The 234534-nt window shown below is 40.5% G+C and overlaps 9 protein-coding genes across 32 annotated transcripts; 3 read left to right on the forward strand and 6 right to left on the reverse strand.

Annotated features, from left to right (window-relative positions):
- Positions 1–4209: 4209 nt before the first annotated feature.
- On the forward strand, positions 4210–7443 carry gpr1 (G protein-coupled receptor 1). The gene is made up of 3 exons (XM_040005331.1): positions 4210–4521; positions 5312–5412; positions 5499–7443. Exon 3 carries the CDS (start codon positions 5542–5544, stop codon positions 6616–6618), a length of 1077 nt encoding a protein of 358 aa, XP_039861265.1. The 5' UTR covers positions 4210–4521; positions 5312–5412; positions 5499–5541; the 3' UTR covers positions 6619–7443.
- A 121-nt stretch (positions 7444–7564) lies between these two features.
- On the forward strand, positions 7565–16762 carry LOC120717383 (NADH-ubiquinone oxidoreductase 75 kDa subunit, mitochondrial-like). 3 transcript variants are annotated; one of them, XM_040005327.1, is made up of 19 exons: positions 7565–8142; positions 8736–8815; positions 9170–9273; positions 10402–10509; positions 10668–10744; positions 10888–10969; positions 11104–11234; positions 11320–11505; positions 11636–11770; positions 11866–11980; positions 12087–12232; positions 12311–12439; positions 12533–12662; positions 12749–12909; positions 13013–13167; positions 14377–14552; positions 14640–14774; positions 14926–14998; positions 16290–16762. In XM_040005327.1, the coding sequence occupies exons 2-19, from the start codon at positions 8737–8739 to the stop codon at positions 16379–16381; spliced, it is 2214 nt and encodes a 737-aa protein (XP_039861261.1). In that variant the 5' UTR covers positions 7565–8142; position 8736; the 3' UTR covers positions 16382–16762. The 3 variants fall into 3 exon arrangements, with proteins under 3 accessions (XP_039861261.1, XP_039861260.1, XP_039861262.1); XM_040005326.1 differs by lacking the exon at positions 7565–8142 and adding an exon at positions 8196–8632; XM_040005328.1 differs by lacking the exon at positions 7565–8142 and adding an exon at positions 8196–8514.
- Positions 16763–16917: 155 nt separating this feature from the next.
- On the forward strand, positions 16918–25772 carry LOC120717382 (INO80 complex subunit D-like). 2 transcript variants are annotated; one of them, XM_040005325.1, is made up of 10 exons: positions 16918–18213; positions 19052–19298; positions 19386–20200; positions 20307–20421; positions 20501–20725; positions 20917–21026; positions 21233–21366; positions 21499–21722; positions 21873–22030; positions 22127–25772. In XM_040005325.1, exons 2-10 carry the CDS (start codon positions 19081–19083, stop codon positions 23155–23157), a joined length of 3030 nt encoding a protein of 1009 aa, XP_039861259.1. In that variant the 5' UTR covers positions 16918–18213; positions 19052–19080; the 3' UTR covers positions 23158–25772. The 2 variants fall into 2 exon arrangements, with proteins under 2 accessions (XP_039861259.1, XP_039861258.1); XM_040005324.1 differs by having other exon boundaries at positions 16918–17489.
- A 1881-nt stretch (positions 25773–27653) lies between these two features.
- LOC120717384 (serine/threonine-protein kinase 24-like) lies at positions 27654–44165 on the reverse strand. The gene is made up of 11 exons (XM_040005330.1): positions 43643–44165; positions 38620–38850; positions 35624–35680; positions 35394–35502; positions 34708–34865; positions 34024–34209; positions 33751–33893; positions 33443–33647; positions 33294–33362; positions 32172–32308; positions 27654–31170 (listed from the first exon to the last, which is right to left on the reverse strand). The coding sequence occupies exons 1-11, from the start codon at positions 43682–43684 to the stop codon at positions 31137–31139; spliced, it is 1371 nt and encodes a 456-aa protein (XP_039861264.1). The 5' UTR covers positions 43685–44165; the 3' UTR covers positions 27654–31136.
- Positions 44166–44829: 664 nt separating this feature from the next.
- Positions 44830–53578, reverse strand: LOC120717605 (solute carrier family 15 member 1-like). The gene is made up of 22 exons (XM_040005742.1): positions 53353–53578; positions 52643–52730; positions 52241–52382; positions 51729–51848; positions 51526–51625; positions 50348–50438; positions 50119–50202; positions 49925–50007; positions 49723–49809; positions 49552–49641; positions 49419–49463; positions 49273–49305; positions 49092–49180; positions 48254–48335; positions 48026–48145; positions 47760–47903; positions 47632–47678; positions 47364–47471; positions 47155–47266; positions 46838–46975; positions 46641–46748; positions 44830–46529 (listed from the first exon to the last, which is right to left on the reverse strand). Exons 2-22 carry the CDS (start codon positions 52647–52649, stop codon positions 46305–46307), a joined length of 2055 nt encoding a protein of 684 aa, XP_039861676.1. The 5' UTR covers positions 52650–52730; positions 53353–53578; the 3' UTR covers positions 44830–46304.
- A 431-nt stretch (positions 53579–54009) lies between these two features.
- Positions 54010–127637, reverse strand: LOC120717603 (dedicator of cytokinesis protein 9-like). Of its 12 annotated transcripts, none has more exons than XM_040005726.1 (56): positions 105748–111575; positions 95384–95500; positions 88906–88995; positions 86768–86850; positions 85822–85891; positions 82165–82260; positions 81669–81803; positions 78827–79001; positions 78170–78222; positions 77367–77441; positions 77134–77274; positions 76095–76307; positions 75862–75984; positions 75425–75507; positions 74425–74547; positions 74090–74169; positions 73780–73967; positions 73573–73638; positions 73389–73481; positions 73165–73288; positions 72959–73077; positions 72452–72538; positions 72251–72340; positions 70948–71063; positions 70514–70583; positions 70281–70406; positions 70124–70195; positions 69336–69482; positions 69156–69239; positions 68913–69024; positions 68612–68659; positions 67675–67853; positions 67456–67572; positions 67088–67199; positions 66867–67000; positions 64480–64594; positions 64286–64352; positions 64134–64181; positions 62996–63039; positions 62373–62488; positions 62122–62259; positions 61835–62017; positions 61596–61709; positions 61220–61435; positions 60890–60947; positions 60681–60787; positions 60284–60406; positions 60054–60167; positions 59829–59834; positions 59411–59440; positions 58720–58866; positions 58418–58628; positions 57617–57807; positions 57421–57521; positions 56940–57078; positions 54010–55495 (listed from the first exon to the last, which is right to left on the reverse strand). In XM_040005726.1, exons 1-56 carry the CDS (start codon positions 105916–105918, stop codon positions 55370–55372), a joined length of 6306 nt encoding a protein of 2101 aa, XP_039861660.1. In that variant the 5' UTR covers positions 105919–111575; the 3' UTR covers positions 54010–55369. The 12 variants fall into 12 exon arrangements, with proteins under 12 accessions (XP_039861660.1, XP_039861657.1, XP_039861669.1 ...); XM_040005723.1 differs by lacking the exon at positions 62996–63039 and adding an exon at positions 63298–63434 and having other exon boundaries at positions 105748–111566; XM_040005735.1 differs by lacking the exons at positions 62996–63039; positions 68612–68659; positions 105748–111575 and adding exons at positions 63298–63434; positions 126907–127637.
- A 1167-nt stretch (positions 127638–128804) lies between these two features.
- On the reverse strand, positions 128805–187411 carry LOC120717604 (FERM, ARHGEF and pleckstrin domain-containing protein 1-like). 5 transcript variants are annotated; one of them, XM_040005741.1, is made up of 27 exons: positions 187128–187411; positions 183747–183953; positions 152698–152802; positions 152558–152600; positions 152303–152381; positions 151432–151529; positions 150233–150347; positions 148543–148690; positions 148349–148444; positions 148106–148269; positions 147912–147980; positions 147730–147823; positions 146939–147146; positions 142171–142358; positions 141906–141995; positions 139673–139806; positions 138369–138450; positions 138045–138294; positions 137826–137956; positions 137674–137742; positions 137258–137347; positions 136608–136690; positions 135925–136037; positions 133357–133493; positions 131716–131823; positions 129970–130121; positions 128805–129884 (listed from the first exon to the last, which is right to left on the reverse strand). In XM_040005741.1, exons 2-27 carry the CDS (start codon positions 183924–183926, stop codon positions 129806–129808), a joined length of 3105 nt encoding a protein of 1034 aa, XP_039861675.1. In that variant the 5' UTR covers positions 183927–183953; positions 187128–187411; the 3' UTR covers positions 128805–129805. The 5 variants fall into 5 exon arrangements, with proteins under 5 accessions (XP_039861675.1, XP_039861670.1, XP_039861672.1 ...); XM_040005736.1 differs by lacking the exon at positions 133357–133493 and adding an exon at positions 135552–135784 and having other exon boundaries at positions 187128–187410; XM_040005738.1 differs by lacking the exon at positions 133357–133493 and adding an exon at positions 135552–135784 and having other exon boundaries at positions 138045–138282; positions 187128–187409.
- Positions 187412–197707: 10296 nt separating this feature from the next.
- Positions 197708–212514, reverse strand: LOC120717555 (ras-related protein Rap-2a). The gene is made up of 2 exons (XM_040005652.1): positions 211067–212514; positions 197708–199467 (listed from the first exon to the last, which is right to left on the reverse strand). Exons 1-2 carry the CDS (start codon positions 211378–211380, stop codon positions 199230–199232), a joined length of 552 nt encoding a protein of 183 aa, XP_039861586.1. The 5' UTR covers positions 211381–212514; the 3' UTR covers positions 197708–199229.
- Positions 212515–212973: 459 nt separating this feature from the next.
- Positions 212974–228779, reverse strand: LOC120717550 (muscleblind-like protein 2a). 6 transcript variants are annotated; one of them, XM_040005642.1, is made up of 10 exons: positions 228508–228779; positions 225618–226327; positions 221909–222073; positions 221598–221819; positions 221233–221487; positions 219971–220024; positions 219482–219641; positions 218228–218263; positions 217412–217464; positions 212974–215632 (listed from the first exon to the last, which is right to left on the reverse strand). In XM_040005642.1, the coding sequence occupies exons 2-10, from the start codon at positions 225789–225791 to the stop codon at positions 215618–215620; spliced, it is 1134 nt and encodes a 377-aa protein (XP_039861576.1). In that variant the 5' UTR covers positions 225792–226327; positions 228508–228779; the 3' UTR covers positions 212974–215617. The 6 variants fall into 6 exon arrangements, with proteins under 6 accessions (XP_039861576.1, XP_039861573.1, XP_039861577.1 ...); XM_040005639.1 differs by having other exon boundaries at positions 217412–217506; XM_040005643.1 differs by lacking the exon at positions 219971–220024 and having other exon boundaries at positions 217412–217506.
- Between the last annotated feature and the right edge of the window lie 5755 nt (positions 228780–234534).

Genomic DNA, 234534 nt, shown 5'->3' on the forward strand with positions numbered 1-234534 from the left:
AAGAAAATGTCAAACTGTGTCTGCTGGGAGAGAAAGTACTGGGACCATTCGGCAGCACCACAATCTTCTGAAACGGCTCCATGTATTATCAGCAGCGTAAACCAGACCGTGTGCTGTAATTGCTCTTTAATAATTATCAGTATTATTCAATATGTAACTTTTATCTGTTGTGTAAAGGTGCCTTGAGTCAAAACCTAGTTCTAACATCCTTAAAGTGGTAGTTTTTATGATAACTCACATGGTGCATTTTCCTGAATGTTTTACCTGAGCTGTGCGGATGCGCAGAAAACCCGGGGCCAGGTAGTATTCCAGTAATTTGGGACTCTGTGGTGCATAATAAAGCTGTGCCCCCCCCCCCCCCCCCCCCCCCCCCCATAGTGTGTGCTCATTCGCAACTGGGGTCTAAAAGCACATTTTCGCCCAAGGGCTAGAGCAAATTTATCCACCCATTCGACATAAAATTACTGTATGCAGCCATAGTTGTACTTAATTAGTTATTACGCTCATATGAGTGAAATACTGCATAACATTTTAAGCTGATGATATGTTTTAACTGCCTAATCTGGTATCTTTGTTTTTGTGAGGGCAGACATATAATAAGAACAAAGCCTCATTAATAGGACACACTTGAATTTGTCTAATTAAAAAAAAAGAAACAAATGAATCTCAGTAAATGTTTAATGTGGACAATATAGGTGTAATTTAGTTGTTTGTATGTTATACTTTAACACTCTATAAACCCATGCGTAATAATTTTTATGTAATTAACACTTTATTAATCCTAATTAGTGTATAACTAGGGTAACAATTAACTAACCAGAGACTGTAATATAAGATGTTATAAAACAGTAAATGGTTTGTAAATGCATTTGAGGCAATAATTAATGTAATATTTCCACCTGAAATCTACTCAAGCACTATAAAACAACATGAAACTTACATGCTTATGCAGGGGTGGATCTACAGCCGGGTAAGGGAGGGCAACTGCCTTTGAACACCCACCCCCCTTCACCCAGAACTTTTCTAGTTCTGCCCCAGTGCTGATGCAAAGTATCCCCATTTTTAATAAACTACTAGAAAAAATTTGCATATTCACTTCACTGCTACAGCCTCATTCACTGCAGGTGCTTTCTGTAGCTTTTTGAAAAGATCATGTGAAAAAGAACGTTTTCACATGACTCTTTTCAGAAAATATGAAGTACACCCTTACTGACCCCATTGAAATTCAGACGTAACGCAGCAGCCAGGTGCTGGTGATCAAATAAACCACATTAAAAGATCATCAGAAAGTGTAAGCACTTCTACTAAAACTGTAACAGTTTGCTGGTTCGGAGCATCCAGTTGTGTGCAAAGGTGTCACGTGTCAAATTTTTTCCCAAGGTCAGACCATGCAGTGCTCACATCTCAGATCCTACAGTCCTCAGTTCGCATGACAGGTAGAAAGCATCTTCTCTCTAAAAACAACATGTCAGCTTAGGTTACCAACGTTGCATCTAAACAAACCACAAGACTTCTGGAAGACCTGTGATTACCTTTGGACTGACAAGTGGAGGCCATCAGTCTGACAGCTAAAGTTTGGCTGAAACTGGGTCAATCAGCAGGACATTGATCCCATGTACAGCAGCAAATCTACAACAGAATGGCTGAAAAAGACAAGATTCAAAGTGCCAAAGTGGCCCAGTCAAGGTGCAGACATCAACCCCACTGAAACGTTGTGGTGGTATCTTAAGATAATTTTGCATAAACAAAAGCCCACAAACCTCAAGGAGCTTAAGTGCTGCAAAGAAGAGTGAGGCAAAATTCCTCCACAACAATATGCCAGACCGATAAACGCATACAGAAAACAATTATATCAAGTCATTGCTGCTAAAAGTGGTTCTACAAGATACTGAGGTGTACTTAGTTTTTCACGGGACTGCAGAGAGTCCTGTGAAAACTTTCTTTTTCACGTGGCTGTATATGCCCTGTTCATGTCCTAATAGACAGAGGACATGCGCATGTGTCTCAGTTCACTATGATAGTGAGCCATTCTAAAAAAAAAAGAAAGAAAAGAAAAACAAGGTCTTGCTCTTGAAGAGCACTAATGGATCAGAGCATCACTAATTTTATTATGTACACCATACAAAAAAGGACCATAAAGTATAACAGGCAAGCTTCTATTTTAGGAGGTCCAGTTATGGATCCCAGCTATAAAAGCAGGACAAATCTACATACTTATTTTTCATACTGACATTTTATTGATGTGAAGTATGTAACGTATACCTCTGAAAACATTCTAAATGTAAACAAAAAAACAGGAGTTTTGTTCAGGTGAGCTGCTGCTAAATGTTTTTCATTCATCCTATGTTTAAAAAATTTGTACAGTAATTTTTGGTAAGCCTATTTTGGCCACCGATCTGACAAAAACAAGCATGAGTGCTTGTAAATTTCAGCATGAGTGATGTAAATGATCAGCATTTTCAAGAATTTCTTGGAAAATAAGGAATTGAAACATGAAACTGAACAGAAGTGTGCGTCAGTAATGACGACAGCTCTTATAAGTTTCCATAAAAGTCTGTGTGAAACGACATGAGTGTGTGACAGTGCCCATGTATGAATATCACTGGATGATGTAAGGGTAAGGTTTGATTGTTAGCCTCTATAATTTGGTGGAAAACAGAGAGCTGTTGTAGGATGTGACAGCTCCCCCCTCAGGACTGCATGGTCCACAGTGAAGCGACATGTTCACTTTGAGCTTAAGATTAATATGAAACTGTGTGATTATCTGATGAAACAAACGGTGATGAGCAAGCAGTAGTGGTAGTATGAACTCCCTGCCAGTTAAATCTTATTAATGATAGGATAGAAAGAGTTATTTGACGATTTGACTCGTAAAGAGGTTTCAGATTGTGATGTGACAGCATGTTTTGTGCTGGACGGCTGATAGAGAACATGTGATGACCTTACTAATTGGAGCGTAGCCATAAGTGCAATGTGTTTCAACATCTCAACCCACAGAGAATATTGTGGCACCACTGATTACAGACTGTAACACAGAAATGTGTCTATTTTTCTCTATAATTTTCGATTTAGACACACATGCCGGCTGTATTTATGTATGTAAACAGCCTGTTTCCCCCTCTGTAATTACATCAGACATTGTTGCAGCACATATTTACTTCCACTTCCATTCCCCAGAGCAAGTAAAGCAAGTTTGAAGCATAAAGTAAAGTTGTGATGATTGAACAGAGAATGTGTGTAGTTAACCATCCATCACACATAAATGCATTTCATCTTAGTGTGGAAAATATGATGGGTTAAGGTCCTTTAATGTATTACACAGAAAAATAAAACATTATATGTTACATTTAACTGGTCTGACTACGTAATAACTTCATTAAAACCCTATGAGGACGAATTACGCCACTATTAATCATTTTATTGTTTATTGTTTGCTGTTAACTGAATGTATACCAATCAAGTACATTTAATTTGACCAGATTCCATTAAAAGTAACATTTTACATTGTACTTCTGAAACAAAATTACATGGAAACTGTACATGTAATTCAATTAGTTCAAGTTTTTTTTTTAATTGCTGAATTTTTCTGAGTGTACCTTAACTTTTAAACTTGTGCTTTGCCTGAATTTCAACTTGGCTATGAGAATGCTCACTTTACAGAGCATGTGTTGCATACTTTGAACAACTGAATGCTGAACTGAATGTTTGTTGTGTTGCCGGAGAAGCTTGCATCAGGAAACAAACTAAAACGAGGAGCAGCTGAGTTATGTCAGCTTGTGCTGTCCACACTGTGTATATGTACATGTGGGTGTGTACCGGGAAGCAGCTAATGAAAGGCATTACAGCTGCACAGATTTATGATTGCATGTAGGTGTAGGCATAAGTTTTCATGGATCTACAGTGACACACTTCATAGTGTAGGGCTCAAAATCTGGCTTTTGCAAATCAAGCTTGATTTTATAAAAATAAAATTCTGGCCTTGCACATTTTTTCTAGCTTTCTGTCTCTCTGTTTTTCCCCTTAACTGGAATTAAAAAAAACCCCGACAAGTCTGCAAATTAAAAGCAGAAGGAAGAAGCTGCCGACAGCCCGGAACCCTTTTCTATGCAAGCTTCCACTGCGTGTTTGCGAGAGAGAAAAAATCAATCAATGATAAAATAAAATTTGCAACATTCGTAACTTTTCCGTCTATCCCCTGATGGGGGGAAGCTCGCGTTCCTGGTTCGCTCTGCAGTTAGGAGGAACAGCCCCAGTTTTGCTGAATGACCGCATTCAACTTTCAGAGCACTGACCAATAACTTTTCTTCCCTCTTTCACGCGTCAAACAGGCGCACCCACTGTGTAACCCCCTAACACTCTGCTCCGAGTTTAGTCTGGATGGAAAGAGTTGATGCAGACTAGTGGGAAGTTCAGAACAAGGCCCAGCATAACGGAGCTAAAAGGCTAAGACAGCGGGAGCTGTGACATTATCACCCGGGAGGAGCTGGTGTTTAGACCCAAACGCGGAGGGCTGCGCTTTTGGTAAGCGATCCACCTTTAAATTCTAAAGGAAAAAACAAAACAAAAACCAAGTCTATGTTTCTTTTCTTTCCAGTGTGCCAATAGTGTGTATGTGGCACTAATTTTATTAGAGACTGACGCTTCGTATTTGCAGGCTGGTTATTTCGTCCAGCTCATAAGTCGTAACGGTTTACTGGGATCGGTATTGAGATGCAGCAGGTTGGAGCTGTTTTGCAATCTGCTTTCAGTACTTTACTTAATCTTAATTCATACTGGCCGCTCATTATTCTACTGTATTCTTAACTGAAATTAGTTTAGCATCGTTTGGTACTTCTAATTATGAAGGGTTGTACTTTTCTTCTTCTTAATGCAACTGATTTTACGCACAGCACTTTGCCCATATAATCACGGTCTTTTTTTTTTTTTTTAAACATATTTCTTTTTAAATCAGTTACTCTAATACTTTCAATAAATTTACTAAAGGGCTACATCGAATACTCATATTTTTTCTAGTCCCAAAAAAGAAAAAATATGAGTATTTGCCTGTGCTTACTGATTCAGGGTTAATTTGCTGCCTTATTCTAACCTTGGTGATAATGCTAAGTAGCTTAATGTGCATGTCCTTGATAAAGTTGAAACATGGAATCATGAATTGTTCCCGAAACAGTGTATGTCAAACAGTATTGTTGCATTTTGTTTACAGTGAGTTACAAAGGATTCTTTCTGCCTGACGGGTGAAGCGTCTCACTGTCCAGTTGTTGATTTAAATCATGTTGACATGATGTTCCATGCTTTCTCATGACACACCCAGATCTAACTTCAACATAGGAACTAATTGACCGGAAAGGAGAGACAAGGCAGATATCTGGTTCTTCTATGATAACTTCCTGGCAAAGTCACAAAGAATTTGAGGTGAGAACATGTGTTGAAAGCTGAATGCTTTGCTTGCAGGTCAACTTACAGGAATTCATCCCATTATGATTTTTTTTCCCTCACAGATATATTCAGCAGACAAGTTCCAGCCGTGCCATCCCTGCAGCCATGAATGATTCCACTGATGACTATAACTACACGTACAGTTACGACCTAGATTATGGTGACATTGACGATATTAAGGTTGAGCACAGTCAGACAGAACCTATGCACATTTTCTCTGTAGTTATCTACATAATCTCTTTCATGCTTGGTGTGATCGGCAATGGAGCTGTTATTTGGGTGATGGCATTTAAATGCAAAAAGAGAGTCAACAGCGTGTGGTTGCTCAATCTTGCCATAGCCGATTTTGTATTTGTGCTCTTCCTGCCGTTCTTCATTGATTACATTATGCGGGACTTCCACTGGGAGTTCGGTGTGGCTATGTGTAAGATTAACTCTTTTGTGTCCGTGATGAACATGTATGCCAGTGTGCTGTTTCTCACAGTGCTCAGTATAGATAGATACATTTCTGTCGTCCATCTTAACTGGTGTCAGAAGTATCGCACCGTAAACCGAGCTTGGTTCGCATGTGGTTGTATTTGGGGGCTAGCCGCCATCTTGAGCAGTCCCGCTCTAATCTTTCGTGACACGATGACCTTGGGCGACAAGGTGGTGTGCTTCAACAACTTCCACACACACGACCCTCATATAGCAGCCATGAGACACATCACGATAGTGATTATCCGCACCACTGTGGGCTTTCTTTTACCGCTGACTGCTATAAGCGTGACGGGTATACTTCTGATAGTGAAAATGAAACAATCTGGGAGTTCGGTTCAGTTGTCTAGCTTCTCCAAAACAGTCACTGCAGTAATCCTCGCCTTCTTTTTGTGCTGGACACCTTTTCATACTTTCAGCCTGATGGAGTTAACCATACATTCCTCACCTTACTTACACAATTTACTGAAAACTGGCTTTCCTCTCGCCACTAGCTTGGGCTTTTTTAACAGTTGTGTAAATCCCCTGCTGTACATGTTCCTGACTAAAAAAGTGCGCAATATCATCAAGCAAGCCTGTCTGGACATAACCAAGAATTCACTTAGAGAGTTCAGCCAGTCGATCTCTGTCACTGAGATCGAATCTGTGGCAGGAGTTTATGAGAATGGTGTTCACGGTGAGCACGTGGCATCATCAACAATCTGATTGTTACTATCCCCAGACTTGTGAAGCTCTCCATTTAAAAAAAGAAGAAGTGGTTAAGTATTACTTTAGCATAAATGTAGAGGGTTATTAGAGTTGTTAAGATTTTTCCTATGTTTTATTTGGGCAGAGTCACGCCAACTTCAACTGACAATTACTCTTCATGGATAATGGAAAATGGAACATAAACACAGATTCAATATCTTTCCATCTACTTTGCATAAACCTAGCTATCTGCAGAGAAACTGGCAAGATGAAATCAAAACCATTAAGCTGATCAACAGAAAATCTATCTGCAATTATTTTAGTTTCTAATCATTCAAATAAATTGCAAAACAAACACACCAGGAAGTCCCTGCTTGAAGATTTTAATGGTCATGCACGAGTTACCGACTGGTAAAACGCCTGCGTGATGGTTGGACTGCTCCTTACAATAATCAAGTAATTTCAACATGCCTCCTTGGCCAGTGGAAAACGGTGATGGATGACTGCTATTAATATTTTACAACATAAATCATGAAATATTAGACCTTGCAACTATGACTACACATATTTATGTGACATTTAGCCACTTTGTCTGTATTTCAAACTTTTCAATCAAGACATCTTGTAAGTACTGCTTTGGTTCTTATGGATGACAAAAATCGTCCTTTTTGACTGTAGTCTCCATTGCAACATAGCATTATTTTGGTTTTATATTGCCATATGAGCTGCTAGAATAATGTATTAATGTATCTTACGGATGTTTATGCTGGTTAAAAACTGTATGAACATGTTTATTCTAATATATTTTAAAGATATATATCTTAATAAATCTGTTCTTCTGAACCTGACTGTGCTTTAGTGTCTTATTTTATGTGATTTGATAAGAACTAAGAGAAGAATTTGATGTTTTATGTAGACTCAGACAAGATTTCCTGCAGTCCTAGAAAGTTTGCACGCCATCAACAAAGGTCCAGACATGCATTCACTATTCATTTCCCCGAGGGTCTGCTTACAAATTCAGCCATTCCTGTTTTTTCTTCTTTCTTTTTTTTTCCATTTAGGGTGAACCCTGATTTGTAAGTATTACATCACTGTCACCACCCTGACTGGAAGGATGCTGTTTTATATCTGTGGGAATATATGGACAGGAAGCTAACAATTCTTTCAATCTTTTCCAATCGATTTCACTTCAATTGCAGACGACCTTTGACCCCAAAGATACTTTCTTTTCTCTACATAAATGTGCTCATCCAGGTGTATGTATAATACTGAGACTAGACCTTAGGGGTTGGTTAGGGAGGGAAAAAAGACTGTTATTGTCACTGAGCCACATCAGAGACAAACAGCTGTAGATAAGATGGATATCTGCTAAGGAGAGGTTTACATCACTTCGTACTGTTGTTGAATTTTTATACTATTATCTCAGACACTGTTTAGTGGCCCTGCTGTTTGGATTACAGGATTACTTAATCCGTGACGCAGCAGAATGGACGGTGCGCAATCTGCGGTGCAGGCGGTCTCCTGAGGACAGACATAGGCAAGGTAAGTAACCGGTCACAACAAACAATTTTTAAAAAATGATTCATTAGCATTGAATACAGTGACATTATTAGCTTGCAGGGCTTTAGTTTGCGGTTGTTACGTTTACGTGTTTGTAGCGGACCGCGTGACGTCTGATTGAATGCAACAATCAGATGCACATTAATTTAATTTAACGTCACAAAAATGTTAAAATAACACCTCGCGCGGCATCACTGTAATAATACGAGGCTAAGTTTCACGAGCTAACACCGTTATTATTGTTAGCCTGGGAGACATTTAGCCAGCGCAACGTTAACTGTAATTAGTGCCGCATTTCGAAACATTTCCAACATTTTCTGGGCTTCCAGAATATTAAGCGTTGTAATTGCTCATGTGAGGTTTCTTTTAGTCTCTATTCGTGTTGTTTTCAAATGTGGCGCACCAGCTAGCTAGCTTACTTCTGTTTTTGTTTTGGAAGCTGCATGAGTGCTAATTTAGCAGAGGTTTATAGGTCAGACATCCGCATTACACATCTAAAAGCGTTGCGGTAACCTGTGAAGTCTTTCAGTGGAGCTAACAGTACACCTGATGTCGTGTTTCTGCCTCTCCTCCAGCATGTTGCGTTTGCCTGTTGCGACCCGCAGTCTCTTTCCAGCAGCTATTAGCAAAGGAGGCACGGCTGTGACTCACAATGGTAACATTTTTTTTTTTATTCTTTTATTTTTATCAAGTTTAAGGACATCATTGTATTTGTATCGCTTCATAGTTAAACTATTTGTCAGTCATCTCAAAGAACTAAATGTTTTAATGCTTGCCACCCTTGTTACTTTCGCCATTAATGGATTATAGGCTGGATTATAGAGCTCCCAGGTACCACATTTGGTGCCGGGCTGTTGTTGGCACAGTTTAACCAAAGACTGTCATAATGAATTTGTTGTAGCACGAAATGATACATATATTAAATGATGCAATGTGTATATTATGGGAATTGGGAATAATGTATTATATGGGAATATTGTGCAGTAAAATGTTCTGTGTGTGCCCGAAGTTCGCCCTGCATCCACTGCAACAGCAGCAGCAGCCAGTAACCTCCTGGAGGTGTTTGTGGATGGGAAGCCTGTTATGGTGGAGCCAGGAACAACTGTGTTGCAGGTAATGGCTAAACTTTAAGATATGCAATGCCGTGAAAACGTATTGCATATTTTTCACACTTACATGTTTCATATTGTCCAACAATTTTTAATAGACAAAGGTAACCTGAGTAAATAGAAAATGCAGTGTTTAATTGTCACTCACATTTATCAAGGGATTAAAGCTGTTAATTCATAAATTAACTGTAATTAACCACATGTTTTGGAAAACTGAGCTCAGTTTCTTTAGCCACACCCAGGCCTGATGACTGTAAGACTTGTTTAGTCAAAGAATCACTTAAATAGACAAAGTACAGCAGGCTTAAGGATCTCAAAATGCAACACATCATACTACATCTCAATAAACAGCTGAGAAACAAAATCACTGACATCAATCAGTCTGGAAAGTGTTACAAAGCCTTTCCCTCATATTACGTTTGCCAAAAAATATCTTGATGATCCCCAAGATCATGCATCCTATTACATCTGCTGTAAAAATAATAGCACTTTTTAAAAAAAAGAACATCACACTGGCATTTAGACATGGTAGTGGTAGTGTCCTGGTTTGGGGCTGCTTTGCTGTTTCACAATCTGGACGACTTGCTGTCATTGTTGGAAGCATGAATTCTGCTCTCTACCAGAACATTTTGAGGAGAATGTCCAGTCATCACATTGTACCCTGAGGTTCATGCACACTTGGGTTATACAACAGGACAAACCTTCAATCCACTGTTGTGTGGCTGAAAAACAGAACCAAATGAAGTTTTTGAAATGGCCTAGTCAAAAGTCTTGCTTTAATTCTGATTGAAATGCTTTGGCATGGCTTCCCTCCAACATGGCTGAATAAAAATAATTCCGCTAAGAAGAGTGGGCCAAAATTCCTCCACAGTGATGTGAGAGACTCATTGCTAGTTATTACAAATGCTTGCTGCGAAAGGTGACGTAACCGATAGAGAGCCTTTGCCCCTTGATAAATGAAATGATCAACTGGAGAATACATTTTCTTTTTACTCGGGTCATCTTTGTCTAATATTAAAATTTGAAACATACAAGTGTGACAAATATGCAAAAAAATCAGGAAAGTGGCAGATACTTTTTCACAGCACTGTACGAGTATTCAGTATAACCCTGCAGTTGTTTTCTGTCACAGGCGTGTGAGAAGGCAGGCATGCAGATTCCCCGCTTCTGCTACCACGAGCGCTTGTCAGTTGCTGGAAACTGCCGCATGTGTCTTGTGGAGATAGAAAAAGCTCCTAAGGTACTTTTTTTTTTTTTTTTTAATGATTCCTGTGTGCTACGTTTCAACTCTAGAAAGCCACAAATGTCTCTTTGTGTTTTGTTTCTCTGCCCAGTCTTGCAGAGATAAAAGTATGCCTACTTTAATTATCATGTCATCTTTTTTCATTTATTATCTAGCCGGTGGCAGCTTGTGCTATGCCTGTCATGAAAGGCTGGAACATTTTAACCAATTCTGACAAGACACGGAGGGCCAGGTACCTTCAACCTGTTAATTAAACGTCACTTATCTGTTTTGTAAAGTTTACGGTGAAATTTGGTCACTTTTATTTGTTGTTCTTTAACTTGGTTGGTTGGGATTCTCCCACATGAAAGTAATCTTTTATTAAAAATTTCACAGAGAGGGGGTGATGGAGTTCCTACTGGCTAACCACCCATTAGATTGTCCTATTTGTGATCAAGGAGGTGAATGTGACCTACAGGTAAATTATAGATGATCACCACCACTCTAGATCTGCTCATTATAGTCTTTATTGTGTTTAAAACAGATATTATGGGGTTTTGAATTTAGAAATTATTGATTAATTACTAAAACTGAGTGAAATCTTGTGTAAAGGATCAGTCCATGCAGTTTGGCAGCGACAGAAGCCGCTTCACAGAGGGCAAAAGAGCCGTGGAAGATAAAAACATTGGCCCCCTCATCAAAACTATTATGACTCGCTGCATTCAGTGCACTCGTTGTGTGCGGTGAGTCATGCTTTAATATTTAAACAAGTCGAGTTGCCGTGTTCATGTGAAATATTAAAATGCATATATTCTTTTCCTCTTTTAGCTTTGCCAGTGAGATTGCAGGCGTGGAAGAGCTGGGCACCACTGGCAGAGGCAACGATCTGCAGATTGGGACTTACGTGGAAAAGATGTTCATGTCGGAATTATCTGGGAATATTATTGATATATGCCCAGTGGGAGCCCTGACCTCTAAACCGTATGCTTTCACTGCCCGCCCATGGGAGACCAGGTTTTTAGATTATGCTCTTAGATTATCTTGTGTAGCTATTTAGGGTTCCAACTAATTATTTTGAGACTTATGTATTCTCTCTTTTTTTGTTGTTGTTGGTTGTTTTTGTTTTTTGTTTTTTTTTTTGCAGGAAGACTGAATCGATTGACGTACTTGATGCTGTGGGTAGTAACATCGTGGTGAGCACTCGCGGCGGCGAGGTGATGAGGATTCTGCCTCGCCTTCATGAAGATATTAACGAGGAATGGATCTCAGACAAAACCAGGTTCATTTCACATCACCCAAACTTTGCATCATAGACATACACTTGTGCTTGGTGTTTACATTATTGCTGAACTGCTTTTTGCTCGAACTTGGCAGGTTTGCTTATGATGGGCTTAAGAGACAGAGGCTTACTCAGCCACTGGTGAAAAATGAGTCTGGGCAGTTGGTTCCCACATCCTGGGAAGACGCGCTGACTCGAGTTGCTGGAGCAGTACGAAATTCTTAATTGAATTACAGTAACTAAGCTCATCAAAACATTGGACAGCAATTTAACACTGATTCAGAATACCTGAATACCAACCGTTTTTGTTTGACAGTTGCAAGGAGTTGAAGGAAAGGACATTGCTGCCATTGCTGGAGGTTTGGTCGATGCGGAGGCTCTCATTTCCCTGAAAGACTTGCTGAACCATTTGAATAGTGACAACCTGTGCACTGAGGAGACATTCCCCATGGCTGGAGCAGGGTAAAAAGAATACCAGAAATGAAAATTGAAGCCATTGATGCACACACGTCCAACTCTTTTACTAACTGACTTTTCTAGATCTGACCTGCGTTCAAACTATCTTCTGAACACTGGAATTGCTGGGATTGAAGAAGCTGACCTGCTACTTTTAGTTGGCTCTAACCCACGGTATGAGGCTCCATTGTTTAATGCACGGGTCAGAAAAGGGTAAGTAAATCATGGCTGTTTAACAATGGGGAAACTGTAAATCTGACAACATAAGTCTGTTCTTCTGTGTAAACATTGGTGTCTCTGCTATAGCTGGCTGCACAATGAGTTACATGTGGCTCTGGTGGGAAAGGAGGTGGACCTTAGTTACACATATGAGCATCTTGGTGAATCAGCCAAGATCCTTGAAGAAATTGCTTCAGGAACTCACCCATTCTTCCAGGTAACACTGACCTTTCTTTTCTTTGAATGTCATCAATCGACTTGAATGTCTCTCACTAATTTTGTGTGTTTTATTCTCTGTTGCAGGTCATGGCCAAAGCAAAGCATCCTGCTGTTGTAGTTGGCAGCGGTTGCCTGCAGAGAGAGGATGGGGCTGCGATAATGGCTGCTGTGTCAACCATTGCTCACAATGCTCGCGTCAGCAGTGGAGTGGAGGAAACCTGGAAGGTTCTCAATGTGCTTCACAGGTCAAATGCTTGTAAAAATTATTAGTAAAGTTTTTAATAACAATACCATGTTGGAAAGGAATTTTTACTGTAGTGAGTGTAACCTTTGTCCTCATCTTATCAGGATTGCCAGTCAAGTAGCTGCACTTGATCTGGGGTACAAGCCAGGAGTGGATGCTATCAGGAAGAACCCACCCAAAGTTCTGTTCCTACTTGGAGCTGATGCTGGCTCCATCACTCGCCAAGATCTCCCTAAGAATAGCTTGATAATTTATCAAGGTCAGCTTTTTGCAAAACCTTAAAATTCCGGGTCACTGTGGAGTCATGCAAACACTGGCACAGAAAAGCAAAAATTGAACCCATGACCTTTTCTCACTGTGTAGGTGTTTTTCTCACGACATAATCTGCCATGTTCCCACAGTTCAAAGGCATGCATATCAGGTTACTCTGTGATTTAAAGTTTGCCCTTGCTGTCAATGTAAGCGTAAATGGTTGTGGGTTTTTCTGTGTTAGTCTTGTGATAGACTGGCAAACTCTCCAGGGTGCACCTTGCCTCTCGCACCATGGCAGCTGGGATAAGCGCCAGCCCCACCACAGCTCTGGATTGGATAAGGGTTAAGAAAATAGGTGGATGTATGAATAAAGAAAAAGTTTTTCTTTATTTACAGGTGTGACAGAAAACTAAATTATTTAAAGACATTTAAATGGCTTAAGTGCCCAAATGGTATCTCTACAACATCCTTCACTCTTTATCTACCCCTCATATTTTTCATATGTTGCTAGAAAAATGGGAATTGGGTGCAAAAATGCATGGATATGCAGTATTTAAGGGAAACAATATGACCAACTTTATTCTTCCACACAGCCTGAACTCTCTTAGGCAAGCTTTCTTGTAATTTCTTCAGGTATAGTTCAGGAATCGTTCTCCAGGCTTCTTGAAGGACATTCAAACCTCTTTTTTTTTGGCTGTCGGCTGCCTTTTTGTTGTGTTCTCGGTCTAGCTGATCCCAGACTCCTTTAATATTGCTGAGGTCTGGGATCCATCTGTTTTACAGATGGCTACAGACACTCACTGTTGTACCTCTCTCATAACCTCCTCCATACATATTGATGGCAGTTCGAACCAAAATTTCAAGTCATTGCTCCTTAAGGCCTGTTGGTACTTAGTTTCGGAGCAGTTCTTGTGTAATTTGACATACCTTTGGCTCTTCTTCCAGTTTCCCTTCCTTAAAAATGACAGTCAGCCTTCCACAGAGACCATTTCTGGTGAGGCTTGAATCAGAAGGCCTGGAGAACTGTTGCTCAATTCCACGTTAAAAATGACAAGAAAGTCTGTTTAACTAGAAGCAGTTCAAGACTTGCACAATCAAATGAGGGCATGTTTGGAAAAATAGTGGTAACCATTCCCTTAGGGACTTGAAGAATACATGTTGAGGAACAATAAGTTTGTTTTTACTTAATTCCAGTTTTCTATTTCGTAATGCCCAGGTCACCATGGCGATGTCAGTGCACCAATGGCTGATATCATCCTACCCGGAGCTGCATACACTGAGAAATGTGGCACGTATGTGAACACTGAAGGTCGTGCCCAGCAGACCAAGGTGGCAGTGACTCCTCCAGGCGCAGCCAGAGAGGACTGGAAGATCATCAGAGTCGTATCTGAGGTGAACCAGAGCACATCATAAACATGCGAGGCTCAGGGAAATAAAATGTGACTAAATGCTCTGTGTTTTTTTTCATACGCTTTTAAGCTTGCTGGAGTGACTCTGCCGTATGACACTCTGGATGAAGTGCGTGATAGGCTGGCAGAGGTTTCCCCAAATCTCGTGCGATATGATGACGTAGAGGAGGCCAACTATTTTAAGCAGGCTAATGAGCTATCTAAGGTCAGCTGTTATCTTCTTCTAGCATTTCTATTTTTAGGTGATCATAGAGGGGGAGGAAATGTAAAGCTGGATTTAAATGTTGGTTTGTACAGTTAATTTATCTCCGTTTATGTCACACTGTTCTGCATGATATCTGGCTTATCTATTGCAGGCAGTGAACCAGACTCTCCTTACTGAACCTTTAGTTCCTCCACAGCTTACTGTGAAGGACTTTTATATGACAGGTGGGTCACGAGTAATCCAGTTGAGCAGTGCATGTCTTTTTTTTTTTCTTCCTCTGGCTAATGCAGGTCTAATCTTGTTTTCATTCCAAAGTGCTCTAAGTGTATCAAGTACATCAGTTAATTAGAACAATGTTTGTTTTCTTTTCATAGAGAGAAAATAATGTAGTAATACTAATGCCTGCCTTTCAAAGCATAAGGAGGGACACTTAGGCACTGTGTTCCTGCTGAAGTGATCAGTGAAGTTACAAGAATTTGATAAATACAAATAGATATTAGATAAAGCCAAACATTTCCTCATAACAGTGTTATTAATCCCAGATAAATGGAAAATATAAAGTTGAGCGAAAAGCTACTGTATTTGTTGCTGTGCTAATATAGAGAGGATTTTAATCTGCAGTTAAAGATGGCAAAACTACTGAATGTATAGCCTAGGAAATGTAAACACAGATTTAAAAAAAAAAAAAAAAAAAAAAAAAAAAAAAATTATGGTTGTGTTTTCATGTAACATACATTCAAAATCAATGATGTATATTGAATATAGTGATTTGGTTTTATTAAGTTATTCATGTTGATACAGGAATATCCTTGAAATGTCCCTTTTTTATAGTTTTGAATTAGTGACATTATCCTAGATTGAAATAAATACTCATTTTATTATTATCATTATTATTATGTATATGGTTAGAGGAAACGGAGCCCTGCTGACAATTTTGATTTTTTTCAGAGCATTGCAATCGGGCTGTTGTTAATTTGCAAAAGGCATAAGGAGGAATTAAAATCAGCAGTTTACATTAATTTTCATTGCAGATAGAACATCTAAAGTAAATAAATAACAATAGCCAATTTAACAAAATAAATAAATCAGTAGTAATGAGGAGCTGCTAGTAACTCTGTGTTCATGCAGTGATTTTATTGTTTGAAAAAATTATAAATGTACTTTCTGTAATGTATAATTGCCATTACAAGCTGTCTGCTTATAGCCAAGTTTATACAAAAATAATCTGCTGTGATTACAAATTTGTAATTTACAGCAGGTTTTAATTTTAGATTCTAATTTGACACTTTTGTTTAAATATTTTTGATATTTTAGCATTAAAATTGTAAGTTATAATTCACTACATTATGTAGTAATGGTCTTTTTACCATTATACATGGTCTAATCTCAATGGTCTCAGTGTGTGTGTGTGTGTGTGTGTGTGTGTGTGTGTGTGTGTGTATACGTGTTTGTGTGTAATATAAATTTTGGCCGGTAATTTGAGGGTACATTTAAGAATTCAATCTTTACCCACAGATCCAATAAGCAGAGCCTCCCAAACCATGGCGAAGTGTGTGAAAGCCGTCACAGAGGGGGCACAAGCTGTGGATGAACCAGCCATATGCTAAAGCACGAATGGATAGCCATCCAGTTCCTAGACGATACGCACAACTCCTTTATTTGCACATTCCGAGAAACGTATTTGCACTTGTTTTGACTTAGATATTCTACTATAGAGTAAGTTTCATAATGTGAGCAAACATACCTGCAGAAATGTGTCTTAAGTGATGTAGGCTGAGTGAAAATGTCATCTTAGATCTGCCAAGTATTCAAAGATGCACACCTCACAGTTTTTTTCCCTTCATCAGTGCTCACATTTTTGTAGGCGTGACCAAAGATTAAAAATCTTTATGTTTGTCTTTCTGTAAAACTGACAATATATTTTCCTAGACATATTTAAAATAAATAGTATTTAAAAAGTGTAGCTCTTTGTAAATGTGATATATATATTAATAAACCAATCACCTTTAGCAAGTCTAACCCTCCATTTAAGATTGTGCCTTTTTGTTTAAAAGAAAAAAAAAAATGTGTTGATGCAGTAAATTCCACTTTTCCTGTGTGAAATGACTTCCACCTGAACTTTTCTATTCACTGGCTGTGGTATTTTTATTGGCACGTGGTCCATCATTACTGAACAAGCCGGCAACACTGTGGCAGCAGAGCTGATAACTCATTCATATGGAGGATGATAGTCGTGGTCCAGGTGGATTTCACTAACAATTTGCTGGACACCCCTGATTTAGTCTGCTTCCATGCAGTGGTTTTAAAAGGGGGGCAAGTACACGGCACTACCCTTCACACAAAGTGTTTCATAAAGAAATTAACGTGATAGTTGTGCACTGAAGGAGCTTTTAATAAAGTTGAATTTCCAATATGGTAGGAGAGGTTGTTGTTGTTGAGCGGACTGTTGTCATGTCCCCGCAGTGCCTGTAGTGGTGCTGTGAGGAGTCCGCTGTGGATCCAACAAAAATCCACAGCAGCCTACCTACTGCTTGTAATTTGCTCTGGATAGCCTGTATTTATATGCGTCCTTATTTCAAGATCAACCGAGCTCGGTGAAGATCGCCGTTACTAACCGATCTCCAATATCGATGCGCAAATAGCCTAGCTGATTCTAATAGACATTTCGGCCGTCTATCTGGAGCGAATACCATACAGAGCCCATACCAATTCAAGGTAAGCGAAATCGTATACAGCCCCGGCCTCAATTTCTAAGTGTACCGTTCTGCGCGGGCTTCAGTCGGCCAGTGGTTTTAATAGAGGCCGCTGTCCGATCGATGCTAAAAGGCCTCTTATTCGTGACATATTTCATGTAAAAGCTTGTGATGTACCGAAATGAGTTGGTGCCTAAAGCAGATGTGGAAATTAAGGAGATGTTTACATTTTTAAGCGATGTGGCCTTCTAATTTCACATTATGTAAGGGTGGTTGTTATAATTCATATCGATTATTATGGAGGCCTTCGGGGACAGGCCATACGCCTCGTATCTATACCCTTTGTTTGAAAGTATTTGACCATAAATGTTTCATGTTTATAAAATGTAAAATCTCATTACTAGGTGAGATTATTTATTAATAGTGTATTATATTTTTAACCCTTTTCTAAATAAATTAAACTGCAAATAAACCTTTATAGTATTGCCATTTGCTTATGTTTCCGTTTCCTGGTTAGCTACCGCCTACTAATTTGTGTTTTTAGCTTTGTAAGCTAACAAGCGAATATGCCTTTACGTATTTGGCAGTCTTGATACTATATATTTTGGATTCAAGATGGATAAAGTTTTTTTTTTTTTAAATTAGGCCAGAGGTAGTTATTGTACTTGGATATATTTACTCTGTCGTAGTATAAAGTTTCACAGCTGTCTATCGGCTCCAAGCTAATGTAGCAAGCTAGCTCCCCGGTAACTAACATTACTTTCTGTTTGCTGCCTGCCCGGTTCTCCTATATTAAAGTTGTTAATGTAACTTATGCTGACGTAAAGGTCAGGTTTACAACATGTTAACGTGTGTTCAGTGAACACTTTAGCTGTAAGAGCTGTGCCACTATCAACACCAACTTAAAAACCCCTACAAAGTTTAAAGTAGTAGCTGAGCCATACGATAATTAAGCATGTCAAGGTGTATGCTACGCGGTGTGTTTGTTATGAAGAGTTCAGTACACAGTTTTAAAAGAGCAGTCTATTTTTTCTTGTCGAGTCAAAAGATAAAGTATTTTTATAGTGAGTATATTTTTTAGCCTGACAGTGCTAATGCACAGTCAGGTAAATGTTTTGGAGCTTTTGACATTGTCGGACAAACCCACTGTTTTACTTCCATTGTATTATCTCGTAATAAATGAACAGTGGAGTAAAATCAAGTACTTTGTGCCACCTGTTTCTCAATGAGAGAGCTTGAAACCGAAAATTAAAGGGCCTAACAGGAATGTCCGGATGGAAATGGCTAACACTGTAATTTTCTCAACTATTTAAATTTGAGTTTATTAATCACAGCACACACTCATAGTAGTTTCATGATGAAGCAGATTATTTTTATTTGTTTCAATGTAACACTTAATAATTACTGCTAAAACAATGCAGCTTTTTTGTGATTGATTACCTAATATTAGGAAAGTATTACCTGTTGTGGAAGATGTTGCTTTTGCTCTGCCTCTTAATCCGGCATGTGAATGCATAGTTACCTCCTCACTGTGCTTGTGATGTAATTACTGTTTTTTTTTTTTCCTTTTCTTTATCCCATCAGCTGATGTTGTCAAGGACAAGAGTCACGTGATGTATGAAGGCAAACACATACACTTCTCAGAGATAGACAATAAGCCGTTGTGCTCGTACAGCCCAAAGCTCTGCAAACAGCGCAGACTCAATGGCTATGCTTTTTGTATCCGGCACGTTCTGGAGGATAAGACTGCTCCCTTCAAGCAATGCGAGTATGTGGCCAAGTACAACAGCCAGCGGTGTACCAACCCCATCCCCAAGTCTGAGGACCGCCGGTATGTATGATTGATTCTGCTTTGATTTACAGAGCCAATCAGTCATGGGTTTGCAGGGTGTACTGAGTATATGTTCCTGTTTTGCAGATACTGTAACAGCCACCTGCAGGTTCTCGGCTTTATCCCCAAAAAGGAGCGGAAAAAGAAACACGATGCTTTAGAGGAAATGCGCTCACGGGCTGCTCACCTGGAGTCAGTGGCTCTCAATATTACCGTGCCCTCTCTAGCTCTGAAAGCCCCAAATGGTCTAGATGAACTACCACCATCTCCCCCCTTAACACGCCTGTTACCCCTCCCTGACGGGGAAGGCCTGGACCCTTTTGCCTTTTATGAGGATGACACAGATGGTGAGGAGGTGGGCACTCCTCGGAAGAGTAACGCCATCAAGAAGAAAATACAGAGTCGCCTGGTGCTTAACCAGAAACTCTGCCATGACACAGACCTCTTCCAAACACCACCTGAGCACTTTAGTCCTTCCCCTGTCCCCCGCATCTACCCTTCCTCACCACTCAACAGTCATCTTCCACGGCAACAGCCAGGTCTTCTCCAGAAGCTCCAGCACTCCAACACGACTTCCTTCATCATCCCAGGACAGCAGCAGGGTTTATTATGCAATCCACCACCACCTCAGACGGTCAACTTTCTGCCTCCGGGGCTGCCCGTCAATGCAGCACCCAGTCCAGTGCAACATTCTGGGCCATCGCTCAGCAGGAAAATGCCTTTGACTGCTACTCACTTGCCTGCCGCTTGCAAGGACAGTGGCAGCAACAATCAGCGGCATGTGGTCGTCATGCGTCCCACTGCCTTCTCACCTTCTGCCAGCTGCCTTGCCAGGTTGCAACATTTGGTGCAGCTCTGTGCCAAGAGACAACAGGAGCATGGAGACCTCTTTCCTCATCTAGGTGATCAAACTTTTTATAGTTTATGAATTCATGTGGATTCTTATAATGACTGTGAAAGATTGTTTAAAGGTAGATAGATGAGCTGCCCTAACACGGTCTCTTCCAGGATTGGACTGGTCGGAGGACAGTGCAGATGATGATGATGATGATGATGATGAAGTAGAAGAAGACATGGCAGAGCGTTTTTCTCCTTTTCAGAGCTCATGGAGGCCGCAGAATGGGTTGGTACCTTAATCCTCAACCCCTGTTGTATAGCGTGTAACTTTTCATAATGATGATTGTCATTCGTTCCCCATGTAGGCTGGAAGAGGATGACGGCTCCTCTCGGAGGACGCGACTGTTTAGGCTTTGCTCGTACCTCCAGGAGAAGTACAAGCACATGTGCAGACAGGAGAGGGCGCGTATCCGGCAGAAGAGATACCGCTATGCCTTCCGCAAAGCCTTGCTGCACGCTGCCAGTAAAAACCCCAGATGTGCAGGCCAGCTGATTCAGGAGTTGAGTGGTGCCTCTTGCAGCTCATCGAGGTATTCTCACAGCCATCTCTTTTGTTTAAGTCAAGCTATGTTTGACAGTATGGCTAGTAGGCCTTACCTCGGTTAAACCAGTCACAAACCTTATTTATTTCAACTTTAGGAATGTAACTTTCAATGAACCCGACATAAAAAATGTTGGTTTGTCAGTGTTTGCTTATTCCTGGATGTGTTTGTGTCTGCAGTGTGGCTCCACCAACGCAGCAGAGCACAGACACGGGGACCTGCACTGGCAGCACAAAGGGCCAGCCCTGCCACAACAGAGCTCTGCCCTTCACTCGACACTGCTTTCAGCGTATCCTTTGCACCGCCGCTCTTATGCACAGCTGGTCACTACATGTGGAAGCACATTTGATAAATCTCAGTTGTACATGCTATTTTAAAATCACACACTGTGATATATATAAAGTTTGCACCTGTGCTGGAGTATGTTGTTCACATGGTCTCTGTTGAGTGCATTGCGGGGTTTTTTGTTTTTTTTTCCTTAACTGTTCTCTGTAGACATTCTGTTGAATCGTTCCCAGCAGCTCTTTGCAAGTTGCACAGCCAAATTTGCAGATGGTCAGCAGTGCTCCATCCCCGTGTTTGATATCACGCACCAGACACCCCTCTGCGAAGAGCATGCCAAAAAGATGGTGAGTTCAGTGTTTAAGGGTAAACACTGTTGGAATTGTGGGATCAATCAAAAACTTCCATTGCCGCAAAGATTGGGGGGGGGAGGGGGTCTCAATCTGATTTGCTTTATCTGTTCTTTTCCTTCTGCACAGGATAACTTCCTGCGTGGGGACGGAAACCGACGGGTGCAGCACCAGCAGCAGCAACAGCGAAAGCCACGTAAAAAGACCAAACCACCGGCGCTCACCAAAAAGCATAAGAAGAAGAGGAGGAGAGGCCCGCGGAGGCCTCAAAAACCTATCCCTCCAGCGTTGCCGCAGGGGAACCTGGGAATGCCTTTAACGAGCCTAGCAATGCCCTCACAGGCCAGCATCAGGTGTGCCACAGCTGCGTCTCTCTGCTGCTGTTAGAAATTTAATGGTGTAGGATATTCAGAGTGAAAGACAAGCTCACATGTCACACATGTCTGGACAGCCTCTTCACTACAATAGCATGTTGAATTCTTTTCCTCTAACCTTTGTTGCAGGAGCCCTTCGACTCCAGATCTAAGTACAGATGAGCTTCCTGATGATATCACCAATGACATAACAGACATTCCAAATGACCTTGAGCTAAACCAGGAAGATTTCTCAGACGTGTTACCCAGACTACCTGATGACCTGCAGGACTTTGACTTGTTTGAAGGTTGTCTTGCAGCTCATTTTTGTGCACAGCTGTTTATTTCATGTGTGTGATTCCTCATAGTCTGTGATTTTTATAACATTGCAAATGTTTGTGCAGGTAAAAACGGAGAGCTACTGCCCACCACAGAGGAGGCTGAAGAGTTGGTACGTGCACTGCAGGCTATGGGGTCCTACACAGACTCATTGGTGTGCCTAACCTCCATGGGAGACCTGGCCCCTACAGAAGGAGTGGACCACAGAGCCATGACCGTATTTCCTGGTCCAGTCCAACCAGGGGGCATGGGAGACCTGCTGAACAGCCGCATCCCTCCCGAGAACTTCACCAGCCTTGAGCTGGAGGACAATCTACTGCAGTCTACTGGAGATCACTTTCCCCCCTCACCTCCAACTCAGCCCGTTAACCAGAGCCAAGCGCCGTGCTCCAATCTGACCTCATCCTCTTCTACAGTGGCCCCCTCCACCACGTCCCTGCTCACTCAGACCTCCTTAACAGAGCGGACGTTTTCTAGGACGCACACATCCCACGTTCTCGCCAAGTCGGACGCACCCACATCATCACCCCAAGGCAGCCACTACAGCAGCGAGCATGTGCCATCCCCATACAGTGACCACATATCTTCTCCCCACACCAGCTCTTTCCAGACAGACACCCCTCTTCTCCTGGAAGTCCCTCTGAGCGGGGTGCCAGGACCGCCCCGGTCCACTTGGAACAACCTCGCTCTCCCCCTCACGGACCCCACACAGTTTGGCAGTCTCATCGGATCAGAAAGTCATCTCATATCCACCTCCCTGTCCACTCCACCCGCCACCACCCACTCTGTGACGCTGCAGCCCATGGCTGCTCTCTCGGCGATGCCCCAGAGCGGCTTGACTGGCCTAACGACTCCTCCCGCCCCCTCATCCTCGCTCCCATCTTCGTCACGCGATCTTTTGACCTCCGCACAGCCCAAGCAACAGCTCCCTCAGTTCAGCGCGGCCTTTGGCCATCAGTTGGCCTCCCACAGTGGCATCCCAAAAGACGTGCAGCCCAGCCACAGCTCCACGGCGCCCCCTGCTGGCTTCTCTATAGTTAGTGCCACCGCTGCAAGTGCCAACAGCGCCACGCCACCCTTCACGCAAAGTAAATGAGAGCAGGCGGCACGCAGCTACTGCACGACGGTCTGTGGAATCACAGTCACTTAAAATCCAGTTGACTGAGTCGTTAACCACCCCGTTCATCTGCTACATGTGTGCAATGTGGTAATAGTGCACTATTGATAATGAATTTGCACAGCCTCAGATTTTACTCTATTTTTGTTCGTTCCTTCTGTAGCCAGACGGTGTCTGAGATTTTAAGTCAGTGTGAGTCCACGTGTTCGATGCCTTGTGGTTTCGTCAGCAGGGTGGGATGGTGGGGTGGGGGGTTACAGTCAGATTTTGTGATGAAATAAACGGGTGAAAATTGGCAGAAGGACCTAAGCAGAGATTATCTGTGTCACAGTGCTCAGAATTCCTAGAAGCCTCAGTCAGTGGTCAGTTTAGTTTGCTTTGCCAGTTCAAGTCCTGTCTTAAAACGATCAGCTGTACCCTGCCTTGCTCAAACGGCCATTGCATTTTTTTCTTCTTTTTTGTTACCCACCTGTTTCATACACTGCTTCTGTCACCCTCTGAAGAACAAGAGATTTTTGTGATCCATTATGTTTCAAGCTATTTAACTGTCATCATGATATAGAATCTTACGGAGTCAATTTCACAGTCATATGAATTTACCAAAATACTTTTAAACAGCTGTTTTTATATTGTGTATAGTGTATATGTGCTCATTTATTGGTTTGCTCAGACGTCAAAAATCTCTGACCTCACCATTGGTTGTGGGACTCTTGAGTGGCCTAGTAGACACTTGAAGTTGAATAAATCTAGTATCTTAAAGCAATAAATACATGAACATAACTCTGGCATCGTGAGGTATTTCGCTGGTTTCATTACATGTAGCTTCACTCGATGAATCCAGGCTGGATCAGGAAGATATTTTGGCCTCTTTAACAGTTTCCCCGCAGAGCCTTTAGAGGCGAGCGATCAGGTCAGGCCAACTTCTCTCTGAGTGGATTTTTTTTAAGGCTGATTAAATTAGCTTCAGTGTTACAGCGACGATGGTAATGGCACAATCCAGGGACTTTTAAGTGTCTACTCTCAAAGGTGCTCTCTGGTCCACACGTACAATGGTATTTAGTGGCTTGCATGTCTCATATAACAAAAGTTCAGTTTCAGGGCTCGCACTAATACGACAGGCCAGGCTACCCGGAGGAGGCTTACGCAGTGAATTGGTGTTGGAAATTTTTACCCATCAGCTAGATGTAACACAATTGGTGTATTTTGCACGTCTGAAGTAAAGCACTGTCTCTTTTACTCAGTTATAAAGCATTTTTTAAAGACATATGATGAAAAGCTGGTGTCTGAAAAACAAAAAAAAACAGCAAAAAAAAAAAAAAAAGAGTGCTCTTCCACGCAAGAGCCTCCACCCCCACCCCGACAGCAGTACAACCACGGCTTTTGATAAGTAATATATTAGACATTTGAGAGATTATCAGACATTGTTGAGTATTAGGTATATAGAATAGCAGTCTCTATCTTGGGGTTTGTTGGTGAATTATTGAGTAGCAATGGATTGAAATTGTTCTTTGCAATGTGTTCAGTGGAACCTGTGTCTGTGTAGAATGAGTCTCTTGCTTTTAATGGCTATCAAAATGATTGTTAAGTCTTTGTTGGAGGGATCAATGTTTGTTTGTATGCTGTCTTTCTTTTTTTTCCCAATTCTGATGGAGAATATTTTTTATTTTTGATAGCTATTAAACTTCCAGGAAGAAGTCTTGAGATTGCATGGGGCTGCAACCCTTTCTGTGTGAGAGCGTAATAGTAATAATAATAATAATATCACGATAAGACGATGATCACTGGCTTCTTGGTGGTAAGAAACATTGGATTTATATGCATCAGATGGTGGAGAAGAACAGATCAGCGTACTTTTTCAACCTAGATTTGCACAGGAGTGGATGAGACTGGTGGTGTTTCATATGTCCCATGTCTGTCTTGCCTTTTTTTTTTTTTTTTTGCCCTGCTTGGATGCTCATTACACAAACAGCCGCCACCATTAGCCGCTCTGAGCCTGTGCCGGACCATCGTTTCCAGCTGTGAGAAGGCCCAGTTCTGCCTCGCCCCTTCCAAAGAGAGAACACAGTCTCAAAGTGTAAACCTGTAGCTCCACCGGGGACGGCTGGGCTTCTCAGAGACCGCGGTGTCGTCAGTAACGCAAACAGCGCCCCCTAGAAGTCAATAGGAAGAATCAGGTTTGGGTGAAAGTGTGTTTGAAAATAAGCGAGACAATACTGCTGTATCCTGCATAGCATGAGATTAGTCGCTGCACCGGTTCACTCTCCCCGACAACCACGTAGAACAAAATTTACAGGGCTCGTAGGCACATGTAACTGCTTGAATTCAGAGATGGCTGACAAATTCCTATACTCATTGAATGTACTGTATTACTGTTTTTAAAGATAGGATGAGCTAATCTAGTCACCTTTTGTTATTGGTCCTTGTTTAATTTGTCTAAGGTATTTTTTGTATACAAAGGTTTACATTTTTATGTATATTTTTCTTGTGTACAAATTATGTAATATGTGTACAAACACTGTATGTAATATCTGTATATAGTGTGAGAAATTTGATCTTTTGTTTTTGGATGTATAAATAAAACTTGCTGTGAGGTATTTGAGGCCATGGTTTAACGTGGTTTTTCAAAGGTCACCTAAAAAAAAAAATGCGAGGTGAGATGTGCTCGTGTGCACCCTGCCACAGTTTGACAGCTCCTTTTATATGCATGCAAATCATTGTAGAGTCTGAGGGGATATGCCTTATGTTTAATGATATATTTTCTGTTCTGTTTGAAATATCATGGCTAATTTAGCAGTGATAAATTCAGTTTTATCGCTCTCTCTGTAACCTTGGATTTTGCACCTTTGATTCTGGCTGCTGTTAATTCCCAGCTCCAGGTTATGAACTCTGGAGCGCAGCCCCTTCAGTATCCAATCCAGACTACACTGGTAGGACTCTCTCCCTCTTTATTTAAACACGGCTTTTCAGATTTTTAGTTTCACCAGCTAAAAATCAAAAGAAAAACTTTTACCGTGTCCATGCTGTCTGTCTGGACTGGTATGTGCAGTAGCACGTAGCATATTGTCAGCACTCTTTGCCAGGTGGAGTCAGCTGGGGTACCTGATCAATATCACATGATATCATCAGCAGAGGTTTTATTTAGCAGTCATGGAACTGAAGCTTTAAACTTAAGGGCAAAAGGGCTTAAAGAAAAACTGGAGCCAACTCTAAATAAAAAAAAAATGTATCCACCAGCGTGACAGTGGTGTGGCACTAGCTGTGACTTGGGGTCTTCTAACTAGTCAATATTTGAATATGTTTGAGAATTTAAGGACGCTTGGGTCTTTTGTGTGCAAAGAAAATTGAAGCTAAAAACTGGATTGTAATCTGCTAATCACAAGCAGCACTAAACCTAAGCCTCCCAAAGCCACTGATGTCAGCAGTTCCAAATTTGAGCCCAGCAATTTAGTGCCACCCTGCTCATACCAGCTTGTTGGCACCAGCTTTCTTTTTGTTTGTTTGTTTAGTAGAAATGCGTGTAAGTACTTCTAAACTGGCCACTGGAAAGTGGCAAAATTGGAGTGGTTGTTTCCAAGTTCAGCCATCTGCCTTGGCCAGGACTTGCTGTATGTTTTCCCAATTTGTCCCTCTGTGTTTGTCTTGCAGGTTCCTGGTAGGTGGTGTTAATCAGTGCAGCTGGGAGCACTTGGCCAACCTCCCTGGAGCATTTAAGAGCTGGCTGTCTCAGTCTTTGAGCCCTCACATTTCACCCAACTACCATTAGTTTGGTTGGCTTCATTTTTCCATTTATTTCACAGTACACAACATGCTTTGCATTCACTCGTCCAACTACTGACACACTAACACACCTTAAAAATTAAATAATTAATTATGCTTTTTTAATAATAAATCTGAAAGTTCTGGTTAAAGCAGTGTCTTTACTATTGTTATGGCTCATGGGCTCTACCTGCAGGTAAAACAACACATTTGCATATCAACATAAGAGGCAGGTGTCGAACTCCAGGCCTCAAGGGCCGGTGTCCTGCAGGTTTTAGGTGCGTCCTTGATCCAACACAGCTGATTCAAATGGCTAAATTACCTCCTCAACACGTCTTGTAGTTCACTAGAGGCCTGGTAATGAATTAATCATTTGGTTCAGATGTGTTGGCCCATGGTGAGATCTAAGACCTGCAGGACACCAGCCCTAGAGGCCTGGAGTTGGACACCCCTGACATAAGACAACCTAATTGGTTAATTTCTGTCAGATCTTAAAATTGCTGGGAAAATAAAGTGACAACCTTTCATCAAGTACACATCAAGAGATAAACCAAATCCAAATGACTTAAATTCCTCACATGCAACACATTCTGTTCTCCGCTTAAATCACTGAGCTATGAATTTCATATGGATTTTTACCCAGAGCTAATAGGTGTGATAATACATGATAAGAGAAGATTAATTAGACAAAAACAACAAAGCACCAGTTGCACAACATGAAGTTTAAGGAATGTTTTATTCAGAAATGTGTTTGACTGGTTTCTCTATATCCCTATACAGTCCGAAGATGAATCATCGTCTCCGTTCTGATAATGTTGCCAAGAAAATTTCAGTATCATTTCTTATGTTTAAAATTCAAACTGAAAACAAAAACAAACAAACAAACATACTTGCTTTGATCTACGTGCAGCATTCAATTGTGCGAAATGCATACTGCATCAACTGAAAACCTTTATGCAGTAGCCATACATTTCATCTCTTGATTTTGAATATGTGGACTTTGAAATGTGTGGGTTATTATACAAAACTTAAAAAGGAAATTCGATCACATAACCACAAGCAGCAAGAAGGGTGATATTTCCAAGAGGCACTACAGTCTGAGTCAGGAAAATGTAAAAAGCAAACCTATTCAACTTTCCACTTAATTTTTATTTATTTATTAAACATTTGACTAATTCCAAGAAATCCAACAGCACTGTCCTGAATGAGCAACAACACATACTGGACTGGAAACTTGTCAGCAAAGAAAAAAAAAATCATTCAAACTGAAATGTACATTTTAAATGATTGCTATCCAGTGTTAACTGAAATTCGAACACATCACAGAATCCAGCTTTACTCCTTCTATTACATAATACTGCTCTTTGGGGTTATAAAAATAGTTTAAGCATATATGCCTACTTGTGCTGAGAGATGACTCCTGCCGATCACACTGCTTTATTGCCAAACAACACACAAAAGAAGAAGAAGAAAACTCCATAACACTGAGTAACATCTTAAAAAAGCAACAGCGCAACACAAAAAGAGAAGAGCCACACTAGATCACGTTAAAGGTGCAGATTGGGGCATAAATGGCACATTTGTTTGAATGAAGAGCAGACTCATTACGTGCAGTCGCTCGGTTAACCAGCTTCTACTTATTCATCTGATCAGCATTTCAACTGCCCTCATTTTAGTCCATTTCCCACCAGAAGTACAACAGGAAGCAGAAAGGAACTATGAAATGGTTTGTTTAAAAGAACAAGGTTGACATACAGGAAATACTTTGTGTTCCTGTTAACTTGAGCACTCAGTGACCACTTTATTAGGAACCCATCTGCAGTATAAATCAGTCGAATACAAATGCCGTCTCTTTATGATGCTCACAATTGTGATGTAAAATCTAAGATCGGCAGATTACCTTTAATAGGAGGCTTATGTTATAGAAGTACAATGGAAACTGTGTGTCGTGCAATAAAGGTACATTCCTCCAATTACATTTTCACTTTTTCGGTGAAATTAAAAAGGTAATGTATCCTGGACTGAATTTTATTCTCTTCTCTAATAACACTTGCAAACAGATGCGGTCTAACTGATGAAAACTGATGAGTTGCAAAAATATTGTCAAAATAACATTGCAGTGCAGTATTACAAAAGTAGATTTTAAGGTCAGACTGCACTGTATACCTAATAAAAAGGACACATTAACTGATTTTATTCTTCTCCTTTCTCCACTACAAATAAAATAAGTATTTCCCAGAATGTCAACCTATTCCTTTAACTTCTCGTGTGTATTGTATACATTATATCGGCAAAAAAAATGATTCTTAAACCCCAAAGATTATATATTAAAAAAAGGTTTAAGACAACCTACATACAGGGTCATTTTGCTCATGTGCACCTTCTTTTATGAAAAAAAAAAAGAGAAATGCTTTTGATCTTTTTGTCATTCATCAATAAAACATCACTGAATTTAGAAACAGAGGACAAGTCACAACAAAAGCAACAGATCCAACACTTTAAAGCTGATACTATTCATCCCATTCATCACAAATACTATAAGGCTGATTTGACTCTGTTTAGGGCTCAACATTCCTTCAGTCCTGTAGGAGTATGCTACAACGCATACTACTCAGGCCAACCATTAGGCTTTATACTACCATGCACATTCCTTTTAAGCTAGAGTCAAACGTAGCAGCAGTGCCACTGGTCTCTGAACACTGCTTGGCTTTATGTTAATATATACATCTGAGAGCAGTGTCATCTATGCTGTAAGGAGTCTAGAAAACTAGCACACTTATCACAAAGTTAAAAATCAAAATGATACAGCCAGGCAATTATTACACTGCATGACCAACTCCAAAGTCCAAGCTGTGAGACTTGTGGCGGACTTCTGTTCGTCCCGGATGGTAGAGTGAATACCTGCAAAATACCGTAAGTCTCATGCTACTGTTTTATGGCTACTTTTTTTTTTTTAATAGTCAAAGGCATTTATATTTGAAGTGCAATTAAAGCTGTAGGTACAATGAGGAGGATAGTACTGCTGCAGCTCCTAGGAAGACTAAGAGAGTCTGCTGATTTAAACTCAGACGATGGCACTGCCCTGTTAATGGAATGAATGGACGAAACCTCAGTTTATCAATCAAATGCTGAAAAAACAAACAAACAAACAAACAAACAAACACAGAAACAAACAAAAAACAACAAAAAAAGCGGGATGAGGCAGAGTCCAACAAACCAACACAACTCGAAGCTTTATGGAATTGGGGCTGGAAACGGAGCATCCAGTGTTTAAAACTGCTGGGGCTTCAATAAACCAGCCATTTCTCTCTTTTTCCAGACATTCTCCAACATTATTACAGCCACACTAAAGAGTGTGAAATCAAAGAGAATCAAGAAATATACACAAACAAATCAATAGTAAACCATGATAGAGGGCAGCCACTTTCATTCACTGGATGAGTACTTAAAAAGTTTCCAACTAGACAGAGAGAAATCAAAGACAGATATACAAAAGAATAAAGTACAAAGGCAAGGCAATCTCACTTGTGGCCTCTTAAGTCTCTCAAAAATATTCACCTCACAGCCATTATCTACACTTTGCATTTGGCCATTTGTACACAGTGGTTCCAAATGCACCATTAACCTCTCAAGAAACTGTAGAAATCAGCCTATTTACAAGTCTGTACAACCACCCTGCAGAGCTCTTTCCATCTCCCAGTAGACCCAATCCACTAAAAGCGGGATACCTGAGTTTTCAATAGAATGCTTCAAACCCACTCGTCACGCTTCACTGCACATTTCACAGGATCTTTCACACAGCCACATGCACACAATTAATTAAGCAAGTTATTTTCTCCATAAGGATGCCGACTGTAAACCTATGTGGGAAAAAGCCACAAACACACCAAAATCAAAACTTAAAGTCCTTCCAGAAAGACAGCTAATGTGCTCTTAAAATAAAACAATTGAGAAGGAGGTATCGAGAAGGGGAATCTTACAGCAGGTGGCAGCTAACTGAGTGGCCACTGACTGTCTTGAATAGGAACCTCTGATGCTGTGCTAGCATATAAACAGACATTAAGTAGGCCAGGATTTGCTTCAGGCAAATAAGTGATGGAGACCTTCCTGGGAGACTTCATTCTGGCTGTGGAGGTCAGAGGAAAAGATCTGACTGCTGCCACCAGGGTGGAAAAGTGGAGCACAACTGGACTTGGCTCATCTCAGTGAGTGGGGGCTGCATGTGGCACAGAAAACCTGAAAAGAAATAAATAAAGGTCAATATTTACCAGCCTCGGGTTAAGTTGAGACAAAACATTACACAAAAACAAATTGCAGATGGATTAAACACATATACTTGCTATTATTCCTGCATAACAAGATTGAGAGGCTTGGGTTTCCTCTCTGAAAAGTCACCATTTAAGACTCAGCTCTGATTTTCTGGGCTTCAGTAATACATCCTCACACTTAACATGTGCTTGTACCATGCTCACTGAAGCATGGAAAGTCTGATGCTACATGAAAAATAGAATTGAGGTTATTGGAATTTCTTGCCCCTTCCTGAGCCTGGTTCTGTTGGAGGTCTCTTCCTGTTAAAAAGGACTTCCCACTTTCGCTAAAGTGCTTGCGTTAGGCAGGGGTCATCTAATTGATGGGGTTTTCTCTGTATTATTCTACCTCAGTAGACTGGTTTTTTGTACGTTTCTGGCTGTAAGTCAATCATACTCCAGTCAGTCTCAGACATATCACAGTTAAATGAAATCTTGTTTAAGCTAAAATCTTAAATCTAGACAGTGACCATTGTAAACACTTTACCAATCTGTTAAAGTGCAGACATCCTCATAGAGGAACTAGCATAGCTATAGACTCTCAGTAGTATTTAGAAATGAGTGAAATCATTTTAAAGTGCTGTCAACATTGTTTACTGTACATCAATATGATCAGATGACTCCATGATCCCAACAGAAACTGCTGTCTCATGGAAAACTTTGTACAAAATAGTGCTTTTGATGCATCAGTGCAAGTGACTATACCAATAAGTGTATTCAAAAAAGTGCATATTTTCCAGCCAAATTGAATTAAAGCTTTTCCCTTTGTCATAGGAAACCAGTTGGTTTACAATTAAGCTGCCCCCTTAGGTTTACATCCTGCCACACAGTCTGCTTTAATATGAAATCCATTCAGGAAGTAATTATGCAAATTCACAACCTACTAAATGGAGGAAAAAGTTCAAAGTTACTGGTGTGAACTTCACTTGCCTCTGAAGTCTCTGCACTAGTTCAGCCACCAGGGAGTCACAGATTCCTGGGTATTTTTCTTCTGCCTGAACAATGGCCTTTCGCAGCTCCTCTGCAGCTTCTGGCTTGCCATTACTTGTCTCGCCTTTCTGTTTCAACTGTGAAAGTGACAGCTTTTAGATGACATAATGTGAACTGCCTAATTCTAAAGAAAACTGCAGCCTCTAACATAAAATGGAACATAAACTTAAAGGTACACTGTGTAGGATCAGTTGCCGTTTGTAAACTCTGCTGACTCTAAAAAAAACTGACAGAGAGAACAGCGGTGGTTCAGCAAGCTAGAATGAATGCAAAGGGAGCAGCACAGGCAGGAAATTTACTGCTTTACTACTTAAAACATTACATTCAAGGGGGAAATGGTTAGTTGTTGTTTTTTTAACTCACTGTTGTTCTGGTTAGAGGTAAAAATAAACACAGCAATATGTGTACATAATCCTGCAGGAGGGTGTTACGTTACAGGATTTAATGAGGCTGAAATGACAGAACATGCCTCACATTGTCTGGTGTCACCTTTCTGCTGTGTGTGTGGCCATAATCACACAGGCCTAGAGACCAGTTGGCAACCACCTGGGAACCTCTGTTTGGCTTACTTTCAAGGCTATTTTATAGCCAGGACAATCTGCTAGCGACCAAAGCAACCACAAGAAGGTTTTAGGTACAGCACCATAAACTTCTTTTCGCACTAGTGCATGTGTGCTACCTCCAGCAACTACTCTCCACCTGGGTGGGAAATGCATATCTTTCTTTAATGACTTGTGATGCCAGATGGTCACCAGGCCTGTGTGACTGGGCACTTAAGTTTCTCTCACCTGCTTCTTCCTCTGCTCTGTAAGTGTCTGTTCAACTAAGATTAATTTGCACTGTTTACAGTATTTACAGTATATAGTCCTTCCTATGACATCCTGAACACTGCTATAGGCTGAGGACTCCACACTGAGGCCCTTCAACATAAACATATACTTCCATTGTTAGTAAAATCCTGCTGGGTACACCTTAAGTTGGTGTGACCAGTTGAGTACCAATTACTTATCTATTCATCAATGATGAATATTTTAATATGGGACAAGAAAGCGATGCTTGTACCTCTGAAAAAACTGGAGAAAAGATTGTTGATAAGCTTTGTGACAAAGGCCTCTTTGGATTCTCCTCCACCTGGAAAAAACAAAATACTTTAATTTGAAAAACCAAATAGGGACCTTGAATAAGGCCTTTTGAAAGAGCCCATTCCTTACCCGATTCCTTTCCAACTCAGCAGGCCGTGCTGCTCCATTCTGGACCTTTTTCAAGTCCTTTTTCAGGTCCTTTTTAGGGTCATTTGTCAGGTCATTTTTCAGGTCATTTTTCAAATCGTTTTCCAGATCCTTTTCCTTGATGGTGTTGAAAATCCATTTATCATTACTAGCATCATCACCTCCAGATGCCTGGCCATCTTGTTCCCTACAATCAAGCAGGATTTTAGGAACATCAGTGGACTACAGTTGATAGACTTTACACCTGCACCCCAACACTGAACTGAATAAGGTTGGTTTAGATAACTTACTCATCAGATTCGGAGCCAGATTCATCCCGAGACTGTTCTGACTTCCATCTCTTGTATCTGTCAATCAGCTCCGTCAGGTAGGTCGTCTTTTTGGCATGCCTTACAATATACCTATGTTTTAACAACTCTTTGGCAGTTGGCCTCTATAGAGAAAACATAAAAAGAAAATTTTGAGCAATTAATAGAGTGGATTTCCTCTTCTTCTTTTCATTTTCAAGCTTAAAAATACAACTTAAACTCAAAAAATGAACTTTTTTTTTTCTTAACACTTACAAAGCTAGCCTCCTTATTTAAACAGGCTTCAACAAATTCTTTAAGTGGTTTACTGTAGTTTCCTTCCAGTGTTGGCGGATTGTTCTTTGGGATGAGGAATAAAACTTTCATCGGATGAAGCTCAGAGTGGGGAGGCTCTCCTTTAGCCAGTTCTATTGCTGTTATCCCTAATGACCAGATGTCTGCCTAAAAAAAGGAAAACATTTGCAACCAAATGCCTGGTTTTTAAAATAGCAGAACACAAACATTTTGACAGCAAGCTCCATGACATGACACTCACATTGACTGACTTAAGTAACAAGGGTGTATTTGAGGAAACTGTGCAAAAACAAGACTGTGACATAGCAGCTGAGTAGACAAGCCACACTGACTCATGTTGTGGTCATAAAAAAAAAAAAACCCCAAAATAATATGGGTCATTTTTAGTCAAGAATACTCATCTTAAGCAATGCTGACAACAAAAACAAAGGTCAACAAAGCACTAACATGAAAAACAAATTGGGAACAATTTTATATGAAACAGTATACATTCATGACTAATTGTACAAACTTGTTTTAAAGCAAAATATTGATCTCGAATTTTTTTTTTTAAAGAACACAAAGTTATGACAAAGATTTTGCTGGGACAGCTGTTTTTAAGTTTAAATGTGACCGTGATAACACACAATATAAGATAATGCTAACCTTTGAATCATAGGCCGATTGCTTTATGACTTCAGGTGCCATCCAGAAGGGAGTTCCAACAAATGTGTTTCTTTTTATCTGTGTATCTGTCAACTGACCCGCTACTCCAAAGTCTGCAAGCTTCACGTCACCCTGTTCTGACAGCAACACGTTGGCAGCTGAAACAGCAGTGAGAAAAATAAAAAGCTAGTGAGATGCATCACATAATGTCAAAGACCTATTGGTAGACCCATACCTTTTAGTTACCACAGGAACTAAAAAAAACACTAGAGAAAAAAAAATTCTGACACTATTTTCAGCCACATTAAATTACACCTGTAGAAATGTTAAATGAAATGGCCTCCTCCATCACCCATCACTACTGTAAGACAAATATTATCTATGATGGTGTAGAAGTTGAATATTACAGGGCTGAACGGGATTTCAACTAAGTGTAAGACGTGGACAGATATTAGTGATATGGCTTGTGTGTAAATATAATTATGGCTCAACACTTAGACAAAAAAAAAAAAAAAAGACATAACAGATGCTGGAAGTTGTGAAATGCAAGCTTTTGTAAGTAATTTCCTAGCAAAGAATGATACAAAAAGATAGATTAAAGTCTCACTTCAATATTAGCAAGATGATAAAGGGCTTGCTCTCTAAATATATTTTTTAAAACAAGGCGATGTATGTACCAGACTGACCTTTGATATCTCTATGTATTTTCTTTTCAGAGTGCAGATACTCAAGACCTTTCAGGATTTCCCTTAGGATGGTGGCGATCTGTGTTTCATCGAGTAGACCCGGCTCCATCTAGGAGAATGGATAAACTCTTGACTCTGGCTGTTATTGTGACAACTGTCATAATGGCCTTACATACAAACAAACACTTTAAGTCTAAATTATCTTCAGATCGCAATTCATAACAACTTACCAAATCAAGGGCTGATCCTCCACCCAAATATTCCATAATAATCCATAATTTTGTACCCTGAAAAATAGACAATTCCATTGGACAGTGTTTAAAGTTATGGTAGAGACAGAAAACAGTACTCATTCAGGTTTCTAATAACGGGAATAGTTGTGGGTACTAGTTATGTCATGGGGTGTTTTGTGGTGGGAAAAAAAAAATCATGTTAAATAAGTGAATGATAAATAACCATTTTAATAACTGTTCCACTGCTGTACACTATATGCCACATCTTCAGAGGTACAAATAGTGGAAGATCAATCAACTTTAGTTTTTTGTTTGTTTGTTTGTTTTTTTTATAAGTGAGAGACCTTTCAGCTCATTCTGATATTAGTACTCTCACTGTTTGTTTTGTTTTGGGGGGTTTTAAAAATAAATTTGGTGTGCCTTTGCCCTTCATACTGTTCAAGACTTCTAGGAAACAACATCACACAGAATTAAATGTAATAATTGGAACTGTGTTATTGAGATTCAAGAAAACCTAGTTTTGGTTTATTGAACCACTATATAGATAGACCAAGATAATTAAAATTACACCCTAATTATGACACAAACTTTCAAATTTTATGATTTGAAATTTTATGATACACAACTCACTGGCTGTTATTGTGACAACTCTCATAATGGCTGGATTTTGAACATGGAAAGAAACAAATACGTTTTCTATCTCATAACAACCTGTGACGGTACATCAGCTGTACAGTGAACAGTCAAATTATAACTACAGGACCCTGCGAATGTCATTTCATCTTGCTTACACTCAAGTGCATGCAATCTGCATAATATTATACATCAGCAGATGTTTTCTCAGTTGGTGCTGCTGCCTCACAGATGGAAACCAACACCCAACAACGCAGCCACACACCAATATCTTGACTTTCTTTTATTTGCATTCAGAGGATGGTCATTTTTCTGACTTCTTCTCATTTCTTTTGATTTTACTTTGCCATACACAAACTTCAGTGTCAGAAGCTCATTGTTTTTTGTGGGGTTTTTTTAGCTTTTACTTATTAGCTTGCAGTTCACATCTACGCAATACAACCACACCCATCATCAGATCAGTACTGTAAGGAGCACCTTGGTTTATTACCAGTTCTTGTGTTATTTCTAATACAGATGCAACAATCCAACTTTTTCCAGTTCGGATCCTATACAGAGACTCGATCTGGTATCAGACCAATCTGATACCAGTGTTAAATAAATAATCTGTATTTCTCTCAGTGAGAAAGAGTCAGGGAATTAGTCTTTATGTGGAGGGCAACACTGTCTTCCTAACTTTCTAAAGTAAAGGAAATAAACACCTTCAAGAGTATAAATTTTACAGGACTGGTATTTAGAAGCAAAGTAATAAATGACATTGGACCAAAGTAACAAAATAAAAAAAATGGAAATATATATTAACATAAATTCATGTTTTACCTACTTTATTTGCACTCAGTCATTAAAGTCACTAGTTTCCTTTCCTCTGACTAACTACTTCCTTTTACAGCTCCTCACATCACACATAAAGTAAAAGCTTATGCTGCACGATCCACTTCTAGGAATAAGCGCTTCACCTCCTGCGGTGCCAGACATTTGATTTTTGTTTCACGATATGTGCGAGTGAGAGAGAAAAAGCATCGCTGTTAGTTTTTCAGTTCTGTCGATGCACCTGACTGCAGTTAAATTAAAAACATTTCTAAACTTAGAGATGAAGGCTGCCGGTGGAGCTAGACTGAAACACTTTAAACTGCTGTCAGCTTCTTCAAATCTTCTGCTAGCAAACAAACCACTGATGATGTGTAGCATGTGATATGCAATCCAGTTTTTCAAGCCAGGTTCGCACTAATATTCAATCCTAACATTGGATTAGTGCATTTCTTATTCCTAAGTGGTTTTATAAAAGTTCATGTAGTGGACACCAAAATTTAATAATATACTGAGGAGGTCTAATTAACACTGGTTATAAAACGATTAGAGTACCATTTTTGATGCAAGTTGCAACAGCTGAGTGTCAGAACCACTTCTGCTTCTCCTGCCCACTATAATAAGCAGATGTTAAAATGCTGACCAGACAACAACTAACTTCAAGTTTATCTATAACAAGGCACACAAACACACATTATCCTTGTTTCTCCCTCCTAAACCTATGTGCGACTTATCCGACTCAAAAAGGCAGACGTCCCTTAAACAACAATAGGTGGGCAGATTTCTTAGTATATATGGTACAGCATAAAGCACGAGCTGCTGTTCATCAGCTGCTGACTTCCAGACCACTAGACTGATTAAAATGAGAAGCTATCTGTTCCTTGAGATGCATGTGGGATCAATGATGGATGAAAGCAGATGATATGGGGTTTTTTCACGCAAATAGCAGTACCAGTCTAGAAACTCCATGGACACAACATACACATCATATTTACATACTAGAAACACATTGGACTCAATTCTCTCCTTCAGCCAGTCACATAATTTGAGCTAATGGACCACTTCTCTCGTTTCTCATCTTAAGTACCACAGTAAATGCTCTGAGAGCCACTCTATCACATTTAGTGTGAAAATCTATTCTAGTTACAAAAAAGTGTCTCAGTGATGCTGTAAATACAGCTACTACAGTAGACCCACGCTTTTACTTTTTCCTTCTCTTTTTTAATCTGCAAATAAAACACCAACACCAAAGCTGAAATTCAACAGTTTGACATTATAATCATGTCTCTTTTACATATGTACATATGGCTTATAAACTTTGACGTAAACAGCCCACAGGGCATACACTACTGTAATCCCAGGCCAAGTCGAGTTATTCTATACTAATCTGCACCATTTCACAGACAATACTTCCTCCATTGTCTATTTGCATTATTTATTTACATAAATTGCCATCACTTGCTTACAAGAACACACTACAAACAAATCCATTATGTCAAGCTTCAGCTTTTACAAGTTCACGCAACGATATTCTTCCTGAGATTAAAGCTTACCTTGAGATAGGATCCAAAATACTTGGTGATGAAAGGACTGTCACACTGGCTGAGAACTGTGATTTCCTGCTGAATATCTTCTATTTCATCCTCCGCTTCCTCCAGATCAATAATTTTAATGGCCACAACTTTCTGAGTTCGATTGTCGATGCCTTTAAAGACTTCACCGAAAGAGCCTTTGCCTATCCTCTCCAACTTGGTGAAAAGCTCCTCTGGATCAGCTCTGAAATTCTGATTGACAGAGAAAAAAGACGTCGAGAGAGAAAAAAAAAAGAGGACATTTAAAGTAACATCAAACCTTGTCAGAAAATGTAAAAGCTTAAGTTTAACAAATAAATATCCATCCATCATCTTCTTATTCAATACATGGTCGCGGATGGGCTGGAGCCTATCCCAGCTGTCACTGGGTAAGAGGCAGGGTACAACCTGTCCAGGTTGCTAGTGTTAGCCAGGTTGCCAGGGCTAACACAGAGACAAACACTCAGATTCACAGCAGAAGACCAGACCAGGTGTCACTCTTGTCAGCTAAAACCAGGAAGATGAGGCTACAATTCTCACATGCTCACAAAAATTGGGCAAGAGAAAATTGGAAAAATGTTGCCTGGTCTGATGAGTCTTAACATCTGCTGTGATGTTCAGATTTTAGGGTCAGAATGTGGTGTAAAAACAACATGAAAGCATGGCTCCAGCCTGCCTTGTATCAGTGATTCAGGCTGGTGGTGGTTATATAATGTGGAGGCCATAGTCTTACCATACTTCAGGGCCCTTAATACCAACTGAGCATTGTTTAAAAATCATAGTCTATCCATTAGCGTAACTAATCATGTCCATCCCTTTATGACCACAGTAGGGCTGCCACGATTAGTCGACTAGTCACGATTACGTCAACTATCAAAATCGGCGACGACTAATTTAATAGTCGACACGTCATTTGAAGCTTTGTAAGATCCCAAAAGACGCAGGAATAAGTAGTAGGATTTAAGAGTGTAATAACGGACTGAAACAGAAGACGGCAGCACTGCATGTACAAGGATGCCAGCTGACGTTAAACCCCGAAGAAGAAGAAGCTGTGTCCCAGAATTCACAGCGCGGCCCATTGCAGCCCTGCTCAGTTTCCAACAATGGCGGCAGCTAGTTAGTTTTAATATTACTCTTATTATTCTTTATGGGTCACAAAATAAACATTTAACATATTTTCAGGCGAGAATGTAGCTGTGTAAACCTCAAATATCTGCTCAGTTTATCAAGACACCACATATTTTCAAAAGCGCCCTGACGTTTTCGGAGACGTCTGTTACCCACCAGCTCGATAGCTAGCCGGGGTTCAAGGCTCACTAGAGCCGGTGAGAACACCGGACTCCCAGCAAATCGTTTTCAAACCCACCGCCAGTCTTTCGCTACTCAGGTTAAACATGATATATAAGTCACTTAGATAACTTAAAAATGTTATTGTTTGGCTTTTTTCAGTATTTTATTTGTTCCTGAGTAAATCGGTTTGGCTGAGATTAAAGTTATAGTTTTTACACAGCTAAATAAACGTCAAGCAGACAGCTGATCATCAGAAGTGTGAGATGCTCGAGAATATACTCCGGTGTCCTGTTATATTTTAGATAGCAAGGAGCAGACGGCTGAGTTTATTAAACTTCACTGAAACAATCCGCAAATTTCATTAAAATTTAATAAACTATCATCTTGTCTTTATTTTTAGTTAGCACATACCTTAAACACTTAAAGCTCTAAGCTAATGATAGTTATATAAGAGCAGATGCTCTGCTGGTGCAATAAGTTGTACGTTTTACGTCCAATGGATGCATAATCTGATTAGTCGACTAATCGCAAAAATAATCGGTGACTAGTCGACTATCAAAATAATCGTTTGTGGCAGCCCTAGACCACAATGTAGCCATCTTCATATTGGTGCTTCCAGTAAGATAATTCACCATGGCACCAAGTTCAAATCATCTAAAACTGGTTTCTTGAACATAGCAATTCATTTACTCTACTGTGATGCTGTCATGTCAATATTGAGCAAAATCCCAGAGGAATGTCTCCAGCGCCTTTTTGAATCTATGCCTTGAAGTAATAAGGCACTTCTGAAAGAAACAAGGGTCCAAACTAGTACTGGCAAGGTACACTTAATAAAGTGACTTGTGAGCACACTTTACAATGAAACAGATCTGCAATAAAGAGGTAGTCTGCTTTTTTAGCAGTACACTGTCAGAAGGTTCAGGGAATTGTTTCCACTTAAATAGTAGAAACAGAGACATCCTCTTCGTGTTTTCTTGTGTCAATTTAGAGGTTAAACACAGCCTCCTTAATCCAGCACAGATCCAATGTAGACATCATCAACACTGTTAAGCACGTATCACCTTGTTGACAGGTGATATGACAAGCTTTCCATGTTAGGAAAAAAAATAATAAGAGTTGGGTTTAGGAAAGTCAATTCTGATCAATAACAACATGCTTCGTTTGGCTGTGATACCAATTTAGAAGATTGGTTTAGCTTTTAAAACCCTGTCCACATGAAAAAGGTTCCCTCCCCCCCCCACTCCTTTGTAGCTGACAGTTGGTCAATAGTAGACTTTCAATCCAGTTACAAGTCCATCAAAAGTATACTTCTCAACTTTTAGGCAACACAGTTGGAGTGTAAGGTTAGATGAAGTCACCCATTTTTTTGTTTTAAAATCAGCTGTCACCACAACAAGCCTTTGAATTTCCTCTGACATTTCACAACTCTAATTACCATACTGTGATGACACACTATACATTGAATCCAGTCACCATCAAATCCTTTGTTACCAAAAATACAAACATTAGATTTACAAACTGGCCTTGACCTATGAATGCAGGTTAACCTTATCAAGTCAATTGGGTAATCTCATTACACTTGATAAAAGTCACTCTATATTAAATATTTAAAACTTATCAAGTCAAATTTGTGGCTTTGAGCTACACTTACATCAAAAGACAGCATAACACAGACCTGACAAAAGCTTAATGACCCTTGCACCACAAAGGCTAAGCATAAATTGAAGGACTACACCCTGAATTATTGACTGAGCTAAATGGCTTATTTCCCCATGGAGAACCAGGAAGGCAATAATGGTCTTCAAGCCAGGCAGTTCAATTTCCCTTCATATATGGCAATCATTAACCCAAACAGCCTGAGCAGAGCTTGGAGTGACTTACTTTTCATAGCAAAGATGGCACAGAATATTGAAAAAACAAACAAACAAACAAACAAACAAACCTCTCTCTAACGCAACGTAAACGCTACAAAGCTAAACTATAATAAAATATTTATACATATTTTACAGCAGCTTTGATTTTTTTTGGGGAAGATTTTGATGTTTAATTTACCACATAGCTTTGGCTTAAGTTGACACAATATATTGCTTGTGAGTTTCCTAGATACTAATTTCCTGTAAAAGTGCTAATGCAAAGTGGTCAAACCTTTTTAGAAGATGAGTTGAGAGCTGCAATCTGGCAAAGAGTGAGGCTGCTGAATTTGATAGAAATGGAACTTTACAAACAAATAAATCAAAGCAGTGCAGAACAAAGCAGAGTAGAAACAACAACCAAAATACTATCATAACACTGCTGTGATCAGTCATCCAGGTGAAAATCATAACGTTGAGGCTGACCTCTGAAAAAACAATGTGGAAAAACAACAAAGGCACTGTGACCACAGACGACACATGGGAATGTACTTGCCATATCCACAGTCAGCAGGTTTACTCCAACAACCAAAGCTGCCCGAACCTCGCTCTAAAACCTTGTGTTTAATGCTCTCCCAGCTGCTCTATACAACTGTGTAGTCTAATGTCATCCACACACCACAGTGCCGCACCCTCAGGGGCGAAGACTCAATGTCAGCCACCCAACTGCATGCAAAGCTATGGGCACATATCTGATGTTACCTTTTAACCTGTGTTGTCTGTGGACATGTAAATGATTAACCAATAATTCATAGAGTTTCACTGTGTGCAATCAGTTACCTGCAGACAATCATGCATGCCAAGTTTCATTCTTACATGCACTGTAATGTGGCCTACTTTACTTAAGCATGACGTGGCAGGATAACCATAAAGTGGTCGGTGCATTTGATAGATAAAGTTATAAATTAACACAACTAATTTCCAAAAAAAGTTTAACATTAAATAGAAACAGTAATGAATTAATGAACTGATTTTCAGGACATAATGAATCCACAATTATTCTCCTCTGATATTACACTGAAGATTGTAAGATTCTTAAGTGCTGATGGGTGTAAACAAGTGATCTACTTTTTTTTTTTTACAGCTATATTAATACATAATGCTGTATGGTTTTATATATTCAGTTATTGGGACAGGGCTAGACATTCTCTAGCTTCAGCTTCAGAAATACCAAGAGAATTAATTTCTCAGGTTTTCATGTTTTAAACAGACCTATTACTATTATTATTGCTCTTTTCCAAATCCACTAAATTTTCCAGCTTGTTTTTATTCTGGGATTCTCTTGTTGGAGCTCTGCAGGATTTCCAGTTCACATTGATCGTTCTTTATGTTAAACTGTGCTTTGGTGTAGCCCCTCAGTTCATCCTTTTCCCCCTACATTTAAGCTCTTTGAAACTTTACTCATGTTTAATATGAGGATTCATTTTAACAGTATATATGATAAATAAATTACATTTTAAAACTCCAGAAATCAGTCCAAAATGCAATCTTTAACCTTGGATCTGATCTCGACTACAATAAACATTATATGAATTGACCGGCCAGATGAATTACAAAATCATTTTCGATAATGACATTCTTTTTTTTTTCTTTCCAAAACTCATCTAGCTGGACTTTGGCAAATACGACAGGTGCATTTATTGGAAAGCAAAGGTTACCGTAACTCGGATGCACATTACTTTCGGTTATTTGGCAAACTTGAAAAAAAAAAAAAAAAAAAAAAAGAAGTGAAAATGCCAAGTGACCAAGTTAGCTCGCAGCTGAATGTCAGATAATAAAACACAACACAAAAAATTTCAATTTACCTGAATCCCCGGCAGTCCGCTCTGAATTGGAGAGTGAGCCATGGCGTCAAGTCAGCAAAGATGACGCCTTTCCTCGTCTTTTCACCTCTATTTATCAGAGGTATAACGTTTCTTTCCTAACAACACCCTGCTGTAACTGACAGAGCTCCAAACTATGAAAGACGTGCTACCTTATTAAAAGACGACGTCTCCAAACCAAAATAAAGTCAGGTTCACTTGTCGGCTCCTACTTTGAACCGCCTGCCTGCTTTCTCCTGACTCGCCTTCCGCAGTTAACGTTAGCAGACGTTAGGTAGGCTAGCGACTTTAGCAGCTGGTTAACAAACAGTTAGCAAAATAACTGCGTCGCAGGGTCCTCTCCGCGCGGGTTTGACAGTTTCCGGGTGAAAGTAATACAGGTGCAGCATAAAATAATCGCGCAGAGCGAATACATGCAAACTGTTATGGAGTTTGGTCGCTTGTTGTTCTATTCTCTCATCACTTTTCTCTCTTGCCCGGCGCCATCTTGGTTAATATCATTTTCGTTTAGCGAAAGGACCAATCAGCGCGAGGCACAGCAGATGTCGTCATTCGTAAACCAAAAAACGTCACAAGTTAGTACCTTTCACTTTTCTGCATGGACATTTTTCTGGGGAAAACAAAGATATATTTGATGTGATTTAATTTTAGTCATGCCAAAACTGAAAAGCTCATTCTGTTCCCAAGAAACTACAGAAACCAAAACTGCTGTCCTACACTATTTATGAGCTTAAACAATAGCGCCTTTTCTTATTTCTTCTCCTTCTTTCAGCTGCTCCCTGTAGAGGTCGCCACAGCGGGTCAACTGCCTCCATCTCACCCTATTATCCTAGCATCCTCCTCTGGCCTCTCTTCGTCCCCAGCCTGCTCAACCTGAGCTGCCGCCCCCCGTCATATCCATACTGACAAAAGTGTCAATTCAGTCCAATTTTTTAAATTGATATTTAATTGCTTTTTAATTTGAGTGGGTGAAAATCTTTACAAATAAGTGTCAGTCGTTAAAATTGTCAAAGACATGTTTATAAAAGTCTGCTTTTTTTCCTTTTCTTTTTTAAATGACATCTATATTCTGTATATTTTTATGCATAAATATATACATTTAAGTCTCAAACTTAAATGTATATAATACGTGAATAATGTTATAATAAGTAAATAATGAGGGAAAAATTGCTTTTACTTCTTCTGCTTTATTACAGTATGAAGGTAAATACCAGCATTTTACACAAAATGCATGAAAAAACTGCACTTACCTAAATTTGCATTTAATAGCTCCTGCTACTAAACTTGATATTTAGTTATAAATGGTAATGTTTAATTAGCTTTCCTTATAGTAGCTACACTATTAAAATACTGCTTAATGTATGCATTTGAATATCCGTAACAATATTTGAATACTAATCTAATAAGGATAGCTTATTCTATACGCTTTCCTTTCCTGTGTTTGGGCATATTTTGTTGATAATAATTTCTATTTTTCTCCATAATCCACTTATAATTTAAATTCTCTAAGTTCTTTAAATTCATGTTTTCTCACTGTTTTTCTCCAGACAGTGGTTTCTTTCAGTGTGCTGCGACAGAGGTATGTGACGAAATCTCCAGAGAAAGGAAATTTTACACTATAAAACTGTTGGTCATTTGCAACACATCAATGTCAACAAACAAACAAACAAAGGCCTCATGCTGGTCTTATACTGGTATGAAACTCTTTCACTTGCAGTATGGCTCATGGGACTGGGGTACTAAACCTGGCATGTGTCTCTCCACTATAAATGCAGTGTTTTATATTCCAATGATCTGTCTTACCTACTTATTAGGGGGGGAAAAAACTATCTACCTACTACCTTAGCTACCTGAAAATGTTATAACTTACTTACATGGAAGCTGTAAGGGAAAATTTATATTATACAAAACAAGTAGTAATACAGAAGCATGAGAAGTTTATGATTAGGTACCACAGTTATTTGACATCTGAACTAATTACACTCCAAAGTATGATTTCACCAACAGTGCATTAACTGAAAAACAAAAATAAACCAACATAAAAAAAACATTACATTGCAAACTTTATCATTTAGTTAGTAATAATTTTGCTAATCATTTTCTGATATTTGAACATTTTATGTTCACATGTGTGAGCTTGCCGGCATTTCACTGTAATTATTTAAACAAGCAGCAGATGATGTTTTGTTCAAATATTGAACATATTAGTAAAGGCAATAGTAAATTATACTCTTCCTAAAATAATATAAGATTTTCTGTCTCAATCACCAGTGCAATGGCAAGAATACTTCCACTGATAACACAGGTTTTTGCTGTGTGATATTGGTGCTTTTTGACTTGAAGACTGAATGAGAAACACATGGAAAGGATGAATGATTATGAATAATGATTATTTAATCATTTTTTCTCACAGCTTACACACGTATATATAAAAAAGCAATTATATCCCATGACATATAATTGTTCTTACCTTATTCTCTTTTTAATTACTATTGTTTATATGAATGTAATGGTAAAAGACATGCCTCTGCCATAACAATATAAAATATTTCACAGACACACACAACACACACTCTCCCCTGTACACTTTCTCTTATTCACTAATAATGCATTTTTTTAATGATCTGCTTTTATCTTAAAATGTTCACATATTGGATTGTTTGTAACTGCCATCGTAGCTTTCAGCTGAGTCTCTCCTGACCATCTTGATCTCTGCCTTCTCATGCTTGTCTTTATCATCTTCATCAACCTTTTTACTAAACTGGTCCTCAATTTCTGAAGGGTCAATATAAGTGTAGAAATACGCCATAGTGGAAAAGATGATGCACACTAAAACTAAGAGAGACGCAAAAAGGACGTACTCTGCCCACTGTAAAAGAAGAGGAGAGAGACAGGGGGACAAATACAATGTTAGCATTTTTGCACATGCATGGCTTCTGCATGTTTGATATGTATTTGATATGCTGCATTTTTTTCTTACTTTGTTGGGAAGTTTTGCAATCTCAGCCACAATCAGGACTATGAAGTTACCAATAGCAACTGTAAACAACCAGCCGGCTTGCAGCACCGCTTTCATGTTACTAGGTGCCTAAAGTCACAAAAAAGGGACCCAAAATGACAAAAGTCATGGAGAAAGAAACTATTTCATAGACTAATTGACTTGTCATTTAAATGTACCTGTGAGTAAGAGAACTCCAGACCAGTAACTGAAAACATCACTTCACCAGCAGTTATGAAGAAGTACTGTGGGATCTGCAGGGCCATGTGAACTGAGTTGGGTTCTATGTCCTCTACCACAGTAATAGAGTCCTGACACTAGAATAAATAGATTGAAATGTTTAATTTTTACATGTGAAAATCCCCAAGATAAAGCACAATAACACCAATATTTCCATTATTTGTCTGTTTGTTCATTTGGTGCTCTTTTCTCTTTTCTTTTCTTTCTTCTTTGAATGATCAAAATTCATGATATTAAAATCATTTGGAAGACTTACATTTGGTCCAAAGACAAAAGTGCTGGGTATGAAGAAAGTGTATGAACCTCCAAATCCAAAGTCCTTAATGTATTCGCATGACTGTGAACCACTCAACAAGGAGAATTTGGTCCTGATCATTAGAAAAGAAAATATTGCTAAGAAACTGTAGTACTGTTTGCATAAATTATTGCTGTGTTAGTTAGTTAAAGTAGAAACATAATTCTTACTCTCCATTCTTTATTGTGGAATAAGTGGAGAAATAAAATGGCTCAATTAGTCCCAAGTCCACTGCAGAAGTGGTCACGTTCACAGGCATGTTCATTCCATTTACAAATCTGAAATATTTACATAGTGAGCAACAGCATTAATAAAGTTACATCAGTGTATGCAGTTCCTAGCATTTTCAATGATTTATTTAGCACATAAAGATTATGATTGTAACTAATATGATTTTCTGACTTGATAAAAGGTTAAAACAATTTAAATTTCACTTACCGGATTTCATTGTTACCTTGTCCTGGCTTGGAAGTCCAGTCTTGAGTCTGTGAAAATATAACATTGCATGCTTAATAATTTAACAATTAAAAGTCCTCTTGTGTGTCTTTGAATTCATTATCACTCACCAGAAGCCATTCATCACTAATAACTGAGGGAATAAGAAGAGTTTGTCTGGATTTCCTCTTCAAGAAGATGGTTTGTGTGATCCCAGGGCTGCCAACTGAAACAATGATTTGCTCTGTTTCAAATGTGAAGTATTTGTCACTGGCCTGGAAAACCGAGAAAGTGTTTAAGAAGGTCAAACAGTGGTAATAATTTGTACATAAACATATTTTCATGTCATTTTCAATTCGTTAATAGATCGTATAGTGTTATGAATAAGACGACATACCTGAGCTGCATTAAGAGTCAGCGACTCGTTGCCCGGCAGATTGACTGTGACTGCACTGCTGCCCATGTTAAGTAATTTCAACTGACTCTGGGAGGCAGATGGAAACACTGGCAATGTTTTCTGAAAAACAAGGAATACGAGTTTGTTTTTCCAAAACTCAAAGAGTCAATAAAATGAAGTGAATTAAAGTTTTGCTTATTTTACAACACATATCTTTTTTTTACTCACATCAATTTCAACCTGGACCAAAGCAGCACAGACAAAAGCCATAGCAGCCAGAAACATCCCCACTGTCATTCTTTTTAGTGGTCTGTTGGATTAACATGAAGTTTTGTTACTAACTTTTGATTTTATATATTACGTAAAATAAAAAAACAATGTTTATTTTAAGTGAAAAGAATAGTTTTCTTTTAAAGTCATCTAATATCTGAAAATTCAACATTAACATGAAAATTTGGGGTTTTATTTAGATTGTGTAGAAATAGAAACAGGTGTGCAAGCTCTTCCTTTCCCTGTCTTCCGTTTTTGTTGAAAAGCAACATGATTCATACAGCTCCTTAGGCTCAATATTAATGAAATTGCTGCTAACAGTGAGCTAGCTTAACACAGTCATTTTCAACATAGGAGTTTGAATCACATCTCAAAACAGCCTAAAAAGCATTTTAGCTTTAGACCACTGTTAATAGACCAAAAGATTTTCTGGACAGAACACCTGACATTTCAGAAAGGTCAGTTATTATTCAGTGAGTCATGAATAAAACTACGGACATTTTTGTATTTGTAACATCTATAAAATCACAGGCTGTGTAGAAGTTATGGGGTAGCAGCGCTATGCTAACGTGGACCGACCACCTGCTAGCTTCCAGACGTGGAATTAACTGTAATTTCATCATCGACCATTTGATGAAAAATATTAAATGGAGCTGATCTATAATGATGAACTTTGATAGCAGATCAAAACCGTAACAGTAAAGGTCTTTTAATAACCCTTTGAAGTTAATGTTATGGTGTTATGAAACATGTAAACCACAGATACTGAACGTAGTTCATTGTATTTCTTACTTACGTAAAGTTAAAGCCACATTTCTTAATCAGGGGGTAGATTACGCTGTCCATGATAGGTACCAGAGTCAGGATCAAGATGGGGTTGAAAATCTTTTAAAAAATATTACTGCATTGTTAGTATCCTCTTAAATAACATGTATTATGTCATTTTAAGTCAATACGATGAAGCTGCTTTAACTTACCTGCATTTGATCGGGCTGTATAACAAGTTTCCCCTGCAGACATAAGGACAATATTATAACATGAACACACTGTATTGGTCAATTATTATGATTACTTTTCGCTGCAATTTTTTTTTTTATTTTTTATTTTTTGTTACCAAACTTACAAAGTATCCATTCATTGTGGTAGCTTGCAGCGTCCATCTGGATCCCTTTAAATTAGACCACAATTTTAATTTCCTCTTAGCAGCAAGTGATTTAAATGAAGCCCATTTAAATTAAAAACAAAATTTACTGTACCTTCTGGTCAAATAGGGTCCAGAACATTGGCAGTGGGATGTATAAAAAGAGGACTTTCAGCACCATTTTGATTTGAGCAATCAGGAGTTTCTACAAAACAGGCAGACTGAATGTAAACAAAACAACATTATTCTTATAAGACATTAGAGAAATATATAAAATGAAACTTACATCATATTTTTCCTCTGCCCAGTCCATCCAGTGCTGTCTCCTGGGGTACTGATTGCTCCTGTGCCTGTAGCGGTTTTTAACGGCAAACTGAGAGAAGAGCAAAGAGTAATACTGTTTTTAGAAACATTGATTTTTAGAGTTGTTACAATAGCATTTATGGCTGATTACATAAATGCAGAAAAGGCTTATATAAACAACTTACCCCAATACATTTACACACATCCAGCATTATGTTTCCCTCGGGTTCAGCTTTGTAGTACATACCACTCCCGACAATAAACACCACTGTTAAGGGAACATCACGGGCAAATCATTAGTTTCAGAATACAGTTTATTTACCCACCCTTTACTTTTTGCTTCATGTTTTGAATTAGTGTCCTAATAATTTAGACATACCGAGTGCAACCACCATTAATGCTGCGGGGACACCGAAAGCCAGGGAATAACATTTCTGCTGACTGTAGATGCCGCACTCCTGACCTGCAGATAGAGGCCAACAGCTTTCATTCAACTACAACTTCAACTAAAGACAAGCACTTTTCCCTGCATGATTATTAGAATGTAATTGTTGTCATTCCTGCATGTTTATGGCACTTTAACTTGATATTTTACTTTAAATGCCTACCTCTCAGGATTGGAGTGATAATGGTGGACAGGAGACTCCCACCATTGATACAGAGGTAGAATACAGAGAAGAAAGTTCTCCTTTGCTTATCCTGCGTAGAAAGACAAGTCAGTAATGTGTTTTGCAAACAGTACAAATACTAAAGTGATAATTATCTATGTAAACCGCTGCCTTGTTGGTGTATGTCTTTGAAAAGGTGGTCGAGTTGTATTAAACTCATAATATAAATGGGTTACAGCATAAGCTTAGTATAGCTATATAAGTGGTAATTCTAGGCTTTTAAATATTAAATAACAACTATTAGTTAAACCCATGGTTCTCTAAAGGTTACATGGGTACAAGATTGAGGAAAATGAACAATTTGGTAACTATAGTAACTTAATCACCAATTTAGGATTGCACTCCTCTAACAACATCAAACACCTGTTTAGCCAAGAATATAGATCGCTACATTACTCACACTACACTTGGCTGTGTTATACTGGTGGTTCAATCCGGTGTGTCCCACTTATAAAGCTTGAATACATTCACTTCCTAATTACTATAATTTCTAGCTTTTATATCACATCATGTATCATAAAATAGTTCACGTTTAATTTTAGATTTATTCCATATTTTGATGAACAGCACATTATACAGATGTGACATGCTTTTGTCTTTCCCTCAGATTTTTTTCTTATTTTTAAACTGTAATGTTCACAACCCAGAGACAAAGGTTTCTTGGACTTTACAGACAGATTTCCTAGACCCCTTCTTCAGGAGCCACACATGTAGTACTGCTACCCATCGTTAACCACCATCACCTCAAATTTGACATAATACTCATAATTCCCATCAGCCACATCTTTAATTTGTGTTTGGCTTGAATGTAGTAATGTTAGCATGCTAACAGGTGAAATAAGAAACATAGTAATAGGTATACCTGTTCGTCAGTTTTAGAATTGTCATCGTGAGAAAGTGAGTGATGACTTTGCAATTTATCTGAGCTCATTTTTATTATCACAGAATTTGATAATGGAGAGTTGCATAGAAACCAGGGGGAACAAGGGGATATATTACATGCAATAAAATACTTGAACTATGGATGCTGAAATTACACGTTCAACCACACGCCAGAGGTTAAACATTAGAAGAAGACTCAGCCAAAGAAAGTATTTTGAGAAAGTTAACAGTCTAACCTGGTGCTCACTAAATTGGTCTCCACCAAAAGCAGCCACACAGGGTTTAATGCCACCAGTGCCCAGAGCAATGAGGAAGAGACCCACCATGGACAACGCACTGAATGTGAGGAAGAAGAAATGAATGAGCGTGGTGCATTGTAGAAATATATGATGGAAACTGTGACTCAGTAATTTAAGACTTCAGAAGAAAAGATACCCACACATGAAAGGTCATGTTGTCTGGTGTCCCATCTCTGTTTGAGTCGGTAATGTCATGAACTGCACTGACAGCCATCGCAACCTGTCCAATCGTATAGACAATGGACAAGTAGACGATAGTCCTGAGTGAGGAAGATTGAAAAACAGAGCAGTGAGAAAGTACACGTGTACGTTCCTTAAGTAAAGGCTCCACTCGTCTTTACAAATGAACATTCAGAATTTAATTATGAGCATTTTATTCATTAGAAGACTAATACAAATTTTGTACTATTATGTGTAAAAGTATTCAGTTAAATGACCTTTGTCTGTCGTATTATTACACAGTTATCAGTATCTACGAATATGTTTCTAATCAGTTCAGTAGAATTGAAGTTACCTTGGTGCAAAAAGAGGATGATCGGGTAAGCGCTGTAGCTATACTTATTTAGATTCTGTCACAATAATAAGGCTACAAGAAATAATAGGATGATAAATGTCTTCATGCATTAAAGAGGAACATGATCTTGTGACTCACTTGAACTTTCCCAGCCAGGAGTCAGCCACAATGGCCCCAAGGATAGGGGTCAAGTAGCAGAGAGCCACAAAAGTGTGGTAGATGGATGTGGCCAAGTCTTCATCCCACTGCAAGAAGTACTTAAAGTACAACACCAACACAGCTGTGGACAGGCAGGGAAAAGAGGCCTTCTTATTTAATTATCAAATGTACATTATTTATGGCACAGGTTTTGATGTTGCCTTAAATTATGCTAATAAGGACCGTTGTAGTTCACCAATAGTGTTATCCTCCAAAACAATCAAATAAAGGGTTGGTTTAAGCACAAAAATCAGAGGGTTAAGTAGGCTACTTAGTAATTCAAGTGTCCGTGTTCACTGTCATGGCTACATTATTCATGGTTCCTGGATGAAGTGTTCTCACCTCGCATTCCATAGTAGGAGAACCTTTCGCAGAACTCATTCACAACAATGAAGAAGATACTGAGTGGGTAGCCACACACATCTTTGCTCTGGTGGGTGGTGAAAAAGTAAAAGGATGAACACCACACCAAAATAAAAGCGTACAAAACTAAAACTAAAACAAAAAAAATACTTGGACCTGCATAAAGCTGAATCGACGGTGTTGAGGAGTACCCGGAGAGTTTGTGGAATCAGTATAATTATTCTAGCCAACTGTTTACAACTGGTTAACAGTAGTTACTGCTAGGCACTACTAGGTAGCTTAATTTGAATATCTTAGCACAATTTACTAATAGATTTGAATGTATCGCTGCAAAATAAATAAGAAGAAATTTGCTGATAAAATCAATATAGTAGAATAAAAAACACAATGATTGCAGATAAACACTGAAATGCTTAAAGTACAAGACAAATTTGTCAAAATGTAGCGCTTAATTACATAAATATAGAAGAAGAATGAATAGCAAAGTACAGCATATGCAACGTAGAAGCATAAATAACTTTAGTGCTGAACTGAGGTTCTTACAGAGGTACTAACATTTAGTTAATAAAAATATATCTTTATAGCTTTATTGGTATTTATTGCAGTAATAATACAGAGTTGGTGTATAAAGTGCTGACGTCTCCTTTGTTCTTATGTAGCTGTATAAAAAACCCAAAACTGTACTTTACCTTTCCTTTACCTTTCCCTTGTTTCTTGGGATCTTCTTTGTCTATGCAAAAATGAATGTAATTGTTATTATGATTAAAAAACAGAAATAAGAGACTAATATGCAGGCTTACCAACTTCCTCAGTGTTATATAAAAAAAGCATTTATCTGTCAATGATTCATTGTGTGCAGTAAACAAGAGAGCGATAGATATGTAGATAGATAATTTATTGGTCCCACAAAGAATATTGTTGTGTTACAGTAGCAGGATAAAGAATAAAAAATAGTACAGTCTATTAAAAAAAAAAAAAACAGTGCAGTTAACAAAAAAGGTGTTACTGGCACCTGGTAAATATAGGTACACAACGGTGATAGAAAAAAAAAAAACAAAGAAAAGAAAAACTGTAAAAATAAGACTGAAACTGTGTAAGACAGTAGTGCAAATTGCATTAATAAATAAATCTGAGATCCTAATATGTTTGGGATCTTTGTCCTGACAGGTGCATTCACCTGTTAAACTCCAGAACTCTTCATTCTGTAAGTTTTTAAGTTAAGAACATGGAACTTGTTTTCTTTCTGTCAACTTCTCCCTCTTTGCACATTTTCATGTTGTGCAGCAGAATATTTGTGTTCTGTGAATTAAAATGAAAGAGTACATAATAATGCATTTCTTTTAGTCTTACCTGCCATGATGTGAAGCTATCACCTGCTTTCTGCTATAGCATAAAATCCCTTTAAGTTTCCTGCAGAGAGCAGACCATTTATCTTTCTCTGTTCGCTAGTGGGAGTGGGAATATTTCCTGTGATATTGCTTTTTATTAACCCTTGATCAGCTTTTCACACTGCCGACTGTATTATTTTTATGATGGGTGGGAACATGAGATATGGGAGCTAGGGAGTCAGCAATGATCCCTGAGAATAATAAGGTTTATTTCCCACTTATTTCACAAGTGAGCCAAGTGCGAGAATACCACAAAATGAAGTAAAACAAATAAGGACCTATGGATGCAAATGCAGAGAAATGAGTGTATTTTATTTAAAAGCATTAGGGAACGTCTTTGTTTACAGCAGAACAGTGACTTGTGTTAAATAAAGTTTAAAAAAAAAACATTTCTGCCCAAATAAAAGACAATTTCTGGAACATAAAATGATAAAATTTTCATATTACTTGCACAGTAGGCGTCCTTTCCCAACACCTCATCACTTTGGCAAGAAGGTGAACGTAATCTTTACAGTGTATGAGCCACACACAGCAAGATACTTTGCAAATATTGCACACACTCCTTGTTTTATATACACATTAATACACAACTTGGAATATACCTTTTTGTATGCAATGGCTTTAAATACTTTAAAACTCTCCCATTCTAAGACATCAAAGTGATTTAAGGTTGAATGCTAATGTTACATCGTAGCAGGCCCTTATTCCAAAATTGCATTTTTCTAGAAATATACCTTCATGTACAGGGAGAGGAGCACTGATGTATGCAGCATACACCATTAATCAAGACATCAATACAGTCGCTTATAAAAGTGAAATATTGTCCATAAAAAACATTGTGAAACATTATCAAAATAAACAAAAATGGACTGTTGGGAGAGTGTAGGTGTAATGTAGTGACATGCATATTAAAAAAATCCCAACAGGAATGTTTTTAAAGAAAACACTGCTCAGTCTTTTCAGGTAGAAACACGTAAAGACAAGACAGGTTATGTCTTATCAAGCATCACGTCATCATAAAGGAGGAACAAAGTCCGTGTCCTGTCATCTCTGCTGCACAGAGTCTCATCTTTGTCCTCCCCCCACCTCCATCACACAGCCACCATGCTCCCTTATCCATGTTAAACAGGTCCAGTGCCTTGCTCATATTGGTCTTCGGTGGCCAGACAGAAAATAGAAAAATGAGACTTGTCTGTTTTTCCCATCAGTTTCTCTCTAGGCTGAGAAGCAGGATTAAGTTCTGGAGTGATAATATGGCATCACTAGTCATGCCTGCGTTGGCAGGCTTAGGCAGCTCTGAGTTTCACCCAGGCTGACATCAAACCACAGAGGATGAGCTGGGAATGCCCTGGATGGTGGCACTGGTTGGTGTGCCACTGATGGCATTAAAGATGTGAAGCGAGTCTGGGAGAACGCTTTTCATGCCATCCTCCACTGGAATGATCTGGAAAGAAAAGAGTGTGTAGGGAAGAACAGACAGTCTTAGCAAACAGTTACTGCAAGTGAATCTCATTTTTAACATTGCTCTAGTTAGCTTTCTTGCTAAAAGTTGATGAGGACACTGATACTACTCTCATGTATATATGCAAAAATATAACGCTACAGATGGAACACAGCTAGCTTAGCTAGGCAAACAGGCTCGAAAAAAGAGGAAACAGCAACTTCTGTCTAAATAGTAACAAAAACTGTCAGTTAGCACTTCTAATTAACTAATTAACATGTCAGGCTATTAGTTGGCTTTGAACAGAGCCAGGCAAACAGTTTTTCCTCCCTTTTGAGGTTTTGTCTCAGGTTAAGCTAACTAGCTTGCTGTAGCTGTATATTAACCAAGCATATAAAGACATATAAAGCTAATTTAAAGCAAAGGTATTAATCAGGAAGCTTAACACATACATGAAACCAAAAACAGCTAGGTAAAAACAATCAATCCACAAAACACGCACACAAAAAAAATCTGAAAGCAGAAGAAAAATTTGTGCATGTATGTATGTACATAAACATATAATGTAAATTGATGTTACATAGCACACACATTCTGAATCTGATCCACAAACATACTGTTAATTCACACTCAAATACATGTAATGTACACACATATATGTACATGCATATACACGGTACATACTGTGTATGCGTGCAAGACAATAACTCGGCAAGCCAAAACAGAAAAAAAAGCCAATATGTGATTGTTGGTGTAGCCAGACGCTGGAACAAGTATATTTAGAACAGGAATGTTTTATGTTTTGATTTTGGAAATTGCTGCAATAGAGTTGAAATACTTCAATGTTAATGGCTTCAGTCTTTGCAAAGGGCACTTTTTGCAATTTCCCGGTGAGCTGACTAAAATAATATTTTATGTGTGGCTAATTTCAGATTTATTGCAGGGATGTAAAGATAAGTCAGTGGCCTGATGAGATAACTGTGTATCAATCTATCTAGTGTTTTTAAGGTCCTCTAGCTTTACCAGCTTAAAAAATTCTAATGATATTATTAAGAAACATTTGGCAAATTAGAATTGAGAACAAGGACTTATTAATGTTTGAGTCTGTTTTATAGTCTAAAATGTAATGTGTACACCAATTCCACCTCAAGCCACTTTGTACCATCAATCCTTAAGTTGCACAGACATCTGACGGAACCAACAATTAACTGTCTTTATTGCACACGTATTTGTCTTTCATTACCATCATATCTGCTCATGTCAGCACAAAGAGAGAACAGAGAGTGATGTTATCAAAGAGCCCATTATCACTTAATCAGTCATATAATAAATGACACACTGTCTACCTGCTAAAACCCTAATTCAGAGTCAGATTACAGGTATAGCATTAGCAACGCTCAATGTAATTACACTATTACTTGGGCTGAGCAACAGCTAATGTACTTACTTGTTCGTGCATGATGATGGACAGCTCTCTGGCTAGTTCTCTGTAGTTGGCCTTCATCTCATCGTGGTACTCCTGCTGGTCTTCTTTGATCAGTCGTTCATTAATGCCCAAACCGTGGCCACACGCATCCACAAAATGCCTGATCGCAAAAACAGTGTTAAAATGTGCTAAAGGGAGATCTGAACAATCTTTGCACACAAACACACACAGTCATGTTTTCATATCTTTGTGAGGACATCTAATTGACATAATGCTTTGCCCTAGCTGCTTACCCTAACCCCAACCATCAAAAATGAAGTCTAACCTTAACCCTAAACCTAACCATAACCTAATTGTAACCCTGACACTAAAACCACATTGAGCCTCAGAAATGCCTTCAAACTTCTGGGGACGGGAACTGTGTCCCCATAAGGGCTGTTGGTCCCCACAAAGATATGCAAACGTGGTACTCACACCCTCACGTAAGTCAGCGACATCTCACCTGAAGACCTCTTTCAACTGTTTGACCTTGTTATCAGGATATTTCTTGGCACATGTATCATCGAGAAAAGCTCTGGCATACGCAAGAGGTCCTGCATTTACCTGAGGGCGGATGTGATAGATTTTTTTTTGTGAGTATTGTATGTCAGGTTTGTATTGTGTTGCTTTTACGTTTCACAGAACTTAAAAGCAGGCACCTGGACGCTGATGCTGCCCTGCAGTTTGAGCTGCAGACGGATCATGTCCACCTCGCTGGAGGAGCACAGCTGTTTGATCTCAGCCACCTTCTTGCTCATCTCGTCGATGGCAACCTCGATGGGGCTCAGATCAGTATGGTGTTGATACATCACCGCAATCCGTTTCTTTACATACGGAAAACAATGAGTGGCTGGAGGAGAGAAAACACAATGAGGTTAGTGGTGAATAGCGAATAGACAGATTTTCTTAGTTTTGCAGCTCAGGATCTGTACAGCCTGTGAAAGCCACCACATAATAAAGATAAGAAGACGTGCTTGAACTTTTGAATCTTTTGCACCATAAATGAATAAAACCTGATTAGGATTACGAAATGTCCATGAAAAAAAACAGCTGACATGTTCAAAATCTAATCAAGATCTTCATTCATCCACAGTGACTAAAATAAATGGACAAAATTACGTGTGTAATGAACAGTTCAAGGCAGACTTGCTCTGTTGTGCTGCCCAAAAAAACCACAACCCACTCCACCCCCCAAAATAGGAGTAGCCAGCCAATAATTAGAGAGAGAAAAAAGTATCTAACATTTAGGATATAAAGAGATTAAGTAGACTTTAATCAGAAAGAGCAGTTGAAGTCTGATAATGGGTTTATCCTGTATTTATCAGATCACTGTATTTTGAAAACACTGATGTTTATCCAGGCAAGAGACATCTAACAAGACACAACCTGAAGACTGAAAGTCAGCGCTGTTTGACTGAATCCATGTTCCACTACAACATAAATATAAGCTGGGTATTTACTGGTAAGTATAGTCCTGCGTTTGCACTGCTCCTCCACACCGCCTTGCTTTTTGCCCGAAATGGTGAAAGGCATCTCGAAAACAAATCGACGGATGTTGTGGCTCTTTTCAAAGTCCGTTTTCCTGTCGACCAGCTCCTTCTCCTCCAGGTATGGAGTCACATGTGTCACTTGGATGTATGCGTACTTTGAGTCCAGGTCCTTGGGGTTGATCTGCAGAGAATGCATGAGTTTTAAAACTGTATCAGCCTGTGCAAAATAACTAAATAACTAAAAATAAACGATAAATTAACAAAAGTCTCACCCGCCCAGAGTCCTGAATCATCTTCACATTCTCCTGACCAAACTTATCAGAGTATAACTTGAGGAGCCGCTGAGAAATCTCTGAAAGAGGCGTGAATTTGGGTTCTTTGTAGATATACTCCTTCCCATCTTCATCTTCAAAGAAGCCCTAAAAAAATAAAAGAGGAAAAAACCCATATAAGATACTTTCAAATTGTCAGACTAAATGAAAACGCAGCGTTTATCTAATAGATAATACCACATCAAACCATTCATGGGTTGTGAGTGGGAGTCATTTCAGTCAAGACATTTTTTTTTAAAGATATGAGAATTTGGCCGACTCCAAACTATCCACAACCGTCTATTAAACATTTAAGAACAGAGACCAAAACTACAAAAAAGCCAGTCTTAGGTCGTTGATGTGAGACACGTCAAAGGACCGACATAGGTACATGAATTTCACACAGTCAGTGCATGTTAGTTATTTGTCTTGAATGTAAATGGGAATGGGAATGCCAGTGAGATTTATTAGCCCTTCAGCTGTTTCCTGCAAAGATTAGGATAGCACTAAAGCTGGAAAATACGAGGAATTAAAGGGCTGGAAGATAAGCAATGCACGTGAAACAGCACTGACTGCATTAGCAAAGGAGCACAACACAGCCTAAAACGTCACTACAGTTCCAACTGAAAGGTTGGCTTTCATATTGATTTACCTCAGCCTCTGAGTCAGTAAACTGGTACTGCTACAGGGGTGTGGACAACACACACACATACACATAAAAACAAATGAAATTACTGTTATACCAGAAACCTATACTGTGAAGAAATTTAATGCCATCAATTTCTAAAAACATCTCAAAGATAGAAGCAACCACACCCAACAAATTCATTAATAAACCTTAAAATAACAGTCATTACTAAAACTTAGCAAACTAAAGCATAAACACTTGATGAGTAAATGAGTGCCATGCAAAACATTCTCCCAAACGGAAGCAGCAGCGCTGACTGCCTGCTACTGTAGCTCGAAGCAACAAACTATGGCTGAGAAGTGCAATGAATTGAAGCAACACCAAAGTCACACACAGACTCAGGCCGCTCACAAGGGCTCACGGGGTCTACTGCATAACTTACCGCTGCCTTCGAAGAGGATTAAAAAGAAGCAGAGAGGTGTATTAGAGCGGATCTGAAAACACCACAGCATGTGGTCATGCTCGTCAGCATAATAATCGTAACGGAAAACCCCCCCAAAGCAAAACAAAACTTAACCTCATCAGCAGCTGCCGTGCTTCATACAGACATTAGAAGGATTTCTTTAGTGAAATCAAGTGTGAATGAGTTTAAGCTAGTTGAACTCACCTGGCCAAAGAAAGCCACTCTGAAGTACGTGCCCAGCATCCTCTTCCCAGTATGCATGACCTCCGTCACCTTGCTGTACGCTCGATGCAGCGTGTCATACAGGTGAGCCAGTTTCTGTGTAGAGTCAGTGAACTTGATCAGGATTTAAAGATGCTTATGCTGCACGCTTAGCCTGAATCGAACAGAACTGTTGCGGGGGGAATACAACACCCGACAAATAGAGTTTGTACCTCAAAGTCCCTCCGCTTCTCATAAATGGGGATAATGAGCTTGTAGATGTCAGAGATGAGCTCGTAACGCTCCGCTTTCCACAGCCCATCTGCGCACTCCTCCAGAAGCTCCATTAAGACGTCCTGAGGGATGAGCACAACAGAGATGGAGAGCTGCTGGTGTACAGTGCAAAAGAAACACAGCTCACAGCGTGTCAGCAGCTCATTTTATCACAATTAAACATGCAATTTTAAAGACATGCTGAAAGAAAATAGTTGCCTTCTTTGATTTATTCTTTCTTATAAAAGAAAAATAGAAATAGTAACAGCTTTTGATGTGACTAAATCTGCTTTCCTCCAGCAAATGTGATTTCATTTTATTTTATTTTTTCATTTTTAGCACAAATGATCAAAGTACTTCATTAAAGTGGACGTCTTGCATTCCGACGTCCTCCATCATTGCGGCTTCTTCGTCGATGTTTGGAGTCACAACACGAAACGCCGAGCAGCCCTGCTTGAACATGCCTGGAAACACCGAAAGATCAGGCATTATTATTCTTTTTTAAATCAACAGGGCTGCTATCTAATAAGCAGGAGAAACATTTCCATCACAGAATACCGAAGTACCTTTTCTCCGCAGGTATTCTGCCACGAGTGCTGCAACGTGAACATAGCACATGGCTGCCTGCAAACGGCAAAAACAAGTCAGGTCAGATAAGCGTGGGTAGATAAAAGCTCCGATTATGCTGCAAATCGGTATCGCTAGAAAAAGCAGCACATAGTAAACAGGGCAGTTTGCAGCACTTGATGGTGGGCCTCGCTGCACGCCACACTGGCACTGGTGCTTTGATACAAAGTAAATACAGTCTCTATCTGATGTTTAAGATTGTTGGGCCCAACATCAGACACAGAAATCAAAAGCAGGACCATTCAGCCACACAGACTTTCACCACAAACCTCAGACAGGTCTCCATTCTTCACATGGATTCGGGCCATGCTGTCAAGCCAGGTCTTGCGCAGCTCAGGTGTGCTGGCATAAGACTTTGCGAGACTGTACTGCAGGTCCACCAGCATCTCTGGATCTCTTTCATGCTCCTTCATCTGCGCTGTGGCCATCAACACTGTTCTGATGCGTTTAGTCAGGTCTTTCACATCCGATGGGAAAGCTGTGTTCTGTTGAAGATGACGCACTAATGTGAGCTAAATCATCGTTAGCTTCCTTTAGGCAAACTTGATTCTAACTGGTTTATTTTATTCATTAAGCTCAGGCATAGTTTTCAAATGGCCTCTTTAAGTGGAACCAGGATGAACCTGTTGCACGTGTGTTCCTCACCTTGATAGTTTTATCACTGTTAGCACAGTTGTTGATTATTGACAGAGACTGCTGGAAGCGAGTACTTCCTATACCAATGACATCTGCTATCAGCTGACTGACAGCAATCACAACCTAAAGAAAAAGAAAGGTCAACAGTTCAAAAGAGGAATGAAAATGCTTGTGGTCTCTAGAATCCCAGAAAATTTGGCTTAAGGCAGGTAGATATTAAAGTTTTACTGTGGCGGCAACTATCTCACCTGTAAATGTGTCCGGACGAAGGACTTGCGACCAGTGTAGTCAAAGTTGCTCTTCATGAGAAAATAGAGCAGATGGGCTGCGTCGCTGCGAATGGAGCTCAGCTTGGAGTTGCAACATTTCAAAATCTCATAGCAGAAAGCAGCACACATGTCTGCACGCCCTTCAAAAAACGTGCACGGGAACTAAGGGGTCAAGAAGACAAAAATCAGTCAGTGGCTTACGTGGTCCTCTCATGGGTTAACAAAAGGAGAAAAGTTATTAAATAAGGCGCGTAAGTCCTTCATACCTTGTAAATGAAGGTGCGCAGTGAAGTGAAGACCTGCTTGAGGGCCGTTTCTGACTGATTGATCCGCAGGAAGCAGAGGTGGACATCAAACACCTTCTTCATCAGTGGACTGTGGCCGTGATCAGCACACAACTGTGTCTGTGGCATAAGAGAGGATCATCGGATTTAAAAATAAGCCCTTATTTCACAATAATGGGGCAGAACAAGGTTAATTAAGTAAATACACAAAATACAGTGAATTTGTTTGGTACCTTAAAACTCATGATGAAGATGCTGAGTGTGTCCAGGACGGTCAGGCAGACTTCAGTGGCAATGTTGGTCTCCAGCAGTGACTGATTTAACACATCAGCATCCGAGTGACTGTAGGCTACAAAGACAAGAAAAGGCTGTAGTTCTTTCAATCACCACCAGTACACTCAATGCAAAACCTCTCCTTTGTTATATATGGTCATGTCTCTCAAAAACGTAGCGTTAGAGGCAAAGCCGCTGCATGAAAGTTTGAGTTTCATTCCAAACTGAGGCCAAAATTATCTGACAAACTAAAGCATTTCATGGAAAAATTGTCACAAGCTGGCGAGGCATTTTTTTCTTTATAAACTACAGCGATGATTTTATTTGATTGCATGAAGTTCAAATGTTGACATTCTTTTCCTGGAACGTTTTGGAAATTTTGGAATAAAACCCTTCATAATTCACGAGGACTGCTTTCACAAAGCGAAATGTAAAAATGTAAAGTTGAGAGCAGAAGATGAGCTGGGTAAAGGGATGAGGAGGTTTTGAAAGCTGATGTTCTGTTAAAACAGGCATGCTCTTAAATCAACCAAATCAACATAGCCAGTATAGCAAACGTCCTAACATCCTGGTACATTCTTACCATGGTCTACAGATATGCCAAGAACACTTGAAATCTTTCTTACACTGAAAACACAAAGAAACTTATTATTAAATAATGCCATTTAACAAGATCATCGCCTAACAGTGGACGGCTGCACAGCTTCCTCCCCAGTTTCTTTGAATTTACTGATGCACACATGTTTTCTAAGGCTTTTCCTGCTGGGATGTAGTATAATGGAGAAGAAGAGGATGCTGATGTTGAAAGAGAGGCATGAGGAGGACGAGGGCCCTGTGATGGAGAGTGTTTGATGAGAAGTACAGTATGAGGGGAGGGGCACTTACTGTGGTTAAATGTGTATGAGTTATCCAGGCTGCTGAGCTGCTGTAAGCGGGCATGCATCATTCCCGCCCTGTTACGGGACACAGGAAGAGTCTGAGACTTCCGCTCATGTGCAACAGGTCCTGCCCCATCCTGGTTCCTGATGAGGAAACAGGATGAGTTAATGAAGCTGCAGGTTACGGTAAATAATACATAGATTTTACAACTAACACTCGAACGCCCTGGGAGCGATTTGAATTTATGAGAATTTAAAGGCGAAAGTAAAGTTGTGAGTGCATGTTTGCCATGCAGTTTAAAGCTGAGAATAATCAAAGTGGTACTGACAGCATTTATTGGTTTAAGCTGAAGCCATGCATGTAAGAATGCGAGAGGCGATGAACTTAAAGCGTCGGATGTGTCACAGCACTGCAACTTTTTTTCTTTTAATGGTGAGAAGTTATCATGCAATTGCTCTCAGTTTCACCTTCAGGCTTACCCAAGCAGGAGAGGGCAGGAGCCAGGTTTTATTTCATTATGTTAAACTTGCCAGCGTTTCAGTGGACAGAGACAGAAACAGTGGTGGGGGGTTAGACAGAGTGAATACATAAAGCCTTCTGGGAGTCGCGGCGAGTTCCCTAACTGTGATTCAAGTACAGTGCGTGTACTCTGATCAAATCAAATTAAAATAACAGTAAAGTCAGACCCTTCAATAATAAGCAACATGATGGCTTACAGACAACAAATAGCTGGATACTCATAAACTGCATAAAACCTAATGAACAAGTTGCGTTGATTTGTCTTCTCATGATAAACAAGTGCTGAGAAGCCTGAAATCCTGTATGGGTGACAGCAACATTACCTTGCAATGTATCTCTTTCCCATGTATCTGAACTGATGGAGGCACACTCTGAGAAATGGAAAGTGGGTATAAAATTATTATAAAAAACTCAGTTGCCATGTGTTTTTCTGCAATGCGTGTAATAGCTGGTTATTCTCTATAAGATGTCTTACTCGACTAAAGTGAAGAAGTCCATCAGGTCAGAAGATGATGCCTTGTTCCAGTATGTGAACAGAGCATCTAAAAGAGACAGAGATGGACACTGTGGAGACTTCTTTTGGGTTTTTTTTTTTTTTTTTTTTAAACGTAGTGTAAACAATTAAGTAAAGCTGGAAGAGCAGGAGTTGTCGCAGAGATGAGAGTTTACCTTCAGACATGCTTTTGAGCACATGTAAGAAACACATGAGGAGGCTCTTGATCTCTGCCTGGTCCAGTTTATCACATCGCAACAGCGGGCTTCCCAGAGTCGAGGCAGGTTGGTTCTGCAGGACAAACGGGACAATCAGGCATGGATAGAAAAATACATAATCCTACCAGTGTGTTGGCTCCAAGTAAGATTTGAAAAACTAATCAGGTTATTTGAGACTTACCACAGCAATGCCATAAAATCTGTCGCCTTATTTGATAGCATCAGTACATTTTCACGATATTTTTGACCATTTAAAAAAAACAGCAATCAATAATACAAGCATAGCACAACGACTGAATACAACGCTGAGGATTTTCTTGTTTGGCTCTGGCTTAAAACTTTATTTTTATTTAGGAACAACCGTGTGATGTGGGCTCTAAGCATTTGGATAATGATACTATTCCCCATTCTTTCCCCACAACAGTGGATTTTAAATTAAACAATCAAGATGTGACTAAAGTCCAGATTTTCAGCTTTAATTCAAGGGGTTTAACAAAAGTATTGCATTAACCGTTTAGAAATTGCAGCACACATAAATCCCCATTTCAGAGGCTCAACATTACTTTAGCAAACTAGAATAGCTAAACAAAAGAACTGTTTCTAATACTGCAAAATATTTGGTTATATTTAAATCACCAAATGCTGCATTTCCTCCTTTGAGATGCTCTGTCAGGCTCGTATCACCACCTTCAGTTGCTGCTTCAGTTTTGTCTTTGGTAACTGAAAAAGCATGCTCTGCTGAGATTGTTATGGTCCCTGAAGAATATGCAATTTCTTTGCCATAATAGACATTAAGGTTGGTTTTCCAGTATGCTTTGGGTCAATGTCCTTTTACACTGTAAAGTGCTGCATGATCAGTTTTGGGCAGAGAATGAAACCTAATACTGAGCGTTCCAGTGAGGGAATGCCACGCTACCAAATACAAGTTAAACACGCCAGGTCTTTTATCTGCTTACTTTGCCATGGAATAGTGAGGAAATAGACCTCACCTTGTCCAATTGCTTATTCCTAAACAGTAATGCAATACTTTTCTTAAATCCTCTGAATAAAACTGAAACCTGCACTCTAATCATATCTTGATTGTTTCATTTCAAACTCACTTTTTGAGGTTTACAAAGGCAAAACTACAAAAACTGTATTATTGTCCAAATACTTAAGAGGTTTTCAGAAGTTCAGAGAACTACACTGCAGTGAAATGATTCATCCAGATGTTGCAGGGATTTGTTCCCCCAGCTGAGGCACACGGCAGGGAAAAAAAACAAAACCCAAGCAGCAGAGCAACAGCTTTACCGCAGCAAGAAGTTGGCTATATACCAAGCACGTTCCTTTGCCAGCAGTTAGTCTAGACCATGAAACTAGCTGGGGATGACTTCATGGAAAGCATGATGCTGTTGCTTTGGATTTTTAAAGGGTGTTTTGCAGACTGGAGAACTTTAAGGCTAAAATTAGGTTGGAAAGGCTGATGTGAACTTCAAAGTCTGGTACACTTTTGGGGCTTGAGCTATTCTTGAGTTGCTAATAGTTGTGTGTCTTCTTGCCCCCTCAGCAGGGAAATAAAGCAGCTGCTGCACACCAGAAACAAAAGCAGTTCCAACACGGGGTGAAACACGACAACAAAAATCCAGTCCTTTGTGTTTAAATCTTCTCAGATTTAGTTTGAGGCTGTTTATCAGAGAGAGACAAGAAATCACACAGCACGAATGAGAGGAAATCAAAAGCATGCATGCTTATCACCATCTGGAACAAGAAAAGCGCTAAACGCTCGTGAGGCCCTGAGGTAAAACACGTCTGCTTTACAGCAACAGAGAATAAACAGGACAAAGCCTGACAATCTCCTGGCAAAGTAAGGGCTTAGAGTTTAGGGCATCAACACACACACCTGCGCACACACACACTATCATTCCCAGATGGGACACTCCTAGGAGGGACTGTGTGGAGCAAGGAGGTGTTTTGTACTTGAAGTGAACTGCTGGACTGCAGGGCCCTCTCTGGCACACTGGGGACAGTGAGCAGGGAGAAGTCCATGGTGGCACGCTTGGAGTGCACGGAGAGCATGGACTCCTCAGTCTCCGTAAAGAATTGCAGGACATTGACAGAGTGTCTCCGTAGAAACTTCTCCGTCTGCCATGGCCAGCCATACAGTGAAGGTGAGGAGTTAATGGCACAAGTTAGCAAAGAGAGACTTTATGTGGCAGTTTTTCCCATAATAAGGGGACATCTGATGTGCCTGAAGTGCCATTTTGAATTGCATGTTAGACACATGCGTCAAAGAAAGGCTAAATTGGATTTCTAATACATATACATAAACATTTTCCGGGAATCTCAAAGCTCATTCTGTCAAATACCTTGTCAAGGGAACTGCCCTTGTCATTGTTCCTCTCAGGCAGGCTGTTCCCAGAATCAGTGCTGATGAGCGATCCACGAGAGTCGGCGTGGCGCACAGAGTTAATGTTGGGGGTGGACGCCGCATGAGGTGAAGCTGTAAAAAGGAATAAGAGTGAGATGTTACATGAAATAAACATAAAGTAACCTGAAAGGGGAAAAAAAGGAATGTCTTATCATTTACCGGTGCCAGAGATGGCTCCAAAAACATCTTTGTGGAAGGCGGTGTCCAGAAAGGTGCTCGACCTCGGAGGTGTCATCAAAGTGTTGGTATGGAGAGAATCATCTCTTCCATTCTGCAGGACAAATAAAGAGTTTAATGAATCAAACCCACATAAAACACTGTGTGTGTGTTTTTTAAATGAAAGTTAACTACACGGACAGCTCTAAAATCTCTGCTCAAAAGCACACACAATTATATTATATTTATATGTTACATTTATTTTGTAGTATTATTGAGATATTTTTACATGCATCAAAATTTGGATCAAATGGACACAGCATATGGATAAATACATAATACTCAGAAAACACACTAGGTGGCTCCCTTACACTGGTGCAGTGGTTGACGGTGAACGGCGACACTTCCTTCACATTTAGCCTGTTGACGTTTTCTTGGAGCAGACCAAACAAGGGCAAGTACAGGGTGACTAACCTGGCCTGCTGGCTCTGAAAAACAAAATGAATAATTTAAAGAAATGTCTCAATATCACACACGTCTCACAAACACACTCATAAAGACAGGGACAGGGGTGTGAAAACACTGCTTACTTTTGAGGTGTAGCGATCGTCAAATGCATGCTTCATCATGAGGCTCTTCAGCACTTGGATGGCAATCTGACGAATCTCCCTGAACTCCTGCAGAGCTGCGCTGGCTTCCCTGAGCAGCAGTCCAACCAGGAAGTGATTCTTACAGAAGTCATCCGTCAGCGAGTAATCCAGCTGGAGGTCTGTGAGGATAAATGGGACGATAAGGAGACTAGGACTGACCGACAGGAGAAGTAGATGAAGAGTGTGAAAGGAGAAACCCAAAAAACTCACTTACCAATTTGACACAGAGACAGTAATCAGAAAAAAACGATCAACATTTAGAGAGTATAGCTACTGCAGCCAGCTTTAAAACTCATTATAGGCAGATGATTCTTATAAACATCATCAAACAGTCTAAAATGAGGAGAAAACAAAGGGAAAAGCTCAAACATTCATGTTTGACAGATTCACACTGTGGTTGAGCTGCACTTCCACATCAGCAAACGTCGCTGAGAAACACGACTAAAGCTAGCGGCTGAACAACAGCAATGGTTTCCAGCAGCATTTTAGACACGTAAAGAAAACCCAAACACATGACTTTATTCAGAAACCTTTTGCTTTTATCTTTTTAAAACCTGCATTTGAAGCACACAAGAATTAAAAAGATATCTGGTTTCTCAGGAATGATGGGAAAATAGTTTACTCAGTATAGCCACAAACCCCCAAACCAGTTCAAGATAGAAACCCCCCCAAAAAACAAACAAACTACAAGCACACCAAATCCCCCAAACCTGATGATGATGACAAGTAATAAACAGTCTAATCTGACAAGATCATAACCTGAAATCCCAGATGAACCAGCTTACAGGAAAGCTTAAAGAACTGACAGGTTCAGATTTTAGAGGAAATTTGAAACTAATAAACGATCGGCATTGAAGTCACGACACCTTCCACCTACCTACTGGAGTGTCACATGACTCCACAGTATTACATGGAGGTAATGAGGCTAATTGAGGAAAACACAAAACAAACACAGTGTACAGTGTACATTTTTTTAAAGCAAAAGAAATCGACTGCATGAGCATTTTATTTATTTTAAAAAAACGCTGTATTTTATTGTATGTGTGCAGTATGTTCTGTGGGTACAAGTGCTTTATTTTGTAAAAAAGGTCATGAACTACTTTTGCGCTGCTGCCCTTCCACAGCAAAGCATTTTATATATGCAAACACTTTAGCAGTCATTATCACAACTTTCTCACCTTGAAATCTCAAAATCCGTCCCTTTCCAAACGGCATGGGCAGGTTTAAAGGGACGAAGTGCTCGTGGTTGCACACGACTCGCAGGAACTCAAACTTGAACTCAAACAGAGTCTGTATTGAGAATAAACCTCGATTAAGAATTATGGCTGATAATAAGGCTTTGCTTTATGACTTCAAGTTGAATAAATAAGTTGTGCAATTTATTTCTATAAAGGCTGTTGCACGTTGTTTTGTCAGCCCACCTTTGGGTCTCCAGGCACAAAACAGTTGATATAGTTGTTGATCTGCTTGAACACAAAGCCTCTGTCCATCAGGTTGAAACAACGCTACAAAATAAAGAGAGCACAGTATATTAGTTACCATTTACCTACAAGAAAAGCACTTTGAAAGCCATCTGTGATAAAGTATCTCTGGTTTCTGACCTTGATGAAGACTGCCAAGCTGTGGTTGGCATTCCGGGCAGCATCTAGGTTGTCCTTGTATTTCTGCGTGATGTGTGGCATGATCATGTTGACCAAGGTCTCCACAGTGTGATGGAACGATGCAGAGAAGCGCTGGTTCCTGGACAGCTGGAGGGCACAGCAGGTAAGTTGTTACAAATGTTGTTATTCAGCATGAAACATCCCAAAGAACTCCCATGAAAAGATCAAAGGTTCAAAATGTGGGAATTGTGGTTTATTTGAGTCAATCTTACATCCTTCAACAGCAAATAAATACTCAGACTTTAACTTCAAATATGAATTCATCCTTGTTTTATCCTTGAAACAGAAATAATTTGCTATTAGAGCTAATGTAAAAATAGCTATGTAGCAGATAAATGGTTAAAATAGTAAGCTTACATTTACAGATGCATAAAATAGTTAAATGTAACAGAAACAGTAAGCTTATTTTTTTCAGCTCAAGCTTAAAATGATTTCTTTAATCCATGGATTGTGACAGTCCTACACATGAGAAGCAGCATTTTAAGGACACATCATAGTGGTGGATGTTAAACACAGGGATGTGGTTGCCTATGGGGTTCGAACAAATGCCGCTAATTAAATTGCACAGCAGTGTGGGACAGACTGTGGATACATAAAACTTCCACTGTGGTGCTCCGGCTGTCCACAACACCCGGCATGCTGCAAACTACTGTGAAGAACCTAAAGTGTAATAAAGCGGGCATTAGCGGACACCTCGGAGTAAAGCGCACATGCTGCGGCGAACTTACCTTTACTTTACAGCTCTCAATCAAGTACTGAGCCATGGATTTGACTAAGGCTTCGAAGAAATACCAGGAGTACTGCACAACAGACAATTATCAGTTAGAGAACAGACGGCTATAATTAAAGACTGTGTAATCCTTTAAATAAGAACAAATGTGCTACCTTGAGCAGCTTGTTACTTGTGAGGAAGTCAGTGGAAGGCTTCAGGATTGCAGTCATGGCTTTAGCCAACTCCTCGTGCACCGTTCGGGTGGTGGAGGACGTGTATGGCTCAGTCTTGAAGACATACTGCATCAGAGACACGCAAAGACAGACATGTCAATTCATATGTGACTATATATGATTATGTAAAGGTCAAATAAAACAGAAATATGGATCAGACATGTAAAATTTACCTTCACGTAAGATCTAAGGTAGTGCTCCAAACCTTCCTCGTGGCACTGCGCCACAACGTGAATCATGACTCTAACAGGACGAAAGGCAAAAGCTCAAGTGAGATAACAGTTTCTACGCTAAGATTCTGCTCTCACGACACTGGAAAATTAACTTCCATTCATGAATTCATTCATTTCTCTCTGATCACAGCAAGACAAAAGGGAAAAAAAGGAATTTAGCAGTTATATTTCAGGCAAAAAGGGTGCAGGCAGAAGCAACAGCTTATATGTGACTACCCCTCACACATAACACGATATCAAGCAGATGGCAAACTGAGCTGCTTTCTTTCAATATTTTTAGCATATATAATGATATATGACTGATATTTCAATAACAGTAAATTGCATGGAATTTAATTTGCTCTATAGAGATGAAGCACTTCATGGATTCTTGCCTGGTGACGTTGACTGCCACGTCTTCCTGGGTGGCACTGGTTAGCACCCTGAACAGCTGATTGAGGATGGTGGGCAGGAACTTGATCATCACGTGACTCTCCATGGCATGCAGACTCTGAGATTAAAGCATCACCACAGATATGTTTACAAAGGATTTGTTCACAAACCTTTTTGTGTAAAATGAGGGAAATAAATGTTAAAAAAAAACACGTTTAAAATGTGCATGAAAGGCTAATTGAGAAGACCTTCGGGGAAAGCTAATCTACTCACAACAGGAGTACACGTGTGGATAACACTGTGCTAATCATCCACACTGTATGCTTCAGCGCCTGGAACGTGGCTGAGAGCAGATACTGGTGCATCGGTGCCTGCGCACAGGAAACTAACACGAGCCTGCCAAGTAATTTGGCGGGTTGCCAGTCGGCACAGCTGACCTGCCGTTTGACCCTCTGGCTATTGTTTGTGTTCACTGCTCTGTTTATATTATAGCCCAAGAGATGCACTGGACCAAACGTGGCTCTCTGTGTCAACGTTCACCAGGGGAAAAGTAAAGCGAGTTTTCCCGTGGACTGACAGTTAGCGACGGAAAAGGCGATAACTGAGCTGCCAGTATCACAGAAAAATATGGAAAAGACATCATGCAAACTAGGAGAAGACCTCTGACAGATTTACTGGTATCAGCCCAGCCTCTGCAGTTAAACTCTGTATAAACAGGGAAATGGAACAAGCTGTGCACAAACTGTCCAGAAGGGTGCGATATTGGCAAGCCACAACACACGCGCGCACAAAAAAACAGAGATCACTAATCTGCATGTGATTCAGCACCAGCCCAGTGTGACTGTTGCGTTACAACCGAACAAAAATAAGCATTTCCTTCCAACAACAACAAGAGTATATGCCGAATAATAACAACCACTTTGCCTGTATAGCACTTTTCAAAACACAGAGTTACAAACTGCTTCACAGTTTGAATAAAAGCCATACGTTAGAGAAGTATACATGTGCCAACATACACATAAATAAATTTAAACCACGGCCCAAAATAATGGGGGAAAGATGAATGGAAAGCTAATCTATAAACAATGAGTTCTTAGCAGTTGTTTCAAACAAACCACAGGTTGGGAGCTACAGCCTCCAAAGTGAAATCGCCTCTGGTTTTAAAGCAGGTCAGCTGCAGCGATAAGGTCTCAGTAGCTCTGATATATAAGCAGGGGCTTGTCTATTTAGCGCTTTAAATGTTAATAATAGGGTTCATAAATTCTAGTTAACTGGAACCCTTAAATTTCGCAGTGACTGATTTACCTTCAGGTATTTGACCAGCTCTCCTCCTGACGCCTGGGCGCCTGATGCAATGGTTTGACAGTAATGGAAAAAATTGTGCAAATGCTGATCCTGAAAGACAAAGCGAAACAAAACCTTTGTTGCTATGAAGAGCACAAACCGAGAACACAAAAGAAATAACACACTGGTAGGGTGCAGACGAAACAGGGGCGAAAAACTAACCTGAGTGTAGACAGTGGACACAAGGTGGGTGGAAACTTTGAATAACGGTTTTCCTCCATCCACCCATTTCACTTCAGGACCCAAATGCTGTAAAATGAGAAAAAGAAACAGCGCGTTTCTGTCACTACCTCCATAGACATGGATGCCACCAATGGGTGAGTTACTGTCTCTCAAAGCTAACTCCCAAGACCACAACCTGTTCTGAACTGAGTCAAACTTCTGTTAGAGATTTTGGGGAAGAAGTGGCTTAATATATTTTAAAAAGATCTCTCAGCTCCATATAGCTGGACAATCATATCATAAAGTGAATGAGAACATACGTAGAGGGACACTTGAGAACTCCTATCCAGTGTCTAAAAGGTGTTTGTTAAGTGGGTTAGCAGCACTAAGCAACTGTCTGACATGCAATCTGGACAGAGCATATCCTACTCAGCAGTTTCATATTTGTGCTATGTATAACCTCAGTCGGTTTTCATCAGCACTTTCATGGCTAGTAGTGCACTGCACCTTGCTGGCACCCTCCTGACAGCTGAGGTATCCGGCAGGTAGGTTGGCGGCAACCGGGATCTGACTCTCATTCATGATCACCCGACCGTCCTTCAGCAACGGGAGCCAGGCGTAACCAACTGAGAGCAGAGACAGAGTAGGACGTCATCAAATAAGAGCTTTGCATATCTGTGCCGAGAGTGTTATTTTTAATCACGGTGCCTTACCTTGCATCTCAACCTGCTCTCTCTTTTTGGTGCTGGCCTTGCTGTTGCTATCGCAGCTGACGTGATAGAAGGTGAAGAGAAGATGATGCTTCTCGTGGAGCTGGGTTGGCAACTCAATCTTAAACTGAAGCAGAGGAGCACAAATAAACACTCTGTCGTGCATTAATGTTTAGAACTTACAATGATTTTTTTTTTCTTTTAAAGGTTAGGTAGAGTGTGCTTACTTCATCGTAGAATTCAGGATTTTGCTGGTGATGTAACACTGAGGCAAAGGCATTTTTGGTAAACAAGGGTCCTCCAGGCCGGCCGTAGATGCACTGAGAAACAACAACAATAGCCCATTAACTCTCGGACTGATAGGATTATCCTCGGGGGATTTTTCCGCATATTTTCCTGCATGCATTTTACCTTAAGTGCAACAGCCTCTTCCTCATCCGAGTCCCTGAACTCGATGCAGACAGCTATGTTTCTAGCCTTAGGGCAAACACAAACGGCAAATCTGAAATAAACTGGCTGGAAATTTGCGAGAAACCTTCACAGAGGCAAAACATTTAATATACCTGTGTTCCTACATCAATAAACCAACAAAATAACAGCGCAGAATAAATGAAATACCTTCGCAAATGACTTTTGGCTGTCGTATTTCAAGTGCTTCGGGTAGACATAGAGGTGATTGTTGTAGATGGTGAAAGGCTGAGAACATTTGGCAATGCACGGCACAAACTCCTCCACTTCAAAGAAGATGTTGCTCTTCTCGCTGACATCAAACTGCTTCACAGGGATGTAGGATGAGGTAACACAATCTATAAGAGAGAAACAGGACAGAACAAATAAACAGCCTGGAGACAATGTAACCTGTCTAGTCTGAGCAGAAGCAGTTCTCATCTCTTATATTGGCTTCATAGGGTGAATTTAGAGGGCTTACTTGACAAGTCTGGGGCTACGTTGTCAATGGTAACATCGAGGTTTCCTAGGATTACAGGCAGCTTGGCCATCTTCTCCGGCCTGAGGAAAGGAAAATAAACTCAAGTTAAGCCTTTGCTATCGTTTACCACAGGCCGAATAAGAAACAGGCGGCTGACGTCGAGAAATTCGATGAGCCGTATGTGAACACATTAACACTTCTGAGCAACGATCTGATTTTTATATACTAATAGTCCAGCATTTTGCCAAAACACAACCTATAGGCTCATATTTTCCTTACAGAGCACCTGCAAACTATTCAGACAGTTTATATTAGAGTGGAGAAACATTACTAACTTCCTGAAATCAGCCAGCAGCTTGAGCATATCGTCGTTGGACAGTTTGTTGCTGTCTTGTCTGTATAGAGCGGAGAAGCGAGCAGTTTTGTCAAGAGTCCCTGAAGCATCTTTGAACAAAGGTCTGCAAGAAAAAAAAGAAAAGTCAGAGGCATCTAAATTCCTTTTTATCGATTATTATATTTGAACAAAGGAGACTGATAGCTTGCTGGACTACACTAGACTTCACAATATTTGTTCATTTCTTTATTTATTCAGGTTTTGGAGTAAATGTTGAGTGTATAATATGTCACGAGACCACAAATCAAAGAAATCATCATCACTAGAGCCCAGGGAAACAGTTTCACAATGAGTATTAAAAGCGCACCCAAAATTTAAGCATACATTGATATAAAAAAGAGAAAACCTTCAGGAATAGTTCACTTTAAACATCAAATTACATGTTTTTCTCCGCCCTGTAGTGACTTTCATCTTTCTAGATCATGTTAGTGCATGTTGTCCAGTTTTAAAGATAATGTCTGTAGAGGTTTCCCTTGCCCACATGACTCACCTACCGCACGGCTATGCAGAAGAAAGCATCTATCCACCTGTGACAATGCTTGTAACAGGATGCTAACATTAATGACACGTATGCTTGGGTACGCTGAAGGCCACCAGATGGCGATAGCTCTGGATGCAAAAAGACCTGGGCTCCTATATAAGACTATGGGAAAACACCTTTCAGTCTTGACCTCAGTCAATGCTTTCCTGCTAATTTTATGGGCTCAAACATTAAGTCTGTTTGAACTTGATTTGTTGAAGTAGAGCAATTAATTCTTAATGCTTAATTCTTTCTCTGCGACGGTTTAATCGCAGCAATGTTTGGTGACATTTGGGATTTAAAATTACTATAAAATCACTTCCTTAAGCACTTGTGGAGTTGGTTTATGTCCGTTTGAATTGTGGTCTTGATGTAAAACTCAGAGAGATAGCATGCAGATGTATTTAAGGAGGAAAAGTACCTTGCTCCCCAGGCAAAAGGCATCCTGTACTGGCCTAACCGGTTGCATGCCAGCTTGGCGTTTTTCAGGACCTTCTGTGCCACCTGGTGCAAAACAGGAACACGCTTGAGCTTCGACACAAACACGCACAAGCTGGACCTCGTCTCTTACAGTAACTGTAACAATATTCAGCAAGCTGCCAATCTCAACCAGAGTACGCACACATTTGAGAAAACAAACACACGCACACAGTCCTTCGACCAACATGCTAGACTGAATCACATTACTACCCACTGTTCTGCCCTCGGGGTGTGCACCTACTTTGTAGAGCCAAAGTCAATGCTTTTGTTGAGTTTCTGCGCAACTGGTCAGCGATTGCAAACTGGGAAGATTATCTTTGCATAATGTGGAATAATTTGGTGGAATCTGCTGATTCTAGAGGAACACGGGGTCAGTACCTTGGTGGAGTCTGAACTCTTCATGTATGGCTCGGCACAGTGGTTGATACCCCCCTGAAGCACCTTCTCTATGCGGGCCACCAGGAAGATATCTGGGTGTGGGCATGTTACCGAAAACACTCCCTATAAATCGAAATGTTAGAACAGATTTGAATATGTATTGGTATATTTCCCCAGTGCAGTCATTAAGATGAAGAAAAACAAGAATCAGTGTTTTTCAAGTATTTATTTACCTGTCTGGGATACTGCATAGCTGCTTCTGGCATCCCGTGGATCAACCGCTGGCTGTCGGGTCGGCCATCGCCTCCCCCGTTCATATACTGACTGCTGTTATTGGGCATCATGCCCCTGACAGAGGGGTGGTTTAGGTCAACGTGGAAATCAGAGGAGATTTTTCTGCCATTCTGGATGTCAAACAGCGACAGGGTGATGTAGAATGGCTCCACCTGGAGAAAGAGCACAGTGTCAATTTATTAGAACGAGTCTGATAGTCCTGCCAATCAGACTAAAGTACTATGCACATGTGTTAGGTATGCTGTGATGTCTTTGGGCTGCTATGATGGCTCCTTCCATCTTGTACTACACTAAGATATCAAAGTATGACTTGGATAAAAGATACTTTAAAGGATAAAGTATGATGTTGATAAAAAAAAAAAGCAGTGTATTTGTCCTTTATTGTGCCTACAGGCCACATAAAATGCTCCCAAGAGCCACAGCTAACAATAACTAATTTTACTGAACTTAATGTGATGTGCACTGGTGTAGTGTAGATAAAAATAAAGAGTATTAAATAATAAAAGCATAAATATAACTAATTACATTGTAGTATTTCAGTGGATCCAGTGTCACGTGACTTTACAGTACATATAAATATATTTGACCACTGGCATCAGAGAAAAAGCTGGACTAATAGACACGTGTCTCACGGACAGCTAACAGCTATTGCTGTAAAATTTCAGTGGAGGGAGCTGCGTGAACGCACTTCGAAGCATTTGCTCTGCGTGCGCGTGGACCATGTTGAAGTTTTAATAGACAGTTTCTGCTGGGAGGGACAGCAGGACAGCAGACTTCATTACACAAATTGTTTGCCATTTCTGAGCCTGGAGGCTGGTTGCTATGCCAACAGGAGTCGTTCACCAGTCAAATAATAAGACAAGTCCATCCGGCCCGCTGTAACAAACCCATCTCATCCATCCTTAGTCAGGCAGATAATGATATTTCTGTTATTTAAGGCCTGATGCGGAAAGAAAAAGAAAAAGAGTTCCAGCTTACGTTTGTTGTTGGCCCTTCCTCGTTCTCGGCCACGCAGCTTTGCAAATTAAACGAGAGGTCGTTGCAGTTCACCAGCACACGCTTGCCAAACTTCTCCTCAAACTGCTTCACGTCTGGCTCTATTCCTGAGAAATCGAGTTTCTAAAGATAGTTCAAAAGACGGTATAGCATTAAACTGGGTCGGGTGTTATCACCAAATGGGACAAAGTGAACATTAGTGCGCCTTAATTTACCTGTGTGTCCGGATCCAGCGTGAACAGCTTCAGCCTGGTTTCATTCTTCATCCTAGACTCTATATCTCTTGTGCTCTGCGGAGAAGGAAAGCATTTCCTAAACTGAACCGCAAACTGTCTGAAACAGTGGAAGCGCTGGCCGGGAGATTCACGGCGAGTTATTTTTTTTATTAGTAGAACATTTGTCATTCGCACCGATCTGGAAGTCAGGCTCCATATTTTACAGGCCGATTGTGCTGTGCAGACGGGGGTGAGAGTCAGGTGGTACCAGCACACATTTCACTGGAGCACACTCTATCCTGTCAAACTGTTTTCCACCCAACTGTTACCACCAGTTTCCATGCACATATGGCTTTACTATTACGTACCACTCATCACAATAACAGCAAGAAGAGCTTTTAAAAAAAACAAAACAAAAAAACCACCATAAATATCGGAAAAATATTTGCAGCCTGCAAGTCGTCAGACAGTTTCCCCGTTAAATACCAGAGAGGATTCTATCCTCAAAAATCATCAAAGCTCCTAATGCTTTTCTCCCTGCTGGGTCTCTTGGATTGGATATTGCTGACTGTATGCATTCTGTATATATTCTGGGCAAAACACGCTCTTAAAGGAAAAATCATATTAGATATAATCCTGAGAAGGCCAATAAGAGGGAGGGGAAATTGGCTGTGTCACCCTCAACATTTAAATCTAAATTTAAGACGCATGTTTGTAGCAAGGATGGTTCCTTCTGTGCCTTCTTGCTCCTTCAGTGAGGACAGGAGATTGCATGCACATCCAACAGAGAAAGTAGGACCTACCTGAAAGCTGTCCATACTGCCAGAGGAGCTGTCTGACTTTCCAAGATCATCATCTATCAGAAAATACAAGAAACAATGGGTGTGGGGAAAATATGTAAACCTTAAGAAAAACCACCTAGGGTTGTAAAACCTCTTTAATCACTCACTGACACGTGAAAGTTCGGTAAACAGTAATTCAGCTGTGCAGGAATCACCCGGGACTGAGATGGGGATACTGCAGGTCTCAGTGGCATATTTAAAAGAAAGCTTCCAGATCTTTTCAAGCGCAATAGCGCTTTTATTCTTTCCCCTCTCTCATGCACAGGATGATTAATACAAGCAGAGGAATTAGAAAGATTAGCGGAGTGTTTTATGCAGAGGCATTCAGCCTCTCTGCTTCACGGCTAAGCCTCCTGTGAGACAGGAGGTGAGTATTAAAAGCCTGGGTGGTCTGGTATCACATCTCCACATACTACATGCACACGGCCAGGGGAAAAAAAAGTGAGATTAAGTGAGAAGGTCGCCCTTATTAATAACTGACTAAGCATGAAAATTCTCTTCATTAATCTGCACAATTTCACAAAACCTTTTCCCAGAATAAGGAAGCTATCTCGACAGGAATACCAACAAATAAAGACTCCCTTTCATGTGGAAGAATCCGGACAAACGCACACATACCATCGTGAATGTCTCCATTTCTCTTCTCCTGCATGGCGATTTCAAAGCTACTGTGCAAGATCTTATTGAGCGTGTTGATCCATTCCTCCATCTCCGCCTCGCTGTCTGCAGCCAGCAGGTAGGTGCTCTTATCCTGCATCTTAAGCTCGAAAGCAAACCTTCGAACCTTGTTGTTCTGCAGAGACGGCATGGGGGGGGGATAAAAAGGAAGGAAAGAGTTGTAGACAGTGCAGATAAAAACTTATTGAACATTGCAAAACAAGCGTTCAATCATTAGTTATTATTAATCTCTGGCTCTCTTCCACAGTGTGTTTTGTGTCCCGTCTTCCTCGCCTCACCCCCATCTGTCGTAGCAGATGGCTCCCCCTCTTTGAGCCTCACTCTGCTGGAGGTATCTTCCTGTTAAATGGGAGTTTTTCCCTCCCACTGTCACCGAATGCTTGCTCATGAGGGGTCATTTGATTGTTGGGGTTTTCTCTGTATTATGATAGAGTCTCTACCATGTAACATAAACCACCTTGAGACTACTCTTGTGATTTTGAGCTATATAAATAAAAATGTATTAAACTGAATTTAAATTATAACGATAGAAAAATAAAAGACCTGTTATTACTGAATAGATTGGATCAGTGGAATCTCATACAGACAGACTGAGTTTAATTTTTCACTTTTAAACATCAAACATCCAGTAGTGAACATAGTGAACATGGCAGAAGGGATGTTTCACCCCCCTCTCTGAAGAGAACACGGCCCCGTGAGGCAGTAGATTTTTTTTTTTAAGTCAAAGTTTGGTAAACATGTAAGCATCCAAACTCAGATTTAATTTAAATGCTGCAGTGAGCAAATGGGAGGAACGTGAGTTATGGAGGGATGAAGCATTTACATCTGGATAACAAAGCCCTTCTGCCAGTGATGACCTCAAAACAGCCACAAAGGCTCATGCCACTGCCTCATTTGGGCTTTCGTGTTATTCTATTAAAGCCCATTCAGAACCAATGAGGGCTGACTGAGCTGCAGTTTGTCTATGACTCAGCGACTCTGAGGTCTGATGCTTATTAGGGTACTTTAATAAACGACTCCAGAAGAATTTGTTTTAGAGAAATAGAGGAGACATTTTATTATTGTCAACAGTCACTGGATTGTGTTATGGTGGTTATCTCTGCAGCTTTCCTGCAATGTAGTGGGAGTGACTGGGAGGGAGAGACAATATCTGCAGACTCTCTGAGTAAACACAGAGAGGGGTGTTTGGGACAGAAATAAAACCAGAGTCCTGATAAAGAGACTTAACCAGTGTCATCACCTGAGGTCAGAGACTCAACTCAGGGAAACTGACTCGACGGTCCTTAAAATGATTCCTACAGCACTGTATCTGTATCCTTACTTTAAAGAGTAAGAAAGAAGAGAGGAGAAAGGAAAACTTTTGGAAAACTGAGTCATAGAACACTTAACATTTTTTAGCTGTTTGTTATTACAAAGAGAGTGCTGGTCAGTTGATATATGACAAATGCAGTGTGTGTTTGACTGTATGTTGGCATCTTTACAAAGTGGAGGACCAGCTTGAGGCTCAGCTTGAAGCCTCTCTAGCATCTCTAAGCTGCAGCGTTAAAAACAACTGCAGTTATACTCATGGAGCAACTTCATCTGGGCCAGCTTAAATCATTAAACAAGGAAAAGCAGTTTAGCTTTAATATTCATTAAAGTGGACCTATTGTAGTCATTATTTCTGGTCATACTTGGCCTTGAAGCCCCTCAGTTCATCCAATGTGTGGGAAAAAAAACACCCTTTTAGCTCCTCTCTCTTTAAGTCTCCACTCACCTAAGCCAGTTTTCTTCTGATTGGCTAACACTCGCGAACAGAAGACCGCAAAATAACCGCAGTACTTAAATCATTCCCGTAAGACGCATAAGGAAAAAGGATCAAATGAAATGTTCTTTATCACTGATTTATAATCTGGTCCCATTATATCTCAGCTCTTGAGACCAGTTTGGAGTAGTCCACATCAACAACACTGAGTGTGTTGGATTTGTCGCTGAGCTTTTTAGTTACACAATGATTTTTAAAAAATAGTCTCAAATGGTTTTTCTTTTTAATTACTGAGATTCTCTGTTAAAAATGAGCTCAGAAAGCTGGCAGTGAAGCTGCTGGACTGAGCCAGGAGGTGCAATTATATGAGCAGGGGTCTTTGGTTGAAAACTGGGTGACGTGGAGGTTCAGCAAACCCGAGGAATGGCACAGCCGCTATAACCCACACACATCTTGAAGCATTCAAATATCCTGCACACTCCCCTCAGCTTACACTTGAGGTAACCCAGCCAGCTGGGTGCCTCAGAGGTAAAAAACAGGTTCTTTCCATCTGTTCACGCTGTAGATAGATGATAATGCATCCAGTGAGCGTTGGCCTACATTCAGCTGTTAGCACGTGGCATTGATTGTGAGGCTCGGGGAAAGTGCTTAGAATCAAGACCTCAGCATTCACCTTGTTTCAACAGCTGACAGTCAGCAGAAAAACACGACCTTGGGGTAGAGCGAGCTCAGGTTTCATAGAAGTGGAGAAGAGAAGCTCCCACGGGCTCACTTTTCAGCAGTAGCGCATCACTGTTAGAATAATTTCAGTTCAAATTTTGCCTGTTACAGATAGTGATTCATCCTGAATGCTGAGAAATAAATTTATACAGAAAACAACTGGAAAGAGGAAATCATTATAATACCGGTTCATTCTGGGGAAACTGCGTTTTCCCCCAGGGGCCACACTACCACATGTGCAGCCAAGGATATCCCGTTTGGCAAAGCATGCAGGTCATCTTGGGTCAATGAGGTTTAGCAATCACTGCCTTAATGTACCTGAATCACACCCATACAGGAGTCCAAGAAAATAGTTCCTTTGGGCTCTTTGGAGATCTTCTCATCCTTGTAGAAGTTTAAGTTATAAGAACCATCTCCAAGTTGGGTCAGGTGGAAATATCTCCTCTTGAATGACTGAAAAAGAAGAAAGACAGGAAATAAGAATTATTTGTATGTCTTACAGCCTGCAAAAAGATAACTAAAACAGGTTAAACTGAACAGCGAGTGGTCATATGAAGGGGAAAAAAACATGGAATAGTAAAATGAGGAGAACTTTCCAAAATGTGAAATAAACAACAAAGAGGGCGTCATGTGCTCATTTGGTTCAAAACATTTTGGGTGCCATGATATAAAACAAAGAAAAGAAACAGACCCCAAGATTTGAAAAACTGGAACTAGCAAATGTTAAAAAATTTGCACAAAATCGATTACTTGGGTTGAAAAAAATAAAAATAAATCATACAGTCTATTAATGTGGTCTTTATTGCCACCTTACCCTCATGGTGACACTGATAGCACTGTTCATGTTTCCTTTATACAGCCAGCCCTGTTTAGTGATTCCACCTTTCTGGGAGCCTAAGGAGGCTGTGTCCTGCAGGAGACAAGGACACAAGATCAGACAATTACATAACACCAGAAGGATAATGCATACATCTTAACCAGCCATATAGATTTAAAATCTAGTCGTCTTCATAGCATATGCACAAATGTGCCAATTCAGGAATTAAATCATTTCACTTTTCTTTTTTTGTGTGTGGTTGAAACAAGCTGCAGTAAATAAACATGGAGACAAAGTGCTCCAAACACACACGCACGCACACACATCATGTATACATTTCAAAACAATGTCTGATTTTATCTAAAGAAAAGTTTGTGCGACTTTATTTGGACATTTTTGCGGTGAAGCGGCATACAATAATATGTCACCAATTGCCCCACCCTGCCAAAGCTCTGTCTTGCTGTGCAGAAAGTCTTTGATCTTGTGGTCTGAGATGACACAGATCCCGGCACTATGTAGGACTTTCTCAGTCCAAACAACCAAGGCAGAAGAACATAAAACAAACTATGACTGTTAAACTAAATAAATATATCTCAGCTTTCATAGCAGATCTGTGACACATGGGCCCAGTCATCTCAAACGTTCACGGAGGTTTGTATGAGATCACGCCTTTCACACAAACACCGCTCTTATGATCTGTAAAAATAAACTAATTAGGGGAATAATGATGAAAGAGGAGATACGGCGGTCAAACTCTAGAGTTTGGTCCAGGTTTATATCAGCCTTGCATATCATTTGCAGATACACTTTCCAAATTTGAAAGAGTACAATGAGAAAAGCGAATGGGCTTTCAAGATGTTATCATTCGAGTCCGGCTTCTTCTCTCAGCCCAATAAAGCAAAAAGGATTTGCTTTATTGGGCGTTGGCAGGAATTATAATATTTTCAGTGTGGAAGTTTGTGAAGTGAGCTGAAAAGCACCTGGAAAGGTTCAGAGTCCCATTTCCACTAGTCAGTGTCTAGACAACATTTGCAGGTCTGCAGAGAAGCAGAAAAGTCTCTGAGTTTAGGATCTCAGAACTCTCTTTGCCCGAGAAAACTTTGTCAAGGACATGATAAAAAAAAACAAAAACACAACTCAAAAGGCCACACTAACAATCTACAGTCAGACAAAGTGCAGATAAACCACATTACACAGCTGATATTGAATGCGGTCTCAATGTACGGTTAGAACAGGCACGAAGATTTCTTTTGGGAAATTTACAGGAAGGCTTTATATCCTTTTCTCTCATCTACACGAGGAAATTCCCCATTTAAAAATATTCTGTAGTGCGGGTCGTGAAGGATGAACCTTTCTATTGTGTTGAAGTCTTTCCCATCCTCCTTTCCCAGATTTTACTCTCTGGGGACTTGCACTTCTTTCAATCAAAGCTCCTTTTATTTACAAGGGAAAATACATTGTGCAGCGCTGAGTTCTAGAAATCTTTCTAAAGATCATGTATTATATTTCAGCTCCTATACTCTCTTGCCTATAGGAGGCACAGTTTGACATATTGTGCAACAAGGGCAGGTCAGGATCTTCATCATACATCCTATGAAGCGGTGTGACCTTAACAATTGTATCTGTAACAGCTCCGCATTATCTTTAAGGCTTTGAAGACTCCCAACAAATCTGAGTGTCTGTCAGGTGACTTATGAGCCTCCTTGTTGTGAATTCCTCCCAGTCATTCCAAAGACAACAAGCACTTGTTTAATCTGTACAAGACTGCACACCCACTCTGTCATACATGAATTAGCAGAGGATAAAAAGGTCCAAATGTTGCACTGGAGCCCTTAAATTTCAATGTGAAACAAAATACATGGTGCACGTGCAACGCTGTAATTACTGTTAACTCACCTATTAGACACAAAAATGCCTTTTATCGCCGTACAATAAAAACATGAAAGGCGTAAGTGGGGATAAGTGAAATTTAACAGTGCACAACATTTTGGAGGGTGAGGTTCGTGTCATCAAGAGGAATCAAGAAACTCAATTGTGCGAAAAACTAAAAACTAACATGAACTCTTATTTACAGGAACAGATCACACCCAAATTAAACGCTGGGATTTTTCCCCCTCTCTCTGGCACGCAGTGCCATTTATCCATCTAGTTTTTTCCCCTGTCAGTTGCCAAGTTTCACAAGGAATTGAAGAACTATGTTAAATATAATAGAACTAAATGACAACTAAACTCAGCTTTTTCAAAATCATGATCCAGTTAATCAAAAAGTCCACAAACTTTGTTAAGAGCAGTTCCTGAGCTATTTTATCTCTTTTTATTGCAACCTTGTTACTGTGCAGGAGGAAACCTGAATCTATCAACAGACTTTCACTAGTGGCATTACAAACATTAATGGAGCTCTGTTCTGCACATTGACACACTGGATGTAATTTGGTATCAAACACACATTTTATTTTATCATTTTTTTTTTAAAGGTACCTTGCTAGTACTGGGTTCGATCCTCTGTTACCTTCAGAGTTGCCTTAATTCTTCATGGGATAGATTCAATAATGTTCCCTGAGAACTAGTCCATGTTTACATGATAGCATCACATAGTTACTGGATGCACATCCATGATGCTCTGTTGGATTGTGATCGTTTGACTGCGGAGGCTGTTTGAATACAGTCATCTTCAAGAAACTAGTTTGAGAGGATTTGAGCTTTGTGTCATGCTGGAAGCGGCCATCAGAACATGGATACTACGTGTTCTATGTGGCAAAATGGATCCATGCTTTCATGTTTCAAATTCTGATCCCACCTTCCAAACGTTGCAGCAGAAACTGAGACTCATCTTATCGGCAACATTTCTCCAATCTTCTATTGGAGAAGATTAAGCCAGTGTGAACTCTAAGTGTGAACAGTTTCCTGTGTGTAGATGACAGGAGTGGTAACTCGTGTGGTCTTCTGCAGCTGTACTCCTTCAGTGTGTTGTGCTTTTAGAAATGCTCCTCTGCATACCTTGGTTTAGATGAACGGCTACTTGAGTTTCTTTTTCCTTCTTATCAGTTCAAATCAGTCTGGCCACTCTCCTGTGACCCACAGAATTTCTGCACACTAAATATTTTCTTTTTTCTGACCAGTCTCTTTAAACCCGAGAGACCGTTGTTAAAAAAAAAAATCCCAGCATATCAGCATTTTCTGAAATATTCAGACCCGCCCGTCTGGTACCAAAAACTATGCCACCTTCAAAGTCACTTACCTTTCTGCTCTTATTCCAAAGCTTGGATTAAACTTCAATAAGTCATTTGGAGCATCTTTACATTCCTAAATGGTCATGTGATGTCATACGATTGGCTGAATAGATATCTGCATTAATGAGCAATTGAACAGGTGTATCTAATAAAGTGGCTAAAACTCCTCATAACAATGTTTGTGCATTATTTATGGATAAAAGAAAAAACATCCATTCATAGATGTTTCTAAGTTTTAAGTGCTGTTTTGGTCTTTTGATGGTTAAATAAGCACAATCAGGGAGAGGTCAAATATACACATTTGATTTTTTCACTTTGAAAGTGTCCCTAAGTTACAGTACGTGAAACTTTAGGCACCCTAGAAACTAAAAATAAGCAATGGGTGTTTCTTCACACCGTCCATATCTTCTGACAAAAAACTCACCTCATCTTTGTCGACATCTTCATCCACTTCAAATACATGGACAGCCAATTTATCAGGCCTGGACACTTTACTGGAAAAAACCCAAATACAGTGTAAGTATAATAGCTCAAGGGGAGATATGTCAAGTGAATCTATTCATCACAACAACAAAAGCCTGCAGGTTTTTCATACGCACACAGAGCACTATAGACAGCTTACGATGGCTCTTTCATGGCTTTGCTAATCTATCCAGCATGTGTGACTGAAGCGGTTTGGTGAGATCATTCTAATTTTTTTCTTCCCTATTTTTTATAATAAGTCATTTTACATTTTGAGGCTTTCTCAAGAGGAGCACAAACGACTTTTCGGCTCCTCGTGGAAACACAACGCACACACAGCTTGCTGGAAAATGAGCAGGTGCCAAAAGGTGAGAATCACCATCTAAAAATACTGTTAACTTTTTAAACTGGCGACCAACGTCACGATGCATTGTTTCAACTTCCCCAGATTCAGTAAAGTGACAGAACATTGGGCAGCAGTTGTACCAACAAGGTCACTGTCAGCTCATTTTCTAACACGCTGGTTATAAAATAAGGATTCTTTACGGGAGAAGCTGGAGGTGATGACACAATCTCTAAACAATGAGGGTGGTTTCCACACTGGTTGCGTTCAGAAATTGCTCAATGCACTAGGAAAAGGAAACAGTCTTTTAAATGTGTGCAACAGTTATTTGTATGCTGTGTTTCCTTCTAATTAAGTCACGCAAGTTGTCAGACACAGAAAACTGAATAGGCGACAGCTTGCGTGTGTGATCGGGCTAAAAAAAACAAAACTGTGTGACTGCAGGATTTAGCTTTAAACCAGCTGTATAGCATAGCAGTTCTTATTAACCCCTCATAACAATGTGACGGCACCTCTATAACTACACTGTAGTGCTGAGTCGAGGATTTTTTAACTATAGACTTACTTTGGAAGCTGTCGGAAGTCCCCTGAATAGTCCTCATACTTGTAGTTGACCACATGCCAGTCTGACTTGTAGGTCTTAATGCACTGAGGAGACAACAGAAATTAATTACAGACCACTGTAGCACTGCATTGACACAGTGAGGTAGCAATTCAGGGCTATGTGAAGGCTGGAACTGGGTGTCATTCAGTCCCCTCTAAATGTGTTTCCATTTTCTCATCTCAACATGCTACATGAAGCTAATATACCACTAGGATCATCACTTTGATAAAGCTGAAGAAACTGTCGAACCATCTGATGAGAATTTGAGGTTTAGGATGTGAGTCCGTTTAGTCCGAATTGCTGGTGAGATGGTTAACAGATTTAGAAAGCCCTGCTCTTACTTAGTTCAGTGCTGCACGATTTCAGTAGCTTAGTGACAAATAGATGCTTCACAAAGATGTTTGACAGTGACTTCTTTTCAAAAAGTCTTTCATAAGTTCCAGTAGACAACTCACTATCATACACATTAGGACAATATTTAATATTTTCAACCATTAAAGCTTCTCCTTGAGATAAAAAAGGAGGAGTGTATGCACGGTGACTCTGCCACAATCCAACGTCCACCAACACAAATTGGGAGTGTTTCGCTGTCCTCCTTTCCTTGGATAGAAAACATCTGTTCATTGTTAGAGTCAGTCACAAGTGCAGCTCCCTGGTATCTGTTCTACGGAAACTCACGCCATTTACAAGAACTGCTCCTGCAGGGAGATGAAATGCAACCTGATCAGGAGGCGAATCGGAAACAGAGAGGCTCTCACTGGGCTAATCTCCACAGCTGTCCTGGTGATGTCACACAGCGCTTAACCAGGTGTCAGTATCTTGACTTCAGACAAGGCGCTCTAAATGCTGACCTTTGACCCGGAGGGAGAACTGTCGGTTTTCAGCTGGTGTGTGGCTTAAAAAGCTCTGCTACAGCTGGATGATTATGATTCATCGTTTTAATCAGCACCAACTGTGAGTTACTGATAAGTATATTTTTAATTAATCCTGCACTACATCAATAAAATGTCACATCTGGTGAACTTCCTGTGATTTTATTTGCTTTTTGCCCTTTTGGACTTTCAAGATGCCACAGCTGACCAAAACCAGGCTGAACCACTCAACAGCAAGACATGATCAAGGCTCAGCACTGACAGTAATAACTAATGACAGGGAACAAACAGAAGCTTGATAAATTATCAAATTAGTCGAACTTAATTTCAGTGTATTGTACCATAAATAGATTTTACTGAGAAAAAAGGGCACAAATAGTCCCGATGCTTCCAATGATGATCTATAACGAGGCTCCTTGATGACTTCCTGATGCGCTATGACTTGCAACATTCATAACTGCTAATATTAGGTAATATATTTGGTAATGAGCCAATTTAGCATTACTGTAGCATAGCTCTGCGGTTTATGACTGATATAATTGACCAAGTTCTTACTAGCCTGAAGCGCTGACGCCGTTTTCAAACGTCTATCATGAAAAAGATACATATACAATCATATTAAGTGTACTTACTTACTTTGTGCACAATAGAAACATTTGTTTTGCAAATGAACTTTGGTGTGCTTTACATGTCTTTTGGACCATTACTGTCAACAGGTATGAAAGCAATCTCTCTCAATATAATATACTAGCATATATCCATGGTACAGTACTGTTTTTAGTCTGTTTGTTAATGGTTGCAAAGCTTCATAATCTGTTATCATAATATGTGAGACATAATTCAAGTTTTGTGGATATAAATGGGTCATTTTAGTCTTTTTTCAGGTGGTTGCTAGGTAACATAATGATGTCATCATGTCTGATATAAATAAGAGCCTTCAGGGGCCTGAGATGTCCTTGTGTGCCAATTTTGGTTGCTCAACTTTTGATTGTGTAAGAGTTTGGATGGAAACAGAAATAGATTTCATGTATTATCATGTAAGATGATTTAATTGGCTCTACTTGGTCTTAGAGTCTATTCCACTATTAAATGTTGTCAGTGGTTCAGTTTTTTGGGATTATTACCCCCAATTATTTCCAATATTTGGATTCAATTATTTCACTGTGTCTTCCTGCAGGCTCTCTGTGAGTAAAAGTCCTTCAAAAAATATCTTAAAAATCAGCCCACCTCTTGGACGAATAGACTCTGGGCCTCCCTCTCTGCATTTTCAGGCACTGTGGGGTACAGGGTTCTCCCTTGCCTCCTCAAAGTTGAAATCTGCGAAAACAAAGCAAATGTTTAAATCGTCAGAAGAAATGTAACTGTGGGATTACAGCAGACCACAAAGGATGACCAAAACTGAAACTGGAAAAAAAAGTGTGCTTTCACTTGAAATGGTCTTGTGAAATGACCACAGGTTATCTGGGGTTCAAAGCGTGCAAGTAAGTCAGAGACACAGTGGGATGCCTGCCCACGTCATCTGACTTTTAGGCCTACTGATGGATGTGTTTAAGCCTTTCGCTAATGACTAACAGGTTGACTCTGCAGACAGGCAACACAGTAGCAAAAATAATCAAGACCCTGTAGTGTAATTAAAGTAAAAAGCCTTTTAATTTTATTTAAGCAAGACCAACACAGCCGCTTTTATCGATCACTAAGGATGCAAATTCTAGTGCTCGACAAACATCAGCATGCCAAAACGCTCAAAACGACAGTGCCAACAGGTTGATTAATGTGACTTTCATGTCACTAGATCCTTGGCAGAGATGTAAAAATTATTTTAATAACCTGTGGAGATGTAATAAAGCAGTCAATCGACTATTGTGCGTAACAACTATGTAACTTTACATTAATTCACACTGATTAGAAAAAGCATTCTTTTTGTTTTTGCTCTTGCGAAGCATCGGTGGAGTTAATCCACAAAAGCTCACTCTGAGCCAGGAAAAAAACCTGCTTTGGAGCAAGCAGTGTTGGATATGACTGAGGTTTCCAAAAATGAGTTTCCCAGTTGTTATAAGAATCTGAAGCTGGAGTCCTGGGTATACAGTATTCACATTGGTTTACTGTATGATTTCTGTTCATCTGGACGTAGCGGACGACGCTACGTCCAGATGAACAGAATCAACTTCTGGAGATTTACTTTCCTGGATGATTGAGAATGCGTCAAGATACTGTATGCTTTATTTTTAGTAGCTTTATGGCCTTCAAAGAATATGCACCTCAAAGATCTGAAATCAGATTCATCTGATTTCATTAAAATGAAGCTACACAATGTGATAATCAGTCAAATGTGGTGTTTCGCAGTTACGGGATAAGAAGTTGTTTCACAAAAGCTTGTTTTTCTAGATATCTGGAATGACCCCAAGACAAATACTAAAACTGCTGTCTTTGCCTCCCCTGTTGCCCTCTATAAACTTGCATGTGGTCTTAGATCCAGTCCTTACTGTGTTAATGTCAATAAATTCCCCAGCTCTTAATTGTGAACCTTAAGTCTCCCTTTTCCTGTCTGCTACCCATGTTTCCTGCAGGGGAGATAATAATCTTTGCAGTGAAAGCAGCAGAAATAAACAGGCATGGACGCAAGAGGCAACCAGGAAGTGGGCAAAAAGAAGCATTTAATTGGACTACAAGTTGCCACAGAGAATTATCAGATCCTCTGGTTTAAAATTCCCCAAATTGTTATGGAAGATGGACAAGTTCAATAAGACCCCATCAATATTTTATCTAAACTATCAATCTCCTTTATCCAAGCTGAGCTGGAGACAAGAACTTGACCACTTCCCAACAGCTCCGACAGACTGAAAAACAAGCAAAGCAGTGCTTTGAGCTTGTGCAAATATGTGCTTGCCTTCATGTACGCCAGGTAAAATATTTACTTAGCAAGCTGATGAACTGTACTTAACTAACACTCACTAGTAGTAAATACTAAATTATGCCAATGCTGACAGTTATGTCATTAGTTATGGAAATATTTGGTATAGACTGCGTATAATGATTGATGGACAGCAAGTCTGAAAAGTCACACCAGTCCAGTAAAGCCTTAAACCTGAATCTTTTCTAATGGCCAGTGGTAGCCAAACCTCCTTGTTGCTCAGTTTACTTGGATTTTATACCGGCCCATTGGAAAGAAGACCCTACCTCTCACTGGACTTTCATTCTGTTTAAAGTCCCCTTCAATACAACATGATGTTCATTAGATACATTTAGGAACAAATGCAACCTGTAGCTAAATTCCTCCACAGAAATTAGGAATTTGGCTGCAAATTCCTCCACTCGGGATACTGTTCATTCTGTGGAATGGTTGACAGAGAATATCATATCGAACACTGGTGTTACCATAACCTTAGGTACACGGCAAAGTAAAGAAACAAGAACAATGCTCTGATCTTCAGATTTCACAGTGAAGGGGGGCCTTAGACAAAGTGCATATATCAAATTGAGGAGAAAGGAAGACTCCTATTCTGCTAATCTTGGACAAATTTCTCCAGGAACCTCACACAGAGAGACCAACCCAACCCAACCCTCCCTCCACTTTGCCAGCAGTATCTTGATCAAAAGCAGATGGAGCTGATATAAACATCGCCTACCAGAAGAACAGCTCATGACTTTTGATGAGCCAGAGGGAATAAGATAAGGTAGAGACTTGATAGAGGTTTCCAATACCGGGAAACAGACAAAAACTGGATTTATACAAAAATAATTCAGAGATAGAGGAGGTCTTTCTGCCTCGACTCATGACCTGTAGAAGTGTCTTTACGCAGACTGAGATTTCTACATAACACTCACTGGTCATACACTGACACAACTCCCCCAAAACACTGAAAGCTGATTACAACCTTGCCTGAACAAGAGTCTGAACAGGCAGAAACAGATGTTAAGATCAGTCACTGAGCCTCCCGTGTTTTTTTTTTTTTTTTAACCCCCCCTCAGTCAGAATCACCTGTCAGCCCCTGACAACGTACTGTTTGTGTGTGAAGCTGGCGTGTTATGCTCATAGCAGCAGGCTATACGTGGATATGCATGAGAAGTCAGAGTCAAGGCTGTCCTGCCGTCACCAAGCACCCAGCTGCCAGGCCTTACAAACCGTAACAACCGCTTCTCTATCCAGGGTCAATTCCAAAGTTAGAAACACCAAGCAGACCTGCTGCTTTCATTTATATTCTAATCATTAAAACTGTGGCTATACACACCAGTGACAAGGAATTATTTAAAGGTTATTTTCCCCAGATAGACCCAAGTCCCCATTAACATCCAAACAGCAACTTTGGCAGGTTTGTGGGAAGACTGATCTCACATGCGAAGATCAACCCATGTAACTTAAATCAAGTTCTGTTTGAGCATTTGAAAAAACTGATTATTTCTAAAAGTGTTCATATATGGTTGCAATGATTCTCCAAATCCACAGGTTGGGTCATAACTAAATCTTTAGCCAATGACTTTTAACTATTTTAATAGTGATTAGTAAGAAGTTTATGACAGCATGATGACGTAACCATGACTGGATCATCACCTAAAAATAAAAATGTGTTATTCTGATGTATTTCCAGTTCACTCTTCATTTAAGCAGTCATGTTAAGCAGGGCATTCATTACATCACACAAAACACTATGAAGCCATCACTAAAATACCATTAAGCATCCTGTATTTGCAATCTTGCTTAAAAAAAAAAGAAATACATCAAAACAAAACATGCTATTCATAAAGGCTCAAGTTAAAATGTATTTCACCACAAAGCTCAGTAAAGAAACCTTTAAGATCCCTGCAGTTGGCAATTACACATCATTTACAGAGAATGCATCCTTGCTTTGACAAAAAATACATTAAAAATAAAAATAATTCTGAGCATGTATTGGTGTTAAAAAGCTGTAGTCATTATGCTAATGACTTGAAATGTCACAGTCATTTGGGGCATTTTGCACCAACATCTGAAGGAAGAAAGAGCCATTAAAGGCTGAAGCGATTTATAGATGCACTAAAAACTGACTATGGGAGGCTTATGTTTCACAGTGAAGGTGGCAAAGAGAGCTGGGCATCAAACATTTTGCCCTCAAATTTTGTGATTTCGCCCATGTCTTAGGTAAGGACTCATGATTCGATTAAGATTTGGTGGAGCAGAGAAAATCTCCATCCAACTGTCAGGAAACTCCTAAGTGACCAGGAGTTCAGCACTCACACTTGGTACACAGTATATCTACTACATCTCTGCCCATTAGCTTTTATTTATTATGGATATTATGAATTAACATGTTGCCTAGCAACCATCTACTAGACGTTTACAGACTTTGAGTATCATGAGCCGGTCCGTTTCATGCAACACGTGGACAGCAATGCAGGCGAATAGTCACGCTCACATTCACAGCCAAATGCTAACACATTTCTTCCACTAATATGTCACTAGCTTGGAAAGATTTCACTGTGATTTGAAGCACAAAGTTCACCAAAGTAAACAGTGGTTGAATGGACACTGGAATGTCTGGACAACAAACCCTGTCGAATTAACAACACTTAACCCAACTGAACGTGGATATTAAAAGGAATCCAAACAAAGAAAAGTGGACAAATCTAAAACTCTACAGTGTTCAGAGCTAGCCACAAATCAGCAGCCTCGGTATCAGCAAAGGACAAAAGCAGTTACAAGGAAAAGTACGGAGACAAGTGAAAAAGAAAAAAAGGGATGATATCCTCTTATCTGCTAAACAAACAAACAAACAAACAAACAAACAAAAAAGCAAGGTACCGGCCAATTAAACTGCAATCCTAGTATCTCGAGCTAAAATGGGCCATTTTTACCATTTATGCACTAATAACAACTTAGAAAAGTGTTGTATAATTTTCATTACATTACTACCTAATTCATATCCACATTCAATTCAATTTAAACAGCACCAAATCACAGCAACAGTTACCTCAAGGCGCTTTATATCGTAAGGTAGACCCAACAGTAATGCATACATAGAAAAACCCAACAATCGTATGACCCCCTATGAGCAAGCACTTTGGCGACAGTGGGAAGGAAGAACTCTCTTTTAACAGGAAGAAACCTCCGGCCGAACCAGGCTCAGGGAGGGGCGGCCCTCTGCCCCCTTTTCCCAGTCAGTCACAAGACAACCTGGGACTGAGATACAACAACAACAACAACAACAAACTTTATTTATATAGCACATTTAAAAACCAGTGGTGTACCAAAGTGCTTAACATGCTAGAGGGTAAGATGAAGTAACAGGAAAGGATGAGGGTTATGGCAAGGTACCAAAACGTGCTAACAGGTTGAATGGCATTAAAACCGTTATCTGGCAACCACCTAACAACAGACTAAAATGACATTTACAGTGAAGAAGACCCACAAAAATGCCCCAGTTTTTATACTCTTAAAGGGATTGGACAATGGATGGTATAAATCTTATATTTATTCATATAAACAAGAACTACCATATTTTTTTTCTTTACTTTTCTCAGTGTGATTAACTATATCAGTTTGCCAACAGCATGAACAGACCCAGTAATACTGTAGCAGAGGTGTGTACTGGTATCAGAAACACATGAAATGTTTCTGATACCAGCATGTATCAGAAACATGTATCAGCATGTTTGTCTTTTATTCTCACTGCATCAATTCGGTGGTATAGTGTTGATAATAAAGGACCAACTCCACTAGCATAAAATCAGAGCCAATTCCTGATGTAATGCCAAAACATTCCAAAATTTTCCAGGTGAAACTTGTACTTTGCAGTTCCCGTTACAGGAGAGGATGTTGACACAAATAGATTTCTGACTGTAACTCTTTGGATCAGAGCAATCTGAATGACCCGTACATCCTGAGGAATACACATACCATTTACAACTCCAATAAATAATAACTGTATTCTTCAACCAATGTGGGAATTCAGACAAAAGATGTTAAAGTCATTAGACAAACCCAAAAAAAGACTTCCCTTACTGGAGTGGTGTTATATTAAAGGCCCAGACTCTATAAAGCTTTGACAGCAATGTGAGACAAAGTGGTAGGGTTAGATCTGAGGATATACTAACATCCTTCAAAGAAGTCTCATTTCCTGAAGTACCAGCTCTGGGCCAGATCTCCATTTTAGATTTTCCAGCCGCAGCGTGGAAAGTGTGAGGGACGCACATCCTGCACGGTGTGGCTGGAGATAACACTTACTCTGTCACAACATGGGACACAGAATGAGCCAATTAAACAGATGGCCCCTGACCCATCTCTTGCTGCAGCAGAGGAGGATATAAACAAAAGGAAAGCCTTTGTCAGTGGCTACACCCATCATCACAATAGTGGCCGCGCCTGGGCCAAAGGAAAAACCACTTCAAACAAACACAAAAAAGAAAACACGCAAGTGGACGAGTAAATATTAATATTGTATAGATACCAGTAAATGTAACGAGCTCGTGTGTTTAGCAGCAATACACAGGAGGACAGTTTAACTCCTGTCTGCCTGACTTTGCACCAGAAGTGTATAGCAACAACAGAAACCAGAGCACTAAAGATGCACACCACCATTTGCTGTGGAACATTTTTCCATAGCTTCATAGCTGCTTCCCAGCAATTTAACCCCAGAGCCACATTTACTACAGTAAGACTCACCATCTATACTTCTGCAAACATAGATGGCGAATCTGCTGAAAAATGTGCATGAAAAGTTTAGACACTCACCTCAAAGTCCTCAAGGGGGAACTGCAGCATGTCTCTGAGGACATCGCTAAGGATCTGCGTCTTCCTCTGCACCAGCACATTTTCATAATCGAGCGGCTCGATCACCTTTGGTTTTACCTACAAAACACATAAACACACAGTTGGGGATTAAACTACAAAACTAAAGCAAGTAACATGAAGGCACAGAAGAAGCTATCTGTGACGTTATTGGATGGATTCAGAAGAGAGATCAAGGAAACGAGTAACAATATGCAAACAATCAGGCATAATAAGATTACTGTTGGCATGCCAACCCCTCAGCATGGGAGAGTAAAAACCCATTAGCTCCTTTCAGTTTTCAGACCTTCAATACTTTCTCATCAACTAAATGAAACTCGACGACAGGCATAAATTGGTTTCAAAGGACATATCAATTTATTATTGCGTTTGTAGAGATGTAGAGATCAGATATAGGAGCAAACTTCTGAATAAAAACTGCCCATTTTTAGCACAGGATATTTAAAAAAAAAAAAAAAAAGATGTGCATTCGGTGCGAGCAAAGAAAAGACTTTCAAACAAAGGCAGTTTGGTGTGTGGTTAACCTATGTGATGATGCTTACACTTACATAGTGGGGGATCTTGATGAATAAGCAACAAAATAAAAAACAAAGCTGGTAAACCATAACTAACAGGAATGCACTTTAAATAAGCATGTGCAGGAGAAGAGATCACAGTCAACAGACTTGGATTTATCCAGCCGTGTGACAGGGCACAATAGGACATGTTTTCTGTTAGATGCACAGTGACAAGTCAATCAGGGCTCCATCTGCCCAGAGAAAGTGCATCTGCTTCACGGATAAGGAGGGTCTCAATGAGCTCAACGCTTTACGATGGCACACATCATACTACACTCCATCTGGACAACATACAGGACATTGTAATTTTTGTCTACGACATAAAGCAATGAAGGTCTTTAACTAGAAATCAGTCTACAAATGTTTTGTTTTGTAGTTAGTTTTAAAGAGCAGATTTTTTGGTTTATTGTCATAGTTCCTGCTGAAGCAGGTTAGAGTGCTGACCCACTCTACACCCCCAAGGAGAAAGCCTATAAGTCGCAGGAGGATGCAGTGGCCACCGGACAGAACGCAAGCTGTCAACGCTTTTATCTGTTGGGATGGGAGGATAAATCCAACAACGAGCAAAGTGAAAAACAAGCAGTGACAGATCAGCAGACTTCAGGACTGAGCGACAGCACTGCTCACTCATTCCTCCCACATCTGGGACTGATAATGTTAGCATGATCTCAGATGGGGGAGTCATGCATGTAGACCTGCCTGAATCTATGCTGCTATGTAGTAACCTTTGTTAATAACAGAGTAGAGCGAGGACAGAGGGGGCAGGACCTTGTATCAGTTTCAAGGACAGGGAGGGAATAGGAGAGCAGAGATGGTGCCACCATGTCTGTCAGCTGAAGCAGGTTGTGACATACCAGACAACTTCTTCTCCACGTTTTATTTAAACACAAATATACAATTATCTGCAGTTGAACTTTAATAAACTGTTCTCCCCTTAGAACAGAAAAAAAATTGATGGATGGAGAGATTTCTAGATGTAAGCCAGGAAAGAATTTATGGAAAGATAAGATAAATACGTGTATGTCTTACTTAATCCGACGCCTAAAATCTCCATATCTCCACAAACAATCTGAGAGCCTCTAGAAGATACTGAAGTCTTAAGAATGTCAGGCAAACACACCTATACTATCATTATTAAGCAATGACCTGGGAAAAAAACCCCAAAACACAATGAATCAGGTTTGACTAAACCAAACACCTGCAATGGATACTCTGGAGCAGAGGGGCCATTCTACTTTATAGGCAACAAATGGCCTGATCTGATCTTACATGAGTAAAATCAATATACAATAAGCTATTTAATAGCAAAACAAACTAAAATTTCCCCTTTTTTTTTTTAAGTGAAAATGGAACATAAGCACATTCTGACAGTGTTTATATTTGATGAGCAATCTTAGAAAACAAATGATGAGCAGGCAAGAGACGTAAATCCAGTTTTAACAGTTTGATCATGGTAAAAAAGAAAAAAGAAAAAAAGAAGTATAACCTCTTTCAAGTCTGAGGTTTTACCACGTCACCATGTTAGTCTTTGTTTTTGTTTTTTGCTAAATACAGCCAAACCTTGTGACAAACTAAAGATACCCTTAGTGCTTCAACATGAAATAACAAGGTCAGTAGCAGCCAGGTGCTGCTGCTCAAATGCACTCCATTGTCAGCAAGTGAGAGCACCTCTATAAAAGCAGAAGTTTGGGCAGTTTGCTGATTTGAAGCATTTCGATGTGTTAACACAAGGAAAAAAAATCAAGGTGTTCCAGTCAAAGTCCAGACCTCAAGCCAAATAAAATGCTGGCTGTACCTTAAGCAAGCTGTGCGAAAACAAATACCTGTAGACCACAAAGTATTGAAGCAATGCTGTGGAGAAATATTTTTCAATTTCCATGTGCCACTCCTATCACAGTGATGTCATCAACACACCAGGACTGTTTGTCAGGGAAGTTCTGCCATAAGTTTGAGACTTTTGGAATGGAGGGTTTAAGCTAGTACAGAAAAAGTGAACAAGTGAGCAATCTGAGGCTGAAAGATGCCAAAAACAAACCAAATATATACTAGAAATAACCTAATGAAGCCTCTGCTGTATGGTCAAAACCAAGCTAGTAAAGATGTGGTAGTAACTACATTTAAATAAAGTATGTGCTGAAAGATTTGACCCCGTTTTAGTGATGGTGCCCCTTTTCTCACCAGTAATGGATATCTGAACCCACTCAAGTGCTGCTGATTCCCTCCAAACTCCTCTGGGTGCCTCCACATTGCTTTGTCAGTGACCCAAAGTGGTCAACCACACAGTGCACTCAGCACTGAGCGCAAAAGCTCTGTCATTCTCTCAACCCACAGTGCTGACCAGAGTCGATACATAGCCCCAAATTTACACTTATTGTCAAATTAGTCCTTTAAGAAGGTATTTGAAATCACCTGTTGAACAAATGCCTTCAAGACTAACGGTAACGTTTCACTGTCAATCAGAAAATACTGAAGCTCCAGTTATATTTCTTGGTTGTCTACACACCCAAGCAGAAACGTGCAGACTGTATATTCAACAGCTGTAAACTCAAGTCAGCAAAACAGGCGAGCCAACCCTGTAAGAACAGAAAGCAGACGCCCATGAAGCCATCCCTTCCACTCCCTCTCTACAGCGATCGGGCAGCTGTTTATCTGCATCTCCCACTCCTCCACATCACTGCACCCTCACGCAGCCTGAAACAATGGTGCTGCGTAGTGCCTCTCAATCTTGTCACTGACTGTTTGGTTGACTCTGCAGAGGGCCTGACCACTGGACACCTTCGTTAAAGGGCAGGAAATGATCACTGTCACGGTCGCTGACTTTTGCGCCAAATAAAACATTTTACGAGCCAAAGCAATCTTTGAGAATAAAGTCGAGGGACCTGCGATGTATTCACCCAGGTAGTAAAGTGCTAATAAAGTTCAACCTTCCCCCGTGCTGGTGCTAACACTGCAAATTTGAAATGTGAGCTGGCAGCACTGTTTCTATGAAAGGAGGCGAGAGAGTGAACCAGCACAAACCCTCACATGACACCTGCTTTTGGCACTTTATGGCTGAGGTTAACCTTTACACGACTTACTTTCTCGAGGATCAGAGCAAATTTGAGACGTCAGTACTAATTTTCTTTTTTCTTTTTAAATGTAAACCAAAAAGTCTCACATCTCTATGTGAATTACTTGAATGACTTACCACCACCTGTGGCACTGGATCTACCTCAGGCTCAGCTGCAATCAACCTCTTGTACTGCTGTGGACTCTCAATGACCAGCTCCTTTTTTGGAGTTTTACTAGCCCTTCCTTGCATTGTCAACACTTGTGGTAAGATATTTCCAAGACAGATCCCAAAGAGAAGTCGCAAGCCAGCATATCAGGTAGAGAAAAATCTTTGCACTGGAAAAAGTTTGTATATCTCCCTTTTCAGTCCCTAGCTCACTCCAAGCTACGGCTGCTCTGACTGAAAGCAGTGGACTCACACCCAGGCTGAGGAGATGGCCCCTCCTACACTCAGCTGTGCAGCCTGGGGGAGTTAAACACCCTCTCACCCACACACACACACACACACATACAATGAAGCTATATGACCCCACACTATCCACCTGCACAGCAACAAAGGGTTAAGAAAAGAAAAGATACACATTCCTCAAGAATTACAGTGTGGTCAGGCACAATCCACGCCTTATGTGGGACAGCTGAAATAAGAGCTGGGCTCAAATTCATCAAAAGCCCAGAGTGAGTGACACAACAATGAGGCACTTTAGTGGCACATTAATAATAAGCCTGATCAAGTTTTCTTTTCAAAGGTTAAAGATGAGTTTCCAGGCTGAACCCAAACCCTAAAGATTGTAGCAGGACTCCAGAAGCAACATTTACAAATCTTTGCCACCTTTTTGAAGACGTAAGACTGAGCAGGACATGAATCAGCTGTATCAGCCAATATGACAGAGTTATTAGTCACTTAAATGTTCTTTTTTTTTTTTTTGCCCTCCTGCTTCCAGTACATGACTACAGCCGAGACAGTAGCTGTAATCACAGATGACAGATTAGGTCCAGCTTCTGTCTCCCTGCTTGTTGATGCAACTGCTTAAGGGGGATTCCAGCATGAAGCAGCCCCTCTCAACCCACCCAGGAGTGGGCTCCACCTACAGATTCCTCTGGTGGGCCACCGCAGGAGTGGATGTTATGGTTACACGCCGGCACCTCAGTTTAAAGAGAAAGAGAGAGAGAGCAGCTGCTTCCTTCAAAGGGTTACATGGGACACACTTGTGTAGGTAATTCGATCTAAATCAATAACAGGATATTAAACAGGCAAGTTTATTGCTATAACTTATCCTTATGAAATTAAAGCTGATTGCACCATGCCCATTTAAGGCATAGTGCAATCAGCTTTCCACAGGTAGCTGAAATGATGGCTGGTGAAAATGGGTGAAGAGGTGTTAATATTTTTTTCATATTAACACAAACTGAGAGAATTTATTAAGAACGAATAAATAAAAATCAATCAATTAAATATTTTAAGCAAAAATAGTGGTATAAGCCTAAACACTGCTGAAATGCCATTTTTCTATTGCCTAAAAAAGGCCTTATTTATTTACAAGGGGATTTCCTTCAGTGCTTTCGAACTACACTTGGGCAATTCTTGCTTGTCACGTGTCCGAGAATAGTATGGTGCAGTATAAGTATATAACTGCTGGGTAAAAGTTTCCCTTTACTTTGACCTTAGCCCTAACTAACCATTACCTAAACAACCCGAGGGTAGCTCTCTGGTAATACTGAAAGAAAGAAAAAAGACACCAGATGACTGGTGTCTTTGTGCTGCATATTGATTGAATGTTTGGCCAGAATAATGAGAGTTGAGAGAGAAGCTCTTTATGCAGGACCTGATATGAGCTTCACTTTAACATATATCCCGATTCCTATACAAAGTAAATATTGTGCATATAGGTGGAAGGTACTTTCCAGAAAACTTGCATCAGGAACTTTCCCATTGAGCTGCATGTTTAACTGAGTCTTTACCAAAAGCAGAGAATCAGTTGAGATGCTCTCTACAGTTGATCCTGACCAATATATTGACCCTCACTGATATAGTCAGCCAATATTATCTAGATTTCTAATAGCTAATAGTTAATTTAATAAAAAAAAAAAAAAAAAAAAAAAAAAGGTAAAGAAGAGGTGGGAGAAACACCAGTCAAACATGTTGAATGAGTGTTGATGTCCTGTTGCTCAGCAACAGGTGCACGGAACGCCGCAAACAAATGATATTGAAATGCATTTATGTTTCATGTGTTTGAAAGAAAAAGAAAAGTATTGGTGAATATATTGGACTTTTTTTAATTACCAAATATTGGTATTGATTTTGGTATCGATGCAAGCTCTGCTCTGCAGTATAGTTTACCCCTCTCAGTCTTCCAACTGCAGTCCTGGAGTCAGTAAAAGTCTTTACTGTATCACATTCTTCGATTTATACTGTGTCCATCTACAGCTTTACTCATTTACAGTTTAGTACATGAGTAAATCGAGTAAACTCAAATATTAGCACACATTTGTATGACTATACGCCCCGCTCCACTAAAAACACACACGGATAAAGAAAAGAAGAGTAATGCAGTAGATGCTCGACTTTTTGAATCCTCCTAGATATCTCAGCAATCTAACTTATTGAGGACATGCTGGCGTGGCACAGCACTCACATTTTTTGGCTTGGTGCTTAAATCAAATTCCGTGGAAACGATTACAAACATATTTCTTTGGGGCAAGCTGGCACTGGGTCTAAGCAGGAAGGCCCGCTGAGGCCTTTTTAGTAGCAGAACAAACACTGAAGTTGCCAGAAGAACACTCAAAGGATATTTTGGGAAGTGTATTCTGATCAAATACAATTTCATACGCCCTCCTGTGAGTGCAAATAAACTGACGGCATAAATGTACAAAAAGAAGACGGTTTGTTGATGACTCACACTTTGTTGCTGTACCTGTGGACCTGAAATGAATGCTCAGGAATAAAAAAAAATCTAACTAAAAAAAAATGTAAACAAATCGGAGCTGTGGGCCGTGTTGGAAACAGTCAGGGAAAATGTCCTCTTATTCTCTATGAGGGTTTTCTCTTGCTTTCTGGAAACGCTTAGAAATTTCGTTTGGTTTCGCTTTGCGTCATTATCAAACCATTTCATGACAGAACTGGGAGGCAAGACAGACAAAATGAATTTGAAGTCCAATATGGCACTTAATCTTGACCTAAATGATGTAATCCACTTATGTATCATTACACTTCGAATAAATTATATTTTATTACAATGTTTTTGCATGATACGATTCACAATGGAAGTTGTAAAATAGTATATTCAAGGATCTGGACAATCATCAGATGTCCATCCTGGGATTCAATTTTTCTCTTTGTCTGGTAATAAAAGAAAGAAAAGGGAGGAAATGACTAATATTAGAATAGGTTAAAATATTAAGCAATTACCCACATATATCAAGCTGTGATCCCCACCCTGGACGTGACTATGACTGGACTTCTCGGTTGCGTAACAAAGGTTTGATGCAAGCAGCGTCTGAGCTAAAGCAAAACAGGGCGTAACCTGGAATGTAATGTAGCAAAAACACAGCGCTCCACTACAGCGGCAGCTCAAGCACCCACCCCTCTCTGCTCTGTTTTCGGTCACTTCTCCACACGGTCCTGTACTGTTGACTAAACCAGAGGTAATAAAGATGCTGTACTGTGTATGCAGTCTCTGTTAATAACATCACAGCAGTAGGATGTGGGAAACAATGGTATTGAAAATAACAGGATGCAATCACGAGGCAAAGAGTCTGCAGCAGAGCTAGAAAATAAAAAAGTCTCACTTTACATTACAGGAATGCGCTCGGGAATAATGCAGCTATTAGAGACAGAGAGCAAAATTGCTTTATTGATGAACGAGCCTTAAATGTAACTAACAGTATTGAATACGAATAAAGCTGCTTTTACATCTCTGGGAAAATCAAACTACTGTTGCCAGAATGCCTTTAAAGCACATGAGCCTGAGTGCTGCAGACAATGTATCCCATGTATCAGTCACCAAATGAGCAACATAAACACTGAACACATGCACTGGTGGTGCGAGGAATGATGCAAGTAAGGCTGACATGTCTCGAAAGTAGGAAGCAATCACTAAGAAAAACAGATGTGGTGTTGTTGTTTTCCTGTACATGCATCAAACACCAAAACTACAAAGAGACTGATCGTAGCGTTTGCCCAGTGTGGTCAGGAGGGGTGTGATGGGTGAACATAATGTGTGGGTAAATATCAAAGAGAAGTCAAGGGATTGAATCTATTTAACTGACTTAATCTGAACAACTTCTGGATGATGTCATGCAGGCTCTGTTTGGTATTTTAACTCCTTAACACAAGGAATGTATAAACATGTACCCATTTGGCAAAGGTCATTGGAAACAGACCATCACAGATCTTATGTTGGGAGTGGGAGTCCCAAAACAGATGTGGACAAAAGGTACTATCATCTTTCACCAGTTTTTCTTTTTCCATCACTTCAAGTGCTTCTGTTACTGAGTGAGTCAACCACGTGACAGCAAGGCTTTCTCAAAATTAACAAGACAAAAAAAAATTACCATTGCGCAGGAGCCCACACATGATCTCATATCTGCGACTTTTCTTTGAAGGAGAACGATACGAGAGCTTTCACGAGGAAGGAAAAGGCTGAGCTGTTGTAATCAGCGAGTGAATCAACAAAGCGGTAAACAGGCAATGTCTCCAGACATTAAGCGGCTCACGGACAGCTTCCCATAGTCAGCTTCGTCTAGGATTGTCTGCAACTAGCTGAATGCACGCTTGGCTTAACATCTATGTTTAAAATGCCCAGAAGTGATAACCTGCTGCAATCAGAAGGAATTAAAAGGGCAAACATAATGGCTTGTGTCTTTTTATAACCGGGCTTAATGGATTAAAAAGGTGCAAACAGTTCCCAAAGCAGCACACATCCTGCCCAGTTTTAGACATTTTTGTATGAAGATAATAATAAGGCCAAGGCTCATATGAAAACTAAGAAGGGAGTAAAAGGTTACGACTGCTACGGTACACTTTTTAAAGTAATCCAAACAAAAAGCTTGCCTGGTTTGTGTTTTCTCTACAGCAAATACAGCGATGAAATCAAAGGGAAATAAAAACTTAAGAGAAATTCAAACTGTTCTAAAGAGTTCAAAAGAATTGCAAACCTTTAAACTTTTCCTTTCGCTTCAATTGTCAAAACAAAACAGGTATGATAGCTGTCAATACCTGTCACCTGGTCATTGTGTTTTTCAGCTTCTTAGAATGTCATTCATCAAGTTGGGGGAATGATGATTTAGCTGTTTGCTAATAATAGCAGTAAGCGTAGCTTTAGTAGTGATATATTTAACATTACTGAACTGGTTGGTGTGGTTTTAAGAATTTTGCTTCTGCTAGGTAGTTTTTGTCAGTTTCAGTTCCACTCTGGACTGAATTATATCCCTCGCACATTTTAACTATCGATTATAAGCCCGTGGATGCTGACAGAGGATTAACAGCCCCCGTTTGGGTGATAAGACCATTCCAGAGCCAAGAGAAGCAAGCGTGCCCTTGACCCAATTCCCTGCCACTGTCACTCAGCTCTCTGCTGTGGATACGATGAACCAACAACACATCACACACACACAGCAGTGAGTAAACGCAAACGAGAAGAAGAAGACAAGCTGGTACGGAGCAGCAGAAACCCTGCCAAGCCCGCTGGTTCACAGATGAAGAGCGGTGATTGATTTCCAGCAGACACAGGGCTTACTGTCCCTCCTTACCCTCCTCACCCCCCATCCCTGCTCACAGAGGCTTTAACCCGTGAAGTGCTTAGCAAGAGGCAACAGTCGGCCCTCCTACTGCCCTACTTTTACTGGTAACATTCATAGGTGCAGAGTCATGTGACACAAAAGACAGTGATTTGTACTTGTGTAGCTGCTGAATATAAATAACGGTTGTGTAAATACCATAAGGTTAAACTTAGCTTTGTTTCAATGAGTCTACCATCTGAATAATTGAATTAGTCATATATCAGGTATTCCTTCAGTATGTTAGCAGAGCCAATCAGCAAAGGACATCCTCTGACAAGATTTACAAATCTTCAAATAGTGCTGAAGTTGTTATTGATTAGATATTGTCAGAATATACTGATTTTCTCCCTGTTATATTACTTCTGAGGTGCTACAAACATATCTTACCACTACTTTTATGATAGCAGAGCTTTAGTAGACAGAAACGCCACTTTAAAAGGAGTTTCAAAACTAAATTCAGCGACGTTAGCCATCGCTCTGATTGGATTAATGCTGAGATCTTAGTTTATAATGTATTTTGGCTAAAACCATGATCCAGTTCATTGACAAACAAAAAAGGGGCATCAAACATCCTGCTTTTCAAAATAAGACCGTAATAAAATGTGCTGCTTGTTGATTATTTTTTGTCCTGTTTAATACCACAGTACTAAACAAAAAAGGTATGGGTTGGATGGTTAGATAAATCAATAAATATTAGGTTTGTTACTGTGTCCTTGAGGCATTTAACATTATAGTGATTTAAAAAAAATGAATAAATAATGTAAGCTTTTTTTTTCCATATGGATTTTTGCTCAATACACAAACAGTTGTGTTGCTTTTGTTGGTAGAAAAATAAAAAGCTACTATATTGGGTTAGAGAGAGTGCACAGACACACACACACACACACACACACACACACACACACACACACACACACACACCTTAAGTATTCGTGGTGTTGGCAATACACGCGACTCTCTCCGACTCAGTGCTCGCTCAGCCTCAGACGGTCCAGTGGGCTCTGCTGCTTCCTTGCAGATGTAGCCACTACAGTTCCTCTCCAGGACAGTACGCAGCCCATCAAACACAACCGCGCTGGTGGTGCACCCCATCCCTCCAGGTCCAAACAAGCATCAGTCAGGAGAGCCTGCCAGTGACCCAGTTTCCTTCACTGTCTCCTGCTCCCCTCTGGTCCATGATATTACTCTGACATCCACATCCGCAACTTCTCACCCACACAGAGAGCATCAGAGTCCATGGGAAAAGGATCCAGGGAGAGGAATAGCTGGAGACTTTACACACAAACCTCGCGCAGAAGAGTCAAGGCTGTCCCAGTCTGTGCTTGTAGAAATACCTCAGTCAGCAGGCGAGATACAGTGAGTGAGTGAGTGAGGGAGGCAGAGCAAAGAACGAGGGATGGGGGGGATGAAGGATGCTGTGTGAGCTCTGCTGCAGCTTCAACCAATGCTGAGCTTCGGTGCAACACAGGCTCGTGCGTGCATCTGTCTCACTTATTCAGTCACTTGCTTGATCTCCTCCGAGCCACTCTGGATTTCCAAATTCTTCCCAATCCTTTTTTGCCTCCTCTTTTCAATCCCACATTTGCATACCAAAAACGAATTAACCCATTTCATTTTCCACTCCACAAAAATGGGACTCCTTTAGGGATTCAGACAAGTAATAGCAAAAATAAGTGGGTTACACTAAAGGCAGTCCTTCATATCCAGAGGGAGAGTCTGATTCCATGTCAGGCAAGCAGCAATATGGCTCAATGCTTATTTAGTTCAGCTAAAAAAAAAAAAACCCAGACCAAACAAGCGCATGAATCACATAAATGGATGCTATATAATATGCACAACAGTCTGCGAGAGATATTGCAGTAAAACCACAAAATAAACTGAAAATATGATAAGAAATCCTGCCTAACATACACAAACACACTAAATAAACAAAAAAAAAAAAGCACTGAAATGTCCAGTGGCCTGACTCAAGGCTTCCTAAAAATCTCCATTTCCAAAACAGACCGAGGACATGGGAGGATTTAAGCCTTTTAGGCCAAGACATCAAAATAGGGAGCACTTTCCTGACCAAAGATTAGCTGCACTTGATCACAAGCTGCCCGCTCTGCCAAACACACAGAAATACTGGGAATGGAACCCCACAATTTGATCATACACAGGCTTTTTCGAAATGTCAGGGAATGATTCATCTGCTAGAACTGCCTTTGATTAAAATGTCTCTGGACTGTGATCGGGAAGACTGAAGATGAAAGCAGGAAAGGAAATATTTTTTTCTAGGTCACTTTCAAAATATTGTTGCTTCTACATTTGCAAATCTTTAGTTTTATGTAGTTCCTATGCTACCTTTGGGCCATTTTATACCTGTGGGACAAAATCTCATTAAAAGCCTACAAAATTATCCCATCTGCCTCCTGTGTTTGCTCGTGTTTTACATCCTGATTATAAGGAATTGGGAGGGGAGGAGACGAGGAAGCACCGCAGTATTTGTCTTGGTTTATTTATCCTGTCTGTTCACTTCCTGCTGCTCTAAGTCGCACTCAAAGACCCCTTAAGACCTTAAAGTCAACTGTCAAAGTGGCGTGCACATCCTAAAGCTACACAAACACTGCGAGTCCCCCTGGCACCAGCTACGCTTAGTATGATTATGCTTAATGCTTCTCTCAACAGTAAAACATGGTGGCATTGATTTTTTTTTATTAAAACTGTTGAGCAATGAACTTTCATCTGTTCTTTAGTTCACTTTAACCCAAATGATCGCACACGTACACGTCTGGAGAGAGGGATGCATTCCCTTACATCACGATGGTGCACTAAGCCACGAATGCTCACACGCATTTCTGCTTGCTGCTGTGTTAATATTTCAGTGGTGCTTGACACACTGAACTACATTCGAGTGCAGGATGAGACGAGCTGCAGGGGAAAACAGCTGAGCCCCCAGATGAGGGGATTCAGCAAGAGAAGGAAAGAGAGAGGGAAGACAAGGGAGAAAATAAACTGAGGGGAGGGAGGGGACGAGAGTATGATTATGCCCATTGATCTGTTGGGAAATACGTTTCCTCTTTTGGTTTATCCCTTTTCTCACACGTCTGATCCTGTCTCCATCCCCCCGTCGCTGCAGCGAAGGGATTTTAGGCTTAGTTTATGGAATAACAAGAAGCAATCTGCTGTAAAACTACTAAAACTGCAAAGTCATAAATCTCCTCTTTGAGGCTGTGTCTGTTTATTTTTGGCGACTTTTGTTGCAACTCAAGCATGTTTACTACCATCTGTCAGTCATCACTGAACTGTTATTACTGAGCACCAACAGTAAGACGTCGCTCAAGCGGTCATTGGCTTAAGTGTGACAGCTAGTCATTGTAAATATTTTGTCCCCGTGCACGTAGGAGCACGTCTGCAACGACATTGTGTTGAGGCGCTAACAATTTTGCCGCGAAGGTACTACAGCATGCAGGATTTCTTAAAATGATGAAAAAGAATGAATCTAGTGCATCACGCGGCACATTTTAAGGAATGAACACCTGAATCAAACTAGTTTCCTGTTGAGCAAAGTATATATGTAACAGTATATAAATGAAACACTTATTTCCATGAGGTTGTTTGAGTTAACAGGACGCCCATTCATGAGTTATCAATCACACCGTGTGTTTGCTGATAATAAATAACAGCTCAAAGGCTCTTTTTCAAGTTAAAACAAGCAAATCTTTGGTTTAAATATAGTTATAGGATGTTTTCGTTTATTGTTGCGCTTCATTTTGAAGCTGTGGATTTTTTGGACTGTGGATTTTCAGTCAAAAAAGTTTGATTACATGCCACCAAATTGCTCGAGAAAGATGTTTTTGGGCTGCGTTGTGCAAGAGAATTGTAGTGCGGTGTAAGGGCGATAAATTATTAAGGTCAAACAGGGGATTGGTGGGTCATTAGATGTAGTAATATTTCTCTGTACTGCCAGTCTTCACAAAAAAAGCTGCTAGGTAAAAAAAAACAATATCATTTATTTTAAGAAAGAGGTTCACAACTCCAACGCACTGTGACACACACTGTCTTAATATAATCAATCCTATACCATAGAAGACATCTGTACTGTGCTTCTCTATAGCTCACAAATGAAGTGGTCCTGTAGCCTCCAGCAGTAGACAGTCGGACTGTGTCATCCATACTAAATCATGAGTCAGAGCTCCAGGCAAGCCAGTGAGACTAGTGGGTGGACTGAGGTGGGGGGTGGTTAGAGTACGCTGCTGGAGCACAGAGGGTGTCTGTGCATGGATATTCAAGTGTGAACATCCTCTGTGTTATGTGGAAGCTCTGCTCAAATCTGCAGCAGCAGATAAGGGCTGGGCTGAAGCACTGCTCGCTGTGCGGAGCGTCATTGATTACTGCTGCTGTTGTTACAACACTGCTTAAGTTCCCTGCAGTGGACTGTACTTCCTGGCATGGTGTTATGAACTTGGACAAATTCTATTTTTAAGTGTTACTGCATGTTTTATATGAAGCATAACTGAGTGATTTATAAGACGTTGCCTGGTGGACGCTCATAAACACGGACAAAGTTTCAAATAAAAGCTTCAGGGTGCTGTAAATGCTCAATTTTAGACACATTTTTGCTACTTGTGTCATATCAGGTGAACAGCTATGGCGGTGAGAACCACAGCCTTCCACCTGCCAGTTAAATCTTCTGTTTTCAAAACAGAAGAAAGTCGGTTTAAAACTGTAAAAATGGCTCCTTTCACATAGATTAACCGGGGGAGCTGAACAAAGGCCCAGTATGGGATAAACAGGGATTATTCTGAACTGTGAATCCTGCAAAGCTACTCTAGTAGAGTGCAAGAATAAAAATATAGAGATGGAAATGAGAACAACGGGTCACTTCAGTTTCCCTTCTCCCCACAGTCACTGTGAGCTGGCTACAATTGTCAGGATCTGAGTGTGAATGCAAATGTCAGCCAGAAACTGTATTAGACAGTAATGTTTGTCATCCAATCAAATTCTTTATTGCAAATGTGAACCAACAACAGTTGCCTCAAGGCGCTTAGCTGTAATGTGTGTGTGTGTAGGACTGCTGTGACGTCAGATCAGATGGTTTTTATTCTTTCTTAGTGTTGCAGTCAACACTTCCTCTGAGATTTCGTAAGCAACTGTTGCTTTCCTCCAGCTGGACTCACCAAACACTTCCAACATCTGCTGCATGTGGACGCCATCACTGGCCTGCAGTAACCCGCCCCAAAATAACATCATTTGTACCAATACAGCCATTTCAAGCTGTTAACAGCTAGGTTTGGGTGCAGTCAAATTTTAACAAAAAACACATCAAAGCCAGCACATGTGGACAGCAAAGCGTAAAAACTTGAGGTTCCCCTTTCACACTCAGGAGTGGACTATCTCACGCACAACAAAGACAAAAAACGTCTCCGCGTGGCTCTGAGGAGTAGAGGGGAGTGCGGGTGGAGCTGGCATCTCATCTGAGGAGCCTCTCGACTTGGAAGGTCAAGTCCACAGCTGGCCGTCTTTCCATACCCAGGGTGTGCTGTGGGGCTCTGCAGGGAGGAGTATGTGTGTTTCAGTATGCTTGTTTGTCCAGAGCGAAGTCAGTACGCAGCGGACCACAGTGACATCACCCACAAATCCAGCACGACAGGGCAGATAAAACACAGTGCCTCCCAGCTGGAACTGCCCGGGGACTCTGAAAGGGAAGTGGCTGTTTCCTGCTGATGTGTGTGTGTAAACCCTGTCGGAACAAAGCCACCTTTAGCTCCACCGCTGTCGTTCAAACTTCATCACTCAATAAACCCCCGAAAGCTTGAGTGTTGTGGAAATTCTGACAAAGTAATGCCTTCCTCCAAAGTTTCACAACACAAATGGAAGGAATTCAATTTTACTGAAGGAGGATGAAGCCAGGAGTGCTATTAAGAAATATTAAGCATCCTATGTAAACATTAGAATCAGCTTCTCAAGGGTTTTTGTTTACAAGGCGAGTCATGGGTACTGCCCTACAGTTACACATGTGGGTGGGCTACAGAGATAAGCCTGGAATCTCACTACTTCACTTTTTTAGATGCTAAGTTTACACTACAACTTACAAAATGCTTTAGACAACGGGAGAGACTTCAATCATTGTCTGGGGAGAGTATTGCAAGTATTTCTTCTAGTTTTTTTTAAATGTAACTACTACTTGGATTCAATCAAAGTCTCCTTTTGACCTGTAGCTGACACCCAGGTTATCCTCACCCCCGTAAAATGGTGCAAAATAAATACAAGAGGCCACATCCCCTTCCTCTTGTTATTTTGGGAATCATTTATTTATCCCAGGAGAAGAAAATGACCCATTTTCCTGAGGGGTACCGCTTCCTTTACTTTGTAGTCAAGCCACCAGGCGCAGAATAAGTATACGCTGCAACCACACACGCCATTCATCTACACTCGTGAGTGCCATGAAGCTCTGCTGGATCTGCAGTGTGGCTTGCTGCAGTTGGTTTAGTTAATCATTAATGTATGCTTCAACCAGTGAGTGCCTTTCACAGCCTTTGCTGCAACACCAGCAGAGATGGTCTGAAGCAGAGCCAAAGCCCTGCAGGGCCTGCAGTCATCCTCTTAGTCCTTCCAACGGTGTTCTGGCTTCAGAAAACACAATATGGAACAATCCTATTACAAAATACTTGCTACTTATAGTATCAAGGACTTACACAATCGATCACATTGCATATTTAAAATTACCCTTGGCAAAAAGTAACATAATTTATGCTGCCTTCAGTTATTTATTTATTTTTGTGTTTTTGTAACACGCAAACACGAACGATGAACGACTGAAGCACGTCCAAGAAAGCAACAAAAAAGCTGCATTTGTGATAAAAAAATTGTTTTCAGATTGACTTCATGTCTGCGTCAGATGGAGGCAGAAAGAAGCCAATTAAACAGTGATCACACAGATGTGTGGGAATGCTGTAAGGGGATACTGAAAAGCTCTGTCCAGAGGTAAAAGATACAAAACAGAGTATGAAAGAAGTCACTGCCACCTACAGGCAAGTGATGATACAACATGGAAACCCATAGGATTAACTGAATTTACTTTAAGCCCTTCACGACACATTATTAATGAATGATGGGAAATATTGTGTAATTATGGGTTACTTGTGCATTATGACACAATTTTCCTTTATTGAAGAAGCACAAAAGGATTATACTGCTGCCGTGTGATACAGTGTTTCAGTGGCAATGGCCTGCACTCGTAATGATCACTGGGACGATAAACCAGCCATTGTTTGATACACAAGCGTCATTTCCAGGGCCTCAGAGTGAAAATCATCTTTCCCAGCACAGGAAGAAGAGGCGACCCATGTGCTGCCTTAAGAGGAAGCGAGCGTTAGAAGAACCCTGCTGTCACAGTGTTTACACAGCTCTAAAACTCATCCAAATTACAAGCATGAGAACTGTTGGCAGCTTATACTGCGATACTGTGAGCAAGACTGATTTCCGTTCAGGTTATTTCAGTTTAAGGTAGGAACGCGAGAGGAACTACGTGTCAAACTGAGCCAAACAATGCCGATGGGGTCATGTCGCATCGTAGTGAACTTAGAGTTTAAACACCTCTCGGGAGGTAAGTGGCCAGCACCCAGGTGTGAATGAGATGTTAGACAGAGTGCTGTCATTACGGTCAGGCTCTGACACGCATGAGGAAAGCTGAAAGCTGTGTGCTCCTGAAACAAGCCCATGCTGGCCTGACATGACGGGCCATGACGGGAAGAAACAGACACACTTTGTCACAACCACTGACTCAGAATTGTTTTAAATGTTTCCGGATCATTAAATGGGTCATTTAGTCTGGATTCTGAAAATGTACCTGAGGATAAACTTCACGAATTTAGCACCAGTCAGAGGTAAATGCTCGGATCGCCCTGTGCCTCAGGACAATGATGCTGTTCTTTCACAGTACACACAGTATTTCAAACTCGCTCATTTATAGACTGAGACTGCACCGCAGATCCAGATAGAAAATATGAACTATGGGAGGAATAACATGTAGTCTGGATGACCTCAGGCTCCCATTAAGGGAATTTTTAACCATTTGATATGTGCCATTTGGCCATCCTGATGGCTTTCACTGTAACATATAACCAGACTGTTATTTCCAGCATTTGTTCTGATCAAGAGACAGCTTAACACAAGCTTTTTTAAAGCCAGTTTCATGATAACACAGTCCTCGCTACTCATTAACATGTAGTTTAAGCATTACACAAGATATATAATTTTTTTAAAGGACCAAACAGCAATTAATCATTAATCCAGGTGGTTTTCTTTCTGTTTGGAGCATTTAATTAATTATATCCTCACACAGCATTAGGGCGGAAAACTCCAACAGATGGTCTGTTCTAAGATTTTTTTCAAAAGTCCTTCAGTGAAAGCCATTTAGACAGGGTGGATTAAATACTTTCAACAGTGGACTTACTAAACACTGCCATGATGCTTTAACGAAAAACCTACAACAGAGACTAGTTTGTTTATTATATGTACAACTTCCACTATACTGTGGTCTTCAACATAATGCTGTGGGCCATGGAGCCAGACGTACGACAGCATCACCTACAGGATTACTAATCAGAAGATCATGATGGGCTAAGTCCCGAGTGTCGACACTCCCCTTAGAAGCTGTTAGTGATTGCTAATGTTTTTTTGGTCTCGTTGTAAAAGGTCTCAGGTGAGAGAAATACGAAGAATACCAGGAAATTGACACATTGCACCCTCGGAGGAGAGCGTAACCATGGTCACATGCAGAAGAGCGTGATACAGGGTTTAAGTGAAAGTGTAATCAAAGGTCTGCAGTTACACGTGTAGCTGTGAACACTAATAATGTAAACGGGAGGAAATAAAAATAAGGTGGCAATCTTTCATATCTGCTGTTCAGAAAAAGCCAGCCTTTTGCGGTTTGGCAACATGCAGGAGGGAGACAGGGCAGGGATAATGGAGGAGTTTGGGAACCCTTAAGGATCAGCTAATCCCATTTGGCTCTTTGTTTGGAATCAGTGGAAATCCTCTTGAGCCTGGTTCAATGAACGCTACTGACAATCAAGGGAAACAGAGGATGAAGGAGAGCAACGCATGTCCGTGCACCTGCACAGTTAAACAGTGGCACTGGATTTAGCTTTATTACTGTACTACACAGTTGCCCAGTAAGGCCACAAACAACTGGTGCAAGGAACTGTCACAAGTCATGGCTACAAAACGGCCAAATCCATCTATGCGATCTATACAAACACGGAGAATATAACAAAAATCGACGAACAATTATAGATTATGCCCCAAACAGCCGTGGTCAAACATCATATTATCCAATATATTTTAGTTAAATCCCCTGCGTATAAATTAAGGTGATTTTAAGTCAATCAAATCTTGTGCATGGCACTGTGTAAACATCTTTATTTCCATGCAAACACCAGCATATAATAACTGCATAGTATACAAAAGCAATAAACTGTGATTTTATAAGAAAAATAATCAACATTTGAGTCACTAAGACCATTAAAACAAGGCAATCACTGCTTTATCAGCCCTGCTCCGCTTGAGTGGAAAGCCAGGAATGGCACACCGCCTTTTTCCTGTTGTATTCACATTTGTTGGCACCTGTATCAAGCTATTCCCTGACACCCCCACTCAGAGGCCCCCACCCTTCCTGACAGAGGAAACACATGTTGTGAGATACGGGTCTCTTTTAGTTGCACCATTAGTAGTACAGTCAGTATTACTGAAGCCTTTATCTCACAGGCTATATGTGCGTCTTGACTATGCCACCTTCAGCAACAGCCCCCTGTCATCTTGCAGTAACACAACCACACACACAGACACACACACAGCGGGACCTCTCATGACAAGCAAATCTCATTATTTGCCACTGCTTATTTCTCTGTTGTTAGCATTTTATGAGACTTTACCTCCTTCGTGGATTAGGTTAATAACACAGTGAGCAGTGCGGCTGCCTGGCAACTAAGATGGATTTGACATTTTTCCTCAATCTTTAGGAATTCTCTTGGGATAACTTTTTTCCAATAAATGAATGCTACATCTGCAATTAAATTTGAATACATCATCCAGAAACAGTTTCTTAGTCATTTAAGGCTTATGCCACATTTTGAGAAACATCTAATTAGTCCAGCGGGTGAAGAAAATCCAACACAGTGTTCTAAGTGGAGGGTGTTGTTGCTGCTCTTAAGACAGAGTAGAGAGTCTAAAGGGAGATTAAGACAAGTCAGGGATACTGAGCTGTTTATCTGCGCAGGGCTGCGGTCCTGCATGTTTAATGCTTGCCGTCACAAGAAGCGTCTGTTTTAAAGCACTTCATACAGAACAACGCTCTTCTAAACGGTCCAGGTTCACATACAGACCTTCAGGCACATGGCCGCACCGCTGTTTCTCCATAAAGCACCATGCAGCTAACTTCATTTATCCATCCTGGCAAGGCACACTGTGGCAGCATACTGCTCACTCTGTAATAGAATCCAGCCTCCTGATACTAAGCCCCTGGAAAACAACCAGGAAGCAAACAAAAAACAAAGCCTGAAGGAGAGCTGGGTCTCTCTCCTGAACACACAGGCTTTGACAGAACAACCAAACACACATTATCAAGGTCACATGACTGCTTACTGTGCAAGACGTTCATTTGAGTCTTCAAGCTATTGTGCGGCTTTCCTCCTTCTCAGTTTTGTGAATGTCAGCTGATATAACAGAGGATGAAGGACCGTTTAGCAATACAGCCCCAAACCTCAGTGAATGTGTCACTTAAAATACAACTCATTTGTTTATTGTGGGCAGGGAGCGCACAATAGGCTTATGTCAGCTTTACAAGGAAAAAGAAAAATAGGAACTCAGTGTTTCATGTGGACTGTTTTTTTTACTGAATGGGAAACTACAGAAACTCATTAACATTCCTTTTACATCCAACAGCTTGTCAAAACTTTGTATGGAAGCGCTCGGCCTTTGACAGAATAAGTATACACCGACACAAACACTGTGTCTTGGTGGAAGCGTCTCACACTGTGGGACGCTATGACTTGCAATTTTTTTCCAGCTCTTTGTTTTGAACTTCAAATCCCATTAATCACCTCCTGACCTCTCAGACAGCTTTTAACCTGGTTGTGGGAGACAAATTTCTAGATGGGAACGAGATAATGGTCCATCAGCCACCTTCACCTCAGTTCATGTCGGGTCGTTCCATCTCAAATCCTGACATTTTAGAACAATTACTGTTCAGCCACCTTTGATTTCCATTCCCCTTATTTTAAGCATTATGATCTCTCTATATCTCTCTCTCTCTCTATATATATATATATATATATTAGGGGTGCAACGATACACAAAATTCACGGTTCGGTTCGGTTCGATACTTTGGTGTCACGGTTCGATATTTTTTCGATACAAAAAAATGTTCATGCATTTTTAATTTGTCATTTATTAAAATTATAAATATATATTTTAACTCAAAAGTACAGTTTTTAAATTTAACCCTAACCCTTGTGCGTGTTTTTTATTTTGACAGCGAATGCGCACCTGCGGACCACTTATGTGCAGCCCTGGTTATTTAGCTCATCATATTGCAGCCACAGAAATTCTTTTGTCCATGAAACCATAAAGCTGCACTTTCTTTTTGCCTTATAGTCTGATTTGTCATAACTTCTCCGTTTTGTGGTAAGCTTTTCTTTGGCTGTCACTTCTTCACCCTGACCTGTCTTATTTGGCTCAGCAGAACTGAAATGCTTTTACACACGCACTCACATAAGCTCAGCGATTCTCTGCGCGATCAACCTCTCACATGTTTAAGCTTGCTGCGGGAGATTTCACTTGTCATGTTTGCATAGTAAGCTAACGATTAATAAGACGATGTCAGAGGAATTGGTGCACAAATTATCATCACTCACAGATCAGTGCTGTCGCTCTCTATACACAGTTCGCACGATTGCAAAGTGAAAGCAAAAAAACAAGCGCAAATTCAAACGCGACTTCAATATGTCACATATTGACAGTGGCTCACCGATGCCAATGACATAATTACCCAGCTACATTTCTGAAAGAATGCAAAAGCATTGACATATATTTTTCCTACAATAGCCCGACAGGCAGGGAAGAGATAGATTTTGGTAGCCCGACTGAAAAAAATCGCTAGCTCCGGGACGTCGGGCTAGCGATATTGCAAGCCCTGTATCTGATTGAGGAATCACTCATCTTTGGAAAAAGAGAGTTTATTACAGAGAAATGGCTCTTTCCAAAATAAAAGCTATACTATCCGCTTCTTCTGAGCTATATTCTCAGCAGCATAAGGAGAATCATGTGCTAACAGCTGTCTAAATGACTCGGCTAAAGTTAGTAGCATGCTTGCTTTTTTTTGTCTGCTTCCACTTGTCTTTGCACTAGGATTAACGAGCTACCGCCGATAGCTCCGTGCATGGGGCTAGACGGCAAACACGTTAACGAGCTAACTGCGCTAACACACTAGTTCACACCAATGTAATTGAGCATTGCATGGCACATCCAACATACTGTTTTACTTTAGTCCATGACTCGCTTACCTTCAGGGTCATATGTCACATGAAAACCAAAATAATTCCAAACGCCAGATCTGAATGAGGTTCAATTTGCCTGTTGCAAGTAGAGCTTAACTTCTGTCTCGCTAGCTTGCCCTGCGCTCTTCCTTCTGACTATGCTGTCTGTGTTGAGCGCTCAGTGGATCTGCGCTCGACAGTGCAGCCTAGGCAGAGTAGTCGAACACAGATTCACTGAGCGCTCAACACAGACAGCATCGTCAGAAGGAAAATTGATAAAATAAATTACAAATGTTGTATTGTTCGATACATATGCGTACCGAACCGAAAGCACTGTATCGAACGGTTCAATATCGATACGAATATCGTTGCACCCCTAATATATATATATATATATATATATATATATATATATATATATATATATATATATATATATAGCTATCTATCTATCATATATATATAAAAAAATAAATAAAAGGTAAGGTATAAAAGGTAAGGTGAAAACCGTGCCCTAAAACCATCTTCCCCTGCTCCGCCCTCTGTAGGTTGCATCCCTCCCCCTCACTATCCCACTCTGGCCTACACTGTGTCCAAGCGAGGAATGCTAGCTATGCAGTCGGCCTGGTGAAAAGTCATTATAGTTCATCCCCTCTGGCTGGCAGGTCCCATCCACACAGTGGAAAATGCTATAAGAGTGAATTCTGAGAACTTAGACTTGGTTTAATTAAGCTAACAGCAGGCACTATAGGAGGGAGGGGGAAATCATTGGCGATGGCTCACTTTAACTACGTGTTAAGGTGCCTCTAAGCTTCATCTATTTGCCCAGCTGATGACACCTATGAGCCAGAACAACTTTCAGGGAAATCCCACATGAACAATAACATCAGAAGCAACTTTCACTTTCATCAGCGTAGTCACATAACAATTAAATATAGACACAGAGCAAGAATCTTGTGTAGTTTCCTCACACACGTCACAGGAATATCCATCGTCAGCATGGAACAGTAATCATTTTGACTCCAGTTGAGAGAAAAAAAAAAAAAAAATTGCCGTCCAGTCTGACTGAAGTGGTTTTGAATTGCAAGGGCCAGAACAAGCTCATACTCTCCATTTATAGTTAATTTATACAGTCATAGATCTGAATCAATACAGGAAACCAGCTTTTGTATTTGCTAATTATGTGCTAATCCATCCCTTTGTGAAACACAATATCTGCCCTCAGCTGATCCGAGTGTGATGGGAGGTCACTCTCAGGCAGAGCGGACTCTTTGCTTGACACTAGGCATGAGTGATAAAACAGACAGGTGTGAAAAGAAAGCAAAAAGTAGATGCTTCTATTTTAAGTAATTCTACTGACTGGATAACTTTTTAAGATAACAATACATTGGATGACAACAGTGACATAAGACTATAGAGTTTTATAGTGAGTTTCAGTTCACTGTTTGGTTGAAAATTTACATTTTCTGGCCCAGACAGCCAAACAGTACGCTGGATTACAGCATTGTTTACCTGCTGTAGTATACCTGCTCAGAACCAAACAGCAGACAGATCATTTAGCTATTAGCTGGGACATACTGGAGTCATTAGCTGTTAGGAGCTGGAACTGATAGAGACTAAAATCTGAGCCACATAACATTATTACATTAAAAACTGAACTTATCACCTGTCAAGTAAACACACTATATAGACAACAGACTACTGTAAGTTGTTACTTTAGTTATTGGTCAAATAGCTCCACTAAAAACCACAAATGTTGACCTCGTGGTGACTCCAGAACAAGTCAAGAGAAAGCCATTAACATCTATACATGAGTCCATATAAACCCATCAGCTTTTATCAAGATGTTTTAGTTAGAAAAGACATGAGTTTCCAGACTAATAGACTCAGTTTCCCCATCCTATGACTACTAGCACTCAAAAATACAAGTTTTTAAAACCTTATCAAGCAGAATACGTTAAACTTTGAGTCAACTCCACGCTTCAAAACCTCCAAACCATTTACTTTACTTTCAATTTCCATTGATTCAGAAAAGAAAAAAGTGGAGTGTTATTCTGCAGTGCACCCTTATGCTTGGCTACAATGAAGAGTTAATGGTCAGCTGCATTAAAAGATGGGAGGGAAACATCATTTTTATAGGCAAACCATGAGGGGGATAGAGACTAAATCCTCACAAAAAAGAAACACGCAGGGTCTTAAAATGAAATTTGCCAGTCATTAGTCTGCTCTTTCTAGACATTTTCCATGAGCCAACACGGACGTGTTAGTCTATAGTCACGGGAGTTGTCGTGCTTTCAGGATTTAATCCAATGAGCTTAATCTGTAGGCCTGTGCCTGCACGCAGAGGGTGACAGTTTTGCCTTAGGGGTTTTAGGCTGGACTAGGATCTCCTCTCTGCTCTGCTCGGCCTGTTGCAAAACTAATGAATAAGTGATGGTGGCCTCAAGAGTATCCATACGCCAGATACATTTTCTCATTCACTTACTCCAGTGTGGGCTGAGTCATGTAAAGACTTGTTTGTAATGGTGCCATTCATACAAGTGTTAGGCCAACAAAGACTACTTCTCAGGGCTCTGATGGAGGGGAGGCTAAACGAGAAAGCATTTGAATCGACTGTCGTTAGAAATGTGGGTCTATTCTTAGAAGATAACTGTATGCATTAGAGAGAACGACAGATTTAGAGCAAATACTAAAATAAGAATCTACATTTTGTGAGTAATGTGAGATGTAGGATTAGGCACAGGAGCGCTGATATGTCTTAACTGTCCTAGTTCGTGAGTTAGGGCTGCAGGTATATTTGGAGAAAGTAAAACTTCAACTGGACGATCCCTCTAGATTTCTGGGATGTAGAATTCATCCCAAGAGGACAATGCAGAAAAATACATGCCTGTGCTAAAATCTTTCCATTTAGAAGTTTGTGTAACAGACAAAGAGTCAGCATCAGGTTGATAGCGTGGCTAAAACTGGAGGACATCATGTTGCAAACACTTATTTTAAGGTGTGTTCGCACATCGCTAAAGATACAAAACAACCTTTGCATATTTGTACGATGCATAAACAACAAACTCTGTTCCATTCATTCAAATCCATTTCCTTATTAGATTAGAGATGAAGATGGCAAATTTGCTGCCAGCGTAGAACAGGAAGAAAAACTAGATTAACAACATAATGATGACTGAGGGAAGTTTGTGTTCGCCAGCTGCATTGAGGTGTGTGCCCTGCTAGCTTAAAAATAGCAACCTTAATGGCCTGGAGGATGGAAGCAGAGCAATACTCTCGTTGATTGCCAAGCTGTTGCTGAACAGCTCTCAACAGTAAGATGGGAGAGCAGCCTGGATTCAGACAGATGTGCACTGTATGCATAAAAAAATTAAAATAAATAAATACATGAGGATTTATATAAATGTTATAAGATTCCATAATGGCGACGAGCACCCTAAGCCTTCTTTCGTCCATGCTAATCTCCATTTGGATGGTTAAGAGAAACAAACTGTCAAAGTCATTATGGAAGAAATCCCCCCCCCCAAAAAAAAATCACTTCAGCAGAACCTTAACTGGAAAAACTTTCAAAAATAGAAACAGCTGAGTAGGAATGCCTCCATCATTGCCTTTTGCATTATGAATAATAGAAGTGTTTACAAAAAGGCCATTTGGGTGAATTGGGGGAGAAACACGTCCCAGAGTGCTGCTATGCTCTTGCTAACAGGAAAACACCCACTGGCCAGGCTCTTCAGCAGGCTCTTTCTGTTATGGTAACCTCTCGTGTGCTCCAAAACAGCTCTGCTCTATCAGGCAGAACACTCAGACAGAGTGGGCGGTTTAATGCTGAGCCCTGCCCAGCACTTCTGCTCAGCCCAAGTACAGGAAACTGGCTCTATCTAGGAAAAGTTAGGCCTCTGCTCTCCCACCAGAATATGAAGGACGGGAAGTTATGGGCACTTCCCGCTCAGGCAGGATGAAGGATTTTGGAGAGTGAGTTCAGGGGGCTAGTAAGTGTTATTCACTTATGAAAAATGTAGATCTGTGTACATGCAATATACTGGGTACGTGTGAATTCTGCTTAAGCATCCATCCGCCCATTCTCTGCTACTTATTCTTTTCAGGGTCGCGGAGGGGGCTGGAGCCTATCTTCAACCATTCGCACTTACATTCACACCTACATTTACACTTATGGACAATTTAGACTTTCCAATGTACCTATCCCCACTAACTGCATGGAGGAAGAAGGAGTGCTGCCACTCGGCTTAAGCGACTGAGGTAAAAATCACGAGATTACAGATTTCAGAGTACACAGATTTGTTAAAGCAGTAAAGAATGCCCTCGTTTTCACATCGAGCCAAGAAATCATTAAGTAATTTCACGGTGTGACCACGATTGATATTTTGGGATTCATTTCTGGCTCTAACTTAATATTTAACACTTACTTTGACATGCGGTTAAAGTACACTGTCAATTCGTGCCCGTGACATGTAATTCGTTTTCATTTGCACTGGAACAAAATCTGTCTGTCTGGCCTGTGGATCATTTGAGTTGGCTTTGCTACTGCAATATTTATGTGAACTAACCGGAGTAGCCCTAGCTTGAATGGAGGAAATCCTTTACATTTTTTTGACTGAGTGCTTTACATTCTCCCCAAAATTTCTATGCTCAGTTGAGGAATTCTCAAGCTTCCCACACTTAACTGCAAAAGCCCCGAGTGGCAAATCTGGTTTGGATTATAATCACAACTGCCAAGAGACGTGCCAAAATCCAGGCAGACAAATTTCACAGTGAGTCTGATGGGCGTGTTTTATTATTTTTTATTTTATTTTGCACTTTTCTTAAAAGCCTCCATTCCACAAGTCATCCATCACCGCCTATAAATGGTTCTGGTGGAGGTTTGAATCCTGCGTGGATACTGTACAGAAAGTTGTAATAGCACACCCGGAACGTCAGCTTAAAACTCTTTAGTGCATTTAGTATGACTATAGAAAATAAAATGTAGGTGATTGAACTTAATATGTGAAAGCAGAAACAAAGAGCCGTATCCAAGATACTCAAGAAATAAAATGCCCAGAAAATCTGAAAAATATACAGAAAATGCCACACTGCCTATTTTCAAAACCTGTTTAGCCAGTGAGGACAACCAATGACTTTCAGACAACAAAATTAAAACAATGACAGAAGGAAACTTTCTGCAAAGAACATGAGATCATTCAGTGTTTTTCCATTTCGCATAACAAATACATAACAAAGCTGTATTTACATAATAAATATATGCAGCTGCTAGCCAGAGACGGGCCCAGTAGCTCGACAGGGTTGCTTAATAGCTTAAAAGTTATCGTACCTTTTATGCACAACTTTAAGCAATGACATAATTTAAACTGGTAGGCACAAAATATTAAGACCATAAGCAATTTTACCATCACTAAACATTTCTAGTTCCACTCTTAAATTCAAGTTTTCAATTTTTTGCAATTTTAAAATCTGTCACATGGCTCAAAAGTTACAAGTCTAAACCCATTTACATTTGTGGTGCTAAAGTGCTCAAGACAAATAAGTAAATCTTCTTTTTTTGCCCGATGACAGGATATTCAAAATGTTTTTCAGCCACTTAAGCGTCATCCAGTTATTTGACTCCATAAACGCACATGTATGATACAAAAATAGCTTATCCACGAAACACAGTAAGTATATACAGGTTTTAGCCAAAGCTCAGTTAAGACCAAAAGCTGGCTCGCTATGATTAATCACCTTTGTTGAAGCAATGTAGGTGGTGTGGCAAGATAACCAAAAGACCTGCACCAATAAGACCATACCAAAAGCTAAAGTTTCATAATGCCCATGCAGACCTATCAACACCTCTCCAGTTTCAACAAAAACCGCCTTTCATGAAGGAAGTTTCACTGTGCAGTATTTTTATAGTAAGATTCAGAGATGTCACTATGGTGTGAACTCTGAGGCAGCACAGGGATCTCTGCTTCTTATGAACTAGAAACACTCCTAGGTGTTTTAAAGTTCAACAGGAATTAGGGAATTTGGCACCAAACAGCATCATAGTTTTCAGTTTGTCTAATCTGGAGCAAATGGGAATGAGACTCTTAATGGGTGCAGTGGTTACTAAAGCAGTCTCATGTATTATTGACCCATCTGCTCTCCAATCTCTACCCCCCAGGTTTTGCTTTCGCAGGGTACCATTTACCAACGGGGCAGCAGAAGCAGCTTATGCGCACTTTTACTCTGATACCAGTGCTCCTTATAGAGGTAGACAGAGCAGGAACTGCACGGGCAGGTCAAGCTGCTTAGGCCTCGCAACACAACGCGGTAATCTTCTGACTGGCTCGGTGCTACAGCCTATGTGACAGCCAGCATCTGCTCCAAGGAGACAAAACATGGCAGACTGATTACTTTCTTTTCTACTGATTTGATGAACTCAGATAATGAGTTGATTAATGATTGCGGAGCTTTAACCTTAAATTCGTCTCATTGCGGTTCCAGCTGCTCAAGCACATTTTTTGGCGAACTGAATGGCTAACAAATCCAGCTTCCCTGCATGACAGAACATGTTTTTTTCATGGCAAAAGATCCAAACAGGGAGAAATAAATTCTCTGACACATTTTTATTGTTTGAAAAATAGCCCTACTTAGAGTAACACACCCATCTAAGGTATTTCTGGAATTTCCACATCTTGGGAAAATTTACAGACTCTTAAAAAAAAAAGCTAAAGAGGAGAGGTGTGCAGGTGTGGCCCAGAGGGCTGACAAAAGCAGATTATTGTACAGTTTTCATTCACAGTTGGAAGAGAGTCAGCAATGCCATCATCAAGACATTTAACACTGCAGCTTCTATGCAGGCTCTTATTACTTGCAAGCTTTGCCTTAAGGAAAGACAATCTAAAAATGTTGCTTTTTACACTATACAGAAACACGAATCTCAAACGACAGGAAAGCAGTCTACCTGCCAAACAGCCTAAGGGGCACCTAAACTATCCAAGTTGCTGACTTGAAAGAGGGAGAGCTGCATTGTTGAAATGGTTGTTCTCCTTAAAATGGCAACACCTTCTCTACAACTGGGGATAAGACTGATAAAATCTCTTATGCTTAATTCCAAAAGCACTATTCTATAGAGCGACACGTGCATTCTGGTGATAGTTATACATGTTAATGCTCGTCTTTGCAGAGCATAAATGACAGCCCAACTTTCCCCTCTGGTTGTAGAGCTGCGTACGCACTGGCTATAGACGGCTAATAGCATCACTCCCACATAATGACACCCATCTGGTGTACAGCTCCCTCGGGTCAGGCACATAGCAGGAACACTGAGGATCTGAGTATATCACCATTAGGTGACAGGCAGTTGGGACTATTGATTACACTTACACAACTGCCCCCCTAGCTGCTTCGTACACTGTATACACTAACTAAACATTTCCATCAATTTGCCATGGATTTATGGTACACTAATCAGCCAATACGTTAACTACACTATACTCTAGCTCTGCGTAGCACGAAGACAGTGAGGCCAAGCGCAGTACTAGTTAAAATAAAAATAAAGTTGGTGACAGCAATCATGGAGCCAATGACGTCCTCAGCATGCCTAAAGTGTGAAGAAACAGAGGGCTCAGCTGAGGGCTCCGGGGTACTGCAAGTGTGTCTCCACTCAAACAGAAAAACAGTGTCTGTCTGCACGAAAGCGCACTAATTGTTAGTGAAAGATACAGCACTGCCCACTTGAGTCCAAAACATAGCTAACAAACATCCACAATCAGTGGATATGCAAGTCCTCTACAGTACATTATAATATGTTTCCAGGCTTTTAAACATGCAGCAACATTTACGCGTGAAAACATCATTATGGCTTCAAGCAGGATGGGTGACAACAACCACAAGCTTTCCTTTATGTCCTTGAAAACAGATCCCTCCATTCCTGCTGTGGTATTTACATGTTTTATGGAGGAATTAATTACAAGCTGCGTGGACAGTGGTCTTGTGTGCAGTTGCATTCTTATCCCACTGAGAAGCTTCAGCAAACACTTGAACTCCAAGTTGCAGCCATGCATTCATGTCTAAAAAGGTCATATACAAAGGGCTGGAGTCTACGAGATGGCAGGTACTAGTTTTGAAATGATATTAAAGTTGTCTCGGGCAACCGCAAAACAAATTCCCCCACAGAGTTTCTACAAGTTACTTCAGTCTTCCTCGAGCATGTTGATTTCCCAACACGCATTCTTCTATCCATTTCTCCTCTCCTCCCTTAGGCGTCCCTGGCAGTGCACCAGAGTGAGGATGAATAAATAATATGAAGGTGTGGTTGGATGTCTGGGATCGTGACTCAGGATTCCATTTCCCTGACAGAAAGCCTGGACGGTGTACGTTTCAGTTGCCTAGCAGCTTTTTTCTTTTTTCCAGGAAAGCTGGAACAATCAGACGGAGCACCAAACACCGAACGCACTCTGGACACAACAAAAGGGTCAACTCCTTTATCCAAGCTGAGCTCTGAGGAAAACTGATACCGAGCAGGTAGGCTTCAGGTCCTCGTCACCCAGATGTTGTCACTGTCACTGGACACTTTATATGTGTCTGAAGCATGAAATTGGAGCCTCGTGCTTTCCTTTGTGAAGCCGTATTATGTCATCTCGGTGCAGCCCTGTGAAGTGATCCCCTCATTGACACACAGGACTTTGAACGTGCACTGATTCTCTACAGACTCTAGGAAAGGAATGACATACATACCTGAGCCTAATAAAGACAACATTCTTCTGTAATGTTGAACACCTTGCAAACGCCTATTGTCTATTATGCAAAACCTACCTATAAATACAAATCACTTCATTACCCCACGTTTGTTTTTGTGGCTGTTGTTTTATTTCACTTTCATTCATTTCCAGTCCTACATTTAAGTGGGAGATCCTTTGATTCATTCTATGCTCTCATGTATATGTGATAATCATGTTTCCCTTGGTCTTTAAATGTATATTTGGACTGGTAATCTATCTGCTTTAACAGGAAAGCTCGTTGAGTCAGCACTTCATTCAAAAAAATTCCAAACGGAAGAGACCGATTACATTTTTCTGTCACCCATATCTTCATTCATTAAAAAAAAAAAAAAAATGCCACCCCCTGGCCACACACACACACACCCGTTCATAATGCCCACGTGCTCTAACTCAGCTGGTCTGGGGTCAACAGGGTGAGAATGAAAGTGAAGGATTTAAAGATTGCCAGCATTCATGATGAGCTCCAAATGTTTTGTGTAAAATGCAAACAGGAGGAAGCTGAAAACGTTGTTTGTTTTAAATATATATTATGATTTATAATCAACAGTCTACCAAATATTGTTCAAAGCTGTGTGGGAGCCTGTTACCCATATCACTCCAAGTGTGTCAGGGGTATACTTAAACCTTAATTATATCACCCTAAAAGGCACGCGTAGTCCTGCTCAACTGATCTGAAGTCAGTTATTTTCTCCAAAAACGTGTGCGTAAGAAAAAGCAGGTCTCTCATTGCTCCATAAAGTTTTAATAGACACTGATGACAGTGAGCGTTGTGGCGCAGAGGAGTGGGAGTTAAGGTGAGTACTTACGACCAGCACCGACGTCCTCACCACCTCCGAGACACTTTGCCTGAGTTCAGCAGCGGTGCCAGGTTTACCCAGACCCCGCGTAAATTTCCTGGTCTCCGGATGCACCGGAGTGGCCATCGCTACGCGTCCCTTGGGATTAATTACCGTCCAATCCACGCGTTTTATCAACAGTTTACAGGAAACTCATCATCGGCTTATCCGCGCCTTCGACCGCCGCTAGTGCGCACCACGAGTTTGAAGTTGGGTCATGTTGTGGTGTGGCCGCTGGTACGACGCTCCCATTCCTCGATTCAGTTTTCGTTCTTGAAAATCAACACATGCCGCATCGCTCCGGAACTCTGCCTTCTCTTATCGGGTATTGTTGACACAATAAAGTGTCCTCTTGAGTAGCGTTTCATTGGCCGTCCAGCGCCAGGCAAGAGATGTATAATCTGTTTTCTCCCTTGCGTACTCCGCCTCTTACCGGCTTGAAGTCCTGCCCACTTGCTGTGTGTGTGTAAGCTGGTGGGCCTGGACTTTGGACTGCGTGCAGTTACAGTATGAATGACTGGATCAATGCTTCCCCATTACCACAAAAATCACAACCGTGGCGAACAAGCCTCTGGAGTGTCATCACAACATTCCTCTTTTGTGACACCGGAAACTGGCCTTTAAAACAGTATCAAACGGTACTGTTTAAAGGCCATTTTTCCAAAGCTACTACAAAAAACAGATTATATTGAAAATAACTGAACTGGTTCAGTGACACACTATAAAAGACTGAATTTATGTACTACTTGTGAGTTAAAAACAAAAAGAGTACTCCCAAGTACTTGTATAGAAGCCTTCTAGCTGCACTTTTCATCTGATTATCTTTATTTAAATTTTTTACCCAAATTATTATATCTATCTAAAAGTAAAGTAATAACTAAAACCGGGAAATGATATTTTATTTAACTGAAAAAAAGACCATCCTTTTAAAAGAAGCTGACTAAAGTATACTGTGTGCTTATATAAAACTAAAATGAAAATCCTTAAATTGTGTTTACGTTTAGTTTATGTCAATGTGGTCAAGTTTGTCAACACATGTAGGATCAGGGACTTTGGTGCATATGCTTTTTTGTAAGTGTTGGTATAGTAATCATTACCATAAACCTGTTTAATGAGCAAATCTCCCCAGCAAACCAAATGAAAACAAAACGAAAACTCAAAATGAAATAAAAATAGAAAGTATAATAACTTTAACTTTACCTCCATTGGCCTTTTAAAACTATTGTCCACTACCTTTAGCAATTTAAACGGTGAAGCCTTACCTTTAACTAACAATTTCAGCTTTTAGCTATCAGTTTATGAATTGCTAAGCTAAAGAGCTAAACGTATTAACGTAATTTAATCCCATCCTTCAATTGCTTATTCACGTCCTTTCAGGTTTCCAGTTACATTTGTTTGCTAATATTACAGCAAAACCTTCTAGCAGTTGCTATTTAGCTAACACCGTTAGCCATTTTGTAAGCTATTTTAGCTATTTTACCATTAAAAATAACTGTATTGATCTTTGCTGCCATTTTCTACGCCTTATAGATTACTTTAACTTCATTGTTAACTTTTCTGTTCATACCTCTTCAAGTCCGCTCAGTCACAGTTAAGCTAATCTTTGGCTAACTCCCTGTGCGGTAGAGTTATTTGTTAGCCCTGGATGGGAGTCACAGCTGATAGCAGTGTATCCTCCCCACAAAGAGTACAGGACAGAAGGGACACTGTGCAGTGATGGCTTGACTGAGAAAGCTTTCTTGGTCAGTGATGCCATCTGCAGGCCACAGCCAACAGAGCCATAAACACACTGCACATCTTCTTTTTACCTACTGAAAATCACCCCTGCCTCTGTACTTTAAGGAAAAAATACACAGAACTCGCAACAATCCGAGTTTGAGTATGTTTTTTTTTTATTGCTTTCATTTCCAAAGAGCTCTCTGCTGTCTGGAAAAAACGCTGCAATTCTAGGCAGAACTGAGGTTTTCCATCTCATATACTTCACTGCAAAACCCTGTCGAATGCATATTTCCATTCATTCAGACCCATAAACAGATCTGTGTTTATATGGGGAGGCAGCCTAGTTTTGTGAGGGCAACGTCGCTTGGAACTGAAAGTTTCTGTTTTGTTTTGCACATAATCCTTAAAGCTTTCAATTACACTTGCCATCATAACGCAGCGATTATGAGCACATCTCACATTTTCTCACACAACTGAATGGGAACTTCAGAGTTAATTTATATATATTCATATATATATATAAAAAAGAAAAACTCTGTGATTGGAATCATACAACAAATTTCAGCAAATAGAACATTTACTTCACTTAAAACGGCATCAGTGGTGATGGCAGCCACCCCTGGCCACAATGTCGAGGTTTACGTCAATAATACGACAAAATAATTTCATTTCCTTCTTTTTGTGCTGGGCCAAGTGTGATCAGAGCGTCAGCTGTTAAAGGGTGACCGTTTTCCGTAGAATGAACATGTAGACAAAATGTTTATGACAATGCAGTGAGAGTTTAACTATCTAAGAAAGAATACTGAATATCTAGTATCAATGTGTTCCTGCATTTAAAAACAACCGATGACAAACATGTAAAACCAGAAATAGAGGAAGTGGTTCAGACCATTAGAAAACAGTATAAAATGACATCCTTAAAAAGAGGTTTCAGAGTTGAGAGTAAAAATGCCAAAAATGCAGTCTCTGATGCAGTCTAAACCAGCGGACATGTCACCATTAAAGCATTAAAAAGCACCAAATGTGCATGGACACATGTACAAATGTCCCAGATATGCGTAGAAAAGAAAAGCAAAGAGTCCGGAGTGGGACAGGACGGGCGGATGCCACCCGAAGGAGAAAGGGTATGGAAACTAGGTGAGCCAACTCATTAAGCGTGGGTCTCTTTGCCGTTCAGACCACGAGCTCGACTTGAGGGGACAGTAGCGCTGCGGATGACCTCCATCCACCTAAAGGGCAGAGAAAGGGCTTTTTAATCAGTCCTTGAAGCATCGAGGATGAAAGAAAACTTTTAAAAGATGACATATTTGGTACCTCTCGAATGTGTATTCACTCTCTGATCGGAAGTAGTAGACGTGGGACTTGAAATGCAGCTTGAAGACATAGTCCTTGTGGATGTTTTCGGACTCTGAGGGGACGGTGACCGAGTAACCGAGCAGTGGAAGGCTGGCCAATGGGTAATCATCCTAGAGAGGGGGAAAAACAAAAGTGATTTAAATAATTTGGATTATATCATGTAAATAATTTCAAAAGGAATCAACAGACCGAGTAACAGACATCAAAAATGTAGATGGGGCAAAATATGACACAATCCCTTCCATAATAATGCAATCATGTCATCCCTCTGGTGGTTTCCCAGAGGGATCCAATGAGGCTTGCTGTGAGAAAATACTGAAGAACAAATGAGTTTTTAATCATATACACAAAGGACAAGCTTAGATTTTTATAGAACTCTGCTCTAAATCCACGTGGGCCTGGCATTGCATTATTTAGTATCAAAAACAATGCTATACTTTTTGTTTTTTATACCCTTTTTGCTGAAAGTGCACATTTTGTAAAGATCTGTTCGTGTAAAGCAAACAAATTTGACAGCTAGTCTAAACTTGGGTGAATCGAGTGTTCTAGTTTCTGAACTAATGCAGCTTTAGCTTTGGTGCAAGTGTGGTTTTGGCATCTTCATTGCTTGTATGGTCTGTTAAATGGGCTGGTCCTTCTGTAGTGATGGTCTGCTCTACTTGAGCAGAAAACATGTGTCTGATGTCTCATCCACCCATTCACACAAGCACCTTTTTCTACACCTAAGTGCTTTCTATAAATCTGTTTCTAAAGACAAAGGGGGACTGTGGTTTTGAGATTGTGGCCCCCAAATTGTGAAACTCAAAACTTAAGAACCACCTGTTCAGGCTTGCTCCTACTTAGCTTTATGTAATTATACTATTTTAATTGTTGTAGCTTGTTCTTTGTGATTTTTTTGTTCAGTTACATGCATTTATAGTTCGATGCCTGGCTGCTACAGCCCGCCCTCAGGCATCACCAAAGCCGTCCACATGAGATATTTTTAAATTATTTTCTCGGCTGCTTTCTGGAAAAAAACATACTAGCAGCAGCCAGTGGCTCCCTCCAGCCTTATAGTAGATAGATCTATGGTATCAATTTTAAAAACTTAGCAGCATCCTTATCAAATTATTGCATTCACAAGATTTTCAGAAATCTTGACCTCTAACCTTGAGTTTGAGGTCACTGGGGGTTGAATTCCTCCGAGAGTTTTAGCAGACACACTTATAGTATCAATTTGAAAGTCCTACGTGTTGTCACCCGCCCGCCCAGCAGGGTAACGACAATACCCCATCAACGACACAACGCTGAGGGGTAGTAATGGAAAAGCTCCACTGCTGTCTTTCACCTTTACTGGAAGGTGCACAAGTCTCCACTGAAGAGCATTGACAGCATATTTTACAAGTCTTTTCAACTCAAACATGTGCAGCACATTTAATTTTCTTGCAACTGTTCCATAAATTTTGGTCTTCCACATAATTTGTGCTAACTTCATGAGCCTTTAATACACAGAGGGAGTGTTAGTTTTTATAAAGTTTAGGAGTGGCATTATTTTTTCTTTAAATTCACAGTATGAAATACTGCATGGGAAAACGCATTTACCTCAAATACGGCACACAGATTCGATATTTCACACTGAGATCTGATGCTTTCAAGACCAGTCGAGGAAGCGCACCACCATCCTCACAGTCAAACAACAGGACTTTGAGAGCGTGTACTCCTTACCTGGTGAGACTTGTAGAAAAACAGGCTGAAGTTGGTGAAGACAACCCAGAGCTTCTGCCAGCCGTTGCTGTTCTTGAACTTCCTTAGTAAGTTTCCTGATAGCTGATTCTACAAAGAGAAAAACAAGCCTGATTCTGACGCTTTAAAAGCCATCCATATCTCACTATTAGTGCAACACTCGTGAAATTTAACTTCTATCTGCACTTTCAAACATGCAATCAAGCTACTTTGTCTACTTTTCTAAAGAGGCTTCATTTTACTAGGTACAGCTTCCAACATGATCTGATGTCGTTGTGTTGGTGCTGTTCTCAGATCAACAAAACTAATGTTGCCTCAGGTTCAACATTGCAAGGGACCAATCACATTGTACTGATGTCATAGCTTTGCGATGTGAAAACACCATCACACCACAAACCACATCGTAACGCTAACCCCATAACCTTAACCCCCAACCATGGGCAGGTCTTTTCCAAATCGCAATGCTATGACATCATAAAAATGCGATTGGTCAGATGCAATGTTGATCCTGGACAAACACCAGCACGAGGAGATCAGATATACTAAAGGTTCCCGCCCTAATCTGACACACACAGTGTGTTCAAATTCGTTCATTTAAATGAATTAGACACACTCAAATAATGATTAAACACACTGAAGCCTGCATAATTATTCCTCCTCTTCACACTGACCATTAGCAGACAGTCTGTTCCCATTTTGCCTGTAGTATGTAAGAGCGAAGGTACAAATTTTAGATTCAGTGCAGAAATATACCCCAAATTTGAAGCTTCTGCAGTCTGAAATCTTCAGATTAAATCGATATTTCCCATTTTTCCAGGAAAAAGAAAATTGTGTTGTAAAAAAAGCCAGCAATTCTTACCAAATATTAACTATAAAAAAAAAGAAGATTCACTCCATATTTTCTTCCGGTCATCCACACCTGCTCTACAATCCCGCAGAGTATGGCAGTGTTTCTTCATGAAGTTGTATTACAGTGAATGTAACACAAGGACACTAGAAAAAGTCTTTCTTAAAATCTAGCTGTGACATGCACTGAACTTCATAAGGACTGTGGATTAATTACCATTAAAATCACCGGCAGTAAGAACAGGAGGAATTTTATCAGAAAGGAAAAATTGTTGAACCTGTGTGTTTTTGTTTTTTTTGTTTTTTTGGAAGTGTGACAGACTTACTTTGGGAACCAAGCCTTGAAAACACATCCAACATATACAAGAGAAGATATTTTAACACTAAAGACACAAAAACTGATTCTTAAGAGCCATTTTGTGTCTAAACTTTCTAAGACTTGTGGGAGTAGATGAGCTCTCACAATGGCGAGGGGATTTTTGGCTGGGCTACTACATAAACTTTCTATTTAACCCCAGCATGGCTAGTTGGGAATCACTGGTTTAAAAGAATAACTATAAGGCAGGAAGGAAAAATCACAGTTTTGGCCCCTCTGCAATAAATTATGCTTAATTAAAGTCTTTAATAGTGGTGTTAATACCATAATATTTCACTATGTCGCTATGAGGTATTGCTACAACTTTAATTTCAATTTCCTCTCTATAAATCTTGCTTCCTGCGATACAGTTCAAATAAAACATAAACACAGGGCCTCTCCTGTCTGCCTGGCTCCTTTACCTCTAGACTCCTGCAGGATTCACTAAAGGAGAGGCTCTGAACACGGTACCAGCAGATAACAGACAGAGGCACTGGTCCCTGGCCACTCGGGGGCCCCACCAGGGGGGTCTTATTCTCACTGACTGGACTAGGCTCCTCTACCACGCAGGAATGCACAGACGTATGGGGGAAAGAAAGACAGACAGACAGAGAGAGAGAAAAAAAACAGACAGGGAGGGAAGGAGGGACAGAAACACAGAGACTGAGTAGGTGAAACACAGGCATGCAGTGGCAGGGGTTAACACTCAGGCCGACGGTGTGTCCAGGCAAGGCTGTGAAGAGGACATTGTTACAACTACAGAGGAAGAGCAGAACTAGATCAGGACACAGCTGGGTTGTAGGAAGGCTACATCCCAAAACAGGATCCGTTCTGTTAATGCGAATGAGGACGTTTAGCACATCTACGTACTGCTCTCTCTCTCTATTTATAGACGGTCAGAGTTGCCGGGAAGAGAAGAAAAAGGACAAAACAACTCAGGAAAGCCACAGTTTGGAGTTTAGATCAGGACGTCACATTGGCTACTGCCAAAAGAAGGAAACGTGAGAACAGTAACCTCCTCGAGGCTGTAAATGAAGTAATCCAACAGTAACTCGTAAAAATAATTCAATGAATAAAAACTCCCCATACACAAAAGATCAGAAGCAGATCGGTTTAAAAGCACTGTGTGGAGGATTTGTTGACTAGCAGTGGTACAGCTGAGTCATGTTTTCACAAACACTGACTGGTCCATGGAGTTTGCTTTGATGCAAATGCATGAGGAACCTTATGCATAAGGGTAGCGTCACATCACATCCTGTCACTGGTTTCACACTATTCCATCGACAGACAGCTGTTTGCGTGAATTTTACGGAAGAGGATTAAGGCCACTGGAAAAAAACAAAAAGCGGGCACGTCTTTTTTCTTTTCCAGAATTCTGAGAAAAAAAAAGTCAGAATTCTGAACTTAAAGTCAGAATTCTGACTTTTTCATCAGAATTAATTTTTCTCAGAATTCTGACTTTAATCTCAGAATTCTGAGAAAAAAGCTAGATTTCTGAGATTAAAGTCAGAATTCTGACTTTTTCATCAGAATTTTTTTTTTTTTCAGAATTCTGACTTTTAATCTCAGAATTTATTGAACTTAGAATTCTGAGAAAAAAAGTCAGAATTCTGAGCTTAAAGTCAGAATAATGACTTTTTTCTCAGAATTCTGGAAAAGAGGAAAGGGAAAAAGATGAGCCCACTGCCCCCCAGTGGCCCTAATCCTCTTCTGTAGAATTTAGAAAAAAAGAATGCACAATTTAAAAAAAATTAGGGCAGTCTTAATCCACAAGTTTATAGTTAAACTTATAGTACTGACCCTAAAGAAATGTTTCTAAATCTGCAGCTTCACTTGGCTTGATGGTGACTTATGGTGAATTTGAGCTAAATGCGGTAGTTTGCAACTAGCTGTCATTATAAAAGAGCATGTGGCATTTAAGGACACAGATACCTACTGGAAGACTGAATTTTTAGATCTGACAGTGTGGATGGCTACAAGGAGGAATCCAAACGAGCCATAATGTTGCTTTGTATCTGCTTAATGTGTAAATAAGACACTGTCGCTGACTATTTTGCCTTCATCAAAACAAAAACAAAAACAAATAAATTATAATTTTCAAAGTGCTGCTCCAAAGTGGTCAATTATACTTTCACAAACCACTTTATTACGATTACGTTTGATGTGTTTATTTGCCTTCAGAGCTGCCTTCATTTTTTCATGGCATGGACTAAACAAGGCGCTGAAACATTCCTCAGTAATTTTAGTCCACATTAATAGGATCCCTTCACAGTGCACCTTTAAAAACTTACTTGTGTTTCTTATTTCAAGAGCAAACAAACTTCTTTCATTATTTGTTCCAATCAAACTTGTTTCTGATTTAATAATAAGTGTTGTGACATTTAAAAAAGAGTGACCCTTGCTAATTTTGTTTAAAAACAAAAAAAGCGACATTCTGCATTAATGCTCCAGCTGAATTAGTAGTTAATGGGATATAGCAACCTGTTAAGCAGCTTAAGGGGGATACTGTTCCCACTGAAAGATCATCAAAGTGAATTCAGATACAGCACACACTCAGAAACAGAGAAAGAAAACAGCGGGGCAGGAGGAGGGGGGCAGGTCTGAGGTGGTCTGATACCTCCACGGCTATGCTAAAGTCCACCATTGACACGCTGGTGTTCCTGTGCCAGCACACGTGCACCATGGTGTTACCACGGTGAGGCGTGGGCTTCTCCAATGACACGTGGGGAGCTGTCATGTCGTCCTCGGACTCTGCCTCCACCGAGGAGTCCTCTGGGCATTCTGGGAAAGTCAGGAGGTTGTTACTGCTAGACAATGAGCAGGATGATGAAAGAGGGGGAAGGAGAGGCGCTAAAACACAGACAGCGTCAGACCAATCAAAAATCAGCATGTATCTGGGAATTCACATGGTGTGTCTCTTAACAGTTAACGCTGCTTCATCACAAAGTCAAGCTTCTCACATTCAGCTGTGTGGCTTCGTACTAACTTACTGTTGTCTGTCAGGCTGCTAGTCAGCAGCTCAGATGAAGGCCCGTTGCTGGTTTTTGCCATTTCTATCGCCATCTTTACGTCCTCCATCCACTTCTCCATCTCTACCAAAGAACTGGAGGAAAAAAAACACACAAATGGACAGAATGCTGAACAAAACAAGCACAAAGAGTCACAGCAGGGTAGGCCCGGTGGTCAGAAATAGTCTGGTTAGCCCAGCCAAATGTTCCTCTTAAATAACAGTAAAACATGAACCATCTGTTTATTGAGGCAAAGCGAATCAGTTAAACATCTGAGGGCGGGAAAAGCATGAACTCACGTTGTTGTTGACTGCATGCTTTATGAATTGATTTTATTTTTATCTTCCAAGTATACTTTCTTATACTGTTAGCTTATTTTTATTTGATTTAACAAAAAAAAGAAATATGCAGATGAGTTTTTAGTAGCTTTTCTGAGTAACCTGCCATCCTCCTCTCAGGGGGCAACATCCCTCTGTTAGAGGGTAAAGCAACAGACTCTGTGTAGCCAAAGAGGCTAAAAGGGAAAAGACTGCAAATCAGAATTTTATGAGCTCACTGTAACTAAAAGTAGATGCTTTTAAAGATATAACTCAACTGCATCTAAAATATTTTTAAAAACCTGCCACTTTAGGTTCAAGGTGCAAGGTGTTTGCTGGCAATCGTACCTAGCTGCTACTACTACGGACTGCCGTTGCCCAACCAATGTGAAGGCATGAGGTACACCCCACTCATCCTCACTCTCTCTGATCTGGAAGAAGAACACAGAGACACAGAAAAGACATTAGAGAGCTGCAGTATCTAGGACAGCAAAGACCAAAATAGGCAGAAAAGGAGGGAAGGCAGGAGGGCGGATGAAAAGGAAGCGAGAGAGAAGCAAACGTGCAGCTGTCCTGAAAATATGTGTGTATGTGTGTGTGTGTTCCTGTCTACCTATCTTTGTGAGGCCCGAAATCTGCATTCTACCATACTTGTGAGAACCAACAGTCACTTGTGAGGACAAACACGGGTCCTCACAAATTTGAAGGCCTTTTTCAGGCTCAAAATATTGTTTTGGTGTCAAGGTTACAATTAGGTTATGGTTAGGTATTAGGGTAAGGGTTAGGGTTAGGCATTCATTTTTAATGGTTAGGGTTAGGGTAAGGTGCTAGGAAAACCACTATGTCAATGAAGGTCCTCACTAAGATAGCTGAACGAGCTTGTGTGTGTGTGTGTGAGTGTGTGTGTGCTAGAGTGGGGGCAGATGTTCTCTAGTAATGACAAACTGGTGACAGCCGCTCCAACGCCCTGTGTTCTTCTGAGAGACAACGGCACTTACTGTCATGCCATGGAGCGGCAGCTGCCCGTGCACTTTGAACTGATTCGTCGCCGTCATCCCTCGACTTGTGTATAAAATGACGTCATCAAACTATTGCAAAAGAGGCAGAGGAGGACGCGTTAGTTAAAAATCCTAAGAACAAATTAACAACTCAGTGGCATTAAAAACCAAAACTTAACACTGATATCCTGCACACACAAACGCTTCTCTTCATGCTTATGCAACCAAATCAAATACTCGTGTAAAACACTAAGGCCGCCAAAGTTCAAAGCAACATGTGCTACGCTCCACTGCGTGAACCTTTGCGGTTGCACTAAATCTGCAGGGCAGGATAAAAGCATGATTATCATTTCTGCTGAGATCAGTCAGCTAAATAATTCGATTAGTGATATGAGATGAAGAAAGTGGGACGTTACCAGGAAAAACATTCGCTGCTGCAGCCCTTTTCCAGACAGTTTACTGAGGCAGCCCAACCTGATGAACTCCTGAGGAAAGAAATCATTTGTCACAAAATCTAAACAGAAACAAAAAGTTAAACAAATCTCTCTCCTGTAGATTTCAAACGCACCCGACCAGGAACAACAAGATTGTCGACGCCAATCAAATCCTTCTTCAGCTCCAGAAGTTTCTGCAAGTTCTCCATCTTGATTAGGCTTCCCTGAAGCTGGTCCACCACCTCAGACACATCAGCTAGAGCAGCTGGACACCAACCAGAGGTAAGAGATTGTTACAGATGCTCCGTTACACCAAAACACTGAAATATGCTTCTGTGAATTGAGTGTAACACCTCTGCAATCCCTGAAGTCCACATGAGTAGCTGGGTAATGTTTGCACAGGCGCTCCAGGATCTGCTTGTAGTGAATGAGGCGGTGCAAAGGCCGCAGAATAAAGACGTTGAGGGGAATGTAGCAGACCTTTTGCAGCTCGAAGTCTCTGCAGAGACCCTCCAACCTTCGGGACGCCTTGCACGCCTTCTCAAGCTCCAGCAGGATTTCAGACTGCTTACTCAGGTTTGCTGTCAGGGGCTGCAGGTAAGACTTGTTATCCAAGAACAGTCGTGATTTTCTCTAATTAAACACGTATAGAAGTTTAACAAAAAGTCACAGCTCACCTTCAAACCCTGAAGGTTCTTCAACAGGACATCTCCAATGCGCTGGTAGTCTCCCTTAATGTGTGCGTTAGAGCGTCCTTCCCTTAAAAGAGAAAGACAGCAGTCCCTTTTAAGCAATGCCTCCTAATCAGTGGTTACTATTGGAGCTTATTTCCTGTTTAGCTTGCAAAATCTTCTTTAAAATATATGAAGAATTGCGTCGCTTTATGATGGTTCAGAAAATACAGCTTTCTTAAAAAACTATTTCTATAACCTTTTTGTGTCCCAAATGTTCTTGCATATTCATGTGTGTTTGCCGCTCTGCTCATGTGTAAATTTTCATTTGCTGTACTTGTTGCCAGCTTTTCTTTTCTTTTTTTATTCATTGATTTATTTTCCTGTGTGAAGCTTATTGTAATATCTGCCTCGCTTTGAGCTACATGAATAAATATTATTATCGTCGTGGACAGCGGATGAGCCGGGTAAGCTACATGAAAGCACTTTAATCTCACTGACTATTCAGTCACACTGCGTTCAAGAATAATTCCAATGAAGTTGGAATGGACGCGTTTAACTTCAAGAAACACCAGCAGGTGTCTCCCTTGAGCATCAGATTCCCCATGCAGGATTCATGAGGAATGGGGCTGCCATTACTGGACTTGGTCAGACTAGTTATTAATTTAATGTTAACGTTTTAGCAGGGAATTTAGGGGGAATATCTCAGTCTGTAAAATGCATCCTACTGCTCTTATGAAAGACGACTTTCTCATCATATTCTTAACAACCAAGGTCTATATCTAGTACAGTATTTGAATATGCAAAGCTGCAAAAAAAGAAAGACAAATGTAGGGGTGGATAATTTGCATATGCATTTGAATGTGGGTCTTATCAGCCGAGTAAAGCACACTATCACTTTCTGCTTTAATTTGGAGCTCTAATGAGTGTGACTAGATACAGGAGACTTTGAAATAAAAATCACAGACTGTAGTTAATGGCCATAAATTTTAACAGCTTTATGCGTCACTTTCTCCGTGTCTGTGAAAAAGTCAGTGTGTACTAGATAAAGCACAATCATTAAGGAGATCAGAGGGCATACACCCACAAACCAGAATAAAGGCAGGCTGTGGTGCAGCATGACTGTTGCTATGGCGATTGTAGCTCCTTGGGTCATCTAAAGGGACCGGACCGCCCTCTTGGGCTAAATGCCAGCAAAACTCATTAAAAATGGGGGAGGAAGTTGTTTTAAATTGAACCGTAACCCCCGACACATCACCGGGCTTGTTCCTGACCCTGCGGGAAATATCTGGAAGTGAAATGAGCCTCACCACAGTGCCAGCCTCTGCTCCACCTCCCTGAGAAAACCTGTGTGGAACTTGTGCAGAGGCTCAAAGGTGGAGAAGATGGCGTCCTTCAGGGAGTCCGGAGTTGCCTCATCTTGTCCCACGGCACTCTGGAAAGACTGGTATCACGGATACATGCATACAGTGATCTTTCAAGCCATTTAACGAGGGAAATACAGTTTAACCATAAAAGTCTCAGTTCACTAACAAAACCAGGTTTTTGAGTGTTTTGTTTTTTTCATTGTGCAGGTGGCAGCGCTTGTCTACTTGTGACAAGCAGGTCATACTTGTGACATCATGACAGGATGTTTACAGATTGTGTTTAAACTCTATTAGAACTTCCTGGTATCTGGATATAAGGCTGATTGTGGGTGAATATTTAATTTTGGCCTATATAAGAAATAAAATACTTGATTTATATGAACTACAGTGCTGTGCAAAAGTCTTGAGCCACCCATCATTTTATTATATTTTGCTTCCAAGGGGCCAGATTTTTCTTGTGTTTTTAAAAAGTGGTCTTCAGCAGTAGTTTTTCATTGGCTGTTTTTTCACTCATTTCTCACTCATAAGTCCAGTCGTTGTACCACTCATGTTAGGATGTAAAGAGGAGGTGAACTGGTGATTCTGGTTGTGTGTCTCTATGACAGGCGACCTGTCCACGGGGCACCCAGACTGTTGCCATATGACAGCTGGGAGAGGGTCCTTAGATTGGATAAGCAGGAGAAAATGGAAGAATGGATGGGTGTTGGGTTTTTTGTTTAAACTGAGGGAATTTGAATACAAAAACGCTATCAGATCCACCATGTAGTACCATCTGAAAAGCATTTGATTGGCAAAATCTTCATTTTTCAGCATGACAATGATCCCAAACACACTGCCAATACAGTAAAATCACACCTGGACAGAATAACACACAGAGGAATATTATCAGTCATGCATTGTCCTCCTCAGAGCCTGGACTTCAATATTACTGAAGCAGTGTGGGATCATCTTGACAGAGAACAGAACAAATGGCAGCCAGCATCCAAAGAAGAGCTTTGCATGTCCTTGAAGAAACTTGGAAAACTATTCCTGAAGACTATTTAAAGAAATTAAAAGAATGTTTTTCTAAGAGAATTTAGGATGTATTGAAGAATAAGATACCAAATATTGACTTTCAAGCTTGTTAGAATTAAACAATCACCTTTCATACATGTTTACATACGTTTCAATAAATCACAGCAACTATTTCACATTTTTCTAGAAAAATATGAAGAAACGAGGGGTAACTCAAGACCTTTGCACATTTATGTATGATACCAAGGGTTACCAAGAGATCTCCACAGCGATTTTCTTCTGAGAAGAAGAGATAAAGTGAACAGGTAATGAAAAGCCTTTTGCCTCCTTTCAAATCCCTTAATTAGCTGAGGATGAATCGAAGAATCAATAGCCGACCATTCTTAACGCTGTTGTTTCATTAACTCAGAGAGAAGCCTTATGTTTTGTGTTTGTGGACACTGAACAGAAAACAGCTTTATTTAGTTGACGTGATGGGAAAAGAAGTGGGTTTTAGGAAAAGTGAGCGCTGGAAACGAGGCGCCAGCTGTTGTTCAGATGACTTCACCCTTAACAGCAGCGGCACCAACCACAGCGAGGGAGCACACATACACATGCGGCAGAATAAAAGAACGAGGGCACAAGCCCACCCAAAATATTTATGAGATGTGTGAAAGACTCCTCTGAAAACTGCAAGCCGAGAAAAGCTGCGGCTTTTGAACCTGCCAGTGTAAAAGGAGAGCCGAATCAAACAACGGCAACGCTTCAGTCCAGCCTCATAAGGACATCCTCCTTGATTGCATGTGAAGGAGCGGTACCGCACATTTAATATCCTGTTTGTACCCAGCAATTAAATCTACAGGAGCAGGCTGAAGCAGTGAGTCACAGGCAGAGAGCGCATGCGGCTAAATCCATCTATCTCTTTAAACACAAACACAGTTTAGTATTCACAGCCTTGAACGAGGGAGATAAATGCATTTCGGAGAACGAGCGTGGGGAATGAATAAAAAATGAAATCGCATCTGCCAAAATATTCCTGTGTCACTGCCTGACTCTATGTTTTGGCGGGTGCTCTGCAATGGAGCAGCTAACCGGAATAATCAATGTTTTCCCCCCAGAGGACAAGCGCAGGAGAAAACAAACAGGAGAGCGTCGGCTTGGCGAGCGACTTGGCCCATCTTACCACGGTCACCACCTCGAGGTCCTTCACATACGTCCGTTCTGTTGTCAGCAGCTCCTTGGCGATGAAGTAGGCTCGATCTGTTGGGAACCTCTGCAAGGGCATCACAAACGGGGGGGGTGCAATCAGCTCCACAAATGTCTAACAGTAACTTTATTCAGGACAGATAATCTGGGTCCACTTCTATTTTGAGTAGCAACTTTATTTAAAAAAAATCTTTACAATGACACAACAAGGCAATATATTAAAGTGGCTCTTGGTTACAAACCTTCCTTCGAACCTCATCTTCATCATCAGTGCGAACGCTGCAGGCGTCGTTGAGCAATGGGCTGGTGAGTGGGGAAGGCAGCCGGCCATCGGGACTGTGACTGCACAGATCCAGCGACTTCTGACCGTTGACCATCCCGTGGGAGTGTCCAGAGGACGCGGACAGGTGAGGACTGTTGGAAACCACACCTGCACGGAGCCATAGGTGACCATAATGAGATGAGAAAACGATGCACGATAAAGTTAGGCAGCTCTGAGAGCACTTGCCTACTTTAAGCCGCAGACGGGTTGAGTTTTGCAGAAATTAAATAGTAAGAACAATTTTAATGACCAAATTGTTAGAATTTCTGAAGCAAACATGAGGTTTCTTTGCTTTTCTCTGTATTACATTGTTATAAAGCATTTGGTTTGTTTTTTTTTTCAAACTGATTAAATGACACATTAGGAACAAGCTGAAGTGTGTGATGACATTTTTCGCCATGTTCTGACATTTGCTGAATACACAGCTAATAAATCGAGAATGTAATCAACAGATTATTTGATAGGGAAAATAATCGGTAGTTTCTGCTGCACAGAAATGTCATCTTCGTCAGATGCCGTGGTGGCATTTGGCTAATAATTAAACTCTCCAGCATTCGATTCATTATCCTACACTGCACACTTTACCTAATAGACACCTTTGCAAGCTAAACCAAACTGTTTCCATCATTGCATCTGAGGTCTGCTTACAGAAAATATAGAGTCAGCCGTGACTCGCTCAACATTCCAGACAACTCTGGCAGTTTTCTTACCACGTCAATCAATACGCAAGCTGAGACAAATACTGCAGGGTGATCGAGAAGAACGGCTTACTTAGTGTCATCCATTCTGACAGCGTTCACTCAGCTTACTTACTATGTTCCGGCAGCAACTTGCTCACCTCTCTCTGGCGACTTCTGGTGTGTTGGCACGAACACAACAGCTATAACAAGAACGCAGGGCAGTGCAGCTGGTGGCTGCAGTTAGCTCAATGCACAAGTACAGCTGAGGGAAGGAGTGACTCAGGCAAATACACACATCTAGAGGAATGCTACAAAGGAGACGGAAAGGTTCTAACATCTACAGTGGGGACCAGACTCCAGAAAATACACCGACTTCAACGGTTTAAAAAGAAGGATTTGGAAAAAATATCATTTTAACGTCTTTATTGACTCTGCTGAACACATATAGTTCAAAATTGTGTGAAAAGCAGCATAGAAAAGGCCCAGTGAACATCTACAAGAACACCGTGAGCGAATGAATGCAAGACAGAAGACAGACGTGGAAAAAGTGGGGATAAATGCATTCATGCTTCTAGGCCTGTAATAGTAAATGGCTTTATGAATATTTTAGTAAACTGCTTTTTGTTTTCACTCTGTTACTGCTGAGTCGAGAAACGTGTTAATGACAAATGGGTTAATTTGGAAATTCAGAAATTATATAATTTATAACATAAACACAAATCAATTTCACATTAGGTTTAATTTAATAAATTACACAAGAAGTAAAAAATACTGTACATTTCAGCTCTTTGTAAATGAGCTTGCTATGATTTCTTACAGTCTAATTTAATGTAAATGTCAATATCTTACTAGATATAAAGTACTGAAATGACAGTAATAGCACAGTATATTACAGTACATACAGTAGAGTGCATGCAGAGAGCAGCCAGAGCAGAACAGCAGGACCTGAGCCATACCACAAATCTGGTTTATCACAGCATGCATTGCAAACAAACCATCAAGGACACCAGTGGGTGAGAACAAACACAAGCCTGGCCCACACTGCAGTGATCCAGTAACTCCCAAATCTACATTATCTTAACACCCTCTCTTAAATTCCAGCGATAATTTTGATTTATTATGGATGGATAGACTTCAGAAGGTATTGATAGAAGTGTAAAACCATCATATCTCACTTTTGATATGCCTCTTAATGTCAGCGCTAAAGACTTTCTGGGGGGCAAACGCTGAAGCAGTTGACATGATGGATGAGCAAAGAGACTCTGTGCTTTGAGGTGCTGCCCTTAAACTGCCATTCACACATACAGTAACACACGTATTCACCGATACTAAAACACACACATTCCCAGGCTCCTGTCATCTACAGTCTCGTTATCTGGATCATTGCAGAAAAGGGAACCCAGAGGCTGGTAATCTTGTTTTCTTGTTTTTTTCCTCAACCACACATTATGAGTTACAGAAAAGATAGACATGCATTCAAAGTTAGAAAAAGAAAAACTTACAAGATCAAACAGTTTCATGCTGACAGACAGGGACAGAGAAAAATAAAGAAATGAAACAGAGAAACAAAAAATGTAAAATAAAGCTCAACCGCTTGTTAAACAGAATACACAAAGACAAGCATGAAGACAGGGGTGCAAAAGAAAGTTAAAAAAGGAGACTGGAAATAAAAGTTAGGAAGACTGCAGCTCGGTGATACCAAATTACTGTCAGAGATACTTGAACGCAAGTCAAGAGCAGACTGGGATTGTCAACACTGGGCATGAAAAGCCACAAACTGTTGTGGAGTGACCAAACTGTAACACTGCAACACACACGTGCTTTTAACTCTATCAGATGAAGCCACTGCCGGTCCCGCGAAGCTACTACTCACGCAAATCTTGTGATCTCGTAACTGCCAAAACATCTGTGAACAAGAGAGCGCAACTCCCCCCACAGGGCAAGGGCTAAACTAAAACTCTGATACTTTATGATGTTTTTATGACAACATGCTGATGTCAGATTGTTTTTTTTCAAGGTCAACTTTAACCTTGCGTGCTAAAACTGCTTAGGTACTCATGGCCCCCAAATGAAGTTTGAAAACGATCCATAAAATTGTGGGTAATATATAACTTTTACTAATTTTCACATTGGATGTGACCTTAACTTTGACCCGATTTTCACCAACATGAAATCAACTCCAGCTGTTATTGATATCTACCATCACACAAAATTTTGAAAATTAGATCTTGATAGCTGTGGACGCTAGACTGATTGCGCTAGACAAGCAAACAAACAGAGCCGATTACACACTCCCTCCCTTTGGCGGGACATTTAAACATGACAGCTAAATCATAAAGTTTGCTTCAAGTTAATGAGTTGAGGTACTGCATATGGATCAGCATCACTTCAGACCAGAACTTCTCACAACAATCAAATAGTAGGTGCTGCATTAAGAGTAAAAAAAGAAAGGTAAATGTACAGAAGTTAACAGTTACTACTACCTCAATGACACATCAACAGACCCCAGAAAATATTAGTACCAAGCACAAAGTGTCTTATGCAGAAACCTTTAAAAAAAATGTAACTAATTTCAGATAGTTAGATGTGTCTATGGACAGCTATGGAGCAAAATGTGGATTTTCCGTAGGGAGTTTTAAGGCATCGTCTGACTTATGAATAAAATCTACAACATTTTTAATCAGCCTCACGTTTCAAACTGTCTGAAAGCCTCTGTACTCTCTGTAGTTTTTAATTAGTAGCCATTGAGTGTAAAATCCTTAAAAGGCACGTGTCTATGTCCAAACGGACATGTTAATATAATTAAAGAACAGCGAGGCTAAACATTAAAGCCGCTCCATGAAATGGGCAAGAAAAGCCTGAACGGATACATTCGGCTACGTTTAAAAAGTGCTTCTACTCAGCAGTGCTGTGCTGTGACCACTATGGACTCGGGAGTGTGTGGATGTGAAAAAGCCTCCTGCTTACGTTCTGACCCAGACCCCTCTAGCTCTCAGTCGCAGATGGTTTAAAACTTTTAGCGCACTTAACAGCTGAAAATGTGTCCGACATCCTCATCGCTGAAGGCATGGGAAGCATCCTCATCTGCCTCCTCATCCAGCTGGAGGCTGCCAAAGGAAAAAGTGTTTCTTGGTATGGGGGAACTAGAGTTAGCCTCCGCTGGGCTACCAAACATCACGGGGCTGCTGCAGTTGCCCCTGTTATTTTCTAACTCCGACTCGCTGGACTCTGAGCCGCTTGTGTTCGGGCCATCGTTCATTTGAACTGCTCCGTACTGTGTGACACCGGTTGATCTTAATCGTTTCTGCCCCAGACTGGTCCGCGACCTGCCTGGCGCAGTTAGCCCATTGGCCACCATGCGGCGCTCAAGAGCAGCCATGCGTTCAGCCCGAGAGAGGACAGTACGCGATTCTTGCTTTGCAGAGGACGTTCCTTGGACTGCGTCTGCGTCAAAATGGGCTTTGTGGAATTTCTGTGAGCGAGGAGATCGGCCCATGACGGGAGAGCATCTGCCGTCATTAAAGTTAAGTGGAGTGGGACTGTAGCCGTTCTGGTCTATGCGACTGAGGGAAGGTGCGTGATGGAGAATGTCAATCACAGGACTGGCAGTGACACCTCTTGAACCCGTCACAGTGGAAACTGTTATAGGGCTGTTGCTCTGCCTCTCTTGGACACCTATGTCTCCTATAATGCTATGAACAGGACTTCGGTCAACCGTTTGGCATGACTGCTTGGGAGAATGTTCTAGCTCATGACTCATGATGAGTGATGCTCTAGAAGAAGAAGAAGACTCCCTATACATCCTACCCAGAATGTGCTCCTGTTGAGCCTGCAGAGCCCCATTTATCCCTCCAGAGCCAGATCCCCGGGGGAGCATACCCTGTTCTCTATAGCTGTGGTCTGACCTGCTAGCCTGGTCCCTGCCCAAGTAATACTGAGCATCTACATCACTGCAGTCAATGTAGGGAATGGAAAAGCTGCCGCCTTTAGCAGCCCTAGATGCTGGACCTGTATTCAGATGTTCGGGGTGGGTCTGTCGTGTTGGGCTCCTCGTCTCCTCTGTCCTGGATACAGACCCCGTTCTCTCTTCGTGGCCATTTCTCTGATGCGAGGGGCTCATCCTCGCCCGCGAAGCTGCCGGGTCTTCTGCACTCACCAGGACCGACTCCTTCCAATGACGCCGAGGAGAATCAATTCTGTCCCCAGAAGCACCACTCTGCCAGTACGAGACAGGAACACAGGGTTAAAGAATTTAAAGACCACAATTTATTCATTGTATTCATTACTCTTACTGAAGGCCAGGATTTTAAAGTTTTTAAATAAATTCTGCCTGACTTGAAAATACCCTGCAGTACCCCCATGGCTCTGTTTTGTTGGGCAGGCTGGCATCTTCTATGCACACACACATGTGCAGGGATACCACAGCACAGTATTGGGCTACCATGTGTCACTAGAACAGCCCTAGTGCTCCTTATTAATGATTCCCACTCCACAAAGTCTCTTGAACTGTGTTGGAGGGATCAAACACTATTCTTCTAAAAAGATGTTCTCTAATTTGGTGCTATGATGACAGCGTTAGCTGTATAAAACAGGAGTTTATTCATACCAGAAAAATGATCTTAGAGCATAACAGAGTCTTAAGATCCATGCCTCCGGATGAGTAGGCTGTATTTTGCTGTATTTTTACATTATGTGCATTTTTAAAAGAGAAAACAATGTGAAAAGCGACACTATGGACTGTATTTGCTCAGACAACAAAAAATGCTGTATGCAACAAATTGCCCACTTAAAAGACTCACATCTGTTGGCACTTCACGGTGGCTTGGAGAAGGCAATGGTGACAGGCGACTGTTGTGTTGGACCCGACTGCTGTACTGAACACGACTGTGTTTCCTGGCAGACAGGATATTAAAGGTCAGCGTTATAAACTCTGAGCACCCTCGCCTGTACCAAATATGTCAAACGTATCTGCAGCCTTTACCTTTCAAACGGGATCTTTTTAAATTCAGACTCTTTCACATATTCAATCACCTGCTTCTGCGTGCGACCACTGCAGAGATAAATACGAGACAGTTAATGATGAGCTATTCCGCAAGAGCCTTAGTAGACTGTTAAGTGATGCTGTGTTCTTGCAGCCATGATAGACAGAGTTTAGCTCTTTGATGCAAATGCTACCTGAATCTAAAGGAGGAGCCTCGTGAGAAGAGTACCGGCTTGGGCTTGGGCTTAGGTTCCTCAAATAGACGGAAGAAGGCGTGATATTCAACACAGATCTTCCAGAAGACTTTACAGCAGTCCCTGCTTGGCATTAAAAACTCCAGAGTGTCCTGATATGAACTCTGGGGGACACATCAAGACATTTAAACACAACATCAGTCAGTGAGCTGAAGGGTTTCAATATCTTGTGATGTCACTTACATTTAGATCCGGCCTCAGCTTAATGAGGAAGCGTTTTCTCTTGAAGCTCAGTTTTCGAACTTTAGACCAGTTGAAGGCGTTAATCTTTGTGTGTCCCTGCAGTGATGAAAAACAGAATTCACTATTTTGCACTACTAAACGCATAAAAAGCGTTTGATACCAGTTGGGCTGACCTGCACTGATTTTGGACTAACCTGGAAGACCAGGACACCCGTGTGCGCCACAGTCAGGCTTAACTTTGTTCCCTCGCGATCCTTGGCAGGATGGAGCCGAATCCCGTACATCTCCAGCCTGCGAGCAACTTCTAACAAATGGTAGTCTGATTCTGCTGGTGTCTGACCACTGTGGTATAAAACAAAACAAATGAAACTATATTTCATGTAGTGTTTAACAGAAACAAATCTCAGGGAAAGACCATAAGCATCAATAAAGCGAACATACTAACGAGCACTGTCGCAAACCTCCACTGTCAAAAAACAAAGACACCTTCTTAGTGTTGGGTTGTCTATACTTTTGAAAACTGGAAGCACTGGAAGCATACTGTGGTGGTTTGAGCAAATCAAAGATGTGGAGCTACCTGCTGTGGGGACCGCTCGCGAATGAGGGACCAGCTGAAAGTAGCTTTTATTTAACCCACATCTGTTAAACTCTTTGATATCTTTTAAACCTTGGTGTTATTATTGCAACAAAATATTCTGTGTTATACGCTCGTAAATTTCTTTTACACACAGGAACACGAGCTTTAAAATTCAATCTATTCATTGTTCACTTTAGAAAGTATTTTCTAGATGGTTTTGGAAATAATTATTAGAGCAGGGAGGGTAAATTCAGACAAAAATGAATCGTATTCCCCTGTTGGATATCTGGCTTATTAAAGTGAAAGACAAAGACAGAGTTCAATCCAGGTTTCTCAAGTTTATCTGAGTTTCTGGAGAAGTGGTGGGAGGGGCTGCAAATGCCAACTAACCTTCCTATTTCTTATCAGTGGATAAGCCTTCCTGTTTCCTGTGTGTGGTAATTAATAAGAGATTTAATTCTACATGGCACATAGCCAGAAGTACTGCAGTCATCAACTAAGAAGGACTCTTGGTGGGGAAAAAAGAGCACGTTAAAGGGAGCAGTCAGCTCTAACGGAGCTGCTTTCATGTTGCCGCAGCCACCCACTGCGTGCCCATCTCTGGCAAGACACCCTGTAATGCTGAGGTGAGACAAGTGTTAGCAAAGCATTGGCACATATTCAAACCCACGCACGGTTGGGGGAATTTTGTGAAATGTGCTTTAAGGACATTTGGAAAGTTTCCAGTAACATACCACTCCCAAAACGAGTGGCAGTTATAATAGAAAAGCCTAAAAAGAAGCACCAAGTTCAATCGCCAGTTTCACTTCTCGCGACCTCCTGCACGAGACGCCTCAGAGCGTTCTCTGACAAACTGCGTTTTTAACCTACTGAACCGGCCGACAGCAGCAGCGTGAGTCATGCAGCAGGTTGAAGGAGGATTTCAGATCTCTGTTAGGAGGAAAGTAATCTTCATAGACAGAGCAGAAGATGAACTCACATCCACTTCTGGCCAGAAGCTGTAAAACAACTTACAAAGACTGCCTTTTCTAAGCCCGTGTATAATAAAAATACACAGCTCTCTGAGAAAGGAGCCTTTCATTCAATGCCTGTTTTCCTGAATGTGCCACCTCTATAATAAAAGTTCCCAGTGGGACACGCACGCGGTCTGAAACAACATTTCCTGTTGACGGGTTGAGAGAGTAATTTGAGCGCAGCCATGCCTTCAGTGACCTTATGAAGAGAGTTAAACAGAAACTACGACTGGAACCAAACAACTGCCTTATTTTAAAACCACTGTGCAGCCTTGAATCAAGATCTCTACTCACATATTCTTTGAGTGAAACTCCATGATTTTGTCAATGAGGGGCATTTGATCTGGGATGTAGTTGTTGTTGAGGAGGTGTGACCGGCACTGGCTCTCCTCAAAGTCTCCAATCTCAGCTTAAGGTAGACAAAAAAGAAAGGGGGGTGAAAAAGCTCATGTTATACAAAATAAGAATAAAATAAATAAGAATTGATAATAATGAGAATAATAGCAAAGAAAGTCAATGTAGGGTGCTTGTAAAAGCGCTTCAGAGCGTGGCTTTTCTGGAGGAATTAAAGGTTTTTCCTCTTTTAGTGTTTTATTGATACAAAAAAACTTTGATCACTATCGTGTGACAGACTGCAGCAGTGAAAATGCTCAGATTTCCTGGCATTGGCACCATCTAACTAAAAAATACCCACCGTAATACACAGATAATCAATTTGCAGTGGTGTGAAGTGTGCACTGTTACATTCACGGTTAAAAGAAAGCATTTAATCTTTAGATGAAATGTTTTCTGTATCAGGATATAATAAAAATAATCCGTGTCTTAGCTGCTCTTAAAATTAGGTAAACAAATCCTCTGATGAACAACAACACATGACATCTTACACCCTATAATTATTCATTTAACAAAAGAAATTCATCAAAAATGAAAAAGTAGTGTGTGAAAAACCCTCACTGCTTCTGCAGGAAATATGAGGCTAAGTAGCCGCTGGGTGCTGATAATCAAATGCACTTGATTAACTGATCATCAGCGAGTGCGAGCACCTCTATAAAAGCACTACTTTAGGCAGCTTGCTGGTCTGGAGCCATTGTTTATTCACACAATGCCAAGAATGAAAGACATCAGTGATTTTAGCAAAGCGATTGTTGCTGATGGTGATGATTTGGGAACTCCTCAAAGTATTCTAGAGACAAATGTGAGGCTAAATCACCGTTTACCTAGTTTTTCAGACACTGCTTCTACATTTTGTTGGGTTTTTTTGTCAAATAAATAACTACTTGCTGTAATTTGTCATGTGTATTTGTTTGTCTGAGGTTGTATTTACCTAATTTTAACAGCTGGTGAGGACTAGATTCTTTTTTAAGACGTCTTTTCATGTAAAATCTTAGAACTGATACTGTACTTTGCGGTGTACTTTTGTTTTTTTACCATGACTGCCTTTCATCTATGTGTGTGTTAAGCTTAATGACAAAAACAGCTCCGGCGTTCCTTACATTGTATAATGTAGGAGACCATCAGAGCGGCGCTGGTGTCGTTGCAAGTCAGACGTCCACAGAAAAGGTCCTGTTTGATCTGGAGGGCAAACAGGTACCTGGGCCAAACACAAACAGCATTCGCATTATACAAAAGGAGGAGCTGGAGTTTGGTGTTTTCTACCACCTGAATTCTGGATCAGATTGAAGTCTACTGCTAAACTCAAACATGGCAGCCAAGAGGATTATTGCAAATTCTAACTAAATGAAAAGCATCTTTTGCCTTTCTTTGAACCACAGTCAGCTGGAACAAGTGTACAGTTTAAATTCAGAAATCTATAAGAAGTAAAGTTAGTTTTCGGGACATTTCCTGAACACATTGCACCTCCTGGCTGTAGTCCAGCACAGAAACAAATATAGTCCTGATAAGAGGCATAATAATTTCTTTGGTTTTTTGAGAACATCTAACGTCAGCGCCAACTAGTCAAGCAGTTTACATCCACCTCCGTCCTTCAGCTGCCGAGTTTGCCAAAAAATGTTTTCAATGTCTTTTGCATTTTCAAATCAATGAATAATTATGACAAATAACCAGGATATAAAGTCCAGAACAAGAAAGGAGAAACCGGAAAACCATTAGCTCCGCACTAATCTCCCAGGAGCTAAATCAGAAACGTGGCAGCCCTGATATGTGAACAGCATAGCGTGGCGGGGCATAAATCTTGTGGGAACCGCAGCACGTTTCATGTTTCCACAATTGTTTTCAGTCACAGTGGAAATAAGTGACACTGATTTACACTGACACACTGTATACAAGTGCACGTTTCATTGCCAAGCGGAAGATAAGCACGCTGTTGGGACGAAGATAAGTTATATCACACAGAGAGGAGCTCACCTCGTCAGCTCCTCCAGTAGCTGGGCGTGGTCCGGGGGGAAAAACTTCACAGAAAACCTCAGGATTGTGTGTTTCGGCCCTGCGTAAACACAACAAAGAGATCTGCTATTGGACTGCATCAAATACACAAAACAGCAGCCCTTTGAAGCGAGATATGCTTCTCGCTCGCTTAAAGGTTTTCTCCAGACAAACAAAGAAACGTCCACTGAGAGAGATTTCTTCAAAGAATAGGGTTCAGTATTTTAAAGCACTTACGCCTGAGCTGCTTGATAATGGGTTTGATATGGTCCAACCAAACCTGTGAAAGAGAGAAGACGGTCAACACGGAGCTGATTTTAGGGAAAGCAACGTTAGGTATGCTTGACAGAGGTTCCTCTGTGCTCTCATTTACTCACCATCATCTTTTGTTGGTTCTGAAACTCCAAGCCAAAGTAGTCACCCTCAATGAGATTCATGTGGGAGCACACGAGGTCAAACAGCACCTTGCCTGAGGCTTTTTGCTGTGAACAAAAGGAAAAGACAAAGAGCTATAGTTAATATAACACTGCAACAGTAACTATTCCTGTTTTAAAGTCAGCTTTTGTCCTCAGCATTGAAGTCAAAGGAGACTCTGGTATTTTATATGGTTACATACATAAAGCCAGCCAAACTTCTGGGCCGAATGACACAAAAGAGCACTCAGGCGCAAAAGAGCCCGGCTTTGTTGACCTGTCAAACCCCATGCGAGTGAATGCTACCCAAGTAGATAATCATTTTTTTGACTAAATTCCTCTGCCAGCCTTCGTCCTTCTATTCTTGCTTTCACGGGCTCGGTTGGTCACAAAACCCCTTTCTCCCTGCTGGAGCCAGAGGGGGAGGCAGATCCCGTCTTTGATCTGTGTTTTCAGTGTCACTGCTGTCACTGATGACGGCCCGGCGGCCTTTGAGGTTGATACAGTATCAGGACGGGATAAAGACCCTCCCCGACCACCTCCGTCCTCGCTCGCAGCGCTTTGAAACACTTTGAAGAAAGAGCGAGCAGCCCACGTGCTGCCTGGCGATGTGACAACACACAAGCCTCAGAAATCCACCACATCTTTGGAGAGAGAAACTTTCCCATGTAAGGTCAAGTAAAAGTCAGGGATTTCCACTGAAACACTTCTGTTGCAGGCACCCTGAGAAGACAGAGCTCTGTCAGGCGCACACACAGCAGGAGAATTTCTGCCTGGCTGCTTCCTCGTGACTGCTTTGCACCAGAGCGGAGCGTGTCCCAGCTATAGCATGTGAGTGTTTGTAGTAGCAGTTCCCTTTGGTTCGGATAATGATCCAGGGATGTCTCCGAGTGGGTTTCAAGGAAGCAGTTCCTCCTGTGCTTTTACATAAAAGGAAGAGTGAGTCGCAGAGACGCGTCACATGAATTCCCCTTCATGCAGCTGAACTGTATTAAAGGGTCTCGCCCGCCTTTAAATGTGTCTGGTTTCACAGGCAAACAATGATACAGTCTGCGCTCCTGTTGCTCAAAGAATAAAAACACAAGCTTAGCCAGCTTAGTGAAAGGGTTTACACTTTCACAAAAAAATCCAAAGTCTTTCCCAAACAAGCGCCCACTCACAACATCAGCCACTCCCCCCCCCCCTGCGTCTGTCCTTCCTTCACAGCACTACTGTCTCTCGTCAGGCAGCGCAGAGGGTGTCCTCTGTCACCATATGGAAGCCAGTTGTTTCCATATGGTGACAAGCAGGCTAGAGGGAAAGAGCTTAAGCCCTTCTCACACGTAAATATTCCACCCTAACTGAGGCAAATGAACTCCTGAATGACTTCTATGTCTCGTGTTTTCTGAACAAATGTGCTCCAGGAAAACGTACGGCGGACAAACCGCTGCAGATGCAGTGTTGAGGCTCAAGAGTCTTTCTGTCTCACGTATCCAGCCTTATAAATCTGCTGTCGGGGCAGAAATGACCGCGAGCCAAGCAGAGATGGGTAAGGCCGAGGCTGATTAAAGCTTGACAGTGCTTGATTAAATGCAGCTGTTGCAGACTGGAGTTACGGCACTGCCATTTGACACCGCTGCAGCCGGCACAATAATAAGGCCACTGTTAATGATGCACAAGACCCAAAGATGACAGCTGTACTGGCGCAGGCACTTGGAGGACACTTAGTAACACAGTACTCACTTTAGAGTCTCTAAAAGCCTAATTGCAGCTACGTAATAATGAAACCTGGCATAAAAGCAAGTTGTCTTACAAAACCGAACCCTCTTAGTTGCCATTTTATTAGGTACACCTATCTATTACTAATATACCTCAATACAATAGACATTTAATCAATCCTAGCAGGATATAACCCGGAGGGGATATACAGTACTGGATTGGAGTAGTTTTAGTTAAATTTACCCAATAAAGTCTGAACCAACTGTTTACGAAGAAAGACGCTCATCTTTGGACAGTACAGGTGTTACTAGATTACTACAACTGACTCCATTTTTTTCATTGGGGAACCTGTAGGTTGGGCTTATTCATTTATTATTATTATTATTATTATTATTCATTTTCTCTTATTCAGCCACAAAGGCAATAAGACCATGAGATCAATATAGACTATATGGACTATATACTGAGCCACACCTCTTAGTCATTCTATTCAAGTGTTTCATTCAATCCCATTGTTGCTGATGAATGAAATCAAGCACGTATTCATGCTGTCTGTCTTTACAAACATTTCTGAGGAATTGGCTGTTATAGCACAGCTGCAACAAGTCTTTAGTGAAATTTCTTCCCTTCCAGACAATCCACAGTGAGCTGTATAGTAAGTGGTAATATTGCAAAGTCAAAGCATTCACGAACCACAGCAATTCAGCCATGAAGTGACACAATAGGTAGTCACCAGTGCTCTGCTGACTCAATAACTGCAGATTTTCAAAGTCCTCTGACTTTAACATCAGCACTGGGAGCTTCATTGTATGGGTTGCCATGGCAGCAGCATCTCCTTGCAAGGCCAGTGTTGGCTTGAGTGATGTAAAGCATGCCACCGCTGGACTCTGGAGGAATGGAAACGTGCTGCAGTGATAAATCTCATCTCGTTTCTCTATCTGGCAGTCTGGACACCAGACTGAGTTTAGTCTGGGTTTAGTGAATAGCAGGAAACACTGCCTGCCTGAATGCACGGTGCCAGCTGTAAAGGTTGGTGGAGGAAGGATAATGTTATGGGGTTGCTTTCTAGTTCCAGTGAAGGGAAATGTTAATGTTTTAGCTCAATGAGACATTTTTTTATAGTTCTATCCTTTCAGCTTTTGCAGAGGCTTTTCTGTTCCAGTGGGACTGAGCCCCACTGCACAAAGCTCAGTCCAAAGAATGGATGGATGATTTTGGTATGGAACAACTTAACTGTACCACACAGAGCCCTAACCTCAACCCCACCGTACCTTTGAGATAAACTAGAAAGAAGATTGCCAGCCAGGCCCTCTCATCCAACATCAACGTCTGACCTTAGAAATGCTATTAAATGGGCACAAATTGCCGCAGACAAGCTTTAAAAGCTAGTAGAAAGTCTTCCCAAAAAGAGGGGAAGCTGTGTTAGCTGTAAGGGGGGAACAATTTCCATAATAATGCACATTGATTTACAATTCCAATTCCCAAAAAGTTGGGATGATGCAAAAAAACCCAACCCAGAATTCAGTGATTTGCAAATCCCCAAATTTACAATAGAACATGGAAAACATCAAATGTATTAACTGGGAAAATTACTGAGACCAAATCATTTCTGATCTATTCACAGCAGAGATTCTGACCTTTCTGTACAGGAAAAGTTCAAGTATCACAAATAAAATAAATGAAGGCTCTGTTCAAGTGTGCCATTAAACCACAGCAGTGTGACAGTGAGCCAGCTTGCAACTGAAGTGGGAATGAAATCCAATTGTTCATTATTTCTGAATGGGTGCCTGCATGTTGGTAATGAGTGCCATAGCTGCCACATATTGTCAAGCACATATATGTGGGTAAATCCTAAACGTGTTGATACATGCTAACACTTTCAGAAGCTACATTAAATTAGCTGGTTTTTTTAGCATTTCCAGAGCTTACATTTGCTGGCACTAGTCGGTACTACAATGGGTCTTGAAGAAAACACAGATATTAATGTTCTGTGGGAATAATTTCTTCACAACTCTTTGGTTTTCTTTCCAATATTGTTGGGTCTGTAGCCGACAATATCAAGTGCCCTGAGGCAACTGTTGTTATGAATTTGTGTTTTATGAATAAAACTTCGAACTGAATTGAAATATTGACTTGTAGCAATGGCCTAGTGTGAAAGTCTGGATTAAGAAACATCTGATTTAAAGGGACAGTTAACTTAACCATTCAGGTTGCTTTGGAGTGAGTTGCCCATATTTGAAGATATCAGCTTTAGAAAATATTATCCCCTGTTGAAAATAATGGGACCCGATGGCACTTCCCTTGAGGTGCTCCAAGCTCCAAAAACATTAATGTGAAAAAGTCTGCAGCAATATCTCCTTCTAGAAATCATGACCTGGTTACTCAAAAATTCTCAAACCCTGTTGTGAGCACTTTAATGTAGGAACTCTGTTTATGTGCATTCTTTTGGCATCTGAAGCAGCACAAGGCAAGTGCGATCATGTTCCATTAGATTCAAGGAAAGGCACTGATTTCCACAGTTGATATCTCAAAAACTGGGCAACGCACACCAAAACAATGTAGACGGGTCATTAGCACTACAGGCCACAGACAAAAATACTTGAATTTAATCTCAGAGTGACCTGTTCATTTAATTTAATTTAGGTCACTGAAGCTGTAAAGACACAAGATAATTTACTGTGTCAATTCACTGAACCATTAATTACAGCAAAGCTGTCTGTTTTTATATCCTCTGTTCATCCAGATGGCAAACAGTACATTTAACTCTTTAAAACATAAACAATGAAATAATTGCCCGAAATTTATATAGAAATATATTTGATGATTACTGATGATTTAGAAGTCTCAAAAAAATCACACAAGCTGTATCAAATTAAATACACTAGGTGTTAAGGGGTTAAAAATCTAGGCATCAAAGTAGTCTCTAAGAAGACTGCACAAGCACCAATAAAGTCAAAAGGCCAACGCTAAAGTGTACAACAATCAGACAAAAAAGAAGCTGTGACTTCTTCCCTCTGACAGTGCAGCTGACTCAAACCTCTACATACATGTCGGGCAGCCTCCGCTTTCAGCTGAAAGGTTACAGTCTTAGGAAACATCATCATCAGGACCTGACATTTCTTTCATCATCTGGAATGCCAAGAAAATGTCACCAATCTTCCTTTTCATGGCCTCTATCTATAAAAAAATAAGGTTTACAGTTTACATAGGAGCCGTCAATTGCAGCATGAGGCGACGCTTTCTGAATCAGCAATCTCAGACCAGACAAGACGCGCCGGGAGACTCTGTCTGGGTTCATCAGGCTTAAACATAGACTCATAGGAGGCTACAACTGTTTACATGTGTGTGAGTGCGAGTACGGCTACGCCGCTGCATTGCCCTCTGCATGCTCCGACTGACAAAATGCAGCTAAATAAAGATGACAGCAATGTCTGCCTGGGTTTCCACTTCAGGGTAGACCAAACACTCCCCCCAGCACCCTTTGTTAGTAAGCTCCTGTCAGCAAAAAGAGATAAAGGTCAGGTGTAAAGCAGCTCTGTGTTCCCTCTACTATTCCCCTGCAGGAGATATTCGTATGGCCCACTTCACCCACAAAAAGCTAGGCCAGGCGATGCTGGACAAACCTGAGGTTGTGTGGGGTAATGGGGGTGGGTGCCATAGATGGCAAACAGACTGCGAGTGCCTCGAGGCTCCAGATGGACAGAAAAAACAAAGGGAATCGTGTCTGGTTGAATATACTGCTTGGTGCATGGGAGGAGTTGATGCTGGCATTAAAGCAAAGGGGTTAGACATGACTGAAGAGGGACGTAAGAGTTTATTCTTTGTCTTTTCCTGTGTCGTGGACCCTGCTGGTAAACTTGTGCCTGCTGGTTCAGTTAAACCTCGACAGAATGTAGAGTAAGACTCTGCCAGCAGGAGGTTTTCAGCCGTGACATTCAGCAACGTCACAGGAAGCCGACTGAGGTCACGGATGAAAGAGATGTGTGTCATTCAAAGAAAGGAATAAGCAAGTGGTAAAAGGTCAATTCTCAGATTCAAAATATCTGCAGCGCTTATCAGATAAGGTCCCAGACAGGCTTAGCACTATTATAAAAGTGGTTATTTATTTATTTTTAAGTGATATCAAACCGACGTTTGATTGACTTAGTGCCGGAGACTGAAAGTGAGCTTTGCCAGGCAAAACCTTTGCGTCATACTGTGGAAAGTGGAAAACCCCAGGAACGAGTCTTAAGTGAACCATGTCTCTTTTGATAAAGCTGCTGTAGGAAGGGCTGAGATTACAAAGTGTTTACAGTAGCAGGCACATGCATCCTAGCCAGAATCCCTCTTGAAACCACTAACTAACCATCCCATACTCCCATGGGTTCTGTCTCATTAAAGCCAACTATTCAAAGTACTGTCCTGCACATGTGGGCGTCTTTGCATCTGTGCTGTGGTGCCCAAGGAGGGGGGATGAAGGCAGGACAGAGAAGTCAGGAGCAGCTAAAGCTCATTCAGATTCAGGTCATGCTCCGCAGAGGTTCTCAGGGTGACTTGACTACAGCAGGGATATGACAAAGGGATAAAAGGAGGGAGACGAACCCGCTGATAATCCCGTCAAATTACTGGCGTGCTCCCGGAGCTCATACAGATATGTGATGAGGCATATATTGAACCGTTTTAACGGACGTGAAACACTTATCATGACATCTAAAAGTATTATTGTCCTTTTAGGAAATAATCAGCAGGTAAATGATTTAACTATCAAGGCCCCCCCAGAGCCACTCTGTCACATGAGGCCGGTGGAGAGGACAACCATGAAAATAACGCCTGGATCCTGACAGAGGTAGAAAACACCTCCTCCTGCTTCTCTCTTGGAACCCCCCACCCCCGGACTCATTACGTTGCCCGCCTAGCCTCCCAGGAGTCAGGGCTGCAAGAACCATATTGATTTTGCATAAAGTACAATTAAGTGTCCTGTTGTGGCCATTGTGCTGCTGAATATCTGTGCATCTGAGCAAAGACCTCCCACTGTCAGTCGCTGCACCACAAATTAGCACAGTTGCAGGTTTGCATCGTTAGTGGAGACGGTAAACAAGCAGCAGCAGAGTTCAACCAAACATGCCAGTGTGCTTCGCAAAGATAAAGCTACGGGACTACGTTAAACCCACACTGAGCCAACACAACGCGAAGTCCTATCAGGCCTTAACCCAACACTGAGCATAATTAAAATATGCAAGAGGGCAAGAGCGGGTTTTAAGGCAGCTGGAATTACCAAAAAGATTGGCCCCTTTTTTTCTTCTTCATCTGTCCAAATCGCTTTCAGAGTGCCTCAAATTCTGAACCCATGCTGGGTATTCTCCACCACCGCCTCTCTTCAGAGCTGGGGATTACTGTCACTCAGAGGGAGGATGCGTCACTTCACATTTAGGCAGAAACTCCCCATTTAGCTAAGCTCGATAAAGGCAGCCCGAAGAACAGAATTTGTTTTGTGTCACCGCATTACCATAAGAAATACAAAAAAAGGAAAAAAAAGAATGAGCCCAAAATACATTTGCCGCCAAATAAAGAAAATAAAATACAGAAATTCAGTCTCCATCCAGCGTTATGAGGTCAAGCTATTTTTTTTCCAGATTATCAGATGTCATCTCACCAGATTCTAAAGACCTGCATGCATAAGATATGCGAAAAAACAGCCATTACCTGCTGATTTAAAAGCAAATTGTGTAACTGCAGCTGTAAATACAGTTTTCCTGCAAAGGTAATTATCACCACCTGCAGAATTAAGAGACCGTGTGTTCTCTCGCGTAGCTGTGAGTACTGTGGAGCTCTGTACGTGTGTGCAGGCAATCAATAGGTTAATTAGGAGCTTAATTAACTGTAACTGTGAGAGATAACTCCCACAAGGTCAGGCCAATAGGGAGAAAGCGAAAAAGGCAATCCTTTCATATATATATATATATATATATATTATATATAATCTCAATACAAAAACATGTCAAAGAGGTAATTCTTAATGGTTTAGCACCAGCCATGCCTTGCCTGACCTTTACGTCTGATGGTCTTATTACAGAATACACCAGAGAGCTGAGCAAAAGACATTATCGAGTGAACTATTAGGTTTATGGTAACACCAGCTACAGCGGTATATGGGGCTGAAGTTAAATGTGATTACCTGTGATGCTTTGGAGACCGAGCGATGTAATAATGGTCTAAATTAATCTGTAACAGATAAAATATCAGCACACGAGGCACGAAACCAAGAAAAAAAAATCCCCCATTAAACCCTCATCAGTGCTCTGCATAACAAACTGGAAAAACTACAAGTCACAATCTGTCACAGTCTGCCAGGAACAAACATAACTAAATCAGGGCTACAGTCCAATTTCATGCACCTAGTCCGAGTAAACTCGGCCACTACGTGCCAGGATCATTTATATCCCCACAGCGTGTGACGCTTCCCCTCGGCTCAGAATTTTCAAAGCACATCTGCAGTTGAGCATGTTGGATGTTTGTCTCTAAACGCACTCTTTCAATATTTTTGGAATATTTATTTTCCTAATTTAACTCTGAGCACTGCTGGGACTGTAAGACAACATGCAAAATCGAAAATTAATATCAGAACAGCAGAACAAACAGCTGTTGATTTAGCAATCTGGGCACTGGCTCCCACAGTCTGAGACGGGCCAGGTATACTTTACCGAGCTTCCAACCTGCACAAATCCATCAGATGCTAAAAAGATGGGACGCCCTCTGGAAAAATTAATATCCAAAGTATGCTAATTAACTGTAAGCAAATGTGCCACGCTGCATGCATAAACAGCAGCTTGCTAACAGAAGCTAATATTGGAGCAGATGTAGTGATCTATTTAATCACTGTGATGTCTGCTTGTGTGCTCTGTGTGCTGTAGAGATCAAGAAAAAGAGAGACTGAGGCAATAATATGGGATGGCATTAAAGCAGAAAGCAGAATTAATAAGAAGCTCATAATGTGGCAGAATTCACAGCCAGCACCCATTAATTATTATACCACATACTAATGCAAAAACAGCTCAAACAAACAAACAAACAAGTCCGAAATTCATACTCATTTTCACAAAATGATCACAGAGACCGCATATAAAACATAGAATTAACCATTAACTAATGGAGGGACTAATGCAGTCCTTAGTTTGGCATTCTAGCCTCTGTGGTGGAGTGGGTCTGAGTGACCGAATGCCTCAACTTCTTTTTTTGCCTATTTTACTCTAAATGGGGCCGCAGTTTATCAAGTGAGCCTTTAAGGTGTATAACATAAACCCTGAAACTAGCAAGTACAGAAACTCATCAGGAAGATTTTATGAGATTATGGATTAAGTGAGCCATAGCGTCATTTTCCTACTTAATTAGCCCTCTTTGCCATTAGAGGAGTCTCCCCTTACTTTCTATATAAATGTATATATACCAAATTTTTCGGACGCTAAGGCGCACTGGATTATAAAGCGCATGAAGCGAAAAAAAAAAAAAAGTCAAACTTTACTCAACTCATTCTTCTTGCTTCCACTTCCGTACCATTGATTCATTAATGTTGAATTCTCTCCCAGCTGCTCTATTCCCATGTTGTTGCAGTATATTAATGACTAACCTCTATTGTGGATGGATTATCTCAGTTGTTCTCCTGACTAAAGTTTGGTCTGTTTACAGCATCCTACCATGCGGTTACATTTGTCTCTAACCATCAGGAACCCTCATGTTAACTTTTATTAAGTGGGAAAAAAGTTAGCGTTCATCCTCCAGCTTCACTGTGTTGTTATGCTATGTATGTTATGCTAACATAGCTGTGTTGCTAGCATCACGTAGCACATCATTCAACTTCAGCAACCCTACAAAAGTCAATGCTGTTTAGTTTTCTGTCTTCATTTATGTTGAAAGTAATAGCAGAGCTGTACATTTTAATTTATTCAGAAATCTCTCAGTCAGAACATGGTGTATTATACTTAGATGGAAGCTAGCGAGCTAACTCCCTGCTAACTTCTAACTCGGTTAAATTTCATAAATTCTTTTTTCATGGATGCCTAGATGTTAAACTTAATTGTTACACCTGGTAAAGCAGCCATGGTGATCATTTTATTAAAGATGAAAGAATTTAGACAGTTTTTAACTCTCAGTGATGCTGCAGTGTTCGTTTGACTTTGGGACCTGAAGCAGATGGAGTTTTGGACCCAGATTACTCCGTGAGGCTCCTGACTACGGTAGCCGTAATGCTCCGACAATCCATCAAGCGGTGCAGCTTCGTAGCTCAACAAAGTTGTGCTAAAACATTTTTTGACAGCTTTTTGAGCGCCGTGTACCACATAAAATCAGTTTGAGGTCAGTAAGCACAACCAGAATTCATACATAAAGCGCACCGCATTGTAAGGCGCACTGTCAATTTTTGAGAAAACTAAAGGATTTTAAGTGCGCCTTATAGTGCGAATAAATCGGTAGTTGAAATACATTCACTAGCCACTTAGGCCTATTCAACTGCTCATTTAAGCAAATATCTAACACACCAATCACACGACAGCAACTCTGGTCTGAGTATTTTAGAAACTGCTGTACAACCATCTCTAGGGTTTACAGAGAATGGCCCGAAAAAGAGAAAATTTCCAGTGAGCAGTAGTTCTCTGGAAGACAAAGTCTTGTTGATATTAGAGTTCAGACAAGAATAGCCAGACTGCTTCAAGTTGATAAGAAGGCAACTTTTCCTTCTTCTATTGTTTGCTTCATTTAGGGGTCGTCACAGGACATCACCTGCCTCCATCTCTGCGTATCCCTCGTATTGTCCTCTGTCACAGCAACCCGCCTTCACTATATCCATGGATCTTCTCTGTGGTCTTCTTCTTTTCCTCTTGTTTGTTCAACATCCTTCTTCCAGTATATTCACTATCCCTCCTCTGCACATGTCCAAACACATGAGCCTTGCCTCTCTAGTTACTTAATCTGTTCCACTGATATACACATTTCTAGTTCTGCCATCCATCTCCTGCCTAACATCACCTGTCCATCAACACTGCAAACAAGAATGGGCTCAGAGCAGATTTCTTACGTAATCCTTCCTCCACTTTGATCTGTAACTCCTACCGCACACCTCACCGTTGTCTCTCTGTCCTCACACATGTCCTGCACCACCCTCACATACTTATGTGCCACTGCACAGTTCCTCTTCTCTAGTTCTACAGAGACACAGCGCAACTTCTGAAGTGCTCTTTCTCGCCATGTAGTCATACTCTCAAGTTAACCTAGCTTTAAAAAAATCAGTCCTATATCTGCATGGTATGATTCATCAACTTTATCCCTCTGTAGTTATTAAAGCTCTGCACATCACCCTTTTTCTTGAAAATCGATACCAGTAAAATTCATCAGGCCTCCTCTAATTGATCAGGATTGTGTTAAACCATGTTGTTAAAAAGCCCAATGCTCTCTCTCCTAATCATCTCCATATTGTCTCAAACTTATTTCTGGAACAGGACAATAATTTCATCAGCTCTTAGTCCAACAGAAGATCTTTGGGAACAGGAGATTCACATGATGGAGCTGAAATATGCAGGCACTATGTGATGCTGTCATGTCAATATGGACCAAAATCTCTAAGGAATATTTTCAGCACCTGGCATGAAGATGCCTCTAACAGTACTAGTAAGGCGTAGCTAACAAACTGGACAGTCAGTGTATAGGCTGGCACAAAAAACAGTGTGGGATACTGTTTAAGCCAGCTGATCTTTCAGTATCTTTTGTTTTATGAGAGTATAATCAGAAATGTTGGAAGCTTGCACTTTCAGATTCTAAAAATACCGCATGAGTCAAAGCCAGATATGACTGTCCATTTCTCTTTTGATTTTCCAAATCAATTTTATATCATGCAAATTCAATAGAATCCCATTCAACACGCTACCTAATGTGTATGTCTGTGAAGGTTCTCAGTCATCCAGGTCATCGTAGTCAAAGGAGCTTGCAAAGAAAAGCATCTGGACTTCTTTAAGTTACTTGAAGACGTTTCACCTCTCATCCGAGAAGCTTCTTCAGTTCTAAGGTCAAATGGTGGAGAGTCCCAGATATAAACCTAGTGGGAGTATCCCCCCACAGAGGGACAAAAGGACCCCCTGATGATCCTCTAATCCCCTGAGCCAAGGTGTGAAACTGGGTGTGGGTCCCAATCAGCCAGAGTTTCGGGTGAGTTCATTGTGAAACCTGGCCCCACCTTATCATGCGAATTCCTGAGATCAGATGGCCCAGGATGTGAGTGGGCGTTAAGGCGTGTGGGAAGGGATCTCAAAACTGGATTATAGATGGCAGAGAGTTGGTGTCGTAAACCACCGCCTCTGTTCAAAGATGGTCGCTCACAGTGGACATAGATGGCTTCTTTCACTCCTCTTTCAAACCATCTGTCCTCTCTGTCCAAAATGTGAACATTGGCATCCTCGAAAGAGTGTCCTTTATCCTTAAGATGCAGATGGACTGCTGAGTCTTGTCCTGTGGAGGTGGCTCTTCTGTGTTGTGCCATGCGCTTGTGAAGTGGCTGTTTGGTCTCTCCAATGTAGAGGTCTGGGCATTCCTCGCTGCACTGTACAGCATACACCACATTGTTAAGTCTGTGTTTTGGCGTTTTGTCAGACAAAACGCCAAAACACAGACTTAACAATGTGGTTTCTACCTAATGTGTAGAAAAACAAATGCAACACTGCCAAAGAAAAGCTTTTTCCAGTCTGAACATGTCACTCTGTTCATGATTTGGCACTGTTGAAGCTAACTACTGCCTGGAGTGTAGCATCAACACGCTGAATCAAAGTCTGAGAAACCAGCTTTCTGCCTCACCACCAGACTACCACAGATTTTCCTGAGTGGGCTGCACTGTGAGAAAGATAAGACCCAGGAGCTTGTGTGGTGTTTAAGAGATGTTTTTTCCTCCCACTGGTGGAGCACGCAAGTCTCTGAGGAATACTGTGCTGCTGCACGCTCCTTCCTTTACACATAATCTCCACCAGCAATAAATAAAGACAGGAGCACATGCTCTCTTAGTGGTGAGGCCAATCAATTGGCCTTCTCAAGATTAGCCCTAAACTACTTAGCTCTTAGAGCAGCAAATCCAGAGGCCCTCTGCCCTGTGATGCAGTCAGGTAAGTGTCTCTCAGCTGCTGTGACCTGACATCCCAAACTTTCAGCGGCTACAAAAGAGCTTCAGCAGCTGAACTGAAATTTGCATGCTTTACCCACTGCTACACAACCTGTACTGGCAAAGTGTCTAATTTTGTACAATAAATAGGTCAAAAGGAATCAGATAAACACAACACAGGTTAATTAATCTATAATTGAGAAAAAACACACCAAAAATAATCAGAGCCCCCCCTCCCCAAAGAAATCAATATGTCAAAGATCACATTTAAGCACTTTAATATATTCACACTGAAACTCTAATTATCTCCTGGCCGCCAGTCAGCTGGGATTTCCTTGTCAGAATATAGATTACCTAAGAACACACAGGCCTAGAGAGCAGAGCCTCGGACCAAACCTGCCGCTTCCCGTGGACGAGGATTAAGGTCAACAACCTGGGAATCGCCCTCAGTTTATAACTGCACCAGTGATATAACCAGGCTACCGAGGCATATGTGTTCATAGCACAAATGCACAATGCAGAGGTATCTGATTAAAAGTCCAATTAAGCCTGGCTTGTATTCTCTTTTTTTCTCTTGACTTAAGATGTGGCTTTGAGATGACAATAACAGGTGCTTAAAAAAAAGCAGCTGGTAGTACTTAGGCATAGCGGTTGAGCCAAATGCTGTTAACACTCACATAATAGTCATGCTAACATGCGGCTGTTTTGAGGGAATAATGTTGCTCTCTTAGTTGAGAGCACTTACGCGCTCACGTTTGCTAATTAGCACAAGATATAAGAATCTGAAAACAAAAAAGTCAGAGCAGGGATTCTTCAGGACCCGGAGCAACCATCAGTATAATTCATCTTGAGGGGGGAATCAATTCTTCTTCTGTCCTCTGCTCCCTTTAGGGGTTCCCACGGCAGATCAGCTACCTCCCTTTCAACCTATCCCTCCTTGCACCAACCCTCTGCATGTCCTCCTTCACTAGATCCATGAATCTTCTCTGTGGTCTTCCTCTCTTGCTCCTGCCTGCCAGGTCCATATTTAACAACCTTTACCCAGTATATCCACTACCACTCCTCTGGGCATGTCAAACAATATCACCCTTGCCTCTTTAACTTTCGCCATGAATGCTGGTGCCAAATCTATTTTTTCAAGATTTACTTCTAGGAGATTACCAACATCATCAGAATTTATGACATTTATGGACAAAACTCTGAGGCTATAATCAAGAAGTAGATTTTGCAGGATCTGGTTTGTTGTCTTGCATGCCATGGATATCTGTATCAATCCATCCAATATAGAAAGTCCTGGTTTAAGCGAATTCTCTGAAGAACTCAAAGACTCGGTGCTATCTAAATCAGATTCACGCAGCATAAAGTAAAGTGCACAATGTCATTGTTTGTTGTTCTCTGGGGAGGCCATTCAGAGTGCCTCCTTTATACCATGTTGGAAACATACCAGAAGTGAGCAGCTGCTAAATCAGTTACAGACACCACCAGTGGGATTTTTAAAAAAAAGAAAGACATTTTGCTGCGTGTGCTCTTGTTGTGTTTTTCCTCTGTTTGGACTGACACTGAATGTGTGAACAGCTGTACTTATTTTTGAGGAAAAAATAAGCATGGTGGTGCGAGACCTGTGTTGGCTTCATAAACTTTGCAAAGCTGCATTACACTGCACATTTTAATATAGCAGAGTTTAAATCTTCTGCACTCTGCATGAACCTGTAGCTGTCTCCAGAGGATGAGATATATAGTCCTGGTCCTGAGGTAAAAGCTCACATTTAAGAGTGCTGGTAGAGAAACTCAAGCAGAGAAATAAGCCAGCAAATGAATGAAAGAGCAGACAGAGGCTCAGTAAAGGCAGCTGTTGCTGTGCGTCTGCAGGCTGAGTTGCCGGGACTAGAGAATACCCGTTTTTCTTCTGGCAGATGGAGCGTGACCAAGAACCATGGCAGGAAAACTGTGATTCCTGTAATCTGAGGGAAAAAATCAGCTGAAGGAAGGCTTGCGGTTAAGCAAATAGTAAGCAATTATAAAATGATGACAGATCAATCTTTCCATGGTGTGATGCATGCTCTACTTTTAGAGGCATGGTTTACACTATTTTGCTGTGTAATAATGTTGTAATTACTGTGGCCGCTTCAGGGATCTTTGGAAGTTAAAATACGGTGGTGCAAATGTTACACCCAGCTCATGGCTTTTCAAGCACACCCAAAAACCATTACTGTACGCTGTATGGTGAGCACTACAACATCTGCCCGAGGAAATGTGCACAATGGACTCATGCTTTAGAGTGCTGGAGCTGAAGGGTTTTCAGAGAGTGAAACAACCCACTCTGACTAATTTAGCCATTCATAAACAATGGACGAGGGGTTAACATGAGTGTTTCTGTGAGTAAGAGGTTTAAAACGCAATCTCTCGTAGGTGTGTGAAGTTTAAATGCGGGCCTGGGGTTTGTCTCACCGAGAGAGATTATCACTCAAAGCAGCCGAGGTTTTCGGTCTCGCAATGCTGCCTCGTTTTTTAACTGAGCGGAAGATATCCATGGTAACCTCTTGGATGTGGCATGGCGACTCTGCTCTGGTGGCGGCTCAAAAATGTGTCGAGTGTCACTCTCTTAGCCAAACGACTCAGTGAAATGATTTTTCCAAAGCATCGACGCAAACACCAACATGAATGAGACAATTTCTCAACTGTGGCCATGAAACAGATCTCTTCTGTCTTTTAGAAAAGGGTTCCAGCACAGTGAGGAAACAATCTGTATCATTTGACAAAAAAAAAAAAACTATAAACAGGCTGTCATCAGCTGTTTAAGCCGTAATTATCTTCTGCCGTTTTTCACATTTTTAGTAGTCTATGTGGGATTTCTGAGCGTTATTGCAACTACTAAGCAACATTTCTTTAATAGTGAGGACCACTTCTGTGAATATGTACATCATGAACATAGACATGGATCTACATCCACATATATGGCGGTCAAGAAGTGCCAGCACAGGCAAAGTGTGGGCAGACAGCCTCCCCCACACAATCACTGGTGAAGGTTGCTGGAGGTCTATGTACACACCAACAATTTTATGCTATTAATTTAAAAATCCTACTTCTGAAGTTATTGCATTCACATTATTTTCAGAAAACTTAATCTCTTTTAAGAAGACACTCTATCTGGTCGTTAAGTGATGATGTGACGAATCCTACTTCCGGGCCTAAAGTAGTCTGCGTTTAATATGGCTTTTGTGTTGTTAACATGTTTAATGTTTTGTATTTTCTTCTATTTAATCTCAAAAAGCTCCTAAAACAGTCAGTGATCACTGTTGACCTCCCTCGGTTTTTATTACCGCTAATCATTTATTTAAGCTCAGTTTTTAAAACCTTAGGATGTAACTACAGCCCAGCCCATGCAGCAGTATATGAATGACTAACCTATTGTGGATGGATTATCTCAGTTGTTCTCCTGGCTGAAGTTAGGTCCTTTTACAGCATCCTGCCTTGCGATTACATTTGTTCCTGACCACCGAGAACACTCACGTTAACTTTTATCGAGTGGAAAAAAAGTTAGCTTGTTTATATTATGCTAACATAGCTGTGTCGCTAGCGGCCACGTAGCACATCATTATATACCAGCTAGCCAAACTTCAGTAACCCTACAAACGTCACTGCTGTTTAGTTTTCTGTCCTCATTTATGTTGGAAGTGATAACAGAGCTGTACGTTTTAATTTGTTTCCAAAACCCCGCAGTCAAGACATGCTATATTGTATTTAGATAGAAGCTAGCGAGCTAACTTCCTGCTAACTTCTAACTCCGTTAAATGTCATAAATTCCGTTTTCATGGATGCCTGGATGTTAAACTCAATTGTTACACCTGCTAGAGCAGAACGCTGATCATTTTATTAAAGATGAAAGACTTTAGACAGTTTTTCAACTCTCAGTAATGCCATAGTGGTCGTTTGATATATGGACCTGCAGCGGAGTTTAGGCCCAGACACGGCTAGTGACGTCAGACTTAACGACCGGATACCATGCAGACATACGCCATTTTTCAGCTAATAGCTCTTCTTGTTGGTACACAAATGCACTGTGTTGCCTTCCGCATTAAAGAAATGGAAACAAATGGCTCCTTGGAAGCAAACATAAAGGGTGCTTCAAGACTTTTGCACAGTAATGTACAATACCTCATTCTTGAACTGTGGGGAACGGATTAATGCGCAGTCCTATAGGTGCTTTGACCCTATTCTGCTTATAAGCCAATAGTGGTGGTAACACTGGCAACAATCCCTCACAGATAATGGACGTATACACAGTATAGGCTCGATATTTAGCAAGAATTCCTGGATTCTGTTGAATCAGCCATCAGCTGTTGCTTTTCTCCTTTGTCGGCTCTTTGAAACTTCTGGTTGTTTTCACAAGAAAAACGATAGGTTACTGACGTTGCATGGCAGTACACAAAGACGCCAAACATCCTTCACCTCCCACTTTTAACATAAAGGAGGAACTACTTCATGAACCACTCTGCAGCACAATGAACATTTGGGGGGGGGGGGGTTACCTAAATTACCTAAATTAAAGGGAAAGTAGTTCCATTAGTACATTCTGTGTTCTCTGCAGCTATTTCTATTACTTGCCTGTATATTAGCTGTTTGCTCACTGTCTACGTGCCCACTTTGCTTGAGATTGTTCTTGATCGACTGGTGTGACTGTCTCTGGTGGAACACCACATGCTGGGTTAGGCTAGCAAGCTCCAAGTCTCTGATTTCTGCTCTTTTTGTCATGGAATCTGTCTCCTGTCCGTCTTCACCAGAGCAGGAATGCCACATTTTCAATAACCAGCAAAAAGGCAGGAAAAGAGGACAAGAGGTCATCATTTTTGCAAAATTACGCTATCGTACTATTTTGTTTACTCAGCATTGTTCGCCACAAATGCTGGGCTTATTCAAACCCCATGGTTCACATCTGACTGCGGAGTGTAATCACCTACTTACATTACGGTCATTCAAGTGCAATTTCTCTGACTAAACAGGCTAAATGCTTCCATGCTGCCTCTCTGTCTAAAGGAGGTCAACTGAGCCTATGTGAACGAGCACCCAGACAACATTGCTCCATAATGACTCCCAATGAAATAAAGCAAGTGAGTCATCCAGTACGACAAGACCTGTGTCTCCAGAGAAACGTCACAACAAGATAAAATATCCCCAATTCTGCTCCTCTAAAGGTTATCAAGCAGCTTGACTCTCTTATTGGACTCGTGTGGTTGACGAGGACACAAACAGGAAAGCTTCATTCTGGCTTTGACAAAAGGCAACTTGAACTGGCTATTCTGCAAACACTTGGCATGACAAGTTCTCTTAAGGAGTGCTCCGAAGACCTAAAGTTCCCTGAACAGGCCGATCCCAACCCCCGCTGGTTGTCTGAAAGCAGACGTCCCCTGGAATGAATCCTCTGATATCACAGAGCTCTGACTCTTTTTGCTCCAGACTTCCGCGCATCGCTTCTCAATAGAGATGGACGAAAAGCTCAAGAGCAGCTCGACTAAAGGTCAAATCACACATAAAAGAAAAGTGAGGAATCCCCCCCCCCCAAAAAAAACTTTCGAGTTTGGTTTCTCCAGGACAAATGATAACTTTTAGTTTGCTAGTCTCCAAAGTAGATTATGCAACAGTTTCCACTTTAATAACAAGGGGTAAGAGAGGGCAGCGTTGTTATGGTAGACGCTCTCCGGTAGACGCTCTCTGGTGGGCGTAAGTACAGCTGGGGTTTCTGGTTTAAATAGTTCACTCTTTCTCTATCTCTCTCTCTCACACACACACATGCTCTCATGTCCCTCCCTCAATCTCTGCTTCATTCACCCTGACTCTTCCTCCCACACGTTTCTTCTATTTACCCACGAGACCCCAAATTCAATTACAGTCAGGGTGCCGTGGGAGGCAGACTCAGGTGCAGCTGAAAGGCATTCTCGTACACAACATGTTGGGCAACTGCATCATGGGAGTGACTTCACTGCAGGCAGAGCTACAGCGCTGACCAAATGCACAGCCTTCAGCACTTTTTTATGTTTTAATTACCCATCAAGTATTGCAGAAAATAACACGAGAAAAAGAAGGGCAGCACATGTGTTGCACAAATTTCTAACTGATAAGAAGATTTCAGCAGGAGAGCAGCAGAGGTACAGCCACAGCACCCGGAGTGGATAAGGATAATCCCATGATATCACACTGCTAGTCCGTTCTGACATGTTAATTAGCCCTGCGAATCTCAATGAAAAATTCATAATTTATTGAAGAGGGGCACTGCTGTCGTGAAGCTGCTGTGCAGCCGAGGCAAACCAGCTCTCGTGAGGGTCTCACCCTTTATCTGAGACCAGAAGGACATCACAGGGAAGACTGCGGGCTCACTAAGAGCGGCACGGCCGCCACACCCATCACGAGCTGTGATGTCTACCTACCCCGCTGCTACTCAGTCAGTGGGATACAGCAGTTCAAGAGCTTAATGAAAAGCGAGCCCATCGAAGCTGCAGTCAAATGGCGTGTGGAAGTCAGAGGATCCCCCGTCTTCACGAGTCGGTCACGAGACGAAAAGAATCACGGGTTATATTTGCGTTCGCCTCGTCCTTTCTTTGCAAACTGACAGCAGGCAAATGGTCACATCGGCAGATAGAGTCGACCGTCGCTGCTGTGTGAACCAAACAAATACGATGATCCTCCACAAAGAGATATCCATCTTGGTTACCATAGGAACAAGACTTATTATAAAGGCATCAGTTTTCCCAAAGCACCTGTGCACAGTATAGGAAGCAGAGCAGCATGATATTGTCAGGCACAACATGACAGCGTCGGTGACAGCTTTCATCAGTGGCTCTGTGCTGTTTCACTCTGTGTCTCCACGAAATAGTGTGGATAATGTACGGGGAACTGAAATCTACATTTACAGCTGTGTTTACACTGTCACCTGTTTGCTTTTGCTTTACAGGGAATTGAGGGGTTACGCGTAATGGAAATATTTGCTATACAAGAGCTCCAGTAATACAAGTGCTCTCTATTTGCCTCATAGGAAAAACAGCCAAAATATTTCTGAGGACAACATTTCCTTTCATTATTGATTAATATAGAGACTATGTTTCCTTATTAATAGCTTATTAACACAAATAACTGTAAAAATGGTGTTGATTAATTTTCCATTGTCTAGTTGTTGGTTAATTGTATGTTTTTGCAGCCTTTAATTGTGATACATGATGGCTATCTAAATTCAGCATGCTGCAATACACTTCGAGTCTGGGAAGGCTTTGGCTAGCTAGAAACATAACTTCACAAAGTTAATCCAACAAAACCCCCATAATGTTGCTCAGTTGTTCCCAAGTAAAGCCAAAGATGAGCTCTGGTATTTCTTCACCATACTCAGTCAAAACCATGCAACTGCTTGGTCATCCTTCTTTGGGAAATCCACTGCTCTGATAGGCAGCAGCAAGAATCTGTAGGCAGGGACAGATATTTTGTTCTGAAAGCTTTGTGGGTTGTGTTTGAAGACTTTTACGTGTTTGAGTGTGCTTCGACTGCATGCAGGTAAACAGACTTTGCGGGCAGCAAAAGATGGCCTGATTTTCATGAATTTCAAACCCATCTGCTGCTGTCTGATTATTTAATTGGTTTACATGTATTAACAATGACCAGAGCAAGAAAAAGGAAGATTAGCGCACAACTATCTGGATGCAGGAAACACTTGAAATCCTGGAAAACTGGTTTTCCTGGCAGACAGTCATGTACCTGACTCAGATTGATATGAAAACCCCAGATGGAAACTAAGTATACATAGATATTGTAGTTTTACATCATACTGATTTATAGAATATTCAATATGATTGTTTTTGTTTACATCAAACCATCATATGGTATCATTTTGAATGCCTTGATATTGATTAAATGGGCTATTCCACAATCCTTTAAGGTATCCCTGATATTTATCTGGTAAAAATACCGTCTTCCTTTTATCAGTATGTGTCTCTTCACATATTAGTATTCTTAGCCATCAGTTACCGGATAATTCCTGCTGTAGCGCTTCTCCCGTGGCTCTCATCCTAAATGACCTGATTAAATTTCAGGATGTGGGGGACAACAACCCCCGCCACCCTCACAAAAACCCCTCTGTGGGATTTCAATTTCATGCCATGAGAAAAAGGCAACCGAGGGTTCAGAGTTCATGTGAGGAAAGCATGAGAATATTTCCTGGCAGAAGATAGTCAGTCAGTGCAACAATGATGCAAGACGCATGAATGCCACCGTTATTTTTGATCTTCTTTCCCCCCCCCGTCCTCAATCTGTATCACCAGTGGAACATCTGACGCAGGCTTTCATCTTTTCACTGCATGTCTCAGCTTTTAAAAACCACACAAATCTTCCATTTATTTGACTTATTTATTTATTTTTATAGTCAAACTGAGCATATGACCCCCGCCCCCCTCTCCCTTGCCATCCCAAACACAATGCCATCTTTCAGGGGAAAATGGGTCAATCAGCAGTGAAACGAAGACGAGCTAATAATGCCCCACAACTTATTGTGAGTCACATTTTAAGTAAGAGGTTTTGAATGCAAAAAAAAAAAAAAAAAAAAGCGATGAGGGCTGCGTCTCCTTCCTGAATATGTTACTCATAAATGATGTGCAGCAGTGAATCCCCATGCCAGCGCCCTGCTCTCATATTAATGCTCCGCATGGAAACCCCCCACTCCTCAACCCAAGATCCCCGCTTCTTCCTCCCTCCACCCCTTCCCGAGCAGATATCAGTGGAAGACAGAACTCTGCAGCACGGCAGCCGGATCAGACGCTCCTCACCCACCTCTCTGCGTAGCCATGGCAACCCACACATAGACCGGCATGATTACACGTGCCCTTTCAAACAAGAACCCGTACAGTGTTGAAATTCGATGTATGTGCACAGAAAGAACATCAGCCGGGGATCCAAACTAACACCTCGGAGGGTTCACGTCCTGCCGCTCAAAGGTCGCGACAGTTGTGCCGGCGAGGCGCTCTCTAACAGCGGAGGGAGGGATGATAAATGACAAATAATTCCTTTCCGTGGCAGGGAGCCACACGAGGCAGCTGAGTGTGTTTTCTAAGAGTGAATAACAACAGATTAAAGTTGGCTGAAGCAGTACTATCGGGAGAGCGGCGCTTAAGAACAGAAAAAAGAAATGTTTCTATTTTAAGGCTCCCAAAAGAGAACAAATGTAATATGTTAGCAGAACAGGCAAATATCACATGCTCGGATGCTTGTGATTCCCAGTCTCCTTGCGGTATCGGCGCCTCTTTCTAATTGTCTCCCCAGCCAGGTTGCAAACACTTTTCTCTGGTGACATGCAAGATAAAAATCAGAGAGCTGCTATTTATCTGGAAGCTCTCTCCAATGAATCCCCTCATTCACAAAGACTGAGCTTGCTCTAACAGGGGATGGAGAGATTGCCATGGTCACCATCTCCTCATTGGCCGCAACAGATGCACACTATACAAGTCCCCCCCCCCCCCCCAAAAAAAAGCTACTAGAGTAACAACACAGTTAATTTAAAGAGATTTGGCTTGTACTCATGCATGACTCATATCAGGAAGAGGAGAGTGACAGTAATGGGTTTAGAAAACTCATTGACATGGTGTAAAAGGTAGGGGAGAGTTGGATGTGTTGCTCTGTGCATCATAGCTGCTGCCCCATTCCCCCGAATGCTCTAACAACCAATCAAATCCCATTTGTATTCGCATTCAGCCAATGACAGCTCATCAAAAAAAACGCTGGCGCCAAATCATCCTCTGTGCGCAAATCATTCATCCACTACCTCTGTCAGTTCTCCCCCCTAAAGCGCCGGGAGGCTGGGGGAAGCAGACCGTGTCCCCACCGCAGCTCCGAATTTAACAGGATTTAGCACACTGCTCCCAGACTAGACCGTCTTCCTCTCTCTTAGCTCTGCCTCCCTTTACGCTCCACGTGTCATGTTTATAAATACAGAACATGAAACGTGCGTTATGCGCGCAGATAATACGCATGTTGAATTTCAGTGGTGTCGACCCGTCCCGCTGTGCAGACACAAAAGATTTCAGAGACTCCCTTTGCATAAATACATTGAGCTTGGAGTGGAAATCTAGGCTGATTGCTTTCTATCCCAGTTAGTATTTATGCACGTTATTAACAACAACCATCAGAGAAAATATGCTGATGTATTTAAAGTCATCGATAAAACAACAAGCAGAAGGTTTTCAGTAATGCAGTTTAGACACAAATGAGCTATAATATAAAACAGGTAAATATGAATACACCTGTTATTCCCGGCTATAGTGCTGCAGTCAACTGCGACTAACAGTTATTTCCATTACTGACAGATGAGCTACTTCTGTGCAATCGGTCAAACAGTGACAATTATTGATTAGTTTCCCAAACTAGAGAATAACTCATCATTAAATTGTCTTTACCTTTGACCCATTTTTTTTTTTTACCAAATTCACATACTAAGAGGCTAGAACTACTGCAGGTCTGGCATATGTGCTTAAAATGTGCCTGTAATGATTATTCAAATATTAAAATAGATTCAGATTCGTTCCCTTTTGGTCTGTATGGCTAATCTGTCATCTGAAATTGGCAGCACTGGTATAGGTTTTAGGGCTTCCTCGTATCTGACTCCGCATGATTAAATTACCATAATTGTTTTAAAGAGATAGAGCAAATGTATATAAGCCATTAGGGTGGAGATTCTTGGTACCAGAAGTTTTATGGTTTCCATTTTTAGTCCTCTTATAGTCCATTTGCACTGACCAAACACACAGCAGGCTTTGGTTGGATGCAGCTGAACAACGCTCTCTGTGTAGAGAGCAAAGCCGTCTTGAAATCAGCTTTTAAAATGTAGCTTTTTATTTGATTTATTTAGCATATTTAAAACTTATCAGCATACATAACAAACGAGCAGCTCGTGGAAAAAGATATTCAACTGATGCACTAAGAAACCCCAAACTGAAACTACCATGACTGTCATTTTTATTAACGGGTAAACATTTAGGAAAACGTATGCGTCACGCCACAGCTTCATAACATGAGTACAACACCACAACTAATGGACGGCTTTGTGCAATTAATTAGCTGTATTGTACACTAATGACAGTGGATTGAATGTCAGATTTAATAAGTACGCTGATCGGTACGTGCTGCATTTGCCAATCCCATTGCTTCCTTTTTATTAAGATCAATGTTCAGAATGGAGCTATTTATGCACCCCTGGTACTCGACTCTCCATATGCATCTGGGCGTCGCTCCACAGGTGTGTACTTGTCCTCACTGCCGGTCAGTCAGTCACTGAACAACCATACATAAGCTGTTTAAGACCGAGCTGAAAGAAGCCCTTTATCGTGCTTCTGCTCATTAAGTCAGGACCTCATTGCCATTCAGCGGACAACAAGGCACACTAGAGCTCCTCTAATTGCTTCTCATCACAGTGAATGGGTGACAGCATATGGGGAGAAAAGTGGAGAGTGGCCGGATGATGCTAAGCCCTCTGGACTGGTGTGAGAGTAGGCTTGTTCTAAAGAAGGTCCTCTCTTTTGTGACACAGCCCTCTTTTAGCCCGGGTGGCCCCTGCTTCCCCGGTTTCCTCTGAACACTTTCAGTTAAGAGGATGAGAGAGAGAGAGAAATCACATCCAGCAACAGAAAATAGGTTAAATATAGATGTCTGCGTTCATAGTTAGCATAAAAAAATCTACTCAGTGAAACATTCTTGATTAATTTTTTATCATTTCACACTAAAAGGATGCCTAAAAAGGAGTGGAGATGGATCCAGCATCCTTATTTAGTTATGTAAACTTTAAATATGTCAGACTGACAGGCTCTCAGACAGCGTCGTGATAATCAGGCAGCAGCATTTTCTGCAGGATACCGGTAATGGCTACAGAGCCTTGCCATCTTCTCTTCTTCTGTTATGCTACATCTTCTTCTTTGCTCCTCCCCTAAAAACACATGTACACATGCATACACTTGCAAACACAAGCACAAATCATGAGACAAGCTAGTGCAACCACAAATGACCGCAAAACAAGGCTCTCACACTGTGCTGAAACAAGGGCACATAAATCAGGTAATTTCATTTTATTATTCCTATTTATTGATTCATTTTTATCCCCCTGTGGCTTCATGTGGGGAAAAGAGTTTCACTGGGGGAGGGAGGGAGTAGGCTTCCACCCTAAGACAATGGTAGGAGAAGCGCCGAACACCAGTGGGGTGTTCATTAACATGTTTATTTTCATCCACTGATTTGTAATCTAAACTGATGGCTCAAACTCTGATGCATCAACACCCCCGAGATTCACCGACAACACGCCGTGTTTTGCACCACGTTCTCATTTTCTGCTATTGTACAAAAGCTCGGGGCTTTGAAAAGTCGAAAAGAAGGGCGATAGAGTGAGTATGAAGTAAAAAAAGTAACATAAATCAGCTCAAAACCTCAAGAGGATGCAGTGTTGGGCAACAATAGCAATAAACTTAATTTTTACAGCATTTTTCCAAACCAGAATGACAAGGTCCTTAAATTAAATCTGCAAAAATGCCAGCATTAAACCATTTCAAAATATATAAAGAGAGGAAAAGAAAAGAGAATTATAAGGCTATGGTTGTAATGTTATACAGCTTGTCAATGCAGGTGGGTTTTTGAAAGTTGTTTAAAACAGGGAACTGATTAAGCTGATCTAAAGGTAAGAAGAAGTTTATTCCATGGCAAGGTTGCCATCTGCTTTACGCCTTGAGTGTGAAATCTGTAACAGCAACTGATTCCCTGATCTGTGGATCTCGGTGCAATGTTGGATAAGGTGTTCAGTTACATTATCATAGAATTGGTTTGACCTTGACAGTAAATCTACATTCACTGGCTACTTTATTAGGTACACTTGTCCAACTGCTCAGTCAAGCAAATATCTAGTCAGCCAATCACATGGCTGCAGTTCAATGCATTTGGGTATGTAAACATGGTGAAGGCGCTTACTGAAGTTCAAACCGAGCATCAGAATGGAGATGAAAGGCGAACGTGAATGTGGCATGGTTAACGGTGCCAGACAGGCTGGTCTGAGTTTTTCAGAAACTGCTGATCTGCTGGGATTCTCCCACACAACCATCTGGCTGTGTGGGAGTGGTCCAAAAAAACAGAAACTATCCAGTGAGCAGCAGTTCTCTAGGTGGAAATGCCTTATTGATGTCAGAGGTCAAGGGGAAAATGCCAAGACTGCTTTGAGCTGATAGGAAGGCAACAGTAACTCAAATAACCAAGTGTTACAACCAAGGTATGCAGAAGAGCACACCGATCTGGTACAGCAGCAGAAGACCACACGAGATGCTACTCATTTCAGCAAAGAACAGAAAACTGAGTCTATAATGCAAAATTGGACAATAGAAGAAAATAAAAACTTACATTTCTGCTGTGACCTTCAAGTGGAAGGATCAGAATTTGTAGTAATGGATCTATCCAGATCACAAAGACCAAATCACCCTAAACTGGTTTCTTGAATATGAAAGCATCCAAGTAAACCCATCTGGGATGTAGTGGAACAAGAGATTCTCATCATGGATGTGTAGCCAAAAACACTGCAGCGATTATGTGATGCTATCATGTCAATATGGGCCAGAATCTGTTAAGGATGTAATGTGTAAAAATACCAAGACTGAACTAGACTTCTAGCATGCCTATTGAAATTGCCCAGATAACGCACAGCTTACTGGCAAATTAGCAAATAACACCAACATAGTGGCAGTCTGTAGTAACTGTTCCAATACTCACAGATTAAGTGAATACTTTGAAGCTGAGGTGACTGAGTGGAATTCAGGTGATCGTAATATAAGAAGTATTCATCCACTGGGGAACAAGAACAACATGTCTATTCAGCAGTTTTGTGTGATGCTTAGCTTGAATAAGAAGCACGCCGTGGTTTAATCTAAACCTGTATGTACTGTTGATGTTATTAGTTATTAGGAAAGAAAAAGTATTGCAGTAAAAACCGCATATGGAAAGCGAATTAAAATGCATAGAGATTAAGAGGTTTGTATTTAATTAATTCAGGATTTGCCTCAGCAGGTAGACTTTTAACAGGGGCTGTGGCTGTAATGGACAAAGTGAAGTGAAAGCAGGAGAGGACAGACTGCAGTCCTCAGTGGCTCATTATAGTGAGAGAGGAAGACCAGCAGTAGGAGTGCAATATGATAGAAAGAGAGAGAGAGATGGTATGTGTCTGAATTTCTAATGTTTTGCTAAATCAGAATCAGCTTAGATGTATTCCATATAAGGTTGTACCTGATGCTATTCTAGCAGAAAGGTTTGGCCCGATGGATTTGAACTCCTTCATTCATTCACAGGAATGAACATAACTCTCCTCCACTCTGCCTTCATCATCCCTTCCCCCACATGCCAACTGCTAAATGCATCCTGCAATAACACTCTTCACGGACAAAATCTGCAGAGCTTCCACCAGCCATCAGCAAACATAAGCATCAAAACATCAGTACACACGGTGTCGGCGTATGTTAGCCCGAGGAACGCAAGACCAGACGGCAGTCTGTTCTCCTGCCCCACTGAATCTAAACCAAAACGACTTTATTTTCAATCTTCTGCTTTTTTTTGGAATTAAACAAAAACGATGGACTAGATTTTAGTCATGTTTCAGGAGGCCAGTCTACCGCTGTCCAGGTTTTTGCAGCCAGACTTTATCAGCATCAACACAAGTGTTCACAGCCAGAGTGCTAACTAGGCCACAGCATGGTATGCGACCCATGAGAAGGCTCTGTGGCCCCTTTTTGTTTCTCAACCATCTGATACTCTGCCCGCTGAGGTGGAAACTTACCCCTCTCAAACAGAGGAACGGGAACTGAAGCCTTCGGTATCAGTAACAGGGTGAGGTTAGACATTTTATGTTTTCTTAAAGAGACGCCCCCCCAAAAAAAATTCCTGCCTTGAATCACTTTGACAATAAAATCATCTGAGATGAGTTGCCTCTTCCTGAACAATGCTGCATGTTCCTGTTGTGAAATAAAAGACTGGATAATTGCTTGACAGATGTGTTTTGTAGACCATGCAGCTATCTCACTTCACTGCTGCGGGGAAGAGATTAACATCAGCACAGTGTGTACAAAGTTGACATATGTCTTCTGTATCTCAGGGATAGTTGGGTTGCGACTTGGTGAAACAAATTGTAATTACTGCTGAAAGAAAGCAACTCGCTTCAGGCAACTAAATGTGCTTTAAAATTGCTTTACCTCAACTCCAGTAAAAACTCCTTTCTAAGGTTTTAAAGGTCTCCCTCATGCTGCTAAATCTGGTTCTGACTCATTGGGCCGTGGACTTGGAGCCTTTGGTGTCCTGTGAGGACGTGGGCAGCTGGTGCTTTGAGTCCTGTGGAGTGTGGAATGGGGACTCCGTGAACTGGGCTCGTTCAAGTGGATGCTTGATCTGATTGGGATGTGGGGAGTTTGGAAGCCGGATCAAGTGAGCTTTCGGTTCTTTGTCACACTTCTCGAGTAATTCGTGAGCCAATTTTGCTGTGGGGTGGAGTAAACTGTCCTGCTGTGGGAGACTGCTGCCATCAGGGAGTGCCACTGGTAAGAGGAGCTGCATAAGAACCATTAGAAATGCGGTAGATGTCAAAATAATATCCATGTGAACCCCAATCACCCAAGATTTCCCAGTAAAACATTGCAATGTAATGAGATAAATAATATTATTAAATTCCAATGATTTTAATGTTGTGACTGATCAGTGTATACACTGTTTGGCAATTCGAAAATAAAGTAACCTTTTGTTTTTAGAAGCTCAACATACTCAAGAAAACAGGAAACTTTGTGACACTGAACTATATGTACATATTAAATAAATAGATGTGTGTGTATGTATATGTGTCTATACATATCTATATATATATATATATATTTTATTTTATTTTTTTTATAATAGATCTTTCCACCCTGAATGCAAGCCAGTGACTGAGATAAATATCTTCTCTGTTGATACCTCTGGGCAAAAAACAACATTCAGGCCACAGAGCTTTTTATCTCAAGTACTGACTTGTGATAAAGGATATAATGTGTGTTAAATTGAGCATGAATAAAGCTTTCTGTTAGCGAGAGCCTTTTGTTACCCTCCCCTGATTTGCAGCCTCAGCTTGTTTCAGGCCAGCTTGGCGAGAAAACGTTGCAAACTCACCATCACAACCACTCAGCTACATAATGAAGGACATTTTAGGGCCTTGCAAAAAGGGTCACTTACATATATTTCTTGTAGTGCACAGTATTTAGTCGTTTAATGTTCTTTTTCACCACCGAAGATCCAAAGTGTCAGCGTGTGTACTCCTTGGCGGTTAGAGTAGTGTTAAACACAGCTTTGGGACACTGAAACGTCATAAAAAATGTATTAAACTCTGAGGTTGAGATCACCTTTGTAAGCGGAGTTTCCCATTGCAGGTTTTCCACAGATTGCAAGCCCTGAAGCGGACTAAAAAAAAAAAATCCCTTCCACTCCTGCTCTAGACTCATATCAAATTTAAGCATCACCGGCTGGATGATATTGCAGTTGACAAACTAGCGTGAGAAAAACTAGTACAAAAAAAAAAAAGTAGACATAAACAAGAGTGCAATTAAACAGGATTTCACTGGGAGAACCTAGTGAGCGTTAAGTATTAGAAGAACATATGACACCTCTAGAAAGATTAAGAGTCATGCACTGCCTAAGGAACTGCATTTACCCACACTGCCTTGGGAAACAGCCAAAAGGACACAACCACCCTGCAATGCACACGCACTAACTGTCAGTAAAGCTCAGCAACTTCACTGCCGGGGCCCATTCATACACATTAAACAGGTCCTGTGTGGCTGCTGCTGTATCTGTTTCCCTCCATCACTACTTTTCACTATCTACTCATCTCGCTCCACTGTTTTGGGAGGAAACGCTTCTGGTCACAGAATGTAGCTCGTTGTTCTACTCTATCCTCAGACAAATACCAGTATTTTCTCTTTCTCCTCCCTGCGTTTCTGCCATTAAATCAAAGCCTGAGAACATCGAGAACACGAGCTGTGGGAGGATGAGATTTTGCAAAGTATGTTATCTTCTTCTAAGTGCCTTAAAGGACATAGCTGGTGTTATTGTATATATTGTACTATATTAACACTATCAAGGAAAAGGCCACAGCCATATGCCGTCATGCTGAGGCCCATTTTTACTGCCTGACACGCATCTTCGTTTCTGTACACTATATAAGATGTTTTATTTATTTAATGTTTAGAAATGTTTGAAAACTGTTACACGAAGTACAAAATCAGTTATTGGTCAGGAACTATTTACAACTGCGGATTATCTCTCTCCAGCAGGACAGTGTACATGTGACAAACTGAAACTACACTGCAGTGCTGCCCGTGATCATCATAAGAAAATTTGACTTTTGCCTCCAAATCATTTGCTTTATGTTAAAATAATCCAGTTTCTACACAATGAACATCACAACATGTTTTTATTTTTATTTTTTGCATTTTAAGCATTGTGACCAGATAGTAGAAGGCACTTAGCAATTAGTGTCTAATTTTAGCACATCCGCCTTCGCATACTGTGTCCAAATTTAGAGCCATGTGATGAGAACGTTAATCCTCTAAATCCTAAAGTCAAGAATGGAATTCGAATGGGAGCTCAAACAAGACAAATAAGATATATTCTTGTCTCTCTCGTCTGTACCTATCTGCTTTCATTAAATTATCTAAGATAACACCAGTGTTTGGAAAGCTTTAAGAACAGGGATGCTTTGCTCTGCTTCTCTCTCTTGGTCTCGTTCAGTCGTGCAACATCATAGCATGGGCATGAACTCTCCATGAGTGAGCTGTAAAATCGTGCATCCTTTCCTTGTCATCCAAGGGCGGCATAAAATATTTCCAAGGACCACCTCTGGCCCGTGAGCTGCGTTTTGAGAACCCTGGCAGCAGAAGAATAATTGTGGTGTAGTAATAGCGACAGCTGTAGAGCAGATTTGAAACACTTTGGGAGATTAGGAAAGAGTGAGCAGAAATTGAATAACCCACAATAAACTGGAGGAACCCTGACATTACTAAGATCCATCCAGTTTCATTCAACATGCAGTTACCATGCCAACCTGTTACCAGACTGCAGCTGGAATCGGGGAAATGCTTCTTGGCCACGGTGCGATAATGAAAAGTCCTGTTCAACAACAAGAAAAACGATAATGACTCACCGAGATGTCGAAAAGCTCCTCTGTGTCATCCAGCATACGGACCCTGACGGTGACGTGTCGTCCGGGGGGCATGGCCGGAGGTCTGTGCCCGGGATCTAACGTACTGATGCCAAGGGTCTCCGGAGCTCCGAGGCGCTGCCCTGCGCCAGAGGAGATTGTGTCTGGGTCTGGCTCTGCCATGGTGTGCTGCACTGCTCACTGCTCAGCCTGCATCAAGGGCAAGACAGAAGTCAAGCACAGAAAAACATATTCAACCTAAAGGGTAAAAATCTGAAACTCCCGTCTCACAGCGTCAGCGATGTATGTGCAGTACAGCCCAATGTCTGCATCGGCTCCCAGAGGACGGGCTGCACGACCTTTCATGTCACACAAAACACAGTAATTGCAAATGCAGTATTTGCACTCGCTGCTAATGGCTGATAATTGTTGCCAGTGGGAGACCCAATTAATCTAAAAAAAGAGTGAGGCAAGTTCTTGATTTCAAAGCACAAATCAGGCAGCCCTAATTTGATTTAACAAATGAATCATGAGGCTAGAGTGTAAAAATCAAAGAGCCGGTAGAATGACAGTTGATTTGGGGAAGAAGTAGAATAAACACAGAGTAATAGGAATTAACCGAAAACACTCCAGATGATGAAATAACTATATTGCATCGGTTATCAATAAACTGCAGGTTTAAAGTAGAGATAACAGATAACGTACATCGATTTCTTTCCACTTACCCAATTCAGCTGTCATTGGGCAAGCAGGGAAAGAGATGGGGTACACCTCGGACAAGTCACTAGCCAATCAGAGCTAACACAAAGACAGGCAACTGTTCACTCTCACATCCACCAATTAACATAACACGAATGCCTTTTGGCTGCGGGAAGAAGTCCATGATGGCAAAGGGAAAACATCCAATTCGTGCAACCAGGCTCTTTCCAATCCATAACTAATAGATGAATGGCTTCAACAAGCCACAGAAAGTAACTAACATGACAAATATAAATGATGGGTACCATCGCTACAAAGCATCCAGTGCTGGAGGTTTACATCCAAAACCAGAAAGAGCTGGGGTGCATCTGGAATGTGGGAAAATCTGCAGTATCACTCAGTCAATGACTCTCCCAGATGGCTGAATGTTTTGGACAAAGTCATGGATTCATTTCAGGTTGACACTTGATCAGGCCACTATCCGCCCCCCCCCCCCCCAATCCCCACCCTGCCACCATGTATCTACAGCCAGATCCCCTTAGGCCCTGCTGTCCTGCTTAATTCTCTCTTCATTACACATTCCAGCAGGCTGATGTCATCCTGAGACCTCACCGAGTGGTTCGTCAGAGCACCGAGGCCACTGGGCAGTTGTTCAGCCGCCGCAGAGGTGAACGACTGGTGCCAAGTTTAAGCTGAGAGCTGAATAAGGCATTTCAAAGGAGTGGATAATGTAATCCAGTAGAGTGTGTGGAGAATATAGCCCGAGGACAGTGGACACTGTAAATTCTGTGCGATGATGGTGTAGGGATCGATGGCTAGTAGGTCTGCTGACTGTAATTTTATTTTTTTAATTGATGATTGCTGACTGATTTAAAAATCAGTCGGCTGGGTGATAGAAAACTGTGACAAGCGACCAAAGATAAACAGATATTATTTACAAGAAAGAAAGGAAACAAGAAAACAGGAAAAAGGCAGTTTTACTTGAGGAATGACTGATTGAATAGGAAACCAATTTTCTGTCAAGTGATTGTTAAGGCTGTCAAGGCCATTCTGTCCAGATGTATTGTGGTAAAAGGCTAAAAAAGTAAAGGACACTTTGTAATGCAATTAATCAGGAAAGTTCATCTTTGAGTTCTCTGATATAAGACTTTGGGGACCATGTTGTATCATTTTCACCTGCCTGTACACTGTCATCACAGCGCAGTGGGTGAGAGATGTTGCTGTATTCCAGTTAAAGTGCACGCTCCCTTGGGCTGATCAAAAACAGACCTAAAAGCTGCCACCGGGGCAGTCTGAATGGAAACGAGCATATTTTCCCCAAATCAAGCCCTGTTCTTTTTGACACTTGATCCGAGTGGCCGTCACCGCTCGGTGGCCCTGGCTCTTGATTATTGGCAAGCGTATTATGTCAACTCTGTAAATTCATGGCTTGCATGACCTGCACATGCACGCCACGTAACCGGACACTCTTCAAACAAGGCACCAGTGAAACAGAGGGCAGTGAAAGAGTAGACTCTGATTATTTCAGTCAGCACGTACCCTCCCCTGCACCAAGCATCATGAATCAACCAGTCATGACTCCGGGTCTGTGCGCCTCTCTGAGTAGGTAACACAGGACCAAACAAACACAAAAACAGGCAGTAGTACAGATGGCCTTGTTCCCAGGGCTAGAAAGTGACACAAAGCGTACTCGTCCAGCATACAATGCCAAAAGGGACATTTGCAGACCCCTGAGTGTTTCTCAGGGTAAACCTCCCTGCCTTTGAACTTGTTTGCTTGAAATTCCACACAAGCCTGTAATGTTTAGCTGTGACTGCTGGCTTATTGAGAGTCCAGCGTTGTAACAGTGGCTCCTCTGTGCGCAGAGGCACGCAGGGGCCCCTAGATGAAGTCCACAACTGCACAGCTGGAATCCTTTAATGACAGCTGAATGGCCAGAGGCTGTCTACCTGAGAGAAGCTGCATAACAAAAAAACACAGAGCTCAATTTCTTCTGTGTTTCGCAATCGACACTGATACATGGGTGTGGCTGGCATTGCCTGAAAGGCTTTAAGTTCTTACTGTACTGCTGGCAATGTGACATACGTCCATTAAGTGAAAGGAATGACAACCAACAGGATACGTGTAACTAAGGGATATGCAAAAGAGTCTCAATGACTCGAATGCTACAGTCACTGTAGACTCAGCTCATGGAGTCTGAAGTGTGGTCACACCATAAATATAATGTAGGTTAATAGAGCAGGCTGCTGTAATCCTCGGGACATTATCAGCCAGTACAGTACATGTGACATTAACGCATTGCTCGGACCCACCTGGACAGCCTCTGGAAACTGCTAAATGCACACACCCCGGCACTGTTTGATCTTTGCAATCTTTTAAATGTCACAGAGCGTGCATGGATCGTCTCAGAGAAACGGAACCCCCAACGACTGCGGCGTCTGCACATACTGCTAAGGTATATCTGTGCAATGCAAGCCACACTGCAGGGACAGAAAGGACAGTCCCTAGCAACATAGAAGGATTTTTCACACGGAGTGATAGTTATTCCCCACCTTCGAAATCCAGCATCACGAAACAACACGGGAAAGATACTCCCAAGACTTAACCCTAATCTCCTCAAACAAGTTGAATCACTTCCCTTAAAGAGCACAGTGAGATAGAGGACTCGGGCTGCACGATTCTTACCCCCGTGTCTCGAAATGCGGGCTTGTCCACACGAAAGTATTTCCCAGCTGAAGGGGAAGACTACATCCACGTCCGGAAAAAATTGGGGGAAAATGAATCCCAGATGAGTTTTAGACACAGCTCGCAGCGATCAGGAGGCTTCCTGCGGTCGCCATGGCGGACGACTGAGTGAGTGAGCCGGGGAGAGACGGGATTACATTGAACCGAGCGACGGATCCACTCCTGCTGAATTCACTCAGACAATGAAGGAGGTGCAGCAGCACCTCCACCTTCCGAACAGCAGCTGCACACCGAGGAGCAACAGCACCACCCAGCGGCAGCTGCTGTAAAACAAAACAAACCACTGCATTCAAACTTTATAAGTTAAGATAAGACTTACATTTACCAAGAGAGTGCGAAAACATCCTTAAATGTATTCTTTTCTTCACAGTCGGTGATACGAGTAACCCACAGGCGTTGTACCACTATAGCTATAGCTACACTATGGTTACAATATGGTTATAGTGGCGCTATAGTGTAACTATTGCTTAAGTAACAAAAGTTGTACGATAGTGACATTATAGATAGTTACATCATGTAGTTACATTATTTTTTATATAAAATAGTTGCACTATAGTTACACTGCAGTGGTCCTACAGTTACAGTAGTTACACTATAGTGGCGCAAACCACTTTGGTAAACGAAGGTCACGTTTGTGGAAACGTTAGAGGACCAGCAGGGAAGCTTTAGAGAGCAATCCCGGAAGTTACCTTGAAGGTTACTGCTTAATGGGTATGTGCTGTATTATATTTCCACTTTAAAGTTGTTGTGATTTCAAACTCACTGTTTTCTTCCTTATGTGTGTTATACAGTTGTTTATGTATTTGCCTCAGGCACCAGGAAAAGTTGAAAGGGTAAACAATCACAAGAATTTAAAAAAGAAGAAGAAAAAAGCAGTACTAAGCAATGTCAGCATGTATTGAAACAGGTACTCTTTTGTTAAATAAAAAGTGGAAGTGGTAATGTCCTACCCTCTGTTTCCTCCCGGTTGTGTGTACTGTGTGTGGTCTGCTCACTTATTATCTTATTTTTGGAAATAGAGAGTCACTGATCTAAGGACAGAGGTTAGTCGTGCAACAGCATCCATGCAACAGCATCCTCTAGAGTTTGCCAGAGACTCTTAGCTCAAGGACATTTCTGTAAGACATTGTTCTCTTTTTATCAAACTACTGTATTCTGCGTCACCTATGTAAAAACCAAAACCCTGCAGTTTACCTGAGGTCCAGATAAGTTTGCCATAAAGTGAAATGCAGACGAAATACAAAAGGCCATAATCATGGACACATGTTCGGAAAAGCCCCCCATTAATCCTTCAGTGAATGCATAACAGTGTGTGTAATGATGTAAACTGAAAATGAGTCAAAGGTGTAGTTGTGTCACCATCAAAAACAAAGAAAAAGATGCTAAGATATTAACTTGGCATCATGCTGATTTCCTTGTGTCCAAGTTCAGATTTTATTCAGTTTCTGTGATATCCAAGCAGAGATCTGCAATGCTAATACATTTCTGAACTCTTCTACTACTTTGTTAAACTCATGGCATGTATTCAGAACAAATGTTATTTAAACCAGACAATATCAAAAAAGGCGTTAGGCAGGTCTTTGGACAAACAGCCTCTGAGAGATGTCCAGTCCAGCGATCGCCAAGTGGTTTATTGCCTGGGATTGTTTAATTGTAGGGTTTTTGCTTTAATACTGTGGTGTCTTTACACTGCAATACTGTAACATGCTTTAAAGCGTGAATCTGCACTATAAAATCAAATCTAATCATGAGAGCAACTGACAAAAAAAACTGATGATTAAGCCCACAATTTTTCAGGCAGAACAAAAACATCAGTTTTTGTGTCATAGCAATATAAGTGATGCCAGGTCTCTCTTGGAAATGAGATTTTTAATCTCAATGAGATTTTCTTTACCTGGATAAATAAAGGAATAATAAACAGTGGTCTCATCTTTGTCATCCCTATAAAAACTGCTTGGCCCAACTACTGTAGTAAATGCTAGTGCACCCAGTAGTATCACTGATAAATTACTTGGCCAGTGGTCCCTGAAAGTGTCCAGCGATGATACTAACAAGCCAACTACCACTGACTTTGTGACTCTAATAATGACTGACAAGTCAGATTAAGAGAAACCTCTGGTTTAATCAGTCGGTTTATGAACAGTCGATTGCTCACATTATGTAATCATTGCCAACTGTTCACTGCCTTGTATGCCCTCCTTCCCTCTCTTTTTATGCAGAGTGGCCTGGGGCTTTGGCTTGGGCCCGGGCCTCCACATCGCCCACGCCTCTGTGTATGCTATTGGGTCCAGGGACAGAGATAAAAGGCAAGGACTGCGGTGAACGACCAAAACAGTTTTTTCTTCTCCTTGCCTCTTTTTCATGTCTGCTGCTCGCCCACCTTCTCATTGGCAGGAAAGGAAGTCTCCTACGCTTTAGCGGTGTGGGACTGAAGATGGAGAAATTACACTTGGTGTCTTGGCAGCTTCAGAGGCTCTCTGGAGGCACCGTGTTGGAACTGAGGCAAAGATTAACATTTCGGCAAGAGCGTGAAAACAAGCGAGAAAGAATAAACAGACCAGAGACAATGCTGCTTTGGATTAGTTATGTAAGCAATCAAGATTTGGGGCCATGTTCTTAGTGATCTCTTATCCAGTTATGCAATAGCAAATGAAATCATTAAGTCAACTTATAGTCACTGCTGGGTGGGGAAACACTGCACACAAAAGTTTTACATAATATCTATTCATTATATGACAATTTTTCATTCAGCCGACTTTACATTTGACTGGTTTCCCGGAATGCTAATTTAAAAAAAAAAATTAAACCATATACTGGGAAAATGAAAACAAATATGTCACATCTAGGTTCAAATGGGGTCATGCACATATGTTGTTAGAAGCCCTTATATCAAGATCTTATGGATAAACTGGATCTACCAAATAAAAGTGATGTAACAATATGAGCCTCCCACCCACTGATAGACATAAATACCTGCATCATCCTCAACCAGCTGTACAAAAAATGTATGCATAAGCAGCTGCAGTAAAATAAATAATAAGTGCTTAATTAGAGCAGAAAAGTGCTTTAAAAGGATCACTTCATTACACATTTGCAGTTAGAAGAAGCTTGAACAAGGATGGCTTGTTTGGAAGCGTTGTCAGGAAAAATGTTCTTCTCTCTAAAAAGAAGTCTTCTGGAAAAATGTCCTTTGTACAGACAAGACCAAAGTGGAGATGTTTGGTCACGATGCACAGCATGATGTTTGCAAGAGAACAGAATGAAGGTGTTGCAGTGGCCCAGTTAAAGTCCAGACCTCAACCTGACCGAAATACCTTAAGAGAGCTGTGCATAAATGAATCCACTCAAGAGTGATCCAAAATACTTCCACAACAATGTGGAAAGCAATCACTTCAAGTTATTGCTGCAACGGTGGTTCTACAATCATGGAGTACTTAGTTTTCCAAAGAACTGTGTGTACGTTTTATCACAGGACTGTGTGTACATATATCATTAAGACTTGTAAAGACAAGTGAAGAGATCATTCACAACAGGATAGAATGCTGTACAAATTGGCACTCTCATAAGACACGGTGTGAATTTACCATGTAAGTCTTAAATTAGTATCAAGTTAAAGCTTGTAGATACAACTTAAACTTTTGTGTTTGCAGGTAAGTCCTTTAAACAAAAGAACTCATAATGGCCTTCAGGAGGCATAGACAGGTCCACTCCTCTCTAATTATAAATGGGGAATGGGTGGAATCTGTCTTCAATATCAGGTTTCTGGGCGCCCACATCTCCGCTGACATCAACTGGATCCACACCATTAATGCCCTGGTAAAGAAGGCCCAGCAGTGTTCTGAGGAAGAATAACCTTGAAGCTGCTGCTGGCCTTCTGCTGCTCCTCAGTGGAGAGCGTGCTCTCCTAGTGCCTGGGTGTTTAGTACACAGGGGCCACTACTAAGAACAGGAGGGTAATTTAACACTGCCCAAAAAATCATTGGCTGCTGTCTGCCACCCCTGGAGGACATCGTCAGATCCTCATTAGAGGGTGAGGTGCAGGACACCCTGAGGCACTGCCCCTCTGGTCAGTGCCTTAGGGCAATCAGGTCCTACACCTCCAGGCTCACAAAAAACTTCTACCCCTGGGCCATTCCCACTGTCAACAAACACTGTGCCTCCACCCTCACCCCTGCCCCCTCATCTCACCAATCTGATCCATGGTCTGCGTAACCCCCATCACTCAGACCACTCACACACGCACTCTGTTCTGACCAACTCTTCTTCTTTGCAATACTTCAAAGCACTTTGAAAGTTGATCTCCAATGTGTGCCTTTTTCTTGTTTTGTATATATCTCTCTTGATTGCATATATTTCTCCTGTTTGGTACTTATTCCTGCTGTGTACTATTTATTCTTTATTCCGGCACAGTTTGTGTGGAGCCCGGCAAAGAAAGTAAAGTATGGGGTACAGAGTGGAATAATTTCATAATTAAACAGGGGAGGCTGACATGATGTAACCCAGGGCTCTATTCAAAATCTAAAACATTTTCACACAATATCTTTCCCTGAAGATGTATTTTGGTCTGTGTGCAGCATACTCCTGTCACCATTTCCCACCGACTTTAAATACCAGGTCATTAGAGCTACACTTTCACATTTCTCCAACTGCCAGTGTTCCAGTTAGTGTGGATGTAGGCACACACACACACACACACACACACACACACACACACACACACACACACACACACACACACACACACACACACACACACATTTCTGTGTCTACAGTACTAACTACTGTTCAGCTGCTTAAAATAAACCTGCCTGTGCTGCTTGAAGCGTAGTAAATGTCCCAGTTGCTTTTATTTTATTTCATTTTTTGTTCTAAAAAAAAGAGAAAAAATCCAAACATAATACTCTCTGTATCTGTGGATGCATGTGTGACAGGGCTGTGCAGATTATATATGCAGCATGACAATTACAACCACTTGATTTATGTAATTACAGCAGGAATCTTCGTAAATCAGCAACTTGTATGCTTTTTTTTATCTAGAGTGCACATTTGCCTCCTGCAGCTCTCGTAAGGCATCATCGCTGTTTGGATGATATTTGAAATTGAGTGAATCCCTCATGAAATGTGTGTTTCAACAGCTGTGGTTGTTACTCTTTTAGGATTTTCCATGCTTTGTGAATTATATTCAAAGAAAAAGCAATTATACCCTTTTGATCTCAATCAGAATCTGAATATTAAGATATTTTGGTGTTAAAAATTACATTTATATTAAGACATTTTAGATCTTTTCTGTACTGAAGAGACACATGGAGTTGTTACAGTTGATAAAGCAGAGGGAGGGAAATCTGTTTTGTTCAGAGAGTGACTATCCAAGACTTCCTCCTCTACACACAGCTCCTACTGTGTTCTCCACCTCTAGAAGAGAGGGAAACCAGCAGGAGGGAGCCTCTTCACATGCTCTATTTAAAGAAGAAACAAAAAGGGAAAAGACAGGTAACAGACAGATTTTTTAAAAATATGCTTCTCCTACTGCCGTGAATGTGCAAAAGCATCAGGATTAAACAGATGTTATTACTGTTACACTTCTACTTGAGTGAATTAAGATATAAATGATCGCCTCCACTGAAACACACAGGAGAGAGTCTGTCCCCGACATTAACCACAGGCCCATAAATTTGTTTTTGTCCAATTTACATACTATATTTGGCTGTGCTTATGCTGAGTCTGTGTTGATGCAAACTAGAAATACTCAAAATCCTTCAGCTGTTGTATAAATCCATGTAATTGATATTTAAATTTACTGAATATTGGAAAATTTCAGGAAAAAAGCAGAAAGTGTGCACGCCAAAATTACTTACATTTTTTAACATTACCCACATCTTATTTGGTGGTAGTGAAACATTCACACACTTCCTAGCACTTAGTGTTCTTAATAGACTAATCTCTTGTGGTCATTACTCTTCTGAAGATGAAAAAGCACAATTAAAGACATTGGGAGTCATTCATAATGGCAGAAAATGTACGCTTAACAGACATACACAAAAACATGTGGAGCTCAAATAGAAGACCCCCCTTTGTTAAGACCACAATCTGTATTCTTTTCTGTTATTTACGTCTATAGAGAATCCCCTATGAGCATGCATATGGCGACAGAAAGGGGGGAAAAAACTCTTTGAAAAAGAGCTCCCGGCGAATAAAGCTTAGGAAGGACAGCCATCTGCTGTGACTGTTTGCTCTGTGGGAGAGTGACGAGAAAAAAACACAAACATATAGAATTAGATTAGAGTTAGATAAGATAATCATCCAGGGTAATTCCTCTACCTGCCAACTAGACTTCACTCAGAAGTGTCCCTGATCATTGGTCCACAAATCCTCTATAACTTCACCAACTCCTGGTTCATGACCACAATATCTTATAATGCCTGGTTTCTCTCCTACTACCCAGTCAGGGCCTTTCTGTTGCAATAGTTGCACTGGGTAATTTGTGATTAGTTCCAAAGCTTTTGCAGACATCCCATCAGTCAGAAATGTATTTATCTGCATGAGAACAACATGAAAAATGCATCCAGTCTTAAACTTCCTCCTAGCTGTTTGGGATTAGTTTGACCTAGTAAGTATGAAAATGAAAAATCTGCGTAGACTCCAGTTTGTCGGCCGGGTGAACCACAGGTGCACCTGACTGAAGCATAGTCCTCATTTACAAACCCTAACATTACGGCTAACAGGTGGATTTGTCCATTGCAGTGTGGCTAGCTAACGATGAAAAACCACTTAGTGCTAAAGAGAGCGTGAAAGTGGACAGTATGTCCTGTTTTTTATTTTTATTTATTTATTTTTTTAACCATAAAACTCACTGCTACAGCCATAGGCAGTACAAAAGTGACTCCCCTAGACTGCTTTTCAGTTTTAGTTTGCTTGTTTTACAGAGCTATCAGTTCTGTCACTTGTTAGCTAACATAAACTCATGAAGTCTGTTAGCTGCAACCAACCAACCACGTGACGTCTCGTTCTATACTGGCACAAGGTGGTGCTAAACATGCTCTAAAAGTTTAAACACTTATTTCTTAAACCCAGCTTCAAAGTCGTGTTAAATCCATTACAGTTTTTTTTAGAGGGATCCACAGTGTAGATTTGCCGTTATATGTACATGTGTTGTTTCATGTGCTGTTGTGATTTTATTAATATTATGGATTTTTATGTTTCTCCTTGCCTTTTTTCTTTTACTACTTTACTTTTACTTTTAGAATTATTGATGCAAAATGTTTTAACCTGTTTTCCCCATATGTCTGTCTATCCCATAACATTTACCGTTTTAAAATGAGCTACATAAATACACTTGATTTGATTAATGGCTGATATTTAAAAGCCAGAATATGAACACATGTGCTCAGCACAGAAATGTTTCATTGTTTGCACAGATCATCCCCCACACACTCTCCTCTGTTGCAGCGGCAAATTAGACTGTGAAATTGACAGCTCATGTGTTGCCATCTGGTTGCCATGACACCTAGTTATTAGGCCCTCTGACAGTCCCAGCTCAGCCTATTTGTTCCTTCTTCCCCCTCCTGCACATCAACACTGTTTCCAGTATAAAAAGGCATGAAACACAGAGTGTAGGTTGATAACAGCTTCAGTGCTGGTGACTTCCAGCTGAGGCAGAGAGCAAGCAGCGTATAATCTTTCAGCATGTTCAGTCATGAGCAGATCCAGTGGTCTAAAATCCTAGAAAAACAAATAAACAAACAAACAAAAAAAAACCAAAAAAAGAAAACCAGGCAGGCACGAGATGATACCTTAAACAGGATAGCACAGCATTATGCAGATCCACATCATGACAGAGCAATTCCCCTAAAGGCACTTTCATATCAGAGCCAATTGATCTAAACAATTGTTCTGTGTTGCAGAAGCATAAAAGCCTAATTTCCACACATTACAACCCCGGTCTGAACCACATTGAGACTTTAATGCTCCACTGATCAATGAGAGGATTAAAGCAATTTAAAGGCTCCTTTGTGTGGTGTGTGCATTGGAATCTCCTTCATCCTCAAAACCTCTGGGCTGGCAGACAAGGTGTTCCTTCTGCTCCTGAACTTAGCGTGGCCTGGAGTCAAAGAGGCTGAAGCAGCACCACGTGGCCTTTTTTTGCCATGTACTGCTGCTGTATCCCACACAGATATCCTGCTGCACCCTTGCGGGAGGTGGGGATGGCGTTGGTGGTGGAGTGACTCATTCAGCCCCCTCTTCTTCCTCTTGACATTTGACATACTGATGTAGAGGAGCTCAGCTGGAACAAACACAGCGTGCTGTGTCACAGCTGCGATGTCTGTGCCTCTGAGCCCCTGGCTTACAGAGCTGAGCGCAGGTAACGATGAGTCAGCGCCTATTTAATTCATACACCTACACTGGGAAACTCTGGAGGGGGGGGGGTTGTTTTCAAGCTGATTTTATTTATATTTTCCACATCGTTTCCCGCTGAGAATTCAGCGTCCCACGACGCTGCCGCAAATTCCTTGAAAGTTATTCTAGCTCCAGCTCTGCAAGGAGTTGAGGGAAAGGGCAAAGGGAGTGCACAAAGATAATTTAAAAAACACAACACAGTTCATGAGGCAACACTGCACCACAGCTATTAGGCTGATACATGCGAGCCATTAGGTGATCCATTCTCATTAAAACTCTTTCACTGAACAATAAGGATATTGTACCTCATTTAACTAAATGTTTCCACAAACACAAAGGCTGCTGCTGAACAGGGATACTGCTTCCTAATGAACCCCACTGAGACCTATCATCTTCAGGTCCTTCAGCCCTCTGCCCACCGTCTCATCAGGGCGGATAAAGCACCTCAGAGATTGAGACGGTCCTTACATCAGGTGCCTGAAGGTGGATGCTGACAAGCGTCTCAGAGGACATGCTGACTCTCACTTCTCCAGCTCTATTAACTAGTGTTTCCCCCCCACTGCCACTTCTACTCTGCATCAGTGATTTAGAACAATCTCAAAGACCCACTGAGGCAAACTAAAGGGGGAAAAAAAGAGGTGGAATAAAAAGGAGTCAGCATTAAAAAAAAAAAATCAATCTCCTCAAACCATATAACTTCAGATACAGCTTTTGGTTCATTGCCTTTGACACGAGGGATTACCTCATGTGTATCTGAACTCTTGGCAACTGAAATCTTAGTTACTCAAAGAACACTTGAACAAGTACCATTTGGTTTTAAGTTAATGCTTTATTTTCCTCCATGAAGAGATCCATGTTAAATGTTAATCTTTAGTTGGCTGTAGATGTGGATATGAACCTAAATGACTCTCAAGACAAAAATGACTGTCAAGTACTGGATGTACAGGAAAACCAGGCCTCTCACACAGTGTCAGCTGGGAGCCGGCAGAGCAAATGATTTTGGATCCTTTTTGCAATCTGGTAAGAACAATGTGCTGCTGGACTAATGAGACGACGCTTTGCAATTATCTTTGAGTCCTGCAAGTCTTCGTGGGAGTCAACAGTTTCTCCTCCTGACAAGACTGGAGTAGAGATCCAACGAAACCCCGAACACAGATATTTTAATACACCCAAACTCCACATATAAGAACACTGAATTGTTTGGATCTCTTACAGGTTGTTTTGGGTCATTTCACTTACCTTTGCTTTGGTGGTTTTTTATGTGGCTGTTTTTAAGGCGGTTTTTGTTTCCACAGATCAGCCTGAGCAACTCTACACCTCTCAATATGACTCAAAATGAGTCAAAATAAATCTTTATCTACTCCTTATTGTATTAGTACAGAATAATGTGATTTTGGATATAGTCATCACCCCTGTCCCTTTGCTTTTAACCTTTATTAGGCCAGATAGCATTGACAAGAAAGAAATGAAAGAGTGCAGGGGAATGACACGCAAGCCACGGCCAGACTCAGGCCCCAGCATTAGCCTTTGGCATATGGACTGCCTGCTTAACCAGATGACCTACAGTGACACACCAATCAACCAGTCAGCTTCTTAATCTGCTTCCCTACACATTCAAAGCTACGATTGGTCAAATTACCAGGGAGTCAGGCTGTATACGTGTAAAACATAGACAATAAATAAAATAATGAATATGAATTAAAAACAGTACAAAACTTTCAACAGGAAGACGCAGCTTTCAGACTTGAGGAAGGCCAGCAGCGTGCTGGATTCCTGATTACCTGATTGGACACAGGCAAAGTAGGCAAATGCAAGTTAATCTTCAGCAATAGTTTTCTCAGTACTGTGCTCGGCTAACACTGGTGAAGGAAAAATAGTAGTGCATGTGACAAATTTTCATCATGCCAGGCAAAGTTTTAAAACTGATGATGATATAAACAAATAAACAATGACACTGTATATCCAAATTGGATATCATATATACAATTAGAATAGTTGTCTCACAGCTGAACAGAAAACTACAAATTGTTGATTTGTAAAAAAAAAAGAAGAAGAAGAGATTAAAATATAAGCCACATTTTTCCTCCCATTCAGTTAATTTCACTGAAGCTCGCCAGTCGCACTGATAGTGTTGAACGCACTTTTATTGTTTAGGTGTCAAATGTAACAGTGTCACCATTCAGAGAGGGATAAAGAGTAAATGGCCACATAAAAAAATATAAAATCAACAATGAAAATGGTCACACGGGGAAAGTCTGCTTCCCGTGGCAACACAGATGTACAGTTGAGACAGTGTCCAGATCCAGACATGTATGTGTTTGATTTGCACGTTTTTTTTCTCCACAGCCTACAGTAATCTCAGACAATAAGAGTCCTTTTTTTTGTTCACTAGCCATGCATACAGTTGACAGTTCCACATGTGTTGAGTCAGTGTCTTCATAGGAGCTGGCACTTTTTCCATACAAAATATTTACACTACCATTTATTATTCTTATTATCACCGCCGCCTCCGTCGGTGCTATTTGTTACTATAAATTTGAATACTCTGAGCACATGAAGGATGGCATCAGGATGTCAAAACTGTGGAGCGCCACATTTCATATTGATACCAGAGGACGAAAAGAAAAAAAAAGTATGACAAATGTTGGCATCTTCACTTTAAATGTCACCCATTCCTGAAAAGAGTTTGGAGAGACGGTCTGCGGAGATATTCAAACACTGAAATCGCTCTTTGTCCCGTCAGGATGAAGCGGTTACTTATATTACTACTCAGCAATCTGCTGTCAGAGTCTCCCGGAGAGGAAAACAAAACATCACACGATATGTGAAAGACTCCGCTATGCTTACTATCATATCTCAAAGTGAGAAAATAGGAAAGAGATGATTGCACTGTTGTTTTTTTGTTTTTGTTTTTTTAAAGAAAGACACCGACTTATCCTTTTTCTCTCCATTCCTTTTTTTTTTTTTGAACAGCAGAAAAAATAAAACTAAGAACATTGAGGCGCTTTCAGGGAACCTCTTTGGTTCAGCCCTGTGATGAGTAGAAAAAAAAACCCTCCGCCAACCTCTGCTCGAATTAAACTGGGAGCAACATTGTACATAATGGAAATCAAATGCTTCTTCAGAAATCTGTTATGTGTGTTCAGCAGCTACTTGCAACAGAGTCATGGTAACAGGAAATGCATCTCAGTGGTGTGTCTGAAAACTGCAATAACAACAGTTATTTCTAGCAGATTGTTTAGGAAGCTGTAATGAATAAAGATCCCGACCTGTTATTCTTTGCTGACAATATTTGCTTCCTCATAACGGAATAACTTAAACAACAAACAAACAAAAAAACAGAGTGTAAAATAAGGCGAGGGCATGTTCTGTTTGTCATTTGTCAATTACCTTTGCGGCAAATTCCTGGCAATTTTCATTCAAAATGTACGCATTACTCACGTGTTATTATTCTTATTAATTGTGTCACTGCAAATGTTATGCTCCACTGACTTGGTATCCATTGCGCTCAACTGTGAATTCATCTTCAGTTTAATCGGCATGTGCATGTGTGTGTCTAAGTGTGTATCTGTCCACTGCAAGTCAAACAAGTTCCCTCTAAGTGGACTTTTTGCCTGGTCTGTTCCTGGTACCCCCCCCTCCCCAGGGCTATTGTATATTGCAAGAGGAGCAGCAGGGGTCATCCTTGTCTGGCTGAGCGGCGTAGTCCATCTGCCGAACGATCTCGGCGAACAGTTCGTCTACCATAGTTTTGCTCTTAGCCGAGGTCTCCATGAACGGGCAGCCCCACTCCTCGGCTAGAGCCTGACCTTCGCTGGATGATACCTCCCTCTCGCTTTCCAAGTCCACCTTGTTCCCCACCAAGATAACGGGAACCTTTTCGTACCTGAAAGCACACACAGACCGACGTCAGTTTGTCAGACACACAGAAAAAGCAACTGCTGCATGTGTGGCAAATCAGAGCTTTTTATTTTATTATGTTTTTCCCATAAAAGTGAAAAGAAAGGCAATTCCCCTTTCAGAACTTGGTTTTAGCAAATTCTAAATAAGAAAAAAAAAAGCGCACAGTGACTAAAACCTTCATCTGTTGCACTTACAAAAATCACAATTATTTAAAGGAGATCTGATACATTTATTTCAGGCTCCATATTTTTATTCTACTAAAGTAGATTTGCATAATGGAATTTAGGATCATCTTTATTTATCTGATAGTGGGCATTAGTGCAGCCCCTCAGTTCATCGTGTATCTAGAACAAACTGTTCCAAACACTTTTTCCTTACAGTTGACCTCTCCTGATTGGCTGTCCCATGCAAACAGAAGGTTTGAAGAACAGGTGGGTGGGGCTGAGATGGCCAGTCACAACATACAGAGAAAAGAATAGAAAAAACCCCACCTCTACTATCTCTAACCGAGCATCTGAAGCCAAAGCTCTTGGCTCACATTGATTTCCAGGGCAGACACCGATATCATTATTTGAATCTTTGGCCTTGTTTAATAAGTGCATCCACTATTTTAACAGTACAAGTATGATAGACAATAAGAAAAAAAAAGTATAATAGCCTCTTAAAAAGAGGCTGGAAGCAATAGGCAATAGGTAAGAAAGCATCTTTACTGGGTTACTGAATTATCATTGGGCAAATGTAAAAATGCTAACCACTGAGTCAGCACCTCTAGCAAAATATTTATGATGGTTATCACCACTATCAACAGAAGATTCAACCTAAAAATCAATCTAAAAAGCCTATGTGGACTTTACATCATGGCCACTGTTTGAGCTTGCTGAACTCACGTGAACTAACATGCACGCATGGCTGGAGTGATTGAAACCTAAGAGAAAAGGTTATTTTTTCCATAATTTTTTCCAGTTTATTATACTGGGAGTTGGTGGTTTCACCCAAAAAGCTGTTACTGTTATCAGCACCATAATTCTTTCTTAATATACCAGTTTTGCATTTGCTACATTATCCAGTCACGTGACCATTAAATTAACATCAATTCTCAGCCTCTGTTTAATCCCTTTTTGACATCTTTCCATCTTTTATCTTTTCCAATCTCTCTAACAAAACAAGCCTGGATCTTTGAAAAAAAGGATCTCGGTGGTTATTTTTGAAAAGCTCAGCTGGGTGAAAGAGGTGGGCTCGTTCTGACTGAAAGGTCGCAAGAAGGATAAAGATGAAAGTGTTTCCACTTTAGCATACGAGTGGACTCTGAGTGTGGGAGGAAGCTTTTTTCAGATCAAGAACCAGAGCGTCACCAGCTTCATCTAAACACTAAGTGTAAAGCCTGACCCAGTACAGCAGAGGAAACGGGTACTATAGCTGTGACCCCTGAGGGCAGGAAGTGGCCATAATCCTTTGAGCTCTGAACTCCTTGGCACGTAGCTAAAGCACAAAATGTCACTGTGGAACTGGACTACTTTGAGGAGAGCCAGAGGATGCGGTCGGTTAAAATAAATAGGCTGCTCTATAATTACTTAAAAAGAAGCAGCTGAGATGCATTTCCACCAATATGATCACTACATCAGTTTTGATATTGGGGAACATGGCGGGCTTCTGAGGCACTTTGTACACATCAGAGGAGATAACAAAGCTCAAAAACATCAGAGAGATAGCAGATCGTGCGTATTCGCATCCTTTAAACAACAGGTTGCTATTTCTTTCATGCTTATCAGTATGCAAAACGACCGAGGGGGCGCTTTCCATCTGTCGGACCTGTCGTTTGAACCAAGTTTAAACGTCTGTGTTCACTTCACACTTCACAGCACAGTCAAATTTAACCCGAGCACCTGTCAGCATCATTAGGATTTTCAAATTCTGCACTCGCTCTGTGAATTATAGATGCCTTTAAGTTATTCACCAAAATTAATATCATCCTCATCCTTGTTTGTTATAATAAACTGGTAAAGAAGGAACTGGCTACTGTTGAAAAGACGGGGAAGCTGGAGACTACTGTGAAGCCTTTCCAGGCTGAGCAGCCAGAGCGTTTCTCAGAGGTAAGGGGGGCTGCAGGTTTCAGCGTTAAATAAGCTTAAACTAGCCGACTTTGATCTACCCATGAATACATTATCCAGCGAACTTTAATCTCAACTATCCCGTTCTGTTCCCAGGATGAGCCGAGAGGAGCTACCTGAATTTAAGAGACAATCTCTGAGGTCGGTCGGTCGGTGTGTGACCAAAAGTGTTGAGCTAGGCAGGCAAGCTGAATGAGAAACAACATGTTATGCTTCTCAACTTTAACATTCAGCATGTCGTGCCTAAGTTCTCATTCGCTGCATTTCTGGTGTCAGTAAAAACAGCAAGGCTGTGATTTTTCTGAAAACTTCTTTGGATCTAGTTGGTGGTAGGTTATATTTAGCCTTGAACCTTAAATTCCCTTTCCCACCTTCACTGAAAAACCCCCAAACACTAAGCATAGCTGTGGGTGGGCAGATTGAAAGGCAAAATCTTTACTTTTACAGCTGCATCCATTTAAAAGGGCCTCTGTGTTTAGTTGGGCTAATGATGCCATTTTGGTAGGTCCTCCATTCAGCTGTTGTTTGTCTCCCACTCTAAATCACTCAAAGAGGTATGTATCTTGTACCATCAGATGCTGTTTCACACAAGCTCTCGCTTTTCTGCTCTAAACTGTTTGCACAAACCCAGCAAATATGACAGAAACACTGAGGTTATTTCACAGTTCAAAACTGGTTTCAGTTCAGGAGGGCAAAACCTACACAATAGAAAACCTTATGTTGATGTTGTTTCCATGGACAACAGTGGTACGGTTAAAGTAGAAGTGAAAAAAGTCGTATTATCGCAACAAAGAAGGCACATTTTTCTGTTATTTCACATGTGTTGGTTTTTAGAATTTTATCGAACAGATTTTCAACTCACCAGTTATTAGTCAACTCACATCAATCCTCAAATTTAAATAGTAAAGTGTTCCTTTAGTTTTTTTGAAGCAGTGGAATGAAGTGAAACAATGAAGAAGTGAAGCTACATGTACACGGACCCTGGCATGGACCTTACTCTTCAGCTTACTCCACACATTTTAAGTCAGAAATGTTCACGTTGGTCTTCTTAAGGTAGTTCTTCACCAGGAGCTACATATGTTGGGTTATTGTTGTGTTGGAAGACAAAGCGATGACCCGGACTCAATTTTGCTGCTGACTAGTTGGAGTTTTCTTCCACCCTGACGAGATTCCCAGTTCCAGCTGAACTAAAGCATTCCCACACCATAATACTTATGTGTTTCACAGTAGGGATGGTGTACTCTGGGTTGTATGCCTCTGCCTTCTTTCTCCAAACATAAGCAGAGTCTCTATGGCCAAAGAGTGGACTTTCTCTTGCTCTGCAACTTCAAAGTCCCTTCAAAGTTCGAGTGATTGTATGTAAGACAGATCTCGACTTGGCTAAGATTCACTCTTGGCAGTTGTTCTGGGGTCTCTCACTAGTTTTCTTTCCAGCTTCTTTGAAATCTTTAACTTCTACCTCTTGCCATGCTTTTTCTTTGCTGTGTGACTGTCTTTGAATTTCCTGATGATACTTCTCACTCCAGTGAAAACTTTTGTGCACCCATCTCCTCCTTTGTGTGTCCAAACTGATTCCTTTTGTTTTTGGCATGCTGCTTTCTCAGGTGACAGCTAAACTCTTGCTGAGGTTTTTATACTGTTTGTAAATTAGAAGAGAAACCTCAGTTTTAGCTTGATTTAACAAGATTTGTGCGTTACAAAGATAAAGCACATTGCACAACAGTGGCTTGTGCAATGGCTCTTTTTCACAGTGCAATAATATCAACCCTGGTAATCCTTATTTTGCTAAACTGACGATCACTTGCTATGTTAAAAAAGTGCTAAAGTGTAAAACGTCTAGTAAAAAAACAAACAAAAAAAACCCTAACTTCATTATTTTTGTTGTCCCAAACAGCAGAAGTATCTTAAAATCACATTAAACTGTGTGTGAGTGTGCCACATGCTTTTTTTGGTCAGCTGTTTGCAACTTATGCAGCTCGTTTGGGCCTCATCGTTACAGGAACACAGCACAAAGGCATCTGGACCCAAAGAAGAAAGGGTCTATATATAGTCATAATAACAGAGAAGAAAAGCGGCAGTCCAAGGAGGTGTGAGACAGAGGCTGCCATGGATACTAAGGCTCACAGAGACTCGGCGTTAAGGTTGTCGGCCAACCACTGGTGGCTGATACAAGAAAGTAAGGCTCGACTGTTGCAGAAAACACAGGCCAAACGAATTACTGAGCGGGATTCGTTTTTGCTGTGACACAAACAGCACAAACAACATGTCGCTCTTTAGCCTTCGGCTTGTGAGCCTGATGCCAGAGGCAGTGGAACACTCAGACTGCAAACATCCATTCAAGCTTGCTCAGACACAGCTTATCAATAATGCATGATGCAGATCAACTCACACAGGCCTTGCTGACAGACGGTAGAAACCGGCTGCCCAAGAGCCACTGGTTATGACTCGGGGCAGCAGCAGGCAGGAAAGGCTGTGTGCTGGGCACCCCTTCCCTGCGAATAGCATTTTTGTAGAGGGTCTTCAGTTTAGCCAGGGGAGAGAATTGAGCTGAGTCAGAAGGCAGCACAAAGCTCCTCTTTTTGCCACATTAGGGCACCGAAAGATTTAATCAGGAATGGCTTCTTTGACCCACGGCAAGGATGCAAAGATTTTCCCTTTAAAACAAGCAATAATATATGACAAGTAAAACACTTTAATTCTGTTTGGGATGGTTATGAGAATTCATTATTTGCTTCCCAAAGCCTTCAAAAATCGACCCCGTTTACTGATGATAAACACACTGGCCAAGAAGTGCCAAAATGGACAAGATAAATGAGTACTGAACTTGACAGACTGTACAGATTTCCTTGGATCTGATTTATCACAGCAATACTCTGGCACACTAGCAGGTCTCTGTGGGTGATTATGCTGTCTGACACAAATTACTTCTCTTATGAAGTACACGGCCAAACATCTAAAATGCAAGTACCATTTTAGTAGAAATTTGTCTGGGTTGAACAGTCGGTCAGTAATACGCTTTGAATAATTCATTGAAAAGTTCTAACCGGAAAATACGGCCCTTATCCTTTCATATCTGTAAAGGACGATATTTCCCTTTTATCATACTGTCAGTATCAACCTCATGATAGAAAAAAAGTTGAAACAGTTAGTCAGAAATCTCACTGGACCACAAGAAAAAAATTCAGTTTGACGGCATACTTCACAATAAAAGAACAATTAGGATGCATAAAGGAGATTATTAGTTTCCAACTTCAGCTCTTAAGGGATTTTTATGGAGATTTGTTACAATAATCGCAGTAAAACTTGGTAAATAACCAAAAAAATCACTGAAACTCTTGCTAAGGTACAATGTAACAAAAGATCGGAGAATGAACACACGTCAGGAGTTCTGCAACAGCTGAACAGTGTAATTAATTACCAGAATACCATCTAAACAGAGTGTGCAATATAATAGCTTTTATGTTTCCTGGCTATGTTTCCTGGCTCAGTTTTGCGCTGCTGACTCCCAAGTTGTTTACTTGTCCTGCTCCCTTAACAAGCCACAAACCTGGAATAATCTGAAAAAAGCAGTGTACATCAGAAATGACTGATCACTACTTTGGATCATATTTAATACTTTTTTGTTCTTTGTTTCTCTGTTCTGCTAACATGCACTTCTCATGCACGTCCCCGGGCTCTGAGGCTTAGACACAATGGTGCTTTAAATTAATTGCTCAGCTGGCATTCCACCTTAACTCACAGTGGCAGTGGTAAGATGCAAAGGTTTGTCACATTTCTTAATTTAGCAAGTAGGCCTGCCTGACAATTAGTCCGCTAAACATGAATTGAAATAGAGGGTCTGATTTCGTGGACACTTGAGGTTTGTTGCAGGAAAAAAAAACTTACATGAAGTCTCACACTCTACAACAGGGTTGTCAAACATAAGGCTTGTGGACCAGAATCAGCCCGGTAAAGCCTCCAATCCAGGTCATTAGACAAGAAGTGAAGGAGGACATAGATTTTGGAATTTAAAGTGTATATTAATGATTTTACAGCCTTTCCTATTGATAAAGAGCTCCCCCATCACCATTAATACTACACCAAAGGAATTAAGTAACAGATAAACAGTTAAACGACAAAAAAGTTCTTCTTTTTCCACTATGGTCTGTAGAAATAGTTTTTTTTTGTTTGTTTGTTACAATGCTTCCACAGTTAAAAAAAAGAAGCTTTTTGTGAATTAACAAAACCTTTCTACTTTATAATTATGGACAGTCTGGGCAATGATCTACTAGAACTTTTATATAGCTTTCATTTATTTATGGCAATTTAAGTCACGCTGACCGATTTCTTTCATTTTCCTCCACAGCATTTCTTTCACGTAGAAAAACTGAGACACAGTTCTGAAATGGCACTTCTTACACTTACACTGATAAAGGGGAGTTTCACTGGTCTGGCCCACTTAAGATCACAGTGGGCTCTATGTGGGCATCAATATAAAATGAAATCCAGAAAAGTGGGATTGTTTTGAGAAAATAAAAGATAAACACAAATCAGGTTACATACAAATGATCCAGTTGGGCATTCACTGACCGCAAACATAGCTTATTTAAAATATGTAAAACCAGTGTTAGAAACTTTAGAATTAGCATGTTATGGTCTTGTTAACAAGCTAGGTCCCTTCACTGTTATGCATGTAAAATATATATATATATATATATATATATATATATATATATATATATATATATATATATATATTAAGAGCATATTATTATTACATTTTTGCATTTCTCTGAACAATCACACAGTATTAAGAAAGTTATTGCATGCAAATTTGTGTTGATTTTAAAAAAAAATTTCGGTTTACTTTACTTTACTATTTACTTTTACATCTGTAACCAAATATTGCAGTACTGTATCTCAAAGACTGAAAATTGTCTATATTTTGATGTATGAGTTATGCATGGGCTAATGAGGTTTTTTCCCCCCTAAAGGATCTGTATTTTTGGTGCAGTGATAGTTTGACTCGACTCCTGATGGAACAGTGGATGTTTAGTGACATATGGCTTACAATGTAACAACTAATGACAGCGGACTATCTGTGTGGGATATCTAATCTATTGGCAACACTACCACACTATCTATCCATACATCCATTTTCTCAACTGCTTATCCAGTTCAGGTTCGTGGGGGTGCTGGAGCCTACTGCAGTTGTCCTTGGGCAAGAGATGGAGTACACCTTGGATAGATAGCCAATCCATCACAGACCTAACGCACAGAGACAGACAATCATTCGTGCTTACATCTACACCTATGGTACAGCTAATTTGGAATCACAAATGAATCTAAAATGCACTTCTTTGGACTGTGGAGGAAAGCTGGCATACCCGGAGAGAACCTGCACAGACGCAGAGGGAACATGGAAACTCCACAACAGAAAGGAGCTCAGCCAGCCAGGAGATTTAACCCGGAACCGTCACGCTGCGATACAACAGAATAAACGACTGCATACTGGTTGCGCTGCAAAAACTTTACTTGCTTTATGAGGTGAGTTAATGTCCCACCAGCTGAACTAGTCTGACCCTTTTTGAAGTTGTGACTTTTAAAACAGATGAGAAACAACTTGCTGGTGTTTCAAAATTTCTCAGGGAGGTGAAGTACTCATAACACTTTTTTTTTTATAGCCAAGCCATTGTGAAGTAATCAGTATTGACCTTTAGCTTTATTCATTTCCCCAGTTTTCACAATAGACAAAAACCACATCACATGGACCTTGTCCTTGGGAGCTGGCTTGCTCGATTTACATTCTCGCAGGAACCTCCGTCAGGTGACATCGAGAAAAGTTCAGAACTGCAGTACTTGAAAACTTAAAAAATGTAAAAAATGAATAAATGTGCAGAGGGCCCAGCAACAGCAACAACCACTGCAGTGCCAACAGCAGGGTTTATTATGCTATCCTGTTTCACCACTTTCTTCCTCACTACCCTCACACGGTACTTGTATTTCTACTCTCTGAAGTCACCAATCACAACACATCCCTGGTATATAGCTAACTGCAGCTGAAGTGTGGAGCGACGAGGTCCCCAGTGAGCACAGGCAGGCCAGGGTGTAATCATGTCCACCCAGGGCCCCTGTGCTAACGCCTGCCTGTGCTGCTATCAGCGGGCACTGATAGAGGCTGACAGGGTTCAGAGTGAGAGCGACACGCAGCAGCGCCTCTGACCTGAGCGACGGGCGATACGGTCGTGACCGGTCATCAGTGTTTTGTTAGTGAGGAGCGACAGAGAGGGAAAACAAAAACAACGCCAATGCTGTTCACACAGTTGCTGACAGGATTTGCCTGAGAAACCTGTGAGTGCTTCACTCGGGTGTTTTAAAAGGATAATCACACCCTTTTCCTCTCTAATGTTACCAGTAAGTTACCTCATCAATCTACATGATAATAGTCATGTCTTTACTTTGTTTTTCCTACTGCCAGTAGTCATTTACAGCATTTCCCACAATGCCTTTCGACAGAACATGCCCGAACGTGTTGCATTTTAGCTGTGGGTCTTAGGTGAACAAAAGCATGTCTCCTTGCAGTCAGGAAAGCAAACGAGCAATTCAAAAATGTCTTAATGATGAAATGTCTTTATGAGCATAAACTGTAACTTCTTCATTGCCTTCTGTGACACGTTCCTCACTATGCAAATGATGAAATTCAGTGCAAATTAGTGAAGCATTCAGAGTCCTCAGTGTTCCCTGTAAAAAAGTATTGAAAGGCCCAGAATACACTGCTAATTTTGGGTATCATTCAGACAGTCTTAGTACTTATCCAGTTACATATGATAGTGTGACAGTTTCTGTTTATATTTGCAGTTACCCAATGGGACACATAAGGCTTAACAAACGCAATGAATGCATTTACTTTTAGAATAGAAAACTCCATTAGTTACATAATGTACATTTGCCGTCCTCTTTACATTCTCTGGTAGAGCTTTAGCGTGTTACTCATGATGCTACTGCCACTTGTACGTCCCCAGAACAACGTGAAGCCATTGGCTGGAATGTGGCTTGGACCTTCAGAGGCCTGTACTAAGAAGCAGGCTTTCTTCAGGATTAAGTCTGATTTTCAGCATTACAATGGTAGATAACTTCTTACTGGTGTACATCGCAATGGTGTGAACCTAATCTGCTCAAGATCAGAGACAGGTATTAAATCTCTGCAGAGTGATCAATCAGTATTTTGGAAAATCTTGTCACCGTTGCTGAAGATCATCGCTGTGACGGAACTAGTTTTTAAGTCTATGTTATTGTTCTATAAGTATCAATATATGAACCTGGCTTTCTTTCCTGGCTTCAAATAGGCTAAACTTTATTCATATAACAGCTCTTTACAAATCTTACTGACCAAAGTGCTTAAAGCACACACTTTTGATATTATATTATTCCACAGTGTTTTTCTCCTCACATACACTGCTGTGTATGTATTTTGCCAACAGTGAAGTTGCAGCGTGTCCTCTGATGGACAAACTATACAACAGACACAGGATGCACTGAATTTGGATTTCTTACCTGTGTGCAATCCGGTCACCAGTCTTTGTACTGATGTAGCAGCACAGAATGAGTGCTGTTTAATATTTACAAAATATTCCAACACTTTTCAGAAACAAAGAAGTCACCTTATGCAGCTGCAGTCATTAGAAGCTGTTATTAATCCTGCCGGAATGGATGAGGAGCAGGGAGCACAGTAAAAGCAAGCCTTTCGGGGTCTTAAATGAAATGTTTCTCGTTGCAAGGTTAGTAGCAAACAAGGTCGATTTCTGCTGATGTTAGAAAAAGTCTGAATAACCGAAGGAAATGTGCGCACTGCCATTCAGAGCCAACTTTCTGAAAGCAGGAGTGCATACAAAATGTAGGTCACAGCTTAATAATCGCATTGAATATGACATTTTTAAAGAAAAAAAAAAAGCACAATCCTAAGTTTTAGATGTCTAACTCCCCATGAAGCCCAGCACCAAATTAACTGCTGTGTGGGAGTAGTGTTGTGGAGCGCGATCTTTCTGCTACGGAAAATAAATTCTGCTGTCATATCAGACAACGGCACCAGACTCAGTGTTAGCTGTGAAAACACAAAAGCCTGGCTGCATCTGCCCCGTGAGCGCACGCGCACACCATTTACATACAGGACGACACACGCTCGCGCAGCAGACTCAACATACCTCTACTCGTACTCAACTCATATGGGAGAAACATGTTGACCTCATTCTTTCATCGGGAGCCACATAATAATAGGATTGTTTAGAAGGTGCATTTGACAAAAAAAGGGTCTAAATCCAATTAAGTGACAAAAACTAAAGACAACCTATAAAAATAAACATCCACAGCATGATTATATTTCATTTTGAGGTGGAAGAGTGGAAGAACTGTGACAAGGGAGGGACAAAAACCTTATCCAACTACAGCATATAGTAAATAACAAGATTATTAAATGGTATTAACTATAAGTTGATTTCAGTAGGGTTCTTCTTATTCTCTCCGGAGCCTATTTGACTCTCTGAACTAACTGTAACAAATCCATTGACACCTACAGTGACTGATGAACCCACACAGTCGCAGCCCAGCGCACAGTGCCTGCACACTGGAACGCCGAAGCGGAGCTAACAAATACAGGACATTAACCAATCTGATCTGGATGAGTTTTATAATCTCATGCTATGTCAGCAGGTGAGCATAGAGCATACAGTACAGTGTATCTGCACAGTACATTGGCCTAGAGCAAAGGAACACCAATAACATGACAGCTCCACGCAGCCTCAGCTAACCTCTCCCATGTATCAATCAGCAGCTCACTGTGGTGACCTCATATCTGGATCATCTGTGCAGCAGCTCTGAGACATCAGGCTTTCCATTGTGCTGCTCTTCCTAAACAGCTTGTGCAGCTTCTTAATTAAAAACACGGTGACTCCTCTGCAGATCTGTGCTTTCAACAGTCCCGCAGCTTTTTTTTGTTTTTTTCAGCCACTCTTTCTTGAAAGCTCTCTGCAGAGCCTCTCTTGCACTGAATCCTGGGTATTCCCGGTTGGGTGTCTCGCAAAGGTTGCAGCATCCAGTGGACACCGAGCGGCACTAGACAGCAGCTTGGCAGACCGCTGACACTATTTTGTTTTGCTCTGACAGGAAGACAGACGTGTCTTCGCAGAGCTGAGGGGTAGGAAGGATCAGCACTGTTGTCCTGTTAGTAAACACTTAAGTGAGACATTAGAACGTCTGCAGGAACTTAATATGCTGGGTCAGAGGCATGGGGGCAAGAAATATGGGTGAGACCTGGAATACCATAATAGGCATGGAGTGTTGCTGCCTTAAAGATGCATAACATCTCCAAGCAGGCCAAGACCTATCCTGAAACTACAGGGCCCATGAGTCCAGCATATATTTGTGAAAAACAACCCCCAACAGCCACACTTAATTATGGAAATTACTCTTTTTTTTCCCCCAGCACATGATTTCACCAACCTTTTCACTCTTATGATCTGATCCCTCATCGGCTTTATGTCCTGGAAGCTTTGCTGGTTGACAAGGCTGTAGACCAATATGAATCCTTGACCGTTTTTGATGTACAGGTCGCGCATTGAGGCGAACTGTTCGGTCCCAGCGGTGTCAAGGATCTCCAGCACCGAGGGCGAGGAGTCCACCTCGATCTCCTTGCGGTAAAAATCCTCTATGGTGGGGTCGTACTTTTCAATGAACGTCCCGGTCACAAACTGCACAGTGAGGGCGGATTTCCCGACCCCACCGCTGCCCAGGACCACCACTTTATACTCGCGCATCGTGGGATTTAAATCAAGTCGTAAGGTATCAATCTCCGCGCGTCATTGAAATCAACGCAAAATGCTCCAGTGCGAATCACGCTCACCATTCGTGTCCCATTCTGAACGGGCTGTCAATAACACAGTCTTGTTCGCTGCTGCTCAGCTATGGCAGAGCACAAAGACTCGGCACCCCAAGATGGATTTCATTGTAGATATTCCCCCCATGCAGGCCAGACACTGACAGTTATACGAGCATCCGAGGACTGGAAGTGTCCGAAAAATGCGCAAAGGGAGAAAAAGAAGCTCGCCCGATGATGTTGAACGTGCGGGTGTTCATCTGCTTAGCTCACCCCTCTCTGTACTTCATAAAAAAACAAACTTGCTCCATCGAGGACGCTGGGAAAACGCTGGCTTAGCCTCGGAATGAACTGCAGGCGCAATTTTTTAAGCTGTAGACCGCCTTAGAGAAACTCTCCCAAATTAAAGTGCCCTGACTTTCAGTTAAAGAACTTGCGTCTCTTTGTTTCTGTTTCACCATCTCTGACATGTCTCCGCTTCTCCCCCGCTCTCCAGTGCGATTCCAGCCGCCATACTCTCGGGTGGAGACCCGCGGCCGCTGCGTTACCAGCCGGTCCCCACTCGGCTCCCGTACCGAGGCACCAAAAAAAAAAGAAAAGAAGAAAAAAGGAAAAGCCTGTGGATCCTCCTTCGTCAGATGGATACGCGAACAGCCCAATGGGCGCTTCCGCTTTCTGTACACCTCACATGTGCCTGAATGGCAGCCTCACGGAGGCAGCCAGTGAGATTCGTCGCTGACATTTCCGTTCATGTGTTAAAATTCCCATCATTCGGTTGCCCCAGTGACATCCAAAGAGAGCTCATCCAATCACGGAGGCGGCTCGGGGATGTGTATCCAAGAGGAGGTGAAACGCACCGGATGCTGTTGCTATGGTAACGCTGCATTTAAAAAAAATAATTTTTTTTAGCTGCGATCCGAATCGAGAGTGAAAAGTCACTCACCTTGTAAACAAAAAATATAATAAACCTTTATTATTCTTTGATAATGAGCAATACAGGCTATGTAACACACTCCAATTGAAACCGCCAGGTAAGTCTTTTTAAATGACTACTTTAGCTTTCACTAATAATGATAAATACAATTTCAGAGGACAGCTGTTTGAACAAATTGTAACACAAAAACATGAAAACATGCTCACTGAGGATGACACGTGGTTTCTACTGCTGATGCATTGCAAAATTAAACACAGCTCACAGGATGGCATTTACACGACATTCATATATTTATTTATGTATATTTAATATCAGATTGTACACAATTTAGAATTTACAGGAACAAAAAATATCCACAAGAAATGTTTAATTATACACAATTACTTTTGGGGAAAATGTTTGCATTCAGACCAGGATGGATCCAAATAGCTGTTGTGTGACATCTTAACGAGAAGCTTCAGTGTTTAAATATGACAGGTTGCAATAAAATGCTAGCCAACCCCACAAGCCAATCAATATCAGCTATTTCAGGTGTCGTTACAATGTAATAATGTCCTCATGTTAGAAATGTGTGTATCTTAATTTAAGAGAAAGGTTCAGTGAAGTTTATTCTATTTATTAGACGACATAGAAATCATATTTAGTGAACAAATACAGACTCAGTAATACACCAAAGGTAAGGCAAAGTTCACACAAAGCCTGTCTTCTCAGTTGTCTGACTGTAGAAAAAGTGCTTATGAGAAGTGTTTCCATCAGTCAGTCAGACCAAACATTCTTACTGTTCACATCTTTTTGACTGGGCGAGATCTCAAACAACCTCTGTGTGCAGGTGGATCCATGACATTCAAACGTTTTGCCATAACATAACACAAACATTCAAAAACATGCCTTTAAGTAAAATAAATAAGTGGGGAAATATTGTATGTCTAATAGCAGTCTAAACCTTTAAAGCAATTCTATTTTGAAAGCCAAATACATTTTTAAGTTTGGTGCTCAACATGCAGAGGGAAGCCTTAACAAACACGAAACTAACATTTCAAAAGTTCTCTTTTATGCACTGTTTTACCCACAGTGTTTCACCATATAATAATAAAGTTAAATATCCAAGTTTCTTCCAAGTAATCTAATTACTGTGAGGAGATACAGCTAATCTACCACCTACCAAAATACAGTTTTCATCACTGCAACTTGGGATTGCCCTCAGCAGCAAATCAGACAATAAATGACAAACTACTGTTACACCATTATGAAAATTACTTCTTTTCTTTTTTGGAAAACATGTCCTGTACGATGCACTTTTGTACATAAAAATCAATCCTATGGCCTTGGTCATACAAAGGCTTGTTGTCCCTTACAGGCAGCAAAAAGGATGAATTGCTTTAAGTTTCTCCTTTGTCCAACATCAATCCCTGGACACAAGACCGCTTTTAATAGGCTAACAGATCAAGGTCCTTTGAGAAACCCTCAGCAGACCTAAAGTAATTTTAATAAATTGCATTCATCACAAAATAAAAGAATACATGTTAAAACTATTTTGAACTAATGTTACACCAGTAAAATTATGCTCGTAAATTCTATTGACATGTAAAACATCACAAGGAAAATATATAATAAAAAAGTGAAGAAATGCAAAAGATTCAATGAAAGGTTTCTATTTGTACACCTTGTTTGCAAAATAGATAACTAAAATTCTAATAAAAGAAAGAAACAATATTTCTCTTAATCAGACACAATGCCCACCCTGTCTGCTGCTAAATAGTAGACAGCAATGAGTAACTGCATCATGCCGCGTCAATCTCTCATGACTACATGTCACCAAATGTTTGCCTCCTTCTACTTTACTACAAAAGTATTTTGCCCTTTTTGTTAATTTCTTGTTGAAAAAAATGAAAGAAAATCAAATTAAATTGAAAATTAAATTGAATAACATACACATTAAAGCATCAGTGAAAACAAACTGTAAGCCTAATTAACAGGTCCACACACACAATACCACTGCATTTACATGGTATTGCAAAAACACGTAGATTTAATCCTAATGTATATGTCTTAAGTGGAATAGATTTTCTGAGTGTTTTTCCACACAAACCTTTTAAAATATACTTAATCATTGCATGCACAACTGTTTAGGCACTTGTAACCTTCGATTAATACAGTACTGACAAGTGACTGCAACATTAAGACTAACAGTTGAGACACTACTCAACACGCAACCCTCACAGGATCACAAGAGCTTTAGTTTGAATATGAGCAGCAGTAACTTCATACTCTTACTGAGCTGACTTTCATGGCTGTGGAGGCTATATCAACTTGAACAAGTGAAAAGTATTTACAGATCCATCAGTGAGTCAGCAATTGTCTTGAGCAATAATGCACATTTACTAAAGAGGTGTTAAATTAGAAAAACAAAATTGCTTTGAACGGATAAAACATTTCATTTCTCTCAGAAAAGACAGAAAACAATCTGTATATGTAATGCAAAGGCACACCAGGAGGTGGAGCACTGATCCATTACTCTGGGTGAAGTATAGAGGGACTCAGAGCATTTTTAAAGGGACATCCATAAACCTGCTGTTAGATTACATTTTTTTTATATACACAATTTTTTGTTTAGTTTAAAGTTAAATTAAGTGCTTTTCTCTTTGATTAAAAGTTAAATCTGGCACTAGATGAGCAATCATTATCATCAAAAACAAAACTTTCTTAGTTTAAATAACACATTCAATAAAGAATATGATGATGATAAAACTGCAATATAATCTACAATATAGGACGCCTTTACACCTGACATTAACAGGTACTGTCTACAGACTGAGAACTGATTAAAATATTTACATTATTTAAAACATCTCTGTTGTTTAGTTTTATGCCACTACTGCCAGTTTACTTCTCTGTAGCATCTATTGTATTTAAGTTTGATTGGTGGCTAAATGCACTCATAACCCTATCAGAATTAGTTTAGGAAACAAATAAATAATGCACATTGATCGTTGAAGGTGCATGTTAGCAGGTGCAAAGGCGTGTACAATAACAATCTCTCTGACACCTATTACAGTATAATGTAGAGGTTCATTATAATTGCATGTAATGTATCATCATCATCATCATAATGTCAGATAAAGTTGGCGATGTTATCCACATGCAGCCTCTTGTATTTTGTGTGTATTGTTAACAGAATATTTACAGAACGGCTGCCCGGGACCCTTAACAGCAGCAACACGGCACTGGCTTCTGTTTCTGGCGGTTACTTGAGGATGATCTGTTTCGGAGGCAAAGACAAGTCACTGAGTAGTTTCACACAACAGGTATACTTTACAATCGCCTTTGTTACAAGACAAAGATTATTAAGGAACTCACTTCTCACACTTAAGTGATATGAAAATACAAAGTTTAAGTGAAATGAACTTTATTCTCTTGATACATAGTTTTGTAAAAATGGGGCTTGACCTTGGAGCTAATTTAAGGTTAAAAGTTTTATTGATTTGCAAAAGTGATTTGGAACTGAAATTATAAGTTTTGATATTAAAAAATGTGTTTAAACAATCAAATGAATTATTTTACACATTGAATAAATTGTTTTATGCATTTTTAAAAACAGTTTTAACTATTTATCAGCTTCAAACCCTTTTTTTCCCAGTGTCAGACTTTTGACCGTGATTTTGTGTTGTGGCTGTGTATCAAAGGGGAGGGGTGCGTGTAGACTAGTGATTGAAAGCTCCTGTGTCACGTTGGTTACAAGTTTAAAATGAGCATTTTGGCTGAAGATGGTCACTGCTCCTTCACGGGATGCTGCCGGCACCAGCCACAGTTTCAGATTGTGCTATAATGGACTATATTGATGGGTCAATATTTGAAACATATTGATATACATACATGTGGGGGAAAAATTTACCCCTACAACAAGGAATACTGTTATCTGATTGGGTGGTAGGTTGCAAAAAAGCTATATTGAAATTAGAATCCCCCCCCACCTTATTTAAACCTAATGTAAAAGAGTTCATAGCACCTGCAATATCAATATGTTACAAACATTCACTCATCAATATAGTCAATCATAGGATAATCCAGGAAACCATGTTTCTTACCTGTTGGCTGGTGCCAGCAGCATCCTGTAAAGGAGCGATGACCATCTTCCATCAAAATGCTCATTTTAAACTTGTAACAAATGTGACACAGAAGCTGTCAATCATCAGTCTACACCCACCTCTCCCCCTTCATACATGCCCACAACACAAAATCAGGCTTAAAAATCGGAAAATGATCAAATCAGATGTAAAATAAAAAAAATAAACGTAAACTCTAACAAAATTAATAAAAAAAAAAATGAAAACAAATTTATTCAAAATAAAATCATTCTTTTGTTTTTTTTTAAACAGTTTTTTTTTTTTTACATTTTAAATATCAAAACTTAGAATTTCAGTTTCAAAAGACTTTTCAAATGAATAAAACTTCTGACTCTGACTTAGCCCCACACTTTTATGCCAGTGGTCATGACAAAGTTTAAATACTAACTTATCCGTATGTGCATATGACTTCATTCATTAAACATTTAAAAGACAACAGTAATCAAAGTAAAGAATACCAAATACTTTAGATTTACTCTCTCAATCCTAATATTAAATGTTTCAAACTAGCCAATTGAGGAAATGTGAATATTTTTTATTACACGAATAATAAAAATCTTATATTAAGACGTTGCACACAGAAAGTCAGCATAACCAATATCAAGAACTGTATGGTTAAGTCCTATATACTGTAGCTTGTGTTGGAAAAGACACTGACATCAACCAAAGCATAAAACATGCAATAGAGAATATAAGCGACACCACAGTTTGCAGATGGAAGAGCTAGAAATATGTTTTGTTTCTAAAGGAAAGGATGAGATGCAGCCTAGTTGGTCTACGAGGTACACGAAAGCTTAATGCTGCAATGCAAGCCGGGCATCTCTACGCTGATGAAGCAACTCCCCTGATTGAAAGATGAAGCACTTATTTAGAGCTCAAGGATTTATGACAGAAAGCTTTAAAAAGGAGCAAACCTGATTGGTTGGTGCTGTTGCTGCGTAGGGGACACTTGTGGCGGGAGTAGTTGCTGCAGAGACAGTAGCAGGCGTAGCACTGTACATCATGGGGACTTTTTCAGGAAGGGAACCATGAAAGCAATGAAAAGGGAGGTGGAGCATTATGGTAACCATAGCAATGTATCTCTCTCTCTTGCCAAGCAAATACAAAATGACATTAGCAGCAAGCCATCATTGGGTTAGACCAGCAGATGGCATGTGATCACACAGCAAAGCGAGACAGCAGGGGAAAAACATAAAAGGAGGGCTGATAAGAGATAAAATTAGGAAATCTGTCCATAATCTGGCATCCCACAAGATATGGCATGTAAAGCTATGCCACCAGAGGTGATCAATGTGTTTGTTTGTTGTTGTTTTGTTTTTTTAAATACAACATTTACAGAGTTTTACTATTAATACAAAACATTAAAGAGCATAAACTATGAGGTAAATCTATGGGATGCTGATCAAATTTCCTAATCACAATCCAGAATAAACCAAAAGTGCTTACATTTCTTTACTGTGCTTTGATTATTTAAAATAATTTTACAAGCATATATACATACAGGGCTCTGATCAGAAAGGCAAAAAATGAAACATAAAGCTAAAAATGTTTACTAAAAAACTAAAGTAATCTCTTGTTTTTTTCAGTTTTTGTTCTCATCCAGTTTCCTGGTTCAAAGGGTTGATTTCTCATCCGTTAATAGTAAGTATACTCTACCTTATCCAGACAAAGTAATGTATTCTTTACTACAAAAGGACATGGTTAAAGAAGAACATGGAGGAGGCACCTACCAATGCCATTAGCTGGAGTCATGCACAACACAGAACCTGTGTGATTTACAGGTGAAAAAAGAAAAGGTCTTTATCAAAATCGACATACATTAATATGGTCAATACTGGTGTAAGCCCATATAAACAGATCTTTACTTTATTAAACAGGCCCATTGTGTTAATGCAGCATTGTTTTGTTCTGATGGATACAAGCTGAGTAAAACAAAACTAGTGTTTTTGTAGTTAGTGTTCACTAACTACAAAAACAGGCGCATTAACGTAGAATACATTTAAGAGAAATTTCTGCAAGCAAACAGACCTTTTCAAACCAGACATTTACACTGGTCGCATTAAGTGAGGTGTAGGTGTATGGAGAGAAATTGCCTCAAAAAAGGTTACAAATATGTACAATATGACACACAAGACCCCCCCCCCCCCCACCAAAAGAAAACAAAGGAAATCCCAATTTTACACCAGAACATGAACACAGCTTACATATATGGATCTGTGCAAAGCTGACCTTGTGAAATGTGTCTCAAAAGCCCACGTGTGCATGCGATGTGATCTGTGCATATTAGGCGATTAGTTCACATGGTTTTGTAAGGGAGCGAGAGGGATGTTACGTGTAGTTTTAGACATTTGTATACACAGAAAATTATCCGATTTGTGAAGCTGAACTCAACAAATTGTGTGTAAATGATCAGTAATTTAGTCAGGTTTAAATGTATGCATTTGTAAATCTTAGTTTACGCGTGTGTATCATACTATACACATTTGTAATTCTTTGAGGCAAATTTCTCCCCATATAGGTGTGTCTATGACCATGACTTGCCAACTGACATATAGCACACCTGTTGCCTTGAAGAACCTGCCCTGGTTGTTAAGAGGTCATCAATTTGCTTTGTAACCACTGCTTCAATCTTTAATAGTTTACTGGTTCTACTGGATTAACTGAGAGCAACTGTTTTTCATAACAGTCTTACTTTTCGTAATATGAGTTTAACAAAGTTTAATTATAAGCTATGATAAAGCCAAGAATCTTGCAGTGACATGTCAAAAACCTGTTAGTGTAAGGATTAAGAGTCACACCCTTTTTGAAAGCTTTGATATAACAGACCTGTTCACAAGGAGTGCTGCTGATCCTGCAAATTTCTTCAGTTAAGTAACAGTAATACATGATGTGATATTTGCGAACAATATCTGACGGCAATAAGCACTGAGACAGACACGGAAATCTAGCTTAGCCATGGAGTCATAGCAGGTTTGGAAGCTCACCTGTGGGATAAAATGCTGCAGTGGGCTGCTGCAGAGTCTGTGAGCTGGCCAGAGCCTGCTGGTAGTGCAACAAACTGGGGCTGAGGAGAGAGCCGGCCCAGCTGCTCTTCTCAAGAACTGGTCTCTTTGGTAGGGGTTGCAGAACACTATGGGGAAAGGCCTGGAAAGGGACAAGAGGCAATAAGACACTTCCCATATTTCTGTTACGCACACCTTTAAAAGGATATGTTAGTATTTATGTTTAAAAAATGATACACATGACTAAAATATAAAGATGACACAATGAAAAAAAAACTACCACAGATATGACTGGTGTAATGTATTTACCAAAACTTATTTGACAACTTGAGCACTTAAAAATACCCATGCTGACAGATCATGTACAGAAGGGCAATATAAGACTTGAAGAAGCCGTAAACCCCAATGACAAAAATGAAAAGTTCTCACAGTACAATTAATAGCTACATGCAAAGCAAAAGGTGAAAGTACCAGGTCTACAGTTGCCTCGAGGGGTCGCTTCATTGCTTTGGCAGTCGACTGAGTCTTTTAATAGCAGGCAGCGAGCACATGATGGCAGTGGGCCAATGGGATTCAAGCGTATTAACATACAGGTAACAGCAAGCAGAGGTGCATCATGGAGGACAGCATTGTGGATAGGTGAGAAGGGGAAAACAAAACAAAAATAACCTGAATGTAGTATACCACATAAAACACAATATTCATGCACAGTAAGGACACATTAAACTAAAGATTCCTTAATTAGTAGGTCAACATGTACAGTTAATGAATCATTTTGGCAACAAAGACTTATAATAACAAGGGTGTAATAGCCTTAAACTATACGTCAAGTTTGAGAACAATGCTTAAAATGAAAGATATTAAAATATTAACAAAACCTACTATGCACACAAAAGGATTTTGGAACACGCTGGTTTTATGACTCCAAGTGCAGGATACTGATATAATGCACAGCAAGCACTTAACAGTTTCATAATTAAATGAAAGATAGCTTGGTTTTATGAAGGTAGCAAAGGCAGTACCACAAATCAAAAGCTAAAACAACCATGCACCTGATGTCACAAAGCACAGAACATTTACTGCATTCACACTAAAGCTTTTGAATTACAGATGTCTCCTTAACTTGTACAGTACGTAAGAACAACTAACAACTTAAACTACAACCTAAATAAAAATGTATGGAAAAGAATTAACCATAAAAGATGATGTATGCTAGACATGATTTTTAAGTAGAATGGAGGCCAAAGAAGCATAATTTAGTGAGCCAATGTGGCTTTAATATTGCACTAAAGAAAAGTTAATAGAAATTGTGAGAAGCCTGATTGTGCATTACATTTAAAGGCTATTTAATGCTACTTAATGACGCAATTTAAAAACAATCCAAGAAAAATTGTAGCTGTAAGACTTAATGAAGAGGATCAATTTAAAATTGCTAAGACTATGTAAATCTGTGAGAGGAAGGTGTCAGATTCAACTGTCTGAAGTTTTACATAGGAAATCAATATTGTGACCTTTAAGAAGTTTTATTAAAAATAAAATACTGGTGCATTTCTTTGACATTAAACTACTTCAGGAGTTGCTGCTTAAAGTTTTGAGAGGAGCTTCTATTCAACTTCACTGAACGTACCATTACAAATGCTTACAAATATGCAGCACTCCACATTCAGCAATTTCATAGACAGAACAACGATGAACACTTTATCAATCATCAGAAGGATAACACTCTGACTTACCACAGCTGCAGCTGCGGCCTGTGCTGCCACTGCTGTCTGATTGACTTGTTGTTGACTGGATTTGATTTTGGCCTGCAAGTGTGCAGGCGGGTGAAAATACTTGCACTTCTCCCTGGAACAGCGACTCTTGATGTAGTCCATGCAAACAGTGACAGTGTTATCCATGGTGTCAATCATTGGGCTGTCACTGGGATGAGCAAAGCGGCAATCTGTCTCCCCTCTTGCACAGTTTCCTCGCTGAAACTCACGACACACCTGAGAGGAGCAAGAGGAGTTCAGCTTTTAAATGTGTAGCCAGATCATGTGAAACCGCATAAGCGCTAATGTATTTTTATGTGAAGTCACGCCTTGGTGTGCATGAATACCTCTAGTTTGTCTGAACGCTGAAGCTTCTGTGAGGGAGAAGAAGAGGAAGAGGAGGAGGAAGAGGAGGAGCACTGGACTGAGACAGGTGAGCTCCCTGGAACAAGAACCGGAGTGCTGGAGAGGATGTCTGAAGGAATGAGGCTCATTCCATGGCTTAATGGTGTCATGTATGAACCATAACCGAGACCAGCGTTTGTGCCAAGTCCCTGCGTAAATGTTGGCTATGAGGGAAGAGCATACATATTATGTGTGAGAATGCCATCCATCAACATCACACTGACTTAAAATTCCTCCTGAACCAGGACTTTACCACAGGCTGCAGGCTGGGTCCAGGGATCATGAGCTGCATCTGCTGGGCAAGCACGGCTGCTGCAGTCTTCTGATGGATGAGGTTGTTGCGCCCATTTATCTCTAACTGGGTTTTTAAGTGTGAAGGTGGATGAAGGTACTTGCAGTTTTCTCTTGAGCATCTGCCCTGCATTCAGAGAAATTATAAAGTGAAATACAAGCATTTTCATTCATATCATAAAGAAATTTTACAATCTGATAGACTAAAAATATTGCTGAATCAAAAGACTGAGAAAAAAAATGAATGTTTTGTTTTTATCAAAATCCTGTAAGATTGTCTCAAAGAAATGTAATCGTCAACATGTTTTTTCTCCACAGCTCTCCCACTCAGGCTCCACTGTCAGCGGTGCTGTGTTGCATGACGTGACAGCTAGTCGTGGCTAGAATAAAGCATTTTACATTGCAATGATGGATGTCAAAATTTTCTTGAGTCAGGCACAAGACTTTACTTGGAGTGCAGACAGTTAGTGTTGAAAAATGCAAAAGAATAAACTGTTGCAGATTATGTGTTGCATTACATCCTTTATTTAGACTCTCACAGATCAGATCAGAGCTGGTACTCAGAAGTGTTAATCAGCGGGTTAAATGATTTTTCCCATGAAAATTTCACAGACTACACAATTCTCAATCCTACCCAACCCACCTACTATCCAAAATCATTCACTGCACAGTCACTGAACATCAGCTTTGAATGCAACACTTGTGCAGCATATACTGTGCATTAAAACATGCATTGGCTAATTACACAGTTTTTTTTTTACTCATTTAGCCTTAATGGTGGTATATTTCAGCGGTTTGTTTTTAAGCCTAAATACAAAACCTGAAAAACCCTTTATTTATTTATTTTACCCTCAATATGAGCCAATCAAAGCCATCCCTGCCACTCAGGCATTTATATTAACCTAATAAGAGATGAGCGTTCTCTCTCCTATATATTCAAGTTCTCAGACTCATGTCTGTTCATTTAAATTTCTTCTGACATTCATTTAGATATATATTCTGAATACTGGTTATTAATTTGTCTTATCTATAAAGAAAAAATGTAGTACTCACAGAATGAACCAAACAAGGAGATACAACAACCAAGGAATGACTTGACTTTATATCTTCAGCATCTAGCCCTAGAAAATTTTCAGAAGTAATGTCTGCTGGTACTGAACTTTAGCCCTGATATATAACAAAAACGTATCGCCTACAAGAAAGCCTCAGATCAGCTGAAACACTCAGTTTATTTAAATCCAGGTTGAAGACTCACCTATTCTCAGCTGCATTTGAATAAAGCACCAAATCCACACTTTTAAGCTTAAATTTCAAAACTTACATTAACTACTGATCTTATCTATTTCTGATTTTATCTGTTTTGATTTTATATACTGTTTTGTTTGTTTGTTAAGCTTAAATTTCAAACTTACATTAACTACTGATTTTATCTACTGTTCTGATTTTATCTGTTTTGATTTTATATACTGTTTTGTTTGTTTGTTTGTTTGTTAAGTGGGTTTAGAGCTCTGGGTAGCTCCCCAGCTGGGTCTAGACTGGGTCTAGAGAGTATTTTAAATTCAGGGAATTTAAAATAGAAAGTAGCTCGTCCACAGAAGGACTGGTAGCTCCCCTTACGATAAGGGTTCAGATCGCGCGAACAGGTGTGGGATTAGAGCTCTGGGTAGCTCCCCAACTGGGTCTAGACTGGGTCTACAATAAAACTGTAGAAACAGCAAGCAGAAGGAATCAGCTACATCTGGACATCAACAGTACTGTCGGGTGCTGGAAGCCACGAGGATCTACTTACAATACCAAAGAGTGTGCATATTCTTCAACATGATGACATTAATTGTGTTAGGATCCACTGGTGAATGGGAAAGTTACCAGTAATTGTTTTGACATGTCCTTCTCACTCACAACCCTGAATTGAACAAAAATCGTATGGCAACAACGTCAGCAGGAAAGCCAAGAGAAAAACACGAGGAAAACACGTCTCTGAATGGCTAGCTCTCACTAAGCAAACAAGGGCTCAACACTACAAAACATCATTGTAAACTTTGACATAGTTAGACAGAGTTCCTAAAAATTGGAAAAGCACAGCTTGACATTCATTCTCGAAATTCCAGTAGAAACTCTATACTCCCCTTAAGGTACGCTGTTGAAAAAACATTTTAGTCTGGCTCTGAGTAAACTGCACATTTTATTTAGAGCAACGAATGAACATTTGTTAGAAAATCTTCAGCTAATTTGACAAATAAAAATCATAAATAAGGCATTTTAGGGTATCCTTTATCTCATGTAACAGTAAATTAAGTAGTATTTGCTTGTTGGTCAAATAAAACAAGCATTTTACTTGTGAACAGGACAATCAGTTTAGATCATTTTTATATATGAATATAATTTATTTATACTCTTTCTTGAGTTTCTTGAAAGGATCTATTCAAATCTATTATAATTATGATCATTAAATTTCCATATTAATCAATATGAAGGTAATGCAGATAGTTGCAGTTGTAGCTTTTCTTTTCAAAGCAGAGAGCTGTTCTCACCTTAATATTTTATGAGCAAAATGTAATACAATCTTTTACAAAGGAAATTACAGATTTCTGGCCGACTACTTTGCAGTAAAATAAATATTATAGAAACCTCTAATCACTTTGATAAGTTGAAAAGTGCTTGGTGCCACTTATCTACAACATAAAGCCAATGTCTGAACTAATAAAACCCCCCTTTCAGATATGCACCCAATTAATCTGTTGTTCCATTATTCTGTTGGCATCTGAATGTGTCAATTAGATTTCTGAATGAAGACCCCGGTCGCTTTTTTAGCCAGCAGGCTGGACCTACCATACCAAAGAGGGATGATTAGTTTATGAAAATGGAAGACGGACTGCAGAGTGGTGCAGCTCACCGACAGTCATAATAATCAAGATGAACAATAAATGTTTTTATATGAAGGAATGAAGTAGATTCATTCTATGAATGCATTCGGGCCCATGTCCACGGGAGTTACAGGCGAGCTATGTATAAACTTGTAGCAAGGTGGTAAGGAGATGAGTCAACATGAGGATAGTCCTGGAGGCAAAGCTGGATTTTGGTGTGATGGTGAATGTGTGAGAGTGGATTAAGGATGCCCCCACCTCATTCAGGGCAACTGAGCAAGCAGGAGAATAAACTGACTGTAATCCATCTGGCTGCCAGATTTTTTTTCTTCTTCTATCACCTAAATTCTCTGGATAAGTGATTAGATTTTACCGTACAATCTTTGGGAAATAGTGGTATTACCCATGATTTCACAAATAGTAGAGCAATATGGGAAATGAGGCTGGATGCTTGGGGGGGTTAATGCACCGAGGGGCTCTGAGAATTCAATATTAAACTTACACCTGACTATACAACAGTGATGCTAACAGTTGATTTCTCTATTATCACCACTTAACATGGGAACTGAGCATGCTTGAATTTTTTCTAACCCGAGAAATAATTATTTTTCTTTCACTTTTATAAACTAATAACTGACACGTACTTCCAGCACTACATTATTGAGCATATAAGTAACTTACACAGTTACACTGCTAGCAAACAGCAACAAAATCCAGTTTTCCTTTTAGTCTTAGTTTACTTTCATACTCCTTTATACAGGGGCATTATTTTCTGACACTTAATAGAAGATCATTAATATGTCTTACCTTCAATGAGTCAAAGCAGGCTATGACTCTTCCATTTTCAATTTGGCAGCTCTTCGACGGATGAGCAAATTTGCATTCCTCATCACTGCGTGAACAGTTTCCTCGCTGAAACTGTCGACAAACTTCCAGAGTTAGCCATTTTGTGTCTCTCGCTGAAGAAATATTTAACGCCATGTCCAAAAGTTTTAACTTTAAAGCAACTTTTAAAAGTCACTCTTATTGTTGAAAGACTAATTCACCAGAAGCTGTAGCTTAATCGCAGCTTTTAGCTCTGAATACAGTCTGCTTCTTTGTTAAAACAACCAGATGACTCCCCCATCAGAAGGAGCAGAAAAATCAGATGACTAGCCAATCAAAGAAAAATTATCCTAGAAACAAGAACAACTGTGTTTTTTACAGCAAGAGACTGCAGTGTATACTCCACAGCCGAGAACGCCCACAGAGAGTGAACAATGATCTCAACACAGAATTGTTACTCTGTTGTATGTGCGCTGGTCAGTAGCCTCCGTCTTGTTATCCTCTATTTTATGGCTTGAATTTCTCATTCTTTTAGGTGCTGAAAGTGTGCAAACCAGCGACAAAGGGCTTGAGCTGAGGTATCCTGTGTTGGTGCATGAAACTGCAACTTAAAAAAGAAGTGAGGGGCAGCAATGTACATGAACCAACTTCAAGTCGGAGATATCTTCTCAAAGGCACTATCTGTTTGTAATCTGAAAGAAAAGAAAACAGGGATATTACTGAAATTAAACTTAATTGTGATTACAGCATCATTAGTCTGTTCAGTGGGCATATTAAGATATGTTAAGATGTTATGTAAAATATGAGAACAAACTCCCCACAGAAAGACAGGTTCAAACCCAGGACCTTCTAGCAGTGAGGTAACCACTGCACCAACATGCCCCCATCACGATAGTGCAGAGCAGACAATTCACATTGTTAGAACTTCTCTGTAAGTAATAAAAGTTCCGCTCATACAAAGCTGTCAGCGTTTTATCAAGAAAAGAGACTTTGCACACACCTGCAAATCACTCACCACCTCACATCTGTTCCTGTCTTTATTTAAAGCCATTAGTCTGCCTCCTCTATAAACTGAATTACAATGAAGTGGCAGATGCCATCCATTTAAACTCATACAACTACATAAAATAGGTTTGAATCAGCAAAGCACAAGTCATACATTTTGCAATCAGGCATAAAAAAATCCGTTTATCTTTCACCATGGAGCTCCTTCTCATCATTTTGTGGGAAATCCAAAGGGAATACAGATGTTTTATGCCTACACATTTCACTCTTTTCCAGGTTATGCTGCCTAAATGAAAGCATTAGCATTTTATAAAGACACCAGATCACACAATCAGAGTTTTGCTGAAACAGCACGCACGGTTATGACACATTTGCACCAAAGTTTGTTCATCAGGATCCATTAATTGCACTTTATAAGAGTCATACAGTTATTGCAGCCACTTCATTTTTTTCTACTTCTCTATATACTGCTAAGCTGGTTGGGAGTCAAACACAAACTGCGTAGTCAGACCTGCAACTACACAGGAAGTTGCTGAGCAGACAGAAAAGGTGGACAACTCATGAGCTGATTAAATCTGCATGATTTGATTTTTTTATCCTACTAAGATCCACTAAAGCTATCAGTAAATACTGCACTCCAAAAGCTGTTTTGCTCTGCTGCTCTTCCTTTTCTTTTGCAGCAACCCTTGGTCTAACAGTACGCTGCAGCAAATTCCTTTAGGCGCAAGTCAGGAAACAGAGCAGGAAAACCGACCTCTCTCACTTCATTCGGCACTAAAATGCTTGTTCTTGTTTCCTGGAATCTAGGCTGGAGATACAACTTTCAAGCTGCTGACTTCTAAATATACTGACAAGAAAAAACAACTCTTACCCTTCTTTCTGTCCCATGGATTCAGTGACTAAAGATTTTCTCTTCACAGCAAGAAAAACAGACTCTCTGCCAGGCTCTGACTAAAACATTTCCAGCCACCCCCTTCCTGTCTGGGAGCTGGCCTCTGGGAAGACCCTCCCAGTTAGAAATTGTCCAATAGGGAACAAGAATCTGATCTGCCATGTGAAACTTCCTGTTGACCATTTATTTATGATTACAATCTGATTACTTGGAGAACGTGGAATTCAACACTTGATCCATGCCTCCAGAGTTTGCTGCTGCAGGGATGAACAATGATGCATGTGAAATAAATTATTTTGCAAGCTTGCACAAAGCTTCTGCACAAACATGACTACAGAGCATGCAGCCCACAAGTGTATATCCTAAACACTCTTTACAGTTAATTATCATAAATACAGGCCTGAGTTATTAGCTCCATACCTTGGATTAGGTCAGTATGCTGGTATTAAAAACCCGTAATAACCCAATGTAAATAGTAATACGCCTTTTTTGTTTTGTGTGTGTTATCTTTCAGTTCTAATTGTAACATTTAAATAATTTCAGCATCCTTCTCAGTTCAGGGGTGTAGCCACTTACTGCTGACAATATGATGAATGGCGTTGTCTTAATGGCACTTCCGAGTATCCCAGGTAGGAATCATTTTGTCTACTTTTTTTTAAATGTATAGTCACATTTTCAGAGTAAACGAGGAAATGCACATAAGAAGCACCGCTGTAGGTGTACTATAACAACAAATACAATCATATTGTGTCACTGCAATTCGATTAAAAGCTGTAAGAAAATACTTTAAGGCTTACTAGTACAATGGCAGTCAACTAACTGCCACTATTTTGTATCACGCAGTTTTATTACCACAGTTTGAGACTGCTAGGATGCTTAAGTGTCAGCTTTACAACCCAATCAGAAATACATTCACATTAACATGCATTAGCTTGCATTAGCCACACTGGTAGCAGAAAGACAGGACCTGCTTACCTCATCATCACGAACGAGCTGCTTCCCAGAGGATACGACAATCACGCACCAGCTAGGACAACGGCAACCCAACTAACGAAAACAATATGTCAAGTGTTCCCGAAATTTCCTCTCAATAGCCTCTTTATTTCTCGCCCTGTTCTGAGAATTACCGCTCGTTATTTCATCCACGTCTCCGACCTAATTTCTTTAGTTTGTAGCGCTGCACAGATTTAAGCAACAAGCTTTTGACAGCTTACTGTACGACCGTCAGTTCAGTGTGATAAAGGGGTGTCCCTGGGTGCGATGCGAAGACTGAAAACAGCCATTAATTCAGCATATGACGTTTCAACCGAGCGTAAGGCGCAATTTATTGTATAGAGACATTTCATACATTAAGTTGATTTCTAAAATAATAATATAGTGGGAAAAAGTAGGCATTCTTTAACTTCTATTTTCTGACATCCACCCTACGTCCGCAAAGTGGTACGATCCACACGAGTGCCAGTAGGCTAAAAGGGCAAGGGTTTGCTTGTTACCAAGGGAACAGCAATAAAACTATGTGAGTTTTGTGGATTATGTTCATGAGAGCACTCGTTCCCACACAAATATAAACAAATTAACGAAGAATGTATATATATATATTTTGAAAAAGGCATTGGAAAGTGAGAATTTAGCAACAAACAAAAACTTTACAAATATATATGTGTGACGTCTTGTCCATTTATTTTCGAAGAAAAGTAGTTATAAAAATATAATTTGTACAAGATATTAAAAACCTGTATATGTATATTAATAATATGAAGCAGATGCAGTAGCATGCAATCTCACAGGTCTGCTCAAGGTCAAATAAGATGGATGCTAACGGAGATAGGATGTCAGAGAGGAAATGGAGGGAGACAGAGCAGAGACCATCATTTTGCTATAAAGTCGAATATTTATACTATAGAGATATAAAAAAATGCTTGCTCTGAGTCCAGACATGGTGGTTGTGCTGGACTTTATCACTGGCACATGTATGCCAATTTTCTACTTGTCATATTATACATACATACATACTATATATATATATATATATATATATATATATATATATATATATATATATATATATATATATATATATATATATATATACATACATATATATATATAGATATATAGATATATAGATATATAGATATATATAGATATAGATATATATATTGGTGGTATTCAGCGAATGATGGTGTTTATAGAAAACATATTGTTAGCAGCAGATTAAAAGTTGCATATGTTTAATTTTCGGTTAATCATGATTATTTCTTCTAATTCTTTTATCATTAACAGTTTATTATAAGATAGTTACTTTTCAAAGTCATATTTCTATTTTTATTGCGTATATTGTCATTTAGCAGCCCGTTTCATTCTTAATTTGTTTATGCACCTTTAATTGTTGTTGTGTTTAAATATATTGTTTTTCTTTCATAGCCTTGTTTTGTTAGGTTTGATTGTTTTACACCTAAGGACATGGAGACAGACTGTTTTTTTAAACAGAAAATATAACCTAAAATATATAAAAATGTTCATTTTAATTCTTGAAATAGACCAAGTAACCAGTTAGTAATTGAATGTATAAATAAATATTCTAATTATATGTCAGATAGATAGATAGATAGATAGATAGGTAGATAGATAGATAGATAGATAGATAGATAGATAGATAGATAGATAGATAGATAGATAGATAGATAGATAGATAGCACCTGTGGCAAATTCAACATTTTTTCTAGTAGCTGTCATAAAACAAAACAGTCATGAATAATTGACTCTTTTCTGTTTCCCCAGTCTTTTTGAGGCTTTAGCTCAGCCTTATCTGATTTGTCACACTGACACATCTCAAACTGGAGATGTGGCATGAGGAAAGGTCACCATATTGCTCTCTTTGGGGAAAATGTCAGTGCCATGGTGAATCATTTTAAAAACAACCGATGCTTTCATTCATTTGAACTGGACACTCTTTTTTTGCCCCTTCACATTTTTGTTATATATTGTTATTAGGTACGACTCTGCAATATGTGGCTTTGGTGGAAAATGTTGAATTGTTTTGTTTCAGATGTCCCATGCATTTCAATGGATTTTTTTTTTTTTACTGTTATTTATCTGTCAGTAGAATAAATAAGTATCCACTTTTCTCTGTACATCAATCTGCTTAAGTCTCTCTTCCAATAACAAAAACATCTATTTGAACATGTATCTCAATACTAACTGTGCACCTATTAACACATTTTTATGGCCAACGTACAAGCTGATTTCATTATAACAAAACATCCAAAACATTACCCAACTCTCGTGCTTGCAGTAACCGGGTACCAGTAAAGGTCCTACAGGGACAATGCACAAATATTCATATCACATGCTTATTAAACAGAAGGGGATATTTCAGATTTATGCATCTAAATGTTTACACTAAGCATTTATTTATGTTCCGAGTGAAGCTAATTTTAATGCATATATATATACAGCTGAGGACAAAGTACATCATTACAAAAAATATGAAAATTACATACAAAATTACACAATTGCACAAAAATACATTTGTTGATGTATTGAAATTTTATGTATTTTCCATTTTTTCATTAATTGCATTTCCATTATTAAACTGATTTTGCAGGTAACTAAAGCTATTTAATGTAGTGAACATTTAATGATGGTACTTGCCTCTAAATTAAACTGCAGTTGAGGTAAAACAGGGGAAAACTGAACTATTTAAGTCTCTCAAAACACAGAACTTGATGAAATGTATCCATTTAATTACCTTACACTGCCGCCTGCGGTTAAGAGTTAAAACTGTTTATCATAACAGGATCACTTGAGCTATTATGACCTGAATATAAGATATATTTAAAATGTATTCAGACTGCCAGCACAGTGACTCAGGAGCATCAAAGATACCAGTATCTCCCAGTGTTTTAAAACTTCTTGATGTTATTATTTTCCTATAGGAGCTTTTCTCGCATCAAATATCATTACACTGTGGTATTGCTCCTTTTTACTCATCACTGTCCACAAGATCTTTCAATGTGCATAAATGTCACATTTTTTTTTTAGATAAAATCCTTTACATAAACTGCACAGTGTCACGGTCCATGGATTTTCTCTTGTTTTGATTTCAGAATCCTCAGTTAATATAACAATGCTTATCTTTCAAGGTTTATTGTTTAGGTTTTGTGTCAGCGCATGCATCACTGTGTTCCTTTATTCTAAAGTAAGCCAATTCTTTGCTTTCGCTTTGAATCTTTGGTTTTCATAGCATGACAAGCTTCGTTTGAGTGTTTCTTTTTCATGTTTTGTTTTCTATTTTTAATTTATTATCCCAAGCTCACCTGCGTCCTTACATATCCTGTTTTAGTGTGTATTCTTTGGAGTTTTTAATTCTCGGTTGTCATTTTATAGTTGTTGCCTTCCTTCAGCTTTTGTAACATTGAACATTTTAGCAGCAATCCACAGATCAAGAAAAAATCAACAATTTAAAACTGAGAAAATGTAGTTATAATGTAGTTATAATGTAGTTATAATGGTGGCAACTATAATAGGTCCAGTGGTAGTTGTGGCAATTGTGTTTTGTCCCTTTTTACATAAAGCCCCTGTATGAAGGTACAGGACCGTAAATAAGCTGGAAAATTGTGTCAGGTGGCTCCTACACCACTTTTCTGCAATCTAGTTATTTCTGATCACATATTCTAAAATCCTCCCTCAAGAGAGCTGTGCATAGACTAATGCCCACAAATGTCAATGAATTCAAGCTTCTTTGTGAAGACCAATGGGCCAGAATTCCTCCACAATGATAAATGTGACTGATAAAATCATATAGAAAACAATTACTTCAAGTTATTGCTGCTAGAGGTGCTTCTACAAGATGCCGAATAATGGGGTTTACTCAGGTTTCCAACACTACTTCTGCATTTTGGCTGGTTTTTGATAAATAAATAATATAAGAGTTTGATATGTCATCTTGTTGTCCACCTTAGGTTGCATTTTTCACAGTTTAGGACTTGCTAAAGAACAGATTTAAGAAGAGTTTGAATTTTGCTTTACTCTTGATATGGAAAAAAAGGACTGAGTCACCTTAGAAACCCATTATATGAATCTCCCATCACACACTTTATGTACTGATGTTAATGCCAGAGCACCCCCTGCCTTTTTGTTTTCACGTAGTCTGCCACCTTATGGTTGAGTTGTGATTGAATTATTACACGTAATTCTCCACAAGGAGGCAATAAAGATCTGGGGATGTTGCTGCTATTATTAGATGCATCAACCAATGCTGCAGAGAACAACAATAAAGAAAGATCTTTATGATTGAAAAATAATGCATTCACAACTACCATATTAATGCTGTACTGACCTCTTCAGAAATGTCATCCCAACAGCAGCATTTAAATACATGCTGTTAATAATATTAAGTATTGAAAAAGTACCCACTCACTAACATGTTTTCTGCTGCTAGAAATGAAGAGGGTAAGACTGTCTTTTCCTGTAACATTTAAACTATCTGACACTGATACCATCTAGGTGTTTTAATGAAGATTGTCGACTCTATTGCGAAATAGCAGAATTTATTTAAGAAGTAATGTTTTCAGGTTTAATTAAATCATTAAATGCAACTCTGTCAAAGGATGTTTTAAATGTTAATGCTTCTGTTCACTGACCTGCATTACAAAGCCCTGCAGTGCATCGGTAAGGACAAAAGAAAGACATAAGCTATAAATATTTCATTTTATAATATATATATATATATATATATATATATATATATATATATATATAATTATTATAATTATTTCACATTATACATTTCCATTTTCCAAAATGACTGCTGGGAAACATCATCATAACAATGTAGATGTCTTGTGTGGTAGGTCATACAGAACCGGAAGGCTTGTCAACTAATTACAAGACATTGCATGTTGTGACCAGCAGATGTCAGTCTTTGCCAAAATATATTTCCATAAATCGTACCACACAGAGGCTCAACAAGAGGACAGTAGAACAGTTGGGTATCATTAGTTTGACGTAAGTTAGGCTATATCTTATTCTGTGTTTGCTGAAGGTCAGCGTGATAAAATGAGGATCACTCTACATTATGTCTGTGTGTGTGGGTGTGTCTGACAATTCCAGGTGACCCTAAACCGTGTTTTCAAAGCCCAGTGCAGCACATGTAAGTATGCAGTTAAACCTGCATGTTCTTATTTTTACCTGTTTCATTTTGTTTTATTCTTTGAATATAAAGACACTGGCTATGGTGTAAGATACAGTAAAAAGCACGTTGTGTATTAGTTGGCATTGTTGCTTCAAGATCCTGGGTTCAAATCCACTGGCTTCCACAGGAATTTGCATGTTGTCTCTAGGTACTCTGGCTTCCTCCCACAGTCTAAAAACACGCACGTTAAGTTAATTGGTGATTCTACATTGTCTGTCTCTGTGACAGCTGGCATAGGCTCCAGCTCGAATTTGATGTGGATGGGCAGTAAACACTGTCAGAGATGTTCTTAGAGCTGTTTTGCTTCTGTGTACCCGTGTCAGGCACCAGATTTTGCGCTGACAATAAAAGCTGAGGAAGTAAAGCACTGATTTCAAGCAACACGATTATCTTCAAGTCATTACACACTTCCTATGGTTAAACACTGAAGATAATACAGTCATACCATCTGGGTGGAAATGACTTGCTGCTAAAATGCTGAAGTAGCCATATAAACCTTAGGGGACAGAGAAGCTTGGGTATGTTAGTAGAGACACAGCTGTAATATGCAATGTGAGGTGCTTTATGCAGTTAATTCAATACAGCACAGAGGCACTAGGTTTTCATAGAGGAGGGTAATAAATGTACTTGTTGGGTAATATTGTTGCACTTACTGCCAAATTAGTGATCTAATTAGATAACAATCAGGTTTAGTGTGACTCTTTGTGTTTAGTGTGACAGGGGCGATCGTGGCTCAAGAGTTGGGAGTTCGCCTTGTAATCGGAAGGTTGCCGGTTCGAGCCCCGGCTTGTTGTGTTCGTTGGGCA

The sequence above is a fragment of the Simochromis diagramma genome, unplaced genomic scaffold, assembly GCF_900408965.1.
Source record: "Simochromis diagramma unplaced genomic scaffold, fSimDia1.1 OVJJ01000501.1, whole genome shotgun sequence".
Taxonomy (NCBI): Eukaryota; Metazoa; Chordata; class Actinopteri; order Cichliformes; family Cichlidae; genus Simochromis; species Simochromis diagramma.

What these genes read in the sequence shown, in the direction of transcription:
- LOC120717383 (XM_040005326.1), top strand. Translation starts at nt 8,604, where the DNA reads ATGAGTGCTAATTTAGCAGAGGTTTATAG. An exon ending in TGGATCTCAGACAAAACCAG is followed by an intron (nt 11,771 to 11,865) that starts GTTCATTTCACA and finishes CGAACTTGGCAG; the next exon opens with GTTTGCTTATGATGGGCTTA. An exon ending in GTTCTCAATGTGCTTCACAG is followed by an intron (nt 12,910 to 13,012) that starts GTCAAATGCTTG and finishes TCATCTTATCAG; the next exon opens with GATTGCCAGTCAAGTAGCTG.
- LOC120717382 (XM_040005325.1), top strand. Translation starts at nt 19,081, where the DNA reads ATGTATGAAGGCAAACACATACACTTCTCAGAGATAGACAATAAGCCG. An exon ending in AGACCTCTTTCCTCATCTAG is followed by an intron (nt 20,201 to 20,306) that starts GTGATCAAACTT and finishes GGTCTCTTCCAG; the next exon opens with GATTGGACTGGTCGGAGGAC. An exon ending in CACTCGACACTGCTTTCAGC is followed by an intron (nt 21,027 to 21,232) that starts GTATCCTTTGCA and finishes TGTTCTCTGTAG; the next exon opens with ACATTCTGTTGAATCGTTCC.
- LOC120717604 (XM_040005736.1), bottom strand. Translation starts at nt 183,926, where the DNA reads ATGGCAGAGCCAGACCCAGACACAATCTCCTCTGGCGCAGGGCAGCGC. An exon ending in GGTCTCCTACATTATACAAT is followed by an intron (nt 150,348 to 151,431) that starts GTAAGGAACGCC and finishes GTCTACCTTAAG; the next exon opens with CTGAGATTGGAGACTTTGAG. An exon ending in TAGCAGCCTGACAGACAACA is followed by an intron (nt 135,785 to 135,924) that starts GTAAGTTAGTAC and finishes TCTGTGTTTTAG; the next exon opens with CGCCTCTCCTTCCCCCTCTT.
- LOC120717603 (XM_040005723.1), bottom strand. Translation starts at nt 105,918, where the DNA reads ATGGGGTGCACCACCAGCGCGGTTGTGTTTGATGGGCTGCGTACTGTC. An exon ending in AGAATACCTGCGGAGAAAAG is followed by an intron (nt 60,788 to 60,889) that starts GTACTTCGGTAT and finishes CGGTGTTTCCAG; the next exon opens with GCATGTTCAAGCAGGGCTGC. An exon ending in ACGCAGGACTATACTTACCA is followed by an intron (nt 57,808 to 58,417) that starts GTAAATACCCAG and finishes TCTCTCCTCCAG; the next exon opens with CCACTCATTGTTTTCCGTAT.
- LOC120717605 (XM_040005742.1), bottom strand. An exon ending in TATCACTCCAATCCTGAGAG is followed by an intron (nt 50,203 to 50,347) that starts GTAGGCATTTAA and finishes CTCTATCTGCAG; the next exon opens with GTCAGGAGTGCGGCATCTAC. An exon ending in GGGCAGAGGAAAAATATGAT is followed by an intron (nt 49,642 to 49,722) that starts GTAAGTTTCATT and finishes CCTGTTTTGTAG; the next exon opens with AAACTCCTGATTGCTCAAAT.
- LOC120717550 (XM_040005637.1), bottom strand. Translation starts at nt 225,791, where the DNA reads ATGGCGTTAAATATTTCTTCAGCGAGAGACACAAAATGGCTAACTCTG. An exon ending in CCTGCTTTGACTCATTGAAG is followed by an intron (nt 222,074 to 225,617) that starts GTAAGACATATT and finishes CTCTGAATGCAG; the next exon opens with GGCAGATGCTCAAGAGAAAA. An exon ending in GACTCCAGCTAATGGCATTG is followed by an intron (nt 215,633 to 218,227) that starts GTAGGTGCCTCC and finishes CCTCCGAAACAG; the next exon opens with ATCATCCTCAAGTAACCGCC.
- LOC120717384 (XM_040005330.1), bottom strand. Translation starts at nt 43,684, where the DNA reads ATGGCTCACTCTCCAATTCAGAGCGGACTGCCGGGGATTCAG. An exon ending in AATCGGCCTATGATTCAAAG is followed by an intron (nt 34,210 to 34,707) that starts GTTAGCATTATC and finishes TCCTTTTTTTAG; the next exon opens with GCAGACATCTGGTCATTAGG. An exon ending in TTTCTCCAGTTTTTTCAGAG is followed by an intron (nt 32,309 to 33,293) that starts GTACAAGCATCG and finishes TCACTTTCACAG; the next exon opens with TTGAAACAGAAAGGCGAGAC.
- LOC120717555 (XM_040005652.1), bottom strand. Translation starts at nt 211,380, where the DNA reads ATGCGCGAGTATAAAGTGGTGGTCCTGGGCAGCGGTGGGGTCGGGAAA. An exon ending in CAGATCATAAGAGTGAAAAG is followed by an intron (nt 199,468 to 211,066) that starts GTTGGTGAAATC and finishes GTGTGCTTTCAG; the next exon opens with GTACGAAAAGGTTCCCGTTA.
- gpr1 (XM_040005331.1), top strand. Translation starts at nt 5,542, where the DNA reads ATGAATGATTCCACTGATGACTATAACTACACGTACAGTTACGACCTA.